Source organism: Polyodon spathula, chromosome 14, assembly GCF_017654505.1.
Source record: "Polyodon spathula isolate WHYD16114869_AA chromosome 14, ASM1765450v1, whole genome shotgun sequence".
NCBI lineage: Eukaryota > Metazoa > Chordata > Actinopteri > Acipenseriformes > Polyodontidae > Polyodon > Polyodon spathula.
Genome location: NC_054547.1, coordinates 7,847,176 through 8,135,533, shown reverse-complemented (window position 1 = coordinate 8,135,533; position 288,358 = coordinate 7,847,176). Strand labels below are relative to the sequence as shown.

The 288,358-nt window shown below is 36.5% G+C and overlaps 6 protein-coding genes and 2 pseudogenes across 14 annotated transcripts in view; 2 read left to right on the top strand and 6 right to left on the bottom strand.

Moving 5' to 3' along the window:
• The window catches only part of LOC121326637 (G-protein coupled receptor 54-like), a 7,018-nt gene extending 2,396 nt beyond the window's left edge, over positions 1 to 4,622 (bottom strand). Inside the window, exons 1-4 of the mRNA XM_041269973.1 lie at positions 4,065 to 4,622; positions 1,449 to 1,573; positions 619 to 754; positions 1 to 130 (exon numbers count right to left, since the gene is read on the bottom strand). The exon at positions 1 to 130 is cut by the window's left edge and continues 109 nt beyond it. Of these exons, the coding sequence (XP_041125907.1) occupies positions 1 to 130; positions 619 to 754; positions 1,449 to 1,573; positions 4,065 to 4,302 (629 nt within the window). The 5' untranslated portion in view covers positions 4,303 to 4,622. The remainder of the gene's footprint in view (positions 131 to 618; positions 755 to 1,448; positions 1,574 to 4,064) is intronic.
• A 70,519-nt stretch (positions 4,623 to 75,141) lies between these two features.
• On the bottom strand, positions 75,142 to 80,680 carry LOC121327424 (annotated as a pseudogene).
• A 492-nt stretch (positions 80,681 to 81,172) lies between these two features.
• LOC121326981 (V-type proton ATPase 21 kDa proteolipid subunit) lies at positions 81,173 to 92,152 on the top strand. The gene is made up of 8 exons (XM_041270689.1): positions 81,173 to 81,420; positions 84,520 to 84,568; positions 85,902 to 85,985; positions 86,919 to 86,996; positions 87,335 to 87,404; positions 88,204 to 88,255; positions 91,294 to 91,484; positions 91,801 to 92,152. The coding sequence occupies exons 1-8, from the start codon at positions 81,354 to 81,356 to the stop codon at positions 91,825 to 91,827; spliced, it is 618 nt and encodes a 205-aa protein (XP_041126623.1). The 5' UTR covers positions 81,173 to 81,353; the 3' UTR covers positions 91,828 to 92,152.
• Positions 92,153 to 96,267: 4,115 nt separating this feature from the next.
• Positions 96,268 to 181,197, top strand: LOC121326361 (beta-1,4-galactosyltransferase 2-like). Of its 3 annotated transcripts, XM_041269609.1 has the most exons (8): positions 96,270 to 96,342; positions 105,562 to 105,613; positions 111,520 to 111,908; positions 137,228 to 137,463; positions 158,547 to 158,734; positions 162,831 to 162,953; positions 172,468 to 172,572; positions 177,941 to 181,197. In XM_041269609.1, exons 3-8 carry the CDS (start codon positions 111,596 to 111,598, stop codon positions 178,089 to 178,091), a joined length of 1,116 nt encoding a protein of 371 aa, XP_041125543.1. In that variant the 5' UTR covers positions 96,270 to 96,342; positions 105,562 to 105,613; positions 111,520 to 111,595; the 3' UTR covers positions 178,092 to 181,197. The 3 variants fall into 3 exon arrangements, with proteins under 3 accessions (XP_041125544.1, XP_041125543.1, XP_041125542.1); XM_041269610.1 differs by lacking the exon at positions 105,562 to 105,613 and having other exon boundaries at positions 96,268 to 96,342; XM_041269608.1 differs by lacking the exons at positions 96,270 to 96,342; positions 105,562 to 105,613 and having other exon boundaries at positions 111,286 to 111,908.
• Positions 181,198 to 182,918: 1,721 nt separating this feature from the next.
• LOC121327432 (von Willebrand factor C domain-containing protein 2-like) lies at positions 182,919 to 188,571 on the bottom strand. Its single transcript, XM_041271503.1, has 3 exons — positions 187,699 to 188,571; positions 183,980 to 184,109; positions 182,919 to 183,738 (listed from the first exon to the last, which is right to left on the bottom strand). The coding sequence occupies exons 1-3, from the start codon at positions 188,047 to 188,049 to the stop codon at positions 183,551 to 183,553; spliced, it is 669 nt and encodes a 222-aa protein (XP_041127437.1). The 5' UTR covers positions 188,050 to 188,571; the 3' UTR covers positions 182,919 to 183,550.
• A 5,308-nt stretch (positions 188,572 to 193,879) lies between these two features.
• Positions 193,880 to 197,374, bottom strand: LOC121327089 (annotated as a pseudogene).
• Positions 197,375 to 208,318: 10,944 nt separating this feature from the next.
• On the bottom strand, positions 208,319 to 256,884 carry LOC121327297 (sodium- and chloride-dependent glycine transporter 1-like). 7 transcript variants are annotated; one of them, XM_041271237.1, is made up of 15 exons: positions 256,727 to 256,884; positions 256,019 to 256,273; positions 252,898 to 252,980; positions 221,214 to 221,370; positions 220,610 to 220,741; positions 219,959 to 220,211; positions 218,621 to 218,753; positions 218,273 to 218,407; positions 218,011 to 218,114; positions 216,164 to 216,401; positions 215,911 to 216,045; positions 215,572 to 215,671; positions 215,282 to 215,382; positions 214,585 to 214,755; positions 208,319 to 213,926 (listed from the first exon to the last, which is right to left on the bottom strand). In XM_041271237.1, the coding sequence occupies exons 3-15, from the start codon at positions 252,931 to 252,933 to the stop codon at positions 213,726 to 213,728; spliced, it is 1,896 nt and encodes a 631-aa protein (XP_041127171.1). In that variant the 5' UTR covers positions 252,934 to 252,980; positions 256,019 to 256,273; positions 256,727 to 256,884; the 3' UTR covers positions 208,319 to 213,725. The 7 variants fall into 7 exon arrangements, with proteins under 7 accessions (XP_041127171.1, XP_041127173.1, XP_041127177.1 ...); XM_041271239.1 differs by lacking the exon at positions 252,898 to 252,980 and adding an exon at positions 245,757 to 245,954; XM_041271243.1 differs by lacking the exon at positions 252,898 to 252,980.
• A 9,667-nt stretch (positions 256,885 to 266,551) lies between these two features.
• Positions 266,552 to 269,853, bottom strand: LOC121327213 (Krueppel-like factor 4). The gene is made up of 3 exons (XM_041271098.1): positions 269,641 to 269,853; positions 268,012 to 269,062; positions 266,552 to 267,737 (listed from the first exon to the last, which is right to left on the bottom strand). The coding sequence occupies exons 1-3, from the start codon at positions 269,722 to 269,724 to the stop codon at positions 267,562 to 267,564; spliced, it is 1,311 nt and encodes a 436-aa protein (XP_041127032.1). The 5' UTR covers positions 269,725 to 269,853; the 3' UTR covers positions 266,552 to 267,561.
• Between the last annotated feature and the right edge of the window lie 18,505 nt (positions 269,854 to 288,358).

Here is a 288,358-nt window from a genome sequence, read left to right as displayed (position 1 = left end):
TGGTACAAGATGAACACTTTCTGATGGGTTTCAGATGGAAACTGCTCTATACAGTAGCTCCTGGGTCCATACCAGTAACCTTCCTGGATCTTCTGATATATGATAATGGGTATTGATAAAATAAAAGACCCTGAAGAACACAAGGAATAAATGTTAGTTTAATATTAAAAACATCAGGTAAAAAAAAAAAAAAAAAAACTGTAACACTTGGAAGGCAAAACATTTTTAATAATAATTAAAGGACAACACAGTTCTTTGTTAACTGAGCCTTAGTTATGCATGCTTAAGCTGTTAATTAGTGAGCAGTCTGAAAATAAAAATATTAATTGGTTTATTCAGCTGTGCTTCTCCTTTTTAAGGCACCCCGAGATGGTTGATGTTTCTTTTTAATAATGGTACTTTATAAACATGTACTGCCAGTATTACCCAGGGAAAATGAGAAGCTGCTTTTCGATGAATGTGCTAAACACATTTTGAATGCGAGAACACATGTTAAGCTGAAACACAAATAAGCTTTCTAGTTGGTGGAGTTAGTTCTTGCCAAACACATGTTACAATAATTTGCTGGTTGTAAATGTAACTAAAGCCTAACAGTACATAAACAGATAAAACACCTACCAATCCAGATACAGATGCTAACAGCCATGGCTACCCGAGGTGTGCGATGGCGTAAGGACTTCAAAGGGTACACTGTGGCATAGCAGCGGTCTGCACTCATCGCTGTCAGGGTGATGCAGGTAGCCTGGACAGTCACCTGAAACAACAACAATATCCTCAATCCTAGATTTAGTTTTTATGTTTGTAGAAACTCAAAACCTTGATTAGTGTATTTAAACTTTTAACCCTTTAGCCCCCAGCATATTTGACCATAAATGTCTACCCATAACTAAGTTCACTTCCAACAACACGTTATCAATCAAAAGACAATCCTGAAGCCACCCTTTCAAGTTTTGTACGGTTGATGGTTTGCTATAAATCTTGACACAATGGTCTTGACTCTTGCCTCTTTTAGCCTACATGCAGCCAACTGTTTCCAAAATTAAACAACAAAAGAGGAGGATCAGGTAAGGATTCATGTTTTCTGTTCTGTAATTTAGGTATGGTTTCCTCCCAGGAATACACATGTGTAATGGTATTAATAACATGTTTTCAAAGAGACTAATGTGAAGTATTTTGCAAACAGAACAACCCTGTAGCACTAGGATAATCAAGGGGTTATTTCAGAAGAAAAGGGGCTAAACCAAAACCAACCAAATACAACATCTCCAGTTCATCTTCTCTTAAACTTGATCCAGTCCGGAGAACACAATGCTGGAATTTAAAACAGTGATCTGCTGTCTGGAGGGTTATAAAGTGCCAGTGCTGTGCAAAAGCTGACATTACTGGGTAATGCAGTATAATAATAATAATAATAATAATAATAATAATAATAATAATAATAATAATACCTGCTGTAAGAAGGCTACACATTTGCACATAAAATCTCCAAAGATCCAGCTTGGAAGAGGGTAGAGTGTAGCAGTGAAAGGAACACAACACACCAGGAAAATTATATCTGTAGCTGCCAGGTTAGCTGAAAAGGAAAACACATATTTCCAAACAGATGACACAGGGAGGCTGATGGGGTAACATGGTTTGAAATCTGTTCTAATATGTTCCACTGGCTGCATTCTGTACCAATGTGTGAAAGTAAAAGGGAGCATACACAAAGGAGCCAGACTTTAAGAATGCTCATAAATTGCTAGATATAGGATCAAACAAACTGAACTTTTGCTCGATATACTGTTGGCTTGCAAGCCTACCAGGCATTTAAAAGAAAAATAGAGAACTCTAGAGAACGAGCAGGACATGGTAGCAACAGCAGAGTATGATCAGTTATTTGCAGTTATTTCCACCAGCACTGCAATATAAATGCAGATGAAGTGTATTAATCTGCAGTTACACTGTTTCTAAAATCCATGAGAGTCATTTTTTGTGACGGTGGGCCATAGTCACCAAAAAACTGTAAGAATGATTTTTTTTTTTTCTTTAAAAAAAAAAACCAAATAAAAAATCTGTTTTATGAAATAAATACCAGCACATTATTGGTGAAAATGTTCTAGACTGTTTCTAAAAAAGCTATCAGGAGTTTTGTCAATATCAAACATATTTTAAGACTTGTTAGAGAATGAGTCTGGGCAGGGAGAATTCAGTTTCTTCAAATCAGTATTATATTTTATAATCTGACCAGGACTGCATGGTTAAATGCGATACTTGTTTTTGAAAGAGGGATCTCTACAGTCCACAGTGCCTTCCTGCAGCACTAGAAAGAGCGCCATCTTTTGGACGACTATCACGCAACTGAATCCTAGTTTATGTTGGTTGCATGTTATTTGGTAGTCAAGAAAAAAAGAACCCTAAGCTGATTGCAGGTTGTCAAAATAATGACCAAACCCGTGATTAACAGGATTCAAATGTGAGGTATATTTTAGTGTAATCCTGCTGTGAGTTTAATATTTGTCACGGGGTGCACACACAAATCAAACATCTGCCACTTGATTTATACATGCAGAAATATATCTGTCGTTCATGAATTTGCCATTAAACGTGAACAGATTTGGCACATGTAATCTCTGAAGATACATCAAACAAATGTTTTTGTTTTGTTTTTTAGGGAATTCCTGCATTTGTAAGAATTACAGGCACACGTTGTTCAATGCTGCAATATATTCAAATACACTTTTTTTATTGAACAATGCTAATATATTATAAGAAGCAACACTTAGCAAACGACATATTATTATAAATTAGCTGTGTTTATTTGTAAGTAAATCGTGACGTTGTTTTGTAGTAATTTATTTCTATATGTTTCTGACCACTGTATTTCTCTTTAATTTCAAGGATTGTTCAAGCATTTACAGTATAGCGCATGTATTAGTTGCCAACAGAATGCAGTTATATTTTATTTTTCATTTTGTAATTCAAAGAGAATACGGATTTTAAAAGTACTGTATTCCTATAACTACAACAACTATATTAACAAGATTAGTCACTAGAGGGTAGTATATGTTTATACTTAAGTACATTTTATTGCTGTCCAATTATACTCTAAACATTGTAACCATTTTGTAAAAATTAGACTAGGGACATCATATTTAGTTGTTTTCATATTAACTGTTGATTTCTTTTACAGGTGATTCTGTGTAATTGCATGGAATACATAATTTCTTCAACGTTTGCGATCTTGTTTCTTGTGAGTGAGTATAGGAGGTCGCGGTCTCAATGGAAAATAGTAGGTAAATAAATAAAGAAGCACAGTGCAACAGCTGGCATCTGATTATTATCTGTTCAGTGATCTTTGTGATTTCAGTATTGTATCTCGTAGCTAAAAGTCAGAAATCATGAAACCACATGTAGTGTGTCAAACTAATTTTGTTTTGTATTGACAATCAGAGATTTCGAAGTTACCTGGCCACCTGTTCTGTGACAAAGTGTATATCCACATGCTTAGTAACGTGTTGTGTCACTACTTATTGTTTTTGTTTCCGGTATACCGTATTGGTACATATCATGGTACTCCTATTTCTGCATTATTATTATTATTATTATTATTATTATTATTATTATTATTATTATTAATAATAATAATAATAAATACGCACGTATTATTAATAAATCTGAAAAAAAGAACCCTAAGCTGATTGCAGGTTGTCAAAATAAATACGTGCTGGATGTTTTAAACAATATGTTCAGGTTCAAGGCAATCTTTTTATATATCTTATATATAAAAATTCTCTTATCTATCATTGCGCATTCTTAGCAAGTTACTCTAAATGAAACCCTGAAGTAGCAATGGTTCTTTGCAATAACCCACAAATCCATACCAACTCAAACAAGTTTTCAGAATGAATTCCGTCTTTTCTTACCGTATCTACAGTGAAATATGCATAATAATATGCACATGTCAATGCCAGTGGACAAATGATACAAAGGATTGCTGTAACTGTTCAGGCAATAGCTGCCCGGGTAGCAACATTTACAAGGCTTTCAGAATACTTCTGTGAACCTGTGAAAAGCATCCTTACCTATGTAGAAATTGGTAGCTGTCCGCATCTGTCTGTGCTTGGAGATTACATAGATAACCAAAGAGTTTCCCATGAGCCCTACCAACATAATGAGAGCAAAGAAAAGCGGAACTAGCCAGGCATCTGTAAGAAACGGAGGGGAGCCCACCTCGGTCTTGTTCACAAAAGAATCGTTCACATTTGCCTCATTAAGCGGTAGTCCAGTGAAATTAAACATTTCTGGAGGAAAAGTTGTCATCTTTCTTGAAAATCGAGATTTTCGTTCCGCAGATCCGTCAACAATATTTCAAAATTTACAAAGCTGCATTACATTTATTCGATGTTTTAAAGTTCTGCAATCGATCCTGCTTGATTTAATATCAACTGGTTTTGCAGAACAAACAACAACAATACCTGGTTCTGCTATGTTGATATAATATTTAAATATGAAAAAGTCTATTAACAATATTGAAAAGCCTCATTCAGTTTGGTAATATTATTAGTATATATTTTTAAAATTATTTTTGGTGGTTATTTAGAGTTCAAGTTTAAAACTGCGTTCCCCTTTGCTAATTCCATGTTCAGGATACGTGGTTTCAAGGTTTCTTAGTCAACACTGTTTCTGTTTTATAGTGCAGTTTCTCACACGTGGGATGAATGTGGAATAAAAAGCTGATGTCAGGTTTCCTGGCAACGCGTCTGAAAAAAAAAAAAAAAAAAAAAAAAACAGCCCTTATTCTTCTTTCGCCTATATTTCTAAAGATGTGGGGGCTTTGTCTTACAACTTATGTGTGTATGTGTGTATTTTTTATTTGATTAATCTTTTCTTTTTCCTCCTTAAAAAAATGCAACTACATATGTCAAAAGTCGTCGTGTACTGTACTGTTACATATTTGTTTACTCGATGAATACATTATATATTTTCTGAAAAGTGAGATTGTTTACTTACCAGAAACTACCCAAACTAGTGTATGCCATTAAGTATATTCCCTCTTTTATCAAGAGTTCACTTGGTCATCAAGTGCTACAGTTCAGTTTTGCAAACACATCAATGGAAAATTAATAGTTGTTTTTTTTTTTTTTTTTTTTTTTTTTTTTTTTACACAAGCACCCACACTGAGAAAAGATTAAGTTATTTATTTTACAGTCTTCTTACTTATTTCCAGTAAACTTCCTAAAGTGAAAATACAAGTTGATGTACAATTACTTTTAGGTGTACATTTGTAAAATAGATATTAGACAGCAGGTCATATGTGGATTTAATTGTCACTGATCATCAATGCTGCAGCTAATGAATCTACACTTGGCACATACTGTCAGTGTCAGGGTTTTTAAAAAATCTAATACATCCATTACATTAAAACATCCCAATCTAATGTGATGTCTTAGCTCTTGGTTTCTGTCTTTCCTGGAAAGTTTATCGATAAATAAGGTGGTAAACAATAAACTGGTCTGGGCTGAATGTGCACCCATATTTAGAACTCAGCTTTGCAGTTTATGTAACAAATAGTGTGGATCACAAAGTCAAGATTAATGAAAATGCATTTTTATTGTAATTCATAAAGCTCAGAATAAGGAAGAATTTAAAATATGTGAATAAATAATAATGGACTTCAAAATTAGAGCTCAGTATTAAGTACCCATAGCCTACAGCCACAGTATGCATATGTACAACTGGAACTGTGATATAGAGGTTCATATTCAGATACTTAAAAATGACTTTAAAGAATACCTTTATAACGTTTAAGCTCCATGATACGATCCATACTGGCAATACATTTTGTTTAAAAGGGCACCATAAAACATGTGGATCTTTTTTTTTTAAACACTGCTAAACCAATATAACCTTTTGAAAATCACCAGGGTTATAGGTCTGCTCATTAAAGATCATTTCACGTCAGTTTTGTGGCAGAACTTCCCATCAAAATGTCTTCTGAATTCACAGTATCGTCAGCTTCAATCCAGCCTGTTCAATCAGAAACATTTCATTTGTTCCTGACTTCGCTCTCAAAGATCAGCATTTTGATTCTTTTATCTGTCCTACCTGCTCCCTCAGGCACAGATTCAGAGAGATGGGATTAGGAAACTAAACTTTTACTGGATAAAATGTCAACCGAATGTATATATTCAATATCTATTCAACATAATAAGGAGCTCAGACCATTGGGTCACAATCTTTCAACAGTGAATTATTGACTTCTAAAGAAAAAGGGAAAAAAATCTGCAGTGTGTGAAATAAACCAGCACCCACCAGATTTCTAATATTAAACCATAGGCCCATATGTTCAAAAAGATTATTATATGGTCAATATCAAAAGTTATATTTTTATTGATAACAAAATATATCGATAATGGTACCTGAAAGTATACATACTGTTTTATTTATTTATTTATTTATTTATTTATTTATTTTTAATTATTATTGTGTTTATTTGTGGATTTTTTTTTTCCTCTGGGACCTTATAAAATTCTAGATGTCTTTTTGGCTCTAGACATTTTTAATATATTTTTATTTACCACTGTAAGACTCCTGACATGGCTCTGAAGCTGAGGAGGCCACCAAACTCACATTGTCTCTTGTGTCTGGTCAGGATTCTAACTATCTTAACCAAGGCTGCGTCTATAATGCAATAATGTACTGGCTAAATTAGCGAAAGAAAAGTTCAGAAATAATGATCAAATTGGTCATATTCCAATATGTCAAACCGCAGTCATTAAGAGGCTGTATTTATGTACAGACGAAAAATGGAGAAAAAGGTTTTCAGTGATTAGTGACTTTTCACAGTATAATCATACATAGAGCCCTAATGGCCTATCTTACAGCCATCATCAGGGCATGTAAATCTCTAACACTTCAACTCATGAACATCTTTCAGGTTGCATTAGGATGTGAGGCAACAAACTGTTGATTTTATATACATTTGTAACTTATTACAGCTAGTATAAGTTTATGCTAACCCTTCCTATGTGTGAACACTGGTTTAAAGCGCATCTGACAAATTTGTCAACAATTGCTTTAGTATTTTTGCAATTTCATCCTATTCATTAGCAACTACCATTCATTAAAATGAATGTCATCTCTTTCAAGATCTGTAATGTTTTACTTTATTATTTGGAGGTTTTGTTCAATTTATTTACCCTATGTGTAATAGTTTTTGTGTCCCCAGGCTTAAACAGTGCTGGTCTTGAGAAAGCTGTTTATTTTGCCAATAATTCAAATGTTATTATATTTTTTCCCCAGTTTTTATCCAGCATAATTAATAGTGTAGCAATTGTTAAAATAGATCTGTCTTTTCAGCAAAGAGGCATAATGTAAAACAGTGCACTGTATATCTGTTCACAGTCTGTTAAATCCAGGCATTTTATCAAGTAACTACATATTTTCATGATGGTCAAAAATACCTCACATTTTATTTGCCCCACTGCACGGTCCATTGTAATGATTCCAGAGGCCTGATTTGTTCCATTCAGCGCCTCTGCCCTTTTAAGTTTTCTGCATCACGTTAAATCGTTTCCTATGATTTTTACCATGCTTTCTGATAAGGAACACCTGTTGTAGATTTACACTGTGGATCCCTTAAGTAGTCAAGATAAATTCTTAACACGATAACTCTGCCCTATATGTTGTATATAAATAAAATCACAGGAATACAATTAAATAATGAGTTCATTTATATATAACAAAAATATGTAATGGGATAGATTCTCAAAGCTATTTACTCCAAATCTTTATTAGTGCAATTTTTATCTTAAAGGAAAAAAAAAAATCACAATTTCTATAAGGAATACTTTAAAATTCTTGGTTGTTTACATCTGGTTTGGTACTTTATTTTATGTGTTTCTCCTCTCTGAAAAAATGAGTTTTACCTTACAATTCATTAAGTAATGGATGGGTCATGAGATATATCAGTAACGCTTTATATTGTGTGGTTTAAATGAATTAAGCGATAGAGCCTGTTGATGCAGGCTCTACCATGTGGTAGATAACTGCAACTGGAGTTATGTGTCCCAAGTCATAGGCGTGGGCAATAACGATTTATTTATTTTATTTTCTCTTTAAAAAAAACTTTAAAATGTATATTTACCTTGAACTTTTGATACTTCACCATATAACATTCTGTTAAGGAAAATAGTCCCAAACATAATTAGAATAGAAAAATGACACAAACGTAGAGAAAACGTTGTTATTATTATTATTATTATTATTATTATTATTATTTATTATTATTATTATTATTATTATTATCATCATATTTATTGGGGTCTTATTCTTTCTTATTATAATTTATCCGGACATGTACAATTGTTGCAAAGTCCCTGTAGTATTGAGTCGGACTTGAAACTTCTTTTTGGAGGCGGGGCATCATTCAAGCAGGCAGGGAATGGATTCTGAAACTGAAACAGGGTTGGTAGTTTGACTGGCTGGTTTTGAGGGAAGGTGTTGTTTGGATCCAGGCGATGACAGAATTCACAGTTAAGCACTTCAACGTTCCACTTGGGCATCTATGCAAAATAGAAGTACGCTAGCTCTGGAAGCTGATTGGCTGTTTACAATCAATCATTTTCTAATATAAAATAGATATGCAACTGCATATTAAATTAATGTTAAATTTGTATTTAATAAATATGCAATAGCTGGTTTTCTTGCTAAATGTTAACCAAATGTCAATTGAAAATGTAATTGCATATCATGTCCATTTATAATACTCTTTAGACCCTTGAAAATATGTAATAACATCCCATTGTTTACAAGTTTTTAATTGAAAATACAGTTAATCTGACTTAAATGTTAATGGAAAATAACGAGGAATAATTGAACGGCAATTTAATATGCATTGCATATCTATTAAATATTAAATGCTATCCTTTAAGTGTGGTTCGGGGGGTGGTACTAGGTCTGTGCGCCCAACCACCTTCTTCCACCCATTAAATATATTCTATTCAAACCTTAGTCACCTTCACCTAGTTGTCTTGTGTTTTTTCATTTCCTCCTCCCTCCTCCTCTAGAATCTCAAACCGCCTTTGCATCGGTCTCCTCTGGGGGGCTTTAGTAATTTCACTTTCTCCAACCCTTTGTTAAGCATTGCTTCATTTACCTCATAGAGAAGGGGTCTCTATGAGTCAGAGGGGACCCCTGGCCAAACCCTCCTTTATCATGCATGATCCTTTGTCTTCTTCTCTTTCAGGTTCTGATGCCTCTATTGTATATCTATTTAATATTAATTTATGCCACGCAATATAAAGTGTTACCGATATTTCAATATATAAACTAGTGTATTATCCAACAGCAAAACCAAGGAGCTTTACCTCAGAATTCATTAAATAATGGAAGGATCATGAGAAATATTAATATATTAACCAGTGTATTATCCAACAGGTTTACAATTTCTAAATAGAATACTTGTGATTCCCATATAAACTGAACCAGATCATTTGCATTTGCCACACACTAGAAACATGTTTAGCAAACAGTACATCTGAGAAAGAATACAGAAATGGATATCAATCCTATTTTATTCCTCAATGGACAGTTTTCAAGACTCCTCTGAACAAGCTGCTTATCTCAATCATCAATATCCACTAAATTCAGGAGGTTGCTCAATCAGTGTTTCAATTCTACCATGTCTTCATAACTGGGTCTGTAAGCATACAGTAAGCATATGGGTTAACAGGTTTTGACATTTAGGTCATTTTAAATTCTATTGCTTGTCAGAAATGCGACTGTTTTTTTCAGACCCATGTTTTAATTTGATTCAGTTGTACTTTGTTCTGATTGAATAATTCATTAAGGCAAGTAATGAAGCAGCGTCTTGAATAATATTTTATCAGTTAGCACATAATCAATTATTCCGCTATTTATACAAATGAGTAATTTCATACTGACTGGGTACTGATGATACTGTAAGTGTGCTTTAAATGTATTCAGGAAAAACATCTTTCTCATTAGAGAAACTTTCAGTGCACTATCACTGACCCATGTTTCCATTTTTAAATCACTTTAATGTGCTTTATCAAGATTAAATTAAGTCAGGAACATTTTAGGTTTTTTAAAGTCTTGATGATTCCATTCCAAATCTGTATTTTACTAACCTAACTGGATCCTGTGCAATGAGCGTTGCTCACAGTCAGCCTTTCAGTCTTATTGCTGTCACAGCCTGCTTGGTGAGTGTGTGGTCACCAGTTTGGACTGTTCATATGGAATGGTATAATATATGTGTGTGTTTGTGTGTGCTTAAGATTTGGGTATTATCAAAATTACAGTAATATCCACTTTATAATGTACAGTAGCTTGAAGTACAGAACATAAAAATGGTTGATTGTTGGGGTTAAATGCAGGTAATAAAGATGTTTGGAGCTGGCATAATGCCTTAAGCTAGGGCAGCTTTGAACTGCTTCTGTTTTAAATCTGTTCAGTTTCACTATAATCTAAATAAACCATTCTCTTAATACAATGCTGTACTTCACTGCCAGGGATATGTAATAAAGGCATCATCAAAGGCATTTCACAGGTTTATTCAGTCATCCTTTATCATTACCTTCCCATTAATTGAAGGGGTGATCTTTATCTCCAGGGCTAGATTTAGGCAATGTAATAACCTTCATTACAGTGTCATGGGAGCACAGCACAATGACCAACTCTTTGAACCCTCAGTCTTTAAAAGGGATGCTGCTGGCAAGCTTTATTTTACATTTGTTATTTTTTATTTATTTTTTTTTTTTTCAGTTTTATTTATTAGATATTTGGTTTCGATGTGGGTTGTCTTGTATTCTCTCTCTCCCCCACCCCCCAATAAAAAGTGGTATTTTCGTGTTTCGTGTTTTTGCACGTCACCATTTTTAACTACAACATTTTTATTGCTCCAGAATTCTGTCAAGGTCTTTTACAGCAAATAACAATAATGGCAATGGATTATTAATTTAGCGGTATGACCCTTAACATATTTTTTTGTTTAGCTGGTCTGGATTCCAGTTATAAAAGGGTGCCTTTTTAAAGGTTTGAAAATGCATCTTCTATTTAGTATTTTAACCCATTAATTACCAGATTATATTTTTTCTTTGAAAAAATCAGAACACAAGGCTTTATTTATATAAATTGGTACATTACATTTAGACTTAACTTTTTCAGTTAACAAAATTGGAGTAAGTTATCATAACAATATAGTTAAAGAGAAAATAGAGAAGAATTCCTGTAGTGATAGGATGAGAGCACAAGCATTGGTTTATGGTACATTTTGGTTTTATGGTAGTGAGCTTTCTGACTAAAAAAATACCAATTGAGGGTGACTGTGTTTGAAGTTAATGTCTATCATTTATTCCTGCATTTCCTACACAATTAACCATGTGTAAAATGAAAGCTATGTGCTGTGTGTTTATTTTCAGCCCTCTGGCTTCTTCCCTCACTCTGGCTCAGAGGGAAGCTGGTTTTTGTATAATCTTGTTTGTTTATGGTGCTTGTTTGGTCATCCATATCTATCAAAACTGCTTTGAGGTACTGATGTGGGTAATTACTAATGAATATGGATTTACTCTTATTCAGTGAAGGTTAACAGGAGCTTAAATGCATCTTTCCTTATTTGTCATTAAAGCTTCTGTATTAGGTTCATTATGTGATTCAGCACTAGGCTATCATTTAGTACAGAAACTATGCAACTTTTATAACATACTATGGCATAGCATTGGTGACTCAGGTGGGAGCTCGGCCATATTAGGGGAATTATCTCCAGTTATTCCTGTATTGACTGATTTATCTTTCTCTAATACATGCCAATGTTATTCTTGTCATTTCTATATATTGCACTGGAATTACTTATTCAGTGGTCAAAGGGAAGTAATGTTAAAACTTTACAATGCGTTAGTAAGAAAAGGGGGCATTCAGAACAGAAAAATAAGAGGCACTTTTTTACACACTGAATTGTGAGGGTGTCCCCAGTAATGTTGTTGAAGCTGACACCCTGGGATCATTCAAGAAGCTGCTTGATGAGATTCTGGGATAAATAAGCTACTAACAACCAAACGAGCAAGATGGGCTGAATGGCTTCTTCTTGTTTGTAAACTTTCTTATATTCTTATGTTCTTAACTAAGACTATATAATATCTTCTGCTGAAATTGGACTCATCTGCTGCTGTTGTACCTTTGTTCGATTGATCTGCTCTTTTAGGACGGTTTGTAACACACTTGTCTGTGTCCTGAGGTGAACCTCATTGTATTTCAATTTTGCTAATAATTCTGAAGTCAGGTATTGCACCAAAGTGGTAACTGTATGCAATGTTAAAATGAAAAACATTTGGAACATCTGGGATAGTAAAATATAAAAACCTACTGTCAACCAAATAGCAAAGCAAAGTAGCACAGTACATTCTCATAAAATAACTTAGGTATGCTGTTTTAAAGATTTCAGCTCAATGAAGTGCTGAGGCCTGTATTTAGCACATACTATATTTTGTAAATCAACTCAACTGCAACCTATTGAAGTCTTCTTTGAATTAACTCTCTGGAATGCATGAATGCCATGTTTTTTATGCATACTGGTCCATATAAAACCACTATGTGTTATGGTGCAAAAGGTCCATGAAGTTCTGTAAATTGATTATATTTGAAGTCGTTGCATGGAGTAGACCATGAACAATAGTAGGGGGCTGTGACACAAAATGTATTTCTTTATAATCCAGTAGATCCTGACATTGATGTGATATGCAATTTCCATCTGCCATCTGAGATTTCTTTGTATCAAATGGCATCTATAAGATTTGAGAGATTTGTATTAGATAGAAACAAAATCACACACACATATTTTTAAGGTGCTGTAAAATACAATCAGATTTTTATACTGCTCAAGATCAGAGACTCTCTAGACAGCAACTTTTTTATAAATGTATTGCTTCTTTGCATAAAACATAATTGCATGTTTTAAGAGCCCAAATACTTGTACTAGTTGAGTACAGAAAAGAGACAAATCTTTGTGGGGTTGAAGTATGAAAGTAAAAAAGTTTGCCTGGATTGAAAACATTGAACAGAAATCAGAGAAATGCAACTTAATGAGGTGCATTATCAGTATGCTGAATTACTGTAATTCTACCAATTTGCTAGAAAATAGTAAATCCATTATTTACATTGATAACTATTAAGGGCTTTATGGACATAGTTATGCAAACTGAGGTTTTAGAATTGACTAAGGAATTGGTGTACCGCTATTAAAAGCTTTTTCCTGGAGTTATTTGCAAAACAGGTACTGTTCTCTCACCCGTTATGTAAGATATTCTTGAATATTAATACACATTTATAAAGACAATTCTGTTGACTTACCTACTTTAATAAAAATAAAAAAAAACACATGTTCTGAAATTTTGCTGCTTCATAAAAATCCTAAGACATTGTTGGTCCTTATTACTACAGAATGTATTTGATTGGAGTGGTTCAGCTTACAAAATTAAATCACATACTGGAACACAGTAAAAATACTCTTTAAAAATTAAATATATTCATTTATATAATTATATATATATATATTTATATATATATATATATATATATATATATATATATATATATATATATATATATATATAATATATATATATTATATATATATTTAAAACGCTTCCATGTAGGGTTGCAACACCAATATTAAAAACTAACCAATAAGAACTTAGTTGCTAGGAGCTGTTCAATATGTTTTTAGAGGGTTTATTCTTGTTAGTTATACATATTGTAACATTGAAACTTTTCTTGTCAAAATGTAGAAAGCTTTGTACTTGCTTCAAAATGAAATTGAACAAAATGGCACTCAATGCCTATTTTTTTAATATGATAATTTTCAACATACCTGCATATTTAGGAGAGTTTGCAACAAACTTGGGTGTGACCTGAGCTGGGAGTCATTGTGTTTTAATTGAGGAGGGGCTATGCTAAAATAACAGAGTTTAAAGAAAGTTCCAATTACAGTATATACGACACAGTGAAATAATATAAAATAAACTTATATACCGAAGCAAAACAGCATAGCATCGTATGAAAGAGTTCAATGAAAGAAATATAAGATTCAATATCTGGCAACACCATATTGGCATATGTTTATGCATTTAAGTGGTAATGGAGTAAAGATAAGAGTATATCAGCTCGCTATAGCCTTATAGATTTAAAAACTCTGCTAACTGGGTATTTAATGTAAGCTTGTTTCATGTAATATAAGGCAACAGTTTATTAAAACTGTGAGCATATTTTAAATAAATGTTAATCTAAATCATTACAAAAGTGTCACAGAGCATTTTGAAAAATGTGTGCCTGCACGTTTAAGACAAGCCAGTGATTTTGGAATGAGACCTGTTTGTTTTTGTTGCAGTTATATGAGGAATTATTCTTGTTGTCCCTCCCTACCACATGAAAAAGGGAATGGTACGGCATGCTGTTTATAAAAGCCAAAATGGTCAGGAACTGCTTTTTGGGTGTACCACTTTTTATCGCAAACTTTATTATTATTATTTAGAAGGCACTTTTATCCAAAGAGACAAAGAAATTACACAAAATAACAATATATAAATTATAGGCAATAAAAATGCAAAAAACGGTAGCTGGTTCCACCACAAGAGGACAAAGGAAGACATGGATCAGGCACAGGAGGAAGTAGAGTGAAGAGAAGGCATGACAAGTCAGCCAGTAGAAGATGAGTGGAGAGGGCAAGAGGGAATATAAAGAGACACGATGGATTGGAGATTAAATTGAAAAAGAAAATAGAAAAAGAAAAATAAGGATACAGAGAGAAATGGCAGGTGAAGCGACATAGCAGACACATAAAAGCAAATGAAGAACTATAAACTTTTAAAATGCACAACTAACTAATAAAATAGCACAAAACATAACAGCCCCAACAGCCAGTGTCCTTTCCAGATGTCCTTACACAACTGCCGCACACGCTGCTGCTCACACCGGCAGGGTAGATGAAATACGAGCAATCATTAAATTGGAGGCAGCAGAAAGGTGAGTGATGGACGCAGGTGAGAACATAGTCCAGTGACGCACTATGATGAGCAGAGAACATTTACAATGGTGTTATTGTTTAGACTTCATAAAACAAAAATGAAGTGTGTGACAAAGTAGTGCATTATGGGAAGATAAAGTACTTTTCTGGCTTGCTAAAAGGAACGGGAAATTAAGACACAATGCCCTTTCATATATTGTGTGCTTCAAGAGAGTGACATTCCTTTGAGGTTACTTACCTAATTCCAGCTGTGCCAATCCCTATGGTAAAAATGGTAGTCGTAGTCAGCCCAGGAAAAATTGCCTCAAAAAAGAATTATAAATAAAATCTAGATCAATAGACAGTCTGAGCATAACTGCCATCTAGGGAACTTGAAGTCTTTAATACCGGCAATTGCTAATCTTCCATGTCATTAGTCATGAATGTATCTTCTGCCAAATTATCAGAGATGGACATTTTCACACATATAGCTAAGCTTCTGCAACGGCAGTAGAAAAATGTATCCTATTAATGTCTTTAAAAATAGAAAATACAAAGCAATTATTTTGCTAATGGTCTGGTGCTTTTATATGATGTTTTCCAAAGTGGAGTTATATAATTTGCAACCTCATTTATGAAGTTGTATTTTATATAACAGTTGTATGATTCATTGTTACGTATGTTAGCAGCTGACTCATTCCTTCCACTGGACTCAATAGTGGGCATCAGCTTGCCACAGATGGGATATCTACCCCATCTGATTGTTATAAGACAATAAATGGAACATTAAGGATTGTACTATGTAACACAATTTTTGTTCCTGGGTGGTAAGTGTTATTTTCTAATTGCTTATGCCTAAAAAGTATAGAAAATGGCTATTCCCCACAGTATAATTGTAAATCTCAAAAAACTACTCGCTTCTAAATCTTTTGTAGTCATTTTCGTATTACTTTAGTATAAATACATGTTAATTTGGATTCATATGTTTTTTTCTGACTTTGTGAACAAAAACACACACATTTGCCCATTTTCCCATTGGAAATAGTGATATCTTGAAATATCACTGTCCTGGTCACAAAAGCAAAGTTTGTGGGGAATAATAGCCATTTTCTATACTTTTGAGGCATAAGCAATTAGGAAATAACACTTACTACCCAGGAACAACAAAAAAAAAAAAAAAAAATTGTTACATTGTGTTATCATCCCATTTAGCAGGAACATAACCTACCAGCATGGGAAAAATACAATGTTCTCAGCCCAGCCATACAAAAACTAGTTCTTTAAATAGACTTTAAAGGGGTTATTCATAAAACAACTTGCCGACTGCCCTAGGTAATCGAATTTCATTTAAAACGAACAAAAATCGTCCACCTTGATATTCTTAAAATGATCTGTGTAGACTGGCGACTGTCGCTAAGCAGCTTATGACCGAAATCAGTCTCCTTTTGATGACATCATCAGTTCTGTCATTAGTTGTTGGGAACATAAACAAATGGAATGTTATTAAAAGCGTGCCTGTATGATGTGATATCTACTGTAGGATGTGATCATGTTCAGGTTAAATTACCTTAATTGTTAGTTCCTTTGCAGGACACATGCAATTAAATGATACAGCTGTAAATCAATTATTTCAGCTTAACACAGATACAGCATTACTTATTTAAAAAAATATTAGGCAGTGTTAATCACAGGGGCATCAACCTTTATACAAATATAGTTAAAAATAAAAATAAAATTGTCTGTCTTAATTTTGTTTATTTTTATTGTGGGGCTTGTCAAATATGATCAGTTAACTTTTCTGACAATGTTATTTTATTGCTGTCATTAGTTTAAACTCCACCTCACCCAGTGTTCAATAACTCCAAGTTATTGACAGCATTTTGCTGCTGTTCAGTCATATGAATAGGAGGTTGATGATCAGGACCAATGAAAACCTTTATTCTAATGAGGCAATCATTAAGAATTCTCTCAATTAGTTTAAAACATGCTTTAATAAACAAAAATCGTTGGGGCTTAACACATCAATTATCTCTTACGATTAGCAACTGTCGTTAAATAGGCGGCTATGGACGAAATCCGATCACGTCCTCCTGTTTTCTCATTTTGACAGGTGTTAACCCTTTATGAAGACCCCTCAGACATGCCCCTTTTGACCGATTATTCGCTTCACCCAGATTTGCAGTTGGTTTCAAACTATATTAGATGATATTCCCAACCCATTTCTACAGCAAAGGTTTTCTTCATTTGCAATATTGAGAGATTTTGAATTGAGAGAAACATCTGGCAATACGATTTACTTAGTTCCAGATCAAGGTGCTGAATACAATTGACTTTTGTAGTCTGTTTCAGCCAGATGATTATTTGGTGTTCAAATGTTATTGTAAGTGATGTCTCAGTGGAATGAGATGCAGCAATAAAGCAGGAGAGCACATTTTACCACAGGAGTGCTTGAGCTTGCCTGGAGGTTATGAATCCTGTTTAAGCAATACAGTAGCTAGCATAGATTTAGCACAAATACTTTGAATGAACACTCTTCTCCTAAGAGGTAGGTAAAATACTTAAATAACTCATTGTATTGCCTTTAACATGAATCAAACATTTATTCACACTTCCAAATGAAAAGTATAGAAACGCAATATTCGGGGCAGGCTTGTAAATAAGATATTTGCAGATTTGATATTGAAAGGACACACTAACATTGATATAAAATTGATCTGCGAGTATTAAACAATTTTTCTGAAAATGGAAATATAAAATAAGGTGGCTTTTTTCTAAAAATATTTTCTTTGAACTACTTATTTTTTTAAAATATATTAAAAGTAGATTTGTTACTGAATTTTGTAAGCTATTATACATTTTCCGAGAGGTTCCGATTCATACCATGTGACAGGCTGGCAAGTGGATAGAGGCCCAGTGACAGACTGCAGTTCAAAAAAAATAATACTTTTATTAACAATTTAACACAAAATAAAAGGACACAAGGGCCAAAACAAAGGTATTTAAGCACAAATAGAAAAACACAGAACAAGACTTACAAAAATAAAGGTTTCCAGGCTGGGCGATGCCTTCACTGGATCAGAAACTACCAAAAAGAAAGAAGAAGAAGAAGAAAAAGCCCCAGCAAGCACAAACACCAGCTTGCTTCCTCAACACCCTCCTCTCCCTAATGGGAAGCTGAGGCCTCCTTTTATGTCAAGTAGCTGGGTGCTGATTGATCGTTAATTACTCTAATCAACCCCAGCCACCTGAACACAATAAACCCAGGCAGGTAGGGGAATTTAACCCCATAAATGCCAATTTATAAAGGGCAGAGCTCTGCTCTGCCACATACCAACAATCAAATTCTTCTTGTTTATATAGAACATTGGTCAGAGTATTCTGTGAGCTACAGTGTTCCTGAAAGCCTAAAATCATAAATTGAAACTCGATTTTTTGCAAAAGTACATTTTTGATGTTTATTAACTGTGCTGTACCCTGGAAGTAAACACAGACTACGGTCAAATAGTTTTTTTGAAACCCTACATTCAAATGTTCAGAACAATGGAGAGCTAGTTTTATAAATCACCTGTCAAAAAATAATAATAAAAAAAAGAGGCTCGTTTAAGCACATTCAGAAAAGCACTCCAGATACCATGGGTTCAGTTTGTACAGGGTATATGAAGAGCAAGGTGTATAAAGAGGTTGCATTAACGTTCTTTTTTGGTGACAGTATAGAGGACAACAACATTATTGCACCAAACTGAGTCATGTGTATCTAATGTAATCTTTCCTTTGGGAAAGTATGAAGCAGGCTTTGTTTCTCAAGTTGTTTTTTTTCTGTTAGTTTTTGTTCTTATCCTTTATGAGCCTTTTATTTTATTTTATAATAACATTCCAGCCAATATGAGGGATAACTATAACCCTTGTATTCGATTTTTAGAACATTCTCAAAGCTTGAGTGCACAGTTTTGTTCAAATCAGCAAAGCACTTTTAGTTAAGAAGGATACAAATGTACTTTAATTTCCAAATACTGCTACACTCATCACATATCATGTACATGTTTGGGCTGGTTTACAATTATCACTAATCTGAGTCTGTGAATCCAGTTGCTTGAGTCTGATTTACAAATTGGCATTCTGAGTAAACTTTCTCAATTTAATCATCAGTATCAAAAGTACTAATCTGCTTTAAATTTGCATCTACTATTTTGTTTAGTGAAATACGGCTGTCTTGTGTTATTTTCTTCTTTTTTTAGTTATATCTTTATTATTGTAGACTATTTGAACTAAAGTTACCAAACTTTGTAAAACATGCCCTTAATGTAATTTACTACCCACATAATCTGTACTGTACTGTGCTGAACTCCACTAGTACTGTCCTTTTTCATGTGTTTTTTTTTTTTTTTTTTTTTTTTTGTAATGAATCAGGGTCTGACAGCATTCCAAATTGCACCCGTACCAGACTGCTGCTCCAAATATAGAGATAAGTGAGTCAGTTTAATTACAAGTTGTCCCAGCAGTTGCTTTTTTGCTTCAGTCACATTTTTCAAGCCACTAAAATGACATTTAAGTATGGTAGTCAACAGTAATGCATCAAGGGGACATTTATTTAAAAAAAAAAGCAATTAGATGACTGCCTTTGACAATTGAAAGCCTTCATCAGCTAAATGTGACAGTACCACTGAAGTTAAGAACTGCCTAAGCCGACAATAAAAATGAGTGGAGGTTGAATCGCATGAACAATAAACATACTGAGAATGAAATGGTCCATTAATTAAAATCAATCATTTGTAGACATCAGCAATGTCACTTATCAAATGAATAGAGAAATATTGAAATTAGTGTGCCTACAGACAATATTAAAGCTACCACTATAAAAATAGTACGTTCAACCCAGATGTAAAACCCATTCTACACAGTGAAAGCTCAGAACTCTCCCCCTGTCTTACTCAGAGGCTTCAAGCAGCAATGAAACAGAAACCAAAAGGTTAAAGGTAAGAACCTGACCACTAAGTGATATAAATCTGTGTAGGTGCTCATGGAGTTGCTGCTGTTTTCATTGGATGAAGCGATAACCTGCATTTATAAGAGTTAAATGTTCAACAAAATAAAGAAATTTGAAGAGGTTTAATATAACTGCTGTCTTTCCCTACATTTAACATAAACTATAAAGATTTGTTCATTTAGGACACAGTTGGACTGGTATAGAATTACAAACTGGAACTATTATTGTGTGTATATTTAGATTTACTGCTGCAAAAAAATTCCTAATATGACTCACATGTTATTGCAGATTATTGTTGGTGCAGCAAACACACACACACACACACGCAGAGGGGTATTGCTGCAGAACGGAGAGTCGCACAGCGTAGCTCTTACAGGCAGCTAACACAAGGTGGTGCTACGTGCGGAATTTGTAATAGACGCCATCATTATACGCTACAGCCCGATCATATGATAAGGGTTATTTCAAAACAATAACCTAACCCAAATCCTAAGATTCGTGGGGTATTGGCCATAGCTTTAAATACACACAACAATAACCTAACCTTAAATTTAAGGCTCATGGTGTATTGACTGTGGATCACCAATTAATTCTCACAGGGTAATAATCATTATGTTCAGTGTTGTCCTCCTCGCACACCCTGTTTATGGTCACGAGTAGGGGTGCTGATGGTGAATGACTACCCTGTGTGAGCTACGCTGTGCGAGCCTTCATTCTGCAGCAATATACTCTTGCACACACACACACACACACACACACATACACACACAAACATTATGAATCTGCATACAATTATTACTGTAACACAATACTAAAATTTGCAAACTGACTGACAGAAAGGGAGGCTAAACCTCTTGACAGTCCACATAAAACGTTCAAGTGGGCTGTGATCTTTGATGTTGAGACAAAGTCACTCTTCTTTATCTTCTTTGTCTTTTGTTCTCATTAGTGACCATTCCCTTGAGAAGTGGAAGTGGCTCATTTGAATATTCCAAATAAACAGGCCACTTTGATCTTTGAAACATATCACCCCCCTAAGAGTTTATCATGCAGAGCTGAAGATAAGCTGTGTCTACAGTTATGTGATTAGCAGACTGGGATTCTTCAGCTGGTTGATTGTTACAGATCACTTTTCTTTTTCAATGTCACCTTGTTACCTTTTAATGGGGATAAAAACCTGAACTCACAGTGAACAGATTGGATTTGATTTCATATTTTTGCAAATACAGAAACATTAGAACATTTTAGCTATATCTGGTGTCATGTCCAATATATACTGTGAAATTATACAACAGCTACTGAAATCAAAGACCTCTAGCTTTTTAGAACGCATGGAATTCTAGCCCTTTCATTTCACCAGCATGCAGAAGCTACATGGTGTTTTATTTTGATTAAACAAGCAACAAAAACATAATGCTTTCACTTCCCAGATCCATTTCTAATGTAGTGCTGGCATTTGTATGTGATAATGAATGCATTGCAAACCATTGATTTCAAAAGTGAAATGAGTGAAAAAAAAAATTGTAGATGCATGTTATGTTTTTTCTTATTTCTTTACATATTATACATGTAAGCAAAATGTTTGTTTGGGGTGCTTTATTACTATTCTATCAATATTTCAATTTAAATAAATACTCTACACCATGCTTTAATGCTACCATTGTCTATACTTTTATGAAGTATAGAACCATAATAATACAGCATTTTCTCTTGACTTTTTACACAAATTCTATTTCCAACCTTGATTCATTATATTATAATCTAATCCTAAAACATTTTAATCCTCAATTACAAGTTTAGAAAACCATAGTATTCTATTTAAATTGCATATAAAAATATACTTTATTAGGCTTCAGTGAGCATTATTTATAAAGCATCTGTAAATGTTCTTATTACCATGTATTACTTGTTAATACATATATAACTCATATATTATGCATCTATATCTATAAAAGACACCTTAAATAAAGTATTAATTTAAAAACATTACAAATGTGCTGTATAATGGGGGAAGAGAGATGTAAAAAGGAATTGTCTGATAACTACAATTGGCTTATAGTAAACAATATAATGTTACTCTTGTCACATAGCAATCAATGATTGAACTTCAATACATTTACTTCTCATAATGTGTCTTTCCACCACCTCATCAATATTGATTACAAAGTTCAGTATCATAGCAAGAAAGCCTTCAGCACACATAATTGAGACTCGCTCAAATTTCTTGTGCGCAGTGTTCAATTTAGGGGCTGCTTTGCAACTTGTTTGAAAGAGAAATTGATATTTGCATTACAAGGTTTCTTTCAAGACATCGTTTTAGCATTTGCAGCTCGCACTGAGATCAGCGCTCCTGCAGTTCAAAGAAAAAGATCTCTTCAACCTCATTTTAATGAATCATTCCTAGTAAATCATTTTAAGAGCTTCTAGGTACACTATCATGGTATTAATTAATATGGTATAGGGCAGTGGTTTTTAACCTTTTCATCTCAAGTGTTTCCAACAGGGACCACCAGGTGTACCAGTAACCATGAGCAATCTTACCCAGATATTGTAAAACAGAGACCTACACTGTTACAAACTTGTTTGTTTTTTTTGTTTGTTTGTTTTTTTTTTACTGAAAATGTGACGGCATCATCTAATTATCAGAATTATAGAGTTCACCACAATCAACATCACAGAGAGGCTGCTTTGGTTCCACATTAATAACTAAAAGTTCACAATCAATACCTCTTATCATAATTTCTGTGTGATTCAGTGTACAAACAGATTGATTCATAAGGGAGTACTGTGGTTGAGGAATCATTTTGTCATAATGAACAACTGTGGTAAGCTTGTCACATACCAGTACTGGTACGTACCACAGGTTAAAATCCACTGGTGTAAGGTATAAATCAGTGACATTGATATACCTGCAGTACCATTTAAAATGACTCCTTTATCATTGTATATTAGAAGTTAATTTCCAATAAGTACTGCCCTGATTATTATTCAAGGTCTCAGAGCGTTACTCCCAATGTTTCATTACAATTAAAATTGCTGTTTTTATACTATATCCAACACCTGTATCCCATTCATGAAATTGGATAATAAATGAAGGAATTATGTCCATATATACCAAAGGGACCAAAAGCGACCCTGATCATGTGGCACAAGATGGGGCTGTTCACTGTGGCATGAATGGAAAGCATGGTGGCGACCATGGCAACATAATCCTAAACAGCTCTGGTCTTGTGTATCTGATCCACAAACACAAAAAACTAATTTATATTTATTGGAAAATTGTGCCTTATTTTGTAAAGATTTTGTGTGAAAATGTTTGTTTACTGCACCGAGTAGGTCGGTCTTACAGAGCAACAGTAACATTGCAAAACACTCGCATTCAAGGCTGTCTCCTAATATGGTCAGGGCTGTCTCTCACAGTGCCTGAGTAAAAAAGAGTTAAAGGGCCAGGTTGATTTATTTTTTATAAATACAATAAAACATTACAATATTTGAGATTGTAGTAGTATAAAAACAAAAAAGTTTCAATGTATGTACCAGTGAACCCTTCGACAACAAAAGCTGTCATAGCATGTGACAGAGATGACAGTCATGTAGTTTAAGGGAATCAGATAACAGGGTGCTTTTGTTCTGAGCTGTTTGAAAATGTCATCTTGCTCTGTTATGTATGCAGTAATATTCCCTTCTGCTGAGAAACAGTTTCACTGAGCACATTCCAGACACACACACACACAAAAAAAAAAAAAAAAAAAAAACTTTTTCAGTACAATATATATGAAAAAGCATGTGGTCACAGAATGATCACTTAGCCTTCTTCTCCACTTTAAGAGCAGCTAAGCCAGGGTTGTTGTTGTTGGTTAACAGGCAAATGTGCTTTCATAAATAAATCTACTTTTTTAATTTATACTCAGTTTGCATTGATATTGTTTCCACTGAAATTTTTTATGCGCACTGTAGCTCTCCTAAAGACATGATCATTCAACCGCCTAACTGACTTTAATTAAAGCTGGCCATCAAATAAATCCCCAGGTTTAGTACTTAGTAGAGCTGAAATCATATTTTAAAAAATATCCTGCTTATATAAGTAACATATTGGTGATATTATTTTCTATAATAACCAAATACAAAATATAAAACCCTGCTTGGAGTGCATCAGGGACAAATGCACACACCCATTTCAGTAAATATTGTATACCAAATAACAGATGTCTAATTGAGATGAGACAGATCAATCTTAAGCAGCATATATTATGCCACATCAAAAATATTTCCCAATATTTAACAAAGGGAAGGATACACACTTTTAATACAGGCAGTTGATTTTCATTTAAAGTTTTGAAGCCTTATTTTCACAACAGTGGGAGTAATCTGTGGGCAATTTACCAGAACCATTTGACTGGCAACAGTTGATCGCTTCTGCAACAAGTCCAGCTTGCTGGATAATGATCCAGATGTTTATATTTCAGTTTTATTTTCATTGCTGTATACATGACAATGAATCCTAGATTAACCTTAATATTTTGTATGATCTCTGCTGGTCCAGTCTTGCCCCATCATTGAGTTCAAATAAACCCTTTAGAGTCTTTTTCTTTTCTTTTTTGTAATGCAGTATATATAAGTGCACATTCAATATAACATATACAGGAGGTAATATATTATCACATTCTTTTGTATAATACAGGAGTATATTTGTTACTTACTGGTTTATTCTTGACTGTTCTCAAAGTGATGTCAGCCCTCAGGGTTTAAAAAAGCCATGTATTTGAATTATCTAAATTGAACTGTCATGCTGTCTAGATGAAGATAAAGTAAAGCTGCTCTTTTTTTCATGTCTGATTTAGCATAGTATAAATGAATAGCAAGTCTTCCTTATCTGTATCATTTCTGATAACTAAAGTGGGTGCATACTTCTCTGACTCGCTTGTATTAGGTTTCTGTGGGTATTAGCTGTTGTGTTATGCCATTGTTATGCCATTTGTATGCTCAAAATCATTTCTGGACTAAAATTTTTCGATATCTTACCTCCTTCTCAGTTCCCTTTTGATTGCTCCAAACACAGATGCACCGGATGTAATCAAAGAAGACTGAACAATAAGAAATGTCAAAAAAAACATGACTGGACCGTGTTTTATTTAGTGAGGTGAAACCAAGACCAGTGACCATAAACAATCTCAAAATGGCGCACCCTTACAGTTCAAAGTATTTCAGTTTCACCTTCATCGAGATGTATTTTGAGTGTTTAGGATAAAAACTAGAGATGTACAAAAACTCTCTGTGCCAAAAGGTTAAACAAGAGTTTAGCCACATTGAGTCTGCATACTCAGAGCTTGTGTTTACAAAAGCAAGGCTTAAGTGGAGAGTCAGAAAAGTATATCATGGTGATAATACCTTGTTATTTTGTCGCGGTTTTACACTTGCAAGTATATTGTTAGAGTGGTTGTACTAGCCACGGTACCTTGTTTCCAGTAAAGGACCACTTATTGTTCCTGATAAACTACTTTCTTCAGAAGATTACTTTGAAGTTATATCATCATGCAACCACTTTCTGTTGTGTAAAATTAAATCTGTTTTTCATAATAATGATAGAGTGTTTTTTTTTTACCCATTCCATTGAGGGAATGGTACGGATTCCCGCAGGAATCTCAGATCAAATAAGCAATGCAGACTCTTTGTACAAACTATGATTTGCTGGTACAATGATAAATTGGCAAACCATTTAAAATCATCTGTATTCAGGGGAGCTGTACTTATTTTAAAATCAACATTTGATGGATAATCAGTTTAAGCCACAGCTCTTAGATATAAAATATCTGCCTTTTGGACCTGGGAACTTTTTAATGTAATTATGTTTTTTTTTTAAATGTAATTATAATGTAATTATTCATTTTAATGTAATTATGATATGTCTTTTGCAATGTTGCTTTGAGAGCATTTTATTTTGAATGTCTTTCATATAATGCAAGTTGCAAACGACCTGTCTTTATTGCTTCTCCTCAGGGAGGACTGCGCTGTAGAGACAGCATATGCCTAATGTTTATATTTTTGCATCCTCAGCAGTTTAATATTTTTCTAATATTTTTTTTCTCCATAACATATATGCGTTTTTTTTCAATGCAGCTCACCAGGAAAAACGCTGTCTTATCAGCTTGAAGTGATAAAGTGTTAACAACAAGAAGCTTAGGGCCTCATTTACTAAAGCTTCTTATATCCAAGGATAAGGCACGTGCTAGATAACCCCGTATTTACCAACCACGATAAAGCGTGACTTAAAGCATAAAATGTGAGTTAGCACGCACGCCTTAAAAATAACACGATGGGTACATTAGCATATACATAACTGCGTTCACACAAATATAATTGAAACACGGTAATATAAATAAATAAAGGAAATTGGGTTTACAAACACAACAGCACATAATATCAAAGAAGGAAGTGTTCTCCTAAACCACATACCTGCATACACTGCACTTTTTTTTCTCCACACTATTTGAGCACAGCTATACCATTGCATGTGTCGGCTGGCACTGGGGTCGATACCTTCTACATACCTGCTTTTACATCTGTGCAAATAATTCTGTACCTTCACAGCGCAACCGATTTGTACTTTTCTGTACTAAATTATTATTTGTCTAGCTACAATAGATTATACAGTAGACGATGTACAGTACGGTTCCTTCTAGTCATTATTACCTATGCATTTCTTGCAATTGGTGTCTGTGTTGTAAAACACGTGAACGACACTTCAATGTACAGAAATGCGATAATCGCTGAAATATCCCACCTGGTGTAAATGCCAGCTCCATACTTCATTGTATGCACAGTTTCATTAATGTAGACTGATCTAATCAATGATGGATTAAAAAAAAAAAAAAAAGAAAGAATAGGCTACTATATCTACTGTATTAGCGAAAATATATGTTTTATATATATATATATATATATATATATATATATATATATATATATATATATATATATATATATATTGTACAGCTATGACGGTGTCTAGGTAGGATTGTTTTTACTTTTGATTTATTTATTTTTGCGATCATACCTTTCAAATGCCTTTATAGAGTATTTAATACATCTATTTAGTAAAAGTCAAGCTCTAACAACTGCGTATCTCAGTCTTTGCTCTTTCCTTTATAGTCAGTGGCCCCTATGTCGTCATTTCGTTAAGACGCGCCTTATCTTCTGTGATAAGGCACGTCTTATGCTAATGATTTCCATAGCACGCGTCTTCACATTAGTAAATACTAACTTATTTATACTTTTAAGACGACAGCTACGGGATTGTGTTAACACACGTCTCATGGCTACTTTTAAGAACCTTTAGTAAGTGAGTCTCTAGACCAGTGGTTCTCAACCCTGGTCCTGGGGGAACACTGCCCTGCTGGTTTTTGTTCCAACCAAGCGTTAAATTAAATAATTGAACACATTAAGGACTAATAATTTGCCTAATCTGAGCTTTTTAATTATTTTAAACAGATGGAGATTTCACTTTAGGTGTAAAATTGTATAATGAACATAAATTCTTAAACTTTTTATAAGCTACTCTATTTAAAAAGCTCAGATTTGGCAAATTATTAGTTCAATTAAGGGTTCAATTATGTAATTGAGAGTTTGGTTGGAACAAAAAACAGCAGCTCAGTGTTCCCCCGGGACCAGGGTTGAGAACCACTGCCTTAGAGTTTGACATGGCTCCTCGACTCATGCATACTCAGAGTATAACCTACAGGACAAATGGAAAACCCAAAGGAAATATGGAAAATCATTTAAAGGTGTGTTGCATTCATTTTCACTGAACTACCAAACCACAGGAGGTTGTATAAAAATGCTCATTTGTCTGTAGACTTTTTTGTTGTTGTTTTTCAGTTTTGGTGTCCTTCATTGTGAAGAGGTTTGTACACAGGTGCACCTGTTGTGTCATGGTAGTTAAAAGGCCAGCTTGTGAGTGGATATTTAACAAGACAGCTGTTTCAATAGCATACAGGGTACGCTAGCATAATTTTAAAAAAACTTCAAAACCTAGTATAAATTAAATTGAATGTTGTAACAAAAAGGCCATTTTCAAGTGCTTTCCTTGTATGAACCCTTTTGTGATTGCATGAATAACAAAAAGATCTGGGCTGAAAACAAAAACCTCAAACTTGCACTTTTAATCCAGTCTACCAAACATTACACGTTGTATTGATTTTGCTCCTCACTATTACAAGTGTAATTTAGCTATTCTGTGAGATTTTGTCTAAGAAGGATAATTAAGATCCTGCAGTTTTAATCAAAATATTCCTGGTGGACCATGAATGCAGTCATCAAGGCTAAAACCCTGACAGAGTAATTGAAGTGGCTTACTTAAAAATATCCACAGCGAGACTTAAGACTTGCCCGGCCATGATTGCTGCCTGGTCAACTCTATTAATTTGAGTCAGTTCATTAAGAATTATTCATGGCGTCAGCCATTGTTATTGTTCATTTTACTTCCATTTTTTCAATCATTTAAAACATTTATCTGTTTATTTCCTGTCTTTAATCTATTTAACAGATTTTTTTTTTGTTTGGGGGGGGGGGGGGGGGGGGGGGGGGGGGGGGTTGTTGTCTGTTTGAGATGGCTCAAAGACTGAAAGAAACTGTTCTAAATGTATTGCTTTGGCATTTGGGATACAATCTTTTTTCTTTTCTTTAACAGTAGCCATCTTACTGCTAAGCTGATAGAACACAAAGGTACACAAAAAAAAAAAGATGCAAATAAACTTTTTTTTTTCTCTATGGCTTGTTGTACTGGCAGGAATTCAATATTGTATGTGTATAATGGCATGATCGTTTTAGGCTTCAGGTACTGTGCTGATAACGTTTTCATCATAGTATACCCTTCAGAGTGATTCCAAAAAGCCCCCTGGCAATAGATATGGATGCAAATAATATCTTGGAATACATGAGGGAGTACTCACACAGTATGAAAGTATATGATACTACTTGTAAAAAAAAAAAAAAAAAAAAATCACACTGAAAACAAATCCCTCCTGAAGTTCATTTGAGTCAGTGCTGAGGAACAGTTCCACAGCTGTCACAAAATCAAATTACTTGTGTTGTCAATGTACAACTACTGAAATACTTAGGAAAAGCTTCAGAGCTCCATCTGCAAAATTAGATCTCTTGTGCTTCCCTTTGATAGTTCTTGCAGCATCATAACTTCAAACACCAGCTGCTTTTTATTCATGTTATCCGTTAGTGTGGTTCGGGGGGCAACACTAGGCTTGATAACAATCTTCTTCCACCAATTAAATCTATTCTATTTAATCCTTAGTCACCTTCACCTAGCTGTCTTGTGTTTTTTTGTTCAGGTGTAAACCAAAGCGGATTGCAAGACCCATTGATTTCTCTTAAAACCAGCAAAGAGCAATTAAAATGGAACACCAACACTCTTTGGACTCGGAGGATTCCTAGGATTTTGTGCTTGTAGCATTCTCCTGCAGTTTCAAGCCAGGGTCAAATCAGCCCTCCATTTCTGTCTCCATTCAGTGGCTCTGTGAGAGCTGAACAGCTGCCTCACCAGTATAATTCTGACGGTACGCCAGCTACCCAAGGAGCTAGTCTTTGTTGTTGGGAACGTCTCAAGGCTCAGGACGCACTGCTAGGTGATTATACTGGAAGGACTGGACTTTAAATAAACTTAAAAAGTCCCTTCTAAAAAACAGAAATGTGATCCCAGCAGGTAGCGATCAAGAATCACTATTTATTCTCTATTGCAACTCCATCTCTGCAGAACATAACTCAGAGATAACATGGACGCAAACAAAGGAGATAGCTGCTTCCACATCCAGCGCTCAAAGAATATCACAGACATTTGCAGAGCTTTTTCAGATTTGCAGTAATAAAATAATGACTTGGATCACATTATTCAGGAGTTTGGTGATAAAATGAGTGATCAGGAGAGGATTTATCAGTATGCACATATATAAAGAGGTATGTGAATAATACAGCGAACAAAGGGTGGGGCTTGGCTGGAGATGCAGTATTGAGTGTCCTTTTTGTGATTCAGTGCCTTTTAAACCTGTTTTACTGTGAAAAAAAATATTTTAAACAGTGCATGTAAAATTAACAGCGCGTGTGAAAATAAATTGGACCTGAAGTGCCTGACAAGCGCTGAATAAATGGACCACTAAGGGTTAAAATCAGCCACTGTACTATAAATAATCAAGCTAATTTTATTAAAGGTAAGTATTTTATTTTTAACCTTCATTTTAATTATTCTTACATCTATTGGTTTCTTCAAGTCCAAACTACATATTGTACTGGCAAGGAGAATGCTATTAGAGTTGTACTCAGTACTTTTTTCAGTGGTAAAATATATCTTATGTGACAATAGAAAACTACAAAAATAGAAAAACAGATGGATGTGATACATACAGTTGCAGGAATCTGGGAGTTTTTTTTTCTTTATCCCAATTTCAAATGAACATATTTGGAAACATTTTTGAGGAAAATTTGACATTTCAGTTAGGTTAATGTCCCCGGAGATTCAGGGCTGAGGCAAAAGCTTTTCTATATTAATCATGCAACTGTACATTTTCACTGTTTTTACAATTATTGTGACTTGTTTATTTCAGTATTTCTTGGCTTGTGCTTTTTGAATAGTTAATTGCTCAAAAGGTGGTGTTTTTTATTGGTCTGGTAGTTTAATCACTTTTTCTGAATGCTATTTTCATCCTAAAATGATTTACGTAACTAATGAACCCAACTTAAACAAATAACTTTTTTTATGCAAGCCAAATTCTGTAAATGGGTAAAATTATTCCAAAGATATCATTATGCATTTCATGCATGTTACTTGTAAATCTGAAAGCACATATGGAGTTTGCGAAAAAGCATGTAGATGATGCTGCAGACATGTGGAAAAAGGTTCTGTGGTAGGACGAGACAAAAATTGATTTTCAGTCTAAATTCCAAGCGTTATGTCTGGCACAAGCCAAACACTGCACATCACCCAGTCAACACCACCCCAACTGCCAAACATGGTGGTGGCAGCATCAAGTTATGGGGATGCTTCTCTTCAGCAGGGACTGGAAAGCTTGTCAGGATAGAGGGGAGAATGGATGGTGCAAAGTACAGGTGAATCCTTAAGGAAAACTTGTTTGAGTCATCCAAGACTCTGAAACTGGGGAGGAAATTCACATTTCAACAGGACAATGAACCAAAACACAAAGCCAAAGCCACACTGGAGTGGTTGAACAAGAAGAAATTTAATGTTCTTGAGTGGCCCAGTCAAAGTCCTGACTGAATCCAATAGAAAATTTATGGCTAGACTTGAAGATTGCAGTCCATTGACAACACTCAACAAACTTATCAGAACTGGAGCAATTTTCCCATGAAGAATGGTAAAAAATGTCACCATCCTACTGTGCAAAGCTAGTAGAGACCGTCCCAAAAAGACTCTTAGCAGTAATTGCTGCAGAAGGTGCTTCTACCAAATGCTGACTTAAGGGGCTGAATGCTTATGCAACCACTCCCATATAACAGAGTTCAATTTAACCACTACAGCTTTGAATAAAAAAAAAAGTTAGTTTGAAAAACTGTACATACATTATTTGTAATTCATAAAAATGTGACATTATTGGTAGGGGGTGAATATTTCTGAAAACCACTGTATATATTCATTTGCTGTTCATTAGCCTATTTTCATTTGCTGTTTGGCAGAGTCCACATGATTTAAAATGGTGTTCTTCAGTACCATAAAAACTAGCACACGAATAGCACAATCATTGAAAGCCGGTTTAAATGGAAAATTAAACATAAAATGCTTTATTTTAATGGGCGCATATTCAGCACGACTACAAACAGTGAAAAAATATAATAAAATACACATTTCAAAAGAAACAGGTATGTAGCTGTATGTAGCTGTGTTGTAAACACAGACGCAGTTCCATTGAACACTATTGTGTAAACATGTGTAAACTGGTCCATACAAACCTGTAAGAAAGAAATGTTTTTTTTTTTCTAAAAGTAATATAAAAAAATAATATATAAAATATGTTTCATATTAGGCACATAAGTTGTTATCCTACCTGTCATTTCAATTTGCTGTATGCATCTGAGTGCAGCTTGCCGTATTCCAATCAAAATGACTACTTTTAAGATTAAATATTTCCTTCTGATATATTTCCAGTTGCATTTGTGGAACAAAATGAAGGATTTTTTTCTCCCAATAAGCAACTAGGCTTTCATTGAGTTGGCATCTTGACAAATCCACAATCATAGCAATCTCTGTCTCATAGTCTACAAACAAAGGCTTGAAATAAAAAATAGAAAAAAACACATGTGCGAGGAGGGGGCATCTCTTGTTTGCTGCATTTACAAAAATAATAGAATATCTTACGTTATATAAAAAAAGACAAGTATTGTTATGTATTGGTTACATTGACCCGCGTGGCGATTCTAGGTAGAACTGTTTATAAATTTATCATTTTTGCGATTCTGGCTTTCAAACACCGTCAGGATATTTAATTAATATATTTAGGAAAAGTAAAAAACGGACACACACATACAACTTATAACTTATAAGTAATTAACATTTTAAGTGCAAAATGGGTCACATTGACCCGCATGGCAGTTCTAGGGTTAATAGTAATTTTCAATATCTTTTAATTTAATTAAATCTGAAATTACTAATACCAAAGCAAATATTGTTATCATTCAATCAAGAATAGCATAAGGTCAAAACTTCTCTCAAGTTGTTCTTACCTGCGAACATGACATCAACATAATGTTCATTGTTAAAAATTCAGACACTGTTCTTCTTGTTTGCTCTTGGTTTGTGATTACAATGCCAGCACACATTTTAGTCAGGACAAATTAAACCCGCAAGGTTTGAAAATAAGCGGCCCATACTGTATGTCTGTTTAAAAGGGATTTAACAAAATGTTCCAGCTATTGTTTTCAAATGTTATAGGTTTCAAGAGTTTATTATTTTCTGTGGGAGTTGGTATTGTAACACTGTTGCATTTCTATGGCAACTCAAACAAATGTGGACTGCTATTGTCATGATTTGCACAAATTGAACATTTATTTATTTATTTATTTATTTATTTATTTTGATTTCTACACACCAGTATTTTTTAATTGATGTGTGTGACAGAAATACAATGAGTTCTGGTTGTAAATCTCCCTCTCGACCTGTGAGGGTGCTAAATAGCGAAAGGAAAAGTATCTGGACTGGCTGGCCTGACAGTTCGTTTCTAAGGTCGGGAAGTCGGTCAGCCTGGATGGAAGCGAGACTCTTGCAGGAACATGTTGACCCGGAAGGTAAACGAGGTAGCAGCTGCAAGCTATAAATGCAGCTAAAATCGTTTACCAAGGGATCATGCGGGGTAGCATAAAAGAGGCCAGAGAAACACTAATTTTTTCCTTCACTTGGGGTTTTTCGTTTTAAAACTGGAAGGACTGAGAGAGCTGCAGTAGTGACTGCCGGAGAAATAAAAGAGAATATTTGTGAGTGTTGTGTTTATTTGTCTTGTACATTGTTGTGTATTGCCAGGGTTTATTATTTAGTTGCCAGACCTGGATTGCACTTCAATGTGTTGTATAGTTTTAAATTTTATTTTAGTTACTTTTCACTGTTTCCATGATGACAGTGGATTTCAAATAATTATAGGGGCCTGGATTACATTTAATTTGCTTCTAATAATTATGTTTATTCGTTCTGATTTGCATGAGTGAAGTGGTGTGCATGTGAACAACATGTAACAGATATTTCCTGTATTACACGTTATTGGTGACTGGACATTTAACAAGCCTTACTGTGTTATTATTTTTTTTTTTAACATTCCATGCAGGTAGCAATAGTCTTGCTTATTGAATAACTGTGAAGTGTTTGCCATGACAGCGAGCAAAGCCGGTTGAATTATTAACAATCAGACTTTCCCCACCATTAAAACAGCTACACCAGCCAAAGGTCTGTCCCATTTGTATTCTTATTGAAACTTATTGAAACATGAGTTGGAAGGTAGGCGTTTTAAACTTTCCAAACACAATGATGAATAAATCCCTTTGTTAAATAACAGTTTTACCATGATGGGAATGGCATTTTAATGAATCACCTTGGAAAAGGGCCTAATTTAATTATATTTGAAGCCTGTCTCTGGGTACATAATAATAACGATTGTACAATCTGTTTAATTGTAGTGTTTCTTCTGGCTTTCAGGTATATGCGCTGTATATTTAGACACCCTCATTTATTTACCACCTTGATTAATTAATTAAGGATTTAATGCTAAAATGTATTTATTATACCAGGTGTATGTCAAATAAATTAAATGTCTATTTAACAAGAAATAATACTTTTTAAGCTGAATGTTTGTACAGGAATGTAATCCACCTATTGCTTTATGCTTCAATGTGCATTGCTTTCATAAGTGACATTACACCGGACTTCCCCTTTAGCTGGTTACATGATTCCAGATGCATGATGCTTATTATCTTTAATGTTATGGTTAAAACTATTTGGCGATTATGTTTTGTAAAGTGTTCTACCTTTCTGGGGATTCTAATTAGAACCTGCTATGTAGTTAACTGTATGTCATAGCTATTTCAATGGCAATTTCGCCACTTTCTAAACCTCAGTTTCAGTATTCTAAGAGCTTTTGTACCATTTGGTATAATCAGAGAGGCATCAAATATAGAATCAAGGGCTTGCTCGTTTTGATTAGAAGTTTGAGTAGAGACATTGCTTTTTATATAGATGTATTTTCAGTTTCCAAAGTTAAATAAGAATGACTTGGCATAGTGGACTAAAGCATTAACCTCTGTACAGTTAGGTTCAAGTTGTCTAGTAACCCACATCACAAACCACTCAGACCCGTGATTGAGTGGACTGTTTAGGTCAAGGTGTTTCAGTGGAGCACTAAAATGAATATAGGTACATAGAATTGAAAAATAATTCCAGTAAATTATTATAGCATTGGTAAACAAATATTAGATTTTATGATATGGCAAAAGTGCCAAACGTAGACCAGACAGAGCAAATTAGTTCATGTTGATATATCCCTCAGCCTCCAATCATAAAAGCTACATAAAACAAACATATTTTGAACAATTCTGTCTCCTTTAATGCCTGAAGCCTGTGTATGGAATCAGTTTGAATCACTCCTTGGTCCAATTTTAAGTCCTGCAAGACAGCAATTCTAATAAAGATAATTTATTAAGAATGTGTTATTAGCTGCTGCAAAGATAACAGTACCATAATTAAAATATAATCCTGGATTAGATTGACATTGATGTTTGTTTCATAGGCAATTACTCTTACATAAATGCCTGAAAATAGTCCCTTCAAACTTGTTTACGCAGTGTATGAGTTTACAAGATAAGACAACTATGCAAAATCAAGCTGTATAAAGAAAAAAATATATATATATATATATATATATATATATATATATATATATATATATATATATATATATATATATATATACACACACACACACACACACACACACACACACACACACACACACACAGAGAAGATATTCTTCAGCAGTGCATTCTTAACAGCAGTGCATTGCAATTCAGGAATAAATCCTCTTAACAAGCAGCTAATGGTTGTTTGATAAGGAAGATCAATGTAAAATAAGTAATGGCCCAGTTGATTAATTAGAAGATTATTTACCATGCTCAGATATACAACTGGCAGGGCATGCATCAATGTGAAGAGGTTTGATTAAGCATCAAGTGTACCTTGTTGATATTTCCTTTAAAGCTTAAAATATGCCCTTGGTTGCCATAGAAACAGCAACTCAAACACTTTTTTTTTTAATTCTCAGTTCCAGCTGCCTCTTAAAACACTGAAGTACAGCTATGGTAAAAAAAAAAAAAAAAAAAAATTGGAATCATCTAGAATTTTACGTTTGAGATATAAGAAAAAAAAAAACAAATACAAAAAACAACTATTTCAACATAATTTTGATTTTTTTATTTAATATCATGGAATCAAAGAAACTACAACATAATATTAAAAGTCTACCAGAAGCCATAATAGTAGAACAGTATTTCATGTTAGATTTTGAAATGTCAAATGTTTCCATTTTTGTCAGTTTTTATATATATATAAGTATATTGTAAGTATATTAAAAACTGCAAAGCGGTATGTAATTCAATGTGTTAACATGACATTATTCAGCAGGTTTTATTCGACTTTGTGAAGCACAATTTAATTCTATAGGGTGAGCAAAACCTTTGGCCATAGCTGTAAGTCATCCTGATTTTAGCATCTTGGACTCTTGCATCCGTCCTGTACTCATCACTTCATTAGTTTAATGTTAACCATTCACTTACCAATAAAAAAATAATTCATAATTATGAATGCAGTCATTTCTTTGTTTGTTTGCAGGAATTCTCCTTTTCCAGTCCCAGCAGCCACAGTTCCTGGAGATATAACCGTGTAAATGTCTCAATATCTGTTACAATACAATACTGCAGAATTCATCATGCAGCCTGGGAGCACACTGTGCATTTGAACTGTTTCCCTGCTAAATCAGTCCCTGATTAATTCTGTATTTGTTTTTTGTTTTTTTGCATAGGCTGAGAATATGGGTTGTTTAGTAGAACAATGGTTGGGTTGGATCTTAGCTTAACCATAGCGGATTAGATTCTAGCAGACACTGACTGGAGATGGAAAGCTGCAAAATCTAAATTACTCCTGGTCTAAGTGAAGATATTACAGTGCAAAGAGGTCTGTGAGTATGTTTCCAGTTTAGGGTTACTCAGATATGTTCAGATCATTACAATAGAACCCATCATAATTGCACTTTGCCTGTGTACACAAATTAAAACAGTTTTTTTTTCTGCATTATAATTCTCTCTCTCTCTCTCTCTCTCTCTCTCTCTCTCTCTATAATATATATATATATATATATATATATATATATATATATATATATATATATATATATATATATATATATATGCAGTGGCTTGCAAAAGTATTCAGACCCCTGACCAATTCTCTCATATTACCGAATTACAAATGGTACATTGAAATTTTGTTCTGTTTGATATTTTATTTTTAAACACTGAAACTCAGAATCAATTATTGTAAGGTGACATTGGTTTTATGTTGGGAAATATTTTTAAGAAAAATAAAAAAACTGAAATATCTTGCTTGCATAAGTATTCAACCCCTGTGCTGTGGAAGCTCTCAGTTTGCACTGATGAAAGAAATTGCCCTAACGAGGACACAATTACCTTACCATTGGCCTGTGAACCATTAAAGTTGCTGTCACATTTTCTGGATAAAAACCCCACTGTTGAAGGATCATTGGTAAGGCTGTGAATCTGAAGGAAAATGAAGACCAAAGAGCATTCTACAGAAGTTAGAGATAAAGTAATACAAATGCATAGATTAGGGAAAGGGTACAAAATAATATCCAAGTGTTTGGATATCCCAGTGAGCACAGTTGGATCAATAATCAGGAAGTGGAAGCTGCATCACACCACCCAGGCACTGCCAAGAAGAGGCTGTCCCTCAAAACTAAGCACTCAAACAAGGAGACTTGTGAGAGAAGCCACAGAGAGGCCAACAATCACTTTGAAGGAGCTACAGAATTCAATGGCTGGGAGTGGAATAATGGTGCACCAGTCAACCATATCAAGAGCTCTGCATAACACTGGCCTGTATGGGAGGGTGGCAAGAAAGAAGCCGTTACTCAAAAAGTACCATCTGAAAGCACATCTGGAGTTTGCCAGAAAGCATGAGAGTGACCCAGCTGCGATGTGGGAAAAGGTCTTGTGGTCAGATGAGACCAAGATAGAGCTTTTTGGCCAAAACTCAAAGCGCTATGTGTGGTTCAAACCTAACACTGCCCATGCCTCAAGACACACCACCCCTGCAGTGAAGTATGGTGGTGGCAGCATCATGCTGTGGGGATGCTTCTCATCAGCAGGGGCTGGGCATCTTGTTACAATTGAAGGAAGAATGGATGGAGCAAAATACAGGAAAATACTGCAAGAGAATCTGCTTCAGTCCGCTAAAAAACTGAAGCTTGGGAGGAAATTTACCTTTCAGCAGGACAATGATCCCAAGCACAAGGCCAAAGCAACATTGGAGTGGCTCAAGAACAAAAAGGTGAATGTCCTACAGTGGCCCAGTCAAAGTCTTGATCTCAATCCCATTGAGAATCTGTGGCACTATTTAAAAATTGCAGTCCACAAGCATCGTCCAACCAACCTGAACAACCTGGAAATTTCAATGTACCATTTGTAAATTCAATATATATATATAAAGAGAATTGGTCAGGGGTCTGAATACTTTTGCAAGGCACTGTGTGTGTGTGTGTGTGTATGTCTATATATATATATATATATATATATATATATATATATATATATATATATATATATACTGTATACTATGTTTCAATTATTAGCACTTGTATTAAATAGGCCTAGTATTTTCTACAGTTGATTGTTGATAATAAATGGTGTTCTGCTTGGTTAAGTGAAATAGTAAAAAGCGTTCATTTAATGAGTGGTTTTACAATTGCACCTTCAATGTGTAACAAGTGTATGCCCGAGGGTAGCTAAGTTAGGTGCCAACAGGACACTAATTGGTAAGATCATTCAAGAAAGTTACAAACATGTAAACAAACATTCTATTTGCACTGGTTTGTACTTTTTTTTCCTAATTCTGCTGGTGACTGAGACAAGAGAACTGACTTATTACACTGAACGCACTTTGGAGTGTAGAGCAACTGTCAGTTGCATGGATTGGAATAAAAGCATTATGAAGTACAGTAGGGCTTCAAAGCTTATAGCAAAGTTCAACTACTTGTGTTGAATTTAATCAGTATATAAATCCCTTTTCTTTTTTAAATTTAGTAGTCACCAATTAATTTTACCCCGTTTTTCTCCCCAATTTGGAATGTTCAATTGTATTGGGCTCAGCTCACTGCTACCACCCCTGCGCTGACTCGGGAGCAGCGAAAACGAACACACACTGTCCTCCGAAGCGTATGCCCTCAGTCGACTGCTTCTTTTCACTCTGCAGGCCTGCCATGCAGCCAACCCAGAGCTACAGTGTCGGAGGACAACGCAGCTCCAGGGCAGCTTACAGGCAAGCCCGCAGGCGCCCGGCCAGACTACAGGGGTCGCTGGTGCACAATGAGCCAAGGACACCCTGGCCGATCTATGCCCTCCCTCTCGGGTGGCGCTCGACCAATTGTGCGCCACCCCCTGGGAGCTCCCGTCCACGGTCTGCAGTGGAATAGCCTGAACTATAAAATAAAGAGCATGTAAAGAAGCCACAATAACCTCACGAGGTACACGGCAGCTGACACAAAATGATTGCAATAATATAATCTGAAAGAGAATATGAGACTTCATTTTTTTTTTTCAAAATGGCTTTCAAGATAGAAGCCAGAGAGGTGTGTTCCGGAATTGGTATTGTACAATCTATACAAAGTTTTATTTTTTTTATTTTTTATGTACTGTCTACATCTAATGAGAATCACAGTACTGGATGAACTCACAAATGCTCAGCATTTGTTACCATTAGGTTTTGGTCTTTGGGGGTTCTTATGTGAATAAGGTAGTACAAATTGGCAATAAATACTACATTTAAAAAAAAAGATGGTTAGGGCACATCCAAACCACAAATGGGACACACTGGTGTGATAGTGGTTTCAGAATGGTTGGGCAGTGATAGAGACAATCTTGAGGCAGGAACAGAGTTGGTTTTAACGAGAAATGCATTCATTAACGAACTCATCGGCTCAATTTCAAAGCATTAACAGATTGATTTAATAACACATTTCGTTTGAAAATCACTTGCTACTAAAGCTCTCGTTAGTATACCACGAGTTCGATACAATAACATAGTTTTTTGGTAATCCTGCCCTTTGTGTTTTATGATGAGAAGCTAATGTATATGATGTTTTTACTTTGAAATGTCTCTGCTGCTTAATGGCGTCTTCATTGACCTGCAGAGGGATGAGCTGGTTCGTTTACCCATGGAAAGCTGCTATTTAAGTTAACAGGAATTGAACATTGAAAAAAAAAAAAAAAAAAAAAAAAAAAAAAGCACACCAAAAGCAGAATTCAAACACTGAGCTAACTGAAACTGTTTTTTTTTTGTTGTTGTTTTCTTTTATAGTTTCATTGAGCCTATCTGTACAGACAACACTCCTGGGTTTAAAGCCTACTATTGTAATTGCACTGCAAGAAATTGATGCCATCTGGGATTAATTAAAACAATACAATAGAGACACTTTTTATATGTTATTTTTCTATTGATTACATTTTTTTTTTCTGTAAGGCAGGTGCATCTGTGTCACCTTAATAGCTACATTGGAGCTCTCACTGTGGATTTGAGCCTATTCCATTTCTTAGACATATGTATGTCTTCCAAGAGAAACCAGATTCCAAGTGGGATTCCAGTATATGATGTGTATTAGAGCTAAAAAGTGGAAGCTGTCTACTTCTAAGATAACCCCACTTGCATGTGCAGCTATTGCTACTTGAAAATAAACAGATTTTGCAAAACAATTACATTCTCTTTTGTTTAATTAAAGTCTATCAATGTTGTTGCTATGTAAATAGGGTAGTTATATTATCTTTTAACTAGCAAAGTTTAAATTTAATTTCCAGTGACTTACTTTTAGCTCATTATGGCAAAGTGGTTTGCAGTGTGCAAGTGTAGAGGTGATGTGATTACACAGCGCCCTCACAGCTTGGGTGGGAGAATTATAACCATTATTTCTCTGTCACAGTCACCCCTTCAAATCTGCAATTAGAACAGCAGAAACACATTTCATAAAATGCTTTCCACTGACTGCCAGATATCAACAGGCATCTGCTGCAGAGTTGTCCATGATTAAAACAGCAGGAGTCTTCAGATCTCATAGTGAGAAGCTTCTGTATTTTAAATGTATGCTCTGTCTGTATTACAGTAGACCAACTGTAGACTTATTATTAACAACTGCAAAGTAATTGATTGGCCACCCTCACTTGCCAAAAAACAGTCTTGCATGCAGTTAGAAATGAATTTGTTTGTTGTTGAATCATCCTGAAACATCATTGTGAAAGGCCTGTGGTGTTTTGACCTGCCAATGCTTAGATTGGGGATGGGAATTTCGAATACTTTCCTATTCAAATACACAGGGGCCAACATTTTCATGTATTCAGATACCAAAAATAAAGAATAAAAGACAAATACATATGTGTACCACAGCAAACAGCATAAAAAGTGTAAGACGCTAAAGTTTATGTTCACTCTTCGGAGGAGCCGACCGGGTTCACGAAGTGTACAAACAATGTCCAAGACGAGATTTCTTTGTTCAAGTTACTTGGTTTATTCAATAACAGCTATAGTGTCCAAAGATCTTTCAGTAATATTTCATATTAGTTATTGAATCATAAAATTGAATAGGTTTTGAAATAGGTTTTCTCCTAATTTGCAAGACAAAATCTACAAAGGAAACATGTTATTAGAGACATTATAACTAAGCTTGCCATCAGTGACCCAGAGGAGTTTAAGCATGGACAAAGGAATGTTTTGTCAATTGGCTGCAAAGATCACATTGTAAATCTTCACATTGGAAAATGTGAATTAAATTGGATGACTCAGTGTTGCATTATATTGTGACCTCTTGAGGAAATGCTTATATGATTTCTCTTCTCTTTACCTTGGAATAGGGATGCACAAAGACAGAAATTAATATGATTCTGTGTTTGTCGGTTACTTGTGCTGTCTCACTCATTCAACAGGCACCTAGTTGTAGTCAAAAGTTTACATACACCTCAATGGAAACGTATAATTTCTAGAAATGTCTTGAAAACAAATAATTATAGGATCTTTTATAACAAAAGTTCTGCTTTTATGGAAAAGGAAAAAAAAAAAGTTACGAGAAATAGATGTCTACAAAAATGCTAATTCAAAGGTGTGCATACCCTGGCAAGGATAATGAAATTAATAGTTAGGTGAGGCACCTTTAGCAGTAATAACCTATTTGAAAAGATTAGGATATTTGTCAAGGAGCTTTAGGCATGATTTAGTGATGTTTGACAATTCTTCAATGCAAAATTTTTCCAGTTCATTCAAATTCCAAGGACTTCTCTTGTGCACAGCCTTCTTCAACTCATAGTAAAGACCCTCAATAGGATTTCGATCGGGACTTTGACTGGGCCATTCCAGAGCCTTGATTTTATTCTTCTTTGGCCAGTCTAAAAGTAAATTTTGATGTGCGTTTTGGATCGTTGTGGTGTTCAAATGTCTAGTTGTGCTTTTAAAAGTTTTGTAGCGGAGGATTTCAGATGATTGGCCAATATATTTTTGTATGCTGTGGAATACATTTAACCATGTAATGGAACTAAATTTCCTGTGCCATTAGATGAAAAACAACCCCATAGAAAGATATTACCATGCTTGACAAAGGTTCTTGTCTTTGTACACCTCACCAGACTCTCCAAACATAACAACTATCAGTGTAACCAAATAGCTCCACAAAACCATCATTCAATGCTGTTTTGTATACTTTGTGATTGTTGTTGTGACGTTTTCCTAAGAGTGGCTTTTCCTTGACAGGCGACCATTGAGACCATATTATACTCGACCTGCGGTTGACATGGAAACCCCACTCCCACTTACAGCCAATTCACTTTCATTGTCTTTGGCTGTCAATCTCAGATTGTTATTAACCTTCCTCACAAATCTTCTACTTGTTCTTGGTGAAAGAACCTTCTTTCTTCCAGACCGAGGGAGCGTTGTGACAGTGCCATGAGTCTTATACTTCTTGATAATAGAAATACTTGGAAATCTTCTTGTATCCTTCTCCAGCTTTATGACAATTAATAAGGTCTTCAGATAGCTCTTTACTGTTTCTCATATTAACTTACTGTAAGGACAGCAATCATCCTATGCCTAACCCTTTATACTTACTAAGAATGTTCACCTATAATCCAGCATTTTGTAGACATTTCCAGAATTAGGTTCAGCATTGATCTGGCTTGAACATCTGTTATGACAGTATCGTAGTTTTTCCATACTTATGAAACTTAATCGAAAAACCTCAAAAATTTTTTTTGTATTTTTTTTTTAAAAATTAAATATAACAATTGTAGACACAGAACTGTGTCTTGTGAGTTTTTTTTTCTCATCCACAAAAGACAAACTTTTCTAAAACAAAAAAATAAATATATTTTTTAATATATTTTTTATAATATAAATTATATAGCCCAATGTAATATATATATATATATATATATATATATATATATATATATATATATATATATATATATATATATATATATATATCTCTTTATGACACCTGAAGTGTTCTGTTTGTTCCATGTTGTTTACTGAAAAAAAATTTCACAGAAGTCTCGACCCTCATCATAGTTCTTTAATAATGCAATTTGCTTGCTATGGATGGATTCAAGGGCAGTATTAAATAAAAAAAAAAAAATACACCTATGTAATTAAAATGCAAACAATCCCACACGACACAGGATTTTCATATGTTGAACCAGATGTTTATCTAATAAAGATGGAGTACATTTCATTTACTTGCAGAATACAGTACAAGAAGATTTTCAAATAAAACAACAACCATGTTTGAAGTGGTAACCAGTGCTTTAAAACTTTGCATTCAGTATTAGATGAGATCATACTTTTATAGTTCAGAATTCCAAGATCTGGGAGGCTCTAAAAATAAATAAATAAATAAATACAAATTCCATACCAATTCTTGTATTTTTAATTAGTATTTTTTCTACTTTCTGTGAATGAAACTCATAACTGCTATTGTATTTACTTTCCATGAAGTGAAACTGAAATTTTATTTTAAAAACTGTCTGCTTATTATGTCATCCAAGCTTAACCTGAAATTGATCCCAGAGAAATAATGTTACATGTACAATAGAAGATGCCCGTGCACCAATCATTTTCAAAGACAATTTTTCTTCTTTTGACGTGACTTGATATCAAATAACAGTTTTGAAGTATCTGTGTTATGCTTTTCCATTGGAATAAAGATAAAATAAACAGATATAATTCAATGACAAATATTGATTTTATATGGCAAAAGAACTTGAAAGGATACACTGATAGCTGTATTAGAGAACGTGAAAGGGACACAACATCAGTGGTACCATCTAGAATAAGTGTAATGGGTTAGGATGACTTGGGAGTTGTGTTTCTCAATAAGATTTGTGAAACATGAATTTAAAAGGTGCTGTATTCTACTGTACATATTTTTTTTAATCTGAGAAAAATGTAATAAGCCATTGATCTCCTGGTTTAGACTACATATACATTTCTCAGCATGTCAAGTGTACAAAATCCCCCAGCATCTAACCTTTTGGCATTGGATCTTTTGAGTACCACACAATGTGCTTGTCAAATATATAAACTTCCACATGAATTTCATGACCTTTACAAGCTCTTGTACACTTTCATCTTTAACACTTCATCTTCTGGTGAGCGAAGGGTATTCCCTCCTGCTAACATACTGATGATATATTAAAGCAAATTCTACAATCGATTATTTTTGCAGTCACCCAACTTCCCAGGATGTTAATTCTGGTTTAATGATATTGTTGAAATAGGTCACACTCAAGTTTAAAGATCTGGTTATAAAGCGTGCTGTTTCTATCTTCTAAAACAATCATTCTGAATCTTGTGTTTATCCTTTTGGGAGACCAGATCAGTTATTGCATTCAAGGGAGCCAGATGGACATAAATGCAATTTTCCCTGCAACGGGGAGTGGAGTGTGACAGAGAAGCCCTGAAGCGACTGCTGGCTGACACAAATACACAGTTACTGTAACATCGACACCAAAGGCAATGCAGTCAATAACTGCAATAGCGGCTGTGACCTTTACTTTTGATATACCGGCGCTCCACACAAATAGAGCAGGACCGCACTGATGGAACTCTATATTACCAAAACAGCACAATTGTTTAAATGTATAGGGGCGCTCTGCTAGCCATACTCCTCATTTTGTGTTGTGTTGTGATATGTGGTGACGTGTTTCCCTGACCTTGCTGGAACAGCAGTGTTTCATTGCTCAATAAGGAACACTGAGATAGTGTACTGCTAATTGAAGTTTCTTTATTCTCTTAGGACTGCAAAATAGTTCAAACAAAAGAAATCATCAGCTTCCACATTTTTCATTTCCTCCTCTAAGCCAAGAACACATCTGACTGAATATGCAAACATTTTGATACAGTACAGTTGAAACCCATACTGCCTATACAGTAAATATACACACAGCAAACATTGTTATTCTTATAACCACATTTCATTAAATAACTTTATGTCCATTAATTGTTCAAAACATGTCCTGTGCTAGTTAATATACAAAATGAGCACCATCATAATGTGGATCAGGACACTATAATGCAGCTCTGTTGAATCTGCCATTTTAAACCATTGCAGTCAAATATATTGCAAACGGTTGCAAGGAACAAAAATAAAAACATCCAACAGTTAAAACTGAACTTTGTCACTTTGCCGCTCTGAGCCAGCTCATTCAGGGACAGCCGTGGCAGATCCAGCTACACTGGGACCTTCTTAGTCAGGCTCAGGGCCATCTGTGGCACCTGGACCCTGGGTCACTCCAGCTGTCGAACTCTCAGGCTCTGTTGTAGATGCTAGAGCCTCTTCAGTGAGGTCTCAATATTCTTATGAATGGAGGATTTTCCAGGAGTGGTGTTTGGCAAGAGACCATGCTCCCACCTTCTGTCCTATGTCGGTTGTTTTGCAGTTTCTACAGGACCTCCTAGGGGGGATTAAATCCATCTCTATGCTGAAGATGTACCTGGGTGCTATATTTGTGTGCCACCTCAAAATTGACTCTGTGTCTCCCGGAGCTCATTTTTTGGCAGTGCAGTTTTTAGAAGGGGCTAGGCGGCTCTGCCCTCTCCTTAAACTGATGGTTTCTTCCTTCCTGGCATCTAGACTTGGTTCTAGAATCTCTTACGAAGGCTCCCTTCCAGCCTTTGCATTCAGTGGACCCTAAATACTTGTCCTTTAAGACAGCCTTTCTCGTGGCCGCCAGGTCAGCCAAATGTGTCAGTGAGTTACAGGCCCTTTCCATGGAGGTTTCCTGTTTGCGCTTTGCCAGCAGCGGTGATAATGTTACTTTATGCACTAACCCGGCTTTTCTGCCTAAGGTTGTTTCGCAGTTTCACCTGAACCAGTCGGTGGAATTGGAGGTCTTTCCACCCGCCCCACTTCTCTTCTGAAGCAGATCAGATGCTTAACACTCTGCCCTGTCAGGGCTACACTACATTGATACACTACACTGGCGACAGACAACCCAGTTATTTGTGAATTATGGTACTCAAGGTCAGGCACTTTACTGGATAGTGGATGCGATCTGGCTGGCTTATGAGCTGGCTAATCTACCCTCTCCAAGTGATGTGACAGCTCACTCCACTGGAAGGACTATGATGTGTTGGGCAGTATTTCATGGGGCATCCCTACCTGACATGTGTAACACTGAGACATGGACCACACTGCACACGTTTATAAGGTTTTACCAACTGGATGTGGCTACCTCAGCAACGCCTTCTGTGGGATCCAGAGTCCTTGATGCAGCTTGGCCTCTTGTGCAGCAGCTTTCCAGTTAGGCTCATGCCAGGGCAAGGCTTGTGGCTGCTTTGGCTCACTGACAGCTTGGATATACATTTTCCAACTCATAATGGTTGACATTTTGAGATTGAAAGGGAACGCTAGGTTACTTATCGTAAACTTGGTTTCCTGAAAAAGAAACGTCAAACCATTAAATTTGCGAGATAGGAAGCTCGCCTTTGTTGCCATACAGAATCAAATGGCAAAGGTTGCTGTGTGACGTAGCGTCTTGTTCCAGAATGCAACAGACATGTGATCACACCGGGTCTATCAGGCAGCTTTTTAAATATGTACTCAGGTCATCTGGCACGAGGTCCATTTTCCAACCGGTAATGGTTGACGTTTATTTTTCAGGGAACCAGGGTTAGGGTAAGTAACCTAACGTTCTGCATCCACTTAATTGGTTGGAAGTGTAAGGCAAAGCTTTGTCAAGTTATCTGAAATCGATTAGAAACAGTTCCAAAACTCAGTTACCCAAGGCCATCTGGTATACTTTAATAAAGGCAATATATGCAGAACACTCGTTGTCGTGTTATTTGTCCCATCCAATAATTTATTTTATTAGTATTGAGTCAAAACAAAGAAAACGTGCCTATTCAGGTCTAAATTTCTAACTGCGTTTAGCAAGTAAACAGCAGGTTGTTTGAAGCGAGGTGGTTGAGCTAGATCGTACATGTAGTATTGATTTAACTTGGCTACAACTGACAGGAATACTTTTTGTCTGCCCTGACTTTCCAGTTTGTTTTCTGAAAGCTGTTTATTTTGCATTCTGTTCAGAAGCCTCTGTAGTAGCCTTTAGTTTAATGTGTGATTCTGAAGCTAAAAATTGATCGATCATATATTCTCCAAAGACACACTATAAGATGTGCAAAACAATTACCTCCATCTGCATGTACAGTTTGTGCTGTGCTGTCCTGTGTCACTGATGAAATACTTTTCAAGATCATATCAGGGCAAGTGCGCTCAACATGCAATCATCAATTCAGTCCTTCCATACACAGAGCTGAATAAATTGTTGGTGCAACATGAAAGTAGCAGCTTTATTAGCGTTCACAATTAAAGATGGAATTACTTATTCATGTTAAGATGTACACCCTCACTAGAGTACTACCTGCGCATCCTTTTATATATGTCTACATACAGTACTATCTGATTGGACTGACTTAAAGTGTTTACTTCCTGTAGAAATTATCAGTAACTTCAAGTGGAAAGGGTACATGCATCACGCTCTTAAGAAATTGAGGAGCTTAAACATCCTTGAGTCATGCAGTGTAATGAAAATCAGGTGCAGGATTACAGCAGCAAATCTCAGTGAAATCAGATCATTAGCTTGGTAGTTGACCTTGTCTGTGTGGTAGCTTGATTCTGCCGGGGCTCTTACCTTCCCGACATGGTCAACTACCAGGCAGTAATGCCCTCAAATCAGGGTTCTATTGTATAATTAGACTGTGGTTGTAATTTAGGTGTTTTGGAATATGCTGTACCACCATGGGATCCCAATTTCCCACAAGAAGTCTTGGTTTGAAGTTTAATTTAAAAAAACTACTTTAATGCATCATGTTGATGGAAATAATTTCATACCAAACGTGATCCGTGATTATACCCTGTTGCTATTGTTAGAATAGCCTAACATCTCATAGCCCCATGTTAGGCTACGCACTTCCTTATGTGAATAATAGGGATGTATCTTGAGTCTTATTTTACAAAATAAATCAACTGGATGAGTCCTACACCTTTTCTCAAGTGTAGTAATTGCTGTACCTCAGATAGAAGGAAGTTTCATTTCTTGATGACTGAGCACATTCTTCCAATGAAGTTTGTTATAAAGATGAAATAATAGGTAATAGGTAATAATAAGGTGTAGTGTATAAGTATAGTGAAACAAATAACAGACACCCTACATTTCTGGTTAGAATGCATTTTACCAAAAAAGTGCCAAAATGAGTTATAGCATTGCATTACCAGCTAGTGCATTATAGCTTTACGTATGCTTTTACTTTTTTTTTCCACCTTCCTGGAGTTATCTTCATCACCATTTATTGCACAGCTGGTTGCAAAGGAGAAAGCAGGGAAGGGCTGCTTGGAAAGGCAAAGCATGTCCTTTTAGAAGCCTCTGTTAGTTAGGTATCATTTTTATTTTTATTTTTTTTTTTTTTTTTTCAAATCATCCAACCTCCAAAAAAAAAAAAAAAAGAAAAGGACACAGCTCGCGCCTCCCTTGACACCTTGCCGTAAAGAATGTTACACCTCATAAAATGTTTCTCCAGCACTGTGAGATGCTATTTGTGGGTGATAATACAGCCACAGCAGGACATCTTTGCTGTTAGGTACATTTATGTAATACAGCCCAAGCAGAACTAACCCATAGCAGAGTTTGTCGTCATGTTTTACATACAATGTGCTGATTCGGCCAGTAGGGGTCATTCATTATAGTATTTTTGTCATTTGTAGCGAATACGAATATCTGATTTTTTAATGTCAAAAAATATTCGCTTGAATATTCGGATATTTGTCTCAGTACTATTTTTAATATATAAATACATTTAAATAATTACAATTACATTAAAATATGTTATATGTATATCCTTCCATACAAAATATATACTAGCACTATTAAAACCTACTGTAAAAGAGTTTTAATGCACATGTGACATACCCAGTCATTATCTCAGTCTCCCAGCTCAGTTTTCCTTATGAAGAAGCACAAGAGGGCTGTGTTATAGAATTGATGGATGACCCAAGGACTGAATTAATCAATCAGCATTTGTCACATTATAACAATGAACTTAAAAGGAGAACAAAATGTATCTGACTGTAAGAAAGAAAAAACTAAGATAAAGCCATCCATTATCAAACAATAAAATATGTAAAAATATTAATAATACAAAAAATAATAATTGAGTATTTAGAGGAACAGTAGTTCCTCTCACCGTTATGAGACAGAACTGCCAGAGACGCTCACAGCAAGGATAGTTTACGTGTTTTCAGGGTATTGGCTCAGCAAAAGTAAATCAGTCAAAAGCGCCATTTCACTTTTAATTTATAGTTCCCAACTCTCCTAGGTGAAATGTAGAAAAAAAAAGTCAATACCTGTCATACATTTGCCTGCAAAAAAAAACTATATATATGTATGTGCATGGGATCTGAAACTATAACCTTCAGTTTGCAAGCATGTTATGTTATCTGTTAGTGCTACACAATTAGTTGAGAAAACAGGCAAACAATTTTGAAAGATGAAGTCAGCAAGCTGAGAATTCTCAGGGTGAAGGGGGGGGGGGGGGGCGGGCCGGACTAGTTTTTTTTTTTTTTTCGAGTCCTCATCATTACTCTGAGATTCTGATCTTGAGCTCTGAAAAATGTTGGTTTCCTGTCAGTGTAACATTCATTGTGGTCCCTATTGGCGCAAGGAAGTACAGTTTCCTCTCGATACTGGTTGATGAGAGTAACACTATTTGTGATCCCCACTTAACAAAAAGGAACATTAATTTCTGAGTATTAGCAATGATGAAGGATAAGTTATATATTTGGTAAAAGTAAAGGATAAGTAAATAAATCCAGTAATAAATATTGAAATAAATGAAAACATAATACATAGACATTTCTTTCTATCTTGATATTTATTTATTTATTTATTTATATAAACGCTGCCATTTAATAATGTATGAAATGAAAATAAACACTTAACAATTCTTGTTCAATTGTATATCATAGTGAAGATTTTTGTACATAAAGGTTGTCATGTGTTCATATATTTTCACTTTCAAATTAAAAAATATATTGTAACAACCCGGACAATTGCTTTGTTGCAGGACTAGTTGCATGTTCAGTTTGTCTCGGCTGTCGTTTATATTACATGTATTGTAAGGGGAGCAGATCATGCCTTTACTTAGCATGGGACGGGGGAGTGAGTGAATGAGCAGGGAGAATGTCTGTTGATGTTTTTGGCGTTGCAGAGCATGGACGTGATGAGCCGGACAAGGGCGGAAAAAAACAGGAGGTTATATAACAGGGTGCATGAGAGACTGGAGGGGACTGGAGACTTGAATGAAACACTGTGGGTGAGACTAAACTGTAACTTTACTGGTATACTACTTGCAAAGGTTGTAAAATGGAACGACAAAATTTGTGGCGTGAAAGCTAGTGTATCTGCATTGGAAGCATGCCTTGGGTTCAATTCCCACACAGGGTTTATATTGCAGAAATAAATGGAGAAGGAACAGGATGCAGTTTAAAGCAGCAAAAACTGCTATATTTATTGAAACACTGGAACAGCAGGCAAATGGACGCTTTCTCCTTAAATGGTTTAGCTCAAATAGACAGCTCCAGGACACACTCCCACACAACTACACGAAGACTCCAACAACACGCCCCCGAACTGCATGCCTAAACAGTGATCCCCCAAGCCCTATTGGCTTAATCACACAAGGGTACATTTACATACACACGGTCCAATTGCTTAGACAGTCCCACGCAAAACGCAGATCTCTATTTAGTCATACTGTCACTCTAATTACATAACCACTATGCTACACAGATTCACATCTTAACCCTTTCAACAGACTACAATTTACATTTACCCTATCCATACAGCAATACATTGCCTCAATATAGGATCAACAGTTTTGCTATTCTCGTAATGTGTGTGTGTGTGTGTGTGTGTGTGTGTGTGTGTGTGTGTGTGTGTGTGTGTGTGTTTGTCCATTAAGTTAAAAAGGAAGTGATATCTGAAACAAAAACATTGGAAATGTGAAAAAAGTTATCACAAGTGCCCAGCCATTAAAGTGAAGATATCAAAAAACACAAGCCAAGTTTCAAGAAACCATTGGGGCAACCTTGCCCAGCACAAAGCAAATAGGCACAACTGTAAAAGTGGTGGGGGCCCAAGGTGAATTTGTGAATTTAAATAATATATCTGGCGAAGGGCAATATATTAATCTGGGATCATACTTTCTACAAGGTCCTTGGCAGAGCAATTACAGTTTGTTTAGACAAAAAGCATATTGAAATAAAGATGACATTATTATTGGTCTCAACCTTACATATTGTTGTTCCTTTGTGTGAGTACTGGTAGTTATAGGTATCGTTTTGAAATAGCTTTTTCAGATGTGGCTCCCTATATTGACCTACTACCAACAAAGTAATAATAATGATATGAACCAGACATCTGGGAATAAAAACAAAAATGCCTAACCACATACTGTACTGTGGGGCACACTATATATACTGTACTGTATACTGTGTATACATCAATGTCATATTCACCATTGTTTTGGTCTTTATTTTCCAGAAAAGGTTAAAAGCAAGTGCCTCTTCATTTTATTCCTTTCCAACAAAATAATAATCCCCACCCTACAACCTGATTTACACTAACTAATCTCGGACTATTGAAAATGAAATTATGTTCTTGATGGTTTATTAACCAGCACATGGTAAGAATCTGAATCATTTTGGTATATGACACATACATCATCCGTATAGATCATCCGTAGGTAGATCGACCCTGTGTAAATGATTCCTATTGTGGTGACAACTTTAACAATCCGTAGAGAGGTTGAAGCAGATAATTAGATCCTGAGTTTCTTTTTATTGTGCTCTTTGTCTTGTTTCCACGGCAGTCCAGGAAATCCTAAACCCGTACATGTAAATCCTTTCGTCTATTTTCCATCTTAGTTATTATTATTGTATCAGCTTTGTATCAATGTTTAGTCATTCAAATTCTGGCGTTGCTAAATTTAAGACAAGTAATGTAGTGCAGTGGAAACAAGAAGTTAATTGATATTGACACCATGCTTTTGTTTTGAATCGGTCAGCAACTGATGGGACACATCTCAGGTGTTTTCATTTTTTATTTTTTAATTAGTCATTTAGCAGTTGCTTTTATCCAAAGCGACTTACAGAGACTAGGGGATGAACTAGGCATCACTGCTGCTGCAGAGTCACTTACAATAGGACGAAGGCTTTACGTCTCATCCAAAGGACGGAGCACAAGGAGACTAAATGACTTGCTCAGGGTTGATGGTTGGGATTGAGCCTGGAACCTCCTGGTAATTGTTTTTTTTTTTTCACTGTTAACAGCGAGCACAGCCTTTTCCAAAATAGGGTAGTGTTGTTATAATGGATTTCTTTCTAGCAGCTGGTAAGTTAATAATACTAACATGTGCATAAGACAGGTACTTAATTCTTGACTACAGAGCTTGGTAAGATGTCTTTGAACAGCATGGTTTGTGGTTCAGCCTTTTCATTCAATTCATTGGGCTATGATGCCAATTCATTACACTCTGTATTTTGCTTGGGGGATACCATTTACCATAAAGTATAAAATTAAAATATGTGTGTATAAAGGTTTGTGTTATAAATTAATGTATGTTTGTAGCATAAACAGCAGCAAAGCCAGAGGGATCTAAACATCTACATTTTTGTATAGGCAGCAGTTAGTTAGTAAGCCATAGAATTTCTATTGTTTTACACTTCAAGGCAGGATAATGCTATATTCCACGTCTAATTCTTTGAATGAAAAAAGTGGCTGTGCTTACTAATAATCCGAAAGCCTGAAACAGGTCCTCATTTCCTCCTCACATTAATGCTAGGTTTATAATCTAGGGCTCTAGGATAATAGGTACCCTTTCAGGGTCATCACTGCTCCATGAGCAGGGAATGTGAATTAGAACCAACAGTAGCTACAGCATAGAATGTTATAATTACAGTTAAAACTATATTGTTACATCTCAGCTATTGGAACAAAAAATTCCCAGCACACAATATTCTAATACAGCAATCATAGACTTCTACCCCTTTCAGTTTGAAGATGTCTGGAAAATATAATGGGTCTAATTTGTCCTGTCTTATAGAATTATTCAAAAAGCGCTGTGGTGTATCAGAGAGAGAGACATTGTATTATTTAAAAGAAAGAGTATCTCTCATAGAATCCATCATCACCCACGTATAAATGTTCTACAATAACAACTTTGATGCTCCTGCTGAGAGAGGTCCCAAGTTAGCAGCTGCCCGGCAGCTGCATACTCTTCCTATCTATCTATTTGTTAATTCTGGAATTTTGTACTGGTTCATTCTTTCAAAGGCTTATCTTGATGGAAGAATCAAGGTCATTAAGGCTTGCAAGACACTGAAATTCTCTGACATTCTTTATGTACTGTTATTAATAGTATTTTTGCCCCATTTGTACTTTCCAAACTGATTCCATAAAGTCACACATGCTTTAGGTTTTTGTTAGATATTTTGTGCATTGAATTGGTTAACCTTTTGCAACTTACTGTTTTATTTATTAATTTGTTTACATTTAATACCAGTTGCATTTTAATAACTAGGAAAATAACTAATAAATTATCATGTATATGTATTAGGTTACATGTAGAAATAGTGTGTTACCAATAACCAGCTTTTTAAACATCTATTCATTATTTGTTACAGAATTATATATCAATAGTAAATTGGCATACTGTGCATGTAAAGGTTTTTTTAAGGAAACATAACCCTTGACATTCTTCCCTTTACACTGCTACCACGGTGACCCTGTGTGACAGCTACTGGCTGGGTGGGTCTGGACACGACAGACTCCTCAAGAAAGCCCAGTTAACCACCACTGTGTATAAAGTCCTGCACAAGTTGTTATAGAGCTTGCAGCTCCCCACTGGATGGAATTTATAATAGCATTGAACAGCAGTGAACAAGGCCACCCAATAAATCAGTTAAGCATTCTGTTTTTTAATGCTTCAATGAACAGTATAATACTCGACCACCTTGACTGACCTCTGTTTGCCCCTCCTACTCTTTCCTCCTTTTCTCCTCTCTCTATACTGATATCTCCAGCATATTGCTGAAATCAACTACTGCCACGTGCCCCCTGGACCCCTGGCCAACAAATCTTGTCAGTCTCTGTGCCTCTGATTTTCATGCAAACTGAGGTCCTCTGACTCTGGTTTGCTTGTTATACCCAAGCAAAAGTGCACCACACTGGGAGAGTGTTCTTTTAGCTTCATGGCCCCGACTCTCTGGAACACTGTTCCAGCTTTAATGCTTGTAGCTCCCACAGTCGCTCACTTCAAATCAACTCTCAAGACCCATTTGTTCTCTTTAAGCCTGATATCTGTTATTAGCTGCTGTCTAAATTGCTATTTCAGGTTTTTCACTCCATCTTATTCATATGATTCTGTATGACACACGCATCCATGTTTAGAATTCACATCCTAGCCCTGTATTTAATGTATTGTTGGTATTTCATGAATTTGCTGTTGTTTTTTTACTATTTGTATTTAATGTACTATGCCCTGCATTTCACTGTATTTAATGTATTATGCATTCTTTATTACCTTGTAAAGCACTTTGTGATGGTATTCCACTTGATTGATTGATTGATTGATTGATTGATTGATTGATTGATTGATATGCATCAGTTAACGTGCAGCATTATTTGCTTTATTTGACTCTAAGTTAATGTAATATATTACCCGTCTAGTTTTTGGAATGAAAAATGGCTTTTTTTCCTAATCATAAAACAGGACTCCATGCCAAGTGAGTAACCTTGTTTGGACTTGTTTGGACCTTTAATTTCCCCTACCTGCCTGGGTTTATTATGTTCAGGTGGCTGGGGTTGATTAGTTGATTAGGTTAATTAACGATCAATCAGCACCCAGCCACCTGACATAAAAGGAGGCCTCTGCTTCTCATTTGGGAGAAGGGAATTGAGGAAGCAGGTTGGTGTTGGTGTTGGTGTTGGTGTTGGTGTTGGTGTTGGTGTTGGTGTTGGTGTTGGTGTTGGTGTTGGTGTTGGTGTTGGTGTTGGTGTTGGTGTTGGTGTTGGTGTTGGTGTTGGTGTTGGTGTTGGTGTTGGTGTTGGTGTTGGTGTGTCTAAAGATCTTTGTTTTGCCCTTGTGCACTTTATTTTTGTGGGGGTTTTTTTATAATAAAATTAGGATCTCTGGGCATCTTTCCACTTGCCAGCCTGCCACAGGAATATTAGTGTGCAAGCAGTGTTTCCTGCAGTTTGGCAAATAGCGATCTGTCTTGCAGCAGGCTTTCTTAAGGCTTGAAACAAATGTTTATCTGTGGCTTTCTGACATATCCAAGAGTCACAGCTGAGGGCCTGGGGCTTTGTTACTCACTGGATTTAGCTCACTCTTCCCACTCACTATGGATAGTATATTAAAGAACTGTTTTTTTTTCTCTTTTTTTAATTGAGGTATTCACTCATCTAACCCCGTTCTCTTACTAAACTATATTTCCATCCTTACCTAGTGCATGTCTTTCTGACATCGGGGGGAAATAATATCTGGCCTGGTGCAGTAACACTCCCAGCAATACTAAATGCTTGTCCTTTAATTGCAAGAACCCAGGTACAAACAAAACCCATAATGGAGTAAGATTAAAAATATTACAAAATGTATTAAGTAGATGATCAACTATTATACCATATGAAAAGTGACAATGGCATGTATATTGTCTCGTACACTGCATTTAAGATGATCTTAGTATATTATTAGAAAAAAAGAAATCAAACTACAGTATAAATGTTATTACTATGGTGTTTTGTTAAATTCATTTGTTTTATTTTAAAAGTGAATAACCTTGCCATGAACAGAGAGACCTTTATGTCTTGGCTAAATTACAATACATAAAGTTGTTGTCTCTTTCTAATAGAAAGGAAAGTAAAGATTCGATTTTCTGTCCGCTTTATCCTGCATCCTCAATAAGTCTTTGAATTTAAATTAAACTCTGTTGCATCATCAATAGCTGCTATTTCGTTGCAGCCAAAGAAAGTCACACTGTATGATGCTGGTTTATTATTGAAGGCTAAGTTATGTCAGGCCTTCAGCATTATGAATGCTTAATCGCTAATAAAATATAAAACCAATGTGGAAACAACACCATGATTTGTTTTAAATCAGGTCAACAGATTTTTTTTTGTCTTTGCTTTATCCTGCATCCCTATTTCCAAGTAAATGAAACCTAAAACACAGTAAAAACCTCGTGCAACGTAGCCCAATTTATACCCCATGCACCACTATATCCACACCAACAATAACACACCACGTACATAAAACTCAAAAATACACAGAGGGGCAGGGCACCCCACCACAATCCCTTCTTTGGTGCTATAACTTCTAAAATATTTAAGATCTTAATATATTGTTGTGGGTGCAGGGCGACGTGTGAGTCTTTTGTTTGGGGAGGCTATTCCACATTTTTCCCCCTGCATTTATTGAACCCAACGATGTACAGTTATATATGTATATAATTAAAACTTGCACACACACACATATATATATATATATATATATATATATATATATATATATATATATATATATATATATATATATATATATATATATTTTTTTTTTTTTTTTTTTTTTTTCTTCAATAAAAACCGCGCACTATATTGTCATTTTGGTGGAATGACGAGGAAACTGCAGTGAAGCAGTTTTAGCGCATGTTTATTTACAGTGAAACAGAAATGAACACAACACAGATGCCACTGAACCTTCACCACTCAATTCCAACACTAAACACAAACAAACTCACCTTCTTATATACCCTGTGAATTACTAATTAAATAACTAAACCACCCCACAATCGCACATGAACAATGAACAATTAACTACACAACATAAGCACATGGATTTCAATCAAACACGCATTCTCACAAGGTGTATTAATCATATATACATTCTCACATGGTCACACTCTCACAATAACACACTATATACATAGACAGGGCTCTGCCTTGTCACAAGATGCCATGTACAATTTCTGATGTTCTTCTTTTCCATGACTATTTTTGACTGCTCCTTGCAGCCGTGAGAAGAGACTTGTTTTTCAGGATCATTGTCAGCACATCCCAGATCAAAATTTAGACTCACAAGTAGTTCACTCTTTATCAGTTCTACAGAACACCTGCTGCGGTTCTTATTCCACATTCAACATATCCAGTTGTTGCAGGAATACTCAATACAAATGAGAGCACAGACAGCACATTTGGAAGGGTGTCAGTGGCTTGAATTATGCTCTTCCACATAAGAGGAGTGTTTTTCAGCTTCCAATCCTCAGTTTTTTTCTAGTTGATCAAGAGCCTGTTTTCTTTGCAGACAAAAATGGTGCAAAATTTGCTTTGAAGTAAATGATAAATCTGACCTTTTAGATTCTGTAAAAACTAAATGTGAGATTTTACTGAGCTTCTCAATTACATTTTTGTAATGGATCCGTTAACTTTTGGTTGCCATGATAGCAATAGTATGAGCTACTAGACTGTCCTAATTCTAGTTATTTCATATACTCATTACAATGTTTTAAAAAAAGTACAGGTACATTACCCAGGGCAGGATTCCATTGTTATTAGAAGTAGCAGTAGAATTGTTAGCTTGTTAAGTTTTGTTAAGAAATGCATTATCATTTTCACAGGGCGAGAGCCAGGGCTGGAGTGAAAGATTGTTACTTGGAGAGGTAGTTTGAGGAGTGGCCTCAGGACAGGATAGGAAAGGAAAGAGGTTCCCAACCGGTGGAGCCTTCTTGGCCAGAGGAGAGAGAGCAGCCTCAAAGGCAGGCTGTTCTGCAGCCTTGGGAACCAGAAAACATGTAAGATAGATTGGCTTACTGAAGCCCACGACAGGCTCTGTAGAGTGAAGTCTTGTAGGAGGAAAGGCTCTTGCACTGAAGAACCTGGAAAAGGAATGATAGAATAGGAAGCTGGAAATAGAGCTCATTTTCAGTTTTGAGGAAGATAAAGAGCAGCACCTGCCTCGGATTCACGCAATGAGAACCCCTCCTCAGCGAAGGCATGGATGGCGGCGGCCATAGAGGTCAAGGAAGTGAGCCTCACTTACCCCCAAAGGTTGGACTCCCGGCTCCCCGCAGAACCGCACACCCATGGAACAAACAATAGTTCACTTGCTAATGAATAACATAAAAGGAGGAAAAAGACACACTAGACAAACAAGAAGGATCACAACACAACAAGAATCCTTTCGTTTCAGTCTTCTGAAAACGAAACTATAAAAACGTTATACATTGCATGCATACTATCTTGTTTTTTTTTTTTTTTTCCTCAGCATGCCGTGTCCAGAGCAGAGCAAAGCGCTACAGCAGGACTGTTTTCTGTAATTCTTGAAATAATAAATGTTGAACACTTTTCCTTCAGATTTATTTGCTTAACTGACTTTGTCAATGTTCTTTCATTGCGCTATTTTAGAAACTACAGCATCTCTATTCCATAAGCATCATTCATTACCAAACCCTAAATCTGAAACATTCAGCCCATGCTGGTTCCCAGCAGCCCTGCTAACCTGCTAAATAAATGAAGTAATTAGTATGTTGTTTTCTTTATAGGTCTGAATCTTTCCCTCTACCAGCACTTAACTTAAAACAGATGAACCCTCATGGATAACAGCATATCCAAATCTTCAATAACAGAAGAAAACCTAAACTTTCTCTGATGCCCATTATTTCTCACACACAGATTAACAGTAATCCATTTTTTTGTTCTTTGTTTTGTTTTTTGTAAAACAGTTGACTTCAGTCAGGATACAATCTCAGATTCTGCCCTGGCTTCCTGGCACCCTGGCTCTGAGTTTAAGTCGTTTTGATTTTGGATTAGGTTTACTGTAGGGTTATGGTCAGTTGAATGTTTTTTAGCAAGTCACAAATGATTATAACACAGGCAGGAAATCCGATTAAGTAATTATGCATTCACTTACTTGAATGTACCTGTATATAAAACAGCAGTTCCTGGAGCTTTAACAATAGTGAGAAGATGAATTATTGGACAGGATCAACTTATGTCAATGTCATGGCTGCTTTTGTTTTTCATTTTAAAACATGTATATGCATATACTATATACAGTATATGGGAACAGTATATGGGTATTCAATCAAACAAGAATCCTTAGTTCTATTATTACAGTCAGAGTCTAATATATAATTATCCCAGGTGGTGATGTGGTTAGTGCTGCTGCCTCACTGCACCAGGGTCCTGGGTTCAACCCCAGCCTATGGGTCTGTCTGTGTGGAGTTCACATGTTCTTCCTGTTTTCATGTGGGTTTTCTGTGGGTACTCCAGTTTCCTTTTGCTGTTCAGGTTGATTGGTCACTCTAAATTGCTGAGTGTGTGTGGTGCCCTGCAATATACTGGTGTCTCATCCAGGGTGTAGTCTTACCCTGTGTCTGCCAGGTTAGGATCTAGTTCAACCACAAACCTATCAAGGATTAAGTGGTTAATTATTCCAATCTGCAAAAAGTAAGTCTATTTATAACCAACATGTGAATTCTACAATTGAGTGATTATTTGCTTAAATTTTTATTTAGCTATGTTTGACCCATTAGGAAAAGACATTTAATATTTTGTTTATGAAAAATTCACATACCAATATTACTTGACCAATTTAAGCCTTAGACGTGGTGTGTTACATTTGCATGTCAGTATGAATCATACAGGAAACTCAACATGCTGTTGATCAGTTGTGTGCCCCTCCCTGTTCCCAGTAACAACTTGTAATATTTTGGTAACATCGTTTAAATATAAAAAAATCATATCACTTTTTCAGTTATCACTTTGGATAGATTCTTAGGTTCTGTTATTATTTTCCAATCTTTCTATTTTCAAGTGGAATATTAAAAAGCTTGCTTGCTTTGTAGTATGTGAATCGATTTTCAATTTGCTTGCTCTGTTCCCTTGTTTGTTGTTGAAATTTACATTGATGTTTTTTCCACGTCATGTTGTGAATGTAAATTCACTGCTTAACTGGTCCTGGAGGGTTTTTGTTTTTAAATTGTCAAGCACTTACTTTTTAATATCAAGACAATCATGGGAAACCCAAAGTTTCAAATGTTTGAAATATCACTTCTGCTATTATATCCAGTAGAACAAAAATGTAATGTTTTAAATACATAAATGAATACAGTAGAAAAAGGCTGTTGATAGAGCAGGATTGAATGCTTAGTGTCAACATGAATATCCACCACTGTTTAGATCATTAAAATGGACCCTAATGTCTCCCTTTATACACAGTGAGTTCCTTGCTGCTACGGAAACTAAGTTTTCAGCATGGAGAATCCGCTTAAATAAATGGCACTGAATGATGATGATGATGATTGCGATTGCAATTGCAGATGATTGTGAAGGGCGCTCAGTGCCGATGACTGTGGGGGTACTGAGGGTCCGAGTGAAAGCTAAATTTGTCCGGAGGTCTCGTCTGCGGGTGCCCGACGGCTACCTGCATGAGGCCGGCTAGAAAAACATCAACAGATACATGCATCCAAGTGCCGCAGATAAGAAGCGGCTGTCCCCACCTCTCCCCGAAAAGACGAGGCCTCCAAACCATGAATGAATAATAAATAATTATAGCTCTCCACAGTGGCACTCTGCCACCTAACCCCCAAATATTGAATTTAATGAAAATCAGCAGTTGAGACATGGCCCATCCCCCAGAGCATGACTGCATTGAGGGAGAGCGCCCAGCCTCTCAACCCGACCACGCACCCCGCAGAACTAAATATGAACCGCTCAGCACTCAGGTAATGAAAACCTCCCTACTCACATATTTTTAATTTCTAGGAGGAAACCTCTGGGAATCCATGGCTGAGGGCAGCCCTTCCTCCAGGCTCTAAGCGATCACTCCAGTTTCAGCTACCCAGCGCTTGACTGAGCAGCCAAAAAGAAGCGACAAGAGAGAATAATACAGAGCTTTTATGCGCTTGCTGATGACGTATTGGTTAGGGGCGGATTCTCCTTCCAGAAAAGCGACCAAGTTTACAATTCTTATACAATATAACTGTGTTATGTGTTTATAACACTATTTAAAAACATATTTATAACATAAATGCATTATTGGTTGTTTATAACAGATCCTTAAACTAAAGCTTTACCAGTAATTCTTGCAGCTTGTTTCTGCGTACCCCAAACCATTATTTTAATTCCTTTAGTATTCCTACTGTTGTGCTGTACGTGTAGTTTCATTTCATATAGATTTTAAACTATGAGGATCCAGCCTGGAAACACAATTTTTCCAGTGTATTAAGGTAACTTCCCCAAAAGTTATCTCAAGAGGAAGCTGTGTGTTTCCATGCAAGCAGGAAATTATGAAATTGAGTCCATTCAGTTAAGTGGAAACCCATTTTAAATTAGATTTGAAGAGGTCAGTCTGTTTTGTTCACACAATCAAAGTTAAAGAAAAAAGAAATGTTCTATCAGTGTTTCGTGTTGTATTTCAGTTCTACCACCTCTTAAAGATAAAACACTTCTGCCAATTACTGTCTCTACTCCAAGAAGAGAATCATTTTGTAAGACAGCACAGCCTCAAAAGATTGTAGCAGGAACTGAAAGTTAATTACCCTGCAGACTAACCTGATGACATCTCTATACATTAGGTTGAATGAGCAGAGAGAGGTTTCCAGTATGAAAGAAAATAGGAAAGATGATTTAGGGTGTCTGTTCGAGCTGTACAGCTATGGCCAAATGTTTTGCATCACCCTATAGAATTAACAAATTTTGCTTCATAAAGTCGAATGAAACCAGCTGAATGTTATGTTAACATATTGAATTACATACCACTTTGTAGCTCTCCATATTCTTAACAGAAAATTAAAAAATACAAGTTAATCCTAGTTGAAGCAAGCTGCATTGCTATAAAACCCAGAATTGTTGTTTTTTAATTATAGCCTACAGTAAAGTAAATGGATAAACATATAATTTTTTTTCTAAAAGTCCAGTAATTACAAATGCAAAAAAATAAATAAATAAAGTGTTTATTTGTAATTTGAAACTATCAGTCTGATTTGAGGGAAAACTGGTTCAAACCTAATGTTCCAGTCAGTGAAATTACAAAAGCAGAAAATGCTTAAGTTATCCAGTTACTTCTACCCACTGAGCTTACTTTGGCTCTAGCTGTTTCAGTACTCAGAGAGATGTAATTTTCTGTGTAACTACTGCTGTGATTCATATTGATTCTGAGACACTTCCCGGTTTTCAAAGCAACAGAAGTTAGTGGCTTGAAGCAAATATAAAACAACAAAAAGGAAAATACAGACAGAAATATGACAGCCTAGTCCTGTTGTTAGTAATTTGAAGGCCAAACACTTTTGAAAATTATAGTATTTAGTTTTGTACTTCTCCAATAAATTGTTGACGCTTATCAAGTTAAATACCATAGCTGTTGTATACAATTCATCATGGGATTGTCTCTCAAGTTAAAGACAGAATGTGTATCTCATCTGAAACACACAGGTCTTCAGAAATCAGGACCTAGGGTTTTAGAGTTTAATGCAGTTTTGAGAAAAACACTTTTTCTTAATGAATAAAGTTTTCAAACAGTGACTTTACCCTGCTATGATGTTTGCCACAGTCCAGTGTAAATCTCCAACTGGTAAATGTAAAAAACAGCAGTTCTATCTGCTTCTGGATAGTCAAAGAAACTGATGCTGTACCCAGCAGGCACAATGCCTAATAAAAGATTTTCATGAGTGTGTCCATGAAATGACTAATGTAGTAACAGAGCTCAGTTTAAAATATTTCATCTTGAATTTTGATTAGGTTCTTTCTTTCTTTCTTTCTTTCTTAAACAAAAACTGGGTTTCAAAGAGGTTTTTATATGCTTTTTACCTCGAAAACAGATATCTGTTATAGATCCTTTTCATTTCATATATGTGCATATGGAAATACTTGCATCTGTTTTTTATTAAATTATTGTATTTGTTTATTTTGCTCAATAAACTAAAATACTTGTTGCTTCAGTATGAACTCAAAAGTACTTAGCACTATGTCTTCATTATTATCTCTTTTTTACTTTATTATTATTACATATTGCTAGTGGTAGAAGTGACAGTAGTAATAGTTTTCTTGTTTTTTCTGTTTGACTCATGGTCCTGTATTCTTAATTTACTCTGTTTAAATAAGTGGCTATGTTCTCTATGTCTATCTATTTTATTCCCTATTATCTCTCCCCCCCCTTATGAAAGATTGTCAATTTCCAGGAAAGATTTACAGGGAAAAATACCAAATTTAAATGCTAATAAAATCAGATGGTAACTGGTATGTGTGGAGCCTTTGAGAACCAGCCCCGATATAACAAAACAATATTGCACTTTTACTTCATAAAGAGGTCACTCAAAATACAGATGGTGCAATTACATTCTTTTTCAGAACAAAACATTTTAAAAAGAAGTAAATACTTGAGTCGAGGATTCTGTGTTGCATCCCCTCATTAAAATGGAAATTTTGACATTTCACATGCAAAAGATTTCAAGATATTTTAATTGCATTTTCACAAGGAGCTCCAAGTTACTGGTATTTTGAGTGTTCTCCATATGCTTATTTTAAACATATACTTAAATCAATTTAAGTATAAATAATTCGAATCATTTTTGCATCATACCATTCAGTGGCACCCTTTAAGATGTCCTCTTAATGGCATGTATAGACTATATTCACAAATCTTTAGCAATTATTTAAAGAATGTTTTTTCAGAGTGTACTTTCCTGAATACAATGCTGTTTAAAGTTCAGGAAACTCACCTAACTATTGTTAAATAAACCAACAACAGTTGAAAATGATTTCATCGACATATGATGTTGAAAATTATATTATGCACTCACTCATCTGCTTTCAACTAGGCATCTGTTACCTCCAGAAACAAAGAAACTGACATGTTTATGGGCTGTAGTATGTTATAAAAGAGAAGTCTGTTTTAGAATCCAAACACATACATTTACATAATTTGCCAAAGAAATGGCTCATAGCACAGGGGTTGAGACTTCATGCATCCATGCCCAGTTTTGACATCAGCACTGTCCGCTTCACTCTATCTCCAGAGAGTATCTTCTTCTGCTGAGCCTTCTCTTAAACAACCGTATCTCTTCAATCTGACTGGGGGCTTGTTCTCTGAAGGAATGCTAGGATTCAGTGCCACAGCAAAATCCAGGATCTTACTCCTTACATGTTTTTTTTTTTTTTTTACATAATTTATATTCTCTGTCATTGTTGGTCCATCTGTTGATTAATTTGCAGTTATTATCTGATGGGGGGGGTTAACTTCTCTAGACTATGGTCTGGGCCTCAATTGGTGCTTTTGTTCATGTTTAATTAGTCTACGGCTGCAGGCAAATGTGAAGGACTTGCACCTGCAATGAAGAATGAGATTGTCCTCCTGGGGAATCTTCTGGTAAGGTTTGAGTTTTCAATGTATTGAAGAGGATATACATATCCTACATCACATTATGTAATACAAAATAATGCATGTTTAATACTTTATTTAAAAATGTAAGTTGCTATTTTCCAATATCGTCTGGCATCCGGAGTGTTATCCGTGGTAAAGCAGAAGTTTGGAAAATCTGCAAAAAGTGCATTTAGACAAATAATGAGCAGAGGCTGCAACAACAAGCTACAATTTCTCGATTACTGTACAGCTCAGAATCTAGATCTGTAGACTTGCAATTTATGGTTGTTGTTTACATTGTAATTGCATTTCTTTATCACTAGATCAACTTTACAAAGGAAGCTGCAACCATTTATACAGCTCTTATGACTGTTTTGGCCAGTTACACTATGCCATTAATAAATGCACAACAAACACTTTGGAATTGGTTCCAAGTGAAGCTGACACTTTTCATTAAAACATTGTTAACAGTGTGAAGCATTAATGGCAGTGATAAGGGCAGAAACTAAACAGTTTAACTGATGCCTTACGGAAGTCTATCAGTCTTCTGACCGGAAACACTTGGTCATACAGCACCCGTACAACAGTAACAAGGAGACAATTTCCATCAAACTAGTGCAATTAAGAATATGAATGGCCACGTTCTTATTCTTTAAAGTATGACTACAGTTTCCTAGATTGGTATTAAGATCGAACATTCACAATGAAATTCATTATTTTTCATCTGCAGTACTTTTCTGTGTCATAAGAATACTAATGATATTTGCAAATTGGTTTTAAATGTTTCAAATAATGTTACTGTAGATGGCTTGGTGGGATTTTACTATCTTCTGTGAACCTTGTTGTATTAGAATTTGTGTGGGCAAGGGGGCTTTGTTTACTATGTGAGAGTGCCCTGATCAATCCCAATTGAAAAATGATTCATATTTTCTTCCACCAATCAATCTTTATTTTATATAGAACCTTTAATAGTGGACCACCATCATAAAGTGCTTTAGAAGATGCAATAACAAGAAGAAAAATCATAATACTTTAAATATAGAGAAATGCATAATACATATTATATAGTAAAAACAAAAACAATGTATAATACATTACATACAGTGGAAAGTGCATTATACATGATAGTAGCATAATACATGAAATAGTTGCAACAACACAACAGCTAATAGCAGATATCAGGCTTAAAGAGCAAGGAAAGCAAACGAGAACAGGTGGATCTTGAGAGTTGATTTAAAGCGAGCGGCGGTGGGAGCATCACTCACCAAAGCTGTGGAGAGAGTTCCAAAGACTCGGAGCCATGAAGATAAACGAGCGCTCTCCAACTGTGGTGCAATTCTGCTTGAGGAATAACAAGCCGGACAGAGTCGGAGGACCTCAGCTTGCAGGCAGAGACATAGACCTGTGTGACGAAGGGCATTGTAGGTGAGCAGGAGAGTTTTGAAAACTTTACAGGTAGCTGTTGCAGCTGAGCAAGACAGGGGGTGATGTGATCACGTTTTTTACATCTGGTAAGGATCCTGGCAGCGCCATTCAGTACTCAGTCGGTTTATGGTGCATGCCGGGAGACCACCATATACAGAGTTGCAGTAGGGTCAAGAGGAGACAAATGCATATTACCTTTCTTGCATGTCTCCTTATAGTTCTTTCATATCAATGAGCATTTGGTGATGACCTGCATGGGGAGGCCAAACTAAAAAACACAACAGCCCCCCTCCCCAACCTTGTGAGAATTTGTGCTGTGATTGAGTGGCAGGCACAGTTAGCTGAAAGGTTCATAGTGAGCTGCCTGCCAGAAACCCTTTTATTTCATAAAAATAAAATAAATAAATAAATAAATAAATAAATCACAAAATCTAATTAAACCAGCCCATCAAATCCTTTACTTACATTTACTTGGCTGAGCAGAGCTTTGCAAATTGTATTTAAATATATGATTCACATGCATTTTTCATTGGTGGGGATAAATAATGAGGAGTTCCAGAAGAGCACGCTTGGCTAGTCTTTGTAAACTGTCTCCAGGGAAGCCAGCTCTTCACAGTCAGTTCATGATGTGCTGAAAGAGGGATACATTATATCTGACATGATGCGCTCTGGGAGACATCAGTTTCCAGAGAAATATATTGTAACGCTCCCATAATTGACAGGCCAGTGGTGGCACTGGGGAAGCTTCAGGTTCGAACAGATTATAAGAAGAGTTTTAAAAATACAAAAGCACTTAAGTGTGATTTATCACAGTATCTCATTTGTTTAATGGCATCCGTGCTTCCCTGTTAACAAGATGTGGAAGCGCATCTACCCAGTATATTACAAAAACAGAATTTTCATGCTCGGATATTCGCTCATAATTAAAATATCACTTTGTTTTTCAAAAAGTAATAAAAGCCATTATATTGGTCTGAACGCAGGCGGAGGCAGCACAGCAGCAGGGGCAGGGGGGCGTGGCCCCGGTGTTGCCTTTATTTTACAGCAAGACCTTACAATATGTAACACGTTAAAATAGAAAAATATCCCAGGAATAAAGAATAAGCTGTGCAGGACTTACTTTACCCCAGTGAATTAACTACAAAACAAAGGATGCCAGTTCAAGTTAAACGTGGTTTTGTTTATTCCCGAAATAATAGTACCATAGTACCATAATAGTAACTACCAAAGTAAACAAACAAGCTTCAGCAGTTGGAAATGAAATGTCTCACTCTACTGATATACATCACTGTTATAAACTTATCACAGTCTCTGCATGGCTGTCAGTTCAGTGGGCCAGGTTTTGGTAGTGTTTATGGGGGGTGGGGAGGAGAGAAAGAGATGGGGATTCCATGTAGCAGTGTAGCTCATGGAACATTAGGTCCTAATTGCACTGTAATCGATGTCTGTGTTACAGTGTATATACATCAATGTACACCTATATATAAGAGGTTAGTATATAGTGTGCAAACTAATATATCTGAATACTAAGCGCTACGTACGCTAACAAAGATCTGCTAGATGTAATATTATGTTCTAACTAACGTTCATTAACATGAAGTGTAAATTGTGTAATAATCCCAGTGGTCATGTGATTGTCACTGATCAATGTAGGTATTGAAGTTGATACTGTAAACAATAAAACTTTCATGAATGTTTACTTTTGATTATGTCTAACAACACGCGATACATACGTTACTCATGTACGTCATTTGTACATATTTGAAGTTTCATACGCAGAAAGTTCATCCACATTGTTAGATTGCTGTCTAGAAACAATTCATCAGGTTACCAGTTAATCAGGCTTCCAAGTGGTTGTCTGCATTATATACATATATACATTCCCTTTCTAAAATATCGAATACTGTGATTAACTTGTGGTTTTAGGGTAACTGGACAATACTAATTTATTTCATTATGGCTACTTAGTGTGTGAGGGCTACCTGGGCTATATTTGTATTCATAAAGCAGTTGGGTTTACTTAACATGTCAGTTTTGTAAACATATTTCAGTTGTTTAAGCAGAGCTGTTTCTAGTATATATACTGTTCCAACTTCTATGTTCAAAAATGTTTTAATGTTAAAAGCAATATATGTGCTTATTCTTTTCCCAAATAGTGATTTATATACACCATAGTTTTTGTGTTTTATTGTTTTTGTTTTTTATTATTATTATTAATAATAATAATAATAATAATTTGCCTTTTCTTAATTTTATTAGTATTTATATTTATACGTAAATAGATAGCAATAATTTTCTTGATATTTCTATCTGGGCACATCTTGCTGTGGACTTTGAAAATATAATATACATGTTGTAATAAATGATAGTTTTACTTCAGAAGGCTGTACTTTGAATGTCTCTTTTTATTTGTGTGCTATGTTTTTAAATATACTGTTTTTCCAGAAAAATATCTATTAGGTAAAAAAAAAAAATTGTCAGTTGATGGGGCATCATGGCAGATAGAGAAAAACTGTCTGGGGCACCTTATCACAAATAGAAGGCTGAAAAGGAAAAAGAACAAGCAAAGCAAGATTATTCCTTTCTGAAGTACACAACATCAAGATGAAGGTAGTTCAAAGGATGTATCAAATTAGTTCTGTGTTTGGCTTCCTCTATAATGTTCACAGTTTGCATAATAGAACATCAAAGCAAATTATGGAACATTGCTTGAAGCTAAAGCAAGCTTTACAACAAGGGGCCTCCAAAGACAGTGATGCTTCAGATTTGTACCCCCAACACATTTATTGCTCTCCACATCCTCTTGACCATCCCTGTTTCTGTGGCCAGTGAAGAGCGAAGCTTTTCCAAGCTATACACTCGTTCCTCAATGACACAAGAAAGACTCGTTGGGCTATCCACCTTGTCAATAAAACATGAAATTGCAAAAAACATTGACCTGGAGAAACTTGTTGCTAAACTGAAAGCACCAAAAGTAAAATTCTAAATTCTTATATGCATTTCTTCTAGTACATATCCTGTGAAAAGTGCAGAACAAAATGAACAATGAGAATGTACAATCAATCAATATCGTATTCTCTTTTCATGTAAAACAAATCTTAATTATAAATGTAAAATTTTTATTCATACTGATGCACAATATAAATTTTCAGAAGTTAATAAGTCTCTGTGGCAGGCTGGTGAGTGGATAGAGGCCCAGAGACAGACTGCAGTTCAAAAAAAGATACTTTTATTATAAATAGATACAAAAATAAAAAGGCACAAGGGCCAAAACAAGGGGATTGAAACACAAAAAGAAAGACAAAAAGCAAAATGTACAAAATAAAGGTTTCCAGGCTGGACAATGCCTTCACTGGATTTAGAAAATTGAAAAGTCACAACCAACAAACCACCAACCTGCTTCCTCAGCTCCCTCCTCCCAACTGAGAAGCAGAGGCCTCCTTTTATGTCAGGTGGCTGGGTGTTGATTGATCATTAATTAACGTAATCAACTAATCAACCCCAGCCACCTGAACATAATAAACCCAGGCAGGTAGGGGAAATTAACCCCATCCCTGCCAATTTAAAAAGGGCAGAGCAAAGCTCTGCCACAGTCTCCATAAAAGATTCTAATACATTCAATGAAATGTGCTAAATTTTGTCACAATTGGAAAAGTGGTTCTTTAGATACACGTAAAACTCTAAAGAGTGGAAAACAATATATACATAATGTCTGCCTCCAACTCCAGCAAGGGGATACTAAAGCTGAAGAATATGCCTTTTCTGAAAAAGATATGCTCCTCACATTAGAAATGACGGCACTATGTGATCTGTCTCCTCTTGGTTTAACTCTTTTAGTTCTGCTTGGAATACTATATCATTAAGAAGTGAGTGACTCACTGACTGGCCTTCCCCAGCTGTTCCACAAGAATTAATGATCACCTAGCGCTAGTCGTCACTGACAGACAGGATTCCAACCCAATCACAGCCCGCAGTCCACACACTTTACACCACATGCTCAGCCCAATGACAAAATACTAACAGGGACTAATTTACCCTGCCTGTTATTAGTGTGATAGTGCGCTTCTTTCTATATCTTCCTTTATGTATTTAAGTACATGTGTGTCTGTGCATACACATATATGCATATGAACATTAATCTATTGATGACAGAAAGAAAAGGGGAAAGCGCTTGTTTCTACCAAATTATAAGAGACACAAAGGTCTATTTTTAAATATTAACCAGACAGCATGGTCAAATTGGATAATGATGTGGCAGTCAAGGCTTCATCCATCTCTGAAAAAGATCAGATGTACAAGCCTCTCATTTGAACATTATCAAAAATGACTGGAGCACTTTTTGTCCAAAAAAAAGGCTATACAATTCAAACCATACACAGGTTTAATTATTACAATTACACCCACATTATGACTGAAATGATATTAGCTGCTTTCTTCTGCATGGAATCTTTCCTTTTATTAGCAGTAACAGTACAAAATAATATTAATAATACGCTTGTGATTCCAGCTACTTTGTCCAACTGCTCCAAAGTTGGGTAATAGGGTACTACCACACACACTTACTAGTACACCCACCCCTCGTTATATCGCCCCTCACTATATTGCGGATTCGGATATATTGCGGTCCTGGAGTTGGCTCCTCATTTTTACAGTTTATTGCACATGCTGTACTATATGTAGACAATTTCACATAGAATTACTGTGTGTTTTATTTCGTACTGCATATCACAAACAAAAATAGACAAAACAATTCAAAACCAAGCACTAAAGCGTTTTTTTTTTTTTTTAAGCAATGCACTAGTCATAGGACAGTGATGTCAGCTCCCTGGCAACAAGCCTTGTGTGTTGGGAATGGATTATTTCAATGCAGCAGGTTTGAGCATTTGAGAAAGGAGAGGAAGATTCATGAAATTAGATTTAAGACTTAAGTTGATGAGAAGCAATTACCATCCACAGTACGAATTAAAACAGTGTGCTGGTTTTTATACGAAAAATGAGAAAAAGCATTGCATAGGGGATTTATACAGGACCCTGATGCCCACGATAAAACGAGGAAGTGGTTGTACGGTATTTATTATTTATTTTTCTCTGGGTCTCTCGCTATATTGCGGCCCTCGATATACAGCGGATTTGTACTGGACCCCGACACCCATGAGTGGTGTACTTCAAAACTGTTTTCCAGTCACTCCTTTGGCATATCAATATCTACAACTCCACTCCTAAATCTTCAGACTATTCATTCTGTTGACATAAAGAACTTAAAGAAGGTTCTATATTATCACAAGATGATATAAGACTGTTAATCAACAAAACAGACACCAAGAACTGCAATTTAGCATAAGTTTGGCTAGATTTAAGAACAGAAAGAATATGTGAAATAAGATTATGCCTGAAGTAGGTGTCATCATTTATACATTCAATTAGTTTGTTTATTTAAAATGCATTTAACAGTTCAGTAATCGTTCTGCGTACTGGTATCAGTGACTGCATAGAGGGGAAATATTAATTTGCACTGAAAACAAAAAAGCTGCTTATATTAAAATAAATAGAGTAAATTTACTGACACTACTGTCTGTTAATATGTAACAAATTTCTTTTTTTTTTTAATGTTTTAAAAATAGTTTTTTGCAATCAGGATAGAGACTGCACAATGGGGAAGGTGTGTTTTGTGGCTGCTTTGCACAGACCTAATGTAACTGTTTAATTAATTTAATTAGGCACACCTGCTAGTAATTGAGGCAGGTGTATAAACCAGGTCTGTAAGGTGAGTCAGCGTCTGCGTGAAGGCTAAGGCCTATGGAGACCAGCATGGGCACACCTGAGAAAAGGTACTGTGTTGCAATACCTGAGTTCAAGTGTTGGTTCTGGTTACCGGTAAACGGTTTAACCGTCTGGTTATAGTTAAAACTGATAAAAATGTAGTTAGAAATCCTGGAAGGAGTTAGGCTTCTGTTTTGTTTGAGTAAATACAAATAATTATGCAGGCATTGTTCTGTTTTAATTTAAATCTGCTATGAGGGTTCGTCTTTTAACACAATAAGCTTAACGTCCTGAAAGTGACAAGCTTACCCCCAATTTGCCACAACACAAAAAGACACAAGGCATCCAGCCAATGTTTAAATGCGGTCTGTAAATTGATAACACCAATGTTCATTGAAAAAAATGAATCATGCATGAAAACAAATGTTTAAAATGAACAATGAAACAATATTGTCTGTCGTGTTATTGGCCTTGCCTGCTAATTAGTTTAAAGTGCTAAAGTGAAAATGCCTATGATGACAGTTACAGAACAGAGGGGTGATAAGTAATTGCTTTTATAAATTATGCATGCCCATCAACTGCAGTAGTGGCAATATGAAAGGTCTGGTTAAAGGATTGCTAATTTGAGACATCACTCACTATACTGTGCTTTATAGCACTAAGTGGATTTGGTGGTAGGTTCTAAGCTTTCAGGTTCAATTATATTGTTATATTATTATTACTGTATTAACCCTATAACATTGAACAATGTTTGAGACAGTCCAGTTCTACCAAGAAACAAGAATGAAATATCATCACAAACTATCATGGTGTGTACTATCATACCTTCTCCACTGGCACATCTGACCCATGAGGGCTCAGTACAGTACGGGTATGGGTAGTTCTGCACTGGCACAGCTGACCCGTGAGGGCTCAGTACAGTACGGGTATGGGTAGTTCTCCACTGGCTATTTGTTGAGCTGAATGAGAACCAAAACCTGAAACACTGGCCTCACAAGACATCTGAATCTGGCTGTGAGCCGGGCTGAGCCAGGAACGGGGTTAAGGATTTAACCAGTCAGTCAGTACACTCCACAAAGACAAACAACAAACATGGCGGGCAGCGAGTGTGATGAGAGAAAAGTACAGCCTTGGGAAGTGCAGGTTGTAGTTTCTCTCTGGGCAGATAGAAGTGTTCATGACGATCTGCAGTCATGCGTCAGAAATGAAAAGTTTACGGCGAAAGTTCTGACAATTTGAAACAAATGGACAAACCGCTGGTACGGTACACTTAACTCACACACTCAAACACAAAATTCTACCAAATTTCTCATCCTTGACCTTTATTATAAAAGAAAAAAAAATGCGGAAAATAAAACAATTCTAAACTTGTTTAAAATTTTTTTTTTTTTTTAAAGCACCCAAACAAAAAACAACTAGAAAAAAACAACTATCCTTAAACGGGGTATCTTTGGCAAATCATATTTTTAAAACCTTTTTTTTTTCCCCTTCAACATAACTAATTGAACTTTAGTAGTAAATACAATCAATATGTTACAAGATACAGCTGTACTGTTGGTCTATTAATTTTTGAACACCATTTTTGTGCGTCTTTTGGCAAACTGAGTTAATTCAATTACTGCAATTAAATTACTGTACATATGTTAAATTAATTTCCCAAGCACATGTTGTTATTGGATTTGCATTTAGAGCTAAGTGGTCCTATTGTGCAAAATAATAATAAACATGTTATAGATTAGCTAATTGGTACACTTGCTCATGAGAAGCTAGAGTGAAGTATGCAGGAAGGAGAGGACCCCTAGCTTGTTGCTTTCTATATAATATAAACTGCAAAGCTGGATGTTTAAATAATGATACATGAAATTACTGAAAACAACGACTCATGGTTGATTTGGAATATGAAATGGAGTGCTACTGGGCCTTATTGGTTGTAAACACATATGCTTCTGTCTGCCCAATCCAAACATGTTCTTCTAGCTAAGCTTTTAAAGCTTAGATTTGTCATCTATGAAACAGACCGCTGTTAAACTGGATGCTAAAATATGCAGTTACAATACTGATATGTATACCAACAGACTGGTCCAAGTTAATTCCTGGCAAGGTTTTGACCTGAGCATATGAAAGGTACCTGGAAGGAAAAACACCCAAAATGTGCCATTATCTGTACACCAGCATTTTATAACATGGATAATTACAGTATGACTGTGGAGCATAAAACTAAGTTTTAACTAAAATTAGCCATTCATTTGGTTGACTGTGAACCCTCCCCCCTTGCTTCCTAGATTAATGGTAAGCCAATTTATTCATGCCTTCCTGAACAGGCATATATTTATTCTGAATAAATCATCAATAAACTATTTCTCATTAATTATACCGTACATTACATTTTCATATGTAGGATTATTTATAAATAATAGATGGTGTTACAAATGCTTAGCTTTGCTAAGACGGGTACAACCATCACTTTTAAAATGTTACTGTAATCTATTAAATGGTTTCTGATTATTTAAGGTTCCCTCATTCAATCAAATGTAAAGTTAATATTATCAAACAGTTTTGGCTAAAAGAACATTAACTACAAATGCCATGATTCTTTTTTATGCCCATTCCTTACATTTTTATGATTTTACATTCATTCTAAATGATTGAGTAGCTGCTAAAAAAAAAAAAAAAAGTCAAATCCAGTGATCAAATATGGGGTAAATTAAACGACAACTACAATACAGTCATCTACCAGCTATTCAGATACAAGGTTACCAGCTGGGACTTCACCTGCTGTGTAAAAAAGTGTTGCTATGGAAATAAAATGGGCACCATTATTACAATGGCTTCTGTCCTTGCTAAATATTGTGAAATACCTCACCGACGAGCTTGCTCATATGTTCAACCCACTGCTGGCATAGAAAGAAAGCATTCCCAAGGGCATCATTTACGGAACTGGCAGATCTCACAGAATGGTTTGTAAACCATTAGGTAAAACGAATATTTGTGATAGAAAGAGGTCTCTTTGTATTTAATTAATTTAATGACAGGAAAAATTTAATTTAACATTAAACAATCTTCAGTGTAAGAAGATCCAGGGACCAGGGATGGAAATACGACTCCCATTTCGTAGTAGTTTTACTATGACTTTAATAAGAAACGCCAGAGTCTGTTACCTATACACGGTGGCTAATCAAGCTTTTAGTAACACCTGGAAAGGGTGAAACTGCTACACAATAGGAGTTTATTTCCATCCCTATATAAACTTTTTTCAGTGCCACCAGTCCACTGTGGCTTTCCTTATTTTAAATCCCTTAAAGTGTCCACCTTCACCCGGAATCATAAATTCCTGATACTGCAAACTATTTCCTTTAAAAACCACTGGAATTTATACCACTATTAATATTTACATGGTGTGGTAGGTGGAAGAATATTTGTAGATTGATACCATGTTGTTGCTCGGTTCTGGACACAGAACTGTCAACATTGTTGAGGGCAAGCCACTTTGCAAGTTTGGATGTCATGAGTCTATCTTTACCCTGTCTCTTGTGATAGATACATATGTTTTAAGAAGCAACATCCTGAGCAGCCTGCTGCTTTAGCTATTCCCTTCTTCCTCGTAGGCAACTGCAATTCCTCACTTCCCTTCCACTGCTTTGGTCACAGGTGTCTCTCCCAGCTTCTGTTCCAATCCCTGCCAGCTACGACACGCCAAGGAGAAAGCTAAAATAATAATAAAAAAAGGATAATCCAGTCATTAGAGATAATCTACTGCTGCAAGATTTACACCGATATCCAAGCACTTCTAAAAACCTTGGAGTATATACAGTGCCTATTTGCTTGGTGCTGGCTAAGGTTGCCAAAATAGTTTCTTGAAACTTGGCTTGTGTTTTTGGTATCTCCACTTTAAATGGCTAGGCACTTTTGATAACATGGCGATTTTTCACATTTCCAATGTGTTTTTGTTTCAAATACATGTAACATAAAAGACAGACGAGACAAACTGAACAGACAACAAGTCCTGCAACAATTGTTATATAGCGCTTATATAGTGTAGTTTTTATTAGAAATAAATTAAACGTTGCTTTTTAATTGATTAAGAAGTATTTCAGTTAAAGTATACTTTGAATAATTTTGGATCGTGGGCTCATTATTCCTGTGTTCATTTGGGTCACCAATCAAAAAGTTTGGGAAACACTCCCCTTGTATATTTCCATGTTGACTCGGATGTCCTGTAATATACATATGCATGGATAAGTACCGGGGGTCTGCAAACTCCACAAAAAAACATTGAGAGAAAAAGGAGGACATTTTACCATAATTTGGCAGCTTATTTATCTTACTGTATGGCAGGTATTGACTTTTTTTTCTACATTTCACCTTGAGTGTTAGTAACTACACATTAAAACTGAAATGGTGCTTTTGTCTGATTTACTTCTGCTGCACCAATACATTCTCCAGTGCTGTTTATCTGACTCCTTTCATGTGCGTGTATATTATACTTACAAGAATCTGCCGTCTCCTGTTTATCACTGGTACTACAAGAATGCATTAATGGAGTGGTTCCAGGTTTTTTGATATCAATACAAATGCATTTAATTAAAGTTTTATACATATCTAGTGTCATTTTCAATATTGTATCTTATCCTTATCTAAAAGTCACCTGACAAAATACTTAGTTGCTAACTGAGGTTACAATTGTTGCTAAACAGAAAAAGCTTGTCATGCTGCACTTGATAGATATCTTAGAAAAACAAACTGTTACAACCTGCTGGGTTTGTCTGAGCCACCGTCAGTGTTGGGTTTCTCTGAACCAGAGAAGAACCGGGTAGATTGTCCTGGGATTCTGAGTTGTTCCAGTAAGAGGATCGCAGAGCCCCAGTGATCAGTGAGACATTAGTGTCGTCACCACCAGCATCTGGATCTGGATTAGGGAACTCAATGTGGCTGCATGCCCCTGTAAAAATAATTATGTCCATTTTGTTGCATTGAATTTGTGCTGTTAATGGAATCTTGCTTATAAAACAGATTATAAACAGTTTTTATCAAGTACTGTTAGGGTGATAACGTTATTGTGCTAGGCATTTACGTAAATTAAGTAAAATATATTGTTCTTACAAAAAGAGAAAAAGAACACTCAGCACGCAGCATCACACCTTCAGCTTAAACATACATATACAAGAAAGTCTTTAAGAAAATACAGATTTACCATCAGTCGAAACATTTCTCAAATATATTTTAGATACTCTGTCGTTTGAGGCATAAAACTCTCATATAGATCAAGTTGTTCCTCTGAATAGCTTTGGAATAAATTTGAGTGAAGCCTACCCGGTAGCAAGTCTCTGAAGCTGGTGACATATTCTCCAGTCCATTCCCTGTGCTTGTTACAGGCTATCTCCATTTCAAAGGGTGTCACCACCGGCCTGTAAAACTCGCTGCAGTCCAGGAAGGAATTCTCTGGACAGACCACCAGCACGTAAATATCAATCTCAACAAAATTTGCCAGCTTGGGCACATTAAGCTTCCCCATGGCAAACATGTAGCTCTTCTTCCCTGCTTTTCTAATCAGGTCCTTTAGATGGTCAATGATGGACAGGTAATCTGCAACACCAAGAGTGCCCACTAAAATGCCCACTACTTTGGAGTCTTTAGCCCTCTCAATTAAGTAATAGCGCTTCATTAGGACCTTGTTGACGTTCACTGACTCCTGCCTCCCAGCCCTCGTCTCGGGGTCAAAGGTGCAGAAGGAGCACTGGTTAAAGGTCATCATGAAGTTTGTTAAGGTTACCCCCTCCTGGCCTATGTAAAATACTCTGTAGTCTTCCAAGCTGCAGCCTTCCCTCAAGGCAAACTGACGGCCGAATTTCCTAACAAGCTGAACGTCTGTCTGGTTCGCATTAGTTTCAGCCTGGGCCTCTTCATGGGGTTTATCTGTCTGCCTGGGACTATAACACCGGGTCCCATCTGCGCTGATCTGGGACACGACAACATTGGCATACTCAGATTCAATGATATGCTGTAGACTACCTGTGAAGAGTAATTTCAATGACACAAACAGATTTAGTGTTTTTTTCTCAGTGTTTAATATGTTCCTGACTTGTTCGTCCGCATTTATGTATAAAGAGTGACATTCTGTGCATAATTACTAAAAGAGCTTAAGAATAACATACAGAAGGAACATTTAAATGGGGAATGAGTAAACTTACCCATGATGAAGGAATAGATCACGTCATAAAGTATAATCACATGGCTCTATGTCAGGGTAGTGTTCTCTGAAGGACTCCGCACATCTCTCAATGTCAACTGCCCTCTTACCGAACACATACATCACTGGCAGCCATCTAGAGGGGCTGAGACATGCTCTCCCATAATGGATAATCCCCTCTGCTCCAACATGCTCTGCTGCAACCTCGTCCACACAGCAGTTGCGACATACAAGAATAAGAAAAGTTCAGCCACCCCTGCTACTGGGGCAACAGTACCAGTTGCAATCACTGCATAACTACAGTGAATTGTACAGTGGATAGAGTACAGCATACCCTTGAACTAGGAAGTGGTTGTAAGCATATTCCTTGGACTGGGTCCTATTTGGCTAGATGAAAATATCAATGAGCACCATGATTTAAAAATGTTGCTAAAGCTGAAATGTCACATTTGCACATCATTTAAAAGAAAAATAATTGTTATCAGAAGCATAGATTACTACTGAGCTTGAAATGTGTCAGGCACCATGCTTTGGAATAAGGTTGAATGAGTTAATGCATCTTACACAAAATATGTTCAATATGTTCAAAGCCAAAAACTGATGGCTTTGAACATGTTGCCTATGAGGCATAAATGGGACCCTCTAGGGAAAGGCCAAGCTCATTAAAGTGTTGTGAGAATTCTTTGGCAGTTGTCAAGACATAGTGCAAGTAAATAAGTTAGAATGGCACTTCATTTCCCAATTAAGAAATGTTAATTGTTAATCGTTACCCTGAAAGTAACTAGGAGACATCACAAGCAGCAAACATGTTTTTTTTTCCTGTGAATTTTCAATTAGATGTACCACAACAGTTGACATTTTTACCTGCCATATGATGTATCTCCCAGTATATACATTTTTGCCCCAGTGCTCTTCTCAAGTTTTGCAGCTACTGCAGCTGAATCCACCAGTAGGTCATCAGGGAACTGCAATGCTACCTGAAATAGATTACATATAATGTAGCAAATATGCACACGGGCTCTGTCTGAATAAGATATACTACTAAACAACATCTATGGATATTAGGGGTAGTGGGACTTATTTTTCTTCCTTTTTAGCTTGTGCCCCTTTCTAGGATGATGCAAAGAAAATGGAAATTAAAGTAAGGCAACATTTTGCCTAGTTTCTCACTACAGGCTCCACACCTGGCACAAGAAATAAAAGCTACTGGACCCGACCTTGTGTAGCTGATTCTGCAAGATGAAGGTGCAGGTCTCCTCAATCTGATACACTTCACCCAGTGTCTCAACCCTGGTACTGCCAACTGCTGCCAGGGTACCCAGGGTCTGCTGGATCACCTGGGCACCATCGCTGCTGAATGCAGTCGCCATAGTTACTCTAAAAGGAAAACAAAGCCCTGATGGCATCTTTAATACAAACAACGCAATGTTTTATTTTTGCTGGCACGACTCAACCTGCACTCTAAGCTGTAGGTGAGCCACTAGGTCTAATTTTTGATGATCTATAGGGCAGCTGCAACAGGCGACAAGTGTCTAATGAAAAGGGCATCACTTTTATTCAGTCCAATTCAAATTTTCCTTATCTTTTTTACATTACAATAAAATGCATTTTTAAATTAAGAGGATGCTTTGCATCAAATCAAATAGATAATTAAGTATTGAGAATATACAGTGTTGGTGTGACCCATAGATATCCTGCTTCTGTATGTAGCATTGTCCTCAAGTTTCAGATTCCAATTAGCGCTAGTCTTAGGTAGTGATAATCGGAGTACCGTATGTGAAACTATTTTTTTTTATCCATAATAAAAACAGCAGCACCACCCTGTGTCGAAAAATAATTATGACATCATGTGCAGAGTGCAAATCGAATTTAGCAACGATACTAATTTAACAAACACTGTCCTAGACAAGTACTAGGGCAATCAAATTAACACATATTTAAATGCATTACATAAATAAAGAAATCAAAACAGACACAAAAGCTACTGTGCTATAACATACTGTCATTGCACGACAGTAATCATTTCATCGTTTTTGTTTTTTTGTTTTCTGATTCTTTTTTTTTTTTTTTCCAAACGATCTACATTGTAAATCTGAATTGCTCGCTAATTAATGCAGTAAGGAATACACTCTTTAATATGCTTCAATATATTCAAGGAACGTAAGTTTGTCGTTTCAGTTTGTGATGATAATACATGAAAGAAAATACATAGCTTATGTTATAAAACATGTTACTGTATGAATGAGCCTCATCTAGCAAAACAAAATGATCTGCACATTTTAATAATGCGTGTTTGAATCGTATATGTCCCTGTACTTTAAAGAAATATGAACAGCAACAGTTATCTCTATAGTTATAAATCGCCTTGCAAACTTACCACCGGGTTCTAGAATTATTTTCATTTTAGCACATGGGAATTCAGGGAACCACTTCCGGGAAGGGCTGGTAATCTTGGGCCAATCAGATGGTTGAAGGAAATTCTGTCGCTAATTCACTGGTGAATGTCATCCAACCACAACAAAGCAAAAATGAATGCTTGCACTACCCGACAATGTTTTTGGAGTTTTTTGTATTTTATTTTATTTTTTAAAATTAATATTATTGTGCAAGTAACATGACAAAAAAAAAAAAAAAAAAAAATAGCCGGATCGGCCTTGGGGTTGTGAGTTGTGGGGAAGACGCGATTTACATACAGGAAAGTCATTTTAGTAAACTTTTTAAATAACTGTATACATTGGTTACGAAATTATATCTATTTTATATATATATATATATATATATATATATATATATATATATATATATATATATATAATTGTTATTATTGTATAAATAAACACCACTGCACACTGCTATGACCGAACTCTCTCCCTTGACTGAAAAAAATGCATTATTTAACATTACATTTATCTTCACCAATGAATACCTTTGCATGGGTTACTCCCTCCCCTTCTTCAAACGGATAGAGGTGTCTACGTGATGTTGCCATCTGCTGTCCTGTGACGTGCGGGAAGACGTCACGTGCCCCATGGAACGTTCGTCACATGACCAGCTGCTACTCCCCCTTCCTGCAACAGAGAGGGAGAGAACCTGTTCCTCCTTCATTACAAATAAGTGTTCCGACGAAAAAGCTAACTAAATAGCAAACTAAATAGCTGAATAAAACAAACATTGCAGAATATAGGCATTAGCGTGAAAACCGTTATCTTCCAGCAACATGAACGGACACGCCATCCTCTATACCGGGGTCACTGTGGCCTTCTGGACTACCATTCTCATCGTCGGTAAGGATAGAATGTAAGGTGATGTTACTGCAAAATGGGGTATATATATATTTTTATAATGGTATCAATCAGTGTCAGATCATATGCTATTTACTTAAGTATTATTGCATCTAGTCTTTATACAAGACCATTTATTTAGTCTTTTTTTTTTTTTTTTTTTTTTTTTTAAAAAGCCAAATGAAGATGACAGCCGGACGTTTTTTTTCAACATCTATGCATTTATACCTTGCATTTATATCTGCTATTGGATGCCGTCCATATCATGTTTACATGAATTAATTAACGTTGTATTCCCCAGAGGCTAGTATTCATAAGAGTCCATTTATTGATGTATGGAGCGGTAGTATGGGCTTATAATTGTCAAGTCTGTGACGCCTCTTGTTGTAAACGTGAAATTGGTTAAACGTGAATGTTGACAGAATGGTTTGTGGTAGTGTGGATTATTTGTAAAAGGACTGAACACATTTAATGTTAAATGAGATTTGCATCGCATATGTAATTGCTGTCTTTTGAAGACCAGGTGTGTAACCGGTAATATCCTGGTTAAGTGACGATATGTTTAAAATATAATTGCCATTCCATTGCTGGATGACATCAGCTCATTAACTACCGTCGTATCTAAACGTCGGTTGTATGTAGCACACACTTTTGTGTGAGCTGTCCCTGACTAGACTTAATAATTTGCAATGTAAATGACATTACTGGTCTGTACTGTAATATACAGTGTAAAAGCTGCATCTCCCTGTTGCATGTCAGTTTTAGTCAAAGGGGGCAAGGCTTTAAAAATATTTTGTACCAAATTTTGAATGTATGCAATTGCAGCTTGATTATATCTTCAAAGAGAATGTTAACCCAAAGATCTAATCTATAGTAATGCTAGTTAAACATTTTTTATGCCTTACAGTTTTGTATGTGTTCTAGTTTGACTCTTGCAGTGGGGGTAAATAATCTCACAGAAGATAGTCCAAATTCATCAATACTGTACAGTAAGATTATGGCAAGGGAAACATTTAATTGTAATTACTAGATCAATAAAGACTGTATATATAAGCAGCAGTGTGCTAAATATAGATGTGTTCATTTACTTGGACATGGTGTACAATATTTTATAACCTCATTGATCACTTTCAAAAGCAGTTAGATTGTTCCTACTAAATGAATTTACATTTCCTTCATAAGTAACTGTAGCAACACAAGTTGTTCAAAGCTGCAGAAATATAAATGGTCAGTAGAATCATGTCTTCATATACCCTCAGATTCTGAAACTCCTAATAGCTTGTCCAGGCCAAGTTTTTGAAAATGCACTTCTTTAGATGTATGTCAAATTTGTTTACTATACAGCCTCCACATCCCCCCAGATTATGGCACACTGAATAATTTGTGTAAAAATATCATGAGATGCTGGCAAGGGGTTCTCTGGCTAAATACATTTAATTGTGACACAAACGGTTGGTAGCACAGCACCCCTCCTCCATTATGAATGGACCACTGAGAAAAACTGTACAGTTTCTGTCAGTGCTTTGTGTTTACTGTTAAAAGCAGAAGACATTTATTTCACTGTCATTCAGCAAAACCATTCCACCAAATGTGGAGTAAAATGCAAGCTAGATCGATTTCTTTCTTAAACTGGTACAATTTTGACCTTTTTTTCAAATCTGTGAATCAACTGAACATGCTTGCAGTTAATGAAACTGACAACAAAAGTAATTAATGCATTAGCTTGCCCTGAAATATATATTTAGGATTCTATAGCATAGTATATTTTGTGTTTGGAGTAAATAAATTGATTGTTGATTTGTTTCTACGTGTCATATCTCTTTTAGTTTTAGTCACTGGTTTAGGTGAATAACTTTCTTGTTGTGGTTTGTTCTACCTGGCTGAAACTCATCTGACCAGAGATTGTGCTTACAGTAAATAAGTTTAGTTTATTCCAGTCTATGGCAAACTAAGTGCGGTTTTCCATTATCCCTTGTTACTATACACCACGTGGATTTAGTGGAGTGAAGACAGACTGCAAAATAGGAAAGGAAGGAAGTGTTACACAACATGGTCAAAAATGGAGAACTGAAAACACTGCACAAGAAGAAGTTTGTTCCTGCCCTTATCAGTGTCATCATGATGTGTCATTTCTGGTGTCAGTTAAGTGGTTATAAACCCATGGTTTTAATGTTGGCATACTGAAGTAACTTAAAAAAAAATGATGGTGATTAAGTAGATTCAAGAAAATGCACAGAGTTCTTTTCTTCATTCAGTTGCCAAGTTTATTGAAATATGCAGAGAGTCTGGTCCCAGGTACAGGACAGAATACTCATTACAATGTTTGCATGACATTAAATACCTTTCTGTATAGATGGTCCACCTCCCCTTTCTCTGACACTTAACCAATGGTCAAGGTACAACACATTATTCTGTTAATTTAGTGTGTATGTGTGTGTGTAGTCTAGTGTGACAACCTCTGAACTCAGTGCATTCTTCACACTCCTGGAGAAAAAAAGGTCCATAAATCTGCCCCTTTGATCCCAGTGGCATTATCTCTTTCGATCTCTCTGAGAAGCTCTGGGTCCAACGCCAGTCCCTGGGAGCCTTTTAGCCCCTTTATGCTTTGCATTCCAAAGTCTTACAGCCTGGCCCCTTCTGGTCCACAGCATTGTTCTCTTTTTAGCTTGCAGTCAATGCTGGGCAAGAAACTTGTAGACACAAGGTCTCTATCAATTGTTAGCAGTACATGCAATTTGAACCAAACAGTCTGCTATCTGCAATATTAGTCTCTTTTCAGAAAAAAAAACACCAGTATAGCTCTGCCAGTCCACATGTGTAGCAAACTGCTAATCAATTCTCAATCCATGTTTTCCAACACATACCATTTTAAAATTAGATTTGAAATCTGATTAAAAAGTCTTAGAAATCACTACATTTCTTAAAATTGTTTGTTATGCACACAGATACACTGAAGACAAACTGCAGGTTATTGTCTACTGGAAAGCACCAGCTTGCTGAACACCATGCTATAGAGTGTTATTGGTACTGCAATGGTATAATGCTAATTTAAAACCAATATTATAATAATTGTTTTTTTTTTGTTTGTTTTTTGTTTTTTAGGCACGTGTTATACAATATTTGATCTTGGATTTCGATTTGATGTGGGTTGGTAAGTTTAAAAAAAAAAAAGTTGGAGTGCACTATGAATCTTCTTGTAGAGGATTGTCTCAGGTGACTTGTTTGCGCATATATATGTGTATGTGTATATATATATATATGTATATATATATATATATATATATATATATATATATATATATATATATATATATATATATATATAATGTTTGTTTATGCTACATACTGTAATTATTTACTGTACACACAGGAAAGTGCAGGATATCTGTACTGTGCTACATTAGAAATTGTTCACAGTGTTTTCTCTGTTTCAGGTCAGTGTTGGAGGACTGTTTACAGTTTATACAGCCTCAGGATAACTAATACATTATTTTTCAAGGAAGTCACAGGTCCTGGCCGGGGGTTGTTTCAGTGTGCTGTTTTTTACATTCCTTTGTTTAAGTTATCTCAGTGGCAAAATAGGCTTCACATAGCAAAACTATAATGTCGGTGACACAGGAAGCATCTGCAGTCATTCTGAGTCGTGATTTTACATTTCGATAAGTTTGTGTTGCAGTGCTTTGATCATATGAGTTCAAGAGCTGGTCTTCAGTTCTATCTGCCTACTATAGACATATATAATGTAGGAAATGTATTGGCAATTGATCTCAAGTGGCTGATCACTAGATGGCACTTACTTCTAGACTGACTCTTCTACACGTTTACACTTACAGTAGAATGACCAAGTCTACATTGCATATATCTGTGCGCGATCCTCCTGACCTGAGGTGAAAGCACCTTGTTGGAGAGTTATATTTAAAAAAAAACAAAAAAAAAACCACAGTATTTGTGTAATTAGAACAAGAGTCATTCATTATAATGTAAAGGGACATGGAAAAATACAGAAAAAATGCCATCTTAAGCTTTAAAACTCAATTAAGTTATTTTCCTTTCAGCTGTTTTTTTTTTTATTTTATTTTTTTATAGTTGTAGTCAAACTACATGGTGACATGAATGATCTGATAGAATATTTTATTAAAGTACATACAGATATTGCTGCAGAGTTAGAATTTTTAATGGATGAGTTTTTGTCACATGGAAATATAGTGTCAGTTATTGTTTCCAAAGTTAGAAACATTGTGTTTTATGTTTATTCTGCAGGGTTACTCAAAATAGACCCTTAACAAAACAACCTACTTAACCTCATACCTATAATGCCTTTTATAATGTGAGAAATTAATTGCGTGTCTCCAAGATGGGCACGTCTCAACTCATTATGTCCTGGATTGTTTCACAGTCTGATAGACCATACAAACTACTTCCCCGTTTATAAATACACTAATTTTACAAGGACACGTATGAATGCTTTTTCCATTGTTTTTCAGGTTCCTGACAGAGACCTCACCGTTCATGTGGGCAAATCTGGGAATCAGTTTGGCTATTTCCTTGTCTGTGGTTGGTGCTGCATGGTAAGTATATATTTTTTCGATTTTATCAGTTAATAGATGTATTAATAAGTGGTGGGAAGAATTCAGTATTGAAACGCAAACTTCAAACCAGCTGGGTAGTTGTGCCTATGATGATGTTCTACTACCAAATTATTCCATCATCCTCCATGCCACTTGTTTTAATAGTGAACAATGCATGATTTTCTTTCCCATTCTGCAGCAAATAGAACATGTTCTGTTCTTGGATATCAGCTGTAGGGTTCAAAAGCCACACAGCTCTATAAATTTGTTTGAAGAAATTCATGGAATACACAAACCTCTTATCTTTTTTCAATTTTATTATATCAATTTCCATGTAGTTTCAACCTAACAAAACAAAACCTAGAGTCGTCTCCTTTTTAGCACCATAATTTACTGAGTACTGTAAATGCCTTTCAAAGGGAAGTTCCCCTTATTGGTGATAGCTCAGAATCAGGTAACCTATTTTAAATAGTGGTCTGTTGATTGCAAAGCTTGTCATAATTAGTTAGATGCTCTATAGAAATTGTATGTTAACTGTTTTAAATATTATATTAGTATTGTGTTGCGTGTGACGTCTGTACCACGGCTCACCTCTGCAATGGAAAAACAACCCATAGCTGCACCATGAGGGTTCGATACGGCTCTGGCGTTGCTTGGTTGTACAGTTGAATATGGTATATTTCTGAAGTTATATGCATACTTTATGTATTCTGTCCTACAAATTGTATCTGGAATTATTGTTCCATTTGCTGTGTCCGTGACGTTGTAATGTGTTTGGAATTATGTCACTTGGTTTGGAGGAGCTGAGTAAAAGGTGATTAAGACAAAACAATGCAGTGGTAATTTCCATGCAAATTAAAAATCTGTATTATCTATACATAAATATGAATGAGGTTAAGGTAAGGTTAATGTTTTTTTTTTCTTTTTGTACAGGGGTATTTACATCACAGGCTCCAGCATCCTTGGTGGTGGTGTGAAAGCACCCAGGATTAAAACGAAAAACCTTGTCAGGTATCATGCTGTTGAGATTATTATAGATATACAACATCTCTATTCTACTTAATTGGTAGAAAAATAATCTTAAAATTGTTATTGTTGACTTGCAGTGTAATTGTTCCTGCAGACAACTGCGGATTTAATCTGCATAATTTATTTAAAAGTCTTGTGGATTACTATTATCTATACTAACTATTCACAGTAGTTAAAAGAACAGGCTATACACAGATGTTTGGCAAGCAGTAGTTGTCCAAAATAAATAAATGGGCTATAAAAATGACAGAAGAAACCTCACTGGAAACACATTTCACAAATGAACATGCATCAGACTCATGTCCTTACTTTCTTTGTAGCATCATTTTCTGTGAAGCTGTCGCCATCTATGGGATTATTATGGCAATTGTCATTAGTAACATGGCTGAGGTACGTATCCTGCTGCTTCCAGTAATGGAGCCGAATACAAATCCAAAACTTTATCCTAGTACTTTATGTCTAGACATAGCTGGGATCAAAAAAAGGACAGGAATTAATTTAGTTACACATTTGGGCAGCAAGGGTATTCTCAAACAGCTGCATTAGTACTATAACACGGGCATAACGCAGCTCATGGTAAGTGGTTTTATACAGAACTGTAAACCCACAAGAGATATACAACATGACAGACCAAACACAGCAAAAAAACAATAATAAAAAAAAAAAAAGCCGCCCACATTATCATTAAGGTGAACTACACCACTGCTAACCATAAAATGACCAATCAGCCACTACTTTCTGCCATCTTGGAATCTACAGTAACAACTGACCTGATCCCTTGCAATATTTATAGTTAAGAATAAACTCGCTCATTATCATTTACACGTGCAGTGCGGGTTTCTATGCGTAACTGGGCGTGCATTTCCTGTGTGTTTCGTCATTTACATGGGTAAATGAGATTTGCCCTATCCCATTCTTTGGTCCCTTTTTTTTTTTTTTTTTTTCCCAGCCAGAAACCTGATTTACCCGAGTAATTCTCGCAAACATGCATGCGCATCCCCCCATGATTGTAATGCTATTCCTAAAACACAAGTGTTTACAACATAAACACATCTGCCCCTAGAACATTTTTTAAATTTTTTTTTTTTTTGGTAGTTGTAGTCTTGCTTTTAGCTCAGTTTGCTCCTTCTGGATTTCTGTTTGTTTGTTTGTTTATTTATTTATTTATTTATTTATTTATTCTTTCTAGAATTTCAGTGGCACCACCCCTGAGACGATTGGAGCAAGGAACTACCAAGCAGGTACAAAATAAGTTTGAATTTCAATGCTATTGTTTTAGTTTTCATCGGCTTTATTCAAAAGTTAATCATTGAAAGACTTCAACAACAGCTTATGGTTATGTGTATGTAAGTTCCAAGGTTCAGTGGAAGACAGACAATCCAGTAAAACAGCTAAAACAATGTTGAGATAGGCACACTTGAGAACAGGCACATTGATTTGTAACAAACTTTGAATTGATGTTTATTTTTTCTTCCAGCTATATATTGGCAAAGTATTATAGAACACCATGTATGGTGCTTTGTGATGGTGGTCCACTATGAAAGGTGCTATATAAAATAAAGATTGATTGATTGTTTTTACAACAGATGCATTACCAGAGTTGTTTTGGGTTTTTTTTTGTTTTTTTTTGTCCCAACCAAATTCCTATTAAAATGAATAGTGTAACCCCTCCATGAACTAGAACCTGTCTAACATGGTATTTGTCAGAATTTGTTCCGCATTGAACAGTAGATGCTGTACTTCCTATGCTCCCATGTGGTGCAGGATTACTTACTTTTATACTGAATATCTTTTTGTACTTTTAAATTTGATATTGACATTTTGCACAGTAATGAGAGATGATGCACTCTGAATATATAACACTTTAATCAGAAGGGAAACTGTGGTTTTTTGTGCATTTTAAAATGATTTACAAAGTAGTAAAAAAAATAACATTTATTCAACACACGGAAACCGGCACTTTCTCTTAGTGTGAGTTCTGAGTAAATTAGATCAAACTCGCTACTTTTGGCTTTTAATTTATGCATGAGTTATTACTTTATGTATTTATGTTTGTTGGGGGGGGGGGGGGACGGACAAACTCATCCATCGCATTAAAAGAAAATAGTTGCATGAGGATTTATATAAGGTAAAAAATGTGAGGGAGTGAGTATAAAACGTTATTATATAATATAGCAGTTTGAAGTTCAACATCCTGTTTCTGGTTAATTATCACGCCTTTTATAAATGTCAGTGTTTTGGGCATTAATGTTGACATGTTCTTTGTGATTGGTGCGTATTAGGGGTGGGAAGATTCATCGTTTATCGATGCGTCGCGATACTTTACAACACGATACGATACACCTTCGTGTGTCGTGATACAAGCTTGAAATGAGTAGCTTACAAGGGATAAAAATATGAACTATATGACTTAAAAAGTTAATCAACATTTAGAGAAAGAAAAAGAAACTTAATAATAATAATAATAATAATAATAATAATAATAATAATAATAATAATAATAATGTGGTTTTGTCTGTATTGCATTGCTAGCATTCAGGGAACTGACACTGGGCGTGTGAAGTAAGTGAGTCGCTCAGAAAGCACACTGAGCTCATTTAAATGACTTAACGCTCTGCTCCATGAGAGTGCTGAGCGACATTTAAAAATGGAGAATAATAATTTGCTTGTGTTTGTTTCTACAAATTCGAAAACAACAATTTTTACCATATTTAGCCAATTAATACATAACTTCATTAATCGAAACCAGTTCATCGTTCTTGACAAACGTTTTTGTCAATCCTGCCTGTCATCTCCACATGTTTCCTGCAGGTGGCCATTCCGTTCGCTCCCTCTGATCACTGATGAGAAATGCTCAGGAGTGCTCTGCGCGGCTCAGCAGGAGCGGAACTGATCAAGTCGTTAAGTTGATTCTTTTACTGAGCTGCTCTGAACCACTCGCTTACTTAACGTGCCTACTGTTTCAGAACACTGCAGAAACGCTGCCTGGCCAATGGTAGTTGAGACAGTGATGATTCTGGCCAATGGGAGTGTAGTGGAGGCAGAGAGAGCCTGCCTTGTGAACAGAGAGGAATCAGGAAGCGAGCAGTGGCTGTAGAAAATTGCTGCTACAACTGTAATTTTGTTAAATTTACTAGTTTTTGTATTCAAATGCTATATATTGTCTCCTGTGTGATAGCATTTTATGTCCTTTAAATAGATAGCTATATGTTGTTCTTTTTCATTTTACCAGTTTTAATGTGTTGCTTTCCTTAATGCGTCCTAATCATAATCCAGTGTAAATGAGGAAAGTCTGTCATTTATGAGGCAGGTTAGGCTATAAAAATTGGCTCTTTTTTTGTGGAAAGGACATTTCTTGTTTTCTATAATGCTATTTGTTATAGATGACAAAACATATCACATTTCTTACGAGTTTTATTTTATATTTGCTCACCTTTTCAGTAATAATGTTTTATTTGGTTGCATAATCTTTAAACTTTGATTTGGTTGAATATGTTACTTTTGACGACTCTTCTAAACGATCTGTGATTTGTGTTTTGCTTCACTTGTTGTTGGTGTCAGACAGTCGCAGCTTTTGTGATCATAAGATATAAAATTAAATACAGACGACAAGGCCGTATCTTTTAAATTGCTCCTCTTGACATATCTATTTGTATGTGCCATCAGCAGTGAAATATCCTTTTATACCGCTGTAATCAACAAAGTGAATACTGCAAACTTGTATGTTTTAAATCAGGAACATTTCAATGCTTACAGCCACTTTTAAACAAATGTTTTTGTTTGTTTTGGGAAACGATGATCATGTATACCCAAATTCTTATAAAAAATGATTTGTACAGCCAGGGCCTGTGCAATTTACATTACACTGGACTGACTCTTCCAACCAGTGACGTCACCGGAAGTGAATTTCAGATATGGCGAACTACGGGTTGATAAACCAAGGAGTTTAAATACCTGTCAAACAGTAAAAAGAAACCCGAGATCACATTGCTTTTGTACCTTTAAGAATATAATCACAAAGTGATAAGTGTTTCCCTTCATCTGTAAGTACAGGTTGAAGGATCATTTGTGTTAATTCAATTAGCAATACCTATGTATACACCAGGGGGCACTCAAGCACTTCTTTTGACTTGTAAATACTGTAGTGTACTGAAATAGGACAGAATAATTGCACCTTGAAATCTAAACTGATTTAGTATTTTATTTGGCCTTGCAAGTGTTAATTTTAAAAATACATTTTAAAAGCTGTTGTGATTGAATGCTTTGTTCTTAATTGCAGGGTATTCCATGTTTGGTGCTGGTCTAACCGTGGGCTTCTCCAATCTGTTCTGTGGTATCTGTGTTGGCATTGTTGGAAGTGGAGCTGCGCTTGCTGACGCACAGAATGGCAGCCTTTTTGTAAAGATCCTTATTGTGGAAATCTTTGGAAGCGCCATTGGATTGTTTGGAGTCATTGTTGCTATCTTACAGGTAATACCAACAGTGACTTATTTTGTATAAATTATCTTGTTTTTATAGAAGCATATAAAACAGGCTCTCGTCTAAACAGATATTATTTAGTAGATTAAAAATAAACTACATTTCATGAGAGGTATTTATGAAGTTTTGCGCCCCCCCCCCCCCCCCTTTTTTTTTTTTTTTTTTTTTTTTTTTTTTAAGTGAATGCACAATTGCTTGTCATACAAGGAGTGATTTTATGTATTACTTTTTACCCTTTTATTAAAATATACCAATAAAATAATATATTGTGCTGTAATTATTCTATCATTTTTTGTCTTCCTACCAGACATCTAAGGTAAAGATGGGTGACTAAAAGATGTGACAAGGCCGTACAATTCACAAGACTTTCAGAAGATGACAATTCTGGGGACGAGACACAATTGAATTGTATATAGTAATTTATTTAAATGTGTTGGTTTTTTTCCTGACATGTTTGACATTTAACCCATCATTTGCTGAAGAGTGACTTTTGTGACCTTAAAACCATTGATGGTGACGTGATATATTTGTACCCAGTTGTCTTAAATGTAACTGTTTAGTTTAAAAGAAGTAGTGAGCTTGTCTTTACGATTATTCCCCTTAAATCTGAAAATTAGGTGGTGATGACAGGCCAAAAAAAATTCTTAATGGTTTAAGATCAACTAACTAATACATATTTTTGTAAATGGTATGGTTTTGTTGTTAATTGGGGCAAAATGAATGTCTTGGTGTTCTGTAGACTTTTTTTAATCATTGTAAAGTTATCAAAATACTAAAATGTATTTAAAAAGTTCCTTTACCTGTCCAAATCTCTCTCTTTATAAATCCACAAGAGTAACAACTGGATGGAATGCTTTAGAGCAGGGGTGTCCAATCCTGGTCCTGGAGGGCTGGTGTCCCTCCTGGTTTTTGTTCCAATTGGTAATAATTGGTTCAGTTAAGTAATTCAGGACACAGTTGGAACAAAAACCAGGACGGACACTGACCCTCCAGGACCAGGATTGGACACCCTTGCAAGGTCTCTAAAATATGGATAACTTCTAAATGTGTTAAAGATGTCAAACTGACAGACGTATCTGCCCACAGGTAGAGATGACTATGTGACTTCATGCATTCCATTGGTTGACAGTTAATTTCTAATAGTGACCACACAGACATCTCGTGTTACTGCAGTCTAAAGGGTGTGAGCAGTATAAACTAGATTTCAATGCCGTATTCGGAGGGAAAAGTCTGGGGTTTTAATTAATGTCAAAATCCAGACAATCCCCACTGGTTGAGATTCAATAAGCAAACAATATGTTGTTGTGCTCGGTCTAGTCACAAGGGATTAAGGCATAATGGTCGACTCATACTCATTTAATGAAAATAAATGGCATATGTACAGTTGATCTTAACCACCATTTGTGTTTTAAGTACTATGTGCATTGTGTCAGATCAAGAAATAATTAAATGCTTGTGCAAACTGTGAAGTGGCATGCTTTGATTCTTATACTGTAAGTGTAGCTGGATATAACTAAGATGAATGGATATGAATTGTGAGTTGTATTTTAAATACATTTTTCAGCCTTTTATATGAACAGTCATTTAATTATTGTGATAAAGAAAGAAGGCTGTCCGTATAATAGAAATGTATCTTGAACAGGGGCTCCCGATGGCACGTCCAGTACAGATGCTCAGTGTTGAGTGCAGGATGCGCCCTATAGCCTGGGGATAACTGGTTCATATCCAGGCTATGTCATTTGCCAACCAGGAGTTCCCAGGGTCGACGCACAATTTGCTGAGTGCACCCGGGTATGGAGGGCTCAGGCTACGACCATATTAATCCTTGATTCACCGCACGCCAGTGACTCCTGTGGCTGGCAGGACACATGCGGGTCTGCTGTGATGCCATCTAGATCTGTGTTCTCTGGCACTGTAGGTCTGATGGCTTCTCTGTGGACCTGTGGTGCGAAAAAAGACTGCTTGGCAGGGCAGGTTTAGGAGGACGGGCGTGCCTACCGCCATTTCGCAGAGGTTGCAGCAGTGGAACGAGATCAATACATAGAATTGCCGATTCCAAATTGGTGGGGAAAAAATTTAGTAAAAAATCCATTGGCGACGACTAAATTGAGCGTGACATAGTACAATAAGGTTATATTTCTTTTAAGTTAAGTAGTTGCCAATATATTTATATATATATATTTATTTTTCTCCTCCCAATTTCGAATATTCAATTATTATTTAAGCTCGGCTCACCACTACCACCCCTGCGCTGACTCGGGAGCGGTGAAGACGAACACACGCTGTCGTCCGAAGCGTGTGCCGTCAGGCGACCGCTTCTTTTCGCACTGCAGACTTTCCATGCAGCCATCTCGGAGCTATAGCGTCGGAGGACAATGCAGCTCCGGGCAGCTTACAGGCGAACACCCTGGCCAACCTTGCACACGCAATTCTTAATGACACATCACCAGCTGCTGTTAAAATTGCAAAAGTTTTGACCCACACGTGTGGGTGCAAAATTTGCATTTTTATTCTTTATGGAAAACTTCCACAAGTTCACCCAGGTAAAAATAAATGGCCTTGCAGAACATGTATATGGTCTTGTTTTTTACACAAATTGCATTTCATAACATGAAAGTTTGGTATTTACAAAGTTAGTCCGTTGGAGGATTTTCTCCGAACCATGATGTCTCAAACAATATTTACTGGCATTAGGAAAGGGCATAGTAAAGTTCTACACTCATTATCAATTATTAAAAGTTCAAGTCTAAATATTGAGGATACAGTTTTATAAATGTAATCGAGAATCTAAATCAAAGTGTTTTGTAGGCAGATTAATAAATGAGTTTGACCTACAGTCATTGGAACATGTATGCAAGAAGTCCAAAATACATTTTTGTCAGTAGTCCTTAAGAAATACCTGCAGAGCCCAGATAAAGCAATAATGTCTCATCTTGTCATAAACCGCAACTGTAAACCTGCAACAAGAAAGAAATACAAACCAAAAGCTGGATCATGGAATTGACTGAAACATTTTCAAGTTGTTCGTGTTCAAGGCAGTACAAAATCCAGCCAGATGGCAACACTGTACAAGATGACCATGAATCTACTCCACACCACTATTCCCTTTCACATAAACAGCTCATAAACTCTAGAATAGACTGGATGACAATCTATTTTTGTAGAACATGCTACCTATTTTTAGGGAGAGGACTGGACTGACTGTTAAATGTATTTTTTTTTAATAAGAGCTTGATTGTGTGCACTAAATTTTACTTCTGTTTTTGTTGCAGTTATTTTTTAGGAAAGGATGCAATAGGCACAATACTGAAGCAGTTACCACTTAGTAAGAAATTATTACTTTTGCAGCACAGTTTATTAATGACATTTTAACGTTATAGATTTTTTTTTTCAACTCTTCTAGAACACTCCATGCTCATCCAAATGTTTGTTGATGTGCTGATTAATGCTGTACTTATCCTGTGGTTTCTTACACTACCGGTACTATATTTTGGCTGACTGCTTCCCCCTGTTATGGACAAAGCTTTACTCTAAAACACTGACTCCAAGTGAAAGTCACTAAGTAGGATCCGTTTCCTCTATGGCTAATGAGTTTGCATCCTGGCAGTCTTAATGAAATATTAACTGTAAAATAATTTCCTATCACATTTACACATTATTAGTTTGGACCATTTCATGAAGAAACAAATGTTCTAAGACAGCGTGGCTCACATGATGAAAGGCTTGATGACAACAGAATATAAAAATGCAGTTGAAATGATTCACAATCTCTTACATAAATGCAGTGAAGGAAATTATTTATTTATTTACTTGTTGTTAGCAAAACAAAGCTGTGGTCATTCCAATGCTTGTAAAGGTATGGTACAACATATCAAAGACTGTGCAAAGTTTCAATGGTAACTAGGGTTTTCAGAGGGGCTCCGAGTACCAGTGTTCTTTATATGGCTCTGTAAATCAGATCATACAAGCAAGCTGTCTAGTAGTCACCCTTGTGCAAAATAAATAAATGAAACAGAATATAGCGAGCAGAGCCGAGGAGCCAGAGGCACCTCTATCAAATGCCTAGAGATGGATCGATTTCAAGACAGATGGGCAAGGAACTTCAAAAGAAGAAATAGGCATATAACATCAACAATTAACCAGCTGATTCAATACAATTAACCTTCTTGCTCAGTGTCAAGAAGGTAGACAAACAAATAATTAACCACTGAAAAAACATTAATTTGATAACTTTTACAGCATAATTCTATGATAAGGCTTGTGTCATCATAATACATTGGAATTACAGGTTATTACAGTTTGAACGAAAACTTTCTAGCAAACCTATTTGCTCCCTCTTGTGATGGAATATATTAATGGGGCTGTTTGTTCCCTTTGGGTCGCCGTACTGAAAATACCTACCTCTCATTATCTCCCTTTCTACAGAAAATTATTCTAACGGGCTAGGGTGGGAAGGGGGGGGGAGGCGACACATCATAAGAATGATGTGCAATTCGATAACTGGAATATACCGTAAATATACTGGAACAGAATGGGCGGAATAGCTACTGCTTTGGACTATAGTCTGGCTATCTTTGACGCGCATTGCAACACAGGGAAAAAGATGATTAATGTAAACAATAGAAGTAAATAAATAAATAAATACACGCGAATTTGGGTGTTTGGTGCCTGAATTTTCTATGTGACTTGTTCTGCTGGGTTGCGTTGATGTTGTGAAGGCTTCGTACGGAATTGGTATATTTGTTATTTCTATTAACAGTTTTTTTTTTTTTTTTTTTTTTTTTTTTTTAAACTGAGATAGGTGGGCATAATTGATAGAATGTCTTCGGTTTGCAGCTGCTGTTTTAAGGTAAGAAAATTAATTCCATGAGAAACTTGGGGCTTTTATGTTTTATTATCAAAATTACAGCAATAATATTAATAAATAAGCCGTAGCTATAGCTTTTTTTTCTGCATGCCAAATCCTTCCAATAATTGCATTTCTCGCTCTTTAAAAAAAAAATACATCTCTAATAATTTGCATCTGATTATATTTATATACATAATATCTGGTCTATTATTTTCTGTTGATGCATAGTATAAATGACAACGTTTATTTATTTATTTATTTATTTATTTATTATTATTATTATTATTATTATTATTGTTATTATTATTATTAGTGGTCGTTGTAGTAATACCAATAAATGCATGCCTCTAACCATTTGATTACGTTTTTACCAATAATATTTTCAAACGGGTTCGTTTACAGATACATTAATGCTGTGTGATACTGATATTAGCAGTTTGCCCCAGAATAGATCCAGTGATGTTTACTGACACAGATCTAGTGTATGCTACATTTGTGTTGAATTATGTATTTTAAAAATGAAGTCTTGTTCATGTTGACTGTATACTTTGACACGAAGGTTAGTGGAATTAATCAATATATCAATTTGTTTCTTTGTTGTTCAAATTGACTAAGGCTGTTTTTTTTTTTTTTTTTTTTTTTGGTTTTGCTTTTTTAATAAAACGCAGTTTTGTGTGGTACGCACTGCTGCTGATAGCGGAAGCCACCGCAATGTTATTGGATTGAAAGCTATTTTATTACAGGATGCTTCTTAATGGCATTTGCACACAAGGCAGGGTTAGAGTGGACAATACAATATCACAGTATTAATACTACTGCGACGAATACTACATTTATTTTAGTTCTCTTTCTTTGAACATTTAATTTGCAGCCCTTTTACCGGTCATTTTATTAAAATTAGTTAAGTGTTAGGTTTGTTAGCACCCCCTTTTGTTTAGGGTGTGCTAAGTAGAATTGTATCACCCGCTGTCATATGACAGTTGGTGAAGGACCCCACACCAGCACTACTACTACTACTACTACTACTAATAATAATAATAATAATAATAATAATAATAATAATAATAATATGCATCATCATCCTTTGTTTTAAAACACCCTTACAAAGTACTACTATTATTATTATTATTATTGTCTGATCACATTTTGGGAACGCTAAATAATGTAAAACAAACAATATTATTTTTACTAGTTTTAAAAGGATAAAGAAATAACAAAACCTCAGAATAAGCATTATATTTCACAATCTCCTGAGTAAAATAGCATTTTGTACCTTTGGTGACCATATATGGCAGTTCTCGTTTAATAGTTTTTGACGTTGTTTGTTTAGAATATATGATGCAATGTTGTAGATCGTACCATGTAACTACAGTAAGTGTTGTTTAGAAAACGATTGAGTGCGAACAGCCAATCAGCTTCCAGATCTAGCGGGTTTCTATTTTGCAAAGATGCCCGCTGGAACTTTGACGTGCTTAACTGTGAATTAAATTTTAAATCAATCTGCGCATAAATACCGTCTGTTTCCCCTTAGCATTGTAATCTACAACTAATCTGATAACATAAAAAGCTACTTAAACCAAAAAAACGAGATTGGCAATTTAATGGCTACCTTGAGCGAAAAGGCAATGCATAGCAAAAGATACACCAACCACTGTATAAGAACAACTACTGTTCAGTTACTTGATGACATTGGTCTAGAGACAGGGAAAGTCCTGTCTGTGACAGGACACCGTAATAAAGGCTCAAATCGCAGCTACTGGACAGCAGAACAGCAGCAAAGACACCACTGGTCCACAATTCTATTCTGCTGGCTCCAAACAACACCCTGCCTCAAACTGCCAAACCCGTTTCAGTTCTTTCAGCCCCTGCCAGTCCACTCCCTGCCAACTTGAATGACACCCCGCCTCTAACAAGAAATTTCGAGTCTGGCTCTATACTACAACAGACTGTTCAACAATTGTACAGTTAATTTGTCTGGCAAAGTCTAGATAAATTATAATAAGAAAGAGTAAGACCCCAATAAATAAATGTTAGCCAAATAATAATGATAAAAACTGTTTTCTCTATGTGTGTCATTTTTTATTCTAGTTATGTTAGGGACTATTTTCCTCAGCGGAAGGTTACTCAGCGAAATATCAGAAGTTCAAATTAAATAAATATAGGTTGATGTGTGGTAGATGACCTACGGCTCGGGAAGCATAACACCAGTCGCAGTCATATACCCCACGGTAGAGCCCACGTCGATGGGCTGTATCGCATAAATAGGTACAAGTTAAACCATCCACTTTACCAGCCTATTCGGACAATTGAAACAGACTGGTTTAGTCTTTCTTCAATATATTGCTGATTGTTATACCACGAGTAGGCTTCTAACTAAATCGCAATTTCGCAGAAATCGTGAAATTGAGGGGTCATTGTCAAGTTCACCTATTTTAGGGGCCAATGCATACCGAACAAGTAAGGAGAGAAAAAAAAAGAAAGTTTGTTTAAATGAACTACTACACAACGCAAGAGACGCAAACTGTGTATCTTCCTTCTGTAGATAGGCTTTTTTTATTCCTTCGCCGTCCTGTGTGCACTGTACTTAAGCAAAAAAAACAAACAAACAAAACGTCCACAAATAACATTTACAAAAAAATTCTCCAAAGCGGTTAACTACTCAAATTCGAGTTTACTACTCAAATAACAAAGTTTTAATCAGCCAACCAGTGCGTCTGTATTCCTTTTCTGTGACCCGTACTATGCAGTAAGGGGTGGGACAAAGTCATTTCTGCATTGTTTTGATTTAGGATGCTAAAATCTAGTTTTCAGCATTGGAGGTAAAATAGTAGAAATGGACGACAAAGCAAATAAAGCAAAGTATGTTTCGGTGATTGATCGTGTCAAGACATTTTCCAAAGAAACTGGCAGATGGAGGTAATTGTTTTGCATATCTTAATGTGTCTTTGGAAATACGATCGATCGCTATTTAGCTTCAGAATCACGCATTAAACAAAAGAATACTACAGAGGCTGCTGAACAGAACAGAAAATAAACAGCTTTCAGAAACCAAACTGGAAAGCCAGCCCAGACAAAAAGTATTCCTGTCAGCAAGTTAAATAAGTATTACAATGATCTAGCCCAGCAACCTCGCTTCAACCTGCTGCTTACTTTTACGCAGTTGGAATTTTAGACCCAAATAGTCACATTTTCTTTGTTTTGACTCGGAAGTGATAAAATAAATTACTGGATGGGACAGATATCATGACAATGAAGATTCTGCATATATAGCCTTTATTAAAGTATGCCAGATGCCCTTGGGTAAACAAGTTTTGGGGCTGTTTCTAATTGATTTCCATATCTGTGTAACTTGGCAAAGCTTTGGCTAAACTTCCAACCAATTCAGTGGATGCAGAACATGCAGTCTCATGTATGGGCAAATCAACTGCAGGAGGATGCTGCACGCTTGCCTTTAACAAGTGACAGCGCTCCGTTTTAGTAAGGAAGCAAGTACCACTATTTTTAGGCATTCATAGTGTTCTGAAATACAGTCTACTTAGAATTATTTAATGTTTAAAGAGGTTCACAAAATCCTAATTTTATTCTGCAACCTACCCGTTTAAAATATGTAAATTTACCACGATTTAAGTAGACCCTACTTATGAGTGTATCAGCTGTCTTCTGTCATGAAATATTTTGTTTTTATACCAAATTCATTTAACATAGGGGTATTAGTATTGGTTTGCATAGTTTTTAATACGAAGCTTGCATTTTTCTGTAGGATTGCCGTCCTGAGCAGAAGGACAGTAATGGCTTTTATAAGCAAGCCCTTTTATCAGGAATTATGTTTAAAAAATATACTGTATAAAGAAACTATTGTATAAAGTCGGCCATCTAGGTTTTTGGGGTTTTAAGTTGTAAAGTACAGTTGTAACTAGCTTATAGGAAAGGCATATTCTAGCTAGCTGTGGCAAAGTGGTTTGCAGTGTGCAGGTGTAGATGTGATGTAAATACGAAACAAAAGACGGACAACAAAGTTAATGAGTCAATGCCGTTTATTTTTATAATCCCGGTCTGGCGACTGCAAAGAATAATCCTAAGAAATACACAGCAATGTGTATTGCACTGTTGCAAACGAAGGGTTTACAGTCCCAAATAATAAACGCAGTTCGAAAGAATAAGCACAGTAGAACACACACCAAGACACACACATGATCACAAGTCCAGAGTGAGTGCTAAAGTGCTCGTGGGGAAATGCAATTTATTCGTGCACAGTTGTGAAGTGTTGTCCGGGTTAGATTTTTAGACACGACAAACAAACAGAACATTCACGGTTAAATCGCAGTTCTCCTTTCTTGGTTCAGTTTAACCATAACAAGGAACAGATCACCTAGCTAAGTCCCTTTTTGTACCTTCAGTCACGCCCCCTTGGTTAGCGAGTGAAACCGTTTCTCTTCTAATCCTCGGTTGCCACACCGCTTCCCTTTAGGGGGCGATGACTTAGTGTCCCATTGCTCCGCCCCCTTTCTAGGTGGCCGACTTCCACTTAACCTTTGGAATGAATTATCCGACCATCCATTCCGGGGCACTCTGTTCCCTTTTTACACAGCGCCCTCACAAGTCGGGAGGGAGATTTATAACCAAGATTTATTCTTTCTCTGCCACATTCTTTTCTACAACAGAAGCACAATCTTCCTGTTAGGGTCTGAAATGCATTAAATGTCACCTACTGTTATGGCAAAGCCCAGATCTATTCTTCATTTTTTCAAGGCAAAATGTCAAGTTGGACCTGGTTTTTATTTATTTATTTTTTCCTTTATCACACAATCCCCAGGTTGACCCTTGGAAATGTAAATGGTTCTTTAATGCTCTGTACTACTCTATTGCCGTTGTGTCCAAGCCTGCCAGTACTTGTTTGTTTCATCATATGGCAGTTTTGACATGGGCAATACTCTGCTAACTACTACAGTGCAGTCTTTGTTGTAACTGTCTTGACAGTTTTAATGAAAGCTTGTATTAGGCCACTTCAGTTCAGTCTTATTTCAGTAGGAATTTTAAAACTTGGACCTCACCAGACAAGCAGTCTGGGAGAGCTGTAAAAACAACCAGCACAGCTCTCAGTGCTTGACACACACTTAAACAAAAAGGATGAAAAACAAATTGATCACTTTAGGCAAATGCATTCATTTGCAGCATTCCGCTTCAGTTATTTTGTAAATTCAGCCTATTATTATTATTATTATTATTATTATTATTATTATTATTATTTATTTATATTTGAAGGCTTATTTTTCATTAGAGAAAGTGTCATATAAAATATGCCTTCACTATAGAACACTAAAGACTATGAATTAGTATTAATCTGAGCATCCATCAATACTATTTGAATGCATTTACACATGGTGTATTCACTGATATTTTATACTCTGGCCCCATATCATAGGCAGAGGGAAACTGAAGGCCTTGTAGAATTGAATTAGCCAGCTCAGGGGGAATTAATTTGGCCCATATTGGAAAATGAGCAGGCCACCTGCAGCAACCTCATGCACACAGTAATGGAATTCTTTAAAGACATTTACATTTTCATAATATTTCATTTCTTACCTGTGTCCGATCATGTGTATTCTCTATCTTCCTAGTTGCTTAACTAATAACCACAAGGGGTGTGGAGCTATACTGGATTATTGTTAGAGAATAATGAAGAACACCCATGATAGGATGTTAAACAGATAAGAAACGGATTATTCTGAAATTGTACGTACAGTATAAAGTACTTTCAATATCTAGGCAGAAGGACATGGCATTAACTCATCAAGATATTAGCTTTTGTCAGAGCTCTGCCGATTCTACAGCTAAGGATATTGGCATTGAGGTACATGTGGGTGCCTCTCCAGGCAATAACTATTTAACTAGCAGATCAAAAGCATCATAAACCCGCAAGCTTGCTATCCAGGTGTTTGGAGTGCAAGTCTTATATAATATCATTTCAGACAGTAATGTGTCTGCTTGATTTTCACTTTAATAAAGGAAGACGAATTTAGTTTGCTAACAAACTAAGTTACTTCTTATTTTACAGTCTTCCTGTAGGCACTGCTTAAGTACATTACTGGAATTACCCTTTAGAATTCTACTGTCATCTAAAAAGTAACCTCAAGTAATAATGACATTTGAATGGCTGTATTTATTATTATTTTTTAAATGCTACCAGTATCTAAAAAGTGCAGTAATTTATCTTGGCACTAAAAATGTGTTTCTGGTCTTGACAGCTCAAGCTATGCTAGGGTGATTAGTACAGAACTTGGGAGAGCTCCTCTAATTGGGCTGTTGCCTCTACAGTAAAGTGAGAGGATGTGTTTCAGAATGGAAAAGCTATACAGTACATTTGAATCAATGTTGTGGCCTTGAGCACTTTGCATTTCAATTCTAATGCTATAGTATATATTTTTTCTTCTTTTTTTTTTACCATACCTTGAGTTGGAAGCATGCAGTGTATCACATGATCTCCCATTTTAATTGACATCAATACTATAATCAAAAGGAATACAAGATGAAAGCTTATTTTGCTGAAAAGGTTATGCAGTCCATTTGGATGAGAACCAGTTGATCTTCTGCCCAGCATAGTGATACCTGCCAGTCTTGCTCTGTCAGTCAACAAGTGATACAAGACTAATTGAAAGACTGGGTTGTGGGAGGGTGTCAGTCTAGACGCATATTAAAATGTGTTCTGCAGTTGCTATCTTAGTTGAATATAGCAGCATTTACTACAATGGGATCCAATTCAATATATTTTGGAAAACAAACAAGTTGAAAGTAAGTTTTATATAAAGAGTAGAATAATCTATAATTGACTTCAGTTTTACCATCTAATAAAATTATGTGTTATAGTAATTAATTCCAGATTAATATTGCACCATATTGGCTCAGGTTATTGCATTGGGCAGATTTGAGCGCTTCATTAATGTAGATGATTAGGTCACTGTGGTCATTTGGGGGAGTTTTTTTTTTTTCATCGCCATCATTATCATGTAACCAGAAGTTACCTTTGGAAATATTATATCATTGATTCATGTATCCATCATTGCACCATACCAATAAAATGAAATATGGTGAACATGAGACGTCTTTATTTGGTACACTACATATTTTTCATTCACAGTAAAGCCTAGCAAGTGTGTAATTGTACTGTAGATAACCCTGTAATGTGTGGTATTTACTCAACAGCCTTACAAATCCAGAAATATTAATCGGTATACACTAGATCAGGGATGGCATTTTTTTTTTTTTTTTTTTTTTTAATGTGTCACTGAGTGCCAAGGTTGCCAGTGATTAGTTAGAGTGGTGTCATTGATGGCTTGAATGGTGCGTGTGGGTGGTGACGTCAGGTCACAAATGATATGAATGATTTGAAGCTTGCAGCCATCAAATGTTTTTTTTTTGTTGTTTTTTTTTAAAGATCATTATTAAAAACAAGAGTCTGGTTTTGATACTTCCTCACTGCCCTTTCAAGGAATTCTTTCCTTTCACTCTCATTAAATTTTGCAATATTTTTGTGGTTGGTGTCGAAATGGCGCTTTACACTTGAGAATCGAATAAACAACACTTTCATTACAAATAACGCTTACCCTTTACTGTCAATCTTTCCAAACGTTTCTGTCCCGCCCTCCTGTCGGTCTGAGGTTAAGCTTTTTTGATTGTGCTCATTTTCTTAAACTTCGCTTCACTTTTCAGTTAACAGATGAATTTTTTTTTTTTTTTTCAAAAGCACGGTGAAACAAGTTGTCTTGCTATCTGCCCAGGACAGGTCTCTATACAGCAGCAGCATGAACAGCTATCCCACTATTGGAGATATTTGCTGGGTGTCATACCTAACAAAAAATGTCCACAATTAATATTGCCCACCACATTTTGACCCACTTATATCGTAACTGCCAGGCCAAACATACACTCTGTCTTCAACTCCATCCTACTCCTTTATCATTTGCTGGGCACTTAATGTTGGTCTCCCCTCACCTCCCATAATTTCCACTCATCCCTGAGAACTTGAGGTCTGCTCTAAGCAATTCCCTTACATTCCCCGTTCCCTGTCCCTTAGTACATTGCACATTCTAATCTACACTTGCATGCTATTCTTGCTGGAGTCAGCTGGCAACTTGTGGCCAGAGAGCGTGGCTCTGGTGGAAGACACACACAGACACACCCCTGGCCTGATTTGTGATCTTCCTGTCAATCTAAATGGATCAACAGCACTTCATATTGCAGCCAAGAACTGTGAGTCTTAGCGGCTGCCTTCGTGATGTACAGCCGTGCTCTGATTGACACTGCTATCGATTCAGCCCAATTCCTCTCTTCCATTATAAAACAGGCGCTGTGCTTAGAAAGCTGGCTGTGTTTACCACCAGGTGCATGGTACAATAACTGTGCTTGTAATGCCACTGTAGAAACATTCATGGTCTCATTAATTTGCTGCCTGCTGTTGTTGGAGGTATAGGAGGTTGCACACTGTTGCAACAGCTGGGACTAACGGACATTGTGCCACTTATATCAATCTGCCTATGTTTTCAATCTACCTGTGTTATCAATCTACCTGTGTTAAGTGTCATATTCCTGTATCGAAATTATTCATTAAAAAGACCAATCTGAAAAATAAATCCTACTTTTTCAGATATTATTGAACTGTAGCGTATTTTATAGGGGGTTTTCAATGCATCTGTAAAAAAATTAATAAAAATAACATATGGAAGAATAGCTGCAGAGTGCAATCAGAATATCTGTTTAATTACCCTGTAACTTGAAATGATAGCAGTCACAATAAAGTTCTACTGATGCTACTGTGCAGTTACTGTACACTGTAATTCTATATACTGTACATCTTAAATTGTACTAATAACTGTCTTAACATTTTAGTAATGGTGGGGTTAATGCATAGTTTAAAAATAGGTTTCTAGCACCGAGCAGTACCCATATGTAAAAGCACAAAGATAATAAATTAATAAATAAATAAATAAAACAACTTCTTGACATTTTATGATTCAGAGCATTGATCTAGTGTAGTAAGTGGTTTATGATGGCTTGCCAAGACTAATGTGTATTAGCCCATCCACACACAGGACACTGAGCATGTATTGCAGCTCACAGTTTAACGCCTGGTGCAGGCAATATATTACTAGCATCGGCTATTGATTATTATCAGCTCTCCTGGAAGGAATGCTTATTTTTTTCTATCTGTTTCTTTTCTTTCAGTTGTAACAGATATTAGATTGTATTGCAGGGACTCTGGAAAAGGCCATCTCAGGTTAGTGGAAACTTTGTTGTTATTGTTTGGGCAAGTACAGTCGTGGAATTTCAGCCTGGGTGAAGTGAACAGCAGTTTACTCCATGACACTCATACCCAGACTCTCAGGGCCTGGTTTTGAAGAAACACATTAAAATGAAAACGTAAGGGTAAAGTGCTTTACCTTTGCACTGGAGTGAGCCACCTCTTTAAAGTGCTACAACCTGCAACATGTACAATAAAGAGACTGTTACCTCTGCTTTGTTCTCTGTATATGTTTGTTACTATTAAGATCCGCCCTTAATAAATGTGAGTTTCAGGATCCGTGAAAGGTACTGAAATAAAATTGTTGACTTTAGGTAATAAATAAGTGGGGAGCAGCGGCACCTCACCACAACAAAGTACCGGGTCACAAATAGCTGATCAGATGACAGGATATTTTGTAAATATCCTATGTATGGAATACCAGGTGATAAATAATAATAGTGATTATTGTGATAATCTTTGTAATCCCTCAGCTCCAGTCTATTAAAATGTTACTGTGAAAACTGCAAAGCAAATTGTACTTCTCTTGGAGAGATAAAGCCTCAAACCCTGCCCTATACAACAGCAATGCTGACTGGTTCGTTAAACTGTCTTTCTTTTTCAAAGCTGTCACCCTCACTCCTAACAAGCATCTCAAATATTGGTATTTCTCTAAAGCTGAAAAGAATCAATTAAGTGTAGACTTTTTTTTTTTTCTACTAACATAGAAAAATATAAATTGCACATTCATGCAACATGAACTCAATGATACAGTACAATGAAGACAGACTGTGAGCTGGTGGTTAGAGCTGTGGATCAAAGGGTTAGGGTAGCATTTACTGGTGATGGTGTCAGCCAATGGTGTTGTATAAAAAAAATAAAAAAAATATTTTTCAATTACAAGCAACCACTCCACACATGTCCAGTGATTCTATTAAGGGAAAATATCAAACACTTTGCTTGGTTGTCTTTTTCTTCTTCTGCCCCTTTTATAAAGGTGTGGTGCCCCATTAAGTGAGCATGTAATGAAGAAAATGATTTATTGAGGTTGGAATTGTTCACTTAATATTCTTTGAAGCTTTGGGTGAGAGATTTAGTGCTTTAAAGAAAACATAGTGTATTTGATTTTTTTTTTTTTTTTTTTTTTTTAAATGTTGAAATCACTATCTTGACTCAAAACCTCTAGATCCTTCTCGTGCTTTATGGCAAAAATATACCATTTGAAAAACTGTATGTGTTGTTTTTCTGCCAACACATAGTAAAAGCATAATTTTGTTCAGAACTGTGCATTGCAGGGTCTTACATGTGGCATTATCAGTAATGGACACCTTTAGGCCAGTAATGACCATAATGCCCTCCAAAATAATGGTATTGGTATATTATAAAAGACAAGGAAAAGGCTGGAAATACAAGTGATGTCTTTTGACTTTCCAGGGACGAGGTACAGGGTTGGGTTTTTAACCACTCTCTCTTTATGCTCCTAACACAGTACGTTATTGGTATTGATCGACTTTTTCTTTTGTAGTAGACATAATATTTTTATTATTTAAATGCATTTAGGATACATCCATTAATGCAGCAAAACAAACATTAACTTTTGTAGTATACCTTAGTTCTCGAAGATTGCAGCAACCCACAGCATACTCTATACAGTAATCCGTCACGTATCCACCCATCACATATCAGCCCTAACCATTTATCCACCATGTTCAAGCTATTCAGCAACATTAGTTTATTATTGAACAGAGAGGATTAGTTCAGAGATTGTAGATCCTACCAAAGTTTCCATACACTGTGTTGTATGTACTCTGTGCGCTACCATTGCTGGTAGTGTGTTTATCAACTTCAACCTCCATCTCGATCTCCTGCCTGTCACTCAGCAGCAAATTCACCCCCCAGTCACAAGCATTAATAACCTGAATCCTCATAAACAAGGGATTTAGGAGAGCTCCCTAATAAAAGCTGAATATCAAAACAATAATTGTGTGAATATAGCAATTGTTACAGCTGTGTATAATTGTGTTTAAAACACAATTAATTTGTCCGAATTTGTATATATCCACCCTTACTCTGGTCCCACTGCAGTGGGATACACAACGGCTTTCCAAACACAGCAGGCCTTGTTAAAGTATACATTGATTTGACTTTCATCCTTAACTCCATCCACTTACTCACAACAAGTACAGGCACATAAAAAACAGTGTAAAGGAAAGTGATTTCAGCCATGCTAAGGTGGTATATACTGTATAAGAAAGTGATTTTCCGCTAAACAATAAACAATAAAGGCTGTTTTAGAGATTTCATGCTTTGTTTATCAAGACTATAACCCCTCCCCCAGATGCTCTAACATCTAAACATGTTAACCCTTTTGACTAATACAGTGCTCCATATCATTTAGTGCCTCATGAGTGGCAGAACAAGAAGGGTCTGTTTCACAGCTAGGCCGTGGATCTGCAATCTATTCCTGTGTACACCCCGCAGATCGTCTCGTGCAGAGAGTTTAAACAGCATGGTCCCATACAGCTGCTTGGGGTTCATCCCTATTGGTCTGGAACATGATCATTTTCTGAAGTGCACCTCAATAGATATTCACAGTGTCCAGAAGAGATATATTAGCGACAGAGAGGTCTGTACAGTTTTTACATCTTTTCAATTTAATTAACTGCACATAAGGCAGAGTACAAAAGTTTTTTTTTATATTTTTTTTACAGGATACTCATCAAAATATTTTGTCTAAATGTCTAAAAACCTATCTAGTTGTATCAAAACTAGGATCAGCGTGCTTAACAGGGATCCTGTGTTGTGTCCTACCAGTTTCAGTTCTCTCAGCACTCATGTTCTCTTTTAAAAGAAAGTGAACAAACTTTCCACTTAGTAAACCTGTCCCAATATGTTAATCTTTATAGTGAATCCACAGGGTATCAGGCAGCAGAAACTGTACTATCGGCTCCATATGGATTCTTGTTACAGAACGCTGGAGATGTTTGTCACAGGGGATGCGTTCTGGCTCTAAAATCTAAAATGCAGCTGGCCTTTACGGTATCTTGTTCTATCAAACAGGGATGTCAATCTCATTCTGTCTGCCTCTTGGCTGAACGTAAATGAATTAGGCTCTGTCTGATTGAAATATTGCTTGAATGCTATTCAAATTTGAACATACGAGGCGTATACTTTGCCAACATTTTCTTCACAGTTTGTTGGATGCATTTCCATGTAAATGCAGGAGCCAATTCTCTCCGTCTGTTTCCGTCACTGAGTAGTCTTCACAGACGTTGATATGAAAAGTGCTAGATTTAAAGAGGGGTCTGGTGCATGGCGATGTGCACTGCGCGATTTTCATTTTAATTCGGCTTTGATCACATTAAGTTATTTTTTTTTATCTCAATGGGCAGGTGTTCACATCATAGAATCATAGCACACGTCAGGATTTGGCACAAATGACTGAAAGAGACACAGAACTGAAAGGCAGGTCACTTGTTCAGATCTTGAGTTGCTTACTGGCCTATGTTCAGTCCTCCTGGCACAATGAATATTCCATAATACTGCAGCTCTGATTTTCCTATGGATGATAAACCTTTTGTGTCATTGCAGGCTAAGTACAGTATATTGATTGCAACCACACTGGAAGGTTGTGACTTAATATTGATGTGTTTACACTGCTTATAAATGCTACGTATTGACTCATCTGTTAATAGCTCTGCCCTCCAGGAATAAAAGCATTTGGTTATTTCTAGGGTTTTTATACAGTTCAATGAAAGGAAAAATATATGAACCCCATCTGTTGCTTCATCCATATGTTACACACACATTTTTACAAGTAGGTATGAGAATCTATTTTTCTAAGATACTGATAGATCTAATTTTGTCTTTACAGTAGTGACAGGGCATATCAAAATGCATTTTCATTTTCATTTTTTCCATATTTCATTTGAGTCATTTTTTTAAAGAGGCTTTTTTTTTTTTTTTTGTCCATAAGAATATTTGATCTTCTCACAATAATATTTCCTACTTGGTAAAGAAGTAAACAATGTCATCAATCTCGAGAGACAGAAACAGATGCTAAAATCATCTCAACCAGGCAAAAGATTGTTACTGCACAGAGGAATCCTCCTGTCTGCTGTTATGTCACACTTACATTAGTGTTTGCACATGCAAAGGATGCAGCTCATGGTGATCTCCATTATGAAACTAATGCTGATTTCTAAATGTACTGCTTGTATGGGGGGGGGGGGTGCGTTACTAATAAACTTTTTTTTTACTTTAATAGTTTGCTTTTGTTTCTAGAAAGGTTCTGAGGTAACTTCAGATATCTATGGAAAGCAGTGTCTGTTTATTTTAATCTGTAATTCTAATTAATAATAATAATAACTTTATTTTGTGTAGTGCCCTTAAAAGCAGTCATCTCAGAGCACTTCGCAATTAATAGTACTGCAATAAATAAACAGATTATGCATAAAAGAAACACAAGGAAATAAAACAATCATAAAAATCATAAAAAAGTCTTTAAATTAACTTTAAAAACACTCAAAGAATCCCTGATCTCTAGTGGAATAGAGTTCCATAATTTGGGGGCATAGCAACAGAAGGCCCTGTCACCCATAGAGCCCAGGCGAGCAGGCGGGACACACATCAGTCTGAGATCAGCAGAGCGGAGGTTGCGAGTGGGAGTGTAAAAATGTAAAAGATCAGACAGATAAGTCAGAGCTAGCCCATGAAGAGCATTATGTCAGCAATAAAATGTTTTAATCAATTCTAAACTTGATAGGCAGCCAGTGCAAGGCCTCCAAGACAGGAGTGATGTAATCACTTGAGCGGGACCGAGACAAAATTCTGGCTGCAGAATTTTGAACAAATTGAATTTTAGTGAGGATGCTATTAGACACCCCAGCGAGCAGGGCGTTACAGTAATCTATCCCTGAGAAAACAAAAGCATGAACCAGTTTTTCAGCTGCAGGTAGAGAAAGCAATATATCTGGCAATATTTCTAAAGTAAAAAAAAAAGAAACCTTGACAATATTCAGCACATGCGATTCAAAATGAATGTCATTTTGCCTGATTTTTTTTTTTATTATTGAAGATATTGACGCAGCACATGATATACATGGATAATTTAAGACATCAATTAAGGACGTAGGACTTTTAAACAAGTTTTGAAGAAATCAGCACAGCGCTGTGTACTCAAGAATGTATTGTCTACACATACAGGGTATAGACTATAATACACTTTGAGACAGGTGTATAAATGCTGACTGTCTGTGGATGAAGGATATGTTGCATGTTCTGACTACTTGTTACTAAATATATTGATATCTCAAGACAATCGTTTATCTTCAAATATATGACAATGATTTGAATTAGCAATCCATCCCACATGTGCAGTGGCAATAATATTATAATCTCTTTACTATTAATAACCTACCCCCAGTCATTCTGCATGTATTCATTATCCCATGGCTGTTGGTCATTATATGTATAATGTATAGTCATCTTTGTAAATCTGTCATTAAAGTTCCCTTCCTGCACTCACCATTGATGTCCTAGTGGTCCTTTAGAGTCTCCTCAAATCAACCTACTTTAAAATCAGTAGGGAATTTAAGCAAAACCACTAGGGAGATTTAACATGCAAGCATGAAATTAATATATTACAGGTGTGTGTGTGTGTTGCAGAGGTGCCTTGAATCTGTATGCTTAGTTTTCAGAGCCCTTAATACCTAACTATCAAAAAACGTGTATATTCACAGTCTATATGAAAGAATAGACGGCTTGCGATAAAATCCCTGAACTATAAAAAAAAAAAAAAAAAAAAAAAGTTACAAATAAACTAAGATGCGTCTGGAGAAGGGGATTATTAGAACCATGATGCTGTAAGGGGTAGGAATGAAACCCTGTTCTGTACTCCCCAGGTTCTGCGCAGACCCTGAGAATCCCTGCAACGAAGGGAGCGGATGCTCATCCCTGTGCCCCGAGCGCGTCTTGAAAATGACCAGATTGATGTTGGGCAGGACGCTGGAAAGGATCTGCAAGGCCGTCCTCCTACTCTGTCTCGTGCACTTCCTCATTATGATGATTCTGTACTTTGACGTCTACAGCCAGCGCTTTGACATCTTCAGTCGCTTCAGTGGGCGCAACTTCTCACGGACACATCACTATTACAACCTCTCGCGTCCCAATGGCACTTTTCCCACCTACCTGGCTGCAGGGGACCACTTCCTGCCCAGCACCAAGCCCGAAACTAACTACACGCCCTCCATCAAGCCTGTACCGCCATGCCCTGAAGTGCCACCTGGGTTAGGTAGGATCCTTGTTTCTTTTACCTTTAAACACATGCGGAAGCTATTACTTTGTGTTTTGCATCTATGAGGAGCAGTGCAACTGCATTATGAAAACATCTCTGTGTTGGTATTATATGCACACAGTGCTCTACATGCACCACATTTGTATGTTTCTTAACATAAATTACTTCATTGATTGATACATGCTGTATACCAGTAGATAAAAAAAAAAAAGAAGCTTTTGCTTTTCATTAGAATGAACTTCACCAAGAGAAAATACACCCCACTCATTATGAAAATCTTTTAAAGTCAAGCATTCTTGCTGCTGGATAATGAGGTGCACGTTATAATGAGGCTATTTTATCAGCCATTAATATGCCTGGGAGCTAGGTTGCTGTAGCCCTAAACCAGGGAGCCTCATAATGAGCTTGGAGTGTGCTTGTTCTTCGATGTCTCTGCTGCTAGGAGTGTAGGGTGAGTTATGTGAGACTGCTTGAAATCTAGCCTGCACTACAGTAAGCTGATGATTTTTGCTGTATTGCCCTTTGTAGCCCCCACAGAGTTGGTGAAAAAATATGATACAACAAAATCAATTTACCTGAAATAAACAATTCCAGAAGTAAGTTTTTTTTTTGTTTGTATATAAAATCCCATTGCCTTTCATTGCATGGTTTTCCAGCTGTTTGTTCTCTGAGGGAGACTCTGAGTGTTTACTTTGAGTATGCAAGAGACATACCTGTATCTGCAAGCAGAGTCCCTACTGAGGTTAATGAAACACATAATAATATAAAAACAGTCATATTCAGGCATATGGGCAAATCCAAATCCAGGATTCCAACCTATCCACATCACAGTTCAGCACAGTACAATTAAACAGTTTCTGTTCAAAAGCCCGAAGTTCAATAGCAGGACTGATGCTTTAGGTGAGACTCGCATACTGTACTATAACACCACATATATGGTAGTATGTCTTGTTCCTGACTATTCCCAGTCCCAGTACAGCATTATCCACTTGTGAGCACTAAATGTACCTTTCAATACTGCCTCATTCCTAGTTATGTCAATATGTTATTGATAAACATTTCAACAATAACCATCCCATTGAGATGCTGAGGAATTAAATTTAAGGAAAAATGATACTCCAGTGAAAGTGTCAAAGTCCTTGAAATATAGTGTAATTATCATGAGTTAAGTATCATGCAAAAGGCACATAGAAACAGCTAACTGGCATGTTTACACGCAGGAGTTTGTTCTTAAAACTGTAACAATCACAAGCACCCTTTTAGTTTTATTTTAATAAGCCATACATTTCTATAAGAGGTCTGTTGATGTAATGTCAGAAAGCTTTTTCTCTAATCCATGCCAAATTGCATCGCTTGTACTTGTGGAATGGAGAACGCCAAATAGCAGGTGGCAAAACTTAATGAAGGGTTATAACGTATTTTTTGCAAGCTTTGTAACATGTCAGTCTGTCAACAGCAACTTTAATGCATACAGGAGTTGTGAGCTTATTAAACTGAAATTTTCTGTTGTTTTCTTTCTGTGCTAATACATCTGATACATCTGATGTAAGAAAGTACTACTGTGGGCAGCTGCTTAACAACAATTTTTAAATTAATTTCATACCCGAGCACCAGAATGGATTAAAGTCAAAGGTTCATATCCTTGTCTTTAGAACCACTGATTCTTTGCCACAAACCAGCCTAATAATATTTGTAATTAGTATTACCTAGTGGCCCTTTCTTGCATCAGTTGTGTCTTATTAAGAAGCTTCTAGTCCCTCCTGAGGATATATTTCTTGTTTGCTGATTCAGACAAAGAGGTTCGTATCCTAGTCTCTCACCCTGTGATGTACTTGGCAGGGAGGTCTGTGTTGGAAGGTAGCGTGCTGAAAAAGGCTACACTAATAAATGTCTACACACTCCTGAAGTCTGTTTCCAGTTTAATTTAATGAAGATAATGTGATTGTCACAACATGTTACAATGCTGTGGTTTACATGTAGTTTAGAAACTCAAAGTTCTCTCTCTGAATGTGACGTAGTGCTCTCATAACTCACATTCCTCACGCTATGGGAACTGAAACAGTTAATTGTAGCTTTAGTGAAAATATGTAGACACCACCAAGAGAACGTTAATGAAAATGCTTTCTGAGCCTGTTTGCCTTTCTAATGTACGTTTTAAGGCATTGTTTGTTGTTAAGAGCGCCACACAACAAACGTTACCCCCAAGCTCACTCCGCTGTATGTATTAATAATTATGTTAAATCCTGTTTTATTTATCAAGTTTTTATATTAATGTTTATTTTATGATGTTACTTCTTTTTGGCATTTGGGGAACCTGGATTTTGTGGCTTGTTTGAGTGATGTGTATTATATAAATAACAAAATACCCCCCCCCCCCCCCCCCCCCCCCCCCCCCCCCCCCCCCACTGTCTTGCAGACCCCCCCCCCCCCCCCCCCCCCCCCCCCCCCCCCCCCCCCCCCCCCCCCCTAGCCTATTCAGTGAATCTTTTGTTCTGATGCAGGATCAGCCATGTTTCTTCTGTAAAACAGTCTTTTAATGCTTCTTTTTTTTATTAAGATTTGCTGAAATTCAAGTGCCTAACAACTAACTTGTTCCTTAAAATAAAAAAAAGTGAATGTTACAAAACAAACAAACAAAAAAAAAACCTGCCTCTAATTTTGAAACCAAAGGAGGGATTGTATACTGACATCTCTAGATAACAAAAGAACAGCAAGGCTGGATGCAAATCGATACACCGAGGCTGGGTTTATTTAAAAGCTTATTTTCTGAAAACCTTGTTCTTTTCCTTTTTGTGGCTAAGGTTGGGTAATCCCTTTGTATTGCCTTTATTTTCTTGATATACTACATATGGAGGGGGGAGTTTAATAAAAATAGAATGTCTTCATTGTTGCTAGAAGGAGATTAAGATCTCACAAACAAAGCCTCTGCTTTTATATATTTCTGTTTGGGCATATTTATGATGGCAGGAGGGAGTTCATCAGGTCATGGGCCCAGGACTAATATTAATACCTTTTTGAGTCTTGTAAGGGTTAGCCTAAATGAGACATGTGAAACTAAAATTAAATGGAAATCTGTAAAATCAGTTTAATATTAAACAAAACAAACCGGTAGGTGATAATAACCCCCAGAACACTTAAATAATGTTTTTATATACCGGTAATACTACAGGTAGTCTAATGGCTTTATCAGATGAACCCAAAAATATAACATTTTATCTGCATTTCAGAATTGTTAATAATATAACATTTTAAACCTGACTAAAATAACATTGTTTCCTTTGTGTTATGAGAAACCATTTTGAATACTGTCATTAGATAATCATAAACATGGCATCTTGCAACTGAAATAAAGCTGCATGTGATTTAATTGGTCTTAACAAACAGAAAGCTGTGCCTACACTCTCATTATCTGCCAGCGGGCCTCTCTTATATTTCTACTCATGCACTGCGGGAAGTTTAGACTGCATTATAAATTTGACGCAAAGCAATTCTTCCTAAGGCTACATTTAACAGAAGAACCCAGGGATGCAAAGGAAATTAAGCAAAGAATGTTTTTTTTACATTTCACTGATTTTAATAACAGCCCCATTTGGTATGAATACTTGTCTTTGAATTTATAGAAACTGTGGTCCTCCAAATGCAGAGAAGGCCATAAGATAGGGATGATATAGAAGAGAAAGGTTTGGTACAACTAGATATATATATCAGAGTAGTCTTGGTCAGGGTTAAATGCCAAATAGACCTGTGAGTCAGCTTTATTTATTTATTTACAGTATTCATTATAGCCAGAATTAGAACACAGTCTTGTCCCACCATCTTGAAATGTATGCACAAGCTGATTCCTTAGAGCATATTTTTGTTTGTTTGTTTGTTTGTTGTTATGTATAAATACACTTACAATGATAACTTACAAGTTGGCACAAGTAAAAATACATCTTTGGAACTGTATTCAGAATAATGCTGTTTTTTTCATCCTTTCTTATTATAGAAAGGTTCTGATACACAAGTATGCAAACTGACAAGATCATATCGAAGGTTGGTTGAAAGAAGCTCCTCAAAAATGAGGGTAAAGTTGCTCGCAATGTGTTTCTTATCATTCTTTGTTTAATTGACCATAGAGACGTTTCTGGCAGAAACGACTGTACTTGAACAATAACATTAACATGTTATTGACTCCATAATGGCTCTCTCTAAGCGGATTAAAAAAAAAACTGACTTCCTGTGCCTTTATGACTCGAAATAACAATCTTCTGTTGTCTTTAATCATTGTCTGTCTCGCATATTGTAGTTCAGACTCCAAAAATTACTTTTTAAATTATTTTTGTAGCATTTATTAAAGCGGTCACATCAGGCTAGATTCAATACAAATTATAAGATTCAAAATAGATGTATAGTATATAATATAGTTTTTAGTGAAAGAAAATAGTCTGTTTGGCTTGGGATTCACTAATTAAAATGTGCCTTTGTGACAGAGACAGAATGATTCATGGTGATAAATCTCCCTCCTGACCTGTGAGGACGCTGTATAAAAGGAACATAGTGCCCTGGACTGGATGGCCTGAAAATTCATTCCCAGGGTTAGGTAGAGGTCAGCCATCAAGAAAGGGTGCACAGCTGCAATACATTAAGTCATCGCCCCAGAGGGAAAGCGATGTGGCAACCTCAGATTGGAGGAGAAATGGTTGCACTCACTAACCAATTATATGGTGTTTCTGAGTTGTAAATTGGAGTCAGATTAGGAAACCTTATAAACACGAGTTCTCAGCTTACAAGGCTCAAGGCAGTAATACAGTCCATTTTTATCTAGCTATCAGATATTATTGTTTTGCCCTTCTTTCCCTCAGCATGTTCCCTCTATCTGTGCAATGTTCCTAGCTAGAGAAAAAAAAAATCCCAAATATTCCATGAAATGTTGTGCAGCTCCACTCTCCAGTAAGGCAGAAAGTGATCGCTGCCCAAGCTTTAAACCTCATCTCAATCAGATCGAGTGATTGCCTTTGACCTGGGAGTCTGTGGCTGGATTACTGCCTGACTGGCCCTTATCTCATCACAACACCTGTCGAGTGTGAGCTCCCAGATGTATAACTTTGCATGTGCTGGAACAGACTGCTGCCAGAGCTTGACGCATCGTACAGTTCACAGCAAAGGCTTCAGGTCAGGAATTCCTGTAGAAGACATTTTAAATTCCTTTTAAATGAATATGGCTGTGCAATCAACACCTATATATTACATAGTTATATGTCCAGAACCAGGCTCTAGAAAATCTTTTTTCTAAGTGCTATTGTATATTGAAATATTCAGTAATCCTACATATATTATGTTCTTGATATTTTCAAAATGTGTGTGCCAAAGTATGTGTAAAGAAGCACGCAAGGGAACCAGGGTACCAGGGTACCAGATGAGCCCTGCCAGATAGTTTATTTAATGCAATTAACTTTAAAGACTTAAGGAAATACCAAATGTATTGAAGACCTTATTAGAGCCAAGCCATTGAGACCCGATATTGGATTACTGTTACACCTATTAATACAGTAAGCTTAGTGGCAGTGACTGTGTCATACAAACAACCGGATAAGATGGTGATTTATTTTAAATCCACACAATGTGATCAGGCCAAGCTTGCAACAGCAGCATGTTAGTTTCTCAATAAAAGTTAAGTATCACCCAAGTGTCTCAGGTTTTCCTGACAACTAGGGGTAAAATTTCCAAATATATGTATTTGTATCTGGTTGGTACTGTCATGATTCTCTTAGCTGACTAACCAATCAATTATTTTATATATATATATATATATATATATTTAGCAGATCAGTTGCCTCAGACAAATTATCCTTCACAAGATTAGAAATGATAAGATACAATAAACGATTCATCCACTTTACCTTTTCAGGTAGCATATTGTAATCTACGTTGTAGTAGTTCCCAGTGTTATATTGATTTTCACAAATAAAAATGTATTAAAGTATATGTACAATATCTCACAATATTATAGTTGAAAATAATTACACATACTAATAAGAGAAATAGTATGTCTTAGACCAATTAGTAATAAAATGTAAAATATCAACAGTAGATTGACTTTTACATCACACCACTCCAAAAACACAAACATCTTTTCAACAACAAGCTTAAATGGCAGCTGACACTTCCATTGAAAACAAAATAATTAACTGTCAAGGAGTCTGAAGGTGTTATTTAACAGATAGATACACATAGTAATATAAAAAAAAAATGCCTGAATCCCAAACTCTCTTCTGAAAGCTGACATCCATCAGCCATCTGCTTGACCTTCTCTTTAATTAACTCTGTGCCCGAGACATACTATTTCAATACAATATTAAAGTGGGTTTGGAAAAACAAAAAAATGTATTTTCTCTTTATGGAGCAAACATGCATTGTACAAGTTATACTTGCAATTGAGCAACTACAATATTTTGAGACATTGTGCATGTGTTTTGACCAGTGTTTTGAGCAGTGGTCTACACACAAAGGTTTTTCTCATGAGAGAAATCTCACTGTATCAGCAAACCTAGGACTATACCCATATTTATAAGATGTTTTTCTACAAAATAATATTTACAATACAATAATATCACAAACGCATTTACAGCTTGGTCATCATTACTCTGAACTGAGATTGATTTTAAGATTTGCACGCCTCAGTATCCTAGCATATGTTAAGATGTTTGTGGTAAGTGCGTTGCTGTTCAAAAGTTTGAAAGCTGTGGGGAATCTGCATGTCCTCACATCTTTGTTGTTTTATTGCTGTTCCAAGCATAATTTAGCATGCTTATAAAGAATCTATTCCAAATATCTTTCCTGCTCGTGCTGACTAAAAATGCCCCTTTGGCTTTTTCATCCAAGAAAAATGTCATAGAAAAGTTTGTAATTATTTGTTAATAAAAAATCCAGTATCAGTGGCCTTTATGTATGAACACGCACCTCATTTTGAGGCTTTGTAATTTAATTAAACATCTCAATGCCACCTGGTGCATTACTGCAGGGGTGATTTATTGACCCCTGTACTGACCTCACTTAATGCAATACAAATACACTGGAAATAGGTCTGTGATTAAAGGAGGCTTTAAGGCTGCAATATTAAGGTCCACCACTGTTGTAGATCATTAAAATAAACCGTACTGTGACTTCCAGGACACGCATGAAAAACAATACGATAGCGTTTCACAGTGCTCTGTCTGTTTGTATTTGTCTATGAGGGGCAATAGAAAAAAATCACCCTGTATTTTATTACAGCTGTGTTAGTATACGTCACTCCTCATAAACCTCGCTGTTCCTGATGAAAGCTATACACTTTTTCTCACAAGTGTACTTTTTTCATTTATTGCCTGTTGCAAACCAGCTGTTAACTGTTTGACTTTAATTCCTTCTTTTAGATATAAGCCTTGGTTGAATTTCCACCAGATCTGACAGTATGACTTCATTTTTTACCTGTGCAAAGTCAACAATTGTTCCCAGTCTTGACTTGCTGTTTTCAGTATGCTTTCCCTGAAATGGCACAAAGCCTGTAATGCCTCATTCTCAGCAAGCATCAGTAATGTCTTCTATTCACTGGGTTATAGGTTGAGAGGGACAATAAATCCCTGTTACATTTATACATTGTAACAGCCCCTGCGCTCAAGAGAAATATATTGGTTTACTCTCTCAAGTTAGTGCCACAATAACGTAGCCATGTTAGGCTGAAAAAAATGCTTTCATAAAAGGATGCTCAAGATCTTTACTAAAATAAAACATAACAGACTAATAGTACTGACCAGTGTTTGATTACTGTTCATGGTTCATTCTTTAATTTTATTTACACATTTTATTTACATTAACTTGATATAAAATAATAGTTATCCAGTACCTTTTACCAAGGGACCCATGCTTGTCATATGTGGGAACAATGTACTCACGTGTTTGATTATTCGAACGTGGATAGAAAATTCATACCCACCAGTTTGTAGATCTAACCTTATTCAGCAGGCCTGCTAGAGTTGACTCAGGTAACTTGCACCCAGCCAGCAATTCTGTTACTGTAAGCTATTAATTACAGGGTTTCTTTCATTACCTATTACTTTACAGGGTGCTGCCATGAGTGACAGAATACCACAGTTCTTATTTAACCTTCATGTCGTACCATGAGTGTAAGGCTGTGAGGACATGAAGATGCAAATTATTGTTTTCTATACTGTAGCTGTCTTTCACCTTGATTTATTGCAGCAATGGTTCACATTAGTGCTGTCATCAATCAAGGGGCCCTGTAAAATTGCGGGGTAGGTGTGGCAAAAAACTATTTTAAGCTAAATATTTTCGACTGGACTGATCCAGATAGATTACCTTAGTGTAATTCATCTACTTTCAGATGTTTGTGCACAAGTGTAATGTGCAGACTTTACTTGACACAGGTGTGCAGCTTTCAAGCATTGATGGTCTCTAGGACTAATTTACTCCTTTCATTTTACTGACTGAAAGACCTTTCTCGTTCCCTGCGTGGGAATCGTATTCATTTTTTTTCCACTTAAGTCACAGCCATATTATTAATCATATTAAAAAACAGCAATTAGCATTAACTGATTGTTACAAAATCACTAGTGTAACTGCTAAAAAAATAAATAAATATAGCCAACATACTTCATAGCATCTCATTTCAGACCACTGTCGCAAAATACCTAGTGAAACTGGGGGACATGAAATCACTGAGGAGAAGGTGAGCCAGAGCTAAAAAGGGATGCAGCATCACAGCCGTGATATAAATTGGGTGGGAGGGGGGCTTCAGCGCAGGATAGCTTTTCATTTAGGCAGCGTTACTTTAAATCTGGTGCTTTTGTGAGAGAAAGCAGTGCTGTCAGACATACCAGGAGCAGCGAGCATGTCGAACTGTCAGACCCACTTAGAGTTCAAGAGGAAATGGGAATTGTCTTTGCTCTGGAGAGAAAATAAATGCCAGGTTTGATTTATGTGGACTGTTTTTGCATTTTACTGGGGTTGGTTTGTACCTATAAAGACAACAGCCTAAATGTGTTGGAGTATAGTGGGCTATCAAGAGTTACTCTGCTATACATTTTACTCTTATAGGTAACTATACTCATGTTTTTTTGTAATTGCTCTTCTCTGAAATCATTCTCATCCATTTATCATATTTACTACATGTTCTTACTAGACTTTATTCATATAAGCAAATATTTACTATAAATGTAACTGGTCTTAGTCAAACTCAATCTTACTTATAATGTACTGTATTCTTTACCTTGCTCTTACTTCAAATACTTGTAAGTAATGTGATATTCTATAATATGATATTCTATAATATGATATTCTATAATATGATATTCTGTAATGTGATATTCTATAATATGATATTCTATAATATGATATTCTGTAATGTGATATTCTATAATATGATATTCTGTAATGTGATATTCTGTAATGTGATATTCTGTAATGTGATATTCTATAATATGATATTCTGTAATGTGATATTCTATAATATGATATTCTATAATATGATATTCTGTAATGCGATATTTTGTAATGCGATACTTTGTACGGCGATTTTTTGTAACAGTTTTAAGTCACCCTGGATAATTAAATTTATCTTAAATTCATAATAATAATAATAATAATAATAATAATAATAATAATAATAATAACAGTATACAAGTGTACCTGATATGCTTCTGTCAAAGCCCCTTTTTGGCTTCGACACAAAGTAATTTCAGTTTTAATGCTAATCCTTGTTGTAGCCCCTTCACCAGTTTTGACCAAAATCTAATCTATAGCCTCAGGGTTGCTGACAAGTGGATACAGTATACTGAATATTATCTATGTCATAGTTTTGACATATATTGTAGCACTTTATTCATGTATAATTAATACAATAATTTTGCTGAAAAACAACTATATGCTTGACTACACTGTATGCTTGCCTGCACTGTAAGTGATCGGAATATAAGTGAGTCACAGATATTGTGCAGCAGTTGTCATTGGATAGGATTTCTGGCTTGAATAGCATATGACAGATAAACAAGACAACTTGTAACATAATGTTGGATTGAGACTACATTGTATATTTAGAGAACAAATACAGTTGGGTTTTAAACCACTGAAAGCCACAGTTAAATGTTGTAATTGAGAGCCCAGGCAGTGTATCGTTTCTGTGTAACCACAGATACCTCGGGGGTATTGGATTGTCATGGATCTGTATGTAACCGTTTTGTATTAAAGCAGGCATCACTGAGAATTGGACCAAATAGGGTGCATGCATTCATATGGCAAAGAACTGCCTGTTATAAAGCTTCTTCAGAGATAGCCTAGAAAGAATAAGCATGTTATTTGTTTGGGTTATCATCACTTTTATCCATTTACATATGCTTTACTAGGGTAGAGAATACAGTGGGTCACTTTTAGGATTACAGTAATATTTTGCATTTTGAATTTTGTTTTCATATCAGGAGGACCAGATGTTTGGGTGCTTGCTCAATAAAACTGAGGGAATTATCTTTTGTAAAAATTGAATTAATTGTAGTAATATGAAAGTGATAAAAAAAAAAAAAAAAATTTAAAAAAAGATATCTACACAGTGTTTAACCCTAACCCTAACCGTAACCCTACACAGGTCGTTGGTGGTGGTGTGTGTTTCTCAGCCATACCTATGTGACTATGTTCAGGCTTTGATAATGAAAAATATTAGTCGGCAGCCATGCTCAAGAGACACACTTTCAAGCACAGTATGGTCTTCTTTGGAGCTGCGGGGTTATTAATAAGCATGTAGAGAAATCAGAAACGTGCAACTTTAACTTTGAAATAGATGGGGCCAACTGGAACAGGATGTGGCCTCAATCGTGAGTGGGTTCTGCTTGCTGCAAGTTGCTTGGTGGGGAGCATTACATTGGCATGTGTGCTCCCACAGAGATAGAGAGAGATCAGCTGGGAATAGCTAATTGTATTTGTGATTCGGCCCCCTTCACTGCTATTTATGACAAGCATCCATCATGTTAAACTCAACTTAGCCTTTGAGATCAACTCTGAAGTTGGTGTTGCAGGCCTCAGTGGTTGAGATACAGCACAGGCAGCCTCTCAACAGTAACTTCTAGACCACTCTACATCCCTTGATTTTCCTGCTACCTGTTAATTGCAATCTTGTGATTTATGATACAAGGTCACATTTATTTTATTTCGGCTTGAGTGGATTACTCCATGTTACTCTTTCCTTCATTTTTCATTTACTTATCTTGGCAAGTCCCCTGATTTATAGGTTTATTATTTTGGAGAAATATTGATTCACTGTGTATGTGACACTTAGCAGGCTTTGCATTGTTAATTAAGCAACTTTTCAAATTGCAGTTATGTTGTCTAACAAGTCTTACAATCACCTGTAATTAGAATTTAGTATTTGGAAGAATAACAAGATTCCTTAAGCAGTCTTGAAGGAAGAAATTGCCAGGCAAAGTTGGTGAGGATTCTGCATACTCTGAATTGGCAGAGATTTATTTTTAACTGTGTGGTATTTCATGGGAATTTAATTTCTTTACAGTCACATTAAAGCTCTGACTAAATTACATATCTGTTATAGTTTTAAAAGTTTCAGCAAAATGACACTTTTTTGTACTGTTATGTTAGTTATGATATTGACTCTATTTTAGGATGCATTATTTATTTAGAATTTGTTTTTTTCTAAAACAGAACAGGCAGTTCCCCTTCTTCATTTCAAGGTATCTTATCCCTTTTTCTTATGACACCACCTTGCAAGTTTTCAAACCTTTGATATGAAATGATGTACATATACTGCCTTCTTTTGAGGGCAATAGCGGTAAACTATTGCCCGAGGGTTACTTTACTAAGATGGAGATTTAATGCAGTACCTGTAAATCTTGAAAGAAAAATAGGTCAACATTTAGTCTGCATCATACAATAGAAGCAATACATATTAATTTACATTTTATGTAATAGTTATGGCAATGTCCCTTTAGAGCTGGGCTGAAATCAGTAGCACTCAAGTCATGTGACCCCCTGGAAGGTGATGAGATGATGGTCAGTGGAGGCATCCGAATATTTCCGTATCCACACACTAGAGCCGAACATTCAAAATGTCGATGACGAACTGGTTACTGGTATAGGTAGATGCTGTATACAGATGGGGAGAAAGTAAGAATAAAATATACTGCTTCTATTTAAAAAAAATGCAGGAATCTAGCTTCCAGGTATATCTCTAGCAAAACAATGAGGCTATAAAATGCTCAAGTGAGAAGCAACATTAAGTAAGCAGTGACATTTTTGCTTTCAGTTAACTTGATTTTCCATACCTTGGAGTTCTCTGAGACGCATAGAAGAGTCAAATCTGGGCAGAGCTGCCATGTGGTAATAAAGCAATTGCACAGTGCTAGGGAAGCCAATGCGAGCAGTTACTGTTATAGTGGCTGTTGGGAGCTGTGTGATTAGAAAATTATTATTTATTATTGTTTATTTCTTAGAAGACACCTTTACCCAGGGCAACTTACAGATGTATACAAAAAATACATATCAAGAATTACTGTACAATTAAGAGCAAGATACAAAATACAATGGCTTCAGTCCTAATAAGAGCAAATACAAAACACAGTACGATTTGATATCGGGGCAGTTCAAGAGCAGATAACAGTGTTGATAGTTACATCAGGGTTAGATACAAGTGCAAGTGAAAAACAAAATACTACAGATTGGGTTAAGTGCAGGATTAAATACAGTAAAATAGGGAGCAGATACAGTGCCTATAGAAAGTCTACACCCCCTTGAACTTTTTTGCACATTTTGTTGTGTCAGTGCCTCAGAGTTTCATGCATTTAAATGAGGATTTTTTTTCCACTTATCTACACACCATACTCCACACTGTTAAGGGGAAAAAAGTTTTTATTGGGGAAAAATTTATATGTTAAAAATACAAAACTGAAAGATCATAATTGGGTAAGTCTCCACCCTCTGAGTTAATACTTGGTAGAAGCACCTTTAGCAGCAATTATAGCTGTGAGTCTGTTGGGATAGGTCTCTACCAACTTTACACACCTAGATTTGGCAATATTTGACCATTCTTCTTTACAAAACTGTTCAAGCTCTGTCAAGTTCCTTGGAGAGTGTTGATGGACAGCAATCTTCAAGTCATGTCACAAATGTTTGATTGGATTTAGGTCGGGGCTCTGACTGGGCCACTCAAGGACATTTACCTTTTTGTTCCTTAGCCACTCCAGTGTAGCTTTGGCTGTGTGCTTTCGGTCGTTGTCATGCTGAAAGGTGAACTTCCGTCCCAGTTTCAGCTTTTTTGCAGAGGGCAGCAGGTTTTCTTCAAGGACTTCTTTGTACTTTGCTCCATTCATTTTCCCTTCTGTCCTGACAAGTGCCCCAGTCCCTGCCGATGAGAAACATCCTCATAACATGATTCTGCCACCACCATGCTACACAGTAGGGATGGTGTTCTTTGGGTGATGCACTGTGTTGGGTTTGCGCCAAACATAACGCTTTGCATTTATGCCAAAAAGTTCCATTTTAGTTTCGTCAGACCACAAAACTTTTTGCCACATGGCTACAGAGTGTTTTTTTGCATGCTTCAGGTGGGATTCAAAGTGAGCTTTCTTGAGTAATGGCTTCCTTCTTGCCACCCTACCATACAGGTCAGATTTGTGGAGTGCTTGGGGTATTGTTGTCACATGCACATTTTGATAAGTCTTGGCCATAAAAGCCTGTAGCTCTTGCAAAGTTGCCATTGGCCTCTTGGTAGCCTCTCTGATCCGTTTCTTTGCTCGGTCGTCCAGTTTGGAGGGACGACCTGATCTAGGCAGGGTCTTGGTGGTGCCATACACCTTCCACTTCTTAATAATAGTCTTGACCGTGCTCCAAAGGATATTCAAGGTCTTTGATATTTTTTTTATACCCATCCCCTGATCTGTGCCTTTCAACAACTTTGTCCTGGAGTTCTTTTGAAAGTGCCTTAGTGTTCATGGTTGAGTCTTTACTTTGAAATTCACTACGCAGCAGAGGGAACCTACAGGAACTGCTGAATTTATCCTGAAATAATGTGAATCACTACAATTTAACACAGGTGGAGGCCACTTAACTTGGTGTGTGATTTTGAAGGCGATCGGTTACACCTGAGCTAATTTAGTATTGCTATTACAAGGGGGATGTACACTTATCCAACCAAGCTATTTCAGTTATTTATTTTTAATTGAATTTTCTACACATTTCTGGAATATTTTTTTCACTTGGAAGTTTTGGGGTAGGGTGTGTAGACAAAAGAGGTGAGTGGGGAGGGAGTCCAGGGCACACATGGTGGGTTTGTGGCCCTGGAGGAGTAGAAGTCAGAGTCTGCTGAATGCTGAATTTTTAATTATAACAAACTAATGTCACCCATTCTCAAACCCCAAAATAATGCATTTAAAGCCCAATATATATTTACTTACAAGCACCCTACACTCTCACATATATATATATATATATATATATATATATATATATATATATATATATATATATATATATATATATATATATATATATAATTGTTTCCTATGCATCCTATAGAAGCCCAAGGAAAGCCAAAAATCCACACAATAACAATTTAACAATAGCACTGTAAATTAGAAGTTGAGTTAGGCACACTATAAGCTTATATATTTATATGCCTCTACCAACAATACCTTACAAAGGCCCTCAAGGCCTTGAGCAGCATACAGTATCCCAGGTTTCACTTAAGAAGGCTGTGTTTCCATTATTTATTGTGCAGCTTGAACAGGAAATTAAGCATCTGCTGATATGGTGAAGTTACAGTATAGGCCACTGCAGTTTTAAATAAGCACGGCCCCTGAAAGGTCAGCCCATCATTAATTATTTAGGGCTGCACAGCAGCAGCAGCCTAGCTGGGTCTGTGAAAGGTGCTGCAATCAAATAATTCATACTGGAATGTTCACAGCTGTGACATAACAGGGTTCGGGCTGGTGGGGGTGCGTTCCTCCTTAAGATGAATCAATCCCATTGTGTGTGAGAGCAAAATAAAAATAGATTCCTTTGTTTACAAGACCGACCCACAGTTAATTAACATAAGCTTAGCTGGAAAGAATTTTCCATGTAAAGGTACCATGTCCCACACAACATTTCATGCAGAATGCAGTTGTTGTAGTGTGAAGCCCAGTTAATATGATCTGTAAAACATTGCCTTTTAACAAAAATACCACTTAAAATACTGATCCTCATTTTTCGATTGCTCATGTTGCTTCTTTTTATTTTATTATTATTTTTTGTTTAATTTAGTAGTCGGCAATTATTATTTTTTATTATTTTCTCCCAATTTAGAATATCCAGTTTTATTTTAGGCTGACTCACGAACGGCGAAGACAAACACACGCTGTCCTTCGAAGTGTGTGTTGTCAGCTGACTGCTTCTTTTCACACTGCAGACGCACCATATAGCCACCTCAGAGCTACAGTGTCAGAGGACAACACAGCTCTATGCAGCTTACATCAAGCCTGCAGGCGCCCGGCCAGACTACAGGGGTCGCTGGTGCGTGGTGAGCCGAGGACACCTTGGCCAACCTAAGGACCCCAACCTTGGGATTATTTACGGGTGAATGTATTGTAAATACTGTATTGCTGTATAGTTTAAATGTGGTCTGGCAGAATCAGTGTTAGCAGCTCCTGCGAATGCCTGGTCAGCAGTCAGTGATTATTGACAAATTGACTGTTGGCCACGCAAACTAAAAACTTGTGTATACTGTGACCATCTCTGGATTTATTAATGTATTGCTAACCTGGAGATGGTCACATGTATAGAAACCTGCAGCTTTTGTTGCTCGGTGTGGGTGTTCAAGAAGGAGGAACGGGTGAAAACAAAAGTAAAACAAAGAAAGAAATTGCTGCTCGTGCTGGGCAGAACAACGCAGTATTTGTTTGGTGTCAGTGTTTGAGAGCAATGTTTTTGTCTGTCTGTTTGATTTATTTTTTAATATAATAAATACGCGCAGCCAGCACTTTCACCCGCAAGGACCTGTCTGGGTCTCTGTCAGCTTCCTGGTGTGGGTGCGTCACCACAAAGCCATCAAAGTCTTGCTCCTCTTCTGCGGCACTAAACATTGTCAAATTCAGCAGACAATCGTCAGCCGTTTCTAACCACATGCTTTCCTATGAGCTGCAGTACTGTCACACGAAATGACAAAAGCAGTTTCCCTTTTTCCATGCTGACTTTTGTTGACTGTATATAACTTTAGACAATTAAATCAATGTACGATTATTACTTTGGATTCAACCCTGGTTCACATACGGATATGTTTTTGTAGGCTGCAGTATTGCCATCTCTTCCTCTGTTGAATATGATTCAAGGATGATTGTTGTCGTCAATGTTCCATTCATGAGTTCCTTCAGATTTAGAGTATTCTAAAGCTGCAGTACTGTGGATACTGTACAGCTGCCTAGCTGTACTACATGTTCATTTCGAGTACAGGACCAGGATTAATTTATTACAGACAACCTAGATAATTCAATTTATGTTATGAAAATATTTTAGCCTTTTCTATACTTGTGGTTATGAAGGAGATTTATTTACTCGTTTTAACCATTTGTAACATTACGGAATATTGGTTGTATTGCTAAAATGATATACTGTTATTTACACCCAGTGTAATGTTACTACCAAGAAATGATCAATGCAACTATACCCTTTTTAAATTCTGCATTTGCAATGCGTCCTTGGCTTTTAACACCTGTGTCTTATCCACACAAGAATGAAGAACAGTCGTACAAGGACATAAAGATCCACTAGGAATGGGATCATTGACATGAAATTTGTCTAAATGAATTTAATGTACACACTTTATGTACAATGTACACTTTCACATTAACACGTTTGTGTGCATATAAAATGTTCATATAAACTATAAAAAAAAGTATTCAGTGGCTACTTCTAATCATGTTGAGTATTGTGGAGGTGAGCAAAGAGTACCAGAGAAATTGCACAATTAGAAGATTCACCAAACAATTAATTATAAATAAGTTGTATATAATATGCTGCTATGGCAAAATATCCCACCACATGAGAGTGAATGACTAGTGGGGTTTCATTTTTATTTATGTATTATTTTTTTTATTCCATGCTGTCCGATTTTTACCCACACGCCAGATAATCGTAAATCAGCATTTTATATGTGAAGTGTTCTAAATAAATGTACGTTCTGCATGTCAAAATTCACAATTTTAAATGAAGTTTACAAATTGTACACTATATAGATATTCCCATTATTTTTTATTTCCATTTGGCTGCTGCTTGCTTGTGGGAGAGCCACCTCCCTGAACGCTAGTAGTTTCCATAACAGTGAATTATGCTTCCATTCATTTTTCTTGATCTCGTTAACATGCATTTTGATTAACAAGTTCCCCTTATCTAGTCATGTGGACAGGAAGTGATGTTGGTGACCTGCGACAATAAAGCTTTTTAACGAGAAATGCATTCATTAACTAAAGCTGTTGTTACTATACCACAAGTTTGATACAATAACATAACTGTTTTTTGAAAGTCCTGACCTACATTTCTTATGCAGCACCCTGTGCTTTCAAGTAACAAACATGTTAATCTGAAGATGAATCATGTATGATAATATGAAAAGCTATTATATTTTTACATCAACCATCTGCACAGCGTGCCTATACATTTGGTCTTGTTGTTCTACAATACTGTAGACCAACTTTTTCAAAGATTACATTCAGTCATTTACTGGCTAAGCACAATATCATGTAACCGAACAACCTAATAAAAAATCGGAAACAAAACAAAAAGGAAGAAATGCCATCTCCCTATTAAGCCAGCATCCTAATGACACAATGACATCTTCTAATTACAATTGCCTGGCTTTGGTTGGTAATGTTTTGTAATTGCTTTGGATTTAAGTTTCAATCACATTATCCAAATCCGTTTAAAGGGCAATTGCGGTTGTGAATATTGCAGTGGAGAAGCTAGCGTTTCCCTCATTATCAGAAAAATACAATTAGCTCCCTCGCTATCTGTTATCATATAAAGCATTGACAGGGAAGATCGCTGCAACAGGGACAGCAGAGGCAGGGTAATGAAGAAGAAACAACACAGAATTGTATTTCTCTCCTCTTTTAAGTCATCCATTATTGCTGGAACGCTTCATTGCAGCAATGTATTTGTGTAATCAAATGAATGATTCAAAAGAGAAAACAAAGATAAGAACTAAAGTTTATTAACTGCCTTTTAGAGCGACTACCTTATAACACCTGTACCAGTCCCCTATTCAATGTACCTGTCACTTCCAATGGGAATGGCTGCATACAGTATCACACAAATATTAACAGTGGTTCTTTTGATCACCATTTTGACTTACAGTACCACACAGTGCCGTCACATGACCATTACTGTGGCATCAGTTCAAAATGTTTTGCATACCTCTAATAGAAACATTACATATCATTTAAGGGAAAAGGGTTATTTCTGCTAAAGTGTCAGTTACAGGTATGGCTGGAGATTGAGTGCATAGGATAGTAGCCTAATTCAAAAACAAATTTGGAACACAGTTTTTTGTTCTGATGCTGTGAGCAGGAAAACACAATTTCCTAGGTGGAAGGTTAACAGAAGGGTGCATTTGTATATTTATACACACCAGCGACTTTTCTTTTTTCTTCCATTGCTCCACGGCTTCATGCTGTGAGGGGCTTTCTACCAGCTTCATAGTCAAGCTTTATGTAGTGCTCACTTCCTTGAATCTGCAGAGATCTGGAGTGTACTTTTTTTTCTGGAAACTATAGTTCCACCATTTTAAAGTTTTTCTATTGTAGCATTGTTTTTAAATATGCAGTACAGGGGCTCCCGAGTGGTGCATCCAGTAAAGGCGCTCCGCGTGCAGTGCAGGATGCGCCCTATAGCCTGGACATCACCGGTATGAGTCCAGGCTACTTCACTGCTGTCCTTGGACTGGGGGTCCGAGGGGGCGGCGCACAATTGGCCGAGCACCGCCGGGAGAGAGGGGGTGGGGCGCTTAGGTTGGCCAGGGTGTCCTCAGTTCATTGCGCACCAATGGCCCCTGTGGTCTGGCCAGGCACCTGCAGGCTTACCTGTAAGCTGCCCAGAGCTTCGTTGTCCTCAGATGCTGTAGCTTTGAGGTGGCTGCATGGTGGGCCTGCAGTGTGTAAAAGAAGTGGTCGGCTGAAGGCACACGCTTCGGAGGACAACGTGTCTTCACCCCTCCCGAGTCAGCGCGGGGGTGGTAGCGATGAGCTGAGCCTAAAAATAATTGACTATTCCAAATTGGGGAGAAAATGATAAAAACAATTAGCGACTACTAAATTAAAAAAAAAAAAAATGCAGTGCAAGCAATTAAACAATAATCATAACATTATAGCTAAGGAATAGGGGAGGGGGCTCATGTCTTATGTACAGTATCTGAATTTCCTAAGCAGATCCTACATTTCGTCTCAGCAGTCCCTCGATTGGGCCCGTTTCTCTCCATTGACTTCATCTGAGAGGACTATTGAGCTGGAGTGCCTTGGCTGCAGATAATGGCATGTGTTGATTAAGCAGATGATGGGCTGCAATTTTAAACAAAGAGAGCCTTTTCTTTCCTTCTGAGCTACTTATTCTGCCAAAACCTTTAAAAGCAAGCTAGATACTTGAAGCCGTAGAAACTAGGATATCTGTCATAACAAACTAACATTTACACTGTAATGGGTCAAGCCAGCAACTTGTATTGGTGTTGCCAGTGTCATTTAAGATCTTAGACAGTTGGATTCTGTGCTCCTGTCATGTCTGTTTCATGGTACCTAGACATCCCATCTATGTTAAGTTTAGAAAATGTTTTTCCAGAAAATGTATTGTAAGGGTTCAGCCTTTTGGTTCAGCAGACCCAAATACATTATAAAACATACATTGAAATATTAAGAAATGGCCAAAAAAATATGGTAAAAAAAAAAATACAGTATAATTGTACATATTTAAATATGTTTTAGACATACATTGACATATTTTAAAATATATCCCAAAATATAGTATGAAATATAAGGGAACATATTTCAAAGTATGCTTCCATATTCTTTAAAATATGTTGGGAATACATGTCAAAGATATGTTTAAATATATCAAATGTCCATAAATGAAATATAAGGTAACACATTTCAAAGTATGCTTCCATATATTTTTACAACATTTTGATTTAGATTATAATATTTTCTAACATATCGTATCATTACTGTTACACATCCATTCAACCCAGAGCTGATGTGAGACTCAACTGAGCCAAATCAACCAAGTTATACACACTATATGGTAACACAGACAGGACAGGATGCTGGTACACACAAGGGGAAACAATAACACAAGGGTTAACATCCGAAAAGGGGAACAGAACAGTCCACCTGTCCTTCGGAGCTGATAGAAAGTCGAATCACTCTGTCTCAGCATGCGCCGCTCTGGCCATATGCTAATGAGATCCCTGATCGTTTGTACTGTGAGGTAATGTAATTTATATTGTTTTGTGTGGAGACAATAATGGCTTGTTTGATAATATAAAGTGTTTACACCGCTTCAGGAAAGGATACATACAAATTAATAATAAATCAAAACTGCGCATGTTACAGCGTGCTAAGTAGCCTTTTTTAAATGTATTGAAATATATTTTGATGAAACTCAAAATACATTTCAGTATCCTGCCATCTATGAAATATATCTTGTATTCTTGTAGGAATGTACTGCAATATATATAATGTGTGTGTGTGTGTGTGTGTGTGTTTTGGAAGTGTATGAGAATATATTAAAAAATATATTGCACTATACAGCATATAGTTAGGAAAGATGATATATTACCATGTATTTTAAATATATTTCTATTGCTTTTTGACACATACTGCAATTATATATATATATATATATATATATATATATATATATATATATATATATTTATTTATTTTCCATATGGGGAAAGTAGCTTTTTTTTTAGCATGTATTGCAATATAGTTTGATGAAATCCAAATATATATTTTAGTATTCTGCTATCTATAAAATATATCTTGCATTCTTGTAGCAATGTACTGCGATATTTTTGGAATGTTTTCTGAAATTTATGAGAATATATTAAAAAATATATTGCACTGTACAGCATATATTTAGGAAAGAGATGACAATATATTACCATGTATTTTAAATATATTTCTCTTGCTTTTTGACATATACTGCAATATATTATTTTTCCATGTGGGGATTTTCTTGTGGACCAAAAACAGGCCACAATGATACCTCTTGTTTTAAGTTACTCACTTTTAATATACACTTTGTATACTCTCTTAAAAACTTGTTTAACTATTGTAAGCCATCATCAATCTGCACAAAACCAGGCACCTTACCTGCATAAAGCTCGGCAGATATGGTACAGTTGTTATTTTGAACAAGACTGATAAGTTTGTCAGAAATGTATCATTTGTACTTTGAAGCAAACACTGAAATTAACAGCACAGATAACCACACTACATGAGACCTTGTTATGTGTTCTTGTATCATACTGTTCTTAGTGGTAGTCTTTATTACCCCCAAAGGAAACATCTACTCAGTGCTGTAAGCACAGTAACACCTTTCGTGTGTTGCTGTATTCAGGGGTTGAGGCAGTCTTGTGACCCGTAGACACACACACACAAGATTTGTACCAGCACTTCCACATTCTGGAGGCTGAAGAGGTCATCTGAAATCACAGATCCCACTCGTTTACTCCTCTAAAAGCCCGATCCAGCAACATCTTGCAATCTTAGTGGCCTGACTTCGCTGGAGTTGAGATTTAACAGAGCACTGTCTTGATATGGAGAGAATAACATATCGACTGAGTAATCTCCATTCCCTTTCTTTGCGTCTGGAGAACCTATTGATTTTCACAGGCTTGATTGTAACTGAGCTCGGGGGTGGGGGGGTGGACGACTCAAGGTTATTTTCTGTTTGAAGTGGCAATTCTACTGTTGTTCCCTTGTATCTTACTAGAAGCCTGATTTTAAAAGGGAGAAAATGCATGTCATAAAGAAAAGAACACAACAACACAATACGGGGAAAAACTTGATTTAAATTGATATACTTAACAGATTTAAAAATAAAGGTCAATTAACACAAAACCTTTTCTATCTTTTACCACAACCGTACTGGAGTGCTGGGTAGAGCTGCATCCTGTTAGCTTGTATCCCAGATAATAGCCCAGGTGGATGGTAAACAGGACACATCCATCTTGGCTTTTGTCCTCAGTACTATTTCTGTGTGAGCTGGGAGACCATTTGTTTACAAGTCCATTAAATCTGCTACTGTATTTAATCCATCGGCCAGATGCCGTGTACAATGTCACATGTTTCTTTTCATTTACCCCACATTATCCATGCCTCTGTGATTTTTTATGCATCCATTAATTTGTCTTCCTGTTTCTTTTGGTGATTCCATGCATAAATCTTTAAGCTCTTGTGTAAAATCACTTGTGTTAAGTCAACTCTGTAATTGGTAACAAGTCTTAGAGAGCCATACACGAGACACAATGAATAAGCAGACAACATGTTCAGATGCCATGTCATTTTACTGAGTTAAATAATTAGATAAGAAAAAGCTGTAAAATATACCTGAAATGCACAGTTGTCTCCATTGGGTTTACTGGCTGCTGTGATGATCTGCCAGGTTTATACTGTGTAAGAATCCCTTCCAGTTAAAGTGTGCTGATCCTTTAGATCACCCTGTATATCAGCTGTACTGTGCGGGCCTGAAAACAGTGTTTCAATAAAGGAAGATAGTGAGGATAGTAAATCTCTAGCAAACGGTTTCTGTGACCCATAGTACAGCACACTGTACATTCGGTTAGAATAAAACATGCCTTTTCATAATCATTTTTAAATAACCATTTAAAATAAAAAAATTAAAAAATTATAAATCCAACATTTTGAGAAGGACTTAGTGTATAAACATGTATAAGCATGACATGCAAGCAGAGCATTCTTTCAGTGTTCTCATGACAATTTCTTCATTATATATTTTTAGTCAGGTCACATACACCATTGAAACTATCCAGAATGTAGGGGAAATGTTGAAAAAGCACAGTGGTTTAGTGAATCATTGATGGTATTGAAAATCTTTGTTAAATAGCACACTATAGTAATGTTATCTTTTCTAACTTGGGGAGCAGTTGCTGGCAGACGTCAACACAAGGCCTTTTGGCCTTGGATGCAGATAAGTAAATCAAAACTGTTCTTAATCTGTTGCCATGTACAGGACAGTACTTTACAGTATGCTGTGTTCATGCACTGATTTGAGTGAAACACTCTTAGCCCCTCTCTTAACTTATCTAGTGTCAGTTAGTTAGATCGCCTCATTCCCTTTTATGACACTGTCCGGTCAAACTAAAACAGACATCCAGATATCACTATGTGTAATGACTTGACTGCCCATGGAAAGCGATGGAAGCTATGACATGCTTGTCTGCTGCTCTATTTAAAGCCAATGTCTGGAGTTAGGACGTGCGCCTAACCTTTATCTGTATGATACCATAGGAATGTGTTAGGCTAGCAAATTATCAGACATGTCTCCCTGCTCTTCCCTGACTTTTATGTCATTTAATTTGCCAACAAAAATAAATAAATCTCCACAGAAATATATAATGAAAAATGAAGGAAATGGGAAGACTAGGGGAAATAGCTAAACAACTACTTGAGTTGCGAATGAATAAAAAAGGGTCTACGGTAATTAGAAAACCTGAATAAGTGCTCCTTTTTTTTTTTTTTTGCAGGAGCTTCAGCCTTATAGAAACTAAAAACAATAGCCCTTTGGTTCCTCACAGCATCGCTTAGAAATGGAATCTAAAGGAAGATATTCAGGAATATCTGGGCTTTTGCTAAAAAAAAAATCTGATGAAAGGGTCTTCCGATACTTCAGGAATGCCAATAGCTGAAAGATAAAGGAATGTTAATGAGGCAGGGGTTGTGTTTCGCATAGTAAGGAAAAAAAAAGGACACAGAATTAAAGCAAAATTGTGTTCGAGAACTTGGCAGCATTCCCCACGTGAATTGCTTCAGAGTCAGTAATTGTGGTTTTTAGATTGTTGTCACATTTGGCAATAAGCTTCAATAGCACTGTATGAAGAGGTTACTGTAATAGTGAATTTAACTTAGAAGCACTAGGGCTAACCAAGGCCATGAAACTAAATGTAATTTTATTGACAACCTTAAGTATGTTTTAATTTTGTAGTCAAACAAATGGTGGGTATTTTTTAGAAGTTTCCTTCGGTTGCCTATAGAATTCTACCTTTTAGAATAAGGTGTGGTTTGACACATGCTTTCATATTTTCAGAGCACATTAGATGTTATATTGGAATAAATATCAGCCATGGTGTTTTTTTTATATTTTCAAACAACCCTTGGTAACGCAGTTTTTGCTCTCTGTTTCTGTCATGTTACTTTTAGGTCAATTCATTTTTTGTAAACGTCTGTGAAAACTTGTTTCCTGAACAAAATTTTGTGAAGAACTCACAATTTGTTTGGGTTTAAAAGTGATCTTGACATACTCAGGAACAAGAAATATACAGAGCTTTAGATTGTCTGTAGCAAGTTTATACGTTTAACATAAAAAGAGCAAACAGTAACCAATAGTTGCATCTTAAGAGTAATGGTGACCAACACCTTTTTTTTTTTATAAATTTTGCAATAGAGTGTAATTGTTGATAAAGTGCTGATCATGTATTCTTTGGTTCTTTAAAAGTTATTAAAAGTACATATTGCCAGTATGCATACTGCATTCATTTTCAGAACTCAGCTACAAGAAACCTAATGGCATGATTCCTCTAATTAGGCAGACAGTATTGAGCCTTAACTGGTTATGATTCTTTAAAGGTTAATTTTTCTTCTTAATGTGCAGCTAATGAGTCCATCTCTACAACAGGCCGTGCTTACTGCCAGAGTAAAAATGCCTTACTTTTGACAGGGAACCGTTATCATTTTTGGTGAGAAATTAAGTACAGTTCCATGTGGTCTATCCAATTACTCTCATGGTAGAACCTGGAATGGTTTGAATTGTGGACTGCAGGATGCACCCTATAGCCTGGACATCTCCGGTTCGAGTCCAGGCTGTTCCACTGCTAACCGTGGATGGGAGCTCCCAGGGGGTGGCTCACAATTGGCAGAGTGCTGTCCGGCTATTTGGCTATTCTAAATTGGGAGACTATGATCTAAAACAATTGGTGACTACCAAATTAAAAAAAAAAAAAATGAAACTTGAGATTGACCACCACTGTATCAGCCAATTCTCACAATCTACTTTCCTATGATTTTGTTTTATTTATGTAGTTGGCCGCTTGCTTATCGAGTTCAGCTCTGCCATGACACTGGAGAGAGTGCAGAAGGAGAACCCGGACGTGACAAACGGGGGGAAGTACACTCCTCCGGATTGTAAAGCCAGGCAGAAGGTGGCCATTATCATCCCTTACCGGCACAGAGACCACCATCTCAAGTACTGGCTGCACTACCTCCACCCCATTCTCCGTCGACAGAAGATTGACTACGGGGTCTTTATTATCAACCAGGTCAGTGCATGCACATTTACAAACACTGCACCCTCAACTTGCTCTGGTGCTGTGTTGTAGGAAGCTCTTGATTATAGTTTGAATTGTTAAGTTCCGTCTTTTGTGAAATCTGTGAAGCAAAGTGTCACTGGTTAGATTTCCAGTCCTACCCTTTAGATACAATGAAAGGACCTGGCAATCAATTGTTGTTTTCTTAAAGTTGCTCAAAACAGGTCAGTTCCTGGTTCCAGGGGTCATTAAGACTATTACAAAAATGTAAAACAAGAAGTTCCCTTTCAATTCAAAGACGACCACCAACATACTTATGGGATATCTGGCGAGGCTCACCACCAACAATGCAGAGTTGACTTACACTGATGCGATGCACGATGTACTTGGGGCTCTGGTTGGAATCCAGTGCGATGCATGGATACCTGCCTGACAACAGTGTAGCAGCTACTTAAGGTTGCCTCTCCCTGTTTCGACAGGGATTGGAAGTTACCGTGGTGTTGTGCCAAAAATTATTGGGTCTCGGCACCTTCATGGGTTCGATGCAAATGAGAAAATGGCTTCCTGGGTTGACTGTTTAATCCCTCTGTAGGCGGGACCAAGGACGTCACTCCACGAAGGGGCCTATCGGCATCTCTGATAGAAAGAGCTCAGTGAATACCTACCTAAGTCAGACATATCCCATAAGTATGTTGGTGGTCGTCTTCTCTTTCAGGGAACCACGGTTACGTTAAGTAACCTAACGTTTGTCTGTTTAAAGCTGTACAATGTACCAGTTTTTGCTCCAGTGCAGGTACCATCCCACAGTGGATGCTATTTTTTAAATGTTTAGAAATCGGTGTATCACTACACAACACAATAAGGGAACTGCAAGGTAAAAATGTCCACTGCAAGGTAAAGAAAAATATTTATAAAAGGCAGAAAAAGAAGTTAACAAAATACAGACAGACTGCAGACACCCTGGGAATCCTGTTATTTGGGGAGCAATGCTCGACCGGGGTCTGTGCTAAAGTCTTCCTTTTGAATCACGTTCAAAAATCAATTATCGATTACTATCACAAAAGCCAAAATACATTTTTGGATACATAAAAACCTGAATCTCTGATGCTGTTTTAATCCATCCTGGATTTTATGGTGCAGACACTGTTTAAAAAGATTTGTGCTGAAACTAACAGAATTAATTTGATATACTTTTGTCTATCGTGTTATATGTCTTTTGTATATCTTGTTATCTTTGATCTAAAGCCATTTCAAACTTATCTATGGCAGTAGTACATCAGTAACATTCATTATTGTTGTGTCCAGTCTCCCAGTTTTGTCGAAAATGTAACTTATAGCCCCAGCTTTGACAAGGGTCGATCTGGTAATTGATCAAGTCACCAAAGCTATTGTCCCTTAAACCATTTTCAACATGCTGTCTGTTCACATCCAAGCAACATCATCTACACAATTTTGTGCCAGGTGGTAGACTGATTTGTATATGGGTTAACAAAAAATGCTGTTTAAAAAAAATTCCTCATTTTACTCTCCAAGCCATCAACAAAAAAGTCGAGCATCTTATGGAAAAATATTTTTATCATGCAAAAACTTTAACTTCATCGAGCACAACTGCAGTACAGTACGCACACTTGTATTTCTTGAAAAATAAAATAAAAGTAACAGATGATGCATGTCATTCAAAAAGCAATAAAAAAAAGATATCAGTAAAAGACAATTCCAGAAGCAAGAGGTAAAAAAAATACATCAGCAGGCATTGCTCATATCTCCTCAATTCATGGTCTGTGCTTCTGTGTGAGACTCTCAGTACCAATTCCTTTAATGAGCTCACATTTATTTCTCTTTGTTTACCCTCGTTATCCTCCACAAATCTCATCCCTATTATAGATCTCCCCCTTTCAGCAGTTTGGTTTTTCACTGATTTATGCACTTATTGACGTACTTTGTTGGTTTTATGTCTGTGCTTACCATTATTATTATCTGGAAGTTACTGTGAGTTTTTTAATGAAAGACCATGCAGTTATATATTCTGCTTTGCTCCCTTCTCTGCTGTAAGATTTATCACAACAAAGATGAAGGCATTAGTCATTTGTCTACTTCACCATATAGTTTAGTGTTTCAAGTCATGTGTGAAATGAATTACCTGCATCTTTAACCTCCTATCATGTACCTCAGCAATTTAAAATATATAGATTTAGATTTCGCCAGGGAACTTGGAATAGAATATGGAACACCTATAGCACCGATGTTATTTGTTTCAGCTTGCCGTTAAATGATTTAGAAACATTTCTTCCCCATGTGTTCAGTAAATCTTATTGGTGCAGTTTATAAAGAACGGCTTTGTGATACTGATCAGATATACTTAATGTACTCCCAAAGAGGAAAACATATATGTTATATCAGCTATAAAACCACAACAGTGATATCACCATATCATTCCATCATCAAGGAACTATTTCGAGCTTATATTATAAATACCTTCTACCTTAACTTTTATACTATACATACTAAAAAAGCCACAGTATATATTAGATATATATATATATATATATATATATATATATATATATATATATATATATATATATATATATATATATATACACACACACACACACACACACACAAAATTATGGCCATCAATATAAAGGTCTGTAATCTATAACCACCACACAAGGATTTATCGAAAACAAAGAATTTTAGGGAAAATGGATGAGGAAAAATATTTACAAGAATTAGATGTCTACAATTATTTATTTCAGCAATTTTTTAGCAAAACCTTCAAAAATGCTAATTAAAAAGTATTCATACCCTTTGATGCTGTGATAGTATTATCTACAAGGTGCTAGAAATTTAAATATGATAATGCAGAACCTAAATCTAGAAAAATTCTTAGAGGGTATAAAAGGGTTAGGCATAGGATGATTGCTGTCATTACCAATAAGTCAATATGGGAAAAAGTAAAGAGCTATCTGACCTTAGCCAGAAAATTATTTATTGTCAAAGCTGGAAAATGATTGAAGAAGATTTCCAAGCATTTGATTATCCCAATTTCAACTTTTGTTTCTATTATAAAGTACAAGACTCATGGTACTGTCACAACGCTCCCTCGGTCTGGAAGAAAGAAGGTTCTTTCACCAAGAACAAGTAGAATTGTGAGGAAGATTAATAACAATCCGAGATTGACTGCCAAATATATTCAAAGACAATTGGCTGCAAGTGAGACCAGGGTTTCCATTTCAACCATAGGTCGAGTGTTGCATGGTGAAGGTCTCAGTGTTCGCAGGCCGAGGAAAAAGCCAGTCTTGGGAAAACGTCACCAGGACAATCGCTTAAAGTTTGCAAAATGGCATTTGAGTTCTGGTCAAAGGTTTTTTGGAGTGATGAAACAAAAATCGAGCTGTTTGGTCAAGCTGATAGTCGTTAACGTTTGGAGAAAGTCTGGTGAGGCGTACAAAGAACACCATACCTATTGTTTTTCCTCTAACAGCACAGGAAATTTAGTTCCAGTACATAGTAAAATGGATTCTATAGCATACCAAAAGATATTGGCCAGTCATCTGAAACCTTCTGAAAAGCCATTATTAATAGGATTTGGACCCAACAGAGCAGGCAAAAATGGTATGAAGTTGGATTTTATAATAGTTTTATAACACCAGAAGATTCATATAATGATACTTCCATATAATGTATGTATGTATGATGTATGTTGGTAGTAAATGCTGCAACAATGTGTCCCCAGAACACCTCAGTAAAATGTGTCATATTGTGTCTACTTTATTCCTCATTATTATTATTATTATTATTATTATTATTATATTATTATTATTATTATTATTATTTGTAGCAGTGGTAATGATAATTAGCTATGGAGGATGGAATTTAACCATCCCAGAATGTCAGTCTGTTTTGGAATTACATCAGTTCTTGGTTAGAGCTTTTATGTAGAATAGAAATACATCCTAGCATCTGTGTTGTATTATTGAAGCAAGCTCAGACCAGATGACTACATCATAGCACCAGGCAGTACTGTGAATAAGGTGATGGTGGTGTGGTCACGCAGTTAACAGTACAAAAACCAACCAGCTATGAACATCTTGAAAGCATGTGTTTAAGAAATAAAATCCTTGTTTAGAGTTAGAGAGGTCGACCTTGATAGCACTTTTGCAGGGTGTAATTCCAAGGGCAGGTTCATTTCTTATCAAGGATATGTATGCTAATCAACATTCTTCAGTTTACAATTTCAAAGACAAGTATACTAATTAGCAGTTTAGCAATGTGAGGGCATGTGTTAAAGTGATGATTCAGTGAGGGTCCTTCCTAGGGGATATTTTGGATAACTGGCCTGGATAGAATCACTTTATGTTGAATTAAGGTGTCATGAAAGATTTACTAAAATGAAATTCATTTTAAATTTAAAACTGAATTTTTTAAATTTAAATTCATTTTAAATTCAGTTTTTTGGAACACTATGCTTCTCTCTTTTGCTGCCTGAAACATAGAAGTGCCACAGTCAGAACATTCAAATGTATGAGAGTTGAGTGAGGCTGGTAAAATTGAAGACAAAAAGCTCCTCCAAATGAGTGAGACCTGGCATGTCTGCTGAACACCATCCAGTCCAAGGCGCTGTATGCAGACCGCATTATTTTAGCATGACGTTGTATTCTTGCACTATGTGCAAGATTCTCCAAGCTTTTTATTCCAAATCATCATGAGCACTTCTTATTCAGAAAGGAAAAAATGTAGTTTCATATTAGTTTTAAAATTGAAGCAGATGTTATTTATTCTTTCCTTGCCATTTGGCTTCTACTGTTCTTAAAAAAACAACAAAGCAAAACAAAAACAAAAAAAGCCCTCATGTTTAGCATTCTGGAGAGAGGTAGCCAGCTCAAAAATCAACTTTCATTCAATTTAGAGAAACGTAGTTCTATTTATATGACACTGACACATACCAGTAAAATCGTATTTATTTTCTACAGATTACATTTCCTGACCTTCACTTTTTCTTATGCCATTTGATAATTATTATTTATTGTTACCAAAATATCATATACAGGATAAATAACATTGACATCTGTCATTGTATAATAAATAACAAACTGATAAGGTTAATGCTGAGACTGAGCTTACAGTTTGCGTAATAGATTTGTAATACAACATGTCTTTTGGAACTATCCTGAATTGCACTCTTCCCTATAAAAACTATATATTTAATCCACCTAACACTTGCTTTTTATATATACGATGTATGTTGCTATCAACTGGAACATACTTTGTTTGAACTCTGTAGCCTTGAAATAACATTTTAAACTTAATTACCTGTACATCATAGATTTAAGGTCAGTTCCCTCTGGAAGCAATTTTCCAGTGATTCCAGGATTCCAGTGAATTAGTTCTTTCATCTTCTATGGTCTTATTGTGATCAAAATACTTTATTTTTGACACAATTTATTATTAGTACTTTGATTTTATTTATTTGTTTCATTCTCCAATAATCCCATTAAGGACAAACACACAAAAAAGGGATGAGCAAAATCATATGGTATGATTTGTAGTAAAAAAAAAAAAAAAACAAGAGCCAAATTACAGAACAAGATTTTCCACCATTCTGTATGACTCCATGTAAAATCAATACAGGAATGCACAGAACTACCTGCAGAACTGCTTGTACAATTATGATGAATCTTGGTTTGAACTTTGTTTCGTTTTTGAGAGTATCAGCATCTGGGGATCTATGGAGGTGCCTATTCAACTGTCTGTCTGTTTGTACGTATAGCACACTTAAACAGGAAGGTCATGGTACCTTACTTTGCTCCAGTTTTGATCTAATCTATTATTTCCTGTTTTGGCTGTAGCTCTGCTATGTGACCCATTGGCCTATAGCTTATTCTATTTCCAATACATCCATTTACAATTCTGATATTGTACATTGGACCTATTCTTGTCATGGTTCTGAATGCGGTACAAAACTTGGGCTATGTGTATTGGTTACATGTGTGGTTTATGACAGACGAATACTGTTTGTCACAGTAGGTGGACGTTAATATGTTAATGGATTAGGGGAGAGGTGGAAGGGGAGCTGATGAATGTAGCTCTTTTTGCTGAGGTTTGATTTACTTTTTTGCTTCTGGGGATTAAAAGATTGGCAGTGTCAGTCTGAGCTGTGAATGCAGAGGTCAGGATTAGGGCAGGAGAAGGTTGCCAAAAATCAGCCAGTCTGTTAATAACCACAACCTGCCACTAAGCACATTAACACAGTTTTTTTCCCTATTGACCTGTGGTGGAGATTAAAGTGCACATACAGCTTTTAGATTAGCTTTAGCCCTTTGATCAGGGGCTGAACAGCATAATGCTGCTGATGTAAACCCATTAGGTAAAGTGAAATCAAGAGACACTGAGACCGAAGTTGATACCAGTTCAATTACAGGTTGTTTTTGTGGCCCAACATTTAGACATTTAGCATTTTTGAGCATGTAAAGATGTCAAAATAGTTGGAGGTTAAGGGATTAAGAAAACATTTAAAAAGTGGTAAATGTGATAATAGATTCTGTAGATGTTCAAGTGCAGTGTTAACAGTACATCATTGCTGCCATTGTGTGTGCTGATGCACCAGGGAGGCTGCAAACAGGTTCATTCCTGGAGCTAACATACACTTCAGCCATCAACACCGAGCCAATAGGGAATCCACATTACCTGGAGGAGAAGTGCTGAAGGCTTGTATATTACAGTGAAGCTGCAGCGGTCCCCACCACTATCTCATTTTATCTTGGTGAAAGCTGTGTCCATTATTTGCATGAAGTAAATAACAGCTACTGTCATGTAATAAAAAAAAGAATCTCTTATCTTCACTGTCAATAAGAACTTGCAGATTGCAGTGACTCATTCCCTCAGTAGCTATATCTATATTGTGCAAGAAACTGTTAAGCAGAACTAGAGGGATGGAGAGAAATATAAAGTAATTAAGGAGCTGTTTATTGACACCAAGTTTGAACAGATACCAAACCAGGGCTTAATTTCAGGTCTGCTGGAATCCATGGTGCAGTGGAACATTTGCTTCCCACAGGAGAAGTGAATAAACTTGTACAGGCTATTTTATCAGACTACTTTAGATTTCTTCTGCTTGTGAGACTTCAAGAGGAAACACTGTTTATTTGTACTGCTGAGGGTGTGCAAGTCTGATATAATATTAAGGTGTCTGCCAAATAAATTAATAATAACATAAAGGTTATCAGTTACTGTGCACAGAAAAGCTTAGGGCAGTCCTGCTGGAAAAATAAAGCTCCGGCTAGCATGACCTTCTATATTGTATTGTAAACCGCAAACCAATGCTTTAACCACTGATATCTCAAACATCCTAGTCATGCAATTATTGTTCTCTCATTCTGTAACCTTCGTCTCATTTCGATTCCGCCAGCATCTCTGAGAAGCAGCAGCCTTATCTGATGAGTATTAATGCCAGAGAGTAATGGAGAGTGAAGCGAGAGCCATTGACGATTGACAACAGTGCTGACTTATAGAGGCCTGATAACATACACAGCTAAACACTCCAACAAGCAAATTAACTTACACAGGCAGCGGCAATGAATGTTTGTGTAAGGGATGGCTGGGATGCATTGCATTTTAATTTCAATCAGACATACCTGTACAGTTGTTTATAAGCAAGTTAAGGATGCTGAGTTGTCTGCACTACATTCATATAGATAGAAAGTCAGTGGGGCTGGCAGTTAAAAGGTTACACGAATTTAATAGAATGTAGAAGGCTGTTCAGTCCTGACACTTAGGATATACCCAGGTAATATCAGGTTTACTGTATAGAAACATAACTCACAATTGAGTAACACAACCCAGAACCACTCAATGGTGGGGGAAAAAAAAGAAAAAAAAAACATAAAGAAAAAGCTATTAAAATTAGAAGCTACTTAGAGGATTCTATCCAACCATGATGGTAGTTTAGAGGTCAGGTTGCTTATCATCTGGTTCTTCCACCTTCCAAGTTTCAAAGTTCTGTGTTGACATTTTTCTGCATGTCAAATAAAGGTAATATTGGAACCCAATATTTTAACAACTAAGCACACTATTTATTTCTGATCCCTGTGGTTAACCTAATGAGAGCTGAAACTCTGTCACCCAAGGGCAAATCCAAATGTTATTGTGTTTGCTCAGAAGCACATAGCACATGACTTAAAAAAAAAAAAGAATCCCTTAGCAATAAACTAATTTACCGATAGCAATTTCTGAGCTTTATTAAAGCTGTCCAGTATATTCACTCAGAAAATCTTATCAATTTCTCCCACTCTCACTATTATCTGTGGACCCCGTGGTTTAGGATACATTTGGGATGGACCTTTCTTCTTGACCAAAGAATGTCATAACAAATCATCCCTGAAGCCTCTAATATCTACAGTTTTATACACTATGGGTACAGGATGCTTCATGAATGATAAAGGCAAACTCTGTTCAAAAAGGAAGGTTTTACTTCGCAGCAGACTAATGGGATTCTCAGGCCGATAGTTAACATACTGAATATAAATGAAAGCTCACGCGCACAGATGTACTTAAACAGCTTATTGTTCCATCATTTTTGTAGCAGAAAATAGAACACGGATACACTGTTGCTGTAAAACTTCTTCAGTGTGTTCTGTGTGGTATTCTCTGCGTTATGTCTTATTGACGTATTGATAACATCCACTGGGGGCAGTGTATAGCAAGGGAACAGGCTAATATCTGAATTCCAATATACTGGTACACCTAGTGTAACCATTATTCTGAGAGCTCTGTTAAGAGAGCAAGGTTCAGCTTTAGATGATGTTATGACTAAATACATTTGTTAAAACGATAACGAGGGGGAGCTGATTTTAACTTTGAAGCCAGAGTTAAATACATACCTCTTGGTAGCAGTGGCATTGGTCTGTTTTTTTTTTTTTTTTTCCGGATGACATAAGAGATATGTTGCAATCGGTAAACTCAACAGCTGTGGAATTGTAAGTTATTAAACTGTGTTCTAATGTGCAAGCTGACCGCATTTAGCCTATTGTATTGCAGCTAACGCTGTAAAATTATGGCAGAAAAATCCATAATGTACTATGAATTTCGATTTAGAATGGGTGTTGCCTTTCTACATTTAAAATTGGTTTGTGGGTGTTAGAATGTGATTAGTGTTTAACAGATTGAACATTCTATGTAAATAGCTTAAGTAAAAGATGTTACTTAGAAAAAATTGTAAAATTTAGATTTTTTTTTTTTTTTTTTTTATAAAAAGCTAACTTGTAGCTTCCTTTCACAAGGATTCAAATAATTAAGCTGCGGTATATATAAACAATCTACCGATGATATTCTCATTTAAAGACATGTCAGTATTTGATGTTACAGTATTGATCATAGTTATCTCAGAGCCTGTGGTTGGAATTTTTAAGGGCACAAATGCTTATCGCTGACTTTTAGTTTTTCTATTTTATAATTTCCTCTCCATAGTATTTTATTATTGTCAGGTTCTGAAAGCAGTTACTGCACATAGTTGTTACAACTCTTTAGGGTCTGCCCAATGTTAAATATCCAATTTTTTTTTTTTTACTCAGGCACTATGAGAGACAGCCCTGGCGATATGTCATTGGAAAGATTCAGAGCTTTAAAACAAGGTCCTATTTGTGTATATCTGGTAGATGGCCATATTAGGATATAGCCTTGAATGCGAGTGTTTTGCAGTGTTACTGCTGCGCTGTAAGACAGAAATGTAGGTCCAAGACCTCATAGTTTAGCCCTGGTGGAATTCTGTAAAATTTTGACTCTTCAGAAATACTAAAGCATTTCAAATGTTTTTAATACATTCAAAAATAAAATAAGAAAAAAAGAATTATCTGCAGGCAGTGACCATCTGTGGGAGGCTGTCTATAAAGCCTCCCACAACTAGCTGATGCCTGATGGAAGTCTAATACATGATCTCCTGTCACAATGCCACTAAAATCAATTGCTACTGTAAGTCATTGAAATGGTAATTTACTAGTTACAATACACTGAATACACGTTTGTATTAATTACAGCAATAATACCAAACCTGGGCTAGTATGCTTAATTGTCCTGCAGGTAATATTGCTTATATAAGTTTAAGAAGTACAAGTAAAAGACCTAGAGTCTGGACAAGAATTTTGCTAATCAGATATTAGAATACAATCATGTAAATGTAGCTTTCCAATGAGATCTTAAATTAATCGTCAGTTTCTTCAGTTAGGGCACACATACAGTACTTGTCAGCAGCATTCTGAGTATTCACATGTATAAACTGTTGAGAAGTCGGTAGTCTGAGACCGTAATGAGCTTGTCCTTCAGAAAGGAAGCGTTTTATGAAGGCAAGCCCAGGGGACACATTCTCCACAGCCCAAAGGTTCTGAGAGTTTTGCAAATAGCCAATCACAAAGGAGCAAGAGAGCCCCTCTCTCAGCAGTTACAGGGAACCAGCCTTGTAAAGACAGAGGTCTCCATTATATCTCCTCTCCTCCCTGGCAGTTCTCAAATGAAAATGATTTCCATCATGAGCTACCATGCCAATTCAGATAAAGCGTGATCAACTGAAACAAAGTTAACGGTGTAGACTGCAAAATATGGCCCTATTCACAAAGCTACTTAAAAATGTGTTTTTTTTTTTGTTTGTTTTTTTTGTTTGTTTTTTTTATCAAAGATTCTTTTTGAATAAGTAAACAGTTTGGCATTCAGGAAACTTCTCTTTTTGTAAACAATCCAATCACAGCCTAGAACAGCTTTAATTATGAAATTAAATTAATCTAAACTAACATTAAGTAACACACAAATCTGAATAGAGAACAACATATCTCGCTCTTGCATAGCATTTTAAAACATCCAATTAGTACACTGGGTAAACTAGTTAAGGAAAATGCGATTGCACTAAATCATCAACAGTCTATTTGCAGCCTCCAATTTTTGTTCTTGTCCGTTAACACCCACACCAGATCCTGTTAGCAGCTACCAGTTAAGTGTGATATTCTGAATGCCTGATTTAAACCAGTGATCTTTATTGAAATGCTGCTGTGTCTTGATAAAGTTAACACATGAGCAGGTTTGTATTGCATCTAGGCATACGGTACAAAACAAGCCAGGAGTTTTCTTTTCGGCTGTTTATTTCTTAAAGTAAAGCCCTCTCTTTGGAGTTGATTGATCTTCTGCAGGAAGCACCATGTGGGGCCCACAGACATTTCTGAATGCATAGAGTACATGAAATATAAAAAAATATATTAAATAATTATACAGTGAAACAACCATTTTAGAGGGATGCCTGTTGTCATAGAAATAAACCCCACAGTGTGGTAAATAGCAACAAGAAAAAAAAAACTGCATATTTAGACCCTGCACATTTAGTAAGTGTAAAAGCAGGTGCTACCTCTCAACAACTATTTCAGTTTTTATTTGTGTGGTACTTTTCCCTGTCCTTCTTCCATGGCACACAGTAATACAGTACAAGAACAGACTGCCCATGCCTCAGCATTGTGCTAATTCAAATGTATGAATTGCATTTCCAGTTGCCAAGCCGCTGCAGTGGTTATTCCCCAGTTTCAATGCATTGAATGCAATTTTCAAGTTCTGTAGAAAGGGAAGGACTTTGCCTGCAAATGTATTTTTTTCTCAATAATGCTTGACCTTCTTAAGCATTGTGAAATTAAAGTCAAGCCTGTGTAATTGTAAATGTGAGCCGAGTTAAATTAAACTCACTAAAAAAAAAATTATTTATTTATTTATTTATTTATTTTTTTGAGAACTACACTCAAACGGAATCAATTGTCAGGCCAACTACAGGTTGCCAAGCAACTTAAGAAGCAAATAATCAAATAAAAGGAACCAGTCAAAAACGTGGTTGATAGACAGTACCTTAATTACATCTGCCATTGGGATTGAGTTTAAATCATCTTGAAATAGACTTGAAGTCCTTCCTTTTCATTTCCATCGTAGGCAGATTGATATGAATGAGTTTTGACATTTGACAATACTAGTTTGAAATACAATGTGTGTATGTGTGGATAATATTAGATTCGTGTATGATTTTTTTCAAGAAGCTCTTTTTTTTTTACTTTTGCAATTTGTTTTGCTTCTTTCATTGACGTGCTGTGCCATTGCTGCCAGATTTATTTCACTTTCTACACCAAAATGACTACAAAAGATTTAGAAGCGAGTAGTTTTTCGAGATTTACGATTATACTGTATAATCGTAAATCTCGAAAAACTACTCGCTTCTAAATCTTTTGTAGTCATTTTTGTATTACTTTAGTATAAATACATGTTAATTTGGATTCATATGTTGTTTTTTTCTGACTTTATGTGAACGAAAAGACACACATTTGCCCGTTTTCCCATTGGAAATAGTGATATTTTGAAATATCACTGTCCTGGTCACAAAAGCAAAGTTTGTGGGGAATAATAGCCATTTTCTATACATTTGAGGCATAAGCAATTAGGAAATAACACTTACTACCCAGGAACAAAAATTGTGTTACACGGTGTAATTTAATGATTTGAACAGATTGATTTTACAAACACCCCCTGCTCTTAATTAGTTTGGATAGTGAAGGTTTCACTGTGTAATAGTAATAATCTGTCTCTCTACTTTGGGGTCTGTTTCAGCAAACACATTAGCAATGTAAAAACAGCTGCATCAGTTTGTCTTTATTCGGTCTTCACAGTCTATGACACCTGCAGTGCAATGTAGATTACCAACATTCGTTCTCTTCAAAAAGCATTAATCAAAAGCATCCAGGTGTATCTGACATTATGTTCTACCTCCTCTCAGAGCAGTCCTGATCTTGAGAAATGATCCTGATTAAGAAGCTAGTTTTTCAAAGTAGCCCAGCTGCGATGCCACATGTCGCTTCTGCACAGGTTTGTAGGTGTTTTAAGGGTGAAATGGCGAGACGGATTAACTTTCCACAACCAACAATGTCCTGCCTAGAACCTACTGAGCATACACACACACATACACGCACGCACGCACGCACGCACACGCACGCACGCACGCACGCACGCACGCACGCACGCACGCACGCACATGGTTTACCAATTTCGGAGATACAGTGACAGTCTTCCCTTCTATTCTTCCTCTGATATACCAAAGAGATCTAAATAAGATTGTTTTATACCTGACTTAGTTACATCAGTCTTTAGCAATCCTTTCCTCGTTACCACTGCTCCTGGTTACAGTGCAATAACTCTTCCTTCATTATAACTGCAGAGCAGATAAACCTTGGCCTGTAGAGCAGGCCAAGGTTCTGATTATGTCATGCAGTGAGCTCATGCAACCTTATATACAGTATCTGTTAATTAAAAAATGCACAAGGCTATGCGAGTTGAAATCTTACACAAGGTTATTTCATTAAAGGGCTACATATTGCAGCAGCTGTGCAGCCACTGGCTAACACTCTTTATTTTTGTCAGATTTAAAAAAAAAAACAATTAATTAGTGAAGGGCCCAGGAAAATATAGCTCTTGTACAATTCACTGTCAGCATGACCTAACAGTGAATTAACTGAACAGTGAAATATCGAGGGAGTGCTGTACTGTGTTGGTTGTTTGCTGTTCAGAAAAAAGGTAAAATTTACAGTACAGGCTAAATCTCTCATACAAGAACATGCACGTGACAGCTCATATTTTTATAATATAATTTTTTTTACATTCGTTTTTAGTTTTAGATTCATCTTGTACATTGATTTGCACATTCAGATTTATAGTTACAAATCTCTGACGGAATAATTTTTACAACACAAGTTTGATTTACACTTCTTAGTGCCAGGTTGTCACTCTTCCTACCCTATAACACCCGAAGAGTCTGTAGTGCAACTTTTTCATCCCTTCAAAGTCAGTGTGACTGCTTACTGTGGTAAACAAAAACCATTTGAATGATTTAAGGCTTAGTGAATACAGAATAAACCATGGAGCTGACATTCTGGGCAGGTGCACAGCTGTAAAAAAACAAAAAAAAAACAAAAAAAAAAAAGCAAAATTGTTTATAAGAACATTTAGCACTGAGAGGGCCTCTGACTGTTTATCATTTTCCAAAGCCTTAACCCACCAGGGCTTTAGCAAAATTCACTGTGTTACTCTGCTCCTTTTGAGCTGCAACTACAGAGAGGTCATCTTGCCTGTTTAATTTACACTGCTGTTTCATTAAATCTGATTCTTTTGTTTGCTTAATTCATAGTGAATGCTTTGGGCATAGCCATTGTCCCTCTGCAATTACATTTCATATAGTTAAAATGCATGCAATGTATATTTTAATATGGTAGATATTTTATTTAATACTTTTTGAAAAAAAAAAATCTAACAAAAGCATTAAAATCCCCATATAATCCATTTGTGAACAATGAACCTTTTAATGCATCGGCAATAGTGGGTATGTGCTAATTTAAACTGACTGGAGACTAAAAGAACCTTCAGACGAAATTATTGTGAAGCAGTTGATCCATTTATCTCAATAATAAGCTCGGCCTTGTCAGCAATGAACTTGAATAACAACACAAAACAGGGACCTGTGGATTAGGAATAAAGAGTATTCAGATTTTATCCTTTACCCTAATGCCTCCCAATTTGGTTCTGTGGAGAATGGACAAAAGATTTAAACACTTCAATAGGTAGCCCATGCCTTTGTGTATGAAGCTTCCCCTCAGTGCATATTGCATTGCTCTGCATCATCTTGTTGGAATCGTTTCTTTGCTTGGTTAGAGTTTAGAGCACACAGTTGGAGATGGGAAAGCGGTGCTGGTTGCATGAGAGTCTTGTCTATATCTTAGAGGCAGCATTAAGAAGCACTCAACAGGGAATATGAGGTTATGTCCAGGATCCAGTTAACAAAGAGAATGGGGAGAAGCCAAGCTGCCCTTTCAGCCAGTGATATGAGAGACAGCACTTTAATACAGTCGTTTACTGTCTCTACTAGTACATTACACATCTATAGGGCTAGAGAGGTTTCTTTTAATCTTTTTTTCTTATCCAGTTAAACTGTCTTAATAGCATGGCTATGTGAATCCGTTACCAACTGCCACCCTGTCTAGGATTATATCTACCACCAGGGACGCCTTTTTAGTGGAAAGAGAGTCAGGCGTGACAGACAGTACGTTCTAATAACCTTTGAAAACTATGGTCTTTGGTCCGTATTTTTTATTTTATATCAGTTGTCTGGAAACACAGACATGATTGGCTTAAAGCCTAAGGATAACATCTTCTCAGAATAAACAGAATACTTACTGGTAATTTACAGATGCATAAATAATACATAGTGTCAGCCCACCACCAGTACCTGGTATTGACAGTTTTGTGTTATATTGTAGGCCCTTGGCTTATTTGTGGCTCCCTTACTTCCTCTACCAGTATGTCATCTGTTAATACTTCTGGTTTGGGTCTTTTTGCTGATTTAACCTTTATAGTGGATATACAGTCTGTTAAAATACAGCATACAAAATTATCAGACTGCAACATAAACAAATCTTGGGCTGATTAGTTAAACATATTCAATCACACGAAACTCAGGTAAATCGAGACCTAAGAGGCGAGCGGATAGCGTAGAGTATGCTAAAAACATTTTCTAAAGCTTTTAAAAATATATAGTTAGTGTATTTCAATAATCCTGCAAAGTTTAAATATGAACTGTAATTCTTATTTTTAATATACTGTATCGGTATGATTTTTCTATGTAAGACAGGTCCTTAATGGTTTGCTAGCCACCTATCATAAAGGGGCACATTGCTTTTCCTAGAACTCCAGCTGACACTCTAAGGTGAATTGAGATGTCCAAAGACCGGAAGAGCTTTCTTTCATTAAAGCTTGCACAATCCAGCTAACTGCCTGCCTGCTGGTCCTTTAAAATCTAATGAGGTTATTGGGAACCCACTGGGGGTTCTGCTGCCAATATGAGAGCAGTTACTGTGCCATTCGCAGGCTCAGGACCTCATTATGTTGAGAGATGATGACACATACTTAGCAAACAGTTAAAGCAAATAGAAAAGAGTGGCTGGCTGCGTTCATTTCACTTGAACAAGATCTTAACATTATTCTCTGCACATTCTGGTTTCCATCAGAGCTTCGGGAATATTCACACAGCCATTTGCACCAATGTGTCAATAGCACAATTTTTCCTTATCCTGTTAAAGATGCACAATTCTAAGGGCTCCTTTTTTAAAAGTGCAAATTACAATTTGAAGTAAAGTTACAGTTTTTTGATATTGAAAAAGGAAAACACAGGGTGTGATGATGTGATGGCTTGTGCAAAATACCCAAGTGTTCCTAAAAACATTAAATGAAAATATTCCATATTCTACACACCCCTAAACCTAGACTGCATGTTTGCTTCTGATGGGACTGCATTGACAGTCACTGTTGCTGATAAGGTTGATCCGCTGAATGGAGATAAACTTTGGCCATGTTGCTGACAAGCTTGAGAGCTATCATCCAGAGTGAATGACAGGTTTAATTCTCATTTGCAATGGTGAGGAGGGAGAAATAAACCAAGGTGTCTCGTTAACAAGTATTAAAGCATAGTTTTTTAAACACTTCTATTGTGGGCCTTTCAAAGCATTAGCCCAGCAACAATGTGATATAAATGACATTGTTAATTGCCCCACCTACTGTGTTCTAGGAATGCAGCATAGAAACGACTGCCTGCTGCAGATCAGCTCTGCCTGTAAGCGATAGACTATCCTTGAGACATGTCTGCAAGGTTGTATAAAGTACCAATCTGAGTGGTTTCACTGTTAGACAGTGATTTATTTATTTTTTATTTTTTTTTAAGGGGGGGAGGGTAACATTAGGTTACTTACTGTAACCCTTTTTCTCTGAAAGAGAAGACGACAACCAAAACATACTTATGGAATATGCCTGGCTATCGGTAGGTATTCGCTGAGCTCTTTATATGAGAGCTGCCGATAGGCACCTTCCTGGGGTGACGTCCTCAGTCCCGCCTACCGAGGGACTAAACCGTCAGCCCTTTTTTGGCAAACATTCCCAAATGTGCTGCACCACCTGAGGGAGCAGTTGCCATTCTGACGGATTTGGAACCTCCCTCGAGATGAGGTCCACTGCCCAGTTCGTGGACAGTCTGGAGGGATATAAATGCCTCTGTGCCCAGATCAACAGCCGAAAGGCTATACGGTGTAACCCCGGGGACCGAAGCCCTCCCTGGTGGTTCACCCAGGCCACTACTGACATGTTGTCTGTGCAGACAAAAACATGTCTGTTCTGGAGCACAGGAAGGAAATGCTGAAACACGAGGTGGACCACTTTCAGCTCCAGCGCATTTATGTGCAGGGATGTCCAGCGGCTAGGCCAGGGTCCGCGGACTCCTCTCCCTGCCCAGACTACGGTTGTGTAAATAATACTGCACAGGCAGCCTCTCACATACGACAGACAGTAAACAGTAAAGACAGCCTGCAACGCAAGCGAGGCAGGCTGTGAAAAAAGCTCAGAAAGCAGAAGAAGAGCTAGAATGGAGCCACTGATTCCACGAAAGCAACAAGCCAGCTTTCAGCACGAATGCAGGGGAACTGCAGTCTACTCGAAAAGCTCTTTCAAAATACGCTCCGTTTTTTTAACACAGAGGCCTTACCTTACCATCTTGAGAGGCAAAAAGAGAATATGGCTTTTGTGGGCTGACGGTCTAATCCCTCAGTAGGCGGGACCAAGGATATCACCCCAGGAAGGGGCCTATCGGCAGCTCTGATATAAACAGCTCAGTGAATACCTACCAATAGTATATTTTGGTGATCGTCTTTGAATTGAACTGTTATTTATTTTTTAGAAAGAATAAAAGCTGTTCATTTTACAAAACTATATATAAACAAATTACTATTACTCAAGAGGGTATGTTTTAATGGTATAGTGTAAACAGAGGCATAAACGCCTATCCAAATTTTATTAAACATTGCACAGGCATGTGTTAAAAAATAATAAGTTGTCTTTTATGGCTCTGACACATGTAACATGAATAAATGTCTGGGGTTTTATATGCTACTTGAGTACTTTGGCTTAGCATTTGTTATGGTTTTGAAACTCTATTGTATGCATGTACTGTATTCGCAGTAAAGATTAGTCATAGATTTAAAAACAAAAATGTGGGTCAAAAGTTTAGGTTTTTTTTTTTAATAGAACTGATACGATTTGTCTCAGTCTGGAATTCTGAATCCTTTTTTTTTTTTTTTTTTGTCAGATTTATTCTTTTCATAAATGACCTAGACTAGACTTCACAAAAAAATACATTTTAATGGTAATTAAAATAATACATATTTTATAGCTTGTTGCTTGAAGTTTGTGCTGACCACGGGGAGTGATTTTATTTAAAAACTTGTTTCATGTACTTGGACATTTTGCTCCAGACTGTTTGATCTTCCCAATACCTGTATTGCAGGCTAGGTTTGGACATTTTAGTTGAGGCTGAGATAAACGGAGTCATCCCTAGAAATGTGAATTGAATACGTCTGCACTCAATGTATTATTGCAAATACTGTGTAAACCTAGGACCCAATCGCTAAACGAGGATCACAGTTCACAAAGATTAATTAAAAAATCAGTATTCATGAACCTTCGTGGAAAAAAAATCAAGAAAAAGCTTAATGAAAAAAACGTAATTAATCAACCTGTCTTTAAATAACTTAAGTTGAGGTTTTTTCATTAAGGATATTAATTAGTATTGCCAGACTGTAAAGACAGTTTTATGGGATAGTCAGATCCAACACTGTACAGAGCATTACCGCTGTACATATTTTAATCTTCCATAACTATTAAACACTCAATAGTTTATTAACAAATACTAAAAGAAACAAAAATTCTTTGACAAATCTTTTTCAATTTTAAACACATTTCTCGGTCTGATCATGGAAAACTATACTGTACAAAAAACAAAGCTTAGGTTAGTTTTGTGGTTTTACACCTTAATGGAGATATTGTAAGAGCTGGGGAGTGGATCTTATTAAACTAATGAAAATCCATTCAGTTGTGTTTAGTGAACAAAGAAAAAAGCAATTTCAGATGTTAATGATATATTGGCTTAATGTGTGTCCTCATAACACACCATGTTCTAGCTGCTCATTTCATTTTCGGCTTTAGAGAAAGACGATCGCATCTAAATATTGATTGAAAACTCAAAATTATCATTAATTCACACTTCTTTTAATTTGTGCTATTGATAAAAAAATTGAGATGGAACTGGAAAACAAAACAGATACGGGTTGTATTTGATGAAAGCACTGTGATAAATTGCATTTCTTTATTATTTTGTATTGGATCATTTAGAAAATACATGACTAAGTTAATGGATAGATAGAGCTGTGCTTTAACCAGCTAACACATTGATCAGATGCATATAGTCAGATAGATATTGTTTTTATTTTTTTATATATTAGCCATTTTTGTAAACATTTTGGTCATACTTTTTTTTGTAGGTTTTAGTTGTTTATATTACAGTTTGTGAATAGGGTACTCTTTCAGTCTAAGCTTTGAAGTCTCTGTAATGTTAGTTGGTTATTTTATAGTCTTTCTCTCGCTTGGCTACAGCAGCTCTCCACATTCCCTCTAATGTTCCTGCCAGGTGTCTTTCAGGGCAGGAATACAATAGAAGTGAACAGTACACCGGGTTATGGTTTTAGTTTGAAATCCTTTATCTTATCTCCATGTTGTAGTAAATACATTTTGACTGCTACATTTTACAAAATATAAAAGGGATTTTTATAGTCCCAGATTATATATCTCTACGGTACACACACATTTAGGAATAGTGCTAGTGCAGTGGACGTTTTCACACTTCGTGTTTAATTATTGCTTGACTCAGGTATAAGGTGACATTAGAATAGCAGCTTAAAGTTTTGAAGGTTGAAAAATGTGCCTTTTTCTGTACTATTCCCAAGACAGAGTTTGATAAATGACCACGCGGGCTGGCAGATGTCAAGATGTACCTGCACCGAAAAACCTAATAACTCTTTTTAGTCTTCTGTGGATTATTGCAAAAAAGAAATCACGCGAGTGATGCTGTTCCATGTAAGTTTCTGCCATGGCAGTGAGCGTGTGTGTGCCGGGGAGAGTTTGTCAGGGTTACTGGCCTCAACTTAGAGAGACCAAAGTTGCTTCCAGTCATTATATTCCTTGGGGTAGACCTATTTCTCCAAGCATTAAGCTTGTATTGCCAAGTGGAATGAACCATTTGAATCCATTGTGAAATGCCCTCTTTTACTTGAGTTCTGCTGTGCAGTCCCTCCCTCAGTGATGTTCTCAGAGGAACAGCGTGTTGACAGGCTGGATGGTGCTTGTCAAATATAGGTTATCCCAGTCAATCCCAGCCTGAGCTGTTTTCGTTGGAACAATTTGAAATGAATTACATCCACAGGGAAAGTGGAACATGTAAAGGAAAAGGCACCCTGGGATTAATGCCTTTCTGGCTTTTGTGACTGAAGAGAAAGACAGAAAAGCATACGTAAGGCTCTATTTTATCTTTACATATTTCCATAAATATTTACATGCGTCCATAAATCTCTCAAGTCTCCAATTTGGACTTCTCCAATTAGGTGTTGTATTAAGAGTGAATCATTTGTTTCACTTTAAGCACTCTAGTGTATTGTAGGTGCTTATTAGCCCCGGTAAGGGACAAGGGGTGTAATAGGGCTGGAGCGCACCAGAGCGTTGCTGTGGTACTTTTTGTTTTGGTGAGGCAGCACTGAAGTCAGCATTTTCTTTTGGTGTTTGTATTGTATTGATATAGATACTGGCAGCAACTCATGAAGGGTGCATTGCCTAACTACTATCACTCACCGCCTGACAGCTCACAGTGTGTACACATATGTAGAACTTATTAGTACTTCATCACAGCTGATGTTATTGCGGCCCATAATTCATTGTAGTATGTACTGTTAACACAAACACAATATACATTTTCTGGTTAAACTCTATCTGGGACGATGGGTTTTTTTTTGTTTTGTTTTTTTACAATCTTACCGAGAAGTCTTAAAAAGAGGCTACACTTTTCTTTTGGATCTGTTATGAAGAAAAAGTGAAGTGCAAAGCAAATCGAAAAGAAAAGGGATGAAAGGGGTTGTTTTAACGCAGAAATGCTTTCTTGTTTTTCCTAGTATGGAGAGGACACATTCAACAGAGCGAAGCTGCTGAACATCGGATATAAAGAAGCCCTGAAGGATGCAGAGTATGATTGCTTCATATTCAGCGATGTGGACCTGATCCCCATGGATGATCGCAACCTGTATCACTGCTATGACCAGCCGCGGCACTTTGCCATCGCTATGGATAAATTCGGGTTCAGGTAAATAAAAAGTCAGAGCAAATAGATAACTGACATTTATCACTAACAAAAGTTGTATGGTGGCTAGTCAACAATAAAGTTTAACATGGCACTACGTCAAAACTTTTTTTGGGACACATCTGTACAGTACTTCCATCTGTGTCACCTCGACAGCACAGCTTGCTAATGACTCCCACTGGGAGATCATTTTTACTTGTTCTTAGAAAATGAACCTGGAAAAGCATCAATGAGACAAACCAATCTCATTTCTGTGAGTGTCCTGGAAGATGTAGAGACACCGTAACTGGTGTCCTCAAGCGAGTGATGTGCACAACTTGGGCTGGAATTAGATTTGAATTGTGGGGTTGCTAGCTTTTATAGTGGCTTTAAAGAAGTAACAAATAACTAAATAAATAATAACTGTGAAGAAGCTAATTGTTTTTAGTAATTTAGCAGTTTCAACAGAGCAGAACTGCCACTATCTTAATAAATTTTTTGTTATTTGGTACATTTTTTAGAGCCCCTAGAATGAAAACAGTGCTATAATTACGACTGCACATATAATATTTTGATAGATATAATTAATCAATTATTAGGTAAAATGTTATTCTTCTACAAAGCCATATGTATATACCATTCAAAGCACCATGTCCATTGATTTCAGCAACTTTAAGTGTTCCGACGTAAGTCATGAATGTCTGTGATCCTGTGAAGTCTTAGAAATGGTGGATTCAAATGTAACCCATTGCAGCCCCTAATATATTCCCATACCTATTTACTCAATGTCAAATATGCTGCACACTGAGCACTGGGCATTTAATAAAACCAGCTAAAAGAAGCATTCAAATAAACAACCAATTGAGATGTTAAAGATTTGAAGTTGACTCCAGTACTCTGGAGTTAATTGACAAGCAGCCTTTGGAAAAGCATATCCTGAGAGCGTAGGTTCAGCACATCACCAGAGGAAACACATCCATTCTGAAAAAACAAAGAATCTGAAAACTGGCAGTACGTTTTAGGAGACATTGCTGTGCAAGGCAGTAAAGTGCAAGTTGAAAAAGTAAGATCTACTTCAGTAATTTTCATAATACAGTCATGCTGCCCTAGGAGACCCTACATGCAGACCCCATGTTTTGTAGCTCTGCCATCCTCCCCAGTTTGCAGCAACAGCCACTTTAGCCAGCCTACAAATCTCAAACATGTGTGACCTACATAACTGCTGAAGGATTAAGGCAAGATTCAGTGACGTCTGTAATATGAATGTGTGAAAAATTTAAATGTTCAGGGAATAAGGGTTAAAGTATCTCCCATGGTCTTCAATTATTTATTTATTTTTTTTAGAAAATCTTCATAGTTGTAGCAGTAAGACTAATTGTCTAAGGAAAAACGCCAATTACAATTCTAAAATGAAATGTCTGAGTTGTTTATTTCTGGTTGTTATATTTATTGGGCGGGTTTTTCCTTTCTAAAAAAAATAATAATAATTGTGCAAATGTCAATTTCGAGTACAGCAAGATTTCGAGAATCTAGGCCAATATATTACCCTGTTAAGAAAAGTATTCCCAAGGTGGCAGCAACTTGAAACTAATTAAAGTTTGAATGGGGGTGCTATAATATATGGTGCTCCTGTGATGACAAGTCATAATTGTTTCTTCTGCAATTTTAGTTTGTTTTGTTACATTGTGCTAAAGTGGAAAAAATCTTGACACCTTGTCTCTTCGTGTTTTTTTTTTACCAGACAGAAGTTAATAATGCTTTTAGCATTCAGGGTATTTATTTTTTATTAAGGATTTAAAGACTAATCTATTTCCCACACACACCTGTATGCTAAGTCTGGTTTAAGAAGACAAGTGGTGCTGTAGATCTGTCTAAATATCTTTCCCTTCTACTGACACAATGCACAGGCTATTTAATTGCTCAAGGCATGCAATAATTCTTAAGGGAGAGTTGTTATTTTTGTTTCATTTCCAAATGTTGCAAGAGATTGTCACTGCATACTCATATGGTTGTGTGTTTTTTGTGTGTGTGTGTGTCAAGGAAGTGTGGCCTGGAAAAAAATAAATACATAAATAAATATATATATTAAAATCATCCACGTTTCATTTATTTTACACGCTAGAGCATTATTCAGTCAGGTGGTTGTTGTTTAAGCCATACAATTATTACACTATTCTATACTTACAGGATTTATGTTGTATTTATACTAAGAAGATATTTAATTTTCTGCTGAGTTAAGTTCAAATTGTAATCCATATTATAATATGTGCAAAATGATTGCAGGATTTATTTTTTTTTTTTTTTTTTTTTTATTTCCATGTCAACTTCTATTCCATGACAATAACTGAACTTCCATTTTTTCTGTCTTCAGTTCTGTCAGGCCTGCCATGTTTAATCTCTAATTTGAACTCGTTCGATCAATAATATGAGGTGGATGGTATAGCAATGATATTTTATGAATTCAATCAAAATACTTCATATTTATTAACTATTCCATCAGGTATGCTATTTCCACAACATTATTCTGAGGGGGTGCTTTGTTTCCAAAAAAAAAAGTTTTATATAAAGGTGTCCCAAAATTACCAGGACATTCTATCTACAAATAAAGACAAGGTTGCACAGCATGTTATATGTGTGTGCGCTAATTAAGAAACCGAATGTGTGTGTGTGTTTGTGTGTGTGTGGATGCTACTGTACATGCATGCGCATGTTATTTGCACATAACTGCAGAAAATGAGATGACAAACACAACAATATTGAGACTAGTCATAACCATTTTGGATCAGTATCCCTCGTGGCTTATAAGATTCTCTTACTCGTGTTTACCCATGCACAGCAGTCCTGTATTCTCCATGTCTTCAATTAATCTGGAGCAGTATTTACCAACCAAAGGCAATGTTTGAATTGTGAGTGACATTTAGTGTAGAAATTTTAAAATGAATACGGCATTTGAGAGAACTTGCCATGCTTGGCTTAGCACTTTCAATGCAATAGAAGATTGAGTTTTACCAAAAACACAATGCATGCCATACTTATCTTAACAATACAATTCAGCTGCACTAATCACCATTCTGCTCTGTACGTGTGTTTGCAGAGTGAGACCCAACAGATACATTTCTGATTTGCATAATAACAGGAAACATCACTACCTTGGAAATATGTATAAACCAAGGAAAAAAAAGTGTCTAAGTCAAAGTTCATAAATGTAAGCATTTTTATATACATAGTCAAATGCTCTTGAATAACATGGGACAGCTAACATTTGTTGGGGATGTAGTACACTGTTAAAAAAATAATTATGTACAATTACAAAAAAAAGTTGTAACCTTTAAATTTATAGAAAATTACCAATAAAGAACAATCTGATAGAGTAACATGCCAAATTTCTTCTGAAACGCAACCTTTTGTTCTCCAACATGGTGTTTTCATTTGCTCTTGCTCTGTGCTGTTGAACTCACACTGCATAAGCAAGAGGTCTGGGGAGAATTTCAATTCAGAACAGAACAGATGCTTTGAAGCTTGTAACCGTTCTCTCTTATTTTCTGCTTGACCTGGCCAGAGGCGTGGAAGCAAAGCCCTGTGCCCTTTTGCTTGACTCAAATGGAAGAAGGAGGACAAAAGGCATCAAACACGGAGAGAGGTTTAATTCTACCTTCAGTGCACTTTGTGTCAGCTTGTCGCTATGGAACATGGACATAGAGTACATACTGTGTGCAGCTTTTAATGCATTATGTTAACAGTAATATATATTGCTTTTATGCAATTTGCGTCAATTCGTTGATGTATTGACTAACCTAATTTTAAACTGTGTCTCTTTATGAAATGATCATCAGTGTATCTATCTACTGTACTTGGATTTCACACTCTACAGGGATACTGCAATAATTGATCAGCGTATTTCTTCCAACGGACTCCCGGCCTCCATTGTCTCCAGTAAACTGTTGATTTAGAACTACAACAAAAAAAATAATAAAATGATTCTACCAGTGGGTGTTTTACAATTTAGAAAATTCAAGATGTAGTAATATTATATAAATGTACATAATTAAATAAATCTATCAAGCTTAGGATATCCCAAGGTATGAGTAACAGCACCATTTTTTTTTTTTTTTTTTTGTAGGTTACCTTACGCTGGTTATTTTGGAGGGGTTTCGGGTCTCAGCAAAGTCCAGTTTCTAAAAATCAACGGTTTCCCAAATGAGTACTGGGGCTGGGGCGGTGAGGATGACGATATTTATAACAGGTAAGTGAAGTTTCTGACTGACTCCTTTCTCCCACAATGCAAAAGCGTACGACACCAAGATACTGTTAAGTCTTCTGTGACAAACATCTCCAGGTACTTGTTTACCAGTCATGTTTAAGCATCAAATTATAAGAGTAATACTAAGGAAGTTCCCCAATCCGGGTTCAAAACAGTGGTACAGCTCTTGAATGTCCAGGATGTCAGCAGCAGAGAGACTGAGGGTGGGGCTGTGAATAAAACTGTTGACCAAAAATGGGAAGAAGATGAGGATGCATTTTTATTGCTTACCATATTTACCTGAATCAGGTTAAGCACAAATACAGCAGTGAAGCCACAGCACTGCCCAGCACCCAATATAATGTTCAATATTTGTAGCTGTTTCTGCAGAATCTCTCAGGACTTCTGAGCGATATTTGATAAACCATTATTTATGTTTTATTCACTTCTTTAATATCTTGCTCTGACTCACCAATTCAGTATGGAGAATCCGCAATGTGGATAATTTAAATTGCAATTGAACAGGTGATTTAAGGGTGGTAATGAATTTGGCCGCTGACAGCTATCTGCAGTGTTGGCCAGCTAGCGAAACATGATGACATCATGTAGTCTAATGCCACGCATAGGAAGTGGCTCACAGGGCCACCTCCCCCCAAAAGACAAAACCGGCAAATATATATATATATATATACTCTAAGAACACTCTTAAACTCAGGGGAGACATTCAGGAGGACATAGAGATGTTTTGGACTCCTGTAAGTGGATCATTTGTGCACTGGGCTTGCAATGTATCCAGATGACTTTTAATAATCAAAAAGCTCTCACAGACTCATTCGATTTTAAGTTTTAATGAATCAGAGTAGTATCAGTACTCCTTCAGTTTTATTAAATGCTTAAAAATTGATTGAGTAGACACAGACTACGTTGAATCCCAACTGATAGGCAATCTGGGAGGTCCAGTGCCTTAACAGGTGTAATAGCGTTAATACATCAATATCTCATTGGTTATAACATGTTTTGCCCTTAAGCTATGCATGCATAAAGCTAAAAATGCCCACCACTAAATCCTATAGCATCCAATATTTCACTTCTCCACGGCTAAAATATAAAACCTATACCTTCTAGCAGTGCATCAATATAAAAGAGAGATCAATTCAAAATAGTTCCTACCTCCCAAAAATATATATGGAAGTGCAGAATATAATGTAAGGACAGGAACTGTCTTCAATGGCAAATACTTTTAAATAAGCCACCAATACCAATCAGCTGGATCAGAGCTCTTCAGAGCATGGATCACATCAGCTTGTGGTTAGCAAGTTGAAGACACCTGACTGGGGTTTTACCTCAGTTTTTATAGAGTCTTAATTAAATCTCAAACATTATTCTGCCATGACAGTTCCTGTCCTTTGAGTAAATAACATTATTAAAACCCCTGGTAACTCCTTCTATATGATCAATTAGCCATCATTCCACAGTCCATCTCTCTCACTTCACCAAACTATATAAGGTGAACTTGTTTGAACTTATTGTTTCAGGGAGTACCTGAGCACAGCATGCATGTGAATACAGTAGAAGTATAATGTAAATACCTAGAAAGATGTGTTTAATATCTAATATCTTTTCTTGTACCATGAGGTATTATTTATCATGTAAGAGTTCATTTATTATAGGAATCTTGGATTTCAGAACCTCCCAACCGTTCTAACTTGCATTAGTGGCTAAGAGTCCTTCAACTACCCCCACTTAGCCCTTCAAACAAACAAGGTTACCAAAATTAATTACCTTCTCTTTGTCAAGCCTACTATAGCCTGACACAGACTGGTGCCTTTATGTTGTGACTAAAGTTTTTCTTCAAGTTAATTTCTGCACTGTATTCTGTTAGTTTCAAATCTTTATAACCTTTCTACTAATAGACTTCTTATTATTCTTTCATTAATGTAAAATCTAGAACAACTGTTTCCTTTAATTCATTGCCAACTGCCCCTGGATTTATTGGCTATTTTCATAGAGTCAGCTGCTCTCCTGTGCTTCACTAAACTGGAAGGCTTCGTGTTTATTTTAGAGATTCTACCTCCTGATAAGAGAGACTCAAGACTTTTCAGCCTGCCAGCATGACCTTTTAGCAATTAACTCTCCTACACAGCCTTCATCCAGTTCCACTAATGATATTCTTACTGATTACAAACAGCATGTTAAACAATAATACAATTGACTAATAACAGGGTATATCATATTATATTGCATACTAACAAAAAGAATATATCATAATACAGTTGTAAGTAGGGCACTTCATTCATTCATTTTAGATTCTCCCAGTTATGGAAATCAGCCCTATTCCAGCAGAATTCATCTTCCTTTTCTGGTTCAGTTCTGAGTGGTTCTGTGAAGGCCATGACAGGACAATCTAGCAACAGACAGAGACAACAGCCTGAGAGACAACAGCCTTTACTTGATACCTGCAAGATGTCCGGACACATCTAGCAGGGATACCTTATTTGCAGTCCCATTCCCATCATCAGTGGGAAGACTTCAAATAAAGTAAACTGTTTCTATCAAAAAGACATCTATCTCTGCCGCGTACAGCTTTCACTCAAAAAAAGTGATTGCACCTTGTCAAGGGAAGACAGGTTTTAGGTTCATTTGTGACAAAACCATGAAACACGGCTGAAACACAGGCCCGCCCCCCGCACATGAAATGCACTGATGGAGAACCCGGCCTCTCCGGCCTGCCACAAATATGAACCGCTCGGCACTTGGGTAAGGAAAAACCCCTCCTCTGGTAGGAGGAAACCTTAGGGAATCCATGGCTGAGGGTAGCCCATCCTCCAGGCTCTATAGATGGCTATCTCCCTGTTTGGCCCTTGCCACACGTGACTGAGAGGCCAAAGAGTTTTTATGGCACTTGGGTATGATGTGTTGATTAGTGGGCGGATTCTCCTTCCAGAAATACAACCAAGTTTTCCAGGTGATTTTAGAGGATTGATACAAAACCTTTTTTATGCCATCTGGGCCATAATGTGTTTTAGCCATCAAGAAAAAACAGGGATATTCTGGGAACTTCCTTACAGTTTTTCCTTTAACATCCGGAACTTTATCAGGAAATGCATAATAAGGGGCACTAATACAATTAGGTTTTATAGTATGTCTACTATAGGATTTTATAGTATGTCTGCTAAATTGGATTTAGAGTGTAGTCCACAGAGCCACTGGACCACCTATAAAGTTGGATACCGTGTTTACATCACTGATCTAATTGCGTTAATTAAACATTCAGTGGCTAATACAGTTCGTTATTATATTAGAATACGGGTTTTGTGCAGCATGCAGGTGTTTTTCAATTCAACTGTAAGCTTGGAAAAAAAGGATCATGTTTAATGCAGAACCTCTCAAATGGCCTTGAAACATTCCCCACATTGTGTTGTTTTATGACTAGAGCATCTTGCCAGTGATTCAGTACTGAGTAACTTACTGTAGATAAATAAAAAGTACCTCTGGCGCTCTAGTTTAAGCATAGATGTCATAAGAAGTGAGATGATAGTGAGTGAAGTGGAGCTTATCCAAACATCAACTGCCTGATCCATGCAGGAGTCTTTCTGGGTAATTGGTTGTGTCAGTTGTTGTATCAGCAATACACCTATTTTCTTCTCCACATACTTAAGGAGGAATCAAAGACAAATCCAGTTGTTATTTACTGCACTCATGGAACGTGGTGTGTATTGACATTGATTTGACAGTGTACTTGTTGTTGTAACTTTTTGATAAATACAACATGTCTGTTGGGAGACATTCTAAGACACATTGATGTTAAACTGTTTAAGATATTTGTCTAAACAAGCCTCAGTCAGTATTTGGCTGGGCTTGAAAAGGCATTTAAGAAACCGTTATGAACAGTGATTGCTGGATACCTGGATAAAGTTTTAAAAAAGGTAAAATCTCTCACTTGATTGAGTCCAATGAAACATTTTTTAAGGTATACTGAAGTATCCTCGCCATACATTCATTATTACAACAGAGCCCATTGTAAAAGCCTGCAACAATAACACTCCTCCCCCCAGGCTAAGAATCAGTCATCTCTGAAATAATTTAAGCCATGTGTCAAAAAAATCCTTCATAATAACTCTTTTGTGACAAATGCTTCTTCAAGGCAATACATTCTTGAAACAGCTTCATTTAATGAGCAGATTTTTCCTCTTTTTGACTCCCTGCCTGGGGCTGGGTGGAAGGTCTTTTCTCTACAAAATTATCAAGTGAATAAACTCAAGAGAAATGGCTTTAAGAGGGAGCTGCTGGAAGTCGCACGGATAATAATTTTCTCAGGCAAGCAGCTGTGGATAGCCTTACAGATTTAAACATCTGATAACTCAAAGAGTCACACTATAGCATTTTCTCTCAGCGATGTAAGGAAAAATTATGAAAAAAGATTTTGTTTTCGGAAGCAAGTTCTGTTAATATTTAAAGAGTAAGGAAGTTACAGTACATTTACCTGCTGTGTCAATGATATCTGCTTGATTGCCATAACGGTAATGGTAATAACCTTCCAAACCATCAAATCTGTTTCATGGATCCAACAAAGAGCCATTATTGCCTTTTGCAGGTAATTCCACATTAAACACAAGATTGAGTCTGAATAGTCATTTAGATAGCAGGCCTGGGCTCAATCTGACATGACCAACTGCTGCTATGTTTTTCACTTTCGAGCAGAGCCTTGCCCAGTAGAAACTGTAGAATTGACAGATATTTGCAATGCATTGTCATATCTACACCACCTTACCTGGAAAGAAAATCATTTGGAAAACCAAGTTAATACAACAAACAGAGGAAATAAGTGCACTGTTTGAAGTCATCAATGCTAGTATGTGTCACCTTGAGTGATTTTGCAAGTTAGTTGCTTAAAAGGGCTTAGTTGATAACTTGGCACACACAGTTTCATGTGTCAAACCCTCCAAGCAGTGTTTTGTTACCTTGTTAGAACAAGAGTCTGGCAGCTCTTATTATAGCCACATCCTGTCAGAAATCTCACATTTGAAATTTCTCTGACTGAGTTTCTGCACTGATAGTTTCGTTTTCATATGGATTAAGTTAACATACCATTCAGTATGTGTTAATTGAATCCATACAAATCAGCTCAACTGTCCTTAAATAAATAAATAAATATTAAAATTAAAAAAAATTAAAGGCAATTTGACTTTGTTCCCATGAAATGCATTTTTTCATCTCAGGAATATATCAATCCACAAAGGGTATATTTTCAACAAAGATGATATAGCTTTATATGTTTACAGTGCTGTTATTGTGGAAATTAAGTTTCCTTTGTGTTTTAGTTTATTTGAGGATGCACCATAAGATGGTACAATGACATCACAATTCTTTCAAGAGAACATATAATTCTAAGACCCAAAGGTCATTGTAAACATAGCCAATGTGTGGCTTTTGGCTCTATAGAGAGGTATGTTCGGCGGCCCTGACGTGCAACGCACAAGCAAATAAAAAGTTAGTGGCATGCAAACAAATTCCAAACCAGAAATAACTTTGCAAACAGAAATGAACAGTTAAATGGGCGTCCTCTAAAATTATGTTTAAAAACAAGTTTCAGATATTCTCTGCCACAACTGCCGTGACTTCATTTAAATTCAGCATACTGTATTTACTCCATCTCACTTGATTCTGTCTGTCAATTTATTATTTGCATGACTAAATGGCTTGCAGATAAACATCAGGGCTCTTTGGGAAGGCCATGAAAGGCTGCACTCCCTGCAAATAATGCAAATTCCAATATTCATTTCACCATTTCAAACAACTTCAAGGATAACCACAGATCAGCATGAATGCTAGTTAACTTAAATGTATACCCAATGAGTTTCTTAGCTTTTATTATTTATAAGAATGTAGAGCAGCCCTCCACTTATGTCCACAGGTATTTGGCTTCCCTCAATGCTATCTTGTGCTGGACAGAGGAAGTATTTACCTCATTTATTGGTCCCATGGTTTCAGTAAAGAAGCAGAAAGGCACACGATTTGTAAAGCAACTTATAAGTCCACCATAAACAATGATGCACAATCTAACTTGCGAAAGTGCTACAACTTTGTACAACCAAGAAAGCAAGGCAAATACCGTATATTGTTACTGAAATCTGATATAAAAAAAAAAAAAAAATGTGTATAGAGATTTTCAAAGCAGAAACCCCACAGGTAAGGAAATGTAATACATTGATGTGACACATGGATATTTTAGTACACTGTTTAGATCTGAGCTGCTTCTGGACAACTAGAACCATGTATGTCCAATAGCAGATTACCTGCAGAACAAGTATAGATGGCCGGGGGTTGGTCTGGAGTGGCTAAAAACCCCAAGAGCTCCATATGCCAATGCCTTTCCCAACTGGTAGTCTGTGCTTTGAATCCTCAAGCTGTATGATAGAATCAGATAAATAGCAAGAAGTCTCAGATAGTTAGCATGTAATCCCAGACACTGCTGTACCGGTTTAAAAAAAAAAAAAAAGTCAATTTATGGATAAGCAGTGATCTGAACGTCAACTAATAAAGAGCCAGGGGGTTTAATCATCAACATGGATAGTGCTTTTTGAAAAATATGTATTTTGGAACTTGTCATACTGCCCTGTTGAACTTAGCGGCACCATACTGCACATTCTATATTAACTTAAAGACAAATGCAAATCACTTTGTTGTAACTGTTTTTCAAGGTGGTCCCCTTCACTGGCTACAGGATGATAAGACATTAATCATCCATAGTAGAGCAGCTATTTAATGAGCCACTGTACTGTTCTCTTTGTGGTTTAATCAGTTGCAAACTTAGCTAAAATTGCAAAAGGTTACAAGCAAGAAAATACTGCTTAGCTGCAGCAGAAGCATGATTGCTTACAATAAATTCTATTAGGTGTTAATGAAGGGGCATGTGTTCTTGGTAAATATCTTGCCTTGCTTTTAAACTATGCTGCTAGTCCATGTGAAGACATGTTTTTATTATTTCGAAGTTCCCTACAAACATTTTATTTTCTTATCAATTATTGTCTGACACAAAGTGTGGTACATTTTCCATTTACCAAAATTCTCTGTGTGCTGTGAAGGACATTTTATATAATGACGTAAACTTGTTCTAGTAAACAAGGTTTCTGTTTTATCTCCAAAATGTTTTTTTTTTTTTTTTTTAAAGTAAAAAGTAAAAAGTTTAATTTTTTTATTATCTTTTTTGTATTTTTTTTTTTTTGTCATTCAGAAATTCTCACCAGTTATAATAATCAGTTAGAAACTCATCCTTTCACACATGGTATATACAATAGTGTACACACAGACAATATAACAAAGTGTCCAGGACAATAATGGCAGCAGAAATACATAATCGTGACAGTTAACAGAGGATCTTAAAGAAGATCTTTAGGTGATCTGTTAGAACTTTTAATGTAAACTGCTGACATTTTCTATTCTTCTAAAACAAGCAAAGTAGGTTGGCTTGACTCTAAACGTACAAGTTTGTTATAGCACCAGAGGCTTCATCATTTTCTCCCTGTGCTGAAAATATTTGGCTGAAGGATATTTTTTTTTGCTTGTTTTTGGTTGAATTTGGTTCATGTCTTATCTGATTTATAGTTTAATCTTTACAAGATAAGCATATGGGAATGTGGTGCTAATATGCAAGCATAATGCGAGGCAATGGAGTGTTGGCATCATAATTTGATTCAATGCTTAGGAAGTGTGTGAGGCAAATGGATAAGTTCAGTATTCACTTGCTGCTAAGCAGGGGAGCAAATCTATCAAAGTGGAAGTGATTCAGGAGTTAGGCTTTTTACACTCACTTGAAATATTGCTGGTGTCTCCTCTGGAAGCATACGTGCACACATTTACTTAAAAGCATATCCTCCACTCCAAAACTTGTCTGAATGCCCACACACAACCTACCAATCCATCCAGCGATGCAAAAGTATTTGCCCCGCTGCTGGTCAGCAGAGTCAAGGTTAAAAATAGTAATAGTTTGGGTCTCAGGATGCAGTGGCAGAGCTGTCAACTCTCCTGTATTCCCTGGGAGAATCCCGTATTTTGGACCCTTCTACCGGACATCTCCCAGGACAGATTTTCTCCTGTATTTTGCTCAGAACTCAGTGGTGTTAAACCCCCTTATGTCAGCAGAACATTAATGTCTGCAAAAGTCATGGCCGTTGTGTGGTTACTCCAATCCCTGTCTGTAATAGCAGGATTTAGGACTCAGAGGAGCCCTGTGGCAGGCAAGCATTCAGTGCGTGAGGCAAGTTCACATACTTAGCCACGCACCTGCACGCACATACACCCCCTTCTCGCCTGCCTGCCTGCTATTCCACAGGGGAAACAGTAAAAATAATCTATATATTATATATATATAATCACAGATTGCACCGCCACCCCCCCTCCTGATATGCTATTTTCAAAAGTTGACAGATATGCAGTGGTTACAATTTGTGCTAAGTGCCAGTCAGACTTGCTGTAGATTAACAGGAGATTTGTATGTTCACATTTTTGAAGACCAGCATGCAGTATGTAGGTAGTGCAGCTAATGCTTCTATTGTTCAGTGGATTGTGACACCAGAGCACAAGTAGTGCTTAGAAAATCAATGTCATCCGTGATAGTCAAACTTGATCCCAAAAAAAAAAAAAACCCTTCAACAAGATGTTTACACCAGTAAAAATGCCACATGGCCAGTTGACCAAGTAAAATTTGTAGGGATTATACCATTTCTGAAACTGTTGTAAAAACAGAAAGCTGGTGTTAAAAAGTGAAATCCTGTTTTGGGTCAATCAACTGTGTTTTGTGTTTCTTACTGAACTGTGTAGTTCAGTACATGATCTTGACCCAATACTTTTTGACTGTGCAAGATACCAAAATACAGCTCAGGTATTTTGAGACGACATGAGGAGTAGGTGTGATGGAAGGCAGTAAACAGTTTACCATTCATCTGTAGTTAGTACACTATACCAAAATACATCTACATCACACTAGTCAAAACGTGGCTCTGTTTCAGACCCCAAGATTTCCACCTGAAGCCCTCCTGTGCTCAGGTATGCTACAAAAACTTGATATATTTAACAGGTTTCTTGTTTAATGTTTCAGAAAGCTCAGGTTTGTTGTGGGTACCAGACTGGATCTGTAATTGTCATGCTGCCTGTAATATGTAACTTGTTTTATGATTTAACTCAGATGGGCAGGCAAGATCATTTTTCTATTTTATAGTGGAATGTAACCAGCACATCCGGGCTCTTTTTAGAAACAGTGCCATGGGATCTGTACTCATGTACACCATGTAATAATTAATCTGAAAGACAGCACCTGCAGCACCGAGGTAGGGGACGGGATCAACCAGATGAGAGATGGTTCTTTATACATGGTGTGGCTTTCGTTAGGGTCTTTGTGTAAGTACCAGACAGACCCAACCCCTAAAATTGACAACAAACAGCAATCCAAAGTAGTATGGCTACAGGTTAATAGCCAGCGTATTAAAATGAGCTTTGCCTCTTGTTTTCTTATTTGAAGGATCACGCTGAATGGAATGAAGGTCTCCCGTCCTGACGTGCGGATCGGACGATACCGGATGATAAAACATGAGCGAGACAAGCACAACGAGCCCAACCCGCAGAGGTGAGTATTGGGGTCCCACCAACACCAGTAAAACACCTAAGGCTCGATTCTGATGAAACGAGTGCGATCGCAGACGCAGTGGTTGAAGTGAAACGCGTCTGCCCCGTATGGCGTGGCTTCTCCAATAGCGAGATTCTGATCAAAATAAAAACCCAGCACAAGCACATTTAGTGGTGCAGTGACAGCGCCCAGTCAATCGATGCTGAGTCGTATGGGGAATCTGCTATCCAATCAGGGGCAGGCAACAATCCCTTTAAGAGACAGAATGCGCTTGCATGACCACTTGGCTCCGTTTTGAATGTAGAAGTGGCGATCATGTCAAGCGGCAGTAGCACAGAGCAAGAAAAAACAGCAGAAGTCAGAATAGCAAATTCGAGTGCTGGATTCACCTCTTTGTTAATAATCACTTACCCAAAATTAGGTTGGACTAAAAAGATACTGTATCTCCCATTACAATCTGTCAAGCAGATCTGGTTCACAGCTTGTGTTTCCTGTCTGCAAGCTACAGACCTGTCTGCCTCGCTGCCTTTGTTAGTGCTAATTTGTGTCATTGTGATTTTTTATAGAGTAATAACCAGTACACGCTTGATTAATAGACTGTGCAATTGTGCCAGTTACCAGTGGGCATTGGAGGTAGCCTAGTTTTGACAGAGATTTATACTTACATGGCAAAAGTGTGTGCCACTTAAAAATCATATGTTCGACTCCCAAGCAATGTTGGGAAATAGAAATAGAAGAAAATATGTATGCATTTATCTCCTTGGCCGTACAACCGCCAAAGTTTTCTAAAACAGTTTTTTTTGTATTTATTAATTTTTTTATTTTAATTGCTAAACTATTGTTAACTTTGACTGGACGTTGAGAGAGGTTCATAAAGTAATGTTTAGAATGCAAGGAGGAAAAAAAAAAAAACAACCTAGAAACAAATCCATGTATATTGGTATTTGGTATTTGTTTTGTGGATTGGGCACGTGATTCTGAAAATGTGGAATTACTGAAATTAAAAACACTGAAATAAAGCCTAACTAATAATTTATAAGCAGTACTGTTTTTTTTTTTAATTGAGATTTAGATGCATGTGGCATCTGACATCATAACACCCACAGCATAGGCGGTCCATTATTATCAGTAAATACAGGTTTCATGCAGGCTGAAGTTCTAATGTCATGTAAAGTACTGCTTTATATAGGTAATCTCTGTGCGACTCATTCAGAAAGTAATGGGACTTTCTTGTTTTTATAAGTGTTACTCTGGCTTTAACTACTCCAGTGATCCAAGTGGGTTATCTTGCAACAGAAGAACGTTTTGATATATTAGATATATTAAAACAAGATGAAACCAAATTGTAAAATCCTGCCTTTAATTATTTGATAACATTTTTCTTTTAAAAAGAGTGTAACATCAATAACCTTTACTTACGGACAACTGTAAATATGTGACTGAATACTCTTTTGTTGTGAACGGTTTATCATGTACAAGCAACGTTTCACTTTAGTGAGCTTGTAACTTGTTTAATAATCAAGAATAACAGAATGATATTGCTGTGTGAAACAGACATCGCTTTTATTTTTGATGATCTCAAATAAGAAAAGGTAGTAATTTAGAATGAAATAGAATTGTCTTCAGAAAGTTAATAATAACTTTTATTAATGGCCTTCCATTCGTGGAGGTTATGTAGATAAATATGCGAATCCACAGGGGGGCTGTTAAAGCCTTGAATGGGTTTTGTTTACATCTGCTTTTTATATTCTCCCATTAACAATTTAACAGTTAAGAGATTAAAGGCGCTGAGCAGCATCATTGGCTTGATGAATATGTTAGAATATAATAACGACGTTATGTGATAACTTCATAACGCACAGTATCCTAGTTTGAAGTGGTTCAGGTCTACTGATGTATTGCATTCATGAATTAATTTTTAAAAAAAGGAAAAAAAACTTCTGGTCAAGAATTCCAGAAACCAGTTAGGTTGGACATTTTATGATTCGAAAATGTTTTTCCAACTTGCATTACTTGATAGAATTGATCAGCTAAATTGTTTCACCAATAGCAGTGAACCTGACATACTGTGTTTTTTTGGTTAAGTATAGCCAGTCTGCCACTTGGTTGACTCCAGCCTAAAAACACAAAAGCACAGAAAAACAAAGACCTACCTGGTCAAAAAGGGCTTGGGGTGTGATGTGCATTTTAAAAATACACATTTGCCTTTTGTTTATATCTATATTTATGCCTTCAGCTTTGAAGTTTTACAGTGAAAATCAATCCATGAAAACAAACTTGAAACAAGCTGTTTTCTTTCCCAGCACAGCGTGTACCCTGCTGTGTCTTGACGCTCAAACATTATATCACTTGATATTTTGACTGTACCATCAAAGTTATATAAATAAGCAATTACAATGGATTTCAGAACTGCTGGCATAAATCTTGTGTTGCTCACTTTACGGCTGTTGTTTGATTACTTTGTACTCTTACTGTCCTGTACTGTAGTGGCATCTGTAAAATGTTGGTTTTAAACTGTGGTATTGTGTATGTGAGAAACAGGGTTGGATATTTTGACTTTATGTTCAGAAACATTATGCAGTCTGAGTCACCGGCATCCTTGATGACATGCTGTACTCTTTATCATAGTGTGTTTCAGTTTTCAATTCCCAATAGCCTCCTTTAGCTAAAAAAATTCAATAATTCAGTCTTTCATCTCAGAGCATTCAAAGAAGTCTGAATTTCATGAATTTGGCGTTTCCATTGAGCACATTATCTTTTGTAAATTGCAGGTTGATGTTGGAACATGAGTTCAGCTTTTTGTAAGGTGACTGAAACATGATTATTAGTAATTATACTTCTACTCAATATATTATGCAAAAAAAATCATATTTCTGTCTGGTTGCTGTATGCAGAATGACTCAATGCGTTGAAATGCTTTGCGACAAACTGCAATTTAACTGCTGTAAATGTTAGAACATTACTATAGTAATCTTTAAATTACATTTAGTTTATGCATTTATACAGTACTTTTGTCACTAGCAATGCAATTATAGCTGATATTCATCTATCTCGATCTAATTTTGTGTGCACTGATTTGCATACAGTATATTTAGCCAGTTTGGGAAGTTGATTGAAGAGGGCAAAGAATTCCAAACTGGTGCTTTGTTCAAATTCCCCCACAATCCTTTGCTTCTCTATGTCTCGTGAACATGAGCATTTCTCATGAAGACATTAGATTTCTTGACATTTGTGTAGAGAAAGGTTTATGTTGCCTCCAAGGTTTAAACAAGAAAAACTATCTGCAGTATTTATTAATATTACAGAATGGAGGTCTGCGTATTAAACAGAATGTGTATCAGGCAAGAAGTGTAATTTAAAAACAAATGCATATACATATGGTTTATTATTTGATTTCATATTTCAAAGATTAGTTAGTTATGCCAGTGCCATGGCTCATGAATATTAATTCTCTGAATATGAGCCATGATATAATTTAAAATGTATTCGTAAATCATAATCTTTAGACAGTGTAATAAGTTTTGTGGCTGCCTATCTGATTTATTAGGAGATACTGAAGATACATCTCAGGGCACATTTTATGCAAAATAAATAAATAAATAAATAAAAAGAATATGTGCAGCCTAGTTTCTTCTGATTTCTCCCAGTCAGTAGATAGCTTTGCTGGTTTCAGCTTAAGGTCATTTTTTATTGTGCTGACTGAGACTCGAATGTCTGCATTCCCCACCGAGTCAAGAAGAACTAATGCTGGGGAAATGTTTCAAATTCCAATTAATAAGGATATGTTGTATTTATTCCTAAATTTAAAGAGATTTAAAGAGAGGGAATTGAGACTGGATTTGATCTATTTTTAAATAACCCAAGATCCCTCAAAAAAAAAAAAAAAAAAAAAACAGCAGCCAAACATCAACCCATTAAATATATGGAGAAAATGCAGTTGATAACAGAAGATCGTACAAAAGTTATAGTAATTCTGGAAATAAAAGCATACACCATGAAGTAACAACACTTGCCAGGGTGCATCTCTAGAACCCAGGGAAGAAGTTGCCACGTTTGGTGTGCTCAATGACTTAGCAGGTCTACAGGTGTGACCATCATGGACGAAGGCCACCTGCACCTAAAATGTCTTGCAATCTCTTGCTTCCAGACTGCCTCATTTGTTTATTTCTATATTTTGCATGGCAATTCTGGGGTTGCAATATGTATATGTTCTAGCTCCTACATGCCTGTCACCTGTCCACAAAAGTACTTACTCTGTGCTATAATTACCATGCTCCAGGTTGCCACAGGTCCTGCCTTAGTGATGCCAAATGCAACTGTGGCTTTACTGAAAGCATGAACACCTCCTATCTGATATACCAATCTGTTGTGTCACTCATATATCCTCTTTATCCATTTTCTTGCCTTTGTCCTCCTTGGTTTCCGACAAATGAGTAAGTTTTAATAAGTGTTTCGTATGACTGCACTTTTAGACTGGGGGATTGACCTGAGACGGTGATTTGATTTGAAGTCCTAATGAACTCTGCTTTTGAAAGCTTCAGTAAATGCATTTTTAAGTTGTGCAGATGGGGAGGATTTGCCAGGCATTGTTAAAAATATGTTTCTCATTTGTTGTCGTATACAGATTCAAGCCAAAATAATTTGTGTATTGTGGCTTTTGTAGCGGGGACTGGACTGGAAAAGGACGATTCATTCACTGCTTGGTAGGGGGTTGGCTTCATGTTAGTCATTGTCCTTTAGTGTGTAAAGATGCCTGGCCATGGATATAATTACATAAACAGTGTAGTTTAAAAATTGACTGACATGTCTGGGTGCTGTGTGTTTCATGCACCCCCACCCCCCCAAATAGGGAAGGAAGTTTGCTTTCCTAATTAGGAGGCAGAAGGCATGTTGAGTAAACTAGGAGATGAGCTCATAGTGCCATCTGTTGACTGTAAACTGTTCTGGTAAAATATTTTTAGTTTAACTGTATGTAGGCTCTGTGTAGTAGCTTCTCTTTTTTTAAAAGCCAGACTTCTCTAATGTAACTTGGGTTGAGTAGTTGCACACTAAAGCCCACATGAGAAGTGAAGTCACTCAGTTCAGAATCTTTATCAGAGCAATCAATAATGTGCCATAAGTCTTGAGACCTTGACAGTCGAGATATCAACTTACACAGAAGTCTATGTGATGTCCCTCTTTATTTCACTTTCTGGAAAAGAGTGCTTTTAGTAAAGGGTCTTTATAAAGTGAAATATAGTACTTGTACAATAACTGTCAACATGGCCTAACCTTGAAATAACCAATGTGAATTGTGAAATATATATATATAATAGGAACCCTATTTTTTATTTATAATAATAATAATAATAATCATTTGTTTTTTCAGGTTCAACAAAATCCAAAACACCAAGGCCTCAATGAAGCGTGACGGCATTAACTCATTGCAGTACCGTGTTCTGGAGGTCACCAAGTACCCACTCTTCACCAACATCACCGTGGAGATCGGCAAACCACCGCCACGCCCCCCTAGAGGATAGACCTTCCCCGATTCAGGGATGCAAATCTCAGACACCAACATACAAACACATCCCCCTGCTGTTCTCTTCTCACCTTGCTTGCCAGGGTACAACCAAAAGGGAAGCCTTAACCAGTGGCCGAGCTTTGAGGGGCTGCAGATCCCTTTGAGAAGGCACAAACCCTGTGCTTCACAGACTCAATACAAAACCCTGTGTTTGGCCTCCCTGGAATGCTTCATCATTGGGGTAAATTAGTTATGCAACCCCTATCTTTGTAACTAACCTCTGCATAATGTTACACATTGAGTGTAGTCCTGAATGCAAACAGGGGAGTGGTCATAACTCAAATGTTTTTCTTTTCCTTGTTTTGTTTACAATATATCCGGCTTCTGTGGTAATTCAAGCTACAAAAACATCATACCGGAAACTAATCAACAATCTTTGTTTATTATCATTTTTTGAAGATTTTTTAAAGACTTTCTGTGGGCAACATACTGTACAGATTGTTTTATTAGTTTACCCAGGGTTTAATATCTTAGAATATCTTGACAGCTTTGTTTTTCTTTATCCTTTGAATGGTCTGATACAATCTATCTCTCATCTATCTCTTTTTATTTATTTATTTTTTTATAAAAAACAACAAACTGAAATATTCAATTGAATGTGTCCCTGTGGTTGCCTCATTCAAAGCTTTATTGGCATCAGTATTATTTTTAAATACAAATGCAGGGCTTTGTCTTGCTCAGTGAAGGACTATGTGAAATGGATTTTCTGTCCAGTGCAGCCCAGTTTTATTTTAATAGATCTGACAAGTTGTAAAAAGAGGAATTAAGACTGCAAAGGAAAAGGGTCTAGTTCACAAAGAACTGATCCAAAGATTGACTGGAGCTGACAGGACTGATGCTCAAGAATATCAAACAACTGGAATACACCTAGTGGCCAACCATATGTCAATAACACTGAGGCTAATCTGGGTGTGCCTTTATTCCTGCTAGGTTGCTGCTGAAACTCCATATTCAGAATATTGATTTTTATATGTGGCATGTGCATTGCAAGACTATTGTCTATTAGGTATTTATGGAGACATCAGCTGATGGTTTGATTATAATTAATCTAACAGTTTTCATGGGAATTATAGTACACTATCTGAAAACAGATTTTGTTTTTCACTTTATTTTGCAGAATAACTCTTTTTATATAACAATAACCTAATGAACAAACAAAACAGTTTTAATGTCTTTAATTCACCGCCTTTTTTCAGATTTCTTTTCTTTTTTTTTTTTTCTGTACTGCCTAAACACCAAACCGATGCCTTCAGAATTTTTATGTGGGGCAAACGACTGGGAATGCTGCATTCTGGGGTATTTTTGTATTAATGTTGTGTGTAGTGAAGTGATGTGGAAGTCTTTCTCTTTTGTACTATTATCTTGGCTTGGCTCAAAAGATTTCAAGTATTCAGAAAGCTTTCCCTTTTTGTTTTAAAACGTCTGTTAACAAACGCTTGCATTTTCTTTTTTTTCTCTCCCAACTCTTTCTGCATTCTATATCATAAATGCCATTCAACTGCCCAGTTCAACAGGATAATGGTATCTTTATCTGGTTGAAGTTGCACTGTTTAGAAATGCATATTATAATATTAGATATTAAATCTTATAATATTTACCTTTTTTTTTTTTTTTTTAAATCGGAAAACCAAAATCCCTTTTCTTGCTTTTTCTTATGACTGGTAATCTTAGTTCTTCACTTTTAGAAGGTTTTTATTCTTCAGGTTTTAGGAACTTATGTTGCAAATTTTCTGACTACAACTGCCAGGATATATCCACCTAGATACTGAGGACATTACCTGTCAGGGTATCAATTGTACTACATCAATAAATCCCCAACATATAGAAATCCAGTACATACATTGTGAGGTAGTTATTACTTAAAAATGTGAATGGGTGATCGGTCTGAATGACGTACCTATCAGCGTCCTGCTCGCAACTCTTCATCAGCAGTCTGTAACTGTCTGGTAATAGTTATTCATACATTAAATCTTACCCAATAAGCAGTAATGCATCGTTAGCCTATAACTACATTAACCCACGTGTGGAAATGTACTACACTTTTAAGCTATGAAGGCAAACAAAAAAGTGAACAATAGTTATGCGGGAGAAAGTACACATATATTTAGGAACTAATGCTTTAAGTGTATATAGAACAGATTGGTCAACAGCTCTAAAAATACTGTATTCCAGGCAGTCTTCTTAAACGAATACTTGTTTGCAAATATTTAAGTGTTATTACACATTGTAGCTGTGAAAGAATGTAATACTTGATCTAGATGTGTGAATTGGGTTAATGAGTTGTAACTGTGCCACAAAATGCATTAAAAAACAATTTGTATATTAAATAAAAATCATTTTAAAAAAAGAAAGGGTTTCATTGGAGCCAAGGTATTGTGAAAATATCTAGAAATATATTTGGAGGGTCTTTTATTGGTGACTTGCTTCAGGATATACCATTAACTTAGTGAGAAATTGAAATATCAAAAAAAACTGTTGGTAACTTGTGTTGTAATTATACTGTAATTGTATTGAGTGAATTGCAGTTTAATTATAACATATTTAATCCTATTTAAAATAGTGTTACAAAAGAGTTTGAGACGTTCAGTTCCTGGTTTCATAGGCCTTCTTGATTCAAAGAGAAAGTAATGTAACTTCCATCAGCTCGGGACAAATATATTTCTATTATAATTGTAATCTGCCTGCAGCACATAGCCCTCGAGAATCATTTTTCTGTACTGTCACTGTATTATTTTGCAATTAAAGATCACCAGTGTGTTAGATGGGTGTGCTAGAAAATGTGCAATCACAATGCATGTAATTCTAACACTGGTTTCTCTTTTCCATAATTTAATATCAAAATTGCACTTGGTCATTGTTGCAAGAATCACTGAGAGAAACATCTTAAAAGCAACATTTAAATTACAATGTATAGGATCTGCTGTTAAAATTATTCAAACATATTAGTGGCCACAAAAACGCTGCTAGATCTTTTTCGTTTACACAAATTTATTTGCTCAGCATTCCTAAAAGTAGGGATTCATTCTCCATTTTTAAAGTCACACACACACAGTTATTTGTTACTCCATAAATTTATGTTTCAATGCTAATGTGCTGAAGACATAGATATATATATATATATATATATATATATATATATATATATATATATATATATATATATATATATATATATATATTACTTTAGAGGGTGTTGAGGGTGGGTCTAATAACACCTTCCGACAGTACTGCAGTTAAACTGAAGTTATTTTTTCCATACTGTATAGAAAACAGCAATACTTTTCAATGCATTTACACATTAATCCATGTATTCATTTCTTAGTTAAAAGCTATGTCAACAGAAACACCTTCCTCTTGGTACAAAGGTGAAAAATAATGAAAATAATAAATGTATAATGATGATTTGCCTTGGGCTTCAGAGACTTCAGTGTTTTAAATAATGTACTGTATCTAGGTTTTGTACATTTAATGTTGGAAGTATAAAATCTTATAGAATGCATACTGTCATATCAAACCTACTTTTTTTGTACACAACCAATCAATAAAATGAAAAAAAAAATTACAAACGTTATGTTGTTCTGTTGAGTCTCAACAAAACAGGTTATAAAAGCAATATACAGTGCATTCCGTTTATAAGAATCACCGATATAAGAATCAACCACATATAGTGATCAAAACCACTGGGACAAAATCATTCCTATACTAACCAATGTAAAATACTATGCTTGTAATTTCAGGGCAAACTGACTACATGTAATGTGGTACTTATCAAGTGCAATGATGTTCACAGCCAATAAAGCTGTTTTGAATTTGAATTTGATCACATCTCACGTGATTAGGCACGTACGCAGCGCAGCATGGATAGTGCAATGGTGCAGGAAACACTGCATTGTTTGTAATCAAACGTGACTGTGCCACTGCATTGTGCAGGTGTGTTTTTTGTGTTTTCTGTTAGTGAAAATGTGTTTCAATAAAGTGAATACACATTTATTGAATACATACCAAGTACAGCAGTGTTATTGTGTGATATGCAGTAGAGAGAAAGGGATTGTAGCATGGAGGAGGAGGGGGGAATTGCAGAGCTTTGCATCTCCGCCTGATGAAAAACGGTGAGATTTGCATGGCAACAGAAAATAAGTAAGCCACAGGTGCTTTAATGTAGTGGTAGTCCTGACAGTGAAATACTGTACTGTAATGTCATTTTAATTCAAAGGCTATTAAGCATAACACTGTGCGGCAGTTAAACTAGGCACCCTCACGAGACGATCGCTTCTCAAGTATACTGTAGTAAAATAGGATTCACTATACATGATCATGCTCATATAACAAGCTGCTTACCCATAAGGACTTGTTTTAATGTATTGTCCTCGTGATTGAGCACCACTGACATCTATATACTGTATTTAAACTGCTGATGGCACGCTTTTGCTAATTGTAATGCGACAGAGTGGCCGAGGACAGTGTAAATTATCAGGCTGGATTCTTGATTTACAGTTTTAAACCGGTGTTGGTTTTATTTTTCTTACACTGCGGTGGCGAAACAACCGCTAATAAAACAAAGACAATAAACCTCGCCCTCAGTTGGCGCACTAAGTAAACAATACTTTGTGTGGAACAAACACTCACGTTTTGGTTTCTTTTTTTTTCTTCTGCTTCTTTACTCCTCTATACCCGATCACAAAGCTGTCAGCTAAGCCCTTTTCATCAAGGTGCCATTAACTTTAACAAGCAGACAGTTAACCCATTCATTTTTGTCTCCGAAAATAAAGTCAAAGATCTACAGTTATGTAGAGTCAGGGTTTATTTACAAAAAGTTTGGTTTGAAAGTCAGTTATTTGTTTTATACTTTACATGGAACAGCCTCTGTCAAAGTAAGAACAACGGTTATCAATGACAAACTTACATGTCTCGTTAAATGTTTGCCGGTAATACTGGAATTTTAAATAACAAAAAGAAAGAATGGCTACAAAACATTTTACATACAAGTGGTTTAAGCCAAATTATTGTTTACTTATCTCTACTAAACTCTACAGAAAACCTAAAAGGTTGCAAGATTGAATTCCCCCCTTTTTAAATCAGTACTGCCATTGAACTGGAACACACTTAGAATTCTAAAAGTGAAACAGGAAAACCGTTTTTGATTTAAAATATTTAGTAGAAAAACATTTGTATTCTTGTTGTCAGATGTAAGATTACAAAGACACCAGGTACTACAAATGCAGCGGTTAGGGTTTTTTTTTTTTTTTTTTTTAAGGTTAATGGAAACTTAGTATACATTGTAATGTGCAACAGAGCTAAATCCTCTGAGATATATTTCCTTTTTAAAGCTATTTCACACAGTGATATTAACATTGTGATTGTTTTTTCTATATAGTTCAGTTAGCACTAAAGTTTGTGTGTAATTAAGTAACCCAGTCAGTTGTCGCTGTGCCCATCATCCAGAGTACAGGTCTGCACTCGCACACACTGGGCCACGCGGTTACCCTCCCAGTAGCCGGCATCCTGCCCGTCGTGGCACCGGCACTTGGTACAGGAATCAATCCACACTGGCTCCCCTCCTGGAATCACTTGTGTCTGGGAAGAGTCTGCGTAACAATTTGGGCCTGAAATTTGAGCAGAACACCAACATATTTACAGTGATACATCTACACAATGATCATGTAGTTTCATATACTTTACCGTGATTTTATAATTCTTTTTTAAAATCAATTACATTTTTAAACAATAAATGTGTGTGTATTCCTACCGGCTTACATACCGTATATAAAATAAACTACAGTTTCAATGCGCTTTAACTGCTGCTTGGTTCCAAATGACATTACAAGAGAGCAGTTTTCCATTTACCGTCTTTGCACTCTGGGCAGCACTTCCCTTTCTCGTAGACAGGGTTGACACAGGGAGGGGGGGCGCAATCCGCCACCAGACAGCGGGCGATGCCGTCCATGTCACAGGTGCACTGCTCGCACTCTGAGGGCTGCAAGACAAAGACCAGCTGTTAAAAGACATGCAATTATACTAAGTACCACGAAATGAGGTATGCAACTTCTATGCAAGCTTCACCATTAGCTCTACTAATGTACATAACTGTGCAAACTGCACAATTGTTTTATGGTGTGGACTACTGTGCCCTGATGACTGTTGAGACCAGCAAAGTGATTTTACTGACCTACATGTGAACCTTGGGTGCAATGCTAGTGTCAACTAACTGTATCACCTAGCCTTTAGAACAACATTGTCTTTTCTTAGAGGAATAAATGTATTCATTTGGCATTACATGAAACTGTAATTGATTAAAGCCGTTCTCATTGAACCTCAAACAGCCCTCAGCCAGTTTAATATAAAAATAGGAACTTTAAAAGATTGTTTAAACATGTCAAGATTTGAGAATTATTTTTTGTTCATATTTGCTAGGTGCCAATTTGTGAGTGGATGCATGTATGTCCCTGAAGTTTAAAATATTAAATAAGGTGACACTGAACAGTTTTGTCATCAAATTCCCAGGATGGAAATGGCTTAGCCCTGTGAAGTCATTGTACAAATCTGAATGAACAACAGCAGTTTTTAGCAAGTAAAAAGCACATATGTGCGACTGATACCTAACTTGGAAATCTCTTAAACTAAACCAATTAGGTACAACATTTTGCGAAGTGCAGTATTACTATTATTGCATTATAATAAAAAATAAATGCTGTTTTGCTGTAACCCATCATACCCCTCATTATAACGCTTTCCCAAATATTTTTTCATACAGTTTTTTCCTCATATTTGTATTACAGTCCTAGAAAAAACAACAACACAGCCTGTTTCTCTTAATAGAGTTTTCAATACATAAACCAGAAAGCTGTATCTTTATATTATTTAACTTGTACATTGTTGAGAAGAAAATATATTTAAAAAATTTGCTTCCTACCTTCACAGCGTTAGAAACCTGTTTGGGGTCACAGCAAACCAAATATTTATTTTCTCTCTCTCTCTCCTCTCTCTCTCTCTCTCTCTCTCTCTCTCTCTCTCTCTCTCTCTCTCTCTTTTTAACGATCGCCTCAATCTATAGTTTTCTCTAATGATGGTGCAATGTAAAAAACAAACAGCAGGGGCCTCTGTTAAACAAGGGATAGCTATTTGCTCATAAATACTACTGTACAATACTTCAGCTCAGTTACTTGAAAAGACCATAATGTGCTTTTGAAGCATATTTCATAAAAGAGCAAAGGTTGAGATTTGGTTAAATAGACCCTCCCCATCTCCATAAAGAACTATGCTCGGAAGGTATTTATTACAGGGGTTCTCATTATAAATAATTAAATACAATAATTGAATCCAGTTGTGGTCAACATTGGCCAATAAAGCTCACTTCTGTACATTCACATAGCAAACAAGAATGGACAATGGTTTTACAAGAACTTATTTTCTGACATATCATTACTGTAAACATATGAATATTTTTGATCTCCTTTGTTTAACTGCCTGCACATTTAAGATAATTATAACTACACTACTGCACTAGGACTAAAATGCTCATCTGCTTTTGACAGTCTGCTGCAGCTGTAGCAGCTTAGCTACTTTTTGCATGATGAAGTGACTAGTGTGAAATGATTGAAAAAATGAATTGTAACAGCTACTTTAATAAAGGGTATTCAAATCCACTCAGTTTAAGAGCATAAAGGAAGCAGGGCACAACGGCTGGATCTGCATGCTTAAAGGAAATTAATCCTCGTCGTTCACACTTGATTGCCTGCTTCCCATGTACGCTCATGCTTTTAGCGATCTGGTTAATGGATGAGAATTAAAATAAGCATTTTAGAAGTGGAGAATTGACAGCACTTTAGATCTATATGAACTGTTTGAATAAAAAAAAAAAAAAAAAAAAAAAAAAACCAGCTGCAGTTTACCTGTGGTAAAACTTCATTTAAATGCACTGGTTCTTTTTTTTTTTTGTATTATTGTATTGTAAACTGTCTACCAGTAAAGACTGTATCTACACTACTCCAAAGGTGTCTTAATTTCAAGCAGTTTGCACTGTATTTTTAATGAGGGATTTAATTAATTCTTCCTTGGACTCAGATTAAATATGTGAAAAAATACATTTTCATCCCTGATGTGCTATTGCAGCTATGTACGCACACTGTGGATATAATCCCAGCTATCCCATTCCTTACCTACTAAGGGGTTGATTCGATCATATTATACCATATGATAAACCACAGCTGGATTTTATTTCTCAGCACCAGGGAACCCATTTGGAAACATACTACTACATGCATGTAAATTCTCTTTTTATAGTATTGATACCTTTTTTGGACAATGTGGTACAAACTTTGCAGTAAAGAAGTTCAAACTGAAGGATATCTGTGATTATAAACGGCACAGCTGTATTCATAGGGACCAAGTGCATTAACAAAACTGGTTCAAAGGAATTGTCATGGAAATATGAATATAAAACTTAAACAAATAAAAAGGCCATCAACCATGCAACCAAGCACCATATATTGGTAGGAGGCGATGCAAACTAGCTTCCAAGTTGGTCAAGTTGTATTATATCTGATTCTCAATCCACAGTCTTTTCCTGGAATCCTTCTGTTGGATTGCATGTTGAATACAACCCCTGATTTAATGGCATTAAAATCCCAGATAATACCTCCATCGCTTTGGCTTTTACAGGGAATGTGCTTTTATTTTGAAAGATTATTACACAACAAGATTTATGAGGTGCACCTAAAAGCTAACAGCAACAGAAGTACTCCCGTTTAGTAGAACACATCACAAGGCTATTTCTATGGCATTTTATTTAGTCTGGCTTTCTTATCTTGATAACCTTGTGCAGCTATTTATTCATGTACTGTGTACATAATTTGGCTTCAGATCATTTATAACATTAATTAGGCTGTAAACTGTGAGTTGTGCTTTAGAGTTAACACAGATTTGTAGTTTGAAAGTAAAAGATACCACGGAGCATTAAACATTCAATGGCCTGTTTTTCCAGACTTGTTCTAGCACATATTTGGTAAATTACCCAAGTGTCATTATGAATCTGGACAGTACCTTTAAAGCTGCAGTGTCCCACAGTCCTGCAATTCTAATTATTTAGTGTATGTTTTATCAACTCATATCTACCTGCTGCAGTAATGCGGTATACAACACGCTATATAATACGAAGCTAAACATATATTTTAAAAGGGTAAACTACAGAGCTTACATTTTCTGCTGCGAGATTATAATGCAAACAAGACAGTCGCTATAGGAGTCAATGGCAGCTGTTTTAAATGTAGCCCGGGGAAGGATACAAGCAATTCAAGTTCCTATTACAGTTACACTGACAGACACAATGGCTAATTAAAAATTACTAATAGCAACTTTGCAGCAACTGTGTAAAATTGAACTTTTTTTTTGTCTGATAGGTGAATTGTTAAATGTATCAACCCGTTTTTTTTTTTAATGAATCCTACATGTACTGCAGCCATATGTTGCATAACTTATAACATTTCTTATAACAATTAATACAATAATAATAATAATAATAATAATAATAATAATAATAATAATAATAATAATAAAATGCATTTCACCTGGAACTGTTCTCCGAGCTCAAAGACCTCTCCCCTATACTCGCAGCCTATTTTCTCGCACCTCGGGCAGCAGTCGGTTGGGTAGTGGCTGACATGCATACAGGCTGGGGGCAGAGAGGTGCATTCGGTTCTAGCGCAGGCCGCTCCTTCGACAGTGCACTCACACTGGGTACAGTGATCAGAGTCCAGAAAGTACCACTCGCCCACATAATAGACACTGCCATTGGCCTCACAGGTGTTCACCTGCCCCGCCACGGAAAACCCAAAGGCGCACTGCAAACACAGCGCCAGCAAAAGCAAGGAATGAAGAGCATTGACTGCTTTAACGCACATCTTAGAATCAAACAACATTGAGCAAGATGCTAAACAAGTAGTTGTGTCTAGCTATTATATTATTTCGACAATATATCATTAAAGCTGCCCTTTTGAGCGATTACAGTGGGCAGAACTCTTTTCTTATCCAATCTTGACCACAAAGACAGATTTTCAACAGTTTAGTTTCGCCTTAGAGTAAAACTCTTATCTGTATATAAACGTGTCAGTCTTCCAAACCATACACTCCCTTTCGTTCCAAAAGTTGGTTTGCTTTGTATCTTCAAAAGTAAAAAAAAACATATATATAACACATGTCCAACATCGTTTACATGGTCTTGTTCGCTACGTGTGATGTGCAGTGCAGTTTGTTCTCCTGTCTTCCCCAGGTATTGTTGTGGTGACCTGTACTCGTTAACTGCAGATGAATCCACATGAATAATGATGCATTGAACCTCTTCTCGCCTGTGGCGCTTGATTAGACGAACCTCGATGAAATACTGTGTTGTTGTACTTTGCCCCCCGCCCCCCACCGTCCCTGGAAAGTGAGAGTTACAATTGAAGTGCTTTCTCTCTCTGCTGGGGTTACATTTCAAGCCAAGCCTGGACCACGTGATTGTCTGCATCCAAACCCGTAGGGAGTTGTCTGCAGTCCAATTTCTTAACATTAAACACAGCCAAAAAGTTTTAGAAACGGAGTGTCTGAAGGGGGCCTGCATGTGTCTTCCTTTTTATTTAGGAATTATATTTAAAGGAATAATGGTTGAAACTCAAATATAATGCAATTTAGAGATTCGTTGTTTTCAGTTTTCAATGTTTAAATAACGTCCGGTTTTTATGTTGTTGTTTCCAATTGGAAGCTGTCTATTTCTGTTAGTGTCCTTCCAATGGTTTAAATACAGCGCTACCTATAGTCTGTACAGTATTTACCGGCAGCACATAAAATAGCTTTTATAGTGAAAACTTGAGACAGGCATATAGTTGTTCATTTATCATTTTGTGTATGAAGCATAGCCTATTAAAAAAACAAGTGTGAAGTAGAATCTGGGATGCTACACAGCCAGTTGTACTGGACTGGAGTTACAAAGCAAAAAAGTCCACTGCAATAATGATGTCCGTTGACAGTATTCTGGAAGTGAACGATTATACTGTAACATACAGTATAATAAAAAAAAAAAAAAAAATTGTAACAAATGTATACAAAGAACACCAAAAGGTAAATTGTTGGTCTGCAGTTTAATCACACTGGGGCTGCAGGCAGAGTAAGTGATGTCATGCAGCTGAGGCGTTCTTTAATTTGTTTCAGTGGTAGTTGGTGTAACTACTGTTTTAGTACTGTACAGGGTTCAATCAGCTACCAGGTGCTGGAGAAAATACAGTAAAAGAAACATATTTCAACAAACAGTAGAGGTTACGGCGGTCAGAGGGGAGGTGGGGGTTATTACGGTAACGTCTGTTCAGTTTTTGTTGATCTGCAGACGATCTCGCGATATTTTCAAATGGAGACAGGAATGTTTACACTGGTTACAGGAAACAAATGTTGCTTGGGCGGGTTGAAATTATCGGTCAATTGGCTTCTAAATAACAACATTTTAATTCAATAGAATGTTAAATAAAGTTCTCAAAGTGTCTAAATAAATGTTATAATACAGTCTGCAATTAATTTAATTAGGGCCTACAATATTTATTTCGGTGTGTTTTTGAAGTTCTATAAAAACTTTGACTAAAGCATAAATCATAAGTTTTAAACATGTGTTGTTGTTTTTTTTTTTTGGGGGGGGGGGGGGGGGTATTTTTAAATAAGTATTAACTTGACTTAAATCTACTTAAGGGTACTGTAGTTAATTCACCCACACTCAAACAAAAACAACAGTCCCATGAGAGTGTTTTTTGAACATGGATTACTTGTTACATTGCTAGTTTATTATTGCATTGGGTATAGTGTATGTATAACCTCATTTCTCAGTTTGATTTTAGACTGTAGTTTAACATTATTATTTTAATCTGCAGATTCATTGCTTGGACAAGCTGAGTCCCATAGATGCTGTTTCATGGCTTGTGTTCCTGATGATGGGGATAGTGGATTCTTGAGGCCTATGAGATTCCCCCCCCCCCCGGTCGTTATGGAAACTGGTAAAAGAGTTACATACCTTTAGCCAAACTTCCAGAAATAAAAAGCATTTTGCGAGAAACGTTGGTTGACCTGAGTTTGGAGATGCACGGAGGTAGGGGGAAACAAGGGAGATTTATGATGCTTTGTATAGATTTTGGATTCTTCTTTTCATTTTTTCATTTTTTTTTTTAAACAGATGTTTTCTTCCATAAATTATGTGATACCTCCTAGGTATAATATGTTCCAGTATTACAGGTTGGGAATTGTCATTCCACTACTTCGTTTCAAGTAGGCCAGAGTGTTTATACATATTTGTGACTTATTTCACTTTAACAAGAATGACAAATAAATAAATAATAATAATCTTCCACCGCAGATGCATCTATACTTTGGGGTTAGCATATCCCTTTTGCTGTATGTGAGTGGATGCTATTCACAAGCTTCTACTCCAGCAGTGACTGGATATATTGCTTCCATGTGGTTATATTTTAAAGACTCGGTTACATTTTAAAGAATACTTGGTGTCCTGGCATTATGCCTTCCTCACTGAGTGCCAAGCCCACATTAGCTGTTTGTTTTGGAATGGCTCACCAGTCATCGTGAAAGAACCACAGGTTGGAAAAGGATTTCTTTGGCTACTCAGGAAGCAGTGGTTTTTTATCAAAAAAAATAAATAAAAAAAAGTCAGTAGTATCAAGGGAAGGGTTATTCAAAGTCTAGCGATTAGTTTCAACCATGTTCTTCTACATTTTTTTAATTGAAATTGTTAAACCGGGAATGGAATGGCTCTTCAAGACTGAAATTGATCCTCCTTGATTTAGGGAATAGAGCTATGCATAAGAACATAAGAAAGTTTGCAAACAAGAGGAGGCCATTCAGCCCATCTTGCTTGTTTGGTTGTTAATAGCTTATTGATTCCAGATCAGCAGCTTCTTGAAGGATCCCAGGGTGTTTCGTTTGAGACTGGTGACAACAGTAGGCTCATTAATTTCACCCCTGGAGGTCTGGGTTAGAATTTAGCTTTGGCCACATTAGTTTGGTGGCCTTAGCTTTTTATCAAAAGAAGACCACTACACAGTTTTGCACAGGAGTTGCCTGGCCTATTTGAAGGTAATTAAAGGAAAAGTGAAGTTTTGATAGGTACAGGCACTGAAGAGCAACCTCACCCCTTTAAAGAGTGGTTCCTTTTGTTTTCATTTCTAGCATGCTCACGAAGAACATACTTTTGAAGAAAGGGCATTGATCCCTTATAGTATGTAAACTTGGCCATTTGTCACCATTTCTTGAAAATGATGGAGTATCAGATTGCAGTAGTGATTTTGTGCCAAAATGAAACAGTTGTGCTGTTCTCTTCTAGCTAACCCATGGAGAATAATTAGACAGTTTCAGGCAGGCTTTTATCCTGTATCATCTTACCTAGAAACAGGAGAGCCCTGGCTTTAAATTAATCGAAGGTCAAAGAAAAGCTGCAGCACCAATTTAGAGAAAAATCAGATGCCAACTGAGCATTAAGGAGTCAGCAAAACTTAAAAGCTTAAAAAATAAAATTACATCTTTTGAAATAATACAATATGTAGCATTGAATTACTTTTTGTACTTTTTGTATTCATTCATATCCAATGACAGAATTACTGGAACAACCCTCCTGCCCCCCGCAGTACTCATATACATCAATGGGAGTTCAAACAATAGTTATCTTAAACACAAGCTCTCCTGTCTCTGACAAACTGGTAGACAAAATATAAACCATGCAGTTACCTATTTCAAAGGCTAAACATATATTGTATTTCAAAAATAGGCTATATGTAAATTATTCCTAGCAATTAACTGTTAAATTAGATTTAAGGTATCACCCGCTTGGTTTACATGCACTTGAAAATCGACTCTGCGGTCATGACAGTGTGATGTCATACAAAGGAAGTCCTTTTGACAGCGCGACTTTAAGGGCAGGGTCAATCGTTTTCTCATGATAGAAAATTGCTGTAAAAACCCATGTAAACTGGAGCAGGAATCGTGCTTGTGGCTCTCACGAGGGTTCAGCAGTCAAGATCCCGTTTTTCTTATTTAATATAACGTAATCTCCAGAAGGCCGTACAAAACATAGGACCCCCCCCCCCCATCAATATTAAAATAAAAGACAAACTATCGGATACAACTGAAAGGTTTTATTCAAAGACATCATATCACCTGCACAGCCGAAATGCTGTATTTAAAAACAATTAAACATAATGGTTTATTTTATAACTTACCACATATAGGGCCTAAAGCACTACTTCAAAAAATAAAATAAACATTTCAAAAGAAATTAGTGTGTAAACAGGTATATGCAAAACAAAAGTAGTGATTAATCTAAAACGAAAGTAACATGTTTTCTCTTGCGCGTGTCACTCGCAGTACAGAATCCAGATTGAGCTGCTGAAGCCTGCAGCTTTGCAGTTTGCTGATCGAAATTTTTCTGATGAAGTGTTGTAGCTAGCTTCAAGATGAAATCTCTCCTAACTTGTACAAAAACGAAGGAATTGATGGCTGCCAGGTCCAGTAGAGATGACAACAGGCTTATAATTGAATATTGGAGGTTATATTCAAAATGAAAATATGTATTGTAAAAGACGTTCTAGTGTTAATGAAATTTTACTTTTAGATGTTCCACAAGTGCACACACACACACACACACACACACACACACACACACACACACACACAAATAAATTCTAAGTAGTAAAACACGTGAATTAATTTCCCTTGTTAAATTTTTTATCTACATTGCAACGCATGAAGCTCTCCTCACGATATTCAGAGTCCTTCTTTTCCTATTTAGTAAGCAGACACGGCCATTTAAATATCCCCTCTCCTAAATGACTATGAATTGAGTAATCTGCATTGGTACGGATTATTTTTTTTCCTAAATCAGACTGAATAGCAACCATTTCCTGAAAAGTAGGGGAAACTGGTCGTGAGGAAAACTGTCGTGACTTGTGCATGTAAACACTACCATTGAGATAAGTGCCCCTGGTGTTATTATGAATTGTTATTCAGTCTTGAGAAAATGGTGTTGACTTTAAACTAAACAAGCACTGAGCTTGAATTATTATTATTATTATTATTATTATTATTATTATTATTATTATTATTATTATATTATTAGTTCTATTAAATGTCTAATAGGCCATCGTCACCTCCAGCCATCAATGTGACGACTGGAGAAAGAAATTCAAATTAGCATCCTCATGAAATGCTAAATAAATAGTCATATAACTAATTAAAATGAAAAACCAGAAAAAGGACTGTAAATTAAATAAGAACCGTAGTAGTCCTATTTAAAACCCATAAATGGGACCGTCCAATGTACAGGACATCCCAGGCCATCAAATGACGGCTGGAGAAAATAATTCTCATTAGCATCCTCAATTTGAGGGTGCTAAAAGGGATGGGCTTCTAACTAATTCAACGAAAACCAGAAAAAAGGACTGTAAATTAAATGTTCAAACAAAATGGGGAGGTGGTACAGAGCATGCCCTCTAGAGTCCACTGGTCGACAAACGATGCCATGTCGCCAGCAGACTCCACGTGGGCGTGCTCTAACTGAATCCGGGAACGGACAAGGGCCCTGAACATGGCCCCCAGTCAAAGAGACCTTCCCCGCTCATCTTCCGCTTCCTGGTTTTGTAAATGGCCAGTTTAGCAAGAGCCAGGAGCAGATTTACGAGGAGGTCTCTCTTTTTGCTGGAAGAACTGTAGTAGTAGTAGTAGTAGTAGTTTTTTTTTTTCAGGCATTTTTCTGTTTTTAATGAAATGCAAATTTAAATTCCAGACTTGTTCAGTTTAACCAAGCTGCAAAGTTAGGTCAAGTTTATGTTACTGTAATGTATGAGAGAAAGCAAGAGCTGCAAGACTCCATGGAGTTTCCAATACTGTATGTTTAAATTATTATTTATACTTGATCGGTAAAAGGGAACCGTACAAAAAGAAAACATTTATAAAATAAAGTCACTGAAATATAAAATAGCAGCTTCATGCAGCCAATTCAAGTTGTGAGTCTCCTTTCTGGGTGATATTTAGTTTGCCTCGTCCTTGGAAGCCTCGTCAGAGTTCTCACAAGGTCTGGAACTTCATCATCATCTTTTTCTTCACCAGCGGCAAGTGGTGCTTTCCCGTCCACAGATTGTCTGTGCAGAGCCTCCGCCAGTCTCCTCAAGCTAGTCAGGCTGTCGGCTCCCAGCTGGTTCAGGATGCTGGGCAGCATCTCTGTCAGCTGTTTGGTCTCAGCATGACCTGTAATGGTGAAGGTGTTGGCTGCTAGAGACGCCTGCACTTTCGGGTTGTTAAAGTGGATGACTGTTCCTTGGTTTGTGAACATGTTCACCTCCTCAATGCCAGAGATGTTGTTGACTTTAAGTTTCTTTAAGGAGAATTGAAGTTTTTTGTCATCTGCTGTTGCTGTTCTGTGGACAACCTTCTTCTTTCTGCTGGCTGTACCCTTTCCGCCAAAGTGGACTTGTGCCTGGAGTTTAGTGAGTTTTTCTTGATTCTACAGCCGGGCTTCGGTGTGACTGTGCAGGTACATGGAGGTTTAACAGCTCCCCACTGACCTGCTGACTGAAAAACACATATTATTATTATTATTACTATTATTGTTGTTGTTGTTGTTGTTGTTTTTAAATAGCGTTCATTGAATATGTGACCAAATTAGTATATATGTCCTTCAATCTGATTTATCCACATAACCCCTTAAGTCAGAAGGGGAATGTACACTTCAACCAATGAGGTATTGTCACTGGTTTCACTGGTGGATCAGCTAGTAGACTTTTAGAGGCAAATTCATCAATTGTTTGATGTGAACGTAAAGTTTCTACAATGTCCAGCATCAGTAAAGTGGTTGATACATATTGTCAGTAAGCAATGGGAAGAGGCTTGCTATGTTGAGTTTAATTTCCCTTTACAGTATCAGGGCACTTCGTTATTCAAGCTCAATATATTTATTAAATTGTTTGTAACACAATCCAGGTGTAGTGAAGGAAACTGATGGAGAGAAAAGTGTTGTTCTAGCTACAATGACTCACGTAGGAAGACAATATTTGAGATACTATTACTGTGTTGGGACTTAGATTCACAACCCTACAGCCCAAAGCACCTCGAACTGCCCAAGGCTTGAGTTTTAGTATAACTTGCACTGTTTTCCTTTAAGCCTCCCCATAATGAATAACTTCCTTCTGTGCCAAACCTGAACAGTATAAAAGTCCTACACATACTGCTCTGGCAAGGTCACGACCTGCATTAAACTAGATTCCCGCTGGTCTCTATTTATGTCTACCAGGATATGAGAACACCAGTATCCTCTTTTCATTGGACTGTAGCCAAATAACTTTTAAATATACTTTATTTAATATACTGCACTTTTTTTACATACAATGGTTCTTCAGTTCTGTTTTATTAAAAGCCACAGTGACCCAGACCTCCTAAAAGGTCTATGTTGGTATTGGTGACCCAGTTGGTGCAATACTTGTTTTTGGATAGATTGTCTGCACCAGTCAGCCACCTAGTAGTGATATTTATTAAATGCTATATAGAAAAAAAAAAGACTACAAAACCTACCTGGTTTTATATCTTTCTGCGCTGCAGAGTGTAGATTATTAAAAGAATACAATGGATTCTGTATTAAAAAAACAATCGTTTTAAACATCATTAAGCCTAACCAAAATTATACTGCCACGCATAGGTCATCACAAGATATCAATTTTATGTTAAGTACAATGGCCCTAAATATCATTGGATTTTGCAAAGTTTGAAATGACAAACAGATATGGTCATATGTTCATGCCAATAACAGCATACATTTATTACAATTCCTAAAATGCTAAGCAGTTTACACTATATCTATATGGAAAAAATGTGAAGCAAATACAGTCAAATAAAATACAGATGGTAATGGATGTGAAGATATCCATCACAGCTGCCATGTGTCCTAAATAAAGACCACCTGTTTTTTGTTTTGTTTTTTTCTGCTTCATAATTAATGCATGTAATTGAAAATACAGCAAGAGCTTACAACAGAAAATAACAATGGAATAAATTGCCAATGGCATAAATAAAATATTTACTTGGAAGCAACAAGCTAACAAGTACTCAATTGGGACTCAATAGATATGTTTTAAAGTGTTGAGTAAACACAGCATACACTGAAAATACACATAACAGTAGGGTTACTTTATTTTGGTCCAGCTGGGACTTTGATGTTGCCTCAAGCACTCTATCTGCACTAAAATTATTCTCAGCTGCTCAGGTGGAGACAGAGATAATGGACTCCAGATCTTAAGATCTTGACCATGTTTGAGGTTTTGCACAGTGATACCCTGTGTATATTCATTGTGTGAATGCAGCAGCAGCTAGCATTTTGAAATACCCTTTGATAATGCTTTACCATTTTGAGCACAATTCCAAATGATTTACACTAGAATAGCTGCCATGCTGCTAACATTCCATTGGATTGCACTGATTTTTTTTAAATGCCTCCCCTTTATTTATGTAGCTTTTATTTTATTTTCCTTTTTTCTTTTTTTTTACAAATTAAATGAATTAGAGGCCAGTATAATGTAACCGATGAAGTTCACTGAAATTAATTTCCTAACTTTGGAATTATCAGAAGCAACATGGATTGAGAAGCAATCAATCAAGAACAGTCCTTCCCACCTGCATGACTTGTTTGCTCACACAAGATATGGTTCTATGGAATTGTTCAGATGTTTGTTGGCAGATAATGATTTGGTTGCTGTATATTATATTCAGTAAATACATGTTATAAAAAAACATGTGTGCCCTGTGTTGGAAATTCTAATGATTGTAATATACTTTGCCTGTATTGTATGCATCTTACTACCATCCATGTGTTTATGTTGGGAATCAGACGAGACATGCAGTCTAACCGTTTTGGCCAATCTCAGGCTTAAATCTCTCATCCAGTCTTAGTCAACCCCTCTGCCATCAAAGAAATGCTCAAACATGAGATTCGTCTGTTGCTGCTCAGCCTCTGTGAAAAAGGTGGAAAAGAGGGCAGGTAAGGAATAAATTTCTTTAGCAGGCTGATCTTTACTAAGGCCCAATATTTGCTTGGTATGTAAAGCCTTTGTTAATAATATTTAACTTCCATGTTGAATTTCAATAAGTTATACAAAAAGTTGTCACCGGTAGAAAATGGAGTAATGAAGGCCTTACATAGAGTTTCAGTGCTTTGCTAGGATTCAACTGCAGGTTCATTCCTTTCAGGTTGAATTCATTGAGATCTGTCAATTGGTGTGTGATTCTCCTTGTCTTATCTTGCCACCCTGCATATTCCACCTACATTTTTATTAGGACTACATTCAAATTGTATTAACATCCCTCAGTTGGTTAACATTTGTTTTATTGACAGTTTGCTGGTTGGACAAACTTTCCACACTCTGCGTAAGTTTAGAAAATAGCACAACTTGGTTTAGTCACAGTAGTTCAGTTAATACTCTGAAGACATGTTTAGCCATAACTACCATTGAATGCCATGACTGTAAATTCCTATGTGTTGCATAGCCTTTTTTAGAGGTACAGTTCTGCTCCATTCACATGTGTAAAAAGACTTCCAAGATTGAATTCTTATATGATCTGATTTGATATATACAGTATGTGAGGATACAAGTGCTGTATTAAAGACATGACTAGAATAATTGAATCTGATCCATTAGATCCTGTGGTTATTAAACCATTTTAGCTGTGTTGTGACATTGCTCTTCGGTTAATAGGCATTCCAGAACCAGTAGAGTAAATGGCAATCCAAAACTGACAAAATAACATTTTTTGTCTTGGTTAGCTATATAGAATGTCATAATCGCAGCCTTATCTTGTATTGTAGTAAAATACATTACTAAGTTACAGTTGAGGCTGGTATTTTACTATCTAAAGAACTCCTTCCTTTTTTTTATTTGCAATGGTATTTTAAGATAACCTCATATCCTCTTTTTCAAAGACTTTTGTGAAAGCCTGCCAAGTTTATTCTATACCACAAAAGGGTAGTTTAATATCACCCAGCCTGGATTTAGACAAAAGCATTTGTTTTTCCTTTTTTTTTTTTGTTGTTGTTGTTTTTTTTCCCGCAGCAAGGGTCAAAGCTGCTCAATCAAAAATAACATTGACAATAACATATTGTGCCTTAAATGTAGGCTTGTTTGTTATGTCCCTCAGGATCTGCCAGTTGGTGTTTAGAGACACTGGGCAGTCTCCAATGTAATTTGGTACACAATAGACTACTATCACCGTGTCTAGTTTCTTCCCATAGAAATCATTCTTTCCAGGTACAATAGAAACCTTGTTTGTCAGGAGGGTGGTCTTTTCATAGCAACTCACTGGACTTTCAAAAGTATGCAGTTGTTTTGTTTTTAACCCTTTGTTGCTTGGACCAAGACAATAAAAGTAGTAAAAATGCATTTTTTTTTTTTTTTTAGTGTTAAGGGAACAACGGCTGTTATGGCCCTTTTTTTTTAACCCTTTTTTCATATTTCTTAAAACAATAAAAAAATTAAAATGTGGCTACTGGGTGACCACCTCATAAAATATGGATGCAGAGAAACAAAAGGTTAAAATCAGATGATCACTTACAGAAGGGAATTCATTGCTTTTGTGCTCTGTTTAAAGTGTGTGGTTTTAGAAATCCCATAAGGAACTACTGGTAAGACTATAATAATACAGTACATCTTGGCACAGACAGCTCCATTAATCCAGCATGCATAACACTGCAAAGTTTGTATGGATGTTTGGCACACTGTTCCTGGCTCTCTTTTAAACATTTTCAGTCCCTGTGTGCTTTGGTCATTCTATGATTTGTGAATTTTTAGATCTGCATTTACAGTGTTACTCTCTCATTATAAGGAGGAAGAGCAGGTTATAAGGCAGAATAAGTTATACCCGAGAATAAGTTGTAGGGCAGTATGGTCATGGTTCCCTTTTACCCTATAACACCAATATACTAGCAATTCTATTCTCGCTATAAGGTGTAACACAAATTGTATGCCTCCCGAGTCCAGACTACAGCATTATAAAGAGGGAGCAGAATATTGTTGTGTTTGAAGATTTCTTTGAAATGTATTCCATTTTATCCCATTGCTTTGATCTTGCGGTTCAAAGTCTAAATCAGCTGATGAGCCAAATCCCAATAATTTGTCTTTAGTTTTATCCCAACTTTTTGTATTTACTTTTGCTAATTTAGAACCTATTTATAACAATAACCATCTCTCACATTTTAAGACAATAGATGCATGGTTGCTTTAACAGAGCTGTTCTTAGTTCACATGAGTTTTTATTTCAAGGCCCACTTGATCACAGCAGATGTTTGTTTTTGTTTTTTTTTAAACCAGAGGAAGCCAGAAAAGCTTTGGCTCATTCAATATTTCAATAAGCCCTCATTTAACATTTATGTTATAAAATGATTAAGGCGTTAACTGAACGCTGAAACATAAGCTACTCATGGTTTGAACTTATGGATGGATTTGAATTTAAATCATGTTCAGGGCATTTCACAGTCTTTTTTTATTATTATTTAGCTGCAAAATCTATTTTTCTATATCTTTCTATTAAACCTTACTACAACCTTAGACAGACAAATTAAGCGATTCAACAATATGATGACTCGTAATTTAATTTAGTTATAACAGCACCCTGCAAAACTGTCCTTTTTATTTTGGGATCAGTTTTTAGTTCTTTTGTGGAAAGTTGCCTATTTGACATATTTTGGGATCGATACCACCTTTAATTCCTGCCAGATAATAAGCCTTGGCCTGTTGCAATAGGTTAAGAAAGGATTTGGAAGTAGATACGTATGCTTCACCTTGGCTACAGCAGTGACTATCTCTCAAGGGAATTCAACACTGCTAAATGAATGCCTATGTGGAGATGCAAAGATGTGAGGCTTTGTCCAAATGAATGTTCCCTGTTAATCCTCCATACCCCCCTTGTCACCCTTCAGCCCCCACCCCCCATTTCAGCCTTCCACAGCTGGGGTGTTTTCAATCACCATCTCAACTCCTTCTCTAAGGCTAGAAACTTGGCATACGATTAAAGAGAATAATACCATTCAGTTCCCCAAGTTTTCGGCTTATACTTTAATCTGTCTTGCATGTGATTTTTACGATTTCCACAGAGATTGGGGCCATTGATAAGAGGGAATCGAGGGCTTGCAAATAAAAAATATAAGCTTTGTGGAACTGCAAGATATCTCTCTGAGTGAATAATGTACTGAAACAGTCTTGATGGGTCTTAATCCTCAGATAAGCATTAGCTATCCATATTATCCATGTCTGACTGATGTTTTTGTTTGTAATATTCAGGGATGAAAACAAAGTGATGAACTACAACCCCTGTGAGGTAACTTTATTATGGGCAGCAGTAAACTTACCAGTTGACTGGGCAAAGTAGACAGTACCAGGAGTTTATGTGACAGCAGGCCCCAAACAACAAACAGCAAAAGAGCAGTTATTATCAGAATGATTACAAGTGCTCTGTATTGCACCTTCTGTTGGTTGTCAGTTTAACTCTTTGTTTACAACTTTCTTAGTGATTTTTAACCACCCAGTTTGGATAAATTGCTCAACTCATAAGAGCATCCCACAGCACAACTGCATTTCAAATTTAAGCACTTCTCCATATCCCGGGTTTTTGAAAATCAGAGACCAGATTCAAGGATGGAAAAGCACAAGTAGGAAGAGCCTACAGCCTGGTCCTCCAAGGTTTCTGTTCTTTTGCAGTTTGAATTTATTGATTATTCAATTACCAAAACTGCCAGTCAGCATTTAAGTCAGCCTGAATTCCAGATTGGACTGTTAGTAATATGGATTCCTGTGGGTCAAAATGTTTCCACTTACAGTACAGTAAAGTTTGTTCATTTCATAAAAGCACTACCACAATATCCTCATTATTACCTAAAAGATAAGGAACCTTGTCTTTTGTTAAGCACAAGGCCTTGTGCATGAGTCACTTTACTGTCGTAATTACCAGCTGTTTATTAAGTGATGCCCTCTGTGTCTAGGTTTCATTTTGCAGTTCAACTCTGCCATAAAACTGTGATTTTGGTCTGAAGATTTTACCCTTTAAAAACAACCTCTCCTTCAAAATATCTTTGTTTGTATGATTTGTGGCAAAAAATGGTTTAAATGCCAAGAAGTAAACCAATAGGTAGCATGTAAATAGTTTAATATTACCACATAAGTTTAAATATGCAAATTTCAAGTGTATTATGGTACAGAACTTGTGTCTCCTAACTTCCCTAGTGGCTGTCTGGTCTAAATTAACCAGAGTGTTAAGGTTATATATCTGTGTCATCTCGTTACTCTGTTTTTCCACCATATAGGCCTTTTTCTAGCCTCTCAACAAGCTCCAGTATTGAGGATGATATTGACGACATAAAGGAAAAATTAAATGTGGTTCAGATTGACAAAGTTGTGATGCATCTGAAGTAAGTAAGTAATTCTTTATGTACACTATCCAAGAGCTTATTTGCTTTGTAACATTTGGCCTGATATGCCATACATAGTTTCTTAAATACAGAAAGGAGAGAAGTGGTTTTGAAAATCTGTTACTGCTGTATTTTCAAATCTGAATTATATTTGTTCGTTTTATTGTGCCATGTAGGCACATTAAGGTTTGCGTACAGCAACTCATTTTATTAGGGTCATTTCATAATTCTTCTACACTGCACATCATTCAGAAAGGCTGCTGGGCAGCTAGTGTGTTGACTTCAAGTTGTTTCACCTGTCTCTTGAACCCAGGATCACAGGAGGCTTTTCTTTCCACCAATCAAACAAAAAAAAAAAAAGTGTAATCATTTTCAGTGTTCTGACAAAACTACCTTAGAGGCTGGACCACATTCCTCTGCTGTAAACTGCAGTGGTCTGGCAGGATAATGATTTGTTAACACTACAACAAGAGTCTCTTTCTGCTGTCAGTATCATGGCATCTGATCCCTGCCATATGGTGTTCAGTGTAATGATCAGTAATGGGGGCATGTCCTCTATTTACACACTACCCAAAGGCCGTACACAAAACAAAGTGTTTACACATGTTCCAAGAGCACACTTTGGTCTACAGCATAAGCCAAGACGGCATAATTTAGTGGTGAGGTAACTGGAAGTTTGAAAGATTCAATTTTCTTTGTTATCTCAAGCCTTAAACTGCAGATTTCATATGTATGCAGTCAATTGGGGTGGCAGACTGACACTGATATCTTGGGGGATGTGGGATCAAAATGTTGTCACCCCATTTTATTATTGAAGGTCATTTTGAGCAGACGCATTCCTAATAATTATGTTCTGAAATTGATTGATAGACAAGCTGGCAATTCAGGGGAAGAAAAACGCAGAATATGTATTTTCTGTCTGGACTCACTTTCTATAAAAACTGAACAGCTCTGTTCTCTTTACTTTAGCTCTACCTGGTACCCACTTTACAAAAACAGAATGTAAATCCAACTGGGGAGATCTAGAACATTTTTATTTTCTGCTAGATTGTTTGTAAATTATGAATAGCTTTTCACTGGTTTCCCTGTCCTAACTTGTCTGCATGAGATAAAAAGCTAGATAGATAGATAGACAGACAAACAGACAGACAACTGATTTCTAATTAGTTGAAGTGGTTGAACTTGGATATTAGAGTGTTGAATTTTTTTTAGCCTGTTTAATGCACACTTTAATGGGTTTCAAAAATAAAGCTTGAAGTACAAGGCTATCAGTCCATATGGTTCAACTGGGCTAGTTTCTACTGATACCAGATCCTTCTAGAACCTGTAATAAATCTTAGCAGCAGAATGCTTTCAAACAGTGGGAGGTGAGAACAGCCAACAGCCTTTTATTTGTGGTTATGAACAAAAACATTCAGGGTGCTAAGCCAAAAGAAAAGGTTTCTAGTAACTTTATAAAGCTAGCAGGAAAAAACTAATTAAAACAAATTCCTGCAAAAATAGGTCCAGTTTTGATGAACCCGTTCATGGACATTTCTAATGAGCTTTGATATACAGTAAAACTTAAATCTCACCGTTGCATACGATAACTGATTAATTGCAAACTGGACTACACCAAGTCTGTGACTTTCTTGGAGAAATGTGTACAAAAAATGGGTGCCTAAAGCAAATGTGTCATTGTTTTTTAGATTTCTTTATCTGAAGCAGGCAACGTATACACTGTACAGAACCAAACATGTATTCAGTTAACAAAATATCTACACATACTGTAGGGGAACCAAACAAAACAATATCAAATGAAAAAGCAGCACACTTCTACAAAATCTCCTGGTTTCTAAATGGTTACATATGATTCCTGTAAACTGTGTGCCAACCCTAATAGTCGCCATCTGGAATATCTGATCTTCCCAGTCTCGGAGCGGAATGCAAACACTAAATGAAATAGCCAGACTCTGAGGGGAATAGACTGGAAAACACTTCTGTCTTCAAAGGAAATAAAAGCTCTTATTGTAAGAAATGGAAAACAGACCCTAATGCACTGGAAATGTTAGATTTATTGGATGAAACTAGTTTTTATTAACATGGTGGTGGTTGGATGACTGTGGCAGGAGACAACAAAAACTATAATAAACTTAGCTTTGTTTAGTTGGGTTTTCCTCAGTTGACAACTGTTGGCTCTCATATAGCCAGCATGAATTGGATGAAACAGAGACTGGGTTATTCTTTGAGGGCAGTGTTAGTACACTAGAAGTGCACAGTGGGTTAGGTATGTGTTCAGCAGCTGCCCAACTAATAAAGTATAAAGAGACATTTTGGATTCTTGAATCGAGCAGGGCAGAGTCAATTATCAAACAAGTTAACAAACTACATTTCGTCTTGTCCTTCTGATAAGCTTTCTAGCTCTTTAGATTTATTTTGCCATCTTTCTATCCAGTCTGCTTGTATTGTCTACTGGGATGAAAGCACTAATATTATTTTCTATAGGAGGGCGCGCATGATGGCTTCAGCCTAACCCATGCATTACAAACAAATGGCTTAGATGTTGGCCAATGACCCATCTTATTCTACAATTTTTAGAAGTAAACGTAAATGTAAATGACTTATTTTTTAAATAATAATAATAATAATAATAATAATAATAATAATAATAATAATAATAATAATAATAATAATAAAAAGATTAACTTTTTATCCCTGTTAAAATTCTGCCTGATTTCTGATGATTTTGTTTGAATGTGTTATGCATGATTGTCCACGTTTACCTTACATGGTCTCTTATGATGTCTGTGCTGCTTCATTTGGAAGAAGAAAATATAAGAATAGGACCTGCTCAGCTAGGATACTAGCACATTGAAACATAACAGCACATTGAACCAGGCAACAAACTGTACATTGGAATATTTTAATCATGCAACTGTATCCCACTTTTCTTGTTTATAAATTAAGTTTTAAATACATCATTTTCACATTTTTTATTACAGGTTCATCTTACAGGAAGATTGCAACACTTTGGAAAAGGGTGTTCAGTTCTTATGGGTGAGAAGTGAACATTTCTTGTCGAGACAAAAGGAGTTATAATTTAATGCATCTATTTAGTTTTAGAAAAATATAAAGATTTTATAAACTTAAAACCTGCAGCTTTAAAATATAGTGATATACTTGAGTTTTTGAGCTAGTGGAGAGAAGTTTGTTGTGATAGTAGTAGTAGTGGTTATCTGTGAGTGTAAACTTCAGTGGTGTCGAACAGAGAATATAGTTTCATGGTGCACTAGTCCCTCACAGAAGCATTTTCTTCTTGTGTATGGCTCTGTGTTGTTCTGTGGTGTTTCAATGAAGCACATAGTTTCTAAGTGAAAGCATCTGGTGCAATGATCAGCAATTTTTAAACTTTTTTTTTAACCCTTTCAAGCCACAGTTAGATGTTTTAACCTGGCGTTGCAAACCTCTCCTCTATTTAGACATAGACAACATTTCTACAATCAAAATGTAACCATTCCGTTTCACTGACTAGTAAATGCTCACTCTCTGTAACCCGTTAAAAAAAAAAGCAATTATATAAAAAAAAGAAGACATTTTAAGCAGAATTCTCCACTCCACTGTTGGCACGAAGATATTAAAGCTGTCTACCTCATCTCTTTTTCCTGCAAATGTTAATGCTGTATCCAATGAGAACAACATTTTCCAACAGAGCAGCCAAATACAATTTATCTCCTTTCAAGCACTTTTCACCTTTTTAAAGCAGGGTAAAAACATTACTGACTCATTTTATAGTCTACTTTTCAAATACTGCCAGAAATATATAAAGCTCTTTCAGTGATTGTCTTGATCCTGGTAACAGGGTACCAGCATGGAAAGAATACAAAACAAGCCCTTCCCGCTTCTAGTGGAGTTGAGAGGGCTGCAGAATACCCTGCTATGATCATTTGACTCTGAAACACAAAGGCTTTTCCTGATACACTAAAATCACATCCCACTCTTATTACATTCCCTGTTTTCTAAATCAGTTGTATAGCACTTTTTGTACACTACCTATGATCTTTCCCAGATGTATGCTAGTTTTGAAGATTTCGTGTCCCCCCTGTTCCCCCCTAGAGGGGAAATTTAATCATGATGTTTTGAACATGCAGGATTTTTTTTTGTTTTTTTACTTTTGAATGTCTTTCCAATAAAAGACATTCAAGAAAGAACATACAATATTTGTTCAGATGTGACTGGTAGGAACACAGTGCTGTTTCTATAGCTATAGTTATGCAGTGCATCAAGCCACTGTGCTCAGAGAGAGCCTTTAGTTTTGAAGAGGAAGCAGCCAGGCAGTCAGGCTAATGAGAAAACTGCTGTTGGTGCAATCATAACCGATGACTGAAGTCTGGAAAGTATGTAAACCTCTGTCATAGAAGTATGTAAATAAACAAGAGCTGGAGCTGCCAAAGAAACCTCTGACATCCACAATACTGCAGCTCCCTTAAAATGTGGTTATTGTTTATAGTTCTGTTATCCAGTGTGGTTTTACATAAGGCACATCATTTTCACAATTTACTCTCCTGTGTATTATTATAAACATTTACACGTAAAAAAAAAAAAAAAAAGAAAATACAGAAATAAGATATGGAATAGACAGTAATCACTTAGCAGGGAATTATTAACCTAACATGAAGTGTTAAAAAGGGGTGTTGGTATTGGAGAACAATTATTTTAGTTATCACCAATTCCATGAAGCACCCGGTGCGCTAAATACCGGTGTGTGGTGCAACCTGCAGCAAACGCATTGCGTATACATAGATTTTATACCTCATATATTTTATACCTATGATTACTAAAACATTAATTGTTTGTTGTTTTGTAGGACTGTGTAGAAGGTGAACATCATTACAGGTCAGAGGTCACAGAAACCAGACGAAAACTTTCCATGTTAGGCATGTTTTTGGTTTTGTTGCATTTTATTTGTGTATGCTAGGATACTGGTGTTCTGATGCTTCTTTTGTTTTTGTTTTTTTGTTTCAATAATGACAGAACATGTAACACGGGTTGACATGCTATTTGTCCCAAAAAGGTTCCAAATTAATATTTAGAGTTGATATCTTTTTTTTTTTTTTGTTTGTATTTTTATTAAAATGCATACCGGTACTTTTTAATTTTTGACAAAAATTATTATTTGTGTATTACTCAGTGTTTTGATATTTGTAAAAAGACTGCCCCCTTGTGGCTCATAGTGAAATCACAATGGTTTTGTCTTTTTTCAAAATCAGCTCAAAGATGAGAAAATGTAATGGAATTCTGGAATAAAACATTATTTTTACGGTAAACATTTTTCTTTGTTGCATAACATTTTATGCAGCAGTGTGCTTCAAAGTATTTCACATAAAATGTTTAGAAAACACTTATTCTCCCGATGCGTGATTAGAAACAATCTTGTTAACTGCATGTATTCTTGCACTATGGTGTCTGGTATTTGCTGGAGTTGGGTTTTGATATTAAATTGTGAGAATACCCTCTGCACTCCACAATTCTGCAGTAATAAATCACTGGCACCCAGGATGCATTATTAAGATGTGTGCCATTTGGCATTAAACTTTTAGCTCTGAAGTTATTATAACCCAGATAACTCAATTTATCATGGAAGTATACCATCATTTCCCGTACTTGTGCACATGGGATTCATTTAAAGTCGTTTCTCACTGCCAGCCTGTCAACATTCATTTCATTCTTAATGCTTTCAAATTAGAAGCTTGTAGTGAGGCCATCACTAAGAGCAATCATTCCAGTTTGAAATTAATTATTCTTAACTTCAGTGCGTGCATTTGAACAATTATTTTATGATTGAAAAATATATATTACTACCCAACATTCTGGCATCAATAGTAGCCATAGTTGTCCAGAAAAAAAAACCCCAAAACATTAATTGAAATGTATGACTAGGCATACCGGTTCATTGTGGAATTCTGAGTGATTAGTTTATGCAAAAAATAAATAAATAAAAAAAGAATAAAATAGCGATAATTAAGAGACAATTGTGTGGTGACTTAAACAGCCCTATATAGAAAATAGCCCGTAACTGCCCAAACTATGCTATAGTTTGTATCTTTTTGTTAGTCCCCTTTCATCCTTTATTTGCTCAACAATACTGGTTTGTTTGAACTTACAGTATAAAGAAAACTAACTATTGTGTTGCTAATATGTATAGAGCAATAATTGTTTCGTAAACCTTTGCTGTTTTTCCATTGCTCTTGTCAGAGTTCCTCCACTGTCCTACAAAGCACAGATCAGAAGGTTTTCATAAAGCCTTAATTAAAGGAAACAAATATTCCCTAGCTGCAGAGGAATAGTGTTTGGGGTATTATAGGTTATTCTTGCCATTTTAGGGTTTTAAAATAAATAAATAAATAATACTTTACACCAAGCAATCAAGATTATGTAGCAGTGGAATGAGTCCAAAACAAAACAAAACTGACTTATTATAATTGAGAGCTGTAGTTAAATTAATTTTTCAAATTATTAAAATAATACTAATCATTTAGCCAAGGTTAATGCATTTTACTGCTATAGTTTTATTCTATGTTTTTTTTGCTGTAAGTTTACATTAGAGAAATATGTCCCCTGGCCTCCAGACCACATCCTGCTCATCATAGCGAGTTTGGGTTACTGAGGCGGATTGGACATAGTTGATAAAGGTAATAAAGACCAAAAAACTAAAATCTCTTTTGAACACAACTCACAAACACAGAGAGCCATTTTAATGTTAATTGCTATTCTTTATTCACATTCTTGACCAATAATCTTATAACATAATATAGTGTTGTACTCATCATCTAGAGGTTTTTATTTTATCGTAAAGCTAGCTTGGGCTCCCATACTTTCAAATGAAAGTTGTGACAATACAAATACGGTCATTTTCATAATGGACAAACAGGGTATTTTGCACAGAGTAAAGGGCACACAAGGGAATCCACTTCTGTCAAAGGAAAAGCAGGTTTGATTTTATTCACTGCTCTGCCTCAACATGAGTTCTTCCACAGCACCTGGCATGAACGGAGACTGGTCCCCCCTCCCCTCCACCCTCACACACACACACACTGCCAGTCTGTGTACAATGTCAACTGCACTTAAGAGTTTATACCACTGAAAACAGTAGTAATAGCTATTGTTATATTGACATACTATACACATACTGACTGACATTATTTTTTACTTTTCAATTTTTCTTTTGTAACCTCTGTTTTCTAACAGGATTGTTCAAGTACTATAGATGCACAAATACACGGGTTCCAGTATCTCAACAGTACCGTTCATTTTTTTATTTAAAAAGGTCTTATTTAAAAAAAAAAAAAAAAAAAAACAGAAAATGATAAAAGTATATATATATATATATATATATAGTTGGGCTAATTTATATCTATGACATGTGAGCATACACACTTCTATACCTTTACAATGATAAACATCAAGAAAGAGAAGTGCAACACAAAATGTAATATTTAGAGCAGCAGTCCCATCTGAAGTAAACCCTGAGATTCGATTTAAAAAAATAAAAATAAAAAATAGACGACTAGGATCCAAAGCTTAAATTGTTTGAGAAATGACATTGTAAAACATCTGGGGTGAACAGGATATATGTTTCTAAAATTTAAAAACAAAAAACAGGCATGAGGTCACTTGTCTCTTATCTTTAGTGAGATTAAAGTAGGCGGGAAACCAGCCCCTAAACTGCAGGTTCTTTTCAGGTGAAATGCCATGAAAAAGCATGAATGCATCTGTGCAAAATGCCCTACACTGTCGCTTGTTGTTTGACCCCTTCATTTTCTAATGTATGAATATTTTTAGTTGCTCTGCTGGTACAAACTACATTTTATCAACAGCCGTTAACAAAACACTGGTCGTTTTTTTTTTTTGTTGTTTTTCAATCAAACATATTAATTATACTGTGAGGGTGTTACAAGGTAATGCTACTTCCTATTGGTACAAAGTACGCTTGAAAAAACAAACAAAAATAAAACCCTCCTTTATCAGGAGACATTGTTACTAACACAACATGACATACATATTATACCGTCTTAAAAGTATATCGCAAGTATATCCCAAAAATATCATTAAAAACCTATGGTACATATAACTACTGTTTGTACGCTAAGCTTGTATAATATACACATACCAAGAGAAAAATGTATACAAAGCTGTTGCTTTTTAGGGTTATGGTTGTAACAGGAAAGGAATTACAGCTAATTACATGCATTTCCATTTCTAACATACACAATTCCATATGTAACAGGCATGGATAAGGCACATCCTTAGAAATGGCCTTGTGTTTACAGGGTTTTTTTTTTTTTTTTTTTTTTTTTTTTTTTTAAATCCTTCAAACAGTTTTACAAAAAGACAAGTTGATGTGGGTTTGTCAGCTATAAGCTACCCCAAACAGTAAATCCCCATCACCCAGGATAAACCTTAAAAAATCCATTGTTATTGTGGCACAATCTGACCCACCAAGTTAGTGACATTGAAGATGTAATGTTTTAGTTACTAATAATATTAAATGTAATATTTTAGAAACAGAATTCCTAGAAGAAATACATTACAATTACAACTATTGTGCAAATGGCCGGTCCCCCAAGGAAGCGTTTTTTGCAGCATTATACATTTGGAGACATCAATAATGTCTTCTCCTTCCTGAACCCACAGACTTCCTACGGTCTGTGATGTCCACCACACCTTTGTGCACATGCACCTGACTGGTGACAGATGGTTCCTACATTGCATGTGGCATTGAGGGGCCTGTGCTCCAATTGCAGGTTTTAGTTTTTTGTAGTTTTCTTTTGGTAAATGTGTAAATTGTGTGGGACTACTTCCGAGTGTGTAGCATATGTGCCACGTTTTGGAAGAGCGGTTTATCATCACTGCGTGGGTGAGGTTATGCGGCCTGCATTTATTGTATATAGAAGTGGTTCAGTTAAAGTTATATTTTAGTGATATTCTGGTTCCACCCTTGCTGAAAAGTCACCGACGACCTGTAACATTTGCCACTAAAATATTCATACTCCAGCAGTAATTCTCATTGCAGGTAGTGTGCTTGGCACTCGAGAATGGTGTGTGATCTTTAAATCACTGCAGGCAAAAAGCCAAATAAATCGCAGCAAATATTTGTTACATGTGGCATATGCTGCAGATAAATGGTACAAAAAACTTAGTGAACTTAACAAATGTATAGCAGTTTGATTCTGTTAAACACTTATAACACTGCTTGTCCCAATTTACTGTTCCTTTATTGTAGTTGTAAGATATAATATTACAGGTTGTGCTGGACTTTTAATACCAGCTGGCTTCACATTTTAGGTGAGGCAGGTTTTACTGTAATTGGGTAACAGAGGTACTTAATCTGAGAGAACTGGGAAAAAAACAACATAGCTTAAGTAAACTGTTTTGTTATAAGATACTGAGAAACGTTAGTTTTAATTCTAAAACATCAACACTGGCATTATGCTGCACTAATAACCCAACTGCAAATTAACCCTACTGAGAGGAAATATTACCCATTTATACAACCTAAATACAATATTAAACAAACAAGAAACAAGACAGAAAAAGACAGGTGTCTCTTTACATCACTGTACAAGGAGGAGAAGAACAGGGGCTCACCGAGGATGCTCGGAGGGAATAAGGTTCAGTTAAAAAGATATTGTAATTGTCTTTTAATAATTCATGCAATTTGTACCAAAATCAATGCAGCTTGACATTTTTTTAGGGCATAACAATTCTATTTTAAATTGAAATATAGTACAATAATTTATTTATTTTTTCTTCAAAAAATGTAGTTACACTGCAGTTGAGCAACTGGTTGCAGCTCTATATGCAAGTATTCTGATATCCAGACAACACCTACATTATCCCTTGTCCCCTGAGTTTCAGATAATGGAAATTCTGTAGTATATTTTTAATTGTGTATGGTATGCACTGCTGCTTTCACATTTTTGGATGATTTAAGAGAACCACTATAAAAAAAAAAAGTATTTTATGTTTATAAAGCAACAGTTAAGGATCATAATTAACATTTTTCCACATTCCTAACACACCCACAAAAAGGCAAGCAAGGAGTCATATTAGTAGGGATTACCAATAAATTAAATGATCTGTCATAGAGCAATCCCAGACTATCTACACCGGGAACCAGATTAACAATGTTGAAGACTGAAGTCACTTGTTTAACTGCAGAGTGGGAATGGCATTAGCAGCTGCAACGTCCCTCTCTCCCTTGCACACACGCGCACCAAATGAGATGAGATTATTGGAGCCAATTACAGATGTTCACAAGACAACCAACAGATCACAATGGCATCTACTAATGAATGAGGTAAAAGGCTTCCCTTACAGTTGCCAATCCAATGAGACATCCACTCCTTCCACTGTGTCTAACAACCTCCACCTCTACTGAAACATCCTTGGCAATTAGCAAACTGTTTCACTTAAAACAAATCAAGTCACAAATGAGGAAAGCTAAACGCTACTCTTATTATTTAATTATTTTTGTAAAGCACTTTTTCTTACTTCAAATTGTACTATGTTATATGATTTATGACATCTCTAAAAAGGCTGCTATTTGCTGTATGTAGCTGGAATCGTCGTTTAACAGCACGTTTGAAAGGGGAACGGAGGAATGGGGTAAAGCACAGCCCAACCCCTCTGGAAATTTCCCAACATAAAAAAATAAATAAAAATGAAGTATTGTATAGTGCTTCCCAAACTACTAGTTTGCTTTTATTAAAAATAAATATGCATACTATAAGTTTATTTGGGAATGTTATACCGTATTTTGTGCTTTTTTGTTAATATGGGGCATTACCTACTGTTCTGTAACTATCACAAGCATTCAATTTCATAACATTTGTGCTACTGTTTTAATGCCTATGCTCCCTTCTCAAGTGTAATATTCAACAAAAAAAACAAACAAAAGAAAAAACCACACACTTCACAACAACCTTACTGGAAGACATACTAAAATAATACCTTGCATCTTTAATAATGAAGTATCATCATTTTATACCTCTCCTTTAGTTGCCTATACCACTTAGATCATCTCTTCTCTAGTGTATTTTCTGGAAACAACAGTTTTAAAACAGCAGATGTAAACACAAGCCATCTTTTGGGCAACTTTTTTTCAGGCAACCAGTGAAACAGAGAACACATGAACATTTCTTAAACATTTCCTCTTTGGTTCATTGGCTGCCTGGTTTCACCATGGTCCTAACTGATATGGAAGTGTTTTATGAATCAGGCTGTCCATTTAGAAAGCTGGAGCATAATATTTCTTAAACTGTTATGCAGCATCATTAGAATACTTTATTACACTTGGATCATTAATGCTTGGGTCAAAAAGGTCTGTTTCCACATCATTGTATTGATGTTGAGCTGTAGTCCAATTAGTCCATCGTCTGTAAACAGAACCCAGTTTCCAAACAGTTATTGCTGTTTGTGATTCCTTTATCCAAAAAAAGGTTCAGGCCAAAATATAGTTCAAGATAGTTAAATTATATCCTTGGACTGATGGACACATGAAAACAGGAACCATAGGTTACTTGTAAAACAATGAGACTTTATCTTATGATCAAGGAAATATATGAACAATTATCATGTATTTGTTTTGTAGGATATTTACAAAACACGCTAAAATATATATTTTTTAATATTTAGGACATTTATAATAAGAAACAGAAAACATTATTTCCCCATACGACATATAGCAAGTGTAATAAAAAATGGCAAACAGAACACCTGTTTCTCAGAACTGGGGTTTGGGTCAGTGTGTGTGTTATTTTATTTATTTGTTATAAAGAAAATTCTGTCTCCAGCTCTCCAACGAGATAGCTTTGTGACTATACAAGGTTGCCTGGCTGCTATTCTACCATACTCAGTTTTCATAAAAGATCTGAAAGTAATGTTCCCCACCTTGCTATTTTTGTAGACAAGTTATAGTTTTTCATGCAAACAAGAATGTACATTCTCCGATTATGCAGACAAAAAAAAATATTCAAATGACAACCATTCTATAGAGATTAGAAATAATAAGCCTTTGCAATATGTAAAGGTTACATTTTCACAAGAATGTCTTCACCCACTGCTGTGTGTAAAATGCTTTGAAGATGCACCATGGTTTTACGCGCTGGCCTCCGGGTTGTGTGCAGAGCCATTGCTGTCCTGGATCATGAGGCTGACCTCTTCTGGCTTCTCCTTAGTGTGCTGACCCTCCTGGTTGAGGTCTGAGCCTGAGCTGACGTTCGGTGCATAGCGACCAGTCCGGTGCTCCTGCAGGGCTGGGCCCCAGCTGGGGTCTGGCTTTAATGCGTTTTTTACACGCTGGGAAGGAGGAAAGCATACAGCACGGTTATACAAGTGCAATCCACTTATAACAAACTTCAAGGGACAATGGAACTGAGTACTTTATAAAAGAAGTACACAGTAAACACAATTCGAAATGCTGTATGTAACTGTGAACATACCTTATAAACAATACAAGAAAGCTTAACTGCCAAATTGTTATTTGTACACAGCACACCCCTGTGGGCCGTACAATGTAATAAGCAGTGCCATTTTATTATATTATATTTGCTAAATGTAATTAAAATTGTATACGTTTAAACTGTACAGCTGTTTTTCCTGCCTGTAGTCACAAATGCCACCGTGACTGTCCTTTACTGTCCTGGATATACCGGATTTGTATGTATTAAATGGTACTGTATATATTAAACTGTATGTATTAAATGGTACTGTATATATTAAACTGTATGTATTAAAACAAAAAAGACCTGCCGGTGGAACAGGAAAACTGTACGTATTAAAACAGTACACAAGTTATAAACGAGTCAGTTTTAGCAGAGTAATTCCCCTTTAAAACTCATAATAATAATAATAATAATAATAATAATAATAATAATACTATAAACCGAAAGCCAAAAACGAAAGAAGAATCGTATTTCCAAGGTAATATTTCAGACTGGGTCTTGTAGACGTTTACCTCTAGAAACGTTGTCCCTTCAGACGTCCAGATCTTATAAATGGCATAGATAGGAATACAAATTACGGAAGAGACAGCCATTAGGAATCCGATGATTAAAGACCAGCCAGGGTAGACGTAGTCATTGTAAGTAATAGGTTTGTATTGGACTACTGTGAACACCAGGATAAACTGCCAAAAAAGAAAACAAAAATAACGATGTTAAAAGAGCACGGTTGGACGTGATTTATCGTTCAGTCTTCATAGTAAAACACAAATTAAAAAAAACATTTTAAATAAATAGACATGCAGCATAGAGCAATCACATCTGGCAAGTAGTACCAATAAGAATACAAACGGTTACAAAACTACTGACAGAAAACCGGAGGCCTAATTCTCTTCCCAGTTTCATGGTACTTGTTTGATAATAGTAGTTTTATTTTCCTTCCCATTGCTGGCCCAAGGGGTCAGGCACACTGTCTCTTCCTCATGGTCTACTATTGATAAATCTCAAGATTATTGCTCTTTGGAACTCATTTCATAAAACATTTTTCTACTTGGTAACTTTTGATTTAAAAAAAATAAATAAAATTAAAGCCATATTGCCTCTAAAAATGAACTAGAGACAAGCCCTACAACGCTTATATGTCCCCAAAGCTGGATGTGACAGTCCACAAACTCTCTTTTGAAGACCGACTAGGCCACAGCTATATCACACCGTGATGATGGCAGGAGACACGAATCGCCAGCAGATTCGGAAGAAGATTGGAGGAGGAAAACCCAGCATCATCTCAACATCCTTGAAGTACTTGCGGAACCCTAGGAGACAGAAAGAGTAAAACGTGGATGTTCATGAAAGCTGCAATACATCCTCTGTCAAAAATCAGTATTTTATTTCACACGGTGGCCTGAAATTAAACACACAACACTTCAGCTGAACTTCAAAAACAAAACACTTTCACGTCTTTCAAGACTCCTGCCACTACCTGCCAAGGTTTTAATGCTTACCGTAAATGTACATGATGGAGACACACATGATGCAGGAGATGATGACAAGAGAGAAACTGGCTGCATAGTTATCCATGAGCAGCAGCCAATAGATCCCAGCCTGTGAGGAACAGAAAAAAAAAAAAAAAAAAAAAACACATTACGAAAAACTGGAACAGCGGCACTAGTTATCAGGATTTGTTTTGTTGGACAAAAAGTTTCAAAATCTTTAACTCTTAGTGTGGCAACTTTGCAGAACTTTTTTAGTTTAGGTCAGCTGGGAGTTTTTAACTACAACTTTTGTTTATTGTATTTATTCCTAGAAAGCAGGACAGCATGATAGCATTGAGCAGCTTTTACCTGGGATGTCAGAGGCACTCCTAGCAGAAAGCCAACTACCGCCACCCCCAAGGTTACGTATGTTTTATTCCGAATTATCCAATCTGTCCCAATCTCATCCACAATAGCTGTTACCAGTGTCTCCAACAGGCAGAACTACAGAAAAACAAAGAACACAGATTCAAACAAACAGTCATCTGTTGTTCCCTTCTAAGTACTGGTAAAGATCAATCAGACCGACTGTAAGGGCAGTTCAGGATGCGACGTGGCTCACCTGAGTTCCAAGTCCTAGCAGGATGAGCATGAAGAAGAAAAGGAGAGACCAAAGTGGGGAAATGGGGAGCAGAGTGAGGGCCCCTGGGTAGGCCACAAAAGCTAGCCCAGGTCCGTGGTCAGCCACATCGGCCACATCCACACCCAGGTGGTGCGCCATGAAGCCCAGAATGGAGAAGATGACAAAGCCTGCGTAGACGCTGGTTGCACAGTTTGTTATGCTGATGATTATACTGTCCCTGTATCCAGAGAGAAAAGACACAAAGAACTGAGACACTCGCATACATACATGCATACATACATTCATTATAGTACATACATGTACTATAATGAAAAGCAGGAAGGAGAGATTTAAACTGAAAATGCACACCTTAGGTTTAGTTAGGATAGCTCTTATCCTGATGTTTTAGTGTTCCTGTAATGACCACGACGGCATAAAATATTTTGGCTACTGATCTTTTCACTTTAGGGGATTGCAGCCCAGCTTGTTACCAGGTTATTAAATCAGACATAAAACCGAGGTCCTGTTGTAAGAGACTCTGCAGCAGCAGTTGTAATGCATAGTTCACCCCCTAGTCTCTGTAAGTTGCTTTGAATAAAAGTGTCAGCTAAATGACCAATTCATAATAATAATAATACATTTGAAAAGTAATCATCTTTAGTGCCTGGAAACTAATAAAAAACTATTTTAATGTTTATGAATTCAAGCTCAGGGTTTAAGAGTTAAATTAATGTAGTATTACAAAGCTGGACATATATTCCTGCTTTAGATAGAATTTGTTCTAAATTGCCACCAGGTCAGTGTTTTAAAATGGTGCGCTATAGGGGTCTACAAAACTAAAAAAAAAAAAAAAAAAAAAAAAAAAAAAACTACCAGGAAAACATTCCATAGAGTATGAGAAAATGCATTCATCCAGCAATATTTGTCAGCCACAGACATCCCTAGCAACAGCTATAAATACATATTCACTGAACAGGAGCGAGGCCAGGCTTCTTAGGATTAAGATGGAAACAGATAGGAATAGTGCTTGTAGCGAGGGAACAAGAAAATCCAGCGTCTTCCCCAAGACTCAACGGAGAGCCACCCCAGCAGGGACCTATGGCTGGGAAGTAAGCTTTATCTAATTCTTAGAGAAACATTATGCGCCATTGGAGTCACAATTTTGTGCCTGACAATCTTATCCAGAGGACTCCAGGAATATTAGCATATCTACAATGACACCAACTTGCACAATACATTTAGGTTTCTTGTAAACCCACTGTATATTTTTATGATAATAAAAAATAAAACTTCAAAAATCCACCATGTGATCCCAAGGAAACACATGTATTGGTTTCAACTGTAAGGTGCTGATAATTAAAAAATGTTAGTTGAAAAAATACATAATAAGAATTTAAAAAAATAATAATATATATATATATATATATATCAAAATTAATTCTACCTTTTAAATCAAGAAGATAATTTAAAAGCATTTTCATAAAGAAATGTTGGAGATCACTTATCAACAAAGCAATGCTCTGGTTTAACCAGTAGAGGATACTGTTGTATTTTGCACTGTAGTTTCCCCCGCAATACAAACTCAGGTTTGCACACAGTGCAATACACTTCCCAAACAACAGATAGTGGCTTTTTAACCCCTTAACCTATAACCTTTTTTTTTTTTTCTTTTGACAAACCTCTATTAAAACGGAAGCATTAAAATTCCATACATACAAGGGCTAAAACCAAACCCTTGCCTCTCTGACTTGAGTTGGCTCCCAAATACGCTATTATTAAACCAATTTAGTGAAGAAATCAAATGTAAATACAATGCTGATGTTTCATTGCTGGTCGCAGCACTGTACCTGTAACAGTTGTTGTGAAATTTGTTATAAGATGCCATGGTGATGAGCCCACCCCAGGCACAGCCAAGAGAGTAGAAGATCTGGGATGCAGCATCTCCCCACACCTGAAACAAGGAGAAGGAGTTGACAGCAGACAGATTAGCATCTGGCTTCTGTTTTTAAACGATCACGCTATGATGTACAGCCACCATTGAACGATTAATGGACGGTCACATGGTGTTAGTCACACAGGCTAACCAGAACCATTTAAAGCGCTACAAACCTTTGCATCCAAGATCATTTTCCACTGCGGAGTCAGGTAGTATTTGATCCCATTAACCGCACCATCCAACGTAATTCCTCGGATGAAGAGGACGGTCAGCACCACGTAAGGAAATGTGGCTGTAAAGTAAACCACCTGCATGACAAAAAAAAAAAAAAAAAAAAAAAAATCTCAATTTGTTTCAAATCAGAGGATATACTGTTGTGGGCTAGCGGAACTAAGTTCACACTCAATTTATGAAATAATTCTAAACTCCTTTGTCTTCTGTATTTTTAAAATGTTTGACCGACCTAATGGTGCTCACAACTGTGCCCTTGGCAGGATATACAATATAGAAAATGTACTTACTTTCCCTGATGACTTGACCCCTCTGATGAGACAGAGGAACACCACAACCCAGGAGGCTGCCAGGCAACCTAAAATTGGAAGCCGCACCTCTCCAAAATTACCAATGTCATCAGAGATGTTCAACACCTGGTACCTTAAAACAACCACAATTTGCATGTAAGCCACGTCTATTTAAAACACAACAATGGTGGAGTTTCCATGCATGTTTTTTTTTTTTGCTCGAGAAAAATGTCTCATGTAAAATGCTTTTTTGGATTTCCATTCGCTCAGTTTATTTTACTCGAGTAAACCTGGCTTTTCACTCGACTTCACACAAATGAACGGGAAAGGTGGGGGTTGATATGTAAATTAGCTACATGTAAAGCACTTGGGCTGTTTTTGAAGATTACTAGTGAAATTTTGTGAAAATGTGGTTTCCATGCGCACAGGACTGGTACACGACTGAATCTAAGCTGCTGTAATAAAGCAAAATATCTTGTGCCTGGTTGGTTAATAATGTGTTTTACTGCTCTTGCCCAAATTGTTTTTCAAATGTCATTAGTGGGGTGTCATGTCATTAGTAGTGAATACTGTTTCAACTAAATTTATCTTACGACTTATTAATTAAAAATGAACTCGGAGGTATAAAATGAAACTGACCAATAGGTATTGCAGATCACCATGGCTGAAAACCGGGAGAGACGAATATATATTTCCCTTTCATTTACGCAATACAGCACATAGGAGATCACGTAAAGCTGTGTACACTACCCAGGCTTAGAAACCCTACCCATCTGGACGGCTGACAGCAGCTGAGGAAACATTCAACACCATGCTTGGGCAAATACAGGTAGTGGGCACTTGAAAGGGAGGTGGTGGATACTGATGAAACGGACTGAAGTGCAGCATTAGTTTGTTCCCAAAATTCCCACTGCCTGCTGTATCCTGCACAAACTCTTGTCAACAACAAAATGAGGTGTTCAGGAATCAGTGGCTGCCTGTGAGACAGACCGGGGAGGCTACCAGTGTTGCCAAGTCTCAGGAGAAAAAAAAGCGACACTACCTTTCAGAACAAGCCCAAAACAAATGCAACCCATGTTAGAGCACATGTCTAAAAACAAACACACATTGAAACTCCACCAGTGTTAACAGTTTATCTCATAATAACGGGGAAAAGTTACGATGACAGCCAATCAGAATGCTTTGGAATTGTCATTATTCAGCAGCTGACCTTTATCTCACAGCAATGACCATTTGACTGATTATTTTAGAATCTTTACTTCCACCATAGGCGCTCGGCTTTAACGCAGAAGTCAAAAAGGTGAAAGGAAAGGTGGGTAGCCAAGACTTGATGCTTACTTCCAGTACTCCTCGCTAGGGCTGGTCCTCTTGGCTGTATGGTTCACCAATTCTGAGATGTTGGCTATAGAGGCGTTCGCATAGGAAGACCCCACCACCCCACTGCAGTCCTTTGTGTTCCAGGAGTTATTGCAGTATGTCCAAGGAAGCACGTTGGTCATAGACATGAAGAAGTAATAGAAAGCGATGCAGATCACCACGTTGTAATAAATACCTATATACGTGGAAACCACCATCATACCATAGCCAACACCTATTAAGTACAGGGGAAAATAATAATAAAAAGAAAAAAAGTGAAATAAAACAATAAAAATTATATATATATATATATATATATATATATATATATATATATATATATATATATATATATATATATATACACACACACACACACACACACACACACACTTTTTCAAACTTTTTAAAAATGTGACTACACTGTGCATAAACTTGTTTTGAGGTGATCACACCGATATTTTAACGCAAAAATTAAAACAGTACAGGGATTAATATACATATAATGCTTCTAAACTATCTAGGTTGTGTGAGGATGTATATCCTTAATCGGTTGCACCTGTCTAAGGGCTCTTATTGCTGGACTGAGCCTGGCAGCCTTCATACCAACAAGCTGCCTTCCTTTCTTCTTACCTTTAAACATGGGGCTGACTTTCCATACCCCAAGGCAGCCAAGACTGGCAAACTGTCCAAAGGACAGCTCCAAGAAAAAAAGGGGGATTCCACAGAACACAAGCATGATGAAGTAGGGAAACATGAAGGCACCTAGGGACACAAAGACCATCAGTGCTGAGGTTACTGTACATTACAAACAAACAATGCATTGTAAATATCATGTGGGTAAACATCCCAAGAATACAAGGCTGTGCTGGCTAAACAAAATTAAAGGTAATGTAGCAAAATGTATCTGAAAATAACTCCTTGGAAAAAAAATTAAAAAAAATAAAGTGATATTGTGTACTGCAATTATTCACATTTTCACAGAGTCATCCAGTTAACACTGTCAGTGAAATGTACAGTACATTTGGTTTAGTAACGCTGTTTAGAATAACTTAACTGATGAGATTCTGCGACGTAAAAAACTGTACTTCATGAACTCTTATTTAAACCAAGACAATATTTTAACAGCAATTTGCAACTTCTCCTGATGTAATTAAGAACCAACACAGAAATAACTAATGCAAAGAAATGATTGATATTGTACACTGAAGACATAGTGTATAATAATTAGACTCACCTCCTCCATTTCTGTAGCAGAGATAGGGGAATCTCCAGACATTGCCCAGACCCACTGCATAGCCGACACTGGTCAGAACAAACTCAATCTGGTTACCCCAGTTTCCCCGGCGTACGTTCTCATCCTTCTTTGTCGTCTCACCAAGAACCGCTCCATTCTGCAGAGAGATCAGAGACAGCGCCTTCAGCCTTTCACACCATCATATACACACGTCCATGCTGTTTTTGATGTTAACTCATTAATCTGACAGTATATACCGTTTTAAGGCAAAGGAAAACATTCGACTCGAGATAGCCTTTATTTTCATATGACCAGAGCTGTCATCCGTGCATAAAAATCTGATTTTATAAACTTACTTTTGGTCTAATAAAAAAGCAAATAAGAAACAAAAATGTGCTAAATAATTGACTGATGCAATTAGGGCTGTAAAAGTTAGCACATTCAAATATGAAATACAAATCTTGAATGACACAACATGAAATGTTCTGTTTAATGGGGATATTGCATTAATTTCCACTTTCCCTGTTCAACAAGTGTGATCATTTATAGCATCTTGGTGAAAATCAATGTACACTTTTAAATAAATACAAACACAAAATGTAACTATAAATATCAAAATAAGACTTTTTTTTCAAATGATAATTTAGCAGTAAAAGATTGTTTACACAGAAGGTTTAAAAACATTTAGGATAACATTCTCAGAAGTCCAGTATGCCAAAAGTAGTTGTAATATTTTGAATTGGTTACTTTATTCCTGATTTAGTATGCTCAGTATGTTGTTATTGGTATTCACAAGGCAAAAAAATAAATAAAAAATACTCTGTTTATCACTATTGAAATTGAATTATTTTATTGATTTTTTATAAATATCATTAAATTCTACCAATACATATTTGTTGCAAAAAAATCTAATTAAAAACAATAACATGGTTTTTTGAGAAAATTGCCCTTAAATCTATGAAATGTAAATGTAATGCAGAAATCCTAAACCTTGAAAAGTTTCTACATAACTTTAAGGCTAAAAACAAGAAAAGGATGACAGCAGTAATAAAATGAAAGCTATGACTCTTTTCTTCTCATGCCATGACTTTTTAATTTGAAGGATGCTCCTATAGCACAAGTTTGACTCTGAGGAGATTTGTTTTCACGGTAGAGTACATGCAGCACGCCACCAAAGCACAATAGCAACAAGAAGAAAAAGTTGAATAAGGTATTCCTACAGCACTTTGATCTGGTCTGTATCCTCACGCTGCCTGTCTGCCTGCTTTCGTGCCAGCTGGAGATGCAGATGGCATTAAGGTTGAGTGTTACCACACAGATTTCTCTTGTCAAGCCACTACATCGCTGGGACTAAACAAGAGCCAGGCTGTTCAGCCTTCTTGTTTATGAACAGAATGAGAATATAAAACCCTTCCCACCACCAACAAATATTTTGCTCCAATTTCAGTCAATGTTGTGACAGCTTCAAATCGCAAGTTTCTAAAACTACAACCTGTGTGAGACTTTCATAGCAAACACTTTGCAAAGACAGTACTGTCTTGTCAGGTGCTTTCAGTACCACGCTCATAAAAAAACTGGGGATTCATTCTGTACCTCCTTGCTATTTAGTTACTGGTAAAGAGATACTTTGTTTCACACTAGGGACTCTCCAAGGCAGATTCAATTGTAATTTAAGCAGTAGAAGACAGGTTGGTCTTCAACATACTTGAAACACACCTCCATTTCCTAAATCACCAGATGATACAAAATTACTTTATTTTTGCAACCTATCAATGCGATTCGAGTTTACATTGTGCAACATTAAAAGTAACTAATCACAGCACCCGGATACTAAATGAGACAAACAACAATGAAACACGACGAAACATCATGACAATTACAATGCATTAAGTCATTTCAATAAAATCCATAGCAAACTCAATTGAGTCCAAAGCACATAGAGATTACAACCTCAACATCTTAACAAGAAAACAGACAACTATCAGTGCAAAGGCTGCATTGTTACAGTTTGCACCTGCAGCTGTCCACTGCATTTAAAAATAAGTGTTTAAATATTGCCAAATCTTCTGCGCAGTTGGATGGCAGCGATGTAACATCAAAGCCCCTTACGTGCTCCCAGCACATGGGTATTCATGTGGAATTTGGGGTCAGGTGCGGAAAACAACGTATTTCTAGTGCGCGCCACATGCAGCTCAGGAGGTCCCAGGGCTATAAGTAAGAGCAGGGAAAATGACAGAACAAAAGAGAAACTTGAATTAGAAATATGGTCTGAAAATTAGTGATGTTTGGAGCAAAGAGTGTGCGACAAGTGCACTCTTAACTTGATTAGAGGTAGCCCCCGAACACTTCTAAACATACAACAGCTCATCACAGGTACATTTCTAGAGATTCCATTATAATACATAAGCCTTATGAAGTAATAGGGACGATGAAAGAGAGAGGTTAGGAAGTGTTAGTACAGTAAATCATTCCAATAAGCACAACAGGAGAAAGACCTTGAGGGAGCGCATATGTTCCCTGTTTATCAGTTGACAGCTTAATAAAAGCTTGTTATAGGAATGCTATTGCATGGTACACAACTATACAGTTACAGTATGCACATGTACATTTGGGGCTAACAAACAAATAGCACTTTATAATGATTGACACTTTGTGTCTAGATCAGTACAGAAAAAAATGGTATTCCAACAGCTGGAACAGAATAAAAGACTTTTCTTTCATTATTTAGTAGAAATGCTTAACTTAACTTCAGAATAAAGGCCAAGGAAGTAGAAAAAAAGACTATATATATATATATATATATATATATATATATATATATATATATATATATATATATATATATATATATATATATATATATTTACCTTTTTTCTACCACATCCCAGGTGTTACTTGGTTTTCGCTTCATAACATTCTCTTACTAAAAAGAAAGGCTCATGCCAACATGCGCCCATATGGTCCTTCAATAAATACAGCACATGCTCCCATGTACTGTGGGAGATGTTCCATATGGTCTCTAACCTACAAGCACCTGAACTACTGTAGCCCTCTGTGTGTCTCACATGCAGAAATCAAGTAACTGTGCAACTGCAAATTGCATGATGGGTAAAAAGAGGGATGCAACCATTTTACACCAAATTTTTTATATAAAAAAAATATACAATATACTAAATCTCAAGACAGTATTGTCTGGAAGGGCCAGCTTGGCCCAAACAGTACAATTAAACTGATGAATAAAACTTAATTTACAATAAAAATAATACATGCATGTAAAAATGAATACTGTATATTTGGGATTAATGATCATAAAAACATGTTTTTTTTTTTTTTATGTTAAGGACTTTCTTTCCAAATGATCATTTGTGTTGTGAATAACCTTTACTTCTTTATTTATACTGTGGATATATCTAGAGTCTAGAGCATGGCTATATATAATCCTTGACTGGAAAAAAAGAAATGCCTATACTGACTGACTTCTAAGTCTACCACTACCACTTATTCACACAATATAAATTTGGTGTCAAATTGACAGGCAAGTCTTCTCCCATCCTGCCTAATGGGGACAGACTGCCACTCACTTGACCTCAGCTGCCAGCGAGTGTGAAAAAGGAACCTTGAATGGCAGTCGCCTCCCCACCACCCCTGACCCTTGGAGAGATATCTTAAAAGAACCCTTCAGTGCCTAACAGGTGTAACACGTACTGCAAAGCATGTGCTACTTTAGCAGACCCTTCAATGCCTTTAGATACCAAGCAAAGCTGGCACCCTGCTGGTAGAGGGTAGAGGTAGTTTTAAAAAAGTGCCACAACAGTAAAAAAGTCGACTCGAGTACACAATCCTGCCGAGTGTCCTCTGCTATCACTGAATATCACACTGAAATAAATTAACTTTATGCAACAATCTTTTCAACAACCAGTTTCCCTTTCAAGGTGTACAAATTATTTTAACAACTTTAACAAATCTCATTGGAGTAACAGTTTCTTGAAATTTCGCTGTTGATATTTTTGGTTTTCCAAAACTTTATTTTCACTTTGACTTGAGTGAACCCAATTTATCCTTCAACTACCACACTATTGGATCACTTCCTGAGCAGTGGGGAGCACATGAAGCGTTCAGCTCCCTTTGCTATGTATAGGGAAGAACCTTTTTTTAAGGGCTTGGGTACTACCCCTTTAAACCGGTCACTTATACGGTAAAGAAGCATTATGCACCATTAACATCAGGCTACATTTAAGCTTTAACAACTAAAGAAAACTTCATGAACAAATTTATCAACTACTTTAACTGCACAGTATATATGATTAACAACATCAAACACAAATTACAATGAAAAAAACTATTTAAACAAGCATCCACTTAAAATATGTTTAAAATAGGCACTAAAAGTTTACTACCTACTATGTTAAAGAATATTTTGAAACAGATACGGTACAGTACACTACGTTAGGGTAATTTCCATCTTAATAACCCCACTGCAGAAAAACCTTATAAACATTTTCCAGAAACCAGTTAAAAATACCCCCTTGTAAAGTAAAACAACTGGTTATTTATTTATTTTTTTTTACCTGTGCAATTTCTATAATGTCCATTTGTTTCAGAACCCTTGCATGTCAAGATGGAAATGTTGTGGAATTAGCAAGCTCTGGTCAGAAACACTGTCCCACAGCTGACAGCTAAAGCATACAGTAAATAAAAGGTTCCCACTGACCCTATACTCCACCCACAGAACTTGAAAGTGTATTCAAATGTGCTGATTGTGAGGAAAGCTTAAAACAGAGCTATAGATTGATTTAGTACCAGTATCCTCAAAGTTTGCTACAAAAAGTCAAAGAATGTTGTATGGGATAGGCTTGGCAGGGTATACAATAGCAAACATACAGTGACTTTTCTAAAAGGGGAATCCAAACCTTTTTCAACTGACATCAGCTTCATTTTCTTGAAGGTCACCTGTCACTATTTCTGTAGATGGTTGAAATGGGCCATAGCAGACCTTTAAACTTCAATGTCCAGATGTGTAGCTCTAACAGTTCACAAGATACAGTATTACACTTCAAAATTTGACCCACAGAGCTGAAAATTAGGTAAAATCGAAGACGCATTAGATTCCAATTTGTATATTAATTTAAATGGAAAAAAACAAACAAATAAAACTGAACCCAATTACCCGACGTTAGGCAATCATATACAATATTAGTCAAGACACCTATTTGACTTTGCGCTGGTACAAATCGTGGTCAGACACTTCCACTTTTGATAGCAATAAGGCTATGCCAACAATCGCTGTAGGTATTTTTTATTTACTTTGTTCATACTATACTGTAAAAAAATAAACAAAAAACAGGCTTTATTTAAAGAGTATGTCTCTCTAATATGTCATTATCATTTTTGAATATCAAATTTATAGCCGCTAGCCCAACTACTTCCACAGAATTAGGTCTAATTAAATGGGAATTACAGTATCCCCCCCCCCCCCCAAAAAAAAAAAAAAAAAAAAACACAAAAAACAAAACAAAACTGGCAGTGGCAGTGAAATCTGTTAAAATATTCCCAGTCCCCACCAACAGCACCACCACTCTTCTCTCTTCATAGAGAAAAGGAAACATAGCATGCTGGGTTTCAGTTTAATTAATTTACAATAGCTTTCAAATTATTGCAATTAGTATAGTCTTTGCTAAGATTAGAAAGCATTTGAGGGAAACTAGTACAATGGTATGCACTGGTAACCATACCACAAACAAATAAGGAATTTTTATGCAATACATTTCCCCACAAAAGTAAAATATTATACTTCTTTGGTAAGTCACTTCAAAAGACTTTGAAATTATGGTGTTGGGAGACTACACTATTGCAAGAAGCCCAATAAGTACTACAGCCACTTGCTAAGATTGAACACCCCATAGTGTGTTTTTCTGGGACTCCCTCCTTACCCATTTAAATGGAACTGACTTTGATCTACCATGCAAATGATATTTTCTGCTGGCGTGTTACCACTTTTAGCAATGGCACAACCTATAAAGTCTAGGCAAGTTCGAATTGCATTGCTACTGTAGAATTTTGGCTCACTGAACCTAGTGCACATGAATTGACATGCCTAATGAATGTGTTAACATCAAGTTACAAAACTACCCCCAGTTGTAATTATACAACCACGAGATCAGCATTAAGAGTGTCAGTCCAGAACATGCTTAACGGCTACACATTTTGCCTAACTGGCTTTAAACTTCTAACAGTAGAGATCTTGACAGCAGTAGAAATAAAGATCTGCACTAAAAGAGATCTATTTATATTAAGTCATCTTTGATTTAGCAGTAAAAAGCACTCTGGCAATGTATCCTAACAGATTAGTATGACTACAGAATAGCTAAGGCATTCCATTATAAATTCATTAAATTAAGCAAGTATTAAAAAGGATGCAATTATAGATGCATATATAAAATACCATCAGTTTTGAGACGAGTTAGTGCTACTTAAACTAGTTTGTGCATAATTTGCACCAACTGGTTTTAACAATGGTCCATTTTTTGGTGGACATTTGTGTCTTTTCACAAATTATCTATTATAATCTTTTTCTTTCCCAGGTAAGTTTGAGGACTCATGTGGAGAAATTGAGCAGTGGTGTGAAGTCAATGTGCCGAGCAGCCCGGACGCACCTCACTACATGGATGAACGAGCAGAGGAGCAAAAGGCCCCACAGCGTCCGTATGTTCCATTACTAGACCTCTTACCCGTCACTCTACGCACACACTTTTGTTTCAACAAACAACACTCTAAAGTAAATTCAAAGCCAATGAATACGTAGCTTCATTCACGTTGCCTCTTTTGCCACAAGTACACCTCATCTCTATGTCCATACATTACACACGACTAATACACAGCTATTGCATTATGAGTATTTTACCATAATCTGACTACACTTGTGTGTCAGCCTTTCCTTCACAAGGACTTTTCTGTATATTTCTGTATTTACTGAAGGTGTTTTATCACATTAACAAACAACTTACTTTAGGTATTGGCGAATTTAGTGCACCAAATTACAAAATAATAATTTATTTGCACAGAACCATAAGGGACTATTTTGTTTTTGGTTTGGCCTAATATAGCAGATGTTACTGTACTTATTTTCAATACATAATACAGCTCACAAAAATCTGAATACCACAGAGAGAATTTAGCTCCCATGAGCAGAAATGGTAAAGTGACATTTTACATGTATTGGAATTAATCAAATGTCATGTTTCATCCCTGGTAACTTACTATATGTATCGTAAACTATTATACAAACGTCAACATCTGTGTAGAACATCTGTTGTAGAAACAATACAAAGCAAAACTCCTTTGGCGGTAAAAAGGGTAATAAAAAGTATCAATGGAAAAGCTAAAAGGAAGCTGTCACCTCACCTGAATGCAGACCATACAGTTTCACACACCCACCATAACAGGCAAACCTCTAAAAATAAAACAAAGCGATCTGCTTCACAAAATGTATTGCCTTTTCTATTCCAAAGTTTTCAGGCGTTCTTTACTGAATTTTGAAAAACCCTGATGCCGCAGTACCGTTCTTGAAATAACAAATGGTGTTTGCTACGATTCTTTTGATTTCCCATTTGGATTTGCATTTATAGCACCATCTAAAGGTTCTGATCAATCAAACCACTCCAGCAATGAGAATTGCACAAGACTGACAATGAACCAAACAACTGGATTAGCTACAAATTGAAAATGCATTATAATATTTAACAATTCTATTTCTACTGTGAAAGATGCCATACTCTGTAATGGACGCACCCCTTACAATTGCCATTTATTCAGAAAGAAAAGTTTCCCTCTTATTATTCCAATTATTATCCAAGTGTGCCCAAAGTTCTCCTCTTTAAGAGACAGCATTGCTGTCTTTGAGAAAGAAAGACATACACAAACTGCATTATTTAATTACCAGTGAACTGAACTCATCTTTACATCATGTGGTAGGTTGGTAAAGGCATATGGTTGCTCAGTGAGCTGAGAGAGCTGTTGTATTTTAAGAATGTTTTAATTCTGAAAATTACAGCAATAACACCCTCTTACATGGACACAATCAGTACTACAGAATGTATGTACTGTTTGTATGTATGTACAGTATGTATGCATAGTAATTAAAATATGTATTATGTAATGCTTAATATGGTCATCATGTGTGCCATTAAGAATTAATACAGCAGGAAGCGAAGATACATGCAGGAAATATGATGAACCTAATATAGCAGATAATCTTCAGATGGGAAATGCCTTTCTTAACTTGATTTCGTTATATATGCAATACACCTTAATGTACTCTAACACTGTAAAAACTTTGTTAAGTACATTATGATACAAGTATACAAGTTATGCCATATTGTGCATTACAGTACATATGAAAGTGCTACGTAAAAAGCATGTTTAGTAAAAAGTCCTTCTGCACCTACAGTGCGTCAAGCAAGGAAATCCATTACCTGCTATTTTTGTATTTTAATGTAGTCCTACTGCATTTCTGAAAGTATCATGAAGAAATCTTAAATCAGCCTATTGAAACTAAAGCTTGAAACTGAAGAAAAAGCAAGACCAAAATCAAGAAAAGAAAGGTTAATTAAATATTTCTCTGGGGTTAAAGTATCTTTGAGTCAGTAAAACATTCAGCGTCTGTTACCACAAGCAAAGGTTGGATGCTTCTTTCCTCTTAGGACTACTGAGCTATTAGCTGTGACCTGGAATACTCAATAAAGAACAATGCCATGCACAATTATAGTCTCTGTCATTCCCAACTACAAAAAGACTAATTAAACACTAACTTAGAAAGAAAAGCAATCCGTGTCACAGCCATCCCTAAAATCTTTAAAGAATGCACGGACTGCCTTCTCCTTTCAGCGACACCATTAACAGAAGAAAATAAAAATTATCTACAGAAACTGTGCTAGTTCAGGCTCCTACATAAGTTTTAAACAGGCCACCATCTTACACACCCCAACATAAGCGCTGGTCTCAATCATCTCAAAGTATCAGACAGTTCCAAATGAAAGAAAGAACAAGTTCAGAAACAAAACAAAAACACTCCTTAAAATGAGTTTTCTGGAAATCAAAATACACTACATTAATAAAAGCATAAAAGACACAAATCACTAGAAGAAAATAAATAAATAAAACTACTGCAACAAAATGTTTTACCACCTACCGCAGGTAACCCCATTCCTTTCTTGGTACAGACTTTAGAAGTTTACTTATTTGTTAAAGTTTATATTCTACCAAAAGAAGACCCCTCTGCCTTGACAGAAGCAAACGAACGTGAAACAACATGAGAGGACGTGGCTCTCGATATAAAACTGAGGGGGAAAATGTGCCATAACGAATATCTATGTATTTGTTAAAAACAAATCTTCCTGTGAATTCTTTAACTGTCAAGACCCCATAGCACTAAAAAGGGGCAGAGGAAGAGCCCCCATAAATATGAGCAAAACAAAAATGTTCCCTTTCTTGTCTCTCCAACACACATACCCAGCCTACTTCCTCAAAAAAAAAAAAAAAAATAACTACCCCAACCAACCAGGACTAGGACCCAATAGATAGAAAAACTTTTCATCTTGGATACACGTGGGCTGTTTTTTAAAGAGCTGTCCCCCCTGGATCACATGGTTTAGGGGCTATTGAGTCGTCATGGACCCCCTGAATGATTGAAGAAAAATGAGGCAGTCCAAACAATAGCTTGTTTTGATTAATTCAATTCTTTTGGGACCTTCAACCGTCGTCCGGGCAGCTTAGCACAATTACTGCTTTGATAGCCGCACAAACTCACTCACTCTCTGTGGCTCCTTTGGAATCTGAATGTTTTTTTTTTCTTCCTTCCACTCAGCACTGACAAAATAAAACAATTAAACATAAGAAAAAAAAGGAAAAAAAAACTGGCGAAGAATGAACAAAATAATAAAAGTATATATATATTTTTTTTTTTATCAAAACTAACCTGATCAGAAGAAAATTCAGCATTAGTGTTGGATTCTGGCATGATTTGAGTGTTGTGTGTTTCTCTCTCTCTCTCTCTCTCTCTCTCTCTCTTCTCTTGCTCTTTTAAGTTATTCATTCACATTTTCCCTTTCGCTTCCATAGGAGAAAAAAAGAAAACCCCTCCTTTCGTCCTCGGTTGATTAATGTCTGAATTATTTTCACCTCATTTCATCTGATGGAGCGCTCAGTTTCCTCTCCGCCTCCCTCAATCATTCTGCGTGGAAGCTTTTTTTCCCCTCTCACCCCCACTCTGTCCTTTTCTACAGTGTTTTAAAAAAAATCTATTTGTTTTCCTGCTTTAAAAAAAAAAAAAAAAAAAAGAGACAGGATAGATCCACAGTTTTTATTACTACTCCCAGTATCAAAGGGGCTGTTGTCATCACGCTGGTTCTCTGAATACAGAGTGAGGAGACTTACTTGCTGGCTGAGCTCAAAAAACCCTGCCAAACTCACACCAGGGATAAAAAAAAAAAAAAAAAAACTAAGAAGCCATGTACTTCCACAGGATTTCATTTCCCTTTATATGTGTCTTTTTTTGTTTTCAGAATGATTCAGACCACCAACCTTTCCATTCAGACATTTGATTTGTAAATCTCTTGACTTTGCCTAGTTCTCCAGCTCAAAACACAGAAACTTGAAGTGTGCAAGCTAGTGTTTTTTGTAAATGACACTATATTGTTTGTGTGCTATTTTGAAGATACAGCTAACACTGCATCATTTATACAAACTCTGTCATTAATCCTGAGAACATGGACCCTCTAACTCATACAAGGAACAGTAATCTGCTTTTCTGTCTCAACCTTTTAAAAAGTGCATCTGCTGTTAAATTGCCAGCGCTACTAAACTACAAATAATTATTCAAAAACAAAGATTTTGGGGAAATGAGCCAACAACCAGCAAAAAAGTTAAACAAAACTGAACAATGATTTAGCGCACTGAACACAAGAAAAAAAGATTTCTGTTACAAAGGTTTCCCAATGTCCTTCCTGAAAGTAGGACCCATCGTTGTTCTGTACTTGGCCATCAAACTTCTGTATTCCAATATTATTATTATTATTATTATTATTATTTATTATTATTATTATTATTATTATTATTATTAATTTTTTAGCAGATGCCCTTGTCCAGGGCGACTAACAATTGTTACAAAATATCACAGTACAAACTATCACATTACAAAAATATCTCAGAATATCACATTACAGATAACAGCAGTTGTAAAGTACAATAAAATCAGTATCAAAAAAACAAATTCAAGGAAGAGCAAAAAACAGAGAATACAGTAAATAATTACATGTAAGCACGGGTTCAACTAACAGCAGTTAACTAAAAATATTTGCCAATACTGGTAAAGTCCTGAATGAGCACATAGTAAAGCACCATGAATGGATTATAATGATTTCCAATAAGAGCAATTACAAAAAATAAAATAAAACGTGAGTATAGCTACCTATAAGAGTAAAATCAAGTATCAGATACAGGAAGTAGTTATAATTAAGGCCAAGTATGGAGCAATTCAGTGCAAGTACAAGCTGATGCAAGTACTGGTACAATTGGGTGCTATATAGTCCAGTATAGTCAAGAGCTGTGAGGTTTATAGATGCTGTCTGAACAGGTGTGTCTTGAGGAGGTGCCGGAAGGTGGTCAGGGACTGAGCAGTCCTGATATCCGTGGGTAGGTCGTTCCACCAATGGGGGAAGGGTGGAGAAGCAATGGAAGCGAGTGGAAGAGGGGGATACAGCTAATCTGCCAGTGGCGGAGAAACAGAGGGGGCGAGAGAGGGTGCACGGAGAAATGATCTGGAGATAGGAAGGAGTAGAAAGGTCAAGATAGCAATAGGCGAGTGGCCTACAAACTGCAAAGGGCATTCTGAATAGGCCCCAGGAAAAGGTGTGACAAGTTACAAGTTAGGGTACTACCAACAAATTTGAAACTACATATGTATTATTTAAAAAGGGTCAATACAGGTACATTTACTAGGATTTAAAAGTGCAAAATACCCACATGGCATTCCTGTTATTTGGTAACCAGTTCCGACTTGCTACTTCTTTTTTTACATCCTGAAAGGTTTTAGCTCACCAAGATTCAAAGCCACAGGCCTCACTCTGAAGACCACCACAGGCATGCCAATTAAAGGACAGACTGGAGTACTTTACATCATTGATTATGAAAAAAAAAATCAGTCTCACCTTCATCAGCTTCGTTTGTTAGCAGCTGACAAAATGTTTCATTTTATTCTGGGGAGTTATTGAGTTACTGGCTGCTCTGTACATTGCTTACCAATTTGGTAACAAATAGGTTTCATAAATGTAGTAACAAAATTAGAGAAAATTCATGTATACTGTAGTTTTCTACTAAATGAATTCGAACCAAAGTAGATGGAACATGGCATCTTCTGCTGTGTACCAATAAGCCTTTGATAGGTCAGTTTTTAAATTTGATATTACAATGTGGAAAAAATTGCCATTCCCTTAATTCTCACTACAACACATTCATTAAAATCTGACTGCTCAAAGTTGTATAGACAGTGAAGATTTGCTTTAATTGATTCAAAGCCACCAAAGGGCAGGTGAATTTCACACTCCAATACCTACAGATTATACTGAAATGTGGGAGAAAGGTTAGCTAATTTGAGCATTTGACCTAGTGGAAAAACCCCAAAACAGAACTGACAGACATTCTGTTCAAAAAAAATATTTTAAATGCTACTGAAAGTAATAAATACTACATATTTTAAAATTAGCTCTAGCTGTAACGGTTCAGGTTCCAGTCATCAACAGTTCTAGAAAACTGCTCATGGCTAGTCATGACATTCAGAATACTAGGGGTGATTTGAACTCAGAGACACAAAAGAAAAAAAGAAAGATAGAGAATTTTGACCAGCTAAGCCAATTCAGGATGTGCATCAACAATGTAAAACTGAACCAAACCTTACACTGTATATCCCCTTAATCTCAGGAATCACCCAGTTACAACTGAATTAATTTACCTTTAGTGAAGCAAGTGTCACTATCAGCAATTGCCAGTTTCTGAAACTTTATACTGGCCCTTTAAAACTATTAACTGACATTTCAACTTTATAGTCAGTTGCACTATAGTCCAACACACTGTTATCTATTTCAGTTTAATAAACGTAAAGGAATTGATGGAATAAACCTATTTAATAATATGTTTATCTTTACTTCACAAATATGTTTAATCTTTTTTCTTTATAATTGTCCTTTATTTATTGACCTCTAACTAAATATATACATTGTTAAAAAAAAATACATATATAAAAAAACACACAAAACAAAAGAATTGACCAGAATGTGTTTAAAATAATCCTAAACTAGAAATAAAAACTATACATTTATATCATACAGTAAGTAAATGATTAATTTCAAACACTTTAAAATTAGTACAGCCTAATTGAACTAAAAGATTCTGATAAGCAGCTCAGCCAGTGCTGCTCTTCAATGCGTTTAAGAGCATTATTCATTTTTATAAAATGATGTGCATTGTGACATAACCAAGATATTGTGTTGGTGTCTCTTCTTACAGCCCAGAACAGAAATGTATTGTATTCCTTGTAGCAGTGGAAACCCACATCTCAACCTGGTACAAAAAAAACAAAAACAAAAAAAACCAAACTGAGCGACACAAAACGTTCCCTATACGATTTCAAATGAGCTGCCATAACAAGGTCTTTTCCATTCGTGGCACGCTGCCTCTACTGACAAACAAAACAAGGAGCTTCAGTGTGGGGTAAATTACTACTGCTGACCAAACATGTCACTTTTGCAACTTATTGCCACTTAGATGTGTTTCTAAAGCCCATAGATCTTTTCAGCTTAGAATCTGGAACTTCACCCATACTAATTCTCACAAGCTTTGGAATGGGATATAAATAAAAGTACTAGTGTACGTAAGTAAGACTGTTACATGAAAACTACAGTGGGCTTTCATACTGAAGCAACCCCCTATGGTGCATACCGAGATGCTCCAAATGTATAATGTTGTGAGACGGTACAAACTTAAGTGTATACTGAATCCTGCAAATAAATAAATAAATAAGTCGGGTCCACGTTATAAAACTTATTTTCAAAAGTCATAAGAAGAAAATTAAATACAGCAATACTTCGAATCACATCCAGGATTTGGTTTTAGCCAAGGATTACATTTTATAAAATTACATGAATGCTATTTTTGTACAGATGCTGACACTACTCGGGTATCCAGTTTTGTGGTGGACACACTGCCAAAATGTACTGAAACAGGTGCTTATGAACAGTACTCATACTAACCATGTATCGGTTTCACATTCTCACAGGAAATATAACCCAATGGCTGCCACAACGCTCAGAAATGAAATACTTCATGTCTGAACCCTCTGGATTGTGGTTCTGCGAGCTCAAACCATGGCAGGAAACTGAACTCTTCATTATGAATGTGACACGTTTCCCTTTTATGGCAAGAAGCTTCTGAATTTCAACACTAGATAAGCCAGCGCACACATGCATATGCAAACCCTTGCATTACTTTATCAAACTACACCATGTTTACACAAAACAAGAATTTCCAGTTTGTGAATTGCCACCACTGTCAACACAGCATGCTAGAATCACTGAATGTTGGATGGCACCATGAAAAAAAAATGTACATGGAATTTCACGTAACATTTTCAGAGATCCTTCAAAAGGTGCAAACATGTTGGTTGAAATGGTACAATTGCTGGAAAATTGCCCCTACAACTACCGTACTGTAGTTGCTTAAGAAATTGCTTATCAGTTTATAGGCAAAAAGCCTTAATGAATGGATTAAAGAATAAACCCTTGTGAAATTGTATATGAAATGATTCTACATCACTCATTCAGAAACAGAAACATCTACCGTATTTTAGTTTGGATATGTGAACACGTTTACTATTTTTTACTTTTTTTACGCTTTTGTTTCATCATCAATCCATGGCAAAAACTTGGAAGAAACGTGTCTTATAAACTTGAAAAAGTCTGAAATATCTGTGGATTTAAACACAATTTTAGAGTCACAAAAAATGTAAAAAGTATTAAAAGGAGAGAACATTCAATAGAACATCACTTTTCTAACATGTGTTTTTGCATCACAGGAACTCTTGCATTAGAAATTTTCCCTCAGAGAGACTACAGACACTATTGCCAGCTGGGATCGAGGACTTGCTCTTGGCAAGGTGGAAGCCAGTTAGGAAAAAAAAAAATATTGTTGTACAGTTCTGTGCCAGTAAAAAGGATCTTTTATATATTACAGGTAAAACCATCGCAGAAGCTTGAAACTCTGCCCAACATAATTTTTCCCCAGAATCTAAGTGAAGTGTTTACAATATTGAGCAATAACATGAAGCGATACAGTAATTTGCTTTATATAACTTAAAAAAAAATAAAATAATCTATAGTTAATGAAAAATAAATGGTCTTTTTGTACATAGCTTTATACTATAAAAAGATGAAGGAAGCTGGGGTAGGTTATGTTACAGAAAGATACTTTACTTAAGTGATTTAGGATGCTGTCCTAGTTCTATTTGAAGTAAAATGATATTTACTACTGAGGCAGCATCATAATATAATTCAATATATCTCTTTGGCTCTGATAAATTAAGATGCTCAGATGCCACCAGACTAGGAGATCAGGGCTTCAGATCCTTTTGTCAGTAAGTCAGACCTTCTCTAATCCTAGAACAGTCAGACAGGGCTTACACACTGGTGGGGGCTGTAGAACATAAATGATTAACATTTTTTGAAGGGCCTGAATTACTAATTTTAGGATTCGATTTGAAAAAGAACTGCAGCTTTATGCTGCATTTGAACGGTCATGAAAGGTAAACAACAAAACAGAGTGGTCGACCCAGGATCTACAGTCACAACCATGTCAACTTGGGGGCAGTTTGGGACAAAATAGTGAACGACTTCAAGAAACTTACAGTAACTTATGTGACACAACAAAGTTCAATCTTTATCTCAATCTTTAATGAAGTGAGTGAACTTTGTGTTCACCATAATTTTTTGCTGGCAAGTTCTCATCAGTGAGTTTAAGACTCACTGCACTGTTTTGTCTTTGTTCAAAAACGTAACACAAAGTACAAATTTGTTCACCTGGAAGCAACAGCTACTTCACAAATGTTCTTTGTTCGTTGACTACCCATTGATCCGCTCCACAGCAACAGAGGAGCGTAATTTCTAACAGTTGAGTTAGACAGAAACTTCCATGATAATTCTTCCCTTCCATAATTTAGCTCCAAGGGCCCCAGCTGTTAATGCTTTATAAATAGTGCAGCTCTGATCACCTCCAGGGAGGATGGGGCTCAGTGGAGTAACATGGGCACAAATCAGGCTGGAAAAAGCACACAATCTGATAAACATATGCGACCACTGTTTGGGATGGAGGGAAGGCACATGTGAATCCTGCATTTCACGTGTATTCAACAATAGACAGATTATAGAAGCAACAATTACTTGCAGAAGTCGAAATGAAAAAAAAAAAAAAAGAAAAACAAGGATTTAAATTTTCTGAAAAACTATTCCATATTCAATATTTCTATTTGAATATCATTTAAAGTTACATTTTAAGCTATTTATGATTTCATTATCTATTTTAACTCACACTGTTTTAGTCCAATTAACCTATATAATACAGTCATACAGTATGCTGCCCTGTATTATGAATCCAGAACTCATTGTCTATAGAAAGAGCTGACTCTTATTAAAGAATACAAACATTGGGTTTTTCCATGGCTCAGCGTACAGCATTAATGTGCTATATTCTGCCTCTAAATGCACCCCGCCCACCCCCACTACAAATGTATCCAGTTTAGCGCCAACCCTCTCTACCCATACACCCCTTTTGTAAGCGTATCCTCAGCATAGACATCAAAGTGCTGAATAACAAACGGGGGTAACCCTCGAACAGCCCTGAGAACTCATGGTGCCCTCATCCCCAAAAAAATCCAGAGTTTGAGCGAGACAAATTTAGCAATTCACCAAATTCAAAAAGAGAAGAAACAAAAGCAGTTTAATTTGACTACTGATCAAAAAGAATAAGAAGTCATATGGGACTTACTGAGCGAGCTTAGTGATATGTTGCTAATTTCCAGACCACAATTTCAAGGACAAACCCTCAACCTATTTTCAGCCTGAGTGGTTTTCTAAAATAAAATAGAAAGGAGGAGGCTGAAAGGGGGCCCATTGCGGAACGCATTTTCAAAGAAACACAGCAGTAGACGTGTTTGGCATTTGGTGGTCCTTGTCCTCCTATTGTACCTTCTCCACAGTGGCTGGATTTTTTCTCTCTCCCTGCTCTCCAGTCTGTACAGTGAGGTTGAAACATAAACAGAAATCATGTTTGACTACCCCTTTGGACCAACACATCTGTTCCCATGCCCTCAAGGCAGCCCGATTCCACAGCTAATCAGAGATGGGCGTACTCAAGCGAATTCAAATGAGTGTCTGACAGCTCAAGACGCTCTTTACATGACTCTTAAAGGGCCACTGACCTCCAGACTGCCTATTAAAACTACAAACAGTTATAGTAACAAAAAGACACATCTGAGTTGTTAGCCCTTACCAGATCACTAACACTGCCAAACAACATTTTCTATACATACACTCCCATTATGGCACAGACAAACTTAGTGCAAAAACCTTCCTATGGCCATTTTTACCCTTCGCTGGGAATGGTGTACCTGTGCATGCACATATCACATTTTAGGCTTGAGAATGCTCATCCAGTTGTGCTGAATCTTGGTTTGCTAGGTAGGGCAATGACTGGATAAATGTAGGGGGCATGAAGGAATGATTTGGCCTATACTATAAGTCTCCCTCTATGCACCCTGAGGTTTACAGGAGGGAGAGTAGCCATCACTCTATCAATCACTGAAGGCTAGTTTCATGGTACTGACACATGCAACATGTGAAAGGATCTAGACAGTATTTTAAAGACCCTCTCGATACAGTCCTTGGTGAAAAAAATATGCTACACAGCAAGGCATAGATGCCATACCATTTCACTGTTAGTGCAATGTGCAAGGTTTTCTGCTATATTCCATAAACATAATTTGTCACAGCACCACATTTTGCAAGTTGATCTTAATAAAAGTGGCCACGTCCTGTGTTTATGGGCACCTGAACAGAAGTGGTACTGTGGAAAATTCTCTCGTCAATCTTTTCACTGTCCAGCAATGTGTAGAGTGATTCTTCTGAACTTCAGTCCCTAAGCACCCCTAACTGGCCAGAGTTTTTGATGCAACCCCCGAACTAAATATACAGCAGTTATTTTAATTTGCATAATTTCTTGCTGCTTTAAAGCAAAACACACTGATACCAGGGGGGTTCGATGGATTATGAACAAGACATGCTTCAATTTGTAAATCTCCACAGTAAACAGAGTAAAGGAGCATGCTGCAGAAGACACGTTACACACTCCAAATCACTGATGTTGGTAATTGTTCTCATTTCAATGTTAACATTTGCAGTCTCATTTTTATAGGCAGAAAAAGAAACATTTGTTTTTTTAAGAAGCTTCCTTGTCTACTTAAGTGAGCCCTTTAATCTTTTGTTAGAAAGCTAGAGGCAACATAAACTGTTGTTTCCAACTACAGTTGTGTGCACTAAATAGCTAAAGGAACAGAAAAGGAAGTGAAAGTAGTTCACAAAACCACACTACTGACTGCTACGTCACACTTCCCTTATTCTTTTTATGTGGGCCCTCTAGTGTATCTATTAGGCTTCAGTTGTTTCAGTAATACTGCTCAGATACTCTGGACTCATGGGTTTCATTTTACACCCTGTTTACCAATGAATGGCTGAAAAGAAAAAAAAAAAAAAGACAGGCAGTTAATGCGTAAGCACTCAAAAGGAGTTATAGTTTAGCATCACTTCTGCAACTAAATGAACAACAATTATTTACTAGGGTTTTATCTGTTCAAGGTTTGACTGGCACATCAGGTGCCACTGTAAACCAGGAATAAACTAAAATAAACCCTGTTTGTTTTCTGTATGTGAACGAAAACCGTAGATGAGACATTTGTACAGATCTAAATCAACAACCTAATTCTCAGCTACAGGTGTTAATTAGTGGCATTTCAAAATGCTGTGGGCCAATAATACAGCAAGTGAACGCTAGAACATAAACTTTAGCTGTTATGTATGCAATCACTGAGGTTGCGACACACCAGGAGGTTAGATCAAAACAATTCGGCCTCTTCACCTAACAGAAGCAAATACAACAACTGCCTAAAAACAAAGCAGAACACTGTAATGAGGCAAAAAGCTGGCCAATCAGACAAGGGGAGGAAAATTTGGGGTGGGTCTTTCAATATTTGACATGTTTAGTACTTTTCCACTTTAAAAACATGTTTTTTAAAATAAACTGATGTTATGACTTCACAGTACACACTTCTGCATTATTAAGTGTTCAACCTATTAATGACCTTTTTATTGAACTGTGACGCAGGTTCCTTATGGATTTTGCTGGATTTGTCTGCAGCTTTTCATACTGTGGACCACCAGATTCTGTTAAATCTCCTGGAATCACATGCATTTATTACTGGTGCAATTTTAAACTGGTTCCAGTCTTATCTCACAGGCCATTGCCATTATGTTTCTGCTGGGGGGTTGTTCATCCCATATTGCCAAGTTGACCTCTGGAGTACCCCAGGGATCTATCTTGGGCCTTATTCTTTTTCTGATCTATATGCTACCACTGAGGAAATTGAAGCAGCATAGTGGTGTTGGTTTTCATATGTATGCTGACGATATTTTTTGCCAGGCTTCCAAAAACTACCGTAGCTACTCTGTGGCTAGAATCTTGACACGTACTAGGATGTGACATCACATAACCCCCGTTCAGTTAGGCCTCCATTGGCTCCCTGTAACTCAAAGAATAGAGTACAAGGTAATGCTGCTTACTTATAAGACTCTGCATGGCCTAGCGCCTTCCTATTTGTCTGAACTTATACAGCGCTATGTCACTAATCGAGCACTGTATTCTGTTGATGCCTACCTACTTTGTGTACCTTCTTTCGGACAGTTAGTTGGTGCAGGCTCCTTTAAAAGCTTACAGCCATTCACAACACATAAACGCTGAGAAACATGTAGATCAGTTCCTAATAGGCCATGATGAAAATGGTACAGTATGGTTGTTACACTGATAAATCAAGATTTGTGTAGTGATGGCACATAACTTTTCAAATAACGAAGATAGAATAACTAAAACAGAGGTCAGAGAACCACTGGCAAACTCAGACCACAACATGGTCTCATTTGAAGTGTTTTTTAAATCCCCAAAAGTAAAGACTAAAGTTAAGGTTTACAATTTTAGAAAAGCAAACTATGAAGGCATGAAACAGAGACTAACAGAAGTAGATTGGAGTAAAATAGAGAAAACACCCACAGAAGAAGGATGGTTGTTCTTCAAAAATGTAGTACTAGAGGCGCAAAACAATTACATCCCTAAAGTAGACAAATCTAAATGTAAAACTAAATTGACAAAATGGTTTAATAGATCAATTAAAAAAAATATTCAGCGAAAAAAGGCACTTTACAGAGCATTAAAAAAGGACCAAAAAGAAAGTACGCAGAAAGAGTACACAGAACTGCAAACGCAAGTCAAAAAGGAAGTTAGAAAGGCCAAGAGAGAAATAGAAATGAACATTGCTAAGGGAGCTAAAACCAATTCCAAAATGTTTTTCCAATATTACAACAGCAAGAGAACATTCAAAGAGGAGATTAAATGTTTAAGAGATACAAATGGCAAAATCGTAGAGGAAGAAAAAAAAATAGCAAATATGTTAAATGATTACTTTTCACAAGTTTTTACAAAGGAAGATACTGACAACATGCCCCACATGTCATCCAGTTCCTATCCAGTTTTAAATAACTTTAGCATAACTGAGGCAGAAGTGTTAAAGGGACTAGGAGCTCTTAAAATAAACAAATCCCCTGGGCCGGATGAGATCCTCCCAGTAGTACTCAAAGAAATGAAAGAAGTAATTTACAAACCGCTAACCAAGATCATGCAGCAGTCTCTTGACACAGGGGTGGTACCGACAGACTGGAAAATTGCAAACGTAATACCGATCCACAAAAAGGGAAACAAAACTGAACCAGGTAACTACAGACCAGTAAGCCTGACTTCTATTATATGCAAACTTATGGAAACTATAATAAGATCCAAAATGGAAAATTACCTATATGGTAACAGGGTACTGGGAGACAGTCAACATGGTTTTAGGAAAGGGAGATCGTGCCTAACTAACTTGCTTGATTTTTTTGAGGATGCAACATCGATAATGGATAATTGCAAAGCATATGACATGGTTTATTTAGATTTCCAGAAAGCTTTTGACAAAGTCCCGCACAAAAGATTAATTCTCAAACTGAACGCAGTTGGGATTCAAGGAAACACATGTACATGGATTAGGGAGTGGTTAACATGTAGAAAACAGAAAGTACTGATTAGAGGAAAAACCTCAGAATGGAGTGTGGTAACCAGCGGTGTACCACAGGGATCAGTATTAGGTCCTCTGCTATTCCTAATCTACATTAATGATTTAGATTCTGGTATAGTAAGCAAACTTGTTAAATTTGCAGACGACACAAAAGTAGGAGGAGTGGCAAACACTGTTGCAGCAGCAAAGGTCATTCAAAATGATCTAGACAAGATTCAGAACTGGGCAGACACATGGCAAATGACATTTAATAGAGAAAAGTGTAAGGTACTGCACGCAGGAAATAAAAATGTACATTATAAATATCATATGGGAGATATTGAAATTGGAGAAGGAATCTATGAAAAAGACCTAGGAGTTTTTGTTGACTCAGAAATGTCTTCATCTAGGCAATGTGGGGAAGCTATAAAAAAGGCTAACAAGATGCTCGGATACATTGTGAAAAGTGTTGAATTTAAATCAAGGGAAGTAATGTTAAAACTGTACAATGCACTTGTAAGACCTCATCTTGAATATTGTGTGCAGTTCTGGTCACCTCGCTATAAAAAAGATATTGCTGCTCTAGAAAGAGTGCAAAGAAGAGCGACCAGAATTATTCCGGGCTTAAAAGGCATGTCATATGCAGACAGGCTAAAAGAATTGAATCTGTTCAGTCTTGAACAAAGAAGACTACGTGGCGACCTAATTCAAGCATTCAAAATTCTAAAAGGTATTGACAGTGTCGACCCAAGGGACTTTTTCAGCCTGAAAAAAGAAACAAGGACCAGGGGTCACAAATGGAGTTTAGAAAAAGGGGCATTCAGAACAGAAAATAGGAGACACTTTTTTACACAGAGAATTGTGAGGGTCTGGAATCAACTCCCCAGTAATGTTGTTGAAGCTGACACCCTGGGATCCTTCAAGAAGCTGCTTGATGAGATTTTGGGATCAATAAGCTACTAACAACCAAACGAGCAAGATGGGCCGAATGGCCTCCTCTCGTTTGTAAACTTTCTTATGTTCTTATGTTCTTATAAGTTATATTAAAAAAAAAAAAAAAGAGGATTTATCCATGAAATGGCCCTGATGTGTGCAATGATTGATCAGATGGAAACTGAAGCACAGGAAGACTTTTGTTTTGACTTTTTTTTTTATAAGGAAGCAGATCTGAAAAACAACATGTTCCTATTGGAAACAATAGGCACCCAGTACTAGATATTATGATTTTGAAAGAAATAGGTAATCAGAAGAGGAGTTTGAGGGTGGCCATTGCACTTTATACGCCATGTGATTCAATGAAACAGTTCAAACAAATCAAATGTCTGCTTATTTTACCAGGAAATAAATGTCAGTATTATCTAGCCATGACAATATTATCTAGCCATGACAACTATCTCAACTTCAGAGTCAAATTAATTCTAGAAGCCAGTCTTAATCCAATTAAGACACCATGTCAGAGGTATTCAAATCCTAGTCCTCAGAAGCCTTAATTGTCCTGCTTCATTCAACCAAGTCTTAAATATTTTAGTTATGGTTACAAGTTAATTCCTCGGCTTTTCAACCATTAATATCTCAGCAATGTTTAGTGGTAGAGTGATGTCATAAACACTTTGTCTCTAATTCTTTAAATGGTCTTTCAATAGGATTAGTATTTTAAAAGATAAAAGGGGAGTTCAGTTAGGCCTCCATTCCCCCCTCCAAAGATCGAAGACCTAACAAACAATGTAAAACTATGGGATTCTCAGACATGCAATCTTCACACATTAAAGATCTTTTTTATTTTTTATTTTTTAACAGAAAACTCACGTTTCACTCGTTTCAAGAAAGCATTTGTGCTCCTTGACAGAAGGCTGGATTTACAACTTTAGCAGAGCAATAAGTAATGAGCTGTAGTTTGAGACACAATCCCTTTTAACACTGCCAAGGCTACATCATTATTTTTCTATATGTCTTTAGAAGCACATTCTGAAACAAAATGTACTAGTGGTTGAATGAGGGCGACACAAAAAGATTGAAAGCAGAGAAAATATTTGACTTAAATCTGGGATAAACTGTGGTGTAACTAGGTGGTACTGCTTAATGACAGAAGCAGATACCTAGGAAATAGCCGTTGCTAGCCCCAGTTGATGCACAACCCAGACTAACAAGACAGCCTACATACTACCCTTGTACTAGAGATTCAAAATCATCTACGGTACTTTATTGAGCAGAGTAATCAGGGCAGGCAGCGCAGCCTAGTGGTCAGAATTCAGAAACAGTATCCAGAAGAACATCTTACCCACCACCCCCCGACTCACTACAGTGGATGCCCTCAACATGCTCATACCTCTCTTCTGTCCTTTCCTAAAGTGAAGCGGGTAATGAACAGGGTTAGGATCAATTCCTGCTTTTTTAATTCCAATTCCTTTTTAAAATCAATATCCAATTCCAATCCTAATCCCCATTCCCTTTTAAACCAATTCCAACACACCACTGATCAAAATTGCAATTCGCAGTATTCTGTTCAAATCAGCTTGTCGCAACAAATTACAAACACCGTCAAATAAACTGGCTGCAAATGAAAGCAGTTAAACAACCAGAACAATTATTATGTCTCATATAATTACTTCAAAGGAATTGGAAAGTGTTTACAAAGAAATTGGAACTAAAAAACAGCAATTGACCCCAACCCAAGTAATGAGCCTCATTGCGTTACATAATTAAAAATTACTGGCATCTCAGAAATATTATGAATGAGAAGAGGCTGTTACTGAAGGACCTTTAAAAAAACTAGAAGCGGATTAACCTTAGAAACCATGTGCAAATTATGTTTTTGTTCATCACATAGTAAAATGTGGTGCAACAACATCAGGTTTATAAATACATTCTTATACAAAGAAAAACAATATAAAAAGAACCATAGTGCTTCCTTTATTGTGCTCTGAATGTATTTAATTCTAAACAAAAATGTCCCCTCTGGTCTTACTCTCTTTTGCGAGTTTGAAATAGTAACTTGGGTTGTCCTACATACACTTTTGTGTAAGCAGGAGTGACCTAAATCTATGTAAAAAAAAAAAAAAAAAATGTAATAAATAAAAAAAGACAACTCTTACCTGCATTGCTTCGCTTACTTTCTTTTCCATAGCTCAAAAGCACCTTCCGTGTAAAGCAGCCTTCAAGATGATTCTCTTGTTTGCTGCGTGTTTTTTCACCGAGTTGTGCTACAGAAGACTGTGCTCCCCCCCCCTCTCTCTCCTGAAGTGGCGTTTTGCTTTGTGTTAATAGTCTGCTAATCCAAGAACTTTTCAGTGCTGTGAAAAGAACATGTGACAAGAAGGAGGTGCGAAAAGAAATGCTTTAGTTCCGACCGACTTTTCAACTGGAATTTCACACAAAATCTCACCAGACCAGAAACCGTACTGTATTTAGTTACAATTACAAAATTCTAAAGTCGCATCAAAAGTGTACTTGTCTGTTGAGGAGCAGTGTTCACTTGAGCCAAATATGCTAAATGATTTGACTATCTTATAAGAAAACCTGGACACGCTCCGCCAAGCAATAAACTAATTCCAGAATACTAGAATACTAGCACATCTTCAAATACTTCCACTAGGATGTATAGTAGCTGGTAAGAACCTGTCTGAAATGGATGGTTGTTTTTTGTTCTTTACTTTTTATAATTCAAGAGGGGATTCCAGCTCTGCTTCTTTTCCTTTATTAGACAGAAACTCAGGACATCTGCCCAGAAATGTACTTGCTTTTACAAGCAGCTGTGACTGACAGTAAGCTGCCATCCAACAGTGACCCACTGCTAGCAATTAAGACAGCCACAAAGGGTTTCACAATAACAATGGTTCAGTAAATGACATCCTCACTAGATGTCCGTTTCATGAAAAAGTAGATCACCATGACCCACATCCAAGTATGTACTGTACAGTAATTAGATTTCTAGAGCTTTTCCCTTGTTTTGCAGCACTACAGTATTACCCATTTCTGACAAACTACATGGTGGCCATTTTTTTTTTTTTTTTTTTTTTTTTTTTTTTTTAATTTGCTTATAAAATTGTTTTTAAATCCCCAACAAATCCCACAATCTTTTTCATGTATACAATATTATATGGCTTACTTTTTAAACTTTGGATTCTGTGTATTTTAAAAACACGTAATTTTTACCTAACAGAGAAAGCAATGTTAGTTTCATACATAGTAGAGATACGTTAGTGACAGTGCAAATGAAGTAGTAGCGAGCTAAATAAGGATGCATTTTTACTGTCTTCCAAATAAAACTCCCTTCCTAGAATAGTAAATACTCAGCAGACAATATATTAGTTTAATGAATCCAGCAGGAGCCAAGTCTTGGTTGACAACAATAGTAACAACCTATGTATCAGGACTATGGATAGTGGATACGTAAATTTAGTCTTATTCCTTTGATAAACTTTCGAGCTCTTTAAGTTGACTTTGCTTCAGTTTAAAAATGATCACAAAATGATTGCCTTGCCTGAGCTTAGATGTTGCTTGAGTTTAATGAAAGTAATAACACTGATTACTGTAAAACAACCTGTTTCCTCATGGGTCTGAGACAGCTTCTTGTAGGAAGATGCCAATACCAGGAAGCTGTTTCTAATTCTTACCTGTAGTTTCTTTCGAGTGGACACAGATAATGGACTTTGGTGGAGAGGACGTGGGTATTCTGCAAATAGCCTCAACCCTGACACAAGGACATACAATATCAAAAACGGCAAACTTAAATCAAACCGCCAAAAAGCCAGATATTGCTCAGGAAGGGAGGTGAATGGCCACAAAAGAATGTCAAAATAAAAAGATCTGGGGCTCAACAGTGCCAATGCCCTTGTAAGAAAGACGCCTTTTTTTTTTTTTTTTTTTTTTTTTTTTTTTTTTTTTAACTACTATGTCTGTACATGGGCACACAGTTTAAAACTCTGGTGGTATTTTGTTTTGGTAATGAATCCCTGCCTAATCTTCTAAGAGGATTAGACCTTAGCTGACTTGCAGCCACAGTCTCATTGTTCACATTGCAACTGCAAAGTCAGTATTGTATCAATGTGATTGGTCTGAATCAAGTTCATGTGTACTGAAAACTAGTTGTAAAATTTCACAGAAAAATGGTAACAGAATACAGCTGTGTACTAAAAATGTAAGACAATATTATCTCATATGGCTAGTTTCACAGACCAATAATACAAAGGGTCTCTATACTCCTGAAATGTAAAGTCCTCAATATTTTCTCAATATGGCAACCATTTAGGTCAGAGGTCAATATCGAGATCACCAACACATTTCTGAGAATTGAGTCACGCAATTTGAAAGTTAAACAGGGTGTGCAAGAAGCTCTTTGGATTATCAGGCCTTCTGGCTTATCATCCCTGGCAATGGCAGAGCGGATGTAAGAATATGAGTCCAAGATGGAACATGAAGAATGACACTGTTCACATTACCCTCTTCTGCATCAAGACCAAATAAACAAATACAAAGCCATGTGTGGTATATCAATACAAGCTGCACAGTGCATACCAGGAAACGCTAATGAGGGCTTACTCTATCTGGATAGCTATTATTATTATTATTATTATTATTATTATTATTATTATTATTATTTTTTTTTTTTTTTTTTTTTTTTTTTAATTATAATTCTATTTTAAAAGTTCGAGTGATTTCACACTTATCAAATAACTCACAAAGCTCTGTCTGGAGAAGAGAACAGTTAGCCTAAATAACACAGACCTCTTGAATAACAGTTCAGTATGCTGTGTGAAACATCAGACACGCACTGTACTGACTAGCTCTCTTTCCTGTCATGGAAATTTACTGATCAGTACTTACTCGGGGCTCACAGAAATCAACCTGTTTTGCAGTTTCATATTGACAAAACACCAACAGTGAGACAATATAAACATGTTATTGGAAAAGTCAGTAGTTCTATTTTGACTTACTTTAGTCTGTCCTTCATTAATTAATGAAATCATGAAAACAGTGTACTTATGAATTTACAAGTTATGCTTGTTCATACATACTGCATATGTACTGACACGCATTAAAAAATGTTTTTAGAAACTGCATTCCAATAATTTTGACCATTGACAAAAATCACTTCAGTAGCTGATTTCCTGATCTCGATTTCTAAATTACAGGTCCTGGAGACAGTGTTGCATTTAAATATAAACCTCAAAATTAGACTGTATAACCCAGTGAGGCTTTACAAAATTTACATTTAACTGGACTTCAAATGTAAGACATCTCTTACTGAAACATTTAACAATTTGAATGTTTTACATTTACTTTTGGTTTTACTGAGTAAACTGTACAGTTGTTCTGATTTTTTATTAAGTACTGTAACTGCTACTAAACTAGATAAATTGCAGTCTACATTAACATGTGCTCTATTCCAGAATACACTAAAACACTACTGTAATTGCAGCAGTGTTAAGACCAGGAGTACACATCAATGTATTTACAGTATTCATTTTAGTTTTTATCTTATTTTAAATCACAGCTATAATTAGGCACACAAACTAGGATGCACATCAATTCAAACATATCCAGCACAGACCTATGGATCTCGTGCAGAAACAACTCCATCAACTTATTGTGCAGAATAACTTTCTTTTTTTCTTAGTTTTTTTTTATTTAATCATTTTCTCCCAATTTAGAATAGCCAATTACTTTTAGGCTCAGCTCACCACTACCATCCCCGCGCTGACTCGGGAGTGGCGAAGATGAATACACGCGGTCTGTCCTCCGAAGCATGTGTCGTCAGCCGAACACTTCTTTTCACACTGGAGACCCACCATGCAGCCACCTCAGAGCTCCAGGGTTGGAGGACAATGCAGCTCTAGGCAGCTTACAGGCAAGCCTGCAGGAGCCCCATCAGACTACAGGGGTCGCTGTTGCACGGTGAGCAGAGGACACCCTGGCCGACCTAAGACTCCCCACCCTCCCAGGCGGCACTCAGCCAATTGTGCGACACCCCCTGGGAGCGCCCGTCCACGGTCGGCAGTGGAATAGCCCGGACTCGAACCGGCAGCATCCAAGCTATAGGGCGCATCCTGCACAATTCAATTTTATAGAATATAATATGTTCAAATTTCTGTGTCGGTTAGAGGGGAATAGCACTAATGTAAGATTCCTGATGGCATTTAGGATGTAATGAAGATCTCTATGATGCCCTATTTTGATCTTTAATTTATATAGAGGGTTTCAAAGGATTTGGTCCAAAGTTTAAATTCTGTGCTGCACTGTTCAAATTATAGGATTACTGTACCAGTTGACCATTTACTTTTAAATCCCCCTTTTTTTCTGATTCACTAAACTGAATGAACTGATACATCAATTTCATGGAGTTTTCTATTTTTTAAGGCAAAGTGATTTGGGCTTGAAAACAGAATACTCTACTCTGCATCCAATCTTACACAGAAACACTGACAGTGTTAATAAACTAAATGAAATCGGAGAGACAAATGCTGCTAATAGCTATTTTTAGCACAGCCTTCCATGCACATTTAAACACACAGCTGTTGGAAAAGTACAAGGATCCAGGTGCCAAACACAGCATACTTTCAATAAAAGTGTCCAATTTAAATGTTTAAAAAAATAACACAATATTATGAAATTGCATTACTGTAACTGCAATATAGATTTCTAGTGCCTCCAATAAAAAAAAGACAAAAAAAATACCAACTGTACTGCGGGATCGCCTGCACTCCAGTGTGCTCAGGTGCTGTGCCAAACTAACAATGCCTCTCTTTAATCTCAGTTCAAACACTTACACTATGGAGACTCCCATTTAAAATTAACTACTAAAGAACTTCTGAAAGTTATTGCAGACTACAGACTTCTCACTGGACACTGCAACTTTCCAGCTGCTAATTATAGCCCTATAGGAAATTTCCATCACAAGCATGGGATCTTGTTTTTGCAAATAAGGCTGGTCAAAAAGATCTTAACCATGCAAAAAAAAAAAAAAAAAAAAAAAAAAAAAACCATGTAATAACCCATAGCCCCCAAAGACCAATAACAGGCAAGCTCGTTATTTCTGAAATAAGAACTGTCTGATGCTTATGACATTTTCAATGTCAAATAGTGTGATACATTTTTATTTTAAAAGTTCAGTTTCATAAAAGTTCTAGCAATTCCCCACTTGGATAACTATGAGAGAGAAAACTAAACAAGCCACCTCGTCTTTTTTGCAAAATAATCTCAGAAACGTATGTCCAATAAAAAACAGTTTACTAATTGACTTATTATTATTACTGTTTAATATTCATTTACTATTGTAAATCAGGAAAGTCTTAGTGATCCCTCAAACTGGAGTAGGAACCATGGCTGTTGTGGAGACCAATTTATTGATGGTCTTCATCAGCACTGACATGACATGACAGCATGTTCATAAACCATGCAGCAGTTATCTTCATTTAAAGTAATATATAGTCTATAAAATGGACATTTGAGAGCCTACTTGTAGTTTGCTATGCTAATGTGTTTACTGGTTAGCCATGGCAATTGACTGATCAACAGTAACTTACAGCACAGAGGGACTGGTCTGTGTGCTCGAATGATCCACAGGTGCTCTGACAAACTCTTCTCATAAATATACAAGATGTTAGCTTGGAAGCAGGACAAGATCTGCTTAGGGGCATGGAGAATATATTATTGCAAAGCTTGGCAAATCACAATATAGACCTGTGTAATTATTTGGGTTCTGTTCACTAATAAAAAATGTAAAAAAACACAGATGCCTATATAAACTATACTATACACAAGTATGGACTGCTGGACCAAACCATTACAGCTATAGGATATTACTGAACAATAATTTTTTTTTTTTTTAAAAAGTTGTTTGGCACCTTACATAAAATTACACCCACCCCTCGCTATACTGCAGATAAGGCTATATCGTGGTCCTGGAGTTGGCTCCCCATTTTTACTGTCTAACTGTGTATGCATTAGCTGCAACATACATAGGCACTTAGACTTACTGTTCATTGTTCATGTTATTTGGTACTGCACACATCACAAACAATATACAAAACAATTAAAAACAAAGCATTGCTATTGTGTTGTTTTCATATACACATGTATTGCACAATAACACAAAGCAAATGAAATATGTACTTGCTGAAGTAGTTTTTATTTTAGCCAACGGGGTGTTCACGTTTAGCAGCATGCACAGCAAAAGCCACAAGCTCCCTAGCAACACGCCTCCTGTGTTGTTGTTGGGAATGGATTCTTTCAATGCAGCGGGTTTGTGCATTTGAAAAAGGAGAGGAAGACTCATGAAATTAATTGGAGACTGAAGTTGATGAGAATCAATTACACGAATTAAAACAGTGTGCTGCTTTTTATATAAAAAATGAGAAAAAGCAGGCTGCGTAGGGGATACTAGACCCTGATGCACCCGATAAAACGAGGGAGTGGTTGTACAGTATTTGTTACTAGCCTGTTTGTTTTTCTATGGGTCTCTCGCTATATCGTGGCCCTCGATATATAGCAGATTTATACTGGACCCCGACACCCGCGGTACATCGAGTGGGTGGTGTATTTTGCTCAAAAATGAAGTTGTAGGATGGACACAACAGATTTGCATAACTTTGGTAACCAAGGTCCTATAATTGTTTAGACTAATTTTGCTCAGAGAGGGGTCACAAATAGTTAAGTAAGGGATTTCATATGTCACAAACTGTCATGGTGATCCTTTTAAGCTTTTGAAGCAGTGTAATGCTTATACCATTTTGACCAAATATATATATATATATATATATATATATATATATATATATATATATATATATATATATATAACTATATAATAATGTTTATTAGATATATTCGAATATATATATATATTATTATCGAATATATATTTTAAACTGAAAACTACAAATAAAGCTTGTAAGATTCCAGTCTCTGTGATTTTGTCATTTCAAGTTTGAAATCTAAAGTAGTCCTAATTTAAGTTGTAGCAGTAATGTCAGAATTGAACAGCTGGTGTCAGTTTTTGGAACAGTCTTTCTTAAAAATTTCTTTATAGAAAAATGTCTTGGGCAGCATGAAAATGCCTTGCTATGTGACAACTATATGTTTGCGAGATAAAGTTGAAAGCAAATTAATTAGAAGTCTCCTCAATTTACAGGTTAAGGCATGAAAAGAGCTCATGGTGGCAAGGCTGAATGGTTTTCAACACATATATTTCCACATTACCCAAGCAGCCTAGACACAAAATCAACTACAGCTCACCACAGCAACAGACATCAAGGAAGCTAGACTGCTCATCTGCCATTTGGATCTGCAGCACTAACAGATACAGTGACAGTCCTGCCCTATAGGAAAAAAAAAAAGCAGACCATTCGTAGAAGGGAACTTTTCCAAAAATCAGGCATAAAATGCATGATACACAGTTCTCCAATTATTGAATTTTCAGATGAGCATTCAGTTGAAAGTGACTGGGGATCGTAACCGGGTAATCCTGCTTGGAGGCCAACACACTGTTCAAAACTCATGTTATAAAACTGATTTTTAAAAAAAAAAGAGAGAGAAAAATTTACAAGGAGGAAGAAACATTCCAGTGCTTCAATCAAATTCAAATTCCAATGCACACAGCACAAGTAGGCCGGCTTTATGGATCTGTCATCATACTTTGAGGACTTGATTAAAATCAGTTTTGTAATGCACCAGGGCAAGACAATGCAAAGGCATGGCGGGGTGGGTACAGAAGACAGCCTGCTTACCAAACCATGTACTCCCTGCTTGTATTGTGTGTCAGGACATTTGCGGACTGGAGGGATATTATTTTGTTTAAAGTAGGCTATACAGTGCATGTGACTGTATTATTTAATTTTTTTTAAGTTATTGTGGCAAGGTACACCCTCCCCTGTGCATACTTTATGTATGTATGTACAGGTGCACGGGTGAGGTATTATTAGCATTTAAAATGTAGATGTATTTGAGCACAAGTAGTTCACATGCAGACTGTGCCTGGACTCGATTAAATAATTAATAAGCAAACGAGTCCTGGCACAGCTGCATAAAAGAGACACAAATCCCTCACTCTGGGATAGTTGTTCAGAGGACAGAACTATAAAGAAAGTAAACAATTTCTACTCGTGCTAGAAGGACCAGCACGATATTTGTTCAGTGTTTGTTTTGTCTCTTTCCTTTGGCCATTGTGCCGTTTGTTTTTATATTGTTTCGTGTTCAACCTTTTTGTTTAAGTATTTACTTTGCAATAAACACGAGCATAAGCGCTTCACTCTCAGTAGTTGTCGTCTGTGTATTTCTTGGTCTGACGTCACCCTTAAACCAACCCTGCCACAGTTTTATAGACGGTTTTATATTGATATTCATGAGCTACCAAAAGTGAGCTCAGGGTCCCGGTAAATGTTTGACGTTGTTGTTGCTGAAGGAGACAAAATGGAGAGTGCCAAGACTAATTGCAAACTAAATTACAGAGCTAAATGTGGACCTTGTTGTTCTGCAGTCGGATGTTCAGCACGACCTCGAACATTTGTTAGCTTTATAATATCATTATGGAATACTAACAGTCGTATATGTAATCGATAGTACAACTTTCATCCCAACGCACGCACTTTCTGAACAATTAACACATTTACTTTCAGTATGAATAACTGGTTAAAAATATGAACATAAATGTCAGTGACTTTTCTCCATGACACAAATTATTTATTCACCTGCTTTTTTTTTTTTTACTTGGGACCATACCCTCGGCTCTGATGTTGCTGATGGAGCGTGTAAATCTTCTTTTACACTTTGATCAACCATAACAAACACTACAGCAATATGACTGCAAACCCCACAAGCCTAATGTGTGATTACGACACATGCGTGTAATGTTTTATTGCTGTTGTATTATATATATATATATATATATATATATATATATATATATATATATATATATATATATATATATATATATATATACATATATATATATATATACACACACACACACACACACTGTTTACATACCCCAATGTAAATTTATAATTTCTTGAAATTTCTCGAAAGTAAAGAATTTCGGGAAAAATCTTTTGTAGCAAAAGTTTGTCTTTTGTGGACGAGGAAAAAAGTTACAAGAAATAGATGACTACAGTTATTTATTTCAGCAATTTTCTTTTGCAAAACTCCAAAAATGCCAATTCAAAAGTATTCATACCCCATGATGCTATGATAGTACTGTCTATAAGGTGCTAGAAATTTCAATATGATAATGCAGAACCTAATTTTGGAAAAGTCTACAAAACACTGGATTGTTGGTGAACATTCTTAGAGAGTATAAAAGGGTTAGACATAGGATGATTGCTGTCATTACCAATAAGTCAATTTTCTTAGGCAGGTAATTATTTAATGTCATAAAGCTGGAGAAGGCTACAACATTTCTAAGCATTTGAGTGTCCCAATTTCAACTATTATTAGTACTTGGAAAATTGGGAAATTCAAGAAGGAAAATTGGGGTATGTAAACATTTGACTACAACTGTTGTGTGTGTGTGTGTGTGTGTGTGTGTGTGTGTGTATTATATATATTATATATATATATATATATATATATATATATATATATATATATATATATATATATATTAAAACGGTTAAGAACTATATTTTGTGACTACTGATGAGATCTAATTTAAACACTGATAACATCTACTCTACAAAAAAAGAAAACGATCAAAAAGGCTTAAGTGCCGTCTGTACACAATAACAAAAGTAAATGGATTTGCATTTGTCTTTTTTTTTTTTTTTTGCATTTTTAAACGGAACAGTACACAGTGACATAAAAGCAAGCACGTTGTGTGCCCACTACCTGAAGTCGTAACGTACATTAGTGGTAATCATTTTTACTTCAATACACACACATCTTACTTACTGTATGGTAAAGCACAGCTGATGAATTTAAAGTTTCCTATGGTAAACTTTTACACATGACGTGCAGTATATTATAGCCCTGCTTTTTACGCTGGACACATAATTTTATTTTTTATAACGACAGTTTGTTTTGCTATAAAATAACGCTAAAACCTTTATACTTTTTTAGTGGTACGTATGTGCAAAGATCACATTTAATACAGGTACAGTGGAGCGATATGTTGCCACGTGTTTCCAAATCGCTACTGAAACTGACAGCAGGATAGCGTGTGTGCAGCTAAATTCCCGAAAGGAACAAATTTATAATGACACTATGATTTCGAACCTGATAATTATCGCAGTTTAGACAGAGTGAGATTACACTGCGTACACTAGTATGTAATTAAGTTACCTAAAATAATAATATTAACATACGAAACTAATAATCCATTTAATCTATACATTTCTAACATAAATGAGTTAATTCTTACCATTGCACTGTGATCTCGTGTTGAACTGTTATTATTTTGAACACTTCTCTTGTCAACGTGGTTTAAAGTTGCATCAGGGGTAACTTCCACTTTTTAAGTACCAGGGCCTCATTGCTTACTCTTTTTTTTGACCGCCCCTCTTCATTTTTTTGAATTACATCAGGGCTTTTTTTTTTTTTTTTTTTTTAAACGGATCCAGAGCAAAGCCCCTCCTCCTTCCTCCACCAATACCTCCTCTGCGCGTTGTTGGACAAACTGCAAAAACAAAGAAAGATTATCCGATACAGACAGGCTTGACAAAAAAAAAGTTTTGTCGACAAGCCTACACGTGTATGTTGTTCAGCTGATACCGTAGTGTTTCATGTTGTATTAATGAAACGATACAGAAAAGATAAAAACTGTGTGAGCGCTACCATATGAGCGTTGTACATTCAAGAGCTAAATATTGTTAATCCAGTGTACTTCGGATTTATTATTATTATTATTATTATTATTATTATTATTATTATTATTATTATTATCATTATTATTAGTTATAAATATGCATGATCGACCTAGTTAAAAGGAACTATTTCCAGGTTAGTGGTACGGCTTTTTTCTAGAAAACACGACACGATGTGTAACCAAGTTACTGACTATACGTATCAATACGTCATAATTATTATAAAGTAGCATAGTATTATATTGAACATAATAAGTGTGACTTACCTTTTATTTTCTAAGAACGATAATTTGTTTATTTAGCAGACTGCGTTATCCAAGGCGATTTGCTAGTTACACACACTAGTTGGCTCGACAACCGTATTTACAAACGGCACTCGCTGCAGCTGTTTGTTGTACGCACACACCTTTCATTGCTGAAGTGAGTGCACTTCCTGTTTAAACAAACCACTGGACTCGGGCCATCATTACATGCTGGTCGTGAGGTTTTGTGTGAAAACATGGAGGCTGTGTTTTTGTTTGTGCTTTTGGAAGAAAGTACTGTACGTAGTTAATCGAGAGCTCGTCGGGAACAGCTGTTGGCTACTCTTCTGCAAAACCAGCCGAGACGCCCTTTGGTTTTATCTGCACTGTAACCATAACTGTAGATAGAAGCTTTGGGCGGTCTTCTGACCAGAACAGAAGGCTGGGGGGAACGACTTGAGTGGTTTCCAAATGACTAGATTAAAAACGGACACACACCTAAGGAGTCGTATATGTGTCTTTGTCATTTAATGGGACATTTCCTGGGGTGCCAAAAAAACACACGAATGAGACGTTTAATATAAACAAAAAAAAAACACAGAATGAAACGTTGTGGGAAAACTTTTTTTTTTTTTTTTTTTTTTTTACAACAAAATAAATATTAATATTATTAATTAATTTTATAATATGTTGACATGAAACTAATTTTTTAAAATTTTTTTATCAATTTACATGATACAATGGACATGTTATCAATACTTAAGTGATAAGTAGGTATAATGTTTTAGTTGAACTGAGTTAGTATATATAGTATAATATATAATATATATAGATATCGTAATCATAATATACGCGAGTGAATTACATGAAATTCTTAATGGACTTTACCCATATAAGCAAATATTTTTACTATAAGTTAACTGCTCTTAGTTGAGCTCACTCTTAAATGTAACTGCTTACTGTGTTCTTCATTTTGCTCTTATTTGAACAAATAACGTTGGGGATGTGTAGAATAAAGCATTCAGCTACACCCAGGCATATAGATCCACACCCACAGAACAGACACCTTCTTGTTACTCTTGTGTAAAGAGTGTTATTAGCACAGTAGAGTTTTTCTCAAGTGAGGAATGATTATGACAGAAGAATTCTTAGAGTGAAGAAAAATGATGACAGGAGACAGAATTCTCAGAACAGTAGGTGTTTTCTCCACAGATTTTCAACCACTTTTAATAAAGCACTGTGTATGGAACAAACAACAAAAGCAGCAGAACTGCCTTCTGCTGAAATAGTTTTATTTTAAAATACAGGTGCCCCTTATTTCAGGTGCCCCTTATTTTTGCCATCATGAAGTAGAAAACATATATATATACACAGTTCTGTTACATTTTTTTCATTCAAATCAGAATTTTGATCAATAGCTAAACAAGATATTTTAAGCTTTTTATATAGAATGTTCAATGTAAGATACCTAGAAGAGTTCAAAAAATGTTAGAATTCAGAGCAGTAGTAGAATACAGCAAGGTATGGAGCAGTTCAGTGCAAGTACAAGCTGATGCAAGTACTGGTACAATTGGGGGCCAGTATAGTCAAGAGTTGTGATGTTTACAGATGCCGTCTGAACAGGTGTGTCTTGATGAGGCGTCGAAAGGCGGTCAGGTACTGAACAGTCCTGATATCCGTGGGTAGGTCGTTCCACCACTGAGGGGCAAGGGTGGAGAAGCAGTGGGCTCTGGAAGCGTGGGAGCAAAGGGGGGTACAGCTAATCTGCCGATGGTGGAGCAACGGAAGGGGCGAGAGAGGGTGTAGGGAGAAATGATAAGAGATAAGAGGGACAGTGACATGCAAGTACAACAGTTTTTCCAGGAATGCTCCATGTCCTCAAATATGATTTACTATTTTTTTTTTTTTTTTTTTTTGAATTAGCCATTGTTACTGTTTTCGGGGTTTAAAAATGCTGGTGATGATGTTCCTCTGTAGTTTCTACTTTGTCTGTTACACTATGGGGACTGTGTTTTCTGGTTGCATAAGATACCCATGCTTCATTGAGTCCTATTGCAAACCCCATTGTACAAACAAGTTCCCTCGGAATCCACGGGCTTGACCATGCGTTAATTATTAAGCACAATGCTATAGTTTTGTTGACAGCTTGCTCAATCATATAAGGGCCTGTCATGGCTTTGTCTTATACATGATTTTTGGGGGGGTTTGAATTATTTTTAAATCATGTTTGCCCTAACCATGACATTGGAATTTGGTTCATATTTGACATGGTAGGAGAGGTGTGTAATGCGTTGTGACTTCAGAGTGTATAGAATCGGCTTGGCTCCTTGTGACTTACGTAATGAAATACTTTGGAAATCAATGAGAGTTGTAACTCTCTGGTAATTCTCTATTCTTTTGGCCAGTCATTGTAGAATCTCTTCATTAGGCACTGTGTTTATCTCTCATTAGAAATCATACAAAAAATGTTTTTGATGAATTTCTGCATTGCTGTAATACAAGTTTAAAAGAATATCTAGGTCTGAATCCTCTTAAAGCGCTTACTCCAGTCTACAGTCAGTCATTACTTAAATTCTGTTTTTTGAAAGCAGCAAATTCCATGTTTATTTTACAAAATTGGCAAGACCTGAGAGTGCTGAAGAGACCTTGGACTGTTTGACAGGATTGGTTAAAGTTCTGTAAAATATTGGGGGGGGGGGTTCTCCATTCAAAAAATAGTTGCCATAACACACTTTCAATACAAGCGCTGAAAATACTATGCTTCTTTAAGACAAAAGTGTTAATGTACAAAAATGTTATTTACCTTGACACCATTTTTAACATTGATTTCCCGTGCTTGAAGAGAGGCTGTGGGGTTTTTTTTTTTTTTTTTTAAATAAGTTAGGAAGAGCGTTTTAGATCCCCTTGGTGTATTGACTCTGACAATATTCTGGGCTCCTTTCAGCACCCCATTAGTTCAGGTAATTAATCCTTATCGCAGCTGTTATTGATAGTCTCAATTGTCTCTCTGTTATCAATCAAATATATCATTATGGGTGGCTACATTTTCTTCAATGAAACCATTGTGGTTAAAATCTTTTGAAGTTCAGATTAGGTTTTGAAGAGGAAAATAGAACAAACCACCCTAATAATTTGCTCCAGACCTGGGCAACAGAAGTAAATCAATATATATATATATATATATATATATATATATATATATATATATATATATATATATATATATATATATATATATACTAAACCAATACAATGTAAAATGTAAAATAAACTGAACATGTAAATCTGAATCTATAACAATATACCAACATCATTTGATTAATGTATCTGTATTCATTTATCTGAACCTTTAGAATGTTTTTTTTTTAAGCAATCAGGGGACTGCTCTTTTTGAGGGGGCCAGCACGGCCAGACTGGGACATGTGAAAGGAATGAAAGATGACCACAGGTCTCCCCAGGAGACTGGAACTGCTGCTGAGGAAGGGCCTGGTGCTGTCTGGGAAACCAACTTCCCGGGAGAGGAGGCTGACAAGGAGAAGTAAAGAGGGAGAGAATTAGAAAAGACTACAAGTGTGGATGAGGACCCCCATGAGCTCAGAGGAGAACCACCCTCGCTAAGAAATGGGGCGCTGCTGGTCTCCAAGGTCAGAAAGTGGGCTTCACTAACCTCCCGGCCGGAGGGAGAACAGTTACAGAGGTGGCGTAGCAAAGAGGAGGTGACTTAGGAAACAAAATCAAAGGGGGCACTGAAAAAAAACAAAACTTAAACATATAAAATAAAGGCAAAAGCAATAAGGTTACAGATGTAAGAATCAAGATACACCAGCATCATGATGAAAGTCAATAACTCCACCCACGGCCTACTTCGGCCTAGAGCCAGATTCAGATATGTTATTGGGCCGGAGTTTCACAGTATGGGTCGGTTCAGGTCGGGTATATTGCCAGTGTAAAAGCACCCGACCTGTGAGGGTCCCAGTCCCTCACAGGTTGAGTGTGCCAGTGTAAAAGGGGTATAAGATGCACATTTGTAGTGTCAGACATGTTTTAGATGGTAGTGATGTCATTATGTTTCTGCACATTTTAGACCTATATAGTGACTGAAAATACACAACAGGGAAAATATTGAGTTTAATACAACCACTTTTATTAGGTTTGTTTATGTTCTGTATAGATCTGCTCAAGTAAAAATAATGGCATTCCAGCATTAGTAATAGCTGTGGCAATATTTAACTAACAGCTGCCCTTGCCTTTAAACAAACTTTAACCAAATAATGGGAGGACAATGTGTTCTGTTTTAAAAAGCCACAGAAGATTACAGCATTTTTTTTTATTGAAATGGCTCCTCATCCTAGTTGCACAACTTTATGCTATTAACCCAAAACAAATATGTACATTAAATGTTCTGTCCTAGTGTATTTTCATCCAAACTCCAAAGTGCTCATTTAGAACATCAATAACCACTAACAAGATCAGTAATCCAATTGTTTATCAGATATTTACCTTACAGGTAACTTAAAAATCTGACTCCATTCCCTAGATTGTTTTCAGCAAAATGTTGTGTTCAATTTAAGATTTACTGTACAGGTTGTACTGAGACCAACGAATCCCTTCATGGGTAATAATACATAAAAAAAAAAAAAAAAAAAGATAATTGTAAAAATAAGATTCTATAATGTTACAGAAGAAATGGGACTCAGCTGGAAGGTAATGCATGAGAGACTGTGTTGTATAACAGTAACACAAGACATTTAAAATAAATGTGCAGTCAAATACCCATGGGTGGAAACTTGGCATTCAGCAGACAATAAAGCCGTCTTGATTTGGTTGTTGAACCAATAAACGGGCAATAATGAAATTTGTGATAATTATTTCCTTAGTTAAATAAAAATTTTAAAAAAGATGACTTGGGGTCGATTGCACTTTAGTCGCTCATCTGAGAACTGTACTATTATTTGGTGGAGTGGCGAGGGGGCTGCATTTAAAACATGTTTCATTTATATATCTTGTTATAAGCCCTTTGTGTAAGGTGTGAACGTTGAAACTGGGAGAAAGACAAATACATTAAACAGGGAATCAAACAAGTAAACTAGCTCATTATTCAGTTAGTTGGTTATTTCTGTAGGCCATTAAGTAAAACCATGCCTGTAAATAAACATTGGTTTGTATGGAGCTGTGTTGGATGTGATTTATGTGTTTGAACTCACAGCTGTGCTTTCTAACGACCGCAATGTTCATATGTAAATAATGGGAGAGCAGTGTCCATTTGTTGAATAACAATGTTAATTGTGTGCTGTAAATGCATTAGACTAGATATCGATTGTTTATAGCAAATCCCTAACCTGAAGTGCTGACATTACCTTCACAGATTAATACAATCAGACACAGTTTCCCATTAAATGCATACTTTAAATGGTTTCCAATTAAACATGCATTATTTACTGCATTTTTTACCTTGAACAACAGAAATTCATGACATACTTGGCTGTAGGACACTATTCTGCAGAAATTAATTATTTCAAATTTAAATCCCCAGTTGATTCATCTGCCATCAGGGACTTGGCTTTAATATGGGAGCAGAAAAAGACTTTGGGAGGTATGGAAATGTAACTAGTGACGATCTGCCATCTTGTGGCAGATATAGGGATTTGATTGCATCTTTGTACATTTGGTTCACAAAAGCATAGTACAGTAAATTTGTTCTCATTAAAATGTATGATCTGTATGGTTCAACAGTTATAACACAAATGTCTTTGGCAAAGATGCATCTTTAACATTTTACAACTTTTATAAAAAAAAATTTTCATAACTTTTTCTATAATGTTAGCGCTGTTATTACCCTGTGTTTTAACCATTACCCTGGATATCGAACGCAGTTATATTTTATTATTTGCAGTTTTTATCAGTATGATTATATAGTGTATGTAGAAAGTTGAGTTCTAGGACAGTGTATAGGCTGCATCAAGATAAAGGTTAGGCCAACTGGCTGATTCAGTAAAAAAAAAAACACGCAAGTAATACATAACATTTACCATTGACCGTGAACAGAATAGATAAAGAAGACCTTTGATCATTAATTCAGCAACATCTATGACAAAAGGAAGAGAATATTCATTACATCTGAAGTTACTGCCAAAACAAGAGTTCTGTACTTTCCTCCATTCTCTTTTTTTGAGAGGCCGAGGTCCTTTATATCTACATAGTCTAAGAGCCCAGAGGTGAAATTTGAGTGTCCCCACACCCCCCAGAGAAAAGGTTTGACATTTATATTATACCATAAGGATGAACTTTAGCTTTGGTGTACATTTTTGTGATATCACTATATATATATATATATATATATATATATATATATTAAGTATATATATATATATTATATAATATATATATAATATATATATATATTATAATTTATGTTATTATACAATGTTAGGGTCAGCTTATAGTTAATTGAAGTGGTTTAAATAAACAAAAGTCCCTCCATCTGTCTAAGACATATGTTATATAGTATATATTTATTTGAAGATATGTATTTTTTGAAGATCCTCAAAGTTCCTCGCCTATCCTGAGTCTAAATGATTATTGCCCTTTGGTGGTTATATACAGAATGTAAACTAAAACCATAAGGTTATTATAGCTAAAATAAAAGTCATACAAAAAATAAACACCTGAAATCCATTCTGTCAGTAAAATCAAGTTTATTTAATGTAAAAGTATTTTTAAACTTAGATTTCCATCTGATTAGTGAATAATAAAGCACAGACCTTAGCAGCAGTCAAAAAAGGTCTTCTTCCTTTATATTATATAATATTTGTTCCCTTTCCAAATGCAAGAGGGACCCTTTTGAGTGCTGCACCAGAACACTGGTAGTTGTTATGTATACTGTTGAATCAAATGCTATATTGATCAGTCATAAATTAGAGGAGGGACTGGTTACCTTTTCTAGATATACTGTAAGTACGTTAACACTCAGGACATGTGTAACAAAGGCAAAGTATTAGAAGTACTTGTGAAAATTATCAGGAGAGCCAGACACTGTCAATGGAATACTATCAGCAACAGTTGCTGTTATCTGTTATTCTGGGAGCCAGTTTCAAAAAGAGCCTTCAAGATGGTTGCACCCCAATTACACAAAAGGTGTGTCAATTGTATCTGAAACTATGGGGAGGTGACGATTATTTTTCACTTGAGTGAAGCTCCATGTTACTTTTCAGCAGGGGAACTTGTCAGTTTTTCTGAAACAACATTCTTCAACAACTCATGAAACATAAACAGTGGGTCTAGTCGTCTTTCATGGGCTTTGGAAACTCTAACAGTGCCTTTCACGTTGACCTGTGACCTAATATGGCTTTCATATTGGGGTCATAAGACTTTTATTTCTGGATAATAAAGACCAGATGTTTTGACATATTGGTTTCATATTCGATACACATCTTTATTCCACTTTTCCCAAGCTCAAATTCAATTGCGGGTGCTGTACAAGAAAACTGGTTTGTTTGTTTTTGTTTTTTGCTTATAAGTTTGGCCAGAATTACAGCATTAAACATGGACAGTTCAGGCTTACTGTGGAAAACTAATATTCTGATGGAAGAAAGGGCGGAGGACAATTTTTGTCCAGGGTCAATAGTTCTAGGTATAATGTGAAAACTCAGCCAGTATTTAATTTATATAACCTGTGATGTCAGAGGTCTATAGTTCTTTGACTATTGACCATTAGTGATTATTGGCTGTTATTACTGACTATTACTAATAAACTCTGATGTTTGCTGTGACTTGTGATTGCACCAGCTTATAGAAATGCAGGAAATCATAAGTTACCTGATAATTACCACCCACTGTAGATATCAAAGGTACGAGATATTTCATCTCACCTGGCACAGAGGTGGCTCGTTAAAACATCATTACACCCTCAATTGATTTATTACCGATGATTGCATATAATTATATTCATAGAGCACCGCTTTTTTAATACAACACTGTAATAACACCCTTTCGTGGGTTGCTGCAGAAACAGTTTCATGGGAAAAGTCGACATCGAGCAGTATAGGTTTGCACCTATAGCATAAATATTCAACAAACACGTTAATAATGTAGGTCTACTGATCAATATGTCGTAGACTATACATTAATGTAACATCAACAACAACATCTGAAAACAAGCCAATTATTCGACGGTTTACGTTATTTATGCGTCTTACCTTATACTATTTTTACGCCTATCGTTGTCCGTCCTCAAGGGGGCGCCCCTGTTATACTTTTTAAAATCAGGAGTAATCAAGTAGAATCTGCAAACTCACCTCACTGTTGGTATTATTTGGCATCATCTATTTCTGTAAAACACAGATAAAGATGAAAACAGACCCGTGACTGCCAAGTGCTGCAAGCCTCGTGGTGAGATAGACGTTGTTCCTTGAAAGTTAAAAGTAAATAGATAACTGCCATTTAATTTGGATTCCCCGTCAAGTCTCGTCTAATTTATAACAGAATCCTCGCCTGTTTCGCGATATGAAAATAGTACAGTCATTATATTGCAATGTACTTTTTTAAAGAACAGATGTATGTTCTGCTCCACACTATAATTTAAGAACTAAACATAAATCTTATGCACATTTTGACATGTAGTTCTACCGTAAAGTTTATTTTGGTAATGTCTGCATTATATTTTAAAAGAAACACTAAAATGTGCTTGAAATCTGTTTCGCAAGATTTATATTTAATTCTTAAACATTTCGGTTTGCAGTGCGGTACACAGTTTACTGTTTTTAGTTTGTTTCACTGTCGCAACACATTCACCGCTGAATTGTATTTCGTTGCTTTATATTTTATTAGCACTAATGATTCTGTTCTGCCTTTTCTTGAAGATATTTGGTACTTTGTTCAGTAGCTTGATTTAGAATTTGTAGATATTTTAAGACGACAAATGCTGTAGAAGTCATGTGCTTACAGACGTCAAAGTCATTAGATGCCAGAATGCTTAATTCATCCTTAAACACAATCCTATATAACTCACTGTACTAAAGTATATAGACCACCTTATTGTCAGACCATAGTTTTTTTTGTGAGGGTTACCATTTTTTTGTTTTGTTTTGTTTTTAACCTCTATTGGATAGACCTACAGTAAAATCTAAATCATAAATAATGTACTTGTTAACACAGTTTTAAAAACTTTTAAACTACCATACACCCTTAGAACAAACGTGTTAAATGTAACTCGGTTCTGAGTTCATACAGGGACAGCACAATTTTGCGTTGAAAGTACACAATAACACAATAATGTGCTTTTTTTACACAATACTGTGTTGCAATACGGACTTGCACGTTAAAAAGACACATTATTGTGTTGTGGTTTGTTCATTTCAACACAAAACTGTGTGGTCTCTGTATGAACTCAGAACTGAGTTACATTTAACACATGTGTTCTAAGAGTGTAGAATAAAATGGTAAGATCATGTGATGTGGTTTATAACGTATATCTGCTTCAAGACGAAATATATATATATATATATATATATATAGATCTATTACAATATATATATATATATATATATAGAGTATATATATATATAATCTTTAAAGAAGTCAGACCACCATGCCTCGTTTCGGTGCAGCAATCTTCAGAAAATACAAGATAATTTAATTTAAGTAAAGAAAAGAAAACAGTCCATCGGGTAAAATAATGCAGAGGCGGCTAACTCACTAGAAATTCATTTGGGTACGCTGGCACCGTGTAAACAGAAGAGAAACTAAATATGTTTTAGTAATGTTAAACTCATCACATCTGTTTCCCCCCAAGGTTGAATCCCTATGCAAAATTGAATTGCAGTAGGGTACTGTAAAATACACAAGAAATCCAGACATCAAGTCATGACAGGTCTTTTTGTTTAATATTACATTTATTTTTAGTAAAACACACAGCAACATACATTTCTCATATATTTTCTTTGGATAACTCTACCAACTATACACAAGCATCCACTTTAAAATAAGGAGAAGATACGCACCACATATTGCACTTTTGAAGTGAGTTATTTAGTTTTGCCTTCGTCTACATAGAACTAACAATACATAATAATACAAGCTTTTTGGAGAGCTATATGAGGCCAGTAAACACGTGGTTAATAACTTCTGCTGAAAAAGTTTCAAGTATAATAATAATAATAATAATAATAAATAATAATAATAATAATAATAATAATACAATTCATGTATCTTTACAAAGTGTACAACTTCATTAAACAAGGCAGTCAAACAGTACCGGATTCTGTAACTTCTTAAAGACCAGAAACTTGAGAACGTCAAAAACAATTCTGTTTTACAGACCAAGAGTCGGCAGTAAAGGAATTAACTAGACGAGACAAGCGAACATTTTATACACAGACAGTTTTTTTTTGTTTGTTTGTTTGTTTGTTTGTTTTGTTTTGTTTTTTTAAGTTAAGCCACAACAAATATTCTATAGTAGTCTAATTAAATAGTTCCCACGGTTGAAAACGTTTTTTTCGCTTTGCCTCTTGACATGTAGAAAAACAATTGTGGTTTTTCGTAAGCAATATTAACAACACAAACGAATGTACAAATAAACAAAAGTTCAGTTTCAAAAAGCTATACAGAACAATATACAACATGGGTCCCGCCCTGTTTTGTAAAAGTAGAAATGCCACAGCTGACGTCATTATTTGTAACACATCAAAAAGGTTAACTGCTCTTTTTTCTTAAATACTTAGTCTTAATTTAGTGACACTTTTATATACATAAATGAATGTATTGTTTGCCCAAAATATGTGATCTCTTACAAATAGCCACTTTATTTATTTCATAACATTATTATAATTATTTTGTAAATGTTTTTTTTCTTTCTTTCTTTTTTACATGTGTCTCTTCATGTGCAGTGCCAGGTGGTCGGATCGGGAGAAGGCCCTCTCGCACAGGTGGCACTGAAACGGTCTGTGGCCAGTGTGTTTTCTGTAGTGGCGAGTAAGTTCATCAGACCTGGCGAATTTCCATCCACAGCTTTCCCAGTTACAGTGGTAAGGTTTCTCACCTGGAAAAAAATAAATAAATAACAGACAATTGGTTATTTTACGTTATATTTACAATCAAATACACACACACACACACACACACACAAATATATATATATATATATATATATATATATATATATATATATATATATATATATATACACAATTTTTTTGATATGGCAATATGAATAGAATGTATTAACTAGTTTTTATCTTTTCTAAAGAAGTGAACTATACAAATCATTCTTGTCTCACAAATTGTCAAATAATAATAATAACAATAATGTTTACCGGTATGAGTGCGCATGTGAGCTTTCAGGTGAGAGCTCTTGGTGTACATCTTCCCACAGCCCGGGAACTCGCAGCTGTGCGTTGCTGTCCGCTTTCTTGCCCAGGATCGGCGTCCTCGTTTGGGTTTGCAGTCTTCTGGGGCGCAGACAGGCGCAAAGAATTCCAGGTGCGGAGAAGACGGAGGAGTCAGCATCATACCACGCATGCCTTGGTGATGGACCTTCATGGGCTCTCTAAAGATGTTGAATTGTCCGTGAAACTGAGGTGTGGCTTGGTGGTGGCCATAATGGTTTGTATATGAGTTACCGAAATGGTACTGCTGACGAAGGGCCATATGTGGGTGGGTGTGCATATCAGCAATAGAGTGGCAGTCTTTTGGAACCATCTCTTCTAAGCATGCCGATTGGGGTACCCTAGGATGAACAAACCCATGATGTGGCAGTTGATGAATATGCTGTTGGTGACGCATGGGCAACAGGGGTGGCTTTTGGTCTATCATCTGGCTCATACATTCAGCTGCCATCATGCATGAGTGCTCCTGGTTCTCTGTTTTGATTTTTAGTCCCATGTGGTGCATATTGTCCATGCGCATAGATAACTGACTAGGATTCCCCACGCTGGGCGTCCTAAGCTCTGTGTACTCTCTTCTATCCACGATTGCCTTCATGCTGTAGTCCTGTTGAATGTCACAAGAACCGTTGTAGTTCAGCTCTGGGGTTAGGAGTTCAGCGACCAGGCTGTGGCTTGGGCTTCCTGAAAAGCTATTGCTGTTACCGTAGTTGTTTGGCGTAGGATAGGAGCCGTCGCTGTCGTATACAGTACTGCAGCTCTCGGGCGTCTCAGGCAGAGGGTAAGCTGATGGGTGTAAAGAGTTATTCCCATTCTCAGATGCAATGGTATTGGACAGGATAAATTCTAAATCCAAGAACTTGCTTAAATCATCTTCGTCCTTCTTTAACGACGCCGACTCGACGACGTTAAATTCAACTTCAATGAGCGGCCTCAATTCGTTCCCTTCTCCATTACTGTCGTCTCGCTCCACCTTCCATCTCTGCAAGATGACAAGAGAAGAAAATATATTTGTAATTACAAACAAAACGTCAATGCAAAGTAACCAGTTTCTAGTCAAGTGTGTTAGTCAAATATTTCTATTTGATGCCTAAAGCTGTCATCAGAGAAAACCAGACGAGCCAGCTTCAAACATAAGGAAATGTAACCTGTCATCATTAAAGCAGGTTATATTTTTTCTTTTCTTTCTTTCTTTTTCTTTCTTTCTTTTTCTTTCTTTCTTTCCTTCTTTCTTTCTTTCTTTATTTTTTGCTTTGTATTAGTACACATCCAGAGTGTATTATTATTGTTGTTTTTAAAAGCATTTCACAGTATCGCATTTTAGTATTCAGTAAGTAGGCACTGTACCATGTTTTGGCTAGCATACAAAATACAGTTGGTAGAAACAAACTAAAAATAAGAACATTTAAAAAGAATTAGTCGTGCACCCGGTATCAGCAAATAGAAAGGTATTAAATGTGTTGGTATAGGTTTTGAACAACAACACAAGTATTCAATTACGCACACCTTTGACAGTTTAAAAACAAGATACCCCACGAAATTTTAAAAAATAAAACTTACATGCACAATTTCATCTTGTTTTTCATCCATACTCTGGACAGCAAATGTGGAGATTGAAGGTAGCATGGCATTGGCGAGAGCCATGGTAAAGAGTTTGTTTTGACAGGCACAAACTCCTAACAATTGAACTCAATTCCTAAATCCAGCCAGCTAGGAAAAGTTGAGTTTTAGAAACTGTTCTACACAGCAAAAACTTCGCAACTGCTTGAACTTTGAAAGTGGCTGGATTGTTTTATCTCGCCGTAGTCCCGAAAGGCTTGGCTGGTGTTACATTCTGATTGGTGTAGCTGAATTGAGACCACGCCCATTGTACCTGCCCTTCTTACATTTGCCAAAAAACCGATTACGCTTCTTGTGAAGGTGGAACTACATAATAATCTCAATAGGCTTTTACACTAAGAAACTATTACGGAAAGACAAAGCAGAACAAGTTTTGTTTCTTTAATTTCCTTAGCTAAATACAGTTGTTTTTGTGCTAAAATAAAACCTACACACTTATATGTGTATGTGTAATTAAATTGTTGTTAGACGTATGACTATACTTAAAGATCAAGTTACAACCTTTATTGTGACCGTTTCAGTTAAGACACTCGGCGAGAGCTGTGTCCATTAGAGAAACTAAGCACTGTTTTGTTTTCTAATTCCTTGCTCTTAAATTGTTTATTTTGGTATTAGGAGAACGAAGCGCCCTGTGTAAAATCTGATAACAAAACAACATATATCACGCGACTGACAAAAAAAAAACAAAAAAAAACAGGTGCACATTCAAATACGAGTAACCGTATGAGGTTCAGTAGAATAAGATGTTTATATATTGTATTCCAATAACACTTTGAAAAAATAGCACTTAGTTTAGTTTAGCATTTTTTTTTATTATTATTTCGCAATTTAATTTATAGCGAGTCTTTCAATTACAAAGAAGTTCCAATTGTATTTTAAATATATGCAAAATTAATAATATATACCAAGTGTATGCCTGGAGCTTTAAACAAGTGTGTGCCTGCAGCTTTTATTTCTGAAAATGCGGTGCTTTATTTTAAAGTTAATTAAAAAAAAAATAAATGGATTAATATAGAGGTTGGTTCCCCTGTAACTCTATTTGCATGTTTCCCAGACAGCATTAGAAAATCGTATTATTAGCCTATCAAAAAGTGATGTGTATGATCCAGGTTTCTGTGGTTAGCCAGTCTGGTTCCATTTGAAATGTACACATTTCAAAGAAATGTGTTTAACAAGGGTGGAAATGTAAATGTAGATTTTGAGGGGTGTTTTTATTTTTAATAAATAAATAAATAAATAGATGTAACAACATGGCAACATTAAGTCACCTCCTTTTTTTCTGTCTGCCTGCCTGTCTTTTTTTTCTTTCTTTCTTCCTATTTGGTTGATTTAAAACATACAAATATTTTAAAGCAGCGCTGCTCTGACAATTTGCCCAAGCTAGGAATTTGTCAAACACAGGGCTCAAAAGCTGTGTTATGTTTTGGAATTCTTTTCGCTAAAGTCTCCGGAACGGAGAACATATTCTCTCTTTACAGCATTAGGGGGCTCCACTAAGCTTCTTAAATTTAGAATAATTTAAATCAACAGCAACACCCGTGCACTGCAGAAACAAAACATAAAGCTAGATCAAACAGAGACCAAATTAAAAGACAAATAGTGTAATCAAGACTGATTATTGAATCTTCCAATCCAGAGATAGCCTACTATTGCAAACACGTTAACAGTTAATATTTGAATGACTAAATGTTACCTTTATTTATTTCTCTTTTCATAACTACAATTACAATGACTGCGGATGAAATGAGGTCGCAGTTAACTTGTTAATAGCTCTAATTATGATTAAAACGCCCCTTTACAGTAAATAAATAACAATAGGAACATCTTACCGTTTTTTTGTAAACATTCTAGTGACTTGAAATAAATAATGCTTAATCTTTTTTTTTAATTAATTAAAAAATGTAACTCAATACTCTTTATCAACGAAGAACAGGTGCATTCGTGATAACTGTGTTAATGAAGGGAGACATTCAAAGATTTCCTATCAATGAACATTTCTTGTACAGATAATTGAAACAGGAAATTTTGGTGAAGATTATGCAAAGCGAGATTTATTAGGTATTCTTTTTAAATTGTTATACTTGGACCTTATCTTAGTGTTGCCTACCAGTTTTTTTTTTTTTTTTTTTAATAATAATAATAATAATAATAATAATAATAATAATAATAATAATAATAATAATATTCGATGTATGTATAATTCATTATCATGTCCAAATTTATAAGAAACATCTAAACACAAGCCATTACTTGCTGTCAAATAATAAACTGGTTAATTTGACAACGTAACGCCTTTTCTCTTGCATCGCTCAGCTCTGGTAAATATGCCCAATTGTAACGGTTAGCCGACAACATGTTGACCTATTATACTACCTTGTTAAACCCATGATTAAAACGCATGCATGTTTCTAGTTCCTATATATTTATTGTGTATTTGATTGTTGTAAATAGTTATAAACTTCATTAACACATTCAAGATAGTAACTAACAATGGTAGGCTATCGTTATCAATACATTGTCATCCAATACATACAGTCCTGTTACGCGAGTTATGCCGTGTTTTATTATTAGGGAGATGTGAACATTCACTGACAAACAATTGTTCTAATCCCTCCGAAGGCAGGCACAGCAGATTTACGTTTCTGTTTTACAATTCAGGATACACTGAAGTTAGCAGTTAAAAAAAAAAACGTTAACAACAGGTCATGTATGTTTGCAAACCATTTTAAAGACACAGCGAAAACAAAATGAAGATTTTAACCCGAAGAATACTTGTAAAGTCACCTTTCTTATCATTGTTTCACAGTGTTTTCCCCTGCTGGACAAAAAAACAATGTTATCAGGGCAAGGGTTCAATAGCCAATCATAGCTAAGCTATAAAACTCAATTTACATGGAAATAGACTCCTGACGTCAATAGGAGGAATCGGCAGAAAACAAAGTACAAAGTAAAACAACCAAAAATTGGCTAATAAAATCTCCACATTTCTCTACATACAATCTACAATCTCTACATTTCTTTATTCGTTGACCAGTGTAAACTCATTATAATCTCTTTTTAGCAAAGTATATCTTTTGCCAATAATAATAATAATAATAATAATAAATGTGTGAAATTACAACATGTCCCTTCAAGCAATGCGCAAACAGGTATGCACAGGTTATTGTAAAACGCATCATCGATGCAGAATCAATTTTAAAAATAAGAATAAAAAAAAAAGTTAAAGGCCTATACTCATAAACTGAGGAATAATGTCACGATATGTTATCTACGATATAGTTACAAAAAGCTGTTTCTACAGAGATAAGAGTTTTAAAATGCATATTTTATAGACTATAATATTAAGTAATACACATCTACTGCGAATGGTGTTTTTTTCTGTTGTGGTGGCGTTCCAGGACTCGTCTCTTCGTTTTTATACCCCAGTTATTTTTAACCTGCCTACGCAAATCCTAAATCCGGGATAGCCGGTGTGTCTGGAGCCAAGTGGATATGGAAATGGTGCAAATTTCCTGAACAAACTCTGGATCCCTTCCCTAATAGCACTGGGACACACAGGCTTCTCTCAACTTTCACTCTTAGCCGATGGGGGCTGGGGAACCACGACTCAGACCCTATGACCAAACATAACTGTTATTGTTACACTGATGGCTGAGATATCGAGTCATAAGAGCATGACTTGTTCAAATAAATATTAAAATATTCTAATTGACATGAAAGGCTCTAAAAAGATAAGGAGTAAATTGGAACCAAAATACAAGTTCTAGTCCGGTAAGCTGCAGTAATTATGATGAAGTGATGGAAGTGAGAATTGTTTTTTTTTTTTTTTTTTTTTTTTTTTTAGATAAATAAATAAAATGTAATGGACTTTATAAATATGTACAAATAATAAGTTATTAGAGATGTGTGCAAACATATTCATAAAAAAAAAAACATTGTTCAGATTGAATCACATTTTTTATGTTGATTTTAATTGTTATATACGCACAAAATACACAATAGTGTATAAAATACATTATTGTGGTGTCTAATTTCTTAACACATTGTTACAGTGTACGCATGTGTGGTCATTATTTTAAAGTGTAAGGCTACCAGTTTATGCCTTCTAAAATAGACTTAGACAACACTGGTGCGGATAGTGCTCACGTTTCCTTGGTTTTATTGTGTGTTCGAAGAGAAGGGAAGTTCACTGTTTCCTAAACACAATTAGTAAGATGGTAGATATGCAGATATACTGGGAGAGATAGCAAACTAGAGACATTCCATTTTATTTACAAGACATGCATAACTACTTTTATTTTCTGATAAATGCACATGACACTAGCACGAGAATCATTTTTCTCAGTGTTCCTTTAAAACATCACCCTGACCAATTGATAAGCAAAACGTGCGCCAGGCGTGCAGGACAGTTTGTGTGTGTGTTCCGCCGTCACAGGTCTCAGTTTGGGACGCATTGATTTACAAAACGTTACATGTTTTATATTATAATGTACAGGGTAACGTTACGAGATGCAACATGTAATAGTTAATGTTCCAGCGATTAATTTGTAGGTGGCTTTGTAAGTTTAAATAGGCCGGAATTTCACTATAGGAGAAATAATTGACATTACTCATTTTTTTTTATTTAATGCGCAACGATAGGCTAGCTAAATCCTGAAACGTAGAAGAGCTCCGTTCATCTTTTCGTTTGAAAGGAGAGTCGTGTTCATTTATGGGTTTTGTATGTTTGTTGGTTGGTTTTTTACTCACGCCATGGCTTTGATTCAAAAACGGGTTTAAAGAATACCATGTTTATCTATTTGAACTAATATGTTTCTGCCTATTATTTTGGGTACTCATTCAATTTTAGTAAAAACCAAAAAGAACAAAAAAAAAATAGGACCATGTTATCACTTGGTTTACGCACTTCCATGCGCGTAAATCCAAGTGAAAATAGCGCCCCAAAAGCATACTCATCCCATTCGCACGCCAAACGCATACAAGCTATAATAGGTCTATAAAAACATACACACATGCATGTGGTATAGGCTACTCCCACTGGACCCTTAGGTGTATCAGACATAACACAAACGATAGCTACTGCTTGATCATTCTTTATTTAAATAGGCTTTAAGTTGGACTAGAAACCATAGAGTCCTATCCTGCACCACCCGTCTTTGTTTCCTGCATTCATTTTCGCTTTCCTTTTTAAGTGTTTCAGTGTGAGGATTTTGCGATTTAGATATAATGTGACATTGAAAGTCTGTCCTTTAGTAAAGACAAGCGACAGGAACAACAGTGAAGGTAACCGCCCCAAAATCATGGAGCAGCCTGGGATATGTGGTTAGGAAGCATGTTGTCCTTTAAAACTAAGAAATGTGTAGGCCGTAATACAAAAGCATATATGACAACAGTCCCTATATGGTCGGGACAGTCGCGATTTCCTATGTAAAGTCGATGTAAAGTCCCGATATTTACCCATAGAAAAAAATAATTCTTACAACTAACAAAGGTATAAGAACGTTTCATTGTGTCTTTTTTTCTGTCATGATGGTAGTGTCTTGTTGAGGGGGGGATATGTCTGGTATATAATAATGAGTGTTCTTTGCATATGACAGGAGGGTCACATGTGTATGATTACCCCTACCCCCCCCCCCCCCCCCCCCCCCCCCCCCCCCCCCACCCCTCCCCCCCCCCCACCCCCCCACCCCCCCCCACCCCCCCCCCCCCCCCCCCCCCCCCCCCCCCCCCCCCCCCCCCCCCCCCCCCCCCCCCCCCCCCCCCCCACCACACACACACACACTTCCCCCCCCCCCCCCCCCCCCCCCCCCCCCCCCACACACACATACACTTAAAGTGAATTTCACAATGATTCTGAAACATTTGTTTAAGACTGCAAATATGTAAATTAATTCTTAAATGAACACCATCCAGAGAAGCTTTGTGACATTAACATATCTCAGTTTAGTAGTGATAAATACTTTCTGAATATGGCAATACTGTGAATGATGAGTACAAAGTATCACGTTTCAGAATATCACATTACAGAGAAGAGCAGTTGTAAAGTACAGTATATTCAGTAGCAGTCATAAGTTTTTTTCTGTGTTTAAGTTCAATCTATATTTAAAAAAAAATCTCTTATGATATATATATATATATATATATATATATATATATATATATATATATATATATATATATATATAATGCATCAACGGTGTAATAAAAATAATTTACAGGGGAAAAAAACTCACACAAGTGGAAAAATAATCACCCAGAGGATGTCCTCTCCTTCATCAGGAAAAGATTATCTCTAACAAAACAGGTCATAATCGCTGTTATTGTAACAGCACCTTTTAGTCTCAAACGAATACACCTGGCCAAAATAACGGTAATCAAATTTTTATTGTTGTGCAGTTACTAGGGTATCCATATAGGCTGCTGCTATCCAGGAGGACTAAAACCCCTCAAGCTGAACCACAATGAAGCACAAAATATAGCATAAAAAACAAATTATATTCCACTTAAAATAATTGTCAGTGACAATGAATGAAGCTGCAAGTCCAGACACACTCATAACACTCATTATTTTCTCTGAAGTGTGGCTTCATCAATACAACTTTCATTCTTCTTTTTTTGTTGGAGAAAAAATATGCTTCGATTTTGTTTTCGCCTCTTTCTTATATATATATATATATATATATATATATATATATATATATATATATATATATATATATATATATATATATAAACAATCGCAAAAGCAGAGGCAATTTTAATTTGAAATAAAATGAGAGTGTGGGATTGGCGGTGGAATTTGTTATTACATGATTTGGGAATGAAGAGACAAACCTTTGCATTCAACCCACTGGGAACATAAGATTTTTCAAGGCTTTTCTTTGGCAATTTGGTTTCGTCATTTATCTTGTTACCAGAAGCCGTTGATACAATTGCAAGCTTATCATGCACACTGTGATGTAGTTTATTCCTTATATTATACATGGCGGTGGAGTGAGACCTGTGTATAACAAGATTAGATGGGGACGAGAGGCCTGTGTATGATAAGTCTCCCCATGTATAATAAGGTTGATGATTAACTACTAACCTCAATTTTTAAAAACAGACTCTACCATACATGAACAGAACAAAACATTGTCAACACCAAAACAAATGATAACTGCCTGCAGGCTTAAAGTTTTGTCTGCAGAAGACAGGGAGAAATGTCCAGAATAACGCAAGTAAAACAATACATGACATACAATTAGTTAGACATTATCACAGGCACATGCCCCCTGTGTTAGGCAATTTAGATTGATGGCCTTCAAAAAGCAGAGGTTTCACCCTCCAAAAAAGCCAAGCAAATTTTCTATTCCGATCCTTAGTAATAATACATGTAGTTTTCATGTGTTAATAAAATACATAAAAAAATACATTTCAAACAGATTGTTAAAAAAATTAGTTAGTTTTACAAATGTATTTTTAAAATTCGGTTTTCCAGTGTTACTCTCTTAATTGTTAAAACATAAGCACAGCTAGTCCTAAGATTTGTTTCTGTCATGTCACCATGTATTATTTCAAATAATATACACTTAAACTGTACATATGACACTAGTAAAAAAAATGTGTAGCCTTGCTTTAGGAGCTTGGTCATCCTTTTCACTTGGGCTGCTGGGCTTTTTTTTTTAAATAGCGTTTTTGTTTTCCTTTTTTCTTTGGTTTCAAAATCCACTCTGTTTGCTACCGCAGACTCACAGGTGCTCTTAAAGGGAATGTTAAATCCTCATTGTTTGTAACCTTACTCTCCCCACCATAGTTTGATTGGCTGGGCGTCTGATTCGCTATTTGATGTGCGTTAGCCCACGCATGAAACCTGACTTCCAAATCACACTTTCATGCGCTATCACAGCAGTTCACTAACACTGTCAAATGGGCCCTAATACTGTTGCTGGGCCTCACCTCTTACTGAGATTGCTCTCCTTGAACCCTTGTCCAACTAATCAAAAATGTACTTGGCTTGACTCAACATGAGCGCAACTCAATAACCCCACACTTTGCTATTCTCAGGTAGATTAAGGATGCTCATAAAATCTACCAGCCCTTTCATTTTATTAAAAAACAAAATTAGTAAAAACAGTAAAGAAGGAATGTCATTACTAAACCTGCACGCTATTTCACTCCTGAAGAGCTTGGCATCCACAGTGTGATGCGTCACAATCCAGTCGGGTGACTGATAATATGCTGAAGTAGGCAGGAGCTTCAAGTTCTAACAGGCAAGGGGATTACAATATTCAAAGACAAAAATGAAGCTGTTATGTACATTTTATGCAAATGCAAGACAATATTTGGGCATGTCTTTGTGTGTAAGTGTGTAACCACCTATGTGAGAACTCAAGACTCATTGGTCGCAAATAATAAGATTTAGAGATGTAAAATATACACAGCAAATTGTAATCTAGCCTACCTGCAATCATTTACTTATCTACATTACAAACTTTGTAAGAAAACTTAAATGTTGTGTCTCAAAACAGAGAACACATTTTGAAGAGCTTTATGGAAGTGAAAATAAAACCATACTAAATTTGAATCCTTACAGAGATTGAATGACAAAGCACATATGGCAAGTAAATAAAGAGTCCTTCCTAATAGGAAGCTTGTTTCAACATTTTTGAAATCCATCTCTGTATAGCTTATTTCTATGCTGCATAAGTCAGAATTTCTTTGGATGATCTTGAATTGCAGGTACAGCACAGTCCATTCACATTGCATTCAAACTGCATCCAGCTGTTTGTTTCAGTGCAGTTTGCCTGATGGGACACTACAGATATTTAAAAAAAGAAATAAATAAAGCCTTTGGGATTCAGCCTTTTTTACACTTTCATGTTTTTTTTTTCTCTGTGCATACAGGGTTATATGTAAAAGACAAAGTTGGCAATCTGTACTACCGGTTTTATAACAAAGAGACACACCTTCATTGCTCTATAGGAACTGGGATTAATCATAACCTCTCAGACATAACCTGTTTAAGGCATATCTGGCGCCTCCTTAAACCTCATTGCACAGCACTTCTGATTTTAAATTGTTCCATTTTCCATAAAGAATAGATGAAACATCTATTATGAAACATAATTGCCCTCATCTAAAAAGCGCTACCAATATTTTTGTATATTTGATGTATAAAAACAGCATTTCAGCTTTTGCCCGTTGTTACATAATTGACATTCTAGCATATTTTTAGAAGTATGAGGTGATGGAACCAGTAATATTATGCCCCTACATTTTAAGCAGACAAAATTAATTTACAGAGAGGAATAAACTAATTCGAAAGATAAAACAGATAGAAATAAACTACTCAGAGCAACATTTTGCCTGTTCTTTTCTTGCAACTAAGTTGTTTTTTTCAAGTTTTATGCTGTCTGAAAAGTTTGCCTTGGCAGTTGCTCCAAATCTTGCTTCACAATGTAAAGATTAACAATATATAAACAAATCAATGAAAAGGAAGGTGACCAAAGGACACATGATGTGCTGATGCAAGCTAGTCCTGTGCATTCCTTCTTGCACTGAAGTTATTTATTGCCAGCATTTGCCTACACAGAAGGAATCCCAACTGATACAGTACATGACACTTACAGGCAGCAAGCCAAAGGGACTCCACCCTAAACATATCCTCTTTCAAAATGCTTGCAACTGTCGGTGCTTCAAACATTTAGAAATCCTATTATGACAGTGTCTTGGGTAAAAACAACATTGTTTCCCTGTTATAAATTTGTGGTCATCACAATTATATTTGCAGCATGTTGTTTCTGGTTAAGCTGGGGGGGCAGCAGAATCACAAAGATTTTGTTTCACCGTAGTTTTGGAATGGTTGATGAATGCCTTTATAGTAACACATGAGCAGCCTGATTAATGACTGCCTTTGGTCATACCTAAAGGACAAACCTGTTTTTTCTGTTTTTCTTTGTCAAATTAAAATCACTCTCGTTTCTGGGAATAAATAGTTTGCAGAACAGGAATGGTACAACAAAGCTCACGACACTCTCAGGTCTGGACCAAATAAAAACTTTGATAGACCCGCAAATCGCAAATTACAATTATTGATGGAGGCTTTTTTTGTTTGTTTGTCAGAAGGTTATTCCTTCTACCCCAGAGCGAACCTGGCATTAATATTGGGTTTGTAATTTGCGATTAGCAGGTGGGTCAAAGTTTTGATTTGGTCAAGGCTTTAGCTGAGAGACAGCTGCAAGTAACTGTTTTGCCTTACTTATTTAAACAATACACCCAAGATACATTTATTAACTACACGATAATTTACAGAATATGATTACTTTTAAAAATATTATACATACTAAATCTAGTTTTAGTTTTTGTTTTGTTTTTCTAAATAAGCAAGAACTCGAGTAGTTTGCTCTACTGTTCACCCCTGTTTGCCAGTAGTTTAAATGGATTTTAATTGATTGCTTTTTACTACTTTAGACACAATTTGTAATCCCTCATCCTAATAAATCTTGTTAGATAGACCTATAAATATATAAATATTAATATTTAAAGTACTTTAAAACCATCATACTGCCCCAATTGAAACAGGCACATCATTTTAAAAACCTCACTGAAGATACATAAAAGGAGTTAATCGCGTTTACAGTTTTGTCGCCCTGCCTCATACCCCTTGGCTGAGGAAATCCTCAAAGCTGAAAAAACTGAATATATTGTGGTATTACCATGTGCTAAGCAATCTCAAACATCAATTGGCTTTCCAGAAGGTGATCAGTGCTTTACACGGATGTAAAAACAAGCACACATGTCTGTTTTGAAGGGCTATTTCTAGCAATCAGAGGCACCAATACATCATATTAATACCACTGACACATCACATCAATTGAATAGTGTTAGAAATTGGGAAAAGCCATTAGTCCCAGCAAATCTCTCACTCCTGTTCTTTCCATGTATCCATGAACTATCTCCTCTAGCCGACTGTGTTAAATAATATACAGTCGTGTCTGTCCTCAATCCTCAAGCCACAACAATTTGCCCAGTGGTTTAATACAACATTTTAAATGCACATATCATTGACTTCACACGGCTGTAGACATTTATAGTCCCCAGGGAGGGGGGTGTGTGTTGCCATACATATGTACATTGGTAAACCTATCTTACAAGAAATGAAGACATCCAGCAGAGAAGATATTCTACCTTTAAAAGCAGGTGGTGGAGGTATGATGGAGCAAGGTGTGGCTGCAGCCCTGTGATAGCGGACTGACTCACTATTCCGTAATGCTAGCTGTCTCCTTGCCTGCAGATATTAAGCTGCTAAATAAGACATTCACATGTGTATGTGGTTAGTGTCAGTCAAACATTGTGGTCATTGAAATATAGATAAAGAAATAAAACATAAATTAATATGACGTTTTCTCCCCTGGATATAGTTATTTTTTTTTTTGCTTTACAGATGGCTTTCAGGTTTCCTTAAAGCAAAATTTGGACAAATAGAGTGCATATTTTGTGCTACGATGAGGTGAAATCTGGATCAAGCATAAACTATAAAAATAATAAGGTTAAGCAATATAAAAATATTAGAAGACAACCAATTTAGCACTTAACTAAGTTTCAATACAGTGGTTTCAAAGGTAGCAGTATTAGAATGTATTTTATTTTATGGTACAGTAGATGCATAATGAAATGTATTTGTCACAGGGAGACAAAAAAAAAATGCATTTGGCATGTTTGTATTGTTTTGCTATTATGTTGTTTCAGCTGTGTTAGACCTCCCTGTGTAATATCTGGATAAATTAAATAATGAATAGTTAACAGTTCAGCCATGCAGTCAATATAAATGGCCCAGAACTTTCTTTTCTTCTAAGAAACCCATTCACTATTTCTATCTGTTGTGCGGTTTTCCCTTTACCAAGATGGACAGTTCTGTCTTTAGCTACAGGTGAGACCACTAAAAAGAGTGCGTGTTGGTCTGTTTGTCCTGTGTTTGCTCCCCGTTCTTACAGGCACACATGCCTGACAATGCTACCCTCTTTCACACATTCCGCTGCACTGGAATTCAACAGAATCACTCTCTCTACAACACCTGAGCAATCTTTCATTGGCTTAAGTGGAAACAAAACTATTGATCTCTTTAAGCCCCCCCCCCCCCCCCCCCCCCCCCCCCCCCATAAATTAGTGCATTGTGACAGCTCCATCTTAACTAATAGGACCAAGCAAATATTTGACGTGTTGGCTGAAATCTGAGTCATGAAGAGTTTGTGCCTTGTTCTTCTAGATGTGGACAGTGTCAGTAGTTCTGATTGGTCTTTTTAAATCAAATGGACCATCACATGGCCTTTTAGGCACAGTGGAGCCTGAGTTTTAATTACCACAAGAGGTTAAGTGGCAACCATGTTGGGATTGTTTTGGGCAACCAGCCAAGCACATTAAAACGTAATTAAGCACGTAAAGTGACAGATTGTGCTAAGGAGGTGTACATGTAGGATGACTGTAGATTAAACTGAGATATGCCATTTTAGTTTGAGAAGCAGTCAGCGTGGAGTTGATTTGTACAAACATGTTTTTAAAATAGGCTTTACTTTAATAGTTCAGTATTGGTGAACAATTAGAGAATAAATACATTTGCCATAATTGAAATGCTTCCAGTAAAACCAATTATAATTTTTTACTGCATAATAATAATAATAATAATAATAATAATAATAATAATAATAATAATAATAATAATAATAATAATAATAAGGTTTTCTAGATAGGGATGTGCTTTTGTAACCCAAACACTCATCCTAGCCCTAAACCCTATTTCCATTCTTAATAACTAGCACTTGGAATAGACTGTTGTGTTTGCTTGCAATCACAGTTCACCTAGTAATAAAAATATTTCCCCTTATGTTCATGAAAAAGAGAAGTTCATAATTGGACCAGTGCCCTTAACAAAGGAAAAGCAGCCCCATTTCCAAAAGTCATAACTGCAATTGTAACTGGTCCTACTGAAAAAAGATTAGAACCACCATAGGCTAAACTACACACAGAATGAAAGTGCTTTCAATCCATTGAGCCGGGTAGTCTTATACTTTCTCTTATTACCTCCAATGATTTATTCCTTGATTGCACAACATATTATGTACTTTATTTTCATAGACTGATGGTTTCTTCCTCTCCTTCTTCAAGTGTTTGTTTTCCTGTTTGGCTGTGTTTTCAGTATTAACTACAATCTAATCTACTGTGCCCAGAAAAATAATTATCCACATTACATGAAAAATGGGGAAATCCATCACTGTCTAGCGTAAATCATTGAAATAATAGAAAAACAAAAGAGAAACAAAGAAAGTGGTCATGTAGGGAGGAATTTACAGAGATACAATTATAAAATATAGTTTCACATGAAAAATAACTGCTGCTGTAATTGAACTGGGACTGGGACTCCATAACTAATACTTACCTGTCCAAAATAGCAACCAACACAAAAACAGCTAGGCATCTTTAACAAACTTTTTTTTTTTTTTTATCTAGAAGCCTTCAATATCTGTAATCGTTTCCTTTGGCATTATTACATATTCTACTTCTTTTTTTTTTTTTTTTTAATATAGCTATGGTTGTAGTCTACTTACTGCATAACATTTGTTCACATTTCTCAGAATTTCGACATACTGGTATAACAACCATAGAAAGGCTTGGGATTAGCTGGCTTCAGTTTATTGTGTAAATATTAAAACAAGATTAAAATGCTTTAAGGTTTCAAGGTAGTCTCTTCTCATCTTTCATGAAATACATCCGGTCCTCCGAAATATCTTTTTCACTCCCCAGGAATCACAGAGAAACTCCGACAGGGCTGCTGCAATAATAAGTACAAGCCATGACTGGTTTAAAACAGGCTGCCCTGGCATATGTACTTTGTGTCTCCCAATCACTCATCCTGAGCAATGGGTCTTTATACCTGGCTATAACTGCCCCTACCTGCTCTCGCCAGCCTCTTGTCTGGGGATAAAAAACTTCCTCTCTCTCTGTTTGCTCCAGTGAAAGGTCAAAAGTGCACTTCAATGGGTCTCTTTCATTTTTTGTTGTCGTCTTCCTTCATTACCAAAGAGAACAAGCTGGGAAAAGTAATTATTTGCCTGGTTTTCTTTCTGTTTTTGAGACACATTTAGATAAAGGCAAAACATATCTATTGATATAGCAGATGAGGAAGTTTTAGGTGAACTCAACATTTTTAGCTAAATAGGTTTTTGTAGTAGATGGCAGGGGTAAATCTGTGTGACAGGACTGGAAGGAGTCCCTGTCGTAATTTGCCCTCCCGACCACCGGCAGCGCTGTGTAGGGTTGACCGTGATTGGATCAGGAGGCTGAACTCTGACCATGCAGGAAGTTCCGGGTCAGGCAGCCATCTTGGCCCAAGGTAGAACCATGCGGCCGTCGGGTCCCATCATTGCAATCAGCTGTGCTGTTCTCGTTGATTGGCTGACGTGGGGCAGCGTGCTGATTGCAGGGGTGGGACTTGGCAGTATTTAAGCAGTATGGTTTTGCCATTCGCGCTGTCTGGGCTGAACTGAAAACACATGCTGTGCTTGCTTTGTTGCTTTCATTCACTGCTGTTATTCACAGAAGCTTGAAAATCTTGGACACTGTTGGATTACTGGAGTGAGGAACCGAGGACTGGCCATTAATCTGTGAAAGGGAGCTAAGAAGCGGTGAGAGGAAACCCACCGCAGTACCACAACGAAACCCAGTGCTTCCTTTGTTATTTATTTTGTAACCGTGACATTTTTGTTTACTCTTTTTATTTCAAACCTGAGTTTACCATTGCTGGTATTCCAGGTGGTTTTCTTGTTTATTTTTTGCAATACTGGACTGTTCTATTTTTATTGTTTTTGTAAAATAAAACCCTGCCCTGATACCATTGATGGTACAGGGCTCTAAGGACTAATCTCCATTTCCGGCTCCTGTGTGCTGTCATTTCTGGTCCTTCCCAAAAGCTCCACCCACTACCCTCCCACAGGTGGTGTCAGAAGTGGGATGAGCATGGACCGGCACACCCTGCAAGCCGTTCTGGAGGATCAGGAGAGACACCGTGATGGTATAGAGCGGCGTCGGGAAGAACGGGATGCTCAGAGGGATGCTGAGCGTACAGCCCACATGACTGCGATGGCTGACAAGATGGCGGCCATGTGTCTGGCCATTCAGAACCTGGTAGTGGCCCAAGCCCAAGCTCAGGTCCCGGTCGCAGCAGCTGGACCAGTGCTGCCAGTGCCCAAAATCCGTCTGCAAAAGATGACCCCAGAAGATGACCCGGAGGCCTTCCTGACCACATTTGAGCGGATGGCTACAGTGTCAGGGTGGCCAGCCGGATGTTGGGCAGCCCAACTAGCCCCCTGTCTAACTGGTGAAGCGCAGGCAGCATACCAGGCTCTGAGCAACGTGGCGGCGGAAGATTACTCCCAGGTGAAGACAGCTACCTTCCGGCGCCTTAATATCACCCCGGAGACGCATTGCCGGCATTTCCGGAGTTACTAGCGGCTGGAGGGAACCCGGCCTCGCATCATGGCCCAGAAACTCTGGGACCATCTGACCCGCTGGCTGCGTCCCACTGAACGGACCACCCAACAAATCATGGAGTCTGTGGCGGTCGACCAGTTCCTGGAGGTGTTGGAACCAGAGACTCGAGCCTGGGTCGCTCGCCACAGTCCCGAGACGATGGACACGGCCGTCGAGCTGGCGGAGGCCTTCGAGGACGCACTGCTTCGGGTGGACCCCAGTCCAGCTCCAGTGAGGCATCGGCCTTCGCCAGCGCACCCAAAGACTGCAACGAGGCCTTCAGTTTTCCCCGTCCCTTTGAGCGCCTCTCCTCCAAAGTGGAGACAGAGGTTAGCTCCCAGCTGGGCTAGAGCGAATCCTTGGACCCCCCCCTAGTGGACCAAGGGACAAACAGCCGTCTCCCACAGCGCCGCCTTCCCCTACCTGCTTCCGGTGCCACGAGGTGGGGCACATCGCGAGATTCTGTCCCATCGCGATGGAGTGTGACGTGGCCTTGCGATGTCCGGCTGCAGAGGGTGGTGAGTACAGGGGAAGGGGTCGGGAGGGGCCTTGCATTATTAATGTAGATGTTGGTAATATGAGTACCCACGCATTAGTGGACTCAGGGTGTAGTCACACTATAATTCGGTCTGCTCTCTTGGAGGGTACGCCTTGGCGGCCACAGGGGTCTGTGACCATCTCGTGTATTCATGGAGAAACCAAGGCATATCCTACCACTAAAGTTAGAATGACTGTGGAAAGTCGGACGTGCCATGTAGTCGTGGCCGTCGCTAAAAAGGTGCCATACCCAGTGATTTTGGGTCGAGATTGGCCTTACTATTCAGAAGTTAAGGTCAATGCGGCTCGGCCACCCATTGTAGAAGGGGTGGTCGCAACGGGGGATCCAATTGGCCGGATCTTTCCCTTGCAGGCCGACATATTTACTTCCAGGTTCCGGCCCCGTAAAACTAAAAGAGAGCGGAGGGCTGAGAAACTTGAGGGGGCATTAATGAGACAAGGCTGGGGATTGGTGGGGGAATCTGCTTTGCCTGTCAAACGAACACAGAAGGGTGTGGGTGTCCAGTGTGACCAGCGGGAGCGGGTTACTGAGATCCCTAGAGCAGAAGCTACTGAGGCCCCGCTCGGCATACCGCAATTCTGGGACCGGGGTGTGGACCTGGAGTGGGAGCAAAGTAACGACCCCACTCTGGTGCACATCCGGGGGCAGGTTCGGTCTGTCGAGGGGAAGGAAGTTGAAGGCTGCGGGCCGCTCACATTTCCTCACTTCATCGTGATGGGGCATTTGCTGTATAGGGTATCCCAAGCCCCGGGCACAGGACAGCCTTGTAACCCAGTTATTGGTTCCGGGGTCTTTCCGCCGGGAGGTCATGAAGTTGGCACATGATATTCCCTTTTCTGGCCACCTGAGGCGGGAAAAGACCTTGGAACGAATACTGGCCCGGTTTTATTGGATGGGACTCCACATGGATGTGAGGAAATATGTAGCGGAGTGTCCCGATTGTCAGAGAGTAGCGCCGGGACGGGTTCGCCCGGCCCCGCTGGTCCCACTGCCCCTGGTTTGTACTCCCTTCGATCGCATAGCAATGGACATAGTGGGCCCAGTGCAGCCCGCCGACTCTGGATATACGCACATTTTAGTAATGGTGGATTATGCTACTCGATATCCAGAGGCGGTGCCACTGCGCTCCACTAGTGCTGTCGCCATTGCTAAAGAACTAGTTAAGATTATTGCTAGAGTAGGGGTGCCCAAAGAGATTCTGACAGATCAAGGAACTAACTTCATGTCCGATACCCTCAAAGAAGTTTACAAAATTTTGAAAATCCATCCCATCAGGACCTCTGTGTACCATCCGCAGACAGATGGCCTGGTGGAAAGGTTTAATCAGACCCTGAAGCAGATGCTGAGGCGATTCGTGAACCAGGAACAAAAACATTGGGCAAAGCTCCTTCCCTTCCTGATGTTCGCAGTGAGAGAGGTGCCACAGAGCTCAACTGGGTTCTCCCCGTTTGAGCTGCTGTATGGGAGACAACCCCGAGGCATTCTCGATCTCGTGCGAGAAGGGTGGGAGGACCAAACCTCTACGTCTAAAAATGTAGTCAAATATGTACTACTGCTACGAGATCGCTTGGAATTAGTCGGTCGTTTGGCTCAAGAGAACCTGCGCAATGCTCAGCATCAGCAGCAGCAGCAGTACAATCAAAAAGCACGAATTCGGACTTTTCGAACTGGGGATAAGGTACTGCTGCTTCTTCCCACAGCTGAGTCTAAGTTGTTTGCCAAGTGGCAAGGGCCTTATGAGGTGGTTCGAGCTATAGGGAGAGTCAATTATGAAATCAGGCAGCCGGACCATCGAAAACCACTTCAAATTTATCATGTAAATTTGTTAAAACCTTGGAGAGACAGAGAGGCCCTGTTTATTGCTAATGATATCCCCGAGGAGGATTTTGGTCCTGAGGTGGGGCCACTTGGTCAAACAACTAAGATTTCAATGGGGAAACAGTTACTTCCCTGTCAGAAACAGGAGCTGGGCCAACTAATTGAGGAATTCAGTGATGTTTTTTCTGAGTTGCCCGGTAGAACTGACATTATTGAACATGCCATTATTACTCCGCCAGGTGTTCGAGTGCGTCAGAGGCCTTACCGGATCCCGGAAAGTCGGCGGGGTGTAATGCGCCGGGAAGTGGCCAGTATGCTCGAGCTGGGAGTAGTGCAACCTTCCCAGAGCGAGTGGTGTAGTCCTGTGGTAATGGTACCTAAGAAGGATGGCTCCACTCGTTTCTGTGTGGACTTTAGAAAGGTGAACGCTATCTCCAAGTTCGATGCGTACCCCATGCCCCGAGTGGATGAGCTCCTTGACAGACTGGGTAAGGCGAGGTTCTTGTCCACTCTGGACCTGACGAAGGGATATTGGCAGATCCCATTAACACCCAGCTCCAAGGAGAAAACCGCATTTGCTACCCCGGATGGCTTGTTTCATTTCAAGACCATGCCCTTTGGGTTGCATGGGGCCCCGGCTACCTTCCAGAGACTGATGGACAAGGTGTTATGTCCCCATCATCAGTATGCTGCAGCGTATATTGATGACGTGGTTATTTTTAGCTCTACCTGGAAGGAGCACCTTGATAGATTGGCGGCTGTCCTGCAGTCTCTGAG

What these genes read in the sequence shown, in the direction of transcription:
- LOC121326981 (XM_041270689.1), top strand. Translation starts at nt 81,354, where the DNA reads ATGAACGGACACGCCATCCTCTATACCGGGGTCACTGTGGCCTTCTGG. An exon ending in TTTCGATTTGATGTGGGTTG is followed by an intron (nt 84,569 to 85,901) that starts GTAAGTTTAAAA and finishes ATTGTTTTTCAG; the next exon opens with GTTCCTGACAGAGACCTCAC. An exon ending in TCTGTGGTTGGTGCTGCATG is followed by an intron (nt 85,986 to 86,918) that starts GTAAGTATATAT and finishes CTTTTTGTACAG; the next exon opens with GGGTATTTACATCACAGGCT.
- LOC121326361 (XM_041269608.1), top strand. Translation starts at nt 111,494, where the DNA reads ATGAAACCCTGTTCTGTACTCCCCAGGTTCTGCGCAGACCCTGAGAAT. An exon ending in GGGTCTTTATTATCAACCAG is followed by an intron (nt 137,464 to 158,546) that starts GTCAGTGCATGC and finishes TGTTTTTCCTAG; the next exon opens with TATGGAGAGGACACATTCAA. An exon ending in GATGACGATATTTATAACAG is followed by an intron (nt 162,954 to 172,467) that starts GTAAGTGAAGTT and finishes TCTTATTTGAAG; the next exon opens with GATCACGCTGAATGGAATGA.
- LOC121327297 (XM_041271236.1), bottom strand. Translation starts at nt 231,303, where the DNA reads ATGAATAACTTAAAAGAGCAAGAGAAGAGAGAGAGAGAGAGAGAGAGA. An exon ending in CTGAATTTTCTTCTGATCAG is followed by an intron (nt 221,371 to 231,186) that starts GTTAGTTTTGAT and finishes ATCTCTCTGCAG; the next exon opens with AATGGAGCGGTTCTTGGTGA. An exon ending in GGGTCAAGTCATCAGGGAAA is followed by an intron (nt 218,408 to 218,620) that starts GTAAGTACATTT and finishes TTTGTCATGCAG; the next exon opens with GTGGTTTACTTTACAGCCAC.
- LOC121327432 (XM_041271503.1), bottom strand. Translation starts at nt 188,049, where the DNA reads ATGTTGTTTGATTCTAAGATGTGCGTTAAAGCAGTCAATGCTCTTCAT. An exon ending in AGCTCGGAGAACAGTTCCAG is followed by an intron (nt 184,110 to 187,698) that starts GTGAAATGCATT and finishes TTTGTCTTGCAG; the next exon opens with CCCTCAGAGTGCGAGCAGTG. An exon ending in CTGCCCAGAGTGCAAAGACG is followed by an intron (nt 183,739 to 183,979) that starts GTAAATGGAAAA and finishes CTCAAATTTCAG; the next exon opens with GCCCAAATTGTTACGCAGAC.
- LOC121327213 (XM_041271098.1), bottom strand. Translation starts at nt 269,724, where the DNA reads ATGGCTCTCGCCAATGCCATGCTACCTTCAATCTCCACATTTGCTGTC. An exon ending in AACAAGATGAAATTGTGCAT is followed by an intron (nt 269,063 to 269,640) that starts GTAAGTTTTATT and finishes GTCATCTTGCAG; the next exon opens with AGATGGAAGGTGGAGCGAGA. An exon ending in TCACATGCGCACTCATACCG is followed by an intron (nt 267,738 to 268,011) that starts GTAAACATTATT and finishes ATTTTTTTCCAG; the next exon opens with GTGAGAAACCTTACCACTGT.